The sequence below is a fragment of the Pygocentrus nattereri genome, chromosome 16, assembly GCF_015220715.1.
Source record: "Pygocentrus nattereri isolate fPygNat1 chromosome 16, fPygNat1.pri, whole genome shotgun sequence".
NCBI classification, from domain to species: Eukaryota; Metazoa; Chordata; class Actinopteri; order Characiformes; family Serrasalmidae; genus Pygocentrus; species Pygocentrus nattereri.
This window is the reverse complement of record NC_051226.1, coordinates 13723701-13963700: the sequence shown is the minus strand read 5'-3', so window position 1 is coordinate 13963700 and position 240000 is coordinate 13723701. Positions and strand designations below refer to the sequence as shown.

Genomic DNA, 240000 nt, shown 5'->3' with positions numbered 1-240000 from the left:
CTCCCAAAACCCTCAGAGGTTAGAGTCTATCTGGGACACTGGGCAAGATATCTGGGCAATGCATTGAAGACTTTTTTTATTATGCACTCAAACACACATACAGTATACACCCATGCACAAAACATATACAATCTCAATAAAAATAATCATAATAAACATTGACATATATGAAAATAAGCAAGGTTAAATGGAGTTCAACATTCGGGTAGCGGAAGGTAGATACTGTTACTAAACCAAGATGTTCTACACTCTCAGAAATAAAGGTAAACTATCACTGGGGCAGTACCCCTCTTGTCACTGGGGTGGGACCCTCAAGGATACATCTCAGTACTTTTAGTCAGGGAACATAATTGTACCATAATCCACTGAAATGATATTTTCTGGGTTGTATTGAGTCCACACGCCCCGTCTCGTCTCAAGGATTTTTATTGTATTTTTCTGTTTTAAATTTGAAATTAGGCTATTTAAACGTACACATATGTACTTTTTACCTGGAAAAACTTATTTAAGATTCACAACTGGACCTTAAAACCGCTGTTGTACTTTGAGGGCACATTTACATTGTTTGGACCTTGATGAAAGAAAATGTACCTGCACAGATCCTGTATTTCTAACAGTGCACATATGATGCTTTGAAACATTTTGCCAGAAGGAAACTTTTTAAAAAGATACTGAGCTTCATAGATTTTTAATGCTTTCTATTTTTTTCCAAGAACACCTTATAGGTTGATGTTTTTCTGGACTTGAAAACTCCTCTTTAAAGCCATTATGTTTTATATGTACAAGATCAAATTTGCCAAACAAAGACCTTTGTACACAATGTATGTAATTTCATGTCTACATTAGTGAATTTACATCTGCAAAACAAGGCCTTGTGTAAATCCATTGATGTATTCACAGCTTTTTGGCTTTGTTTGAATCCCTTATAGTGTTCTTTTTTGTTTTTGTTATCTCATTCTTTGTAATTACTTTGCTAAGAAATTCAGTTTGATTTGTGTCTGATCTTACAGCATCTTGTCTGGAAATCTTAACCTACCCGATCGAAGTTGATAATCAACTGTCATGTCTGTTACCTAGCAACCAAAATGTAACCACATAATAAAAATGATGATAAGAATGAAAATTACAGCTACTGTTACTGATGTAAACAAAAAAGATTAAACTAAAACTAAAGTGCAATAAACCCGGAGATTTTAAATACTGTGAGAGTGCCCCCTGCTGTTTATCAGAGCATTGTCCCTCTCCGGTTTCGGGCTCCATTGCCCACATTAGCCGACTGCGCTAACGTGATAAAGTAAACTAGTAAACAGACACACATTCAACTCTGTCTCCTCGTTATGCCGATGAATGTGTATTGGTCCTGTTAAACAGACAAAGTATATGAAGTTTTCTCAAAGCTAGGTCTTTACGTCTGTTCAAGTCCTGAGAATCAAGCTTCAAAGAAATATCAGAAGCTTCCCAGAATTATAAAAATTTAAACCTTTTTGGTTATTTTTGTGGTTTGATTTAAAAAAAGAAAGTAACAGAGATCAAATCAAATCTGACGGGCCTCCACACATTCTGATCTAGACATACTTCCACACCCACCTGTCGTCTACGTGCTCTAATGTCACTGATTCAGCTCCTGGGGGGCTTGATTTATGACTGGAGAAGGGACTTTGGCCTAAAGTCAGTGTAAGCATAATAATCAGCACAGAACTACATTTACGGCATTTTGCTGACGCTCTTATCCAGAATGACTTACAACTTGATCATTTTACACAGGGGGGGGGGCCAAGGTGGTGTTAGGAGTCTTGCCCAAGGACCCTTATTGGTATAGTGTAGGGTGTTTGCCAAGGTGGGGATTGAACCCCAGTCTACAGTATAGAAGGCAAAGGTGTTAACCACTACACTACCCAACCACCAGTACACTACCCAACCACTACCTTACGAACTAACAACCAAACAGCACACAGTTAACAATAAAACCTGCTCACTTCAAAACTTTTACTTCATTAGATAATGATCAAATCCATCAGGAGCTGAATCAGCTGTTTTGGTTTGAGGAATTTAGGGGACCCCATGAAGTTTCAGCATAACCATGGAAATGGGTGCAGTGTTATCATGCGGTGTTTTGTTTGCTCTACAAGGAAATATAAACATGGAAATAAGAAAGGTAACTAAATCATGTAAAACAGCGTTCTCCAGGCTGTCTGGCAATGGTGTAACGTTGTTTTATGATGTAAACACACATCTTCTAAGCCACTTCTCCCTCAGGGTCGCGGGGGGTGCTGGACCCTATCCTGGTATTGGGCAGTAGGCAGGATACACCCTGGAAAGGTCGTCAGTTCATAGTCACACCTAGGGGCAACTTACCATGTCCAACTGGCCTGACTGCAGGCCTTTGGACTGTGGGAGGAAACCGGAGAAAACCCACACAGACACGGGGAGAACATACAAACTCACACAGAAAGGACCCTGGTCACCCGGTCAGGGAACTGAACCCAGGCCTTTCTTGCTGTGAGGCAACACGCCATTGATGTAAACAATTACTGTTAATTAATGATTTATTTGTAGTTACGTGTTGTAATGCAGCCATTTCCCTGAGTGTAATATAAGAAGAAGAAAGAGGACAAAAGTATTATTCAAACTGGATGCAAAGAAAGCTTTTGCATCATTTGTTTGTCGTGTAGTTTAACCATGGCAATTGGTGTTGCATAGCCATAAAAACTGGTGTAGTGTAACCATAAAAAGTGCTGTAGTGTAAGCTTGGAAATTGGTGTATTGTAGCCATAGAAATTGATGTAATCTTGGAAAGAGTGTTAGGACGTAGTGTAAAGATCTCTTTTTTTTAAGAAACTGTGGGTCACCACAAAATCAAACTGCTAAACAAAATAGACACTTTTTTAAATAGACAAAACACACCCTAAGAAAAACAGCAATGCAATACCAAACCTATCGTGGCGAGTCGATTGTGCAGTAACTTATAGCGACCGCTCGAGGGCGCCAAAGTGCTGCAATAAGAATTTCAGTAGTAGAATATTTTATATACACACGCTCTCTTTCTCTCCCGCAGCACACTCGCTCACACGCTCTCTCTCGCGCGCGCCTCTCTCTCGTTCACTCACAGTATCTCTCACTCGCTCACACTCAGCCCCTCTTTCTCTCTCTCACTCGCTCACACTCAGCCTCTCTCTCTCTCTCTCTTACTCACTCGCTCACACTCAGCCCCTCTTTCTCTCTCTCTTTCTCTCTCACTCGCTCACACTCAGATTCTCTCTCTCTCTCTCTCTCTCTCTCTCTCTCTGTCACACTCGCTCACACTCAGCCTCTCTCTCTCACTCGCTCACACTCAGTCTCTCTCTCTCTCTCTCTCTCTCTCACTCGCTCACACTCAGTCTCTCTCTCTCTCTCTCTCTCTCACTCGTTCACACGCATTCCTTCGCGATCGGGAGGGGGATAAAAAGGTATCCCTGCTTGCTCACCCTTTGACGAACACGATTGGTTACTTGGCCCAACCAGCTCACATTCTGATTGGCCAAGCACGCTGTCAATCACTTCAGAAGGGCGTGTCACGGAGAGGAAGTGTCTTCTGCGTGGAACAGAAGGAAAATCATACCACCCAGAAACGCTTTTGCCAGAGAGTTTGGCTCTAAATGACCACCAGAGACAACGAGCTGGTTATTTTTATCAACCTGACGTTTTAAATGAGGAGAGGACAACAAAGACGACCGCAGCAAGCCGAGAAAAGCCGAAGTCAAAGATATCGCTCTGGTTCAAGTGTATAGGAGCTGGAGGGGGGCACTATTGTTCTGGCTGCTTTCTGCCAACACACTAAAACTCCATTCTCGCCTTTATGGCTACGAATTTTGAACCCATTTATGGACTCTCAGAAGACGAAGTAAGTCTCCATAAGCTTACATGTGCGTGTTTGTGTGTGGTGAGGTCAGTCTGCAGCCTCAGTGGGCTTAGTGGTGGACGCTGTGGAGGGAAGTGTGACTGTGTTGTGAACTGATGTAATGTGTTTGTGAAACACTGCTTCTTCTCACCTCAGCAGAAGCTTCAAATATAAAATTACTCCATCTACACTGCAGGCTGAGGTGGGTTTTACACTTTGGTGTGGACGCCCACCAGCATATACATCGTCCTGTATGCCTGTTTTAGTGTTGGGTATAAAAAGGTGTGCAAATGTATTTCTTGCGGTGTTTATCTGTTCAGACCACAAAAGGCCACGAGACTCTGTCTTGTAATGAAGTGCATGAGCTCAAGCTGGAGTGAGTCCATTTCAACATTCAGCCCACGGATGGTTGAGGTTTCCCAATATGCTGTCCAAATATTTATGAAGGAGAGAGCTTCTTAGTCTCCAGAGACCACCGTGGACTTATTTTGAAATTGGTTCCTCTTTTAAGACGTGGTCCTTCTCAGTATGTCTTGCCCATGCGTTTAAAAGTTTTTCATTTTTGAGTATTAGTTAATCGTGAGGCTCTTCCTTATGATCTTGGGCAGTTTTTACTTCTTAGTGGTCCTTCTAGGGTTTTCCCAGACACTTGTCTCCTTTGGTGAGGTTTGTTGGGGGTGCTGCACCCATATTTTCATACTTTGGGATGGCTGCTTTGGGACATTGGAATATCTGTTGTATAAAAGTGAGTTAAATAGAACTTTTCAGCTCCACATAGTGTACCATGCTCTTCTCATGCTCAGAAATGGTCTGTCCAGAGCTTAAAACCTATGCTATGTCCAGTTTGAAAATGAGCTGTGGATGTACTGATGCCATCTACTTATATTGTTTGCCAGTACAACTGTTAAATGTACTTATTTGCAGTTTATACATGGGTTAATTCTAGACTTGGTCTTCGTGTCTAGCCATCTGATGGACTGTCCAGTTGGTGATGTAATTTGAAATGTATATTTGAGCAGTTAAACCACCCACTGCATTCGAAACCCCTTTAAAACTTAAGGCACACATGAGCACCTGCTTTAACTTGTTATATTATACAATGACCAATGCTGGTTTATTTGAAATCTGTGCTGAATGCATCCTTTTGTTCATGCATTGCATTGTTTTCCATTGTCTTGTCATGCTGGAGTGTTCCTAATCTCCATTAACTGCATTAAAGCTGGTTTGATGATCTGGGTAGCTTTTCCTTAATTGCCAGATTGCCAGAGTTCATAACTGAGCTTCTTTTATCATGAGTGCAGATCTCAAATTGTGACTGAAACTTGACCGTATGAATAGTTAATGGTTAACTTCTCACAGTTTGACGCTGATAGTTTGTCACTAGTACTGTAAGTATGGAGTGAAAATCCCAAACATGGATGGGAGTTTCATTGCTGCTGATTTAAGGCTGAATTAGGCTTCTGTAAAGATAGATGTAAATGTATCTGTGTTAAGATGCAGAGAAAGGGTTCATGGGTAAACATAGCTCACAGAGGCTTGCGGAAGTCATGTGTACGCTTCCAAAATCTCAACTACATATTTTGCAAATCTGCAAAGCTGTGCATCAAGCAAATGCCAGTAGTTGCCCAAAAATACTTAACCTGAACCAGAAATAGTGCAAAATCAACGAGAACAGTTTGAGGACCAGCTGGCAGAAGAGGAGTGGGCAACGTGAGCGTTGTCGTTTTTTTTTTTTTTGTTTGTTTTGTTTCGTTTCTTTTACACAACGCCTATTGCACAGGTCTCTTATGTACAATTATGTAGGCCTATAAATTATGTCTAAAAGCATAATTTGGTTTTTAGAGATTAAATTGAAGATCTTTTGGTCACACTTTATTTGGATAGCCAAATATAGATGCTCCACAGAGATTTAAATCATTAACAAACTTTCTGATGATGTTCAGTTGATTACCAACAACATTATGGTTAGGGTTAGGAATACATGTAGGTTGAACCTTGAGGTTAAGGTGAAGTTTAGGGTTAGATTTCATACATTCTTTCACACTAAACTTGAAGTTCATTTGCATTTAATGGATATTTAGTTGAATGTTCCTTAACGGCCAACTGAGCATTTACAAAGCACCTACAGTGAGCCATCTAAGTAACATCTAAGTAAAGTGGCTTGTTTTGACACTTTGACTTGGAGACATTGCATTTCTCTGGTTACTTTCTCCCTCTGTGACTCTCATTAAGGGTCTGCAGTAGGCCTGGGCCATACCTGAAAATAATTGGCATGATTTTTTTTTTCTAGTTAAAAAAATTGTGATTATTGACTCTAACCCTCTCCAAACAAATTCATGCAGTCCACTGCAGCTTTGACCTACATTATATTAAAATTTTTAGTGTATATTAACTGTTTTATTAAAGATAATATTTTATTAACGATATTTATTAAAATATTATATAATATTGAGTCACCAAAAATCTTCTGAAAACTACTTCACCAGTTGATACAGTAGATGTTACTGCAGACACAAGTTTGTGAGATTCTTCTGGTGCAGATTTATGGCGTCTCACGTAGCGCTCCCAGCAGGAGAAACTGCAGACTGCAAGTGATTTCCAAACCCAAAAAAAACCAAGGTGTTTTCATAGTTCAGCTAACCACTGGGACACTTAAGCTTTACCGAAAGTACTGCAAACTTTACTCGGTAAATAGCATGCAGTAGATGCAGTGGGGAATTTACTCTAGCATAGTCTAAAGACCCCATTATAACTGTGTTTTAACAGTAAAAGTAAATAAAACATTAAGTGTACATATTATTGAATATTATTTATTACCTTTTTCTCATCCCATTTCCCATCCATAGATGGGGAACAGAGGACTTTTCTCTCCAGGTTAGAGCTAGCTGCTCTACGGTAACACCCTGTCACTTTAGCTTGGTTGTTTAACTGCAGTGAATCAGTTTAAAGCATGTAGTGCAATGTAAAGTAAATAGAAGGGAAGGAGCTGTGTGGCAAGACTAGCATTGCAGTGCGTAGCAGAAAGACCAAATAAACAGCTCTGTCTGTCTGTCTGTCTGTCTCAAACTATTGGTTTGTGCACCCACATGCTTTTTAAATGCGTACCCCACTTTCTGAACATATTTTCGAGCTGTTTAACGATAAATTAGTCTCCTCTAATCCTCCCTGTTCTTTTCCCAAAATGGCAGTTATCGCCTTCACATCACCATTGGGTTACTTGTATATCCGATTACATCGCCCTGTCGTCCAGGCCTAGTCTGCACTAAACACTAAAATCTGCACTGAAAAGCTGCTTTGGGAGGATGGACAATGTCTCTTGTGTAAAATTGAAGTAGATCTTGTTCAAGTGCAAAAAACCTACTGCACAGCTGTCATATCCAGACAGCATCTGCTATTAGTCAATCCATTACCCGTAAAGGCTAATGCCAGTCATGATGAATGGAATTGTCTCATTATCCCAATGAGATCATGCTAACTGGTTCCTGCTAGCTCCCATATGCTGCCTGCCAGTTCACACGTAACTAACTTTCAGGTGAAGCAGCTCATTCCTGTAACGTTGAGATTTTCTCGCATTTATTTATTTATTTATTTGTCACAAAATCTTCCTCAATGTTTTTGGAGTTGAAGAGTTTGATACACAAGTTACATTTTAAAATGTTAGTTCACTCTCTGATCCAAACATTCCGTATATGGAAACTTAGCTGCAAAAATCACCCTCAATGTTTGTTATAAAAAAAAAAAACTAAATTTTATTTTATAAACTGCAGAGCAGTTTGTAAAAATGACTTGTGGCCCCAACAGCATCTTTTACAAGAAAAATGCCGCATATGAACCCTTTTGATGGACATAATAGACATTCGACCAGTTCAGGGGTGTTTCCAGGCTGGTTGTACTGGGGCCCAGCTCAACCTTGTTATTGCAAGTTGTATGACAGTGAACAGGATGGTCTGCTCACTGGGAAAGCAGAAGTTTTCATCTATTTCTGACTGACTATGCATCCAGCAAAAGTCACCTTTCTGTTCTGTTTCTCTTTTCACTTGCTGCTTATTCTCCATCTTACTCTCTCACTGTGAGATGTTACTTTAAAAAAAATTAATTGCTTATCTATTTCATTCAATCCCCAGATTAAATATGCCACCGTTGGCTCTCTGTGTGAGATGTTGTACCTGTGTTGAGCTGCTAGTGAGCACTGAGGGATGAAGTGAGGGGGTGAGAACTCCCTGCTGTGAAAGAAATTCAAACTTCTCCACAAAGATGACCATGCAGAGATAAAATAGACAATACAACTGCAGCTTTCTTCATCAAACAGTTCTACCACCATAAAAAATAGCATTTAAACATAATATAACATTTTTATCCAGTTCACAAATTTCACCTCTGGGTTTCACTTCCAGGTTTGTAAATCATGTTCCTTCAGCGTCACATGTCTAGTGCAAAAACTGAGGGACCTGTGAAAAAGGTGGAAATAATGTTTTATGGCTGCTGTGAAAAGTAGTTGAATACAGATATTATGTACCTGTGCTGTTGAATGCTTGTGTATGTCTGTGTCCACCTACTGGGAAATGTAGTGTTTGCAGTGAATTTACTCGTTTATAGAGTGCGTTTACGTGCACTTTAGTCAGATAATGTGAAAACTCCAGGTCTACATGAGTCAGACACTAATCAGATTTTGTATGTGCAACCAGCCAATAAATTCAGAAGTTTTATTTTTTTTTCTTATTTTAAGCATCGCACCAGTTTACCTGCAAATATGAAAATACATCATCTAGGCGACGAAGAATACTTAAATACTTCACTATGTCCAGCATGTAGTCGGTTTCGGTATCGCTCAAAGTGTTTTGTTGCATCTCACAACGACGCTGCTTGCTTATTTCTGGTACAGCAGACTGTTCTGCACATGCGCAGACTAAGAAATCTGAAATAAAATCAGAGTAAGAGTTTATATGCACTGAAGTCTGAAAGAAATCAGAGTTATTATTAAATGCATGTAAATGCACTCAGTGTTTGTGTTTGGGATAGGCTCCAGCAACGCTCACCCCCCCCCGCGACCCTGAGGGAGAAGCGGCCTAGAAAATGGATGGATGGATGGATAGTTTTGAAAGCGTAGATTAAAACTGAAAGCTTTGTTGGCTTTTGTGTTGACTTTTTTTCCTGGTGTGATTTATAGTGGATCACTGTTACATTTGGCCCAGTTATTGGGGTCTAGTGACATCTCTGGTCTAGATGTGTTCAGTTTGACTCATGCGTAGGCCTGTCACAGTTATGACATATTCACCTCACTGCAGGTATTTGAGGTGATAGTTATTTAGAACTGCAATCATTTGCCACAGTTGTTGTATTTCTGAAACAAATAAAAAATGTCAATTTGATGCATCTGGAAGAGGCAGTGTAAGAAAAGAAAATTAATTAATAATTAAATCATTGATTGCTATGATATATGATAGTTAATCGTCCAGTGTTTTATAATCAGAAAAATGACCTTTTATTTTTGCACAGCTACTATGTTTATCATTATTATGCTGAGAAAAATTATATTCATACAGCTTACTAAAAATAAGCAAGTAATAGGAGCATCACTGAAGCCATATCAGTGTAGAAGGTGTGCCAGGTCGTGTCTGTTTCTGTATAGTGTACATTAGGCAGGTCAAATTGAGTGATTCAGTTTTCCTGAGTGCTTAGAATTTACTTAATGGCCTGCTTCCTCCACCCAGAGTTGCTCAGCACAAAGCTTGGTGAATACTGTGGGTGATCACTCTTTCAACTCAGACACATTCAGACGTCTTTAAATGTCTAAACACTGACCTGGAAGGCTTAGACTCATGAGTGCAGCTGCATCTTTTATGAAACCATCACTTTGAAAGCACAATTACCTATCACTGACATGAGAACAAGTCAGACAGGTACATCAACAAGTGATGCATCTTCACTCTGCTGCTCACGAATTTCACCTGGGCCTTTCTGTCCAGTAGAAGTGCAGTCTGGGTGATATTTGTCTTTATTGCCTCCGCTTTATTATCTCCGCTTCCGGTCATGCCTAAGAACACCAAGTGAAAAAATCACAGTGGTTTATTGCATTTATAAAACAGCAGCCAACGTAAAATGATACTTTTTTCAGAAAATAATTTATTTTTAATAATATTTGACAAACAAGAAATGTAGTTTGTTACGGTATCATTGCCAAGCAACCATAGACGACTAAATGAACAGAATGTTTGGTTGCCCATTGCTGTATGTTGTGGTCATCTCATGAATTTTTTTTTTACTCTTCGTTGTATAATATTGAACATATGATAACACAGCACTGTTTATTGCAAAGAATTTCCCTTCATAAGTACTTTTTGGTCAGCAAATTACCACCACAAAGCACCCGTCTGCACACGCTGGGACAGAGTCTCAAACGGCTACCTGCTACATTGTGCACTACGTAGGAATTTAAATACTGGATCCTGCAGCACAACAGAGCAAAATATAGCAAAGAAATAGTCATCTGGGACTCAGACACATGCATACTTGACAAATGATGCACTTTTTGGATATAGAGGCTAGGACTTCTGAACTTTCATAGCTAGCACACTGTTTAGGGAATACGGAGTCGTTTAGGATTCAGCCTGGGTTTGATTGTGACTTCTGACTGAAACATGGACATTTGAAGTCTAATCCATTCAAAGACTTTTATACTGCTGTTTTACAATTAATCATGTCATAAGTACTTTAATTCAAGCCTGTGATGTTAATGATGGAGTTGTTTAGGCTGTTGGCTCGTTTAGCCTGTTGTCTAATAGACCAGCCTAGTTCTAGTTAAGAACATAAGTTGTCAGTCACTTAGTTTTAACAAAACACACATTCTTACTTCATCAGTATAGTCTGTAGTCCATGTGAGCAGCATGAGAGTCAAAGATTATTCCAGCCAATCAGATTTTAGGACCAGAACTATCCGTTTTTTCAGAGAAAACAACCAGACATAGTGTTTTTAACAAGGTTTATGAACAAATTAATCATTTAACAAGCTTCATTATCATGTTTTTAAGCCTTCATCATTAACAATTACCCCAAAGGGAAAAAAAATGTGCAAAATAAAACTTCTCCATCTCGTCTATTGGCATGTTGCTTTTATTTAGTGCTATCAATTATCAGTTAAGGCTGCTGTAGCTACAGCTGTGTGCAGAGGTTTGAACACCCCGGTCAGTGTTGTTTTAATTTTCTGAGGGAAAATAAGTTTCAGTAATAACATAAGTGCCATAACTTTTCCACATGCCACATTATGTATTTTCCCCATAATATGTTAAATTATGAGAATAAACAGCATTAAAATGTGCAAAGGTCCAACGTCCAACCATTTGTTTGCATCTGTAAATGAGTCAGTCAGGCTCTACCTTTCAGGCAGAGAGATCAGTAAAAGAAAAAAACTGCATTGTCATCATAAATATGTCATTCCCTATTCATTGAGAAGGTGAATTTTAATTGCTGATTCAGATTTTCTTCTTATCAAGTGATCGTGACGATGAGCAGGCCTCATTATAGTTTGTACACTTAGCCCAAGCCTGCAGGAGTGGCAGGATGCCAGTCTTGTCAGAATGTCGTTTAGCGTTTTGCCCCAAGAAAATGACTTATATGAGGTGCTAAGTGCTTCTGAGTGGGGATTAGCAGGAGGTTATGTTTTGCTGACTAGTGTCTTCCATTGCAGCAAGCAAACAGGGCTGTAATTTAGCGAAAGAGCACATTTGCTTCCAGCAGTTGCATGTTTGTGGGGTTTTGAGCCGCTGCTGAACAGATGCCTCTTGCATCTGTCGTTTGTGTTTATGAAGACTGTATCTCTTTGAATCTGAATAAGATTTTGACTGAGGTTTGGTGTGTGTGGCTGGACAATATGGCCAAAAAAAATCATGATATCCAGAAGCCTAATACATCCTCTGCACTGTTTCAGAATTATACTACTCAAGCTTGAATGTATGTACTACAAATGCAGACAATAATTACTAAAATTATTTAGATCAGATGACAAGTAAAAGTATATTGTGATTATTTTTTGTATGTAAAATAATTTATCAAGAGATTCCACCTATTTTTTGTGCATAGTTAAATTAATTGAAAGTTAAGATCATTCAGAGTGGTTTGGTGTGAAATGCTCCATTCTAAAGAAACTTTCTCAGAATTCTTCACAGTGGTGGCCATAGGAGCCAGACGTCTGAAGAGTGTAATGCCTCCAAAAGCTCCCTCACAGAAGATTATTGTATGATGTGGTTACAAAATCTTGTCTGATACCTGAGACGTTGTTTTGTAATAGACGCTATAGGCTTAAAGCAGGGCATGCAGGCATAACGGTAGCCAAAAATCTTTCCAGATTTAGTGCTATATTACCACTAACATTACACACAGTATAATAATGCACACATGTGTTGGTTCATTGTTTTTGTTTTGGATAGTAATGCCAGAGAACAGCAACGAGACATTCTGCACAGAACCTATTAGGAATGTCCAGAAAAAGAACTGAAAATCTAAATGAACCTGTAAGAACTTAATTCTACCCCCAGCACTTGATGTTTATATGGGTTTTATTTAACAAAAACATAAATTCATTTTCACATGATCATTTTCCAACCTGTCTCTTAGAATCTAGCAGGCTGTTTGTGTTACTGTACCTTTAAGACTGATATCTCCTAATGATCTCCGTTCTGATTGGCTGCCTCGTTCAAAAAGCAGTCTGAGTTAAAACATTGTTTAGAACATAAGTGTGAGTGGGTGGAGCTTAATCTCTGTAGGATAAATAGGCAGATATTTGTAGTTGCTTTTCGTGAGTCACATAGTAATGAATTCAAAACAGGCTGTTCGTGTAAAGTGGAGACTAAACCTGTCACTTTGATACTTTAGTAACAATGTTTACATTCTAGAACAAAGTCTTTCATTTCTGAAGGTTAAAAAAAAAACATGAAAAAACAAAACCTGACCTGATGATTGAAATGATCATGTAAACGCCATACTCTGATCTAGAAATCTGATTAAGAAATCCGATAAAGAGAGCTAGAATTTAGCTCAGTAATCAGATTGTTCAGTGTGTGTAAACTCTTACTCTGATTTCTTTCGCATTTCTCAGTCTGCACATGTGCGAAAACAGACGAAACCAAACCACTCTTAATGATCTTAACTTTCAATTAATTTAACTATGCACAAAAAATAGGTGGAATCTCTTGATAAATTATTTTACATACAAAAAATAAGCAAGCAGCGTTGCGGTGAGACGCAGCAAAAAAACTTTTGGAGTGACGCTGACACCAGCTATGTTCTCAATGAAACAAAGGGTTTATATAGTCTTCATCGTCTAGATGATGTATGTTGTTCATATTTTCAATGGCTGGATATTTTTATTTATTTATTTATTTTTAAATGCCGTGGCATGAAGTTTATGTTTTGTTACATTTATGTCACATCTTCATTTGTGAGTTTATTGGCTGGTTGCAAAGCAGAAATCTAATTACTGCCTGACTCATGTAGACCCGGAGTTTCCTATTATCTGATTACTCAAGTGCATGTAAACGCGTTGATCAGATTACTGACGAAATCTGATATTCTGCAGTTATCGGATTATTAAGTGCATGTAAACACACTCGCTGTGCAAGCCATGTATATGCGGCTGAAAATTCCAGCACTTCAAACTTCCACCTTCCGTGCATCCCTAATGTGGCTCGTTTCCTCAGTTTTGTTGACCTCATGACTGTCTTCCTGCTCCTGTCAGTGATTCAGGTTTTGGTGGCCGCCTTCTGCTGTGTAGGCCCTCAATCTGTCCATACTGCCCTCAGATGTGTCCTCTCTGAGGGTGTGCAGTGAACCCTGACATTGATCTGATGGAAACGGAACATCTTTGGTAACAGGTTTTGGCGCTGCATGGCATCCACACTGATGTTTTTACATAATGATCTGTCAGTGTTTTCTCAGGAAATTTCTAAAAAGTATTATTTTTACTCTTTCTTTCTATCTCCCTGTTCTTTCACCAATCTCCAAAGCTATCTCTCCGTCATTGCATGCCTATGCAAGCGTGAAAATGTTTGGCAGCAAAGCATACCTCAGGTTAAGTGATAGAGTACTGTAAAACTCTGATATATCATTCCGTGAGCAGCCTGGACTTGTTTATTTCTCTAACGAGTGAAGGTGTTAATCCACACATAGTTCATGAATCATCAGTTTGAACTATGCTTTCTGTGATGGCTGCATGACGCTGACTCTTAAGTAACAGATCAAATAGGCCTTACACAAACATTCTGAAGGACTGTCTTTTCTCTATGCTATCGATAACTAGCAAAGATACTTTCTCTAGATAGACAAAGCACTTGTTGCAAGTCGCTCTGGATTAGAGCGTCTGCTAAATGCTGTAAATGTAAATTTAAATGAAGAGCTACACTGACGACCTAACAGCACCACACTTTATCATCATAGTGATCAGGCTAGATCAGGAGTCAGCAACCCAAATGTCAGGAAGAGCCATTTTGTGCTTCCAACAAAAATCAAACCAACTTGGGAGCCACAGTATTTTATGTCTGTTTATTGAAGCAACATTTTACCTTCTTGGCTGTAACTATGTCTTAGCATGTGCTCATGTGCCAGTGTAGACTACAAAATATAAACAAAAATATAGAATTTCATTTGTTCTGCTTTAAGCTTTAGCTCAGCTATAGCTGCTTTTTTCGCTTCTCTGGCAGGAAACTTTTCCTCAAAAGTAGAACAGTTTCTTAAAATGTTTCTCAACTTTTTTTTTATGATGCTAAAGTCGCTGCTCATTTGCCAGCTTTGCGTTTAAATTGTCCCATTCCACCTTAAATGGTGCAGCAGTTACATTCATTTAAGGTGGAAAAGATGAATTAGAGCTAGACAAACGCAAAGCTGGCAAACGTTTTAGTGTTTGACAGTTTCTCACTGCAAACTAAACAGAAACCAGCTGGGGTGATTTATATATGCAAATAAGTCCAAATTATCGATGTTCACTTTAAATCTTTCTCTTTGCCGTTTTGTTAGCTAGGCAAGACTGTTGCTGTTGTGATCAGCAATCTGCACGCCAACCTTCAGGGTTAAGGGCGATTTAGCAGTGAAAGCTGTGTTAGAACGATCAACAGAGCTTTATTTTACTGCAAAGGAGGATTATTTTATTTTTAGCTAAAATTCTAGTTCTGTGGAGCTGCGTGTTGCCGACACCTGAGCTAGATGTTCTGCGCAGAATGCTAGACCGTCTTACTGCTAATACTAGAAAAGTGTTCTATAGAGTTCCTCAATATGTTCTATGACTGACATTACTGGAACAGTTCTAGGTGCTATAAAGAATGATTTTCTTTTTTAAAGAATAATATGCAAGACCATATCCATGAAAATAACGGCTAAAGATGGTCATGGTTCTTGTCAAATTCTGATAAAATATGTCCTTGAATCACAGTTTAATAAAAGTTTTGTAAAAATAATTCACTTAGATATTATTGAAATAAAGTTATAGTTATATAGTTGAGACAGACAGATCTCTTCATTCAGAAAACAGGCCTAGTGTTTGCATGCTTGCGACAGAATGAACTTCTGACCCAGGTACAAGCAGTGCATTATATAAAAGTTTTTTTTTTTTTTTTTTTGTGGTGGCAGAAAGCACCTGGAGTTTAGGAGGCCTGAGAAACGCTGGCTGCACAGCAAAAATATGAAAACGAGCTAGCTGTTTATGAGAAGACTAGATAAAGACTGGCAAAAAGCTGGTCTATGAGCCAAATTAATGAGGAAAGTGCCCAACTAAAGGCCTTGAGGAGGTCAGGATGACTTGATACAGAAAGGATGAGAAAATTATGATTGGATGGATAGATGGATGGATGGATGGATAGATGGATGGATAGATAGATAGATGGATAGATGGACTTGTAAAAAAGATACGTAATGGGAAACAAAAGGTGATTCAGGGTCATATAAAAAGGGCGGGGGTGAAGGGCTCACCCCGAAATGGGATATAAAAAAGGATGCTTTGTGATGATCTTAGCTTTGTGGTTGTCCAGGAACCACCTTGCCACCTGAAGCTTAATAAATGAAGAAAGGACCTGTTCCTTGCCTTCGAAAAAAGAACTTATCGACTGAAGTTTGTTTTTCTTTTTCTTTTTGCAGAATGCTTTTTAGTTTTATGACCCTTTTTGCATAAAAGAGCAAAACAAATTTAGAACAAAAACTTAACTTAGAATAATTAGTGGTATCATAACATACGTCCGGACTTGGGGTGGAGGCCAAAACGCTCTTAGACCCGACAATCTCACCTGCTTGATCCCTGCTCTTCTGTGTGGCCAAGTGACAGATCAGAAACCACTATCCTGAACTAGTAGCCTGTAAAATACTTTAAATGAATGTGTTGAGTTTTTTTTGTGTGTGTGTGTGTGTGTGTGTGTGTGTGTGTGTGTGTGTGTGTGTGTGTGTGTGTGTAAATGAAACTTGTTTGTTTGTTTTTCTGTTCTCTTTGAACAGTGTGAACAGTGTTTGTTATTGAACAGCAATAACATAAACAGACAAGATGATTAATTCTCACTTAATATGCAGTAGCCAACCCAAGCCAACTCTGGCTAACCCACATTATATTTTCTGCACATGTTTGGTTTCAGGGGGCTGGTAATTATTTTAAATGTGATGGGCTGAAGTTCCTTAATTTCATTCATTTATTTAATCACTACATATTCAAGGGCTATTCTTTCATCTAATCTTTGCACCTGCAATAAACTGTCATTAAGCCACCTCAATCCTTGTTCTTAGACCCTTCATGGCCCTGAGCGCTGGCCCCTCTGGACTGGTCAGTGATCCATCCATGATTAGTAGGGGAGAGCGAAGCACAGTCTAACACATTGTGTTTTTGCTGAATAATTTGAACAAATGGAGACACTAGTTTTAACAGTTGCTAAAAAGGTAAATTGGTGCAGAGCAGAGTTTAATAAAGTATAAACTTTTTCATATTCACAGCAATAAAAGTATTTGGTGAAAAGAGGTCACCTTTATTGTTGATCGTAAAGTAGAATCGCAGTCAGCACGGTAAAAACAGCATTTTTATATCCGTGTAATGTTTATAGCTTGTTTTTAATTAATCTGCTCATTAAAACTTTTTGTTGAGTTTAGGGGACAGGAGTTTGGGCTGGAGGTTAGGGAACCAGCCTTGCGACCAAAACGTTGCTGGCTTGATCCGCTGAACCAGCAGTATGTGACTGAGGTGCCCTTGAGCAAGGCATCTAACCCCCAGCTGCCCCCCGGGTGCTGCGGATAGAGCTGCCCAGAGCTCCGGGCAGGTGTGCTCACTGCCCCCTAGTGTGTGTCTTCACTAGTGTTATTGTGGCACTTCACTGCATGGATGGGTTAGATTGCAGAGGTGAAATTTCCCCATGTTGGGACTAATAAGGGTCATTTAATCTTAAATGGAGGGAATAAACATCTCTCATTATTTGTTTCAGGAGTGTTACTGGCACAGTGTTCAGTGATAGTGAGCCTGACTAGCTCTCATTGTGATTTGCTTGTATGTTGTGTAATTGTACTATATTACAGCCCCAAGAAGGAGGTTTAAATAATGTAAAAAGCGACAAACAATTATGATGGATATATTTACTTTTACAGTACAAACAGGTTGAATTCTGGGTATATGAGTTAATTGTATTTGTCACAGTTGTATGACGTTGCTATGAGAATAAGAGAACATGACATCCAGTCAGACGCATGAAATTTTAGTTTCTCATATCATTATTGTGATGTCCAACAGTTTTAACGAGCGCTTCATGTCCATATCATGCAGCCCTCACGTAGGATTGTGCTTGTATTATATATTGTGCCAGATCTAGTCAATCTGTCTCCCTCCTTCTTCTCACGCTCCTTCTGCTTCTCCTCAGTCTCTCTCTCCCTGCTATGACAGTGTGGAATGTGATCTTGCTATATTGCTACATGCTGTCACATGTTCTCCATTAATAATTCATCAGAAGGGCTTGCGTTAAGGCTGTAGTGCAGTCTGGGCTGTGTACGGCAAAAACGATAAATACGAACAGTGGTGTACCTTCATCTCTTGGAAGCTAGCACACACATAATGCTCACTGCCTGTCAAAAGTTTGGGAACTCCTGGCTTTTCTCTGTTGCTTTTCAGTTAAATAGAAAATACCAGCAGACATTAAAGCATAAGGCAGCCCTGTGCTGATCCTTTAAGAGTATTTATCATCAGAACTCGGCTCTGTGTTCATAAGAGGGTATTCCTGCTTGAAGATCAAGTATTGTCTAAATAATAATTTGACAGATTTCTATCCCAAACTACTGCTAAAAGTACAGATTGAACTTATTTTGCCCCAGATGTGGTTTAAACACATGAAAGGTTTGAGCGCTGACATCAGACTTAATGACCTGGGAAAGAAAGTACTTTGATGCTCACTCTTTCAGGTGCTAGCTCTGGTGTTAAGATATTAAAACAATCAGAAGTACAAAAGCAAGCAGAGAAATGCATTATAAAACATATTTATTGTTCAGAAAAGCTGAGGAAATAGTTTTTGTTGTGCTCGATGAGTAATGAATGCTGCTGTGAGCTAAAACTACAACTAACTGCTACAACACTGGGTGCTGATGAGGAGTCATCGTCTTACGCAAGGTCTTCTCTCCTCAGTGGACGGTGTGCGAACATGTTATTTGTGAGAGAAATGTTTCCACTGTTTCTGGACCTTACATCAGCTATGGTTAGCCTACTTAGCGCTAAAGCCATGCTTAGTCACATCCTTAACAATGTGCTTGTGTTTCAGAATAGCAAAGTATAATATACATACTTAAATTAGCAATATTTTAACATTTTACTGTCCTGTTATAACATAAAAGCTGTTTTAGTGACTTGGTGGCTTCTATATTTTCTCTGCTGCATTGTAATGAAATGAAATGCATACCTGAAAACTGATTTCAGTATTCAGATACCAGCATCCCACACTGTTAAGAGTGTATGAATACCCTTGCTCATCTATAATCTAATCAGATTTTTACTTAAACAGCCATTATCATGAAAAACAGAATTTAAAATTTTTCACTTAATTTTATATATAAACCTCAGTTTGGAGGCCCATATGACCTTAAGAATTTGCCGTACCCCTCGTTCTCAGCAAAATTTGGGACACCCTACCCTTAGACATGAATAGATGGCTAGGGCATAAGTGGTAGAGGCAAGGTTTGAAATGGCATTGGGCCTTAGATCCACTGCAATCGTGGGCTGGAGGTTAGGGAACCAGCCCTGTGACCGGAAGGTTGCCGGTTCGATCCCCTTAGCTCACAATCTCTGACTGAAGTGCCCTTGAGCAAGTCATCTAACCCCCAATTGCTCCCCGGGCGCCGTGGATAGGGCTGCCCACTGCTCTGGGCAAGTGTGCTCACTGCCCCCTAGTGTGTTCACTAGTGTGCATGTATGTGGGTGTTTCACTGCACGGAAGGGTTAAATGCAGAGGTCTAATTTCAATGTGTGCAAACACAGTGACAAATGGTTGTTAATTCAAATTCATTTACATTAAAGTTATAAGAAGCATTTCAGCCCAAACTGTTTTTGAATGAGACACAGTACAGGACAGCCAGTAAGAGCAGAGATCATTTACATATTTTAGTCTTAAAGGCACCATTGCCTGTTTTAATTCTGAAAGATGAATAGAACTGTACAAAACAGTTTTTTTTGGTAAATCAACAGACATTTAATGATAAAACTGGCCCTTGGGCCTGAAAAATAAAATCCAAGAGAAATGTTGGCTATTGGCCCTTTTTAATAAGTCAGATTATTGCAAACTGAGTAAAAACACAACTTGTGTCATGACCATTTTTGAAATGCCAGGTTTCCTCAAACTTTTGACAGGCAGGGAGCACTGGCCTTCTGTCACTGGCTTGGAGTTCCTGGCATCCTGTAATACCTGTGATGTCCTCTTATTGTCAGTCAGGCCTCACGGCCTTTAACTTTAGTATGCACGTACATTATTACATTATTTATGAGTCATTCTTGTTAAACCCAGTTAACTCGCGCAGCGTCTGTCAGGCCTTAGAACTGACTGCTTGGGCTTAATGTTCTGTCACAAAGCTAACCTCAGTCATTCCACTTCACAGCGTGTTATATTACATCCTATCAGTGCGGTGTAATCAGCGCCGAATAAAAAGGCAGCAGTTACCTTTTCACACTCGTTGATTCAGGATGTCGATACCAGACTTTGACACTGTTACTTATTGATAAATGTTCATATGCTGCAGGTAGTCTGAAGGGATAAATCCTACCTAAAGGTTTTCTCTGAATGCTTTGCTACATTCAAAATTAGAAGCAGAATCGTATTAGCAGAACAGCATGGCGGCATCCTGGTGATGCAGCAGCTCTGAGGATGTGGCTCTCAGGGAGGAGTCTTGTTTTGGATGTTCTGAGTTGGCATTGCACTTGAGTCAGACAAACGTACAATTTGGAGTCGCCTCTCGGTTCGTGACAGGACAAATACCGGTTTAAAGGTCCCATATCCTGTGTTTTTCTTGTGTTTTCGTATACATTTCTTGTATAAATTTTTCCCACTTACCAACAGTGGTCATCCATTTGTTGATAATTAATTAATTAATAAATAAATAAATAAATAAATAAATAAATAAATAATTATATATATATATATATAAATATATATATATATATATATATATATATATATATATATATATATAATCGCTTTAAGAGTGATATGATGTATGAGCTCTGTTCTAATAGGTAGTTCTGCATTGTTCATCATTCAAACAGCATAACTTCAATATGAATGGCTATGGCTAAAGTTCGATAGGCTATGTAGGTGTATACATCAGCCTTTTTGGTCAGTTTTTATTTTTGAACATCATTTAAACGTACCAGCGGTCCTTTATGCTGTGTGAAAATTTAATGATGAATGGACCAATAAAAACGCTCTAAAATCACTTGGAATAAAACCTCTTTACATTATCTTACATATAAAGGTAAGAATGTTTGTTTTTGCCATTTTGGAGATACTTTGGACAGTGACAATATGTAAAAAAAAAAAAAAAAAATAGTTTGGGCTGTTTTTGCAGCTTATTTTACATATTTGGGCTGGATGGACTGGGTAGGGGATGGCACTTTTGACACACTTAATAAAGTTTACATACAGTGCTTGAAATAAAATACTGGCCCTGTAGTGATATAATCTAGACAATAATAGTAATAAAATCTAGACATGAAATTTGCAGAATCCCTGCAAAGAACAGTATAAGTTTACATAACCTGAAGAATAAACAGTAGTAGTGCTGGTGATGGTTTCATATATTTCTGTAAATTGTAGTTGAAAATGTATACATAAATAATTAGAAGAGGTCCAGTTTTTAGTATAATATCTGTGGCGAATTGATGTGTGTATTACCACTTTTAAAACATTGTAAGTATATTTAAACTATATCAGGGTGTCAAACCTGACCCCTAAAAGGGCAATATTAAAAAGATTCAGTAAAAATTGTGGGGCCACTGTGCTTTTCTTTAATTTCTTACATTTTTGGCCTCAACTGGCTATTGATTAATCAAAATATGCCAAAACTACAACAACGAAGTGGGCAATGTATACTCGATCTATTCAAAAATAATTTAAAATAAAGACTTTTTTTTCATATAAAACAAGTCTACATTAGCTGCAGATAATTGTTAAACCTCTTTAAATTTTCACAGGACGTTGGGTTTTTAAAATTGCCTATTTGCTTGAACTAAACACTAGGCGTCTTTCCTTTTTGTGTAAGCGCTGGCCCATAGGTTAGAATAATGTTCAGTGAAGTACAGGGAGTTGGGGAGTACAGGGCCAATGCCAGTGTCCAATGCCCAGCATTGCATAAACATTCTGCTCTTCCTGAAAATAATAAATATAATTTTCAAAAATAAGTTTAAAATATCGGACAAATCTAGATATCCCTCTGATGTCAATAAATCTTTTATGTGCAGAGATGATTCTGATGTCATTGACTTTTGGTTTAAGCCAAGCTGCTCATTCAGACCTGATTTTGTATTGAAGTTAATAAAAATGACATGATCAAAATTTTTTTAATTTTGAATAAAATGCATTATGGTTTTTAAGAGTCCCGGTTGTGGTTGATGTCCATCAGCTACACTGTGTAAGTGTGGTCAGTGACCAACTGTAGACTGGAGTGGACTCCTGATTGGCTAGAAGTGAGTTTGACTGGATCTTTTGTAGTTCTCTTAGAGCCTGAGCTCTTGACCTTTTGCCTTTTGTTTCCCTTTTGAAATTTCCCATAAAAAATATTCCATTGAAAAAATACAATGTTACCTATTCTGATATACCGATAAAATCTAATCAGCTCCTATAACTGATTGTAAAAAATGTTACAAATGTGAATTTTTACCAGTAATATTTTTACCAATAATAGTGACTTCAAATTGGTCACATCTGTACTAAACAAACCCAAAATTTCTTAAAAATCTAAAGATTCTTATGCCTAATTAAAATATAAAGAGCTACTTTCCTAAAATTTCTTTTGAATTCTGTAATATTGGTTTCATCTGCCAGTAGCTGGTGCCTGTGGAGTGTCCAGTTGTCCAGATTCTGTCCTGTCCCATCCCCCTCCTTGCTCTTTTCCTCCAGTCATCATTCACCCTCGCTCAGTAGCCAAACTAGCACAGCGCTGAGCAGCCAGCAGGAACAGTGTAAAGCATGTTTGGACTTTTTAATGCGTTAAGCACTTTGGATAATTAGTGTGAAATAATGTGCTCACTTCAACAGACACATTTATAACTGAAATTAGAAACAAGACTTTTAGCAGCTTCAGGATTTCAGTCACACCTGGTCTGAGTGAAATGGGCGATGTGGACAGTATGTGGACAATACTGTTATGTTTCTATGGATCATATGAAATAAATATATACTGTTTTGACTTCACAAATTGCTTCACAGTGCGATTGAAATAAAATGAAATGCTTATAAATAAAACAAGAAAATAGCTGAAAATACACGCATACATGATTGTATGTGCATGATTGTGTGTGTTTTTCCATCATGTATGTGCTTATGTGATGGAAGATTGCCACATATTTTACCACCTATTGTGCAACTAGTAAGCGTCACACTTTTTCTTCTTAAACCACCCATGTCTTGGCTGATTGACTAGGGTAAGGGGAATATTTTCTTCTTTTTATATATATATATATATATATATATATATATATATATATATATATATATATATATATATATACACATATATATATATATATATATATATATATATATATATATATATATATATATATATATATATATACACATATATATATATATATATATATATATATATATATATACACACACACACACTGTTTTTGTCACATTTGTTCGAGAACCTGCCTCTGCTTATCAATCATTGGTCAAAGGCTGAGTAATGCTTTACTTCACTCTGACGTGAGTGTGTGAAATGGCCTCATTCATCAAAGTTTCGCAGGGCATGCATGCTTCGCTGTAGCTGTAATGTTTTATAGTTTTTAAAAGGTTATGTGAGTTAAGATTAGATAAGAGTGACTCTATTATTGTGGTTGGGATATTTTAAGTGCTGTATTGTGCTTTTGGTGAGCCTGAGTTTAAGGGGAAATGACTGGTTACATGCACGTGTCATTTCTCTGTTGCACATAAATTATATCATGACCATCATTGTACTCTTTTCAGAGTATATCATGGGTATTACCAGTGCTGTATCATCAGTAACTGCATAATAACAGGTAGCTGATTGGACAAGAGCCCATTAGACAATGTATTGTGTATTGTTAGCTTTTTTTTGTCAGTTGTTTTGAATTTTTTTTCCTTCTTTCCTCCTGGTGTGTGTGAGTGTGTGTGAGTGTGTGTGAGTGTGTGTGAGTGTGTGTGAGTGTGTGTGAGTGTGTGTGTGTGTATATCTCATTCTGCAGAGTCAATCCCTACATACCTCCAAACTTCATGTGGCCTTCAGATTAGCTCAAGAACAGCGTTGAGAGCTTCATGGAATGGGTCTCCAGCTCCATGGCTGAGCAGCTGCACCCAAGCCTTACATCACCTAGCACAATGCAAAGCATCGAATACAGTGGTGTAAAGTGCCTTCACTGGATTCTAGAGCAGTGGAGACATGTTCTCTGGGGTGACTAATCACGCTTCTCCATTTGGCAATCTGATGGATGACTGGTGGTTGCCAGGACAACGGTACTTGGCTGACTGCATTGTGCCAAGTGTAAATTTTGGTGGAGGGGGGATTATGGTGTGGGGTTGTTTCTCAGGAGTTGGGCTCGGCCCCTTTGTTCCAGTGAAAGAACTCTTAATGCTTCAGCAGACCAAGAGATTTTGGACAATTTCATGCTCCTAACTTTGTGGGAACAGTTTGGGGACGGCCCCTTCCTCTTCCAACTGCGCACCAGTGCACAAAGCAAGGTCTATAAAAACATGGATGAGCAAGTTTGGTGTGGATGAACTTGACTGGCCTGCACAGAGTCTTTACCTCAACCCAAGAGAACACATTTGAGATGAATTAGATCGGAGAATTCTTTTAATGTAAGTCAATGGAACCAGACATTTTTCCAAGTAATTTTGTTTCTTTTTGTCAGTTCATAATGAATTTTGAACACAATGTAAAGGACAACAGGACAAAAACTGAAAAATGTCAAAAATGGAGATATGAGGTTTTCTTCCGACAACAGCACGATGTATGTACACTGATCAGGCATAACATCATGACCACCTCCTTGTTTCCACGCTCATTGTCCATTTTATCATCTCCACTTAATGTATAGGTGCACTATATAGTTCTACACTGTGTCTGATCCACTCAAACCAGTGCAGTGCACACTAACACACCACATCAGTGTTACTGCAGTGCTGAGAATGATCCACCACCCAAATAGTACCTGCTCTGTGAGGTTCCATGGGGGTCCTGACCACTGAAGAACAGGGTAAAAGGGGCTAACAAAGGATGCAGAGAAACAGACAAACTACAGTCTGTAATTGTAAAACTACAAAGTGCGCCTATATAGTAAGTGGAGCTGATAAAATGGAGATACATACATACACATACACACACACACACACACACACACTATATATATATATATATATATATATATATATATATATATATATATATATATATACACACACACACATACATACATACACACACACACACACACACATACACATACATGAATATTGACACCCCCTCCCAGTTATGTGGTATATTGGTACCATTCAGGAAAAGAATGTGGACTCAACACTTCGCTCACTGACCCAGTAGAGTCTGTCCAGTCTTTTGTTCAGTTTTCCGGCTCAGGCGTTTTCACTTTCACACTCAGCGTGATTCAGCATGGCAGCCACAGGGTTATCAAAGAGCCCATTTAGAGCCAAGAGTCACACGCAGTCTACATTAAAGAAATTCACAGGAATTATTTGCCAAAAGAAATCTGTTTTCGACACTAAATAAGGTCAGCGAAGACATGTTTGGTGTCTAAAGTTTGCTTCTTTAGTTCTGCACTGGTGCGACAAGGCTAATGTAGCTAACAAGCAATACTCACCTATTAGCATTGTACAAACTGCATACCTAAATCATTAGACACTTGCCTCAAGCCATGTCAAGTAATCTTAAAAAGGCTTGTTTATGTGGTGTCTGACTCTGTATGATGCATTGTTATGTATAGAAATGGACAAACAAATTGCATGGCTAAAAACAGATGTGGCTGTCTTAAAGCTTGATAACTTATTTTACAGGTTGTTGGTTATACATTAGTCTCGAGGCTTGTAAGAAAAAAGGTTTTTGCTTAATTAAACAAAGATTGATGTAGTGTACATCATATGTTTGTCCATACAAGGCCATATATGGAACTTAAGCTGTAAAAACAGCCTGGTTTGGTCATAAAAACCAACACATTTTCATATCCACCTATTCTGCCTACAGAGGTTTAGCCCCAAGTTACACGGTGTACATCAGCCTGGGCAGCTTTTTACATGTGACACAATACACAGCAGCCAATCAAAAAGGAACTAATTTACATATGGCTGCTGTCGAAAAAACCTATCTCCAAAATAGTAACTTTACAGGAGAAGGAAGAAATCTACTTTACTTTTAATGTAAGTCAGCGAAACAGCGATGTGTGTTTAAAGGCACAGTAACAAAAACAGCCTATCAATAAAGATCTGTGTCTCCATCCATCAATCCATCCATCTTTTAAGGGATAAAGGATGGAAAAGGGTCATGTAAAAATGCATTGACTTAAGAAAAATGTAGAATATGAGCCCTTTAAGTAATATGGCTGACACCTCTCACTGTATTTCTCTTAATCTCTGTCTCTCAATTTGGAGCACTCTGGTCAGACTTGCTAACCTAATAAACTCTGTTTAGTTTGAGGGGAGGTGGGGGGCAGTGGTAGAGCTGCGTTTTTCTCATTGGCCTTCTGCCATTGTGCTCCAGTGGAGGTGAAGTGGACGGCAGCCACCACCTCACTTAAGCTTATTAGCGGATGGATGGATTGGAGAGGAGGAGGGAGGAGGCTGTAATTAGCGGAGAGGATGGAGGCCGATACGGCTTAGCTGGGAACTCTTACGGCGTGGGCACTTGGAGCTGTTCAGGGAATTTGTTTTTCTTCTCTTCTTTTTTTTTTTTCTCACTCCAGTTTGCGGATTTAGCAACTTTCTTTAAGTGGGTGGTATTATGTGCTAGATTCATGGTAAGAAGGACAAACTTTTAGTGGGTACATCTGTGTAAAGTGTTCTGCTTTACTGTTTGTGTGTGTGTGTGTGTGTGTGTGTGTGTGTGTGTGTGTGTGTGTGTGTGTTTGTTGCTCAGTATATCGGTAGTTGTTATTGTGATGTTGGCTTTTGCATTACTGGTATCACAGAGGGCTACAATGTCTGAATCAAGACTGAAGCTATCGTAGATTTTCACTTTTTCAATGTTCCATAGAATATAATCTCAAATAAGAGCAAGAAAAGCTCAAGACATTTCTCTTTAATAAAAGTAAAAAAAAAAGTTATTTATTTATTTGCCTGTAAAGAAAATGAAATTGGCATTGAAAAAATCATGATTGATGAATCTCTAGTCAGATCATTAGAGGCTGTTCTTCAGCTGTGTCAAAACAGGATGCCATACAGGGTCCGAAATCACACAATCTTGTGATGTTTGGTGCAGTGGGTTTTTTTGTGTAACTCTTTGTGTAACACTCTTGTAACCCTGTAACTATTTTTCTACTGGACACTTAACTATGTTGTTTTGATAAGTTCCCTGGGCAAAAAATCTGGCACGTTTTATGTGTTTTAAGGTGGTAATAACTTCAGGCTCCTGCAGGTGGTGTTTCACGAGGATGATAGGGCTGTAAATACCTGTGGGTTGTGCAATGGGGTTCAGAGATTGAGAAGAGGTGGTACAATGAATGTTGTTTGTGTGGGAAATGGGCTGCAAAGCAGATGTTATTGATTGACAAGGAGAATGCTGGTCACTATAGCAATGCATATGAGTCTCTCGTAGCTAGTAGCTAACAAAATTGTAAAGAGACATTGAGAATTTGGATGTTAATGGATTTATTTGCACTTATCACTCAGCTGGTTTCCTGATACATTTAATCTGCATCAAAAAAGTCCGTTTTCTCGTTTGCCAGTTTCTTGCTTGAATTCTCCCATTCTACCTTAAGTGGTGCAACAGTTACTTCATGAGGCCTCAGGTACCATGGCTGGCAAATGAGAAGCGACTTCAGCCTTGTAAAAAGTCCAACGTTGAAAGACATTTTACAAGAAATTGTTCTACTTTTGAGGAAAGGTTTCCTGCCGGAAATGCAAGAAAAGCAGCTATAGCTGTGCTAATGCTTAAAGCATAGCAAAGTAAATGTCAATGGTCTGTCAATGTCAATAACAGTTTTCATACATTGTGTGTGTGTGTGTGTGTGTGTGTGTGTGTGTGTGTGATATAAATAGACCTGACATTTTGCTTAGATTTAATATATTTAGTGTCATTTCTTGAATGCTGTTGATTGTGTTTTTTGAACAGGGTGGTTGTGAAGGGGGTCAGCTGGTTATGTGCTGTTTATCTGTAGGTTGATGTGCTTGATGCTAGTACTATGCACCAGGCCTGTAACTCTCACTCATATAGCACTCAAACAGCTGTTGTGTGCATCATTTGTAATGGAGGAACTTGCATAAATAATAGTTGTGGGAAGTCATGGATGACCACAGGTTAAAAAAAGACAGCAGAGGTGCTGTTGACAAATGGAACTTTAGCCTCAGTGAGTGTATGAAAAGGGCAAGGCAGCAGAGTCCACTGTGAGAATGAGCTGCTGTGTTAGTGCTGAATGATGGCCCATGTCCTCCTAGTTTTAAAACCATGCCACGCTGCTAGTTTTGAGGCAAGCATGCAAAGATTGATTTAGATATACAGTTTGTGTAGTTCTGTGCCTGGAGCAACATGCAAACTGCATGCCTACATCACACCACTGCCTCAGACTCTGTAGAGTTTTACATAATCCCTCCTTCAGAAGGTAGCAAATGTTCATGGGAAATATGTAAATAGCTGCTGACCTGTATGAAAATCATGTTAACTTGCTGAAATGATCAGGTCTTACCTGTACTAAAGCAGAGCAGAGCAGCCAGTCTACTCTCTGTATATCTGTTAATATGGATTTGTGTCTTGTCTGTATTTGCTTTGGTTCTGTAGCCATGCGGACATTGTGTGAATCCGCAGGAGCTCCAGTCTGGCCTGAGTAGCTTTGTCCATTTATGACAGGTAGGCTAATCTCCCTCAGGAGGACAGCGTGTTGCAGCCCTGAGGCCAGATACAGACCTGCTTATTCACAACAGCCATATTCATTCACTCCCACACGATATCAGCTGGAGCACTGATAACACATTCACTCTGTGACAAAAATAACCACCTGGCAGCTGGAGGAAGAGAGGGAGAGAGATATAAGAGGAGAGAGTGAGACCGAGAGAGGGGGGTTGAGGGGATGAGGAAGAGAAAGCAGAAGAGAGTGAGTGACACAGATGGAGAGAGGGAGAAGGAGACGAAGATGTGGAGAAGAGAGCTGGAGAGAGAGGGAGAGGGAGAGAGATAAGAGGAGTGAGAGATGGGATGGGAGGGAGGGGGGAGAAGTGAATGACAGAGGTGGAGAGATAGAGAAGGAGACCAAGACATAGGGGAAAGAGCTGGAGAGAGACAGGAGAGGGAGGAGGGGAAAAGAGGGGGAGAATGAGGGAAGGAAGCAGAGACAAGAGTGAGTGACAGAGGTGGAGAGATAGAGAAGGAGGCTGAGACATGGAGGAGAGAGCTAGGGAGGAAGTGAGATGAGAGACAGAGAGGAGAGAGATGAGGAGATGGAGATTAAAGGGGCAGAGAAGGAGCAATCAAGACAGTGAGAGACAGCTAGGAAAGGGAGGGGGAGAGAAAGACAGATGCAGAGACAGAAAAGGTGAGAGAAGAGAGACCGAGAGGAAGACGGAGGGACAGAAATAGAGAGACAAATGAGGGAAAGACTGAGAGACAGCTAGAAATGAGAGAGGGAGAGAAATATGGAAGAGAGCAGAGAGAGAAAGAGGGGAGATAGAGAGATGGAGAGAGAAAGAGAAAGGGGAGAAGTAGAGACGAATGAGAGAGTGACTGAGAGACGGCTATAAAGGAAAGATGGAGAGAGAGACGGAGGCAGGGAAGGGCAAGGGAGAGATGGATAGAGGAATAGAGGGAAAGAGGACGAGAGAAGAGAAGCAGATTGGGGAGAAGTGCTTTTTTTTTCTGTAGTGTGCTCGAATGAGCGGTGCAGGATTGAAATGAAGCTCTCAGTGGTGCAGAGGGGCTCTGAGCAGGGGTGCAATCATAAACTGATTATGGCTTATTGCTTTAATTAGGCAGCGATGTTGTTGCTTCAGTGTGGAGAGTAAAAATGATGTATTAAGTGAATTGGCAGGAAGATTAACAGTTTGTTAAATTGTCAGCTTGACAATAAAAAATGCATCCATTTTGGTGTCTGAAGTCTGAAGTCAGAAATTTTCTGCAGTTTTTCTTCTCTGACAGAAAACCAGTTGTATACGTTCACTGTTATGAGTTAAGTAGCCTTTTCCAGTACTAAATAGAACCCTTTTTGCTAAGAATGTGGAGTATTGGACTGTATAATATGTTAAATCCACGCTACCGTGCTGCCCGTAAATATGTTAAATCGTTTATAATAAAATGAGTATTATTGGAGGGCGGCACGGTGGCGCGGTGGGTAGCGCTATCGCCTCACAGCGAGGAGGGCCTGGGTTTGATTCCCCGGCCGGGTGACCGGGGTCCTCTCTGTGTGGAGTTTGCCTGTTCTCCCTCCGTTTACCTCCGGGTTCTCCGGTTTCCTCCCACAGTCCAAAGACATGCAGTCAGGTCAATTGGACATGCTAAATTGCCCCTAGGTGTGAGTGTGTGAGTAACTGTCTGTGTCAGTCTGCCCTGCAATGGACTGGCGACCTGTCCAGGGTGTATCTTGCCTTCTCTCCGATGACCGCTGGGATAGGCTCCAGCACCCCCCCCCGCGACTCTGACGGAGAAGTGGCTTAGAAAATGGATGGATAGATGGATGGAGTATTATTGGATATTTTATATAATGCAGAATGTATATTCAGTGTTGAATTTACAAATCACATAAAAATATTGCTAAATAATTATGTAATATAGACAAGTGAGAGAATTTTCGTTTCATCTGAAGGTTTCTCTCTCAGGTTCCGCTGAGGGGGTGTGGAGGACTGTTCAGTTTAGTGGAGCGTCCTGTGCGAAATGTCTCTGGTTTCTGTGAGAGGGTTCAGTTGGAGGCTGGTGTGAAAGAGCAGTGAGGAAATGGCTCAGCATCAGCAGAAAGCAGAGAAAGTCAGAAAGCAGCATGGTGCTATAAGGCCTGATGGCTGGTCAGCATGCTGTCGTGCTGCAGGCTGTAAAAACAACCCCTTTCTTTCTTCATCTTTTCTTCCACTGAGGTGGTGTAATATTAAAGCGATAGCTCAGCAAATAAATTGAGATGACATTTTTCTGCAATTATTATAATAACAATAATTAGTTACATTTATATAGTGCCTTTCACAAACCCAAGGTCGCTTCACATAGCATGGGAAATACAAACAAACGCACATGTAAACTTGAATATCCACATATTCTCCCTTGCTTTCTTGTATTTGTGTGTGTGTTTAACATTAAGGAGTTATCAGGTAGTTGTATGTGTTTGGACTCTTTAGCTAGAAAACAACAAGGTTCTGTCTGTTACTGTAACTGTAACTTAGTTCTGTGAGCCAATCAGCACTTTGAGTACACACAAGAGGACCAGTCATGTTCTGTTTCTTTGTGTGTGTGTATGTGTGTTAATTACTTAATTGTGCATAAAATGTATAGAAGTGTTGTTTGTAAAGGAAATCAAAGCGTCATTTGACTCGGGTACTTCTGCTGTTCACTGTGTGTACAGTTTTGATTGCCATTCAGTGAACAGATGCAGAATTCTCCAACAGAGAATTGTGATGCATTGTGATCCACTGTTTTTCCCCTGTGCTTCTAATTGGTGGGGTATAAACTTCCATTATTTATTAGATACATCAGCAACATATTTTGGCTGATCAGCTAAATTTGGAGAAGTTTTGATTGCATTCATGTAACTAACTCTGTTGTGGTTGTGTGTGTGTGTGTGTGTGTGTGTGTTGCCACACTCATACTCACACTCATTGTTGTGTGATTTTATTGATGGTGTTTTGTCTTTGTTGTGTTTTTGCAGAATGAATCCCGTATCCTTCGTGTCAAGGTCATTGCAGGCATTGATCTGGCCAAGAAGGACATCATCGGTGCCAGGTAAGGACGAGCTGAGGAAATACCTACAGTGAGCACCTGCCTGTAATCTAGGAGTTGACTGGGAGAGGGTGGTTTAGTGTATGTGTGTGTTTGTGGCCATTGGTGGGTGAGTGTGTTCATTTATGAAAACATTTGAATACATTGTGAAAACGCATGCGTGTGTGTGTGTATGTACGCTGATGTGTGTTTTTGTGTGTGAGGAAGCCAGCCACCTTCTGTGTGTATATAAATAGACTGTCTGTGCATTTACATTGCTTCCACTTGGCTTAAGCCCTGCCTCTTGAAAGCAAGGTGTTAGTGTATGTACACATCTGCTCTCATATCTGAGGAGGAGAAGGAGGCTCAGGTGGTAACATTAACCACGAGTGTATGATGCAGTATGTAGCGGAGAGCGAGTGAGAGTTTTATGTAACCGTACAGTACTGATCCAGGCAGTGCTCTGCTGAAGAATTAAGTATAGCATACACAATAGTATACTAGTGTAGAATGCATTATAGATTCCAGAATATAATACAGAATACATTACAGAATACAGCACTATAAAATGCACTATGGACTGCAGTATATTATGTACTATAGAATTCATTGTAAACTACACTATATAAAGCGTTTTACAATACAGTGTAGAGTGCACTACAGAATCCAGTATAGAATGCACTTTAAAGTGCACAATAGTTTACAGTATAGAATGGACTATAGAATACACAATAGGATACAGTATAGAATGGACTATAGAATACAATATTGACTAAAGTATAGGAAATGCTGTTAAATACAGTGCAGAATGCATTAAAGAGTACAGATAGCTAAATGAAACAATACTGATTTTTGTACAACCTAACTGGCCAACTTGTCTGTTTACTTAGCTTAGTGGTCCTCCTAATACATGTAAAGTCAGGGGCAGCAGCTAATCTCTTGCTTCATAGTTTGTGTTGTTCATCCTCTAGTCCTTCAGTGGTGGTCACAGGATGTTGTTGGCTGGATATTTTTGGTTGCTAGACTATTCTCAGTCCAGCAGTGACACTGAGATGTTTAAAAGCTCCTGTAGCACATATTGTCTATTGTGAAAAATTCTTGAAACTGTCATGATATATTTTTGACGTATTGCTCACCTCAACTGCACATATTAGATCATGAGTGATAATTGTGATCTCAATTCTAGGCAAAAAAAATAAATAAATAAGAATTTTGTAGCTTTTTATGTGTGTCAGACCAGTACTCTCTATTGACTGACTGTCAAAACATTGTCACCAGACGCTGGACAATAATGTAAACAGGGAGGAGCACAAAATCACATTCTTTTTGTTGTCTCTCTCTCTCTCTCCCCTATTCAGAGGACTGTCTTTTTGCTGGAAAAAGTTAGTGATTAGGGCTGCCACAATAACTCAATTAAGCTCAATTACTTGATTAAAAAAAGATTTTAAAAAAACTTCTTCTTACTGAATCAGTATTGATTAGTTGGCAGTCTGCATGATGATGCTGCACACTCCTACTCATGCAGTAAGAAGCAGAACCTGATGGACCCGTTTTCTAGTAGAAGACACAGTTATTAATGTAATCACTAACAGAAACACTGCAAAATGTGACACTTTCTTCATATTGCACTTCACTGCACATTCACATATCATTGCGGTCATCACCCAGTGTAGGCGGCGGGTCAGCAAACTTGTTTTTGAAATGTGTGCACACATGCGTGAGTGTGAACTGGCAAAGCACAAAGATCAGATCTGAGATACTGTTGCAATAATGCAGATCTGATGTTAATGTTATTTACTGAAAATTGCAGGGTCACTCAGAAGTCAAGGGTTCACTTCCAGAGATGCCTTAGCAGACACACACATGCCTTCGGGCAGGCTGTGGAATGGTCTGCTTCCTGATTTGCAACAGTTGGCCTCCATTGGGTCAGGGAAAGGTCATGTTTAACTGCACAAGCCAGGACAACTATATATAAGACTGCTGAGCTCAGCTAAGGTTGAATTTGGTTTACAGCAGCGATCTAACTAACCTGCAGTAAGGTCAAATGACTGATTATTCAAAAAAAAAATGAAAAGTCAAAAAATCGATCATTCTTTGATTTATTGTTCAATGAATTGGCTAATCTAACTATCATGACTTTCTGGTACTTTGGTTTTCTTTTCTGCTGCTGTTATTCAATGGAGATATTCAGTCTGTACAGCAAATTGTTTACTTTTATGGGGAAACATAGAAGCTATGATGCCCCCTAGGCTTCCTGTATTGTATTGCAGTCTGTCAGAATGACAGTGTATATCAGATGAACATTTAATTGCTGCTTTTTTTGACAGTAAATGTCCTTGCTTTTGCTTTTATGCACAAACATATCTGCCTCAAATTGTAGAGAGGGAGTTCAAGTGTCATATGTGTCAACCAAACACTGATTGGCAGTGCTTGGGGGCAGAATGAGACCCAAACAGTACTCGACTCAAAAGAGAACCAGTGCGAAATTAAATGGAGCAGTTTAGTAAGTGGACTAAGCTGACATTTTAGAGAATGTACCTACTCTGATTTCTCTACAGTGCTTTTGATAGGTGCCAAGCTATCCCATGGTTAAAATAGTGTTTTGTTTGGGTTCTGTTGAGTAGATAAAAAAAACAAAAAAAACCTTCTATCAAAACTATATGTAGATCAGACATCAGGCAGCACATTCATAACCATTTCATGTATTCTCTTTTGTGTTGGGGAGCTTTTAGAATAATAATAATGCTTATAATAAATGGCTGTTGTCCATCTGTTTCTCTGCATACTTTGTTAGCCCCCTTTCACCCTGTTTTTCAGTGGTCAGGACCCCGTGGACCCTTACAGAGCAGGTATCATTTGGGTGGTGGATCATTCTCAGCAACTCTGCTGGAGTTTTTAAACACCTCACTGTTACTGCTGGACTGAGAATAGTCTACCAACCAAAAATATCCAGCCAACAGCATCATGTGGGCAGCGTCCTGTGACCACTGACAAAGGAGGATGACCAACACAAACTGTGCAGATCACAGATCAGCTATCGTCTCTGACTTTACATCTACAAGGTGGACTGACAAGGTAGATGTGTCCAATAAAGTGGACAGTGAATGGACACAGTGTTTAAAAACTTCAGCAGCAGTGCTATGTCTAATCAACTCGTACCAGCGCAACACGCACTAACACACCACCACCATGTCAGTGTTACCGCAGTGCTGAGAATGAGCCACCACCCAAATGGTGCCTGCTCTGTGAGGGTCCATGGTGGTCTTGACCAACAGGCTAAAATGGGGCTAACAAACGATGCAGAGAAACTGGTGGACTACAGTCTGTAATTGTAGAACTACAAAGAGCACCTACACTATATTTCCAAAAGTATTCTCTCGTCTGACTTCACAAACATATGCACTTGAGCGAGATCCCATTCTTAATCCATAGGGTTTAATATGATGCCTCTGTGAAGGCCAGTCAAGTTCTTCCACAACTTGCTCATGCATGTCTTAATGGAACTTGCTTTTGTGCACTGGTGCACAGACATGTTGGAACAGGAAGGGGCCGTTCCCAAAGTTGGGAGCACAAAATTGTCCAAAATCTCTTGGTCTGCTGAAGCATTGAGTTCCTTTCACTGGAATTAAGGGGCTGAGCCCAACTCCTGAAAAACAACCCCACACCATAATCCCCCCTCCACCAAACTTTACACTAGGCACAATGCAGTCAGATAAGTACTGTTCTCCTGGCAACCGCTGAACCCAGACTCGTCTCTCAGATTGCCAGACGGAAAAGCGTGATTCATCACTCCAGAGAACACGTCTCCACTGCTCTAGAGTTCAGTGGTGGTGCTTTACACCACTGCATTCGATGCTTTGCATTGTGCTTGGTGATGATGAGGCTTGGAAGCAACTGCTTGGCCATGGAAACCCATTCCATGAAGCTCTCTATTTACTGTTCTTGAGCTAATCTGAAGGCCACAAGAAGTTTGGTGGTCTGAAGTGATTAACTTTGAAGAAAGTCTCTGACCTCTGCGCAATATGCGCCTCAGCGTCCACTGACTCCCGTCTCTTTTTACGTGGCCTACCACTTCGTACCTGAGAGCGACTCATTCTTTCACAAATGTTTGTATAAGCAGTTTGCAGGCCTAGGTGCTTGGTTTTTATACACCTGTGGCCATAGAAGTGATTGGGACACCTGAATTCAGTGATTTGCAAGAGTGAGTGAATACTTTTATAAATATAGTGTGTGTGTGTGTGTATATAGTAAGTGGAACTGATAAAATGGATGATGAGCGAAGAAACGAGGTGCTCGTGATGTTATGCCTGATCAGTGTGCAATTCAGCCTTTAGTGAGCAAAGTTAATGTTGTTGCCACCTTAATTTAGAAGTGGAGTTGAATCAGTTTGTCATTAGTTTGGCAGGGTAAACCATTGAGCACTCTCCACTCTGTTCTTCAGTCAGTTGTTTTTTGGCCTTGTAGGTTATGTAATTGGTTAAAATGTAATGAAATAACTTGTATCTTAAATAGTTGCCCTCAGGGAGGCTGACTTGGTCATAGTGTCTAATGCCAGACTTCAAAATTGTAGCGCTTGGGCCCTCTGGGGTTTATGATAAAGTGCGCTTAGCAATTAACCCTGATTTGTGCTCACTGTGGTCTTTCAAAACCGGTCTGTTGACTTTGTATACTGTGGTGTTACTTTAGCACTTTGTCCTTTTAACATTGCTGGAACTTTCCATCGCCAAAACATCATGGCAGCCGATAACTGCCACTGTCCTTTTACTTTTTTTTTTTTTTTTTTTTTTTTTCCTTCTTTTTTTTTTTTCTTTCTTTCTTTGCGAGACAGGTTCAGTATCTAAATAACCTCGTCAGTGTGTCCTTCTCAGAAACTGTGAAAACAAAAAGAAGCTTAACAATTAACAAACCTGTCACAGAGGCTGGATTTGATAGTTGAACTTCAACTTGTGTGTGCCCTGCTGGCTAAAAGCAGCATGAAATAATGTTGTGTGTTTTTTTTTTTTTTTTGTTTTGGTTTTTTTTGAACAGCCATTGAAGAATTGTCAACATTACAATTAGGGTTGCACCGATACTGATACCGGTATCTGTGTCAATACTGGCACTTTGGAAACTCTGTTTCGCTGTTGGAGGTAATGATACCACAACTACCACTACTGAGTGATGTGTGCATACAGGCCAGTAGAAGGAACTTAACAACAGTAGAGTGGACAAACCAAACACTGGCTTCAGAGAGCGCCTTTTAAATTTTTACATTGAAGAGGCATCTAGAACTTCGTGGCACTTTAGCACCGGTTGGAAGACATGGAAAGATGAATCTGTGGTTGCTGCTGTTACTAGCTCACCATTTTGTGTTGTGATAAGTTTGAGAATCCAAACTTTGACAAATGGAACATCTTACTTGTTTTTTAACACAAGAAAAAGCAAAGTTGGGAGAATCCTCGTCATCCAAGAAGCGAAGTTGCGATGTGCAATGACAGAAATTAAGAATAACCACTGAGGTTGCCTTTCCTAGATGGAAATTGCTGAGGAGTCACAAGTGTTTTCAGAGTGATGCCACATTGGCTGTTTTCTGCTGGACAGGTAATTTAACGTTTTAACGTGTTCTACTACACTTTTGGAAAGTGAGGGGTGGGGGAGAGGTATGAGACCTTACTACTTGATGCCAGTAAATTTTACACACCTCTGCACCTTTAATGTATTACTTTCATAGATATGCCACAAATACGCCAGATTACACATGTACATACCATACAAACCAAGCTTACAGTAGCTCTTTATCTGGATGTCTGAGTCAGCCTTCTTTAAGTGATGCCTCATCCACTGCTGTGCGGTCAGTAACAGTCTGAGTTAATGTTAGTCTAGGTTAATATTAAGGGAGTGAACGTTAAAGAGATTAATGGAAGGACCTGGCAGTTCTCTTGAGGTAATGATAGCCTTTGGCATAGGAGGCAGCTAGCTGGGCCTTTGTGTCCTCTAGCCCCACCTGCTGTACGCCTCCGTCGGCTTAATCACACAGCAGCAGGGTTTTGTAGTCAGGTCTTCACATCAAGCCAGGAAATCTGCTGAAAGCTGCTGCTTCTGACAGCATGAATGACCGACTGTAATATACACTGAACTCCAGGAGACTCTAATGCTCAGTGATGTAGATGTGAGTGTACGGGACACACGTGAAACAAATGACTTGAGAAGTAATGGTATGAAACGTAGCACCGTTTTTGCTGGTCCAGAGAAGCTGCTTACGTGTACAGACCACAGGTTGATCTATATATTGTTCAGTTCTAAAGCTGTATTCAGGTTCAGGACAAAAACATTTTGCCCAGTTAAAGCTCACCTGAGATATACTGCTTAATTTACCTTTAGACACCTCACTGTTAAAAGTAAAGGTTCTGTGCAGGTACATTTTTCATTCTTCAAGGTACAAATGATTTAAATGTTCCCTCAATGGTACAACAGTGGCTTTAACCTTAAATTCATTTTTTTCCCAGGTGAAAAGTACATAATTGCATTATTATTTCCTCTTGAAGTAATGTGTAGTTTTATATGTCAATAATAGTTGTAATTAATTTTTACATGACTTTTTTTCCAACCTCTATTAGAATTAAACAAGCCGTTTTTGATACTGTGCCTTTAAAGGAACAGTTTATCAAAAAATGCCATTTGCATGATTCAGCTGATCAGCCAAGACGAGTTTGGTGTGCCAATTTTGCATCTTTAGTTTAGAACCAGAGCCACTAGGCTAACGTTGCCAACAGACCTTGGAAATCACTTAATACATTTCCAAAACGAAATCCTAAAATCGTGTTTGGAGTATTTGTTTCAAATAATATTGATAAGCTATGTAAATAAAAAAGCTTCCAGTTCTAAACTTAGGAAGCAAAATTTTGACGTCAGGGTTTTTTTGTTTGAGCTTTTCATTCAAGACTGGTGTAAATAACCTCTGTTCTGATTGGCTGCCAATCATGGACTAAACTGTAGAATAAAAAGACTCACAACTTCAGGGTGAATGGGCAGGGCTAAACTGCTGTTGGCTGACTGTTTGGTTATATGCAAATATTTGTGGCATCACAAGTGTGATCAGTTCAAAATCAGCCGTTTGTGCAACTTAGTTTCCACATATGGGCTGTAGAGACTTGTTTTTACAGTTTTAGTAATGTGTCTGTGCTAAATCAGTCATATTTTTTAAATAAGGAAATTTAAATGTGGGATTTTTATTTTCCTCACTCTCTTAAGCAGTTTTGTCTTACTTTGTAGCCCTCAGCCAGGGGCCTGGACCTACGTTTCTAGCCAAGCTTCTTTGGAGCAATACCTGTTAAGGAAAGTGCTGTATCAATAAAATGGAACAGAACTGTAATAAGAATGCACTAATGGATGAATGTAGTACTTTAACCGAGCTGAAACACTGACTGAATGATTCAATTCACTGTGTGAATGATGCAATAAAATGAGGCAATCAATATGAAATATTACAGCAGATTCTATGTGCTGGTCCCTGCAGATTTCTGCAGTTATTTTGCTGACTTTGATTTTGGGCCCTTCCTTTTTTACTGTTCCTAATTTCCAAACAGGCAGCTAAATTCTGAACACGGTCTGATTTGCAGTGACTTGAAAAATCTTTAGGCCTGTGCTTAAACCACACACAGTGTAACATTTTTCATTTCAGTGAGTTTCAGTCATGGTTCCATGAGTAACCCTGGGTGCCAGCTAGCTAGATCTCAGAGCGGGGGAAAATGGGTGGATCATGTTTAGTGCCCACTCTTCCTCCCAGACCATTTTCCCAGCAGATAGACAAGACTGATAATTGTGAGCTCATGAGTAAACAGACATGGATGTGCTTCAGCCACTGTTTCATATGCTATGACTTTAGGGAAACCAAGCCTTTCAAGGATGAGCATCTTTTCACTGTTGGTTTGCAGTAACAGCATGTTAAAGATTAAGCAGGTTCATTTAAAGGAAAGTAAAGCCACACATTTGCCCGGTATTTATGACATATGCACGTTTTTTCTTATTTAAATGAAAAGTAACAATAAGAAATTTAAAGTTAAATGTAAGACACCGTGTCCATTAGGTTTTGAAAGGCTACTGTTGACCTAGGTTAAAAATAGGCTATAGGAAGCAAGTGCTGATGTTCTTGTTCCTCTTCTAAATCTCTGTACTGTGGTTTGTATGTATTGCAGTGATTTACATTGCAAGATGCTTGTGCAGCACTTGGTCATCGTATGGCCAAAACGGATTCCTATTTGTTCAGCCATATTGTGCTGTATAGTGGACCGTACATTCAGCATCAACGCAGAGCGGCACTCAAACTCTAAGCACTCTGCCATCACTGCTTTAAATTAAAGCCTTATCAGGACCACAGAAACCGCAGTAGTTGACGTGATTGGAAATTTAACCAGAGAAAGGCAGCCTTTTAAACAAAGCAGTAAGAATCTCATACCAAACATGAGAAATGATGCTGAAAGTTTTATTTCGTTAAATTGCTCTGAGTAAAGTGTAAAAAGCTTGAGGTTTACCATCACTCTTATTGTTTTACTACTCTGTGCCTCAGCTGTGCTTTGTACTGTATATAGCTGTTGTCAGAAAAATACCCTTGTATCTCCAATTTTTATGTTTTTCATTTTTTGACATTTCAAAATACCTCTTGCCTTTTACATTGTGTGGAAATTTCATGATGATTGGACTAAAAGAAATGACCCAAAACTACTTGGAAAGAATTCTGGTTCCATTGACCTACATTAAAAGTTAAGAAGGTTTTTTCCATCTCCTGTGAAGTTATCATTTTGGAAATATGAGGTTTTCTTCCAACAACCATAAGGATGCACAGTGAGTTTGTATAGTACAGGGGTCTGCAATATGCAGCTCTTTTGCTGCCCTGTTGCGGTTCCACAGCAGAACTACATTCTTAGGTAAAAGTGAAATTAAGCTCTGCTGATTGTTCTAACACAGCTTTAACAATAACTGGTCTTAAACACTGGAGTTGATGTACAACAGCTAATTCACCCTTCAACCCTGAAGGTTGGCACGCAGACTGCTGATCACTATGGCAACACGGACAACAATTGTGACACAGTTAGTAGATAAAGAAAAGGTGGTATGTTTAATCTGCTAAGAGAAATTGTCAAACACCTAAAAAGTCACAAAGCTGAAGTCTCATCTGCTTCTTGTTCACCAGCTTCTTATTTAAATTTTCCTGTTTCATCTTAAATGGTGCCGTAGCTACTATCTCCTCAGGTACCGTTTGAGGTGGAATGGATAATTCCAACAAGAAGTGGGTGAATGAGATGATCACATGAGCTTCATAAAAATTGAAAGTAAAGATGTTTTACAAGAAACTGTTCTCAATTGGGTTGCAGACCCCTGGGCTAGATACTAAAACTACACCGTGGGGAACTGTAGTGACCTCAAAAGTACAATTTACACGCTGAGAGAAATGGCCAGTATACATAATTGTGCTGTAAAACACAGATAGGGATCTGTTTTGGTCACATGGTCAGTTTATACTGCCCTTTTCTAACAGGAAGTTTGTGCTGGTTGTTTAAGGCAGTGCGTATTACTCAGTCAGAATGATCGCTTTAATGGAATTAATGTGAATGAATGAACTGTGTTCCTCTGAATGTAATACTCCTCTACGAGCTGCCGTCATTTTCACTGCTCAGACTAAATTTTCTTTCTTTCTTTCTTTCTTTCTTTCTTTCTTTCTTTCTTTCTTTCTTTCTTTCTTTCTTTCTTTCTTTCTTTCTTTCTTTCTTTCTTTCTTTCTTTCTTTCTTTCTTTCTTTCTTTCTTTCTTTCTTTCTTTCTTTCTTTCTTTCTTTCTTTCTTTCTTTCTTTCTTTCTTTCTTTCTTTCTTTCATCCCTCAGTTTCTCCCCCTTTCTTTCATCCCTCAGTTTCTCCCCCTTTCTTTCTCTCATCCCTCAGTTTCTCCCCCTTTCTTTCTCTCATCCCTCAGTTTCTCCCCCTTTCTTTCTCTCATCCCTCAGTTTCTCCCCCTCTATTTTTTTTTCTCTGATTGTACCAGTTTTTTCCTCTGTTTCTTTAATTGGATTGTAAATGATTTTTCATCTGCTATTGTCTTATTTCTCTTGTTTCCTCCTTCCATTTGTCTCTTCTGTACTTCCTGTTCCATTCTTTCTCACGCTCTCTCTCAGCCTCTCACTCTCTCTCCTTTCCTGCTGTTCATTTTTTCTGTCTCTGTCTGTGTGTGTGTGTGTGTGTGTCTGTGTGTGTGTGTGTGTGTGTGTGTGTGTGCGCGCGCGCTGATGTATATGAGTGGAGTTCTTGTCTGTCTGTTTTAGTTTCTGATCTCTGTTCTGTTTGAGCTGTGACGTGCGTGCGTGCGTGCGTGTGTGTGTGTGTGTCTTGATGTTGGACTGCCAGCAGATATATACTCAAGTCTGCTGCACATATATGCGTGTCTGAGTCTGTTTACTCACATGAGAGCACATCAGAGCTTATGTTGTCATATATTGTGATTGTGATTATTAAAGCTCATTGCTGAATCAGTTGTCATTTGGTTAAAGACTGATCTGTGTAATTTTGACCAAAACATGTAGGGAGTTGTGATGAAAACAGCTCCCAGATAAAATGTCTTATTTTCAGAATTTCCATAGTTTCACCATTATTAACATTCCATATACTATTCCATATTTGTAGGTACGCTGGCCATTTAAATTATTAGTAAGTAAAATGTCTGTATTGTAGACGTTGTGACCGCTGGTTCCTATCACCACCACTGTAAAGAAATAGTTGATCACTTTCTCTATAAAGAACCATTTCACATCAAAAATCGCAAAGTTAGATGCACTGTCTTGCCTGTCTTAGTTTCTCTCCTGACCAAATGAGAGGTCAAATATAATTTCAGTCCATTTACTGAATGCGTCTGCTATAGTTAATTCTGAAATTACATCTAGGTTAGTCCTGGGATTTATTACCCTGGATACTTTGTGTCTGTTAATGTAATTTTTGGTCAGTGGATGCATCAATGCATTTAGACTAAGTATGTATAGGTGTGTATGTATATATCACTGTTGTCACAACAAAATCTTGTGTTTCCTATTTAGTCATTTTTTAGTTTTTGACATCATTTAAAAATGCCTGTTGCCCTTTACATTGTGTATAAATTTAACGATCCTTGGACCAAAACACATGGCCCTAAATTATGTGGACAAAAATTCTGGTTCCATAGACTTAAATGCATATATACATAATCTGTTCTGTTATGTGCAATAATCATTTACACTCATTTTTACTATAAATTACCTTAATTAATTTGATGTGCATTAATAGTGATTTAATTTTGTGAAACCTAGATGACCGATTCCGTATTCACTAGGAGCTTCATTCTCCAGGTTGGAGGATGCTTTACTCCCAATCCTGGGTCAAGATGGCCCTTTACAAGGCTTTAAGTTTTGTATTGTAAGCAGAATTGGCTGCTTTTACCTGAATCTGTTTTTTTTTTTTTTTTTTTTTTCCCAGTTATCATGTGTTCTGGTTTTACTGGCTGCAGAACTTACTGTATAAGTTAGTGGAGTTGATGTTAGCTCCCACTTTCTTACGCCGGCCTTATTTACAGATGTTCTTTTGGAGAAAATGCACAGGCACCTTTTAGAAATATGTGATGCATTTTAGATTAGAGCACGGTTTGGTGTTTCCTCTCTGCTCTGATTCAGCTCAAACAGAGTTTGATAATTAGCTAATGAGCTGAAGGAGCTGTGCAATGCTGAGTGCAGTAAAGTACAGGACACTGTTATTATGACCCAGAATTCTTTTCTCCTTTTTACTTTGCTCTTCTCCTCCTCCTGTACTCCAAACATGGAGGGGTCATCTCCCTGGTAATGGGCGGCACAGTCTTGCCTCTGTTTTAGGTGCGAAAACGGGCACAGTTTTCTCGTCCTCTGTCTCAGCAACAGGGAACGCCAATAAATGCCAGAGCAAGCAGATCTGTATTTACAGGGTCAGACTGAAATTGTGATTGAGGGATTGTTTTTGTTGTTTTTAAAAACAATAAACACATCATTCATGGCATTGTTTTGGTTTTCTCTCCTCCGCTGCTTATGTAACTGCGCTGGAGCGCTGCTCCCCTGCTGAGTAACCCGAGACAGAGGGAGAGAGAGGGTGAGGAAACAAGGCCTAGAGGAATAACAGCTCTGCAGGCTTGCAGTAGCCCATTAGGTCGCATTGGCTTAATCAAAAAATCTCAGGCCTTCTATAAACAGCCAATTACCAGCAGAGGGGCGGGAGGAGATTGTAATTATTCACTGAAGCTCCTCAGCTGTTGTCCTCCAATACACTCTCCAGCAGAACAAGGGTTCAGTTCATTCAGATCTCCTGTAGATGGTTCAAGCCATGCTATGTTAAATAATGTAGGACCTGCAGCTGCACTATGGGAAATATACTTGAGGTTAAGGCTGGCTCACACAGATATTTGCATATTGTTGTACTATAACAGAATCGCACATCTTACCGTATTCACTTACATTGCATTTACTGTGCTGTGCAAAACTATTTTTCTAAAGATTTCTTCTGTTTTTGCCTGTACCTCACTTGTTTCAAGCATTGTTTCAATCTTCAAGCAGCATGTAATGCAAGACAGACAGCCGGACTAAACACAAAATAGTTTTTAATCTATCTTTTTATTTGTTATGGGGGAAAAAGTTCAACACCAACTAGCCCTTCATGAAAAAGTAATTGCCCTATTAGTTACTCAGTCAACCATTTAACCAAATTTAGTTTAATAATGTAATAGACACACTTTGGTTACTGTCAACCTGTGGATCTAAGCGTTACTTAAACTGGAACATTTCCAGCAATGTGAAATATGCTGAACAAACTGTACCCTATGCTGCAATCCAAAGAAATTCCATAAGAGATGAGTTATTAAAATGCAACCCCATTTCCAAAAGGTTGGGGTGATGTAATAATGTGCAAATAATTTAAACCCTAAATTTAATTGAAAGAAGACAACAAATGAAAAGTGAAAACTGAGAAATTGTAGTGTTTTTTTTTTTTTTTTTTTTTTTTTTTTTTTTTTTTAAATATATGCCCATTTTGAGTTCAAAGCCTGCAGCATGCTTCAAAAATGTTGGCACAGGTTTTCCCTGTGTTGCATTACCTCTTCTTTTAACAACACACTGCAAGTATTTGGGAACTGGGGAAATCAACTGCTGTAGTTTTGAAAGTGAGATGTTTTCCCGTTCTAGCTTGATCTAGAATTTCACCTGCACCACAGTTTGGGCTTTTCTTTTGTGATTTTTGTTTCATAATGTGCCAAATGTTTTCAATGGGTGACCAATCTGGACTGTAGGCAGGTCAGGTAGCACCCGCACTCCTTTACTATGGAGCCATACTGTTGTAACATATGTAGAATGTGGTTTGATACTATCTTGCTGAAATAAGCAAAGTTCCTTCCTTGAAAAAGATGTCATCTGGATGGCAGCATATGTTGCTCCAAAACCTATGTATTTCATTCAGCATTAATGGTGCCTTCACAGGTGTGCACTATTCCCCATACTGTTACGAATGCTGGCTTTTGAACTGTGCGCTGGTAACAAATCACATGGGCTGTAGGCTAAGGGACACAACATCTATGATTTCTGAAAAGAATTCCTGATTTTAATTAGTCAGATCACAGGACATTTTTCCACTTAAATGTGCTCGAGCTCAGAGAGAATGAAGGTGTTTCTGTATGGAGCAACAAGCCGTGTTCACAGACACTGGTTTTGGAAGTGTTCCTGAGCCCAAGTGGTGATTTCTACTACAGAATCATATTTGTTTTTAATGCAGTGCCGCCTGAGGACCTGAAGATCACAGCTAAGCAGTATTGCTTTTTGGCCTTATCCCTTGCATACAGAGATTTCTCTGGATTCTCAGAGTCTTTTAATGATGTGTGCAATAGATTATATGTTCTTAGCTATTTTACATTGAGAAATTGTATTCATTTATTTAATTATTGAACCCCTCCCCATCTTCACTTCTGAAAGGCTCTTTTTATACCCAGTCATGTTACTGACCTGTTACCAGATAAACTGATTATTTCAGGTGTTCGACCAGCTCTTTTTTTTTTTTTTTTTTTTTTTTTAAGCATTACATAACTTTACCAGTCTTTTGTTGCTCCTATCCCAAATTTTTTTAAATGTGTTGCTGGCATCAAATTCAAAATGGCTAAACATTTTTCCAAACAACAAAATTTATATTTTCAATTAAATAAATTAAATATAGAGTTTAAACGATTTGCACATCATTGTATACTGTTTTAATTTACATTTTGCACAGCATCCCACCTTTTTTTGGAAATGGGATTGTGTATCAGTCTGGAAAGGTGCAAAGCCAAAACAACTACTGCTGACCAAAAGCAGCATAAAGGCTCTCAAGCTAACACTGCACCCCACAATAAGAATATTATGCCAACAGTCAAACATAGTGGTGGTAGTGTGATGGTGTGGGAATGCTATGCTGCTTCAGAGTGTGAGTGACTTGCCATATTTGAGCCATGAACAATGAATTCTGCTCTCTACCACATCCTGCATGAAAATATCCATCTCTAAATGGCTCTGAAATTGAGCTTGTGGAGTGGCATGTTCAAAGTCCTGACATGAACCCTATTGAGTTGACCGTAATTGGGCAGCTTGTGATTGAATGCCTTCTAATGTGGATTAATTAAATCAAATTTTCCAAAAATTTCTCTCCAGTAATGTGAAAGACTGATCTCCAGTTATAGGAAGTGTTTGGTTGCAGTTGTTGTTTCTGATAAGCGATCTTCAACAGAAAAGAGATGATTCTTTCTGTTCTTGTTCTCTTTTACATTACATTTTGTATGAGGATATCAAACCATATATATATATATATATATATATATATATGCCAAAAATAGAGGAAATCCGTAGGGGGGTCATTAGGATCATAGCATTGGTGTCAAGATGGGTATGAAAATGTTATATAATTATATGTATTCATGTACATTATATATGTAGTTGTATAATTGTATGTGTGTTTTAGATTGTAATGTGATAGTTTTGTTGTCAGTTGTTTTAACTAAACGGTGGAAACTGTGTTAATACAAATATTAGTACTATATGGTTTACATATCACTGCTGTCAGATTAAAACCTCGTATCTCCACTTTTGTCATTTTTCAGTTTTTGACATAATTTGAAAATACCTGTTGACCTTTACATTGTATGTAAATTTCATGAAGAATGGACCAAAAGAAATGACCTAAAATTACTTGGAGAGACGTCTGGTTCCTTTGACTTGCATTAAAATAAGGTATGTTTTTTTTTCCTTCTCCCATGAAGTTATCATTTTGATACAATGTTTTTTTTTTTTTTGTTGTTTTTTTTTTCCCCCAACAACAGCGATATGTGTGTGTGTGTAATAAGTGTTGCAGAAGAGGAATTTAGACAATAAAAAAATTCAACAAAATGTTTAGCTGAAAATAAGTTAACATTCTCTACAAAATTTCACACATTTATTTATGACTATGTGGGGTTAAAAGTATATTTGTTTCCGTGTAATTCAGTTATACTATTTTATCAGTAACCACATAAAAAATTAATATAGAAACAAAAAAAAGTCTGTATTTTACTTATTTATTTTACAATTAAATGAATATTCTGTTTTAAATGTACTGTTATTGACCCTGAGGACGTCGGTGTCTCACCTCTCAGTTTGAGAGTGCAGCGCTTGTGGGATTTTGTGGGATTTTTGGCTCATATGAAAACACTGGACCCTTATGGAGTCAGTGAGTGTGTATGTGTGCTGGAATTCAGTTCGATCAGCATTTCCTCTGACCTCTGACCCCTGGCTGCTATCTTTAGAACATTTTTTTTGTTTGTTTTTTTTTTTTTTTTTAAACTATCCCTCTTTTGTATTTTTATCTTTTGCTTTGAACATATTCACTGCAGGTTGTGTGAGAGACTGACACATCAGCTTTTCCACACGTGTGAAGTAGCTTTGAAGGGAATCTCTAAAGCTGTTTCTGTATTTAGAATTAAACTGCTAATCTGAGGCTTTTAGCTGGTTGAAATAGGCAGACAAATGGTTATGAGGAAGCTGTGGAGCAGCATTCTTTCTTTGGTTTTGGATCAGACTTTGGGGACAGCAGTTCCACTGTGCAGCTCTAAAACCTCTGCACTCAAAATAAATAGGTCCATTCTTCATGATATTTACACAGAATATAATCAAATATGAATGGAAGACAAGCATAGAGAATGTTCTCTGTCCTGAACAGCAGAGTCTATATATATATATATATATATATATATATATATATATATATATATATATATATATATATATATATATATATATATTAATTATTGTATTGCAGTTTATTGTATTTTTTTATTGTAATTTTATTGCATTGAATGGCACAGTTCTGTGTTCAACTCCTGTTTCTTTTTCTCTCTGTGTCTGCAGTGACATTTTGTTTCTAGCAGGATCTGAGCTCAGGTCTCTTTTCTCTAAGCTATTGGTAGCAAAGATACTTTCTCTAGATTGACAAAGCACTTCTTGTAAGTCACTCTGGATAAGAGCATCTGCTAAATACTGTAAATGTAAATGAATATGGATTACAGTGTATGCTTGTTTTAAAATGCAAGCAATCAGTGCACCCCGACTTCTTAGATAGAGACAGTAATAGACTACAGTGATGGCGTAAACGTTGCCTGGGTGACCAAAAAGTCAATGACAACATTTCACTTACAATGATGTACATCCCACTAAGGTTAAACAATAAATGAGAGGAATAATAAGAATGCAAAGATACGAAGAAGGAATTAAATAATAAATGCTACAAGATGCCCAAACAAACTATAGATAAATGCTCATCAAATACCACTTTTATTTTTAATTTACATGCATTTCCATCACTTTTCTTTTTATTAAAGAATATTTATTTGCCTTACAAAATCCACCTTTTTATTACATGAACACTATTTTAACCAGATATCAGATATCAGTGTGCATTTTTATCCACCCACTTTTATAATATTTGCTTTTTGTTCATTCCACCTCTTATACCATGCTCCCATTATTTGGTTAAACAACAAAATAACAATTGCTACTTGGCTAAATAATGGGGCTTGTTTTAGTTGTGGCCTGACTATTTGAGTGCAGCAAACATGTTCATCAGATGCACTTAATCATAGTTTAATGACAGCTTTACTAAACTTGACATTAAGGTTGGCCTGCCTGAAGATGAAACATTGTTGGTGTTATTTTCTGACTGGCTGTGTTATTATTAAAAGCAGGTAGACCAGAAGGGACGACCACACAGCTGCACTGTGATTAACATGCTTCTGTGTTAATCAGAGTAGCTCTTTATACCGGTCATGCACCGCAAGCACCAGTCACACCCACTGTGGTTCTGGTGTTCTAGTAGATTTAAATTACTTTTCTCTTGATCCCTGAAAGAACCAACGGACGACGCTCAAATTCAAGTGAAGACTTTGAAGATGGATTGTTGAGTAATTGACCATAGCTGTGACACAGAGTCAGATAATTATAAATAATTACTTCATTTATTCATTTATTAAATTTCCGTTCTTTCTTTAAAGCCTCCATTCTTTTCAGGAGACGTGCCTTCAGTTTTTCACAGAGGTCTTCAGGGATATTTCTCTACACCTTTAGTCTTAAAAGATGGTTGTACATTTGAAGATGTTGGGGTCTGGATTCTCAGGAGGGGCAGCTGTTCTAGGAACACCAGCAAGTTATTTGATTTCATGTCTTATTTTCTTCATGGTTTCTTTTTCTCTGTAAGAGCTTCTTGGCAGCCACACATCTTTCCAGACCCATAGTGCTGAGTTGCCTTCTCACAGTGGAAGGATGGACAGAAACACCTGTGGATTGTTTCAGATCTGAAGCAAGAGTGGAGCTTGATTTTTCTCTTTTACAATATCTCTCAAACATGAAAACTTTAGGTACTGTTTATCTGGTGGTGACCATTTTGGGCTCCCAGCTCTTACACAGGAATCTACAGTAACTTTTTGGCTTTAAGAATGGAAGAGTTAGGTTAGCGGTAGGATGCACAAAAGTAAAGAGTGGACGAATTAAACCAGATTTGATGTTGCACTTGCTCAAGGGCCCTTCAGTCTCATGCTGTTGGCTCTTGGGATCAAACCAAAAACCTTATGGTCAAAGGGGTGGTTCCCTAACCTCCAGCATGTTTTTGTACTGCTTCCAATTTAATACAGGTCAATCAGATTTTGGAATTAGATTTGTTTTTGTTTTTTTTGTTTTTTCTGATGCTACAGAATGAATAACTGGACATTTATTGAACAAAAGTATGGACACAGAGTTACACAGTTCAGTAAAATTCAAGTTCAGTAAAATACACAGATACATTCTATGCATGTATATACATACATAAGAATAAGAGTTAAAAATACTTGGTGTATGTCAGTTACATTGTGCATTTCCAGCATAATTATAATATACAGGAATAGTGCTTTGTTCAGGAACCTGAAATGACAATGATAATGACAGTACAGTGTTTAAGAGATGCTGCTGTGAGTCAGCATTTGCAGTGCGCGTAGACAGTTTGATTATTAGTAAGAGAAACTGCTGGAGACTCTCACGATGGTGAGCTGTTCTTGTTATCAATGACAGGAAACGCCTTCACAGTGGTAGCTTTTGGGACAGACTTTTGTAAGGTAGGCCGTGCTTGAAATGATTTGTTCAGAGTAAGGATAGCATGAAAACATTGTACGTTCCGATTAACTTGAAGCATTATGGATTTCAGGATTGGTAAACTATCCTGAAAATCTTTAAAAACAATGGTAGATGCTGAAATCATTTCACCACAGATATTACACTGAGAGACCTTTGAACCACTTATTTCCTTATACCACCAATAAACTATCCCAGCGCTACTGCTGCTTATTCTTCAGATTGTAACTGTGTCCTCCTGGCGTTTTGATTTGTGTCTGGCTGCAAACATTAAACATTATCTTGAATATTGGTATATTTTGTAAGTATCTTCCCGGTGACACACTAGTGAAAAGCTTCATAAACCAAACTTTGTTTCCCATCAGACTGATAAAACCAATGCAGAAAGGCATGTGCTTTTATAAAAACAGGTTAAAGAACCAGTTATTGCAATTGCTTTTCCATGTTCAAATGTTTTAATCAAATTTATTGAATAGTACCGAATGTTCATTGCAGGCCTAGACTGACGGGGCAACTGCAGCAGCAGAGTTATTGCAATAATGAAAATAATTTGGTTTTATACCACACAAATATGATCATTGTATGTGTTTACATGGACTAATAATATGATCATTATCTGGTTTTAGTGGATACCAGCTTATTCAAGTGGTCATGCTACGGTAATTGCCCAAATCTCATATATATTGGATTTCATGAAATCCGGTAATGATATACAGAGATATACTGAGATATACAATGTTAATTTGGTAGGTTTTCTTTTTCTGCGTCTTTACGAAGACATAACTGGTTACAGAAAAGGTGACTTCATTTTACAGCAGTAAAACACACAAATTTGCAGTTCAGGAAAAAAATAGATTTCCAAGTCTTTTTAAAATTTATTTATTTATTTATTTATTTATTTAGGCCAAATTGGTTTTTAAGCTATTATCCTTGGAGCAGTTTCTTTGCAGGCTTCTGTATGTTTGCATCTTCAATGTCTTTGTACCATTCTGAGTTTGATTCCATCACTGAACACAAGCTCACCAACACCATTGTATGAAAAGCATCCCCAGACGTTTCTGCCTTTATGGGGTGCTTTACAGAACCCTTAGTGCAGTCTGGCTAGGATTTCAGGCTTTCTCCACACAGTGTCTACGATCAGTTTGGTGATGTGTTTTTCCTCTTCCTCAGATTTCATTTTGTCAAACAGTTTATGAAGATTGTTTACCAATGGTTAAATGGTTTAGTTATCCAGATACCTTTTGGGCTGCTTTATAGGTCAAGTTCTTCTTTGGTGAGTTTATTGACAACATTGTGCTTCTTACCCATTATTGGATTACTTCATTGCTTAAAGTCATAATAGTGCGTATCAAAATTAAATAACAGATTTATAATAATTCACTTCTCAATGGTTTTCATTTATACTCCAGCTGACCAGAAATGCTTAGTAGGTTAAAGAGTTTTGCTCACATTGTTAATCAAGAGTGCCCTGCATCTGTCTCTGGAAAACAGATTCTACATGCATTTCATTATCCATTAACAAGCGGTCACTTCAATAAAGTTTCATTATCATGGTCATAAAAACAAAACACTTTTTTTTCATCTGGATCCTCATATGGAAACACCGACTCCATACAACACTTAAACTCGCACACCGCTGCGATACGCTTTCCTTACATTCTCACATAAATGCAGCAGAATAAATCTTAAGTGGGAATCAAAGTCAGAGCAGCTTTTTGCACAAGACATGAGCGCATCTTTTCAGATAGTTAATGCTGCCCAGCGTTGCTGATCATTTGCACAAAGCTGAGCTAAACTCAATATTGTCCCTCAGATCACTCGCTTAAAGATCTTTAGCTGCCCACTGCTTTGTGTATCTGCCTCTCATCATAAATGAGCAACAGCTGCCTTGTAGCTTTAGTCAATGGCAGTTTGTACGTAGGGTTATCTTTTTTATATATATATATATATATATATATATATATATATGTGTGTGTGTGTGTGTGTGTGTGTGTGTGTGTGTGTGTGTATATATACATGTGTATGTGTGTATATACGTGTGTGTGTGTGTGTGTGTGTGTGTGTGTGTATATATACGTGTGTGTGTGTGTGTGTGTGTGTGTGTGTATGTATATGTGTGTGTATGTGTGTGTGTGTGTGTGTGTGTGTGTATATATATATATATGTGTGTGACAAAACCAGAAAAGATGAGCCAAAGTACCATCTTCAGCGCTACATTTAGGAGGAGACATAACATTGACATTGAGGAGACATAACCATGTAATCTGTTAGCACTTCCTGATGGTTGGCTGTGTGCAACCAGGCAGTCGCTAGTCTTTTTCAAATTGTTTGTTGTTTTGCGTCTGTAACACAGGGAAACCATCACTGCATTTCATCAGCCTTTCACGCAAAGTTGTGTGAATTGTCCCACTGCTCAATAATTTCTTCCTGCTATTGTCACAGACTCTTCCTGCCTAAGCCTCAGAATTAACCTCAGTAGTGGGAATTTCTCTCAAGCAGGCAGTTCACATGAGTCCAAAAGAACCAAATGCCAGAACTTGGTCCTCGCAACAAGAGGCTCCACCTAGTACTGATGGCATGAATGCGTTGCTGCGGTCAGAACAAAACTTTGTATTTTCATGATGGAGGGACCAAAAGAAAATGACCCCCGCCACCCCCCCCCCCCCCCCCCCCCCCAACCAACAGCAGCAGGTTAAAAACATTCCAGCTGCGTCTGACATCCATAGATCAAGCTTGAATGTAAGAAACACACATTAGACAAGTGTCTTGAGAAATTTGGAGGTAAAAGCAACGCTACGTTGAGCTTGCTTTTCGCTCTGTTATTCATTTTGAGGAGAAGAGGATCTGACGTTTTCATAGGAGTGATTGTGGCTCACTTGTTTAAGGATTATTTTACCTCATGCAATATAAGCGATGTTAAAACAAGCACTTTATCTGTTGAATGTATTGTTTGGTGCCTGTGTGTTTTAAGAGGCTCCTATCGAACAATAAAATGCAGTACATTCAATTATTTTGCTGTTAATATGTGGTGTATGTATGTCTAAGCCTTTAATATACTCAGACTTGACTGACTGTATATTAAACCTGTATAATTGTGTGAAAGCTGTTTTTCTGAGTGAGAACAATACACAGGAATCTTCTTTTATTGTGTTTGGGCAGTGGAGCTGAGTCATTTGCACTGTGAATTTATGTCTCTCTCTCTCTCTCTCTCTCTCTCTCTCTCTCTCTCTCTCTCTCTCTCTCTCTCTCTCTCTCTCTCTCTCTCTCTCTAGTGATCCCTATGTCAAACTGTCCCTGTACGTCGCTGACGAAAACCGTGAACTTGCCTTAGTCCAGACTAAAACCATCAAAAAGGTAAAGTAGGCTTAAACCTTCTTTTCCCACTACTGATTGTATTACTCCAGCTGTATATTCAAAAGCACCCAAAGACTGTTTGTATGAATGTATGACGTTAGTTACTTAACTAATTTGTTTGCAACTGTCAATGACAGCCCGTGTTTACTGAGGAGCAGTTCCTGCATTTAGGGTTTTTATTTAGAAAGAAGACCCCACAGCTCGCCGTTAAGTTGGAGTACCCCTAGATGAACTTGGCGCAAAGCAGAATTAACCACTTCAGGAAGCAAGTGCTTTTTCCCATACCCATGTCCTTTAACATTAAAGGGAACAGGCTTTTTCACTGGCAAATTTTGCTACATTTGGTGAGATCACGGCTTAAGTTGTAACCACGCCCAATGCAAAGTGTCTGCTGGAGGGGTATTAAGCCCCCCACCACGGCTTGGGGCACAGTGGAACTGCGTTTTTTGGAGTGATGGAGCTCCATCCAGCTAACACAGCTATTTTATGGGCATTATATTAAATTTCTAATTATAATGTTTATCTACCACATATATTAGTAAAAATATCTTTTAAACTCAGAAGCAATATCACATGTCAGTATCAAGGCACACCAGTGTATACTATGTATCACCCAGCCCAGTTGGAGAACCAGTCATGGTCCAGAATTCATCATCCAACATCAGTGCCTAACCTCACTAATGCTGTTGTAGCTGAAAGCAATCAGATCCTCACAGCTGTCATCCACCATCTGTCCCAGAAGAGTAGAGGCTGTTACTACACATAGAGGTGTATCAAGTAGCCTAAACTTATCCTCAGGTGAAACTTCTCTTGAATTAAATAATGACTCGAGCAGAAGTAACAGAAGCCTAGAAAAAGAAACAACTTAAATAAAAAATATATAATATAATTATAGTTTCTGAAGTCTGCAGTGAAACTTAAGAGCATTTACCGTCTATCAGAATATAGTGACTGTCCAAACAAAAACATTTCTCCAAAATAGGAAAGGAAATTTCCTATTTAATCCACGCATCATGAAACTTTCACATGATGTAAAGTGCATCTGCTGTGTTTCAATGATATACGCACTTGAGAGTTCTTCAGGGGCTTTTTGGTAAAGAGAATGGTTCTATGTAGAACCATGAACACTCAAAGAACCCTTTGCAATGACAAAATGGTTCTTTGCATCATGAAAGCATTCTTCAAATTGATGGAGAGTGTTTTATATGGTTCTGTATAGAGTCTTTTTAAAAGCACCCAAAAGGGTTTACTTTACTGTTAGGATCAAGCCTGTAACAATAGAAGAACCCAGAAAGGACCCATTCTGGTGCTATAAAGAACCATATAGAACTCATTGTCCATCAGTCTAGAGTCCTTTCATAATGCAAAGAACCTTTTATTCATGCAAAGGGTTCTTTGAGTGTTCATGGTTCTCAGGTTTTCTTTATTAAAGAACATCTAAGGAACCTTAATTTTTAAGAGTGTAGAAAAAATTATGGAGATGGGACTTTTTTGGACAATGGTGATATTTACCAAGATTTTTTAGGCTGTGTTTCTCTCTACTTGTCTATTCTTCTTTTCTGCATAAAATAAAATGCCAAAGCTCCTAAGTTAGAGGCATGAGTGACAGTAAAGCAATCCAGGAGCTGAATCCACAGATCAGAATTAAATTACACTCCAGAAAGGAAATAGGAACTAAATGTTAATGACTATAATGGAACTGAAGAGAAAGTCTAAAATCCAGATACATTAAAATTTGAGTGCATTTAACCTTTGTACTAACTGCTCCACCTGTGTGTGTGTGTGTGTGTGTGTGTGTGTGTGTGTGTGTGTGTGTGTGTGTGTGGGGCTAAGCAAGCTGACCACCAGGGGGCGCAGTGCCCTAGTGCAGTTCAGAGTACAAGTCAAAGGAATGCAGCCACACTGCTGGCTGACTGATTGAACCAGGCCTGTACTAACCCAGCCGTATTACTGGTTCAGCTGTTTATATAGACTTTATGTCCTGCCAGTCCACAGTGAGGAGGTACATATTACATACAGGTAACACATTGTTGATGCAGTTTGCTTTAGCTTAAACTATAAAATAGCAAAGTTGAAAAAAGACCATAATCTTGTTGAGGTCAATGATTGTTTATTTGTACTGCATTTTCTACAGCAAGGCAGGATTACTTCCAGAAAGAAATGAGGGCTTTCTTACAGGCTTTTGCAGTAATGATGCTAATAATGATTCAGTTTGAATCAGGTCTATGTGCAGTACATTAGAATAATATGCAGTACATTAGAAGAACCACTTTTTATTCCCTAAAGAACCTTTCAGTGGATATTTTTTTTTTTTTTTTTTTTGAAGAATCACTTTGGTAAATGAGGGGTGAGTCTGACGAGCTGTCTGAAAGGTTAAAGAACTTTCACATAATGTACGGCCTCTATCACCAATTCCCAGAACTGTGTGTCCAAGCCAAGGAGCTATTAGGAGCCTTTATTTTCAATACTTTAATTGAGCCACGCTTAGACGCTCTCAGATGTGCCAAAGCCATTTCCATATGGTACTTGGCGTAAGATAAGCCAGGAGTCAGAATGGGTGTGTGAAGGTGCGGGTTATTACCCGATTTTCCCTGCAAGAACCCGCAGACCGGTTTTTCTGATTTATATAGCTCAGACTCTGCTGCAGTGAAAGATCTCTGGAGTGGAGAGAAAGGGAGAAATGATGTTTGTTGTTCAGTGTGACATTGAGGGACAGAGGAAAGCAATAAAGGGCCCATCTACAGGCCTGAAGCAGTGCAGTGCAGATGAACGTTGGCTGTTTATCTTCTTGGCCTTGGAGACCACAGGCAGCATCAGTGAGAGTGACACCGTCACATGCTCAATTTCAGGCTTTTTCATTTTTTTAATCTTTCAAACCTGTGAAAAATGTTGTCAGCCTTTTTAAAAGTGAAATTTAAACTTATTCCCCACAAATTATCACTGCATAAATCATCACCATTGTCATGAACCATGTTAAGTAATCTCAGATAAACCTGCTTATATAAGCAGTTATAATTATCTTTTGTACTATTTAAATGTGTTTCCATAATAACAAATGCATTTAACATACTGGAGGAAAAATATGGACTGTGGAAAGCTATGGCACATGTTTTAATTATTATTATTATTATTATTATTATTATTTGTTTGTTTGTTTGTTTTTGTTTTTCCCCCAAAAATGCCTTGTTTAAACCTTTTCACAGTAACTATAAAATACAAAGTTAAGTTAGATCCTCTGAGTTGAATTATGTATTTTTTTTCTTCAATTTAATGGCATGCAGTGCTGCTCAAAACTTTGTGAAACCTTTAGTATTATGTGAGCTTTTGCATAAGTTTGGCCCTTAAATATGATAAGATCTTAATTGAAGGCATAACATTAGATTAGATGAGACAGTCCAGCAAAACAAATGATGTCAGCAGTTATAGTTTTTCATTTATTTGTTGAACAAAGTGATACAACATATATAATTTGGGTGGCAAAAGTACATGAACCTCGAGATTGAGTGTGGCTTACCCTACCCTATTTATATAAAACATCAATGCAAGACTTCACCATCAATGTCTGGAAACACATGTCAAAGGAGATTTCAGAAGACCTCAGAAAATTTGCCTCTGCTCATTAGGCTGGAAGAGGTTCCCAACAATTTCTGATGAAATTACTGGTTGTCTTCACTGATTCATTCTCAAACAGAAAGTTCAGTACCATTTATTGTCTTTCCAGTGAGTGGTAATCCAACATGAGTAAGACGTATAATATTCTGGGAGATCACAAAAAGTCCCAGGGTGCATCTAAGGATCTGCAGGCCTCTCTTACTCTGTCTGATGTCAGTGTTCATGAGTCCACAGTCAGGCAAACATTGAGCGAGGATAGTGCTGGAATGATGGCATGGAGAAAGCTACTACTCTGCAGGAAGAATATTTCTGTTTCCAAAAGACCACCTGGGTGAGCCAAAAGACTACTGAAATAATGTCATGTGGATGATGAGGTAAAATAGATTTTTATGGCTTAAATGAGAAATATTACTTTTGGCTGAAACAGAACCCCCAGTTGTGAAACGGCAGTGGCAGAATCACGGTTTGGGTGTGTTTTGGTGCTATTGGGCCAGGGCAGCTTTTTTTATTGCTAATGACATCCATATTTAAAACTTTCTTTGAATTGTATGAACATTTAGTGATGGATGAATGGTCCAATAGAAAATGAGTTGGAGAAAATATTATATTAATGTACACCGATCAGGCATAACATTGTGACCACCTCCTTGTTTCTGTACTCATTGCCCATTTTATCAGTTCCACTTACTATATTAGGTGCACTTTGTAGTTCTACAATTCCAGACTGTAGTCCATCTGTTTCTTTGCGTGCTTTCTTAGCCCCCTTTTATCCTGTTCCTCAGTGGTCAGGACCCCCATGTACACCCCCCAATGGGTCAGACACAGCAGTGCTGCTGGAGTTTTTAAACACCTCACTGTCACTAGAATAGTCCACCAACCAAAAATATCCAGCTAGCACAGTCCTGTGGGCTGCATCCTGTGACCACTGATGAAGGACTACAGGATGACCGACACAAACTGTGCAGCAGCGGATGAGCAGTCATCCTTGACTTTACATCTACAAGGTAGGATTGTTTAATAGAGTGCACAGTGAGTGGACAGTGTTTAAAAACTCCAGCAGCACTGCTTTGTCTGATCCATTCATACCAGCACAACACACACAAACACACCACCACGTCAGTGTCACTGCAGTGCTGAGAATGATCCACCACAAAAAATGGTACCTGCTCTGTGAGGGTCCATGGGGGTCCTGACCACTAACGAACAGGGAAAAAGGGGGTTAACAAAGTATGCAGAGAAATGGATGGGCTACAGTCTGTAGTCTTTGTAGAACTACAAAGTGCACCTATATAGGAGGTGGTCATATTGTTATGCCTGATCAGTGCATATTAAAGTTTATAGTATAATTTTTTGTTAAAACTAAAAGAAGGAATAATGCCACTATATGGTCTGTGTGTTGCTGTGAGTCGCCCTGTGAAGCCTGAAATAAAAATTTAAAAAGTCAGAGTCGTGGGGGTTTTCAGACCTTTTTTTTTTTTTTTTTTTACCCCGCGTTACAGACGCAGATCCAAAAAGAAGGACCAGCTCGATGTTTACGTCTTAAAGGCTGAAAGCATATACTGAAAACATTTATACTGATGAAGATCTGATGGGAACAGTACATAATTCATTCACATGCTGGAAGATATGTCCCTCAGCGAGTTCTCTTTGTATGCTCTTTGTATGTTCCTTCAATCATTAGATTCATCTGTTCGGGGAAGGGCAACAAATGTTTTCACCAAATCTTAGAGTGTAGCTTTAAGCACAGTTTATTTTCTCCTTCTGTAAAGTTACCATTTCAGAGATATGAAGTTTTGTTATGACTACTGTGTTTTAATTTGAGCTCAGGTGCGGTTGTATCATGTATGTAGAAGTTTTCCTTTAATTGTGTTTGGCTTGTAAAAGCGAGTCTTCATTCACACACAGGTGCATCTGCTGTCTTTTAATTACCGTTGGTATTTTAACAGGTTCTAGCATGTAGCTAACAAACTGATAAAACCTAAGGTATTCATTACTCTGTGTGTGTGTGTACAGTATGTGATTGATGCTGTGTGCTTGTGTGGATCCCTATAGGGTCAGTAAATGTACCACAGTGAGCGTTTAAAACAGCAATCACTATGTCGTCTCTGCTTAATGATTAATTTACCACTTAACTCAGTCAATACTGCTCAAGATCATCTTCGCTCTTCATTGCTTTGTGTGTCTTGTGCTCCTATATACTACCTGTCAAAAGTTTGGGGACATGCGTTTCGAAAGGTTTAATACATGAGTGTTTTCTTTGTCGGTTGGCAATAACCCGATACATTAATACTAAGCAGATTTATTTAAAACAGTATCACATGTATGAACAATGCGGAAGACCACATTTATCTCTTTGTTTTAGGGATGTAAAAACCCACTTTTTTTTCATCAATATTGGATATTTAATGTGTTTTAAAAATAGCTTGATTCTACAGCACTAATTATATTATACTCTGACTGGGCTGACTAAGATAGCAGAACTTCTGTGCTTATTACAGCCTCTTTGCTGCCCACTTAAGTCTCATAGGATGTGCACAGATGCCTAGTTTTGATTGTTGCCAATTGTTGCTGTTGCAGTATGACCGTATTTTATTATTGTGATGCATAATAATAAGCATATTGTAGTTAAGCACACTATGTGGAATATTAATAGTTGTATTAATAGTTTTTGATAGTATTTTTAAATGTGACATTACTAACACATTCAAAATATTATACATATGATATAGAATGTAAAAATAAAAAAACTATGCTGAAACAGCATCTCCTCTTTTCCCCCACAATGCAGAGAAGCCAATCAGAAAAGATGTCATTTAATATAAAAGATGCTGTTTTAAAGTGCTTATTTTCACTAATCAAAACATGCAACAGAGGGTGCTCCAACTTGTTGTTACTGTCCAGAAAAACCTATTTATATCCATTTTTGTTCAATTTTATTTTTCTTTATTGTTTGAACATGGCTGCTCTTTGTTTTTAGTGTGTGAAAATATTGTAATGAATGAAAAAGTGGTCATTTTTTTAATGAAAGGTGTTAAATTAGAGATGCAGAGGGGTGCAGTTCTAAAATTCTATGCATATTTTCAAATATTCATGTCTGAATTTCCCATACTGTACAGAAATTATTACATTACCTCTCTCTCTCGCTCCCTCTTGCTCTCGCTCTCTCTTGGCCAAATCAGCTAAGACCCTTCTCCCTCTCGGCTGAATTAGCTAAGACCCGTCAGCTCTCCACACCGTCTCTGAGTACTGCTGAATGTTAAATGTTTGTGCTAATATGAATGTCTTTTCTTCTTTTTCAGACGCTCAATCCCAAATGGAATGAGGAATTCTATTTCAGAGTGAGTGTCTTTTCCCAACTCCACCACCCCCCTCATTTCACTTCCACTAGATGTCACAGGCCATATTTTCCCATTCCCTTGAGCTGGAGTTCTGCTCACTTTACTTTTCTGCTCGCTCTCTCTCGCTCTCTCTCGCTCGCTCTCTCTCTCAAAGGTGGCAGTATCTATGCTTTTTATTTTAAAGGAGTCATGAAAAACTACAATTGTTCAATCCTAAGTGAATCCCCTGATCTTGACAAACTATGCCACAGTGCTTTTTTGAGCACATTGTCGACATAATCAGTACTTAAAGATTTAGCATGTTTATATTTGCTATATTGCCCAGCTGTACCTGAAAGCTTACCTGCACTCCAGATTTGTGTCACAGGGTTAGTTTGACCAGAGTTAAATGAACTATAAGCCAGTTCACAGCAAACTAACACTAAGTGTTTTTGCTCAGTACTTGGTACACAGCATGTTATTTTGAATAAAACCGATGTTTTGGAAATCGTTCAGACAGAGCTGTGTGTAGGGGCTGTGTTTCACATAACATTCATGTAGCATTTTCATACAGTGTAAATATGTAAATCGTAGGTTTTGACTGTACATGATCTATTCAAATATACAGTGTGACCAAAGAGCAGTCTTGTCTAGCTTTAGAAAACCTTCAACCACAGCTCAGTCAGCCAATCAAAAGACTTCAGTGAGACATAAAACTCCACTAGTGAGCTCTTCTGATGCATTAACTTTGTATATGATTCCTGCTGTCACTGAGCTACTGACACAGTTGTTGTTAGACAATCCTCCAGTGAGGATCAAAACTATGAAATGTACTTACAGCTATACAGACGTACTTTCCTGATGGTGGAGAAGGTGACAAATGCAACATAGCTAGCTAATGCATGTTGTTTAAAATAAGCTAGATTTTAATAATTTAACTGTTACAGTGCATTACACTAGAGTTAGGGTTACACTGACAACCTTTCAGCATATAGAAAAATAGCAGTGCATTGCTACCTGTATTATTTTATTCTCTCTCTTGCTGGCTGTAAAATAGCACCAATTTGAGGCATATAACCAATTTAGAGTGAAAGCTAACCAGGCTATTTTATATCCTCCATACAGCAGGTAGTTTTAATGGTGTTACAACTGAGCCTCCCAAAGTAAACACTGAGAGAAGTTAATATCTGTGCATATACATTCAGATCAGCTCATTATTTGCATCTAGTCACAGATTCAACAAAATATACTGTAAATATGTTGGAACTAAAAATATATTTCAGTTTAATTGTGCTATTTGCTGCTGTATTTGCACTAGTTTTATTCATTTGATGTATGTATTTCTATGTGTTAAGGTTGGAAAGCTCATTTAGCTCCAACTGTACTTTCTTGATTATTGATTTGATTTTTATTTTAATTTTACCATTATTTCTACTGATTAATACAAATAGGCCCTCAGTCTGTTATAGTTAATGAGGGTAAATTCTAGCATTTAGTATGTAATATTGCACAAACAAAACTACAGACAGAATTCGGGCTTTAAGATGTTGTTTATGTACCATTGTAAAATTTTATAGACAGCAAGATGCCATACAATGTCAGAAATCAAATCTATTTGAGATTACTTAAAGAGCCCATATCAAGTGTTTTTTGTGTATGTAAATAAGGTTCACATGTGACATTTGTGTCTTTTTTTAATATACCAAAAAGTTTGATAGTTTTTCAACCTCCTTTATTCCTAGATTATAAGTAAACATGTAAATGTGTTGGTTTTTGTGACATCACAATAAAAGGATGATTTTGCATTTTATTTCCCCTCATATAGACTGTATGGAGTCTGGAATAAAGGGAAAATTCATTTTTTTCATGGTATGGGCCCTTTAAAAACATGACACAATTTAAAGCGTGTGATGCTTTAGGCGTGGTGTTAGCATGATGCTAATTGGTGGAGTATGAACTTGTACTGCTTGTTGTTTCCAGCTCCTCAGGAAAATAGATTTTTGAACTTTTTGCTTTAAAGCTAGAGATGCCCAGTAGAATATATACTCTAACTGGGGTCAGCAGATCATAGCAGCACTGGTTCAGTGTTAGAATTTAAATGTGTGGTAAATTGTTGGATTATTCAGCGTTTATTCCAGATGAGCGAACAGTTATTCCAAATATTCTGAAATGGGAAGACTTTGGATTTATTATTTATTTATTTAGTATTTTAGGTGTTGTGTAGTCAGAACAAGTATTTTTTCATGACACATCTTGCAGTTTGATCTGTTACTGCTCAATTTCTACACTTAACGATAATCAGTCTCGACACTACAGACAGAAACAGACATCAGACTAACGATGGCCAAGAATTTCAGATGTGCGTCCCTGTTTAAAGCAGCTGATGATGCTGGCTGTGTTATTATGTGGTTAGTTATGTAAGCCACAGCTGTGACTGAAAAAAAAATGAATGACCGAGCGAATGTAAGAGAGCGAGCGAGAAAGAGAGGGAATTTTCCAGTCCTCATGAGCGATCAGAGTTGCTGTTATGACGTTCACACGTGTGGTTTATAAGATCTATTTCTGGCCCACGGTGTGTTAACTTACACTCCAATCACAACCTCGTTTGGTACCTGCCGTACAGAAATGTGAAGCCGGCTGAGGCTAATGTAAGGGTTCGCTTTAGAAAAATATCGTTTCATACAGGGCCTGTTTACACCTGCTTTTGTGTTTGGATTGTATTTGGATAAACTTGGGCGCAGTTCCATTCCTTATTTTTACCACTTCACCTTATTTTCAAGTGTCACCTTGCCCCTTGGAACTAAGTGGTTGAAATCTTCCCCTAAGAAATGGGGCAATACTCAAAAAAAGAACTCTGTCTGTCTGGCCATCCATCCATCCATCCACATTACGTAATCACAGAGTCTGTGTTATGTTATGCACCAGCTTCTTCTATGGATAGTTATGCAGTCATATGCTAAGGTTGAATATATCTGGTCAATTTACAATTTACAATTTTCTAAGGGAAAATGTAAGTATATCCTCAACAGAGAAAACACTGGCGTTTTCCTGCAAATTTTAGCATACACATGCAGTTCATTTGCTGACTGCTTGTAGGGACTTTCCTTTCTGTTTCTGTTATTTCACTGTATTGTACGTGTTGACCGGGAAGTTGTAAGGGAGAACAGAGATTACTAATCACTTGCCCCACCCCCCTTAAAAGTGAGCAAGTTCATACATCTGACTTTATTTATTCATTCATTCATTCATTCATTCATTCATTCATTCATTCATTCATTCCCTACTGTTGACCCACTGCCTAAACTGTTTGAATGTGTCTGCACTGACCGGTTGAGATGTATTTTTCTGTTACAACCTCCCTGTTCTCAGTAAAATCTGGAGGATGTGTGTTTGGCTCTGAGTATATAAACACATTTACACAGTTTTTGTATTTGTGCAATTCATTTATTTATTTAAGAAATTTCTTCAGTTAATTTATTACAGTGACACATGCACACATACACTCGTTACTCATACACATACGTCTCGCTCTCTCTCCCCATCTTTTTCTCTCTAAAATTCAAGCCATTTCATTGACATGGGCAAAGGACAAATTAATTTTATATTTATGTGTGTGTGTGTGTGTGTGTGTGTATTTATTTGTTGTTGTTGTTATTGTTATTGTTATTATTATTATTTAAAATATATAATATTTATTAAATCTATTCTCTCTCTGTCTCTCTATCTGTAGGTATGTCCCCAGAACCACAGGCTGCTGTTTGAAGTGTTTGATGAGAACAGACTGGTAAGAAACTTACAATAGATAAATATAGTTTACTGAATACATAGTTTACACACACACACACACACACACACACACACACACACACACACACACACACACACACACACAGTTCCACATTCATTTAGGTTTTGTCTCAAAGAGCTTCCTAGTTCAGCAGTTCTTCTTCTTAATAGTAGTTCTGCTCAGGAAATCACTAATTTTCCAGAGTGTCTCGCTGTGAAAATCGCTCCCGTGCACTGGAATATTAGTTCCCTGAAATTTCCTCCAAAGCACCATAAAAACAAGTGATCTTCAGCCGTTCACTCTGAGCTTCCAGAATGGAAGTCGTAGCATCACATTTCTAGCTTGCCTTGATGTCAGCTCTCATATCTTAAAGTTGGAGAGGCATATGTCTGTTTTTCACACTTGTGAATGAGTAGTTAGTTGAAATGTTACTGAAAGGTCCACTGAATGTCTGTTCACTATTTTTGAGCTACAGCTGCAGTGAACCATGGTTAGCTTTAAGCTAGCAATGTTGACCGAAACTAATGGGGTGGATCAAAAAGACTTAATTGCATTAAAAATTGCCGTGTATGACGGTCATGTGCTTGTATCTGAGTCTCAGTGTAAACAAAATTTAAAATGTTCATGACGTATCTGTAATATTCCATTCCAAAAACGACAGTGTGGATGAACTTCGCAGTCATTGTTACTAACTACATCGTTGCTGCTGTCCTTGCATCCATGTCGCAAGTAATTAAGTTGTTGGTGAGACCCGTTCTGTGCCTGAATTCATGTTTTCTGAGTATCGAGTGATCGCGACAGCCTTAGTTGTAATTGTCTGCTGTCGTAATGTTGTTCATCAATGGAGCTTTATTGACATGGCGGCCTATTTAAGGTAAAATCAGAAGCTACAGTGAGGCCTGAATCATGAGCCATTGGGGGTGAATTGTTGTTTCTCATATGTGTGCATTCTCTCATAATAGATCCACCTTATGTAGTTGAAGAGGCAGCTTTCTGCACAGTTGGTGGGATGGTAGTTATTCTAGAAATGAAGTGTTCGTACAGTAGCTTCTTTGCCAAATGTGTGACAAATAATTTGTTTTTGATTATTGCTGTTTGTTTGGCCAGCATTATGGTTATATGATATTTCATTATTTTAAAAATGGCAACATTGTCAATTTTTTGTTTCACATCTGTTAATTGAAAAAAGTATAGATTCATTGATTATAAAAGTAATTGTTGGTTGAATCCCTAAATCTAGCAACAGTTGCTCAATGTTAAACAGTACTAAGACAATAGCGTTGTGCAGTTTGTGGAGCTGGTATTAGCTTAGCTAGCAGGATAACAGCTTGACACACCACAGAACATGCTCAGTTCCAATGAACTGATGTTCTAGTGAGAAGGTTTTGAAATAAAAGCTCTGTTCAAGGTGTATTTGTTTTACCAAAGGAAGTTCAGTAGTGTTATTAGTACGAGTTGATTGGCCACGTTGTATGGAATAAAGAATTTGTGTAATTTACCCAAATTACCCCAAATGGGGTATTGCTTTGATATTTTAGCCCTCACACTCTCACTGGTCAGCCTGGATAATGAGCAGTTTGTTTCTCCTGACCAGCATTTCTGAGACATTGTTTGGCAGCTCCTGCAGGTTCATGCTGAAATTTTGAAAGAATGTTTTTCTCCCAAAGAGAGTTTTACATGTTCATTTTATTTATTTGTATGTTTGTTTACTTTTATGCAAACAGTACCCATTGTGGCTAGGGTTTTTTTTTTTTTTTTTAAATAGCCATTGCAAGCAATGCTCGCTTACCCTGCTTTTTTATTACAATCTGTCAATGTTCAGCTCAGATTAACTCCCAAAACCCAGACAGGTTCAGTATTTTTTTATCTAAATGTTTAGACGTTTCAAGGTTTTTAAGTACCCAAACTCAATGGCATGATGCTGTTGTAATGGTAAGTTTGTAGTCAGTCAACAACTGCCTTCTGCTTGGGGGGAAAAATTCAGTGATCGTAAAGCAGCATGATTTCACTCTGTGTGTATAAATGCTCCGGGAACACGGGTATAAAACTCCGACAGCTCCCAGAGCAAACACAGGACATTTTAAAGCTGAAAAGGTTGACACTTTGTACTCTGGGCCAAGGTCAGAGAGTGTACACACAGGTCAGCTATGTTAAAAATTATAATTTGCATATTTATTATACTGTGCAGTGCTAAGCAAATTGTATTAATGTTCAGACCATTACAGTCAGTTACAGTCAGTTTGGGACAAAGTTTGGTCAGGCTACAGTTGGATTCTGACAGATTTATGTCAGGGTATGGTCAGATTGTGACGTGATTTTATTGTTCTACATTCAGATACACAATTTGGTCGGCTATAGCCAGATTCAGACTAACTTTTTTTTTTTTCAATCTACAGTCAGGTTCAGACAAAATTTGGTTGAGGTACAGTAGAGTTGGGTCAAAGAAAATTGGTCAAGCTACAGGCAGGTTCCAACAGAATTTTATCAGGCCGCATTGTCGATCAGGCTGTTGTGTTCAAACAGAATTTTATCCGGCTACAGTCGAAATCGGACCAAATTTAATTTGAGCTACTGTCGAATTCAGACAGAACTATATCGAGCTACAGTGAAGTTCAGACAGAATTTTATTTGAACTACAGTCGAGTTGGGACAGAATTTTTTCAAGCTACAGTCGAATTCAGACAATTTTATTTGAGCTGCAGTCGAATTCAGACAGAATTTTATCAAGCTACAGTGAGGTTCAGACAGAATATTATCAGGCTACAGCCAAATTCAGTATGAATTTTATTTGAACTACAGTCGAGTTCGGACAGAATTTTATCGGGCTACTGTTGGATTCAGACAGAATTTAATTGGGCTACAGTCGAAATTCATACAATTTCATCAGGTTATGGTTAGGTTTGGGACTTTTTTTTTTTTTTTTTTTTTCCATGTTTGGGCAGTGAATGTTATTGGGATGTTTTAAGTAGGGACACAGCTTTGTTAAGCTGCAGTTGGGTCGGGACAGAATTCTGCTCGGCAGCTGTGGGTTTAGCAAAAATTTTTGAACAAATTTAACCAGGTTGTTGTAAGGCTAGGACAGAATTTGTTGGCTGGCTTTAGGGTTGCACAGAATTTTGTTGGGCTACTGTTGTCTTTGTCAGAATTTTGTCAGTTCACAGTTGAGTCTTGGCTGAATTTTGTCAGGCCGCTGTCATGTTCGAGCAGAACATTCAGTCTACAGTTGTCTTCACTGAATTTTGTCAGGCCACTGTAAGATTGGAACAAAATTTTGTTGGGCTGCTGTTGCATCGGGACAGAGTTTTGTTGGTCCACTGTCAAGTCTGGACAGAATTGTTTTTTTGTTTTTTTTGCTTTGGCACAGAATTTTTCAAACTTGTGTCGTGGAGTTCTCAGGATATATGCGGTCTCTGTGTGCGAGTTGGGAGGGAGAAGGTGAGCTTTGTCTTCGTGTGACTGCTCTTGGCAGGGTTTCAGTGTTGCTGCTCTTCAGACCCTGAGTGTTGCCCTTATATGTCTGAGAGAAGGCTGCACACTCCGCCATGCTGACTACTCTCTCTGTCATCAATGAGCAATTGTTTTTCTCTCTGTGTTGCCCTTTTCTTACCTCCCCCCTCCTATTTTGCTTTTTTGCTTTTCTTCTAGTTCTTTCTGTTTTCCATGTAATTTCCACTCATCAATTTTTTGCCAGCTGTCTCTCAGTTGTGTATTTTTCCTCACCCTTTTTCCCTTCCACCTCTGGAGCCTTATCATATTTAAAGGTCTCAAGTACCTGCAGTGAATTTTACTATGATTCATTCTCAGCGTGACTTTAATGTCAAGTGATCTGTACGTGACTTTAGCCTCGTCTGGACAATTGAGATTATACTGTTGTTTCATGGTTTAGTAGATGTGGGTCACCCACAAGAATTTATAAGAATTTTTGCAGATTCCATTTTGTGGCCACCACATCTGTCATAGTGTTTAATACACAATGATATGAAATGGGAGAAAAGGATAGAAGTGGGGATAAAAGTGCTTTATGATGGAAAATCTGAGAAATTTGTGTTTTTCATTTATTCATTAATTTATTTAAATCAAGACTCTTCATTGCCACACAGCAATGCTCACAGTAGTTAGATTCAGTGCAACTCTAGGTAGGTAGAAATCTCATTGCAGCCTGGCTAGTGGCCTGTTCTACAGAGGTCATTGGCATCTCGCATGCATGACCTGGATTTACTTTGTCACCTGTTTGCTGACACACTTGTTTATTAATTACTGTCAGCATGGCAACTTTTTTTTTTTTTTTTTTGTAGAGAAAATGAAGAATTCAGTTTTACAGCAGTAAGCACTGTTCTTTCTAAATGAACATAGATTATATCAACCAAATGGTGGGAAAAAAAGTGTAAAAATGAAAGGAAAGAGTGAGGGATGGAAAAAAAATGGGAAAGATGAAGGGAATGAATAAGTGAGCAAACAGGTTGATGGCAAACAGCAGTATGTTCTCTCAATAAATCCTAATTTCAGTTTTCTCAGTCTTCAGGCCCACTGTGGCACAATGAATGTATTGCTTATGCCATACTGTCTGTCTGTTTTCTTCTCTAGCTGCCCTCTTCTGGCCAAATGTGGCCTCCAAAACAATACCCGTCTTATAGAGGAACCCACTCATATTCATTCTTACAGGATGTGTGGACTGACCTTCCTGCCATGAGACATTTCATAGGAGCTCCAGTTGAGCTAGTACAGCAGCAGTACAGTTACTATTTAACTGGGACTTGCTGTTATTGAGTAATGCCAACTTGAACAAAGTAATATGTGTGATCAGTCATTAAAAACACAAAGTGCCGTCTCATGGCCATTGTATAATCACTGTGATGACATGTCTTACTTTACATAGTAAAGGCTAGATTCACAACAGAATTGTCGTCATCATCATTAATTGCTTGTCTAGATAGGGTCACAGTATCAGTTGGGAAGGCAGAGAATCCCAGATGACCCTGTCCTGCCGTAACTTCCTCTATCTCGTTCCATGGACCATGAGCCACTCCCTGCATAACTTGAAGATATAATCCCTTCAGCAGGTTCTAGGACGACCTCGGGGTCTCATCCCAGTAGGCTGTGCCTGGTACACACCCCCACTTGGAGGCATCCAGGGAGCATCCTGATCAGATGCCTGAACCACCTCAACTGGTTTCTTTCAGTGTGGAGGAGTAGCAGCTTTACTCTGAGCTCCTCCCGGATGACCGAGCTCCTCACCCTGTCAAGTAGATTGTAACTCGCCACCCTGCGAAAAAAGCTAATTTCCGCCACATATCCGCCACATCTCATTCTTCCAGTCATTTTCTAAAGCTGGTTAGGGTCCGGATGTGGACTAACTGGTAAACAGAGAGCTCTGCTGGTGCGGTCCCAAATTTTTGCTGATATAGACATGATACCGATGCCCAGTACGACATAAGTACCATCTCTAGGTGCTACTTTTCTTGTTAGCCGTTCTGCATACTTTTGTCCATGTAGACCTGCAGCTTGCATGATGCTTATTGGTAGAGTATTAGCTTCAATTTCATGTTAGCTGCATTGGCATTGTAGCTTTAGTGCAAAATTTAAAGAAGCAAACTGCATATACCAGGGTAAGGGGAAGATTTATACAATTTTATCCTTTTAACCACAGCAGATACATCACCATAAGAGCCATTTGCTGGGAAATGGAAGCCATGCTGAAAGAATGGCTCTTTCTCTGTGACCTCCGTGGCCACTAAGATGAAGCAAACCCTCTGGGATCTGTGGACTCCAGCATGACATTAGTGAGCCTGGTGTAACCTCCATTGGTCTACACATCTGCCTTAGTGGCTTGGACTTCTTCTCTGTATTGCAGGCCCAGTCAGACAATGCTTATGCTTTGGTCTGCTGCTCAGGACTTGGATAGACTCAGAAGAGCTTGGGTGTGTTCAGTTTATACACCCAATCAACACATTTGAGATCTGGTCACTGCACACAATGGAAATTATTGTGGTTTGTTAGTGTTTGTTTAGCAGACTAGTAATGTGCAGTTCTATAGTAAAGGGTTTTTTCCCTAAATGCCTCATGCGACCAGTTTGGCATTGCCAGTAATGACACTGAACAATATTGAAAGTATGACACTAAGCGACATTGACTGGTCTCTGAAAGTGCTCGGAAATGTAAAACCACAAAGCAACACCGCAAGTCTTAAAGTAAAACAGCAGAGCCTGTTTTTAGTGCTTTTATTTTCATAGTGGTCAAGGTTGTGGTTTATTTGTTGACCTTTTGTTAAATGATCTGTGGGTTGTGTCCTGAGTCACTGTTATTACACTCGGAGAGGAACTGTTGGTGATTAACTGTTCTAGAAGTACTCGTGCAAGGGTTCAGTTTAGGCATCATGGTTACTAGGGATTCACAGTCTGAATCAGCTAGGATTGGAATCAGCAGATTCCAGTACAAAATCAGCGATTGGCCAGTTTGTTTTTTTTGGCAGATCTGTGTTTTATATTATTTTTATATATATATTATTATATATTTATATTATAATTATATGAAGTCCACACATGAGGCAGGTATGTGCACTTGCACTTTATTTGAATGTTGCTCCTACACCTGTTCTAAAATGATGTAACATCATTATGAATGACTGTTGCATCTTACTTTGTGTGGCACTTTATTTGATGGATGTTGTTTAACTAGCCAACTAATTTAGAGTTTGTATGATGATGTTCATATGGCAAGTTTTGCTTAACTACCAGAAATGTGACCGTGTGTTTCACATGTTAATTTACCCCACACATGGTGAGATTTGGGTAAAAATAAAATAATAATAAAAACTGGCCAAAAAAATTTTCATCAGCCAATTTGATTGTAAAGAAATCCAAGTTGGCCATAAAAATTCATTCATTGCTAATGGCTACAAATTTTATTTAACGGGATACTGTTTCATTGGCAGTGACTAAATCGGGTCAGTATCAATGCACTTTTGTTGTGATTTTTACTGATCCAGTGAGGTTGGGTTTCAAAAGCCACCTGCTAACCCCTGAAAGACACAGCCGTCTGTACTGTTTTTGTATTGATGGCTCCTTTTTCGGGGGGCAAATCTCTCTAGCCACGCATCAGAGGAGCGGGATTTCCAGGTTCTTTGAGATGTCTTCAGTGAAATGCATCATTGAGGATTAGCTCATGTCCCAGCTTGGCTCGCCCCCATGTCCTCAGTGTGTGGGACGATCGAGCACACGCAGATTTATGGGTTTGTGGAGAGTGTGCTTCCTGGCTCAGCTGTGATCTCTCTCTCTTTGTATCTCTCTTTGTATCTCTCTGACTCTCTCTCTCTTTCTCTCCCTCTCTCTCTGTCCCTGTCCTGGGCCCTACTTTGTCCTGACAGATCAGCAGCAGCTGACAGAGGGCTGTTTGGGTCTAGTTGGGTGGTGAATTTGGTTCGGTGGGTGTGTTTAAAAGGGGGAGTGGCCATTTGAGTTTGAATCCGAGACCACCCTACCCTCACCTCAGCTTGGCCTGAGTGCCAGGCGTTCTTATCCAATCATGCCTGGAATGCTGCTTGTCACTCTGGCTATTTCTGCTGTCTGTCACTATCGAGTGGCAGCACTAACAGTTTGGTAAATGGGGCGGGGGGGGGGGGGGTTATTGTCCCCACCCTTCTCTCCCGCTCTCTCTCTCGCTTGCTCCTTCTGTCTCTCGTTGGGAGTTTGTGGGCTGAAGTTTTCAGCCTGCTGGCAGTACCTCTCTTGTTACTGTGTGTAGCGAGACACTGCTTTTTCTTCTCTCTCTCTCTCTCTCTCTCTCTCTCTCTCTCTCTCTCTCTCTCTCTCTCTCTCTCTCGCGCGCGCATAAGTGAGGGAAAAGCAGAGGAGAGGGGGGAAATTGTGTGGGTGAGTGAGAGCAGAAGCGATCAGACACACTTTTAAAAGGGTTAGGCGAGACAGAGCCAGCAGGAGCAGACTGAGACGGAGCAAGGCGAGACGTGAGAATACAGTTCAGTTCAGATTTATTTACACAGCATTTTTACTACAGACGTTGTTCCAAAGTGGCTTTCCAGAAATCTGGGTCCAGATCCATAACAATCAAGTGACTGCGACAGGAACAACTAGAGCATGAGGAACAGATACTAAGAACCAAGACTCAACAGCGCAACCCAACCTCCTCAGGGCTACGCCGGATAGCAGAATTCCGCTAGATAGAATGTCTCACCGGCTGCGCCTGTACTTCAGCTCCGGCCGCAGCAACACGGCTCCCGAGCTACAGGAGCTGGACGAAGACGACAATGGCAGTGCTGATTCTAATGAAAGACATTGTACCGGTTCTGGTGCAGGCACCATGCTGTTCCACATGGGGCCTAGGAATCTTGCACTAGAAGAAGAGGGTGCTCCTGGCCCGGCTGGGGTTTCTGACACTTTACTGAAACGCAGCTCATCTATGTTCATCCCACAGCTCCAGAGCCAAGCAGAACCGCGTCCCACCAAGAGCTCATCAATGCAGATATCCCTCCAGCGCTCGGCTACATCCCAGGAAGATGGACAGCCCACGGATTCACCTCCCGGTTATCCCCAGGATCCAGCTCCGGCCTACACAGAACCTGGGGAAGGATGGTCTAACCCTCCACCTCCTCCTTACTATAGAAGAGAGAGTCCACCTAACCTGATAGTGGACCAGACAAGATATGGCAGTGAGCCTGGCCATCCTAAGAGAAGAGTCTTCTGTGTTAGGCCTTATGATGTTCAGAAAACACACTCCACTGTTGGAATTCCTAATGGAGGACCTCCAGGAAGCTGCATTGGTGGATTTTGTATCCAGCAAAATGCAGTTACAAATGGCTCAGACGTCCAGCAGTTCACAATAATGCCCTATGCTCTAGACGGCCAAAATGGTGCTTGCCGCTGGTCCGTCCAGCCAACCACAGATGGCACTTCTGGTACCCGAAGATTCGTCTTCCAGCTTCAACAAGACAGAGGAACGTCTATGAATTCAAACGGCCAAAGAGAGGTGACCAGTCCCAGCCTCACTGGCTCTAAAAACTGCTGTGAAGGACATTACCCCCGAATTCGGCTGGAGAGGAGCACATCTCAGCCCATACAGCCTAGAACAATCCCTTCACGTCCTGGATCCATGCCTGACCTTCATGCTCCCATATCAGAAATGGAGACCGAGAACGAGGTGGTTGAGGATGTTTCCCGAAGCTGCACATTTAAGATCAGAAAAGAACAGAACCCAAGGCAGCCTAAGTTTAAGATCTATTTTAGTCAAGGAGGCAACCACAGGTCTAACTCGGTGCAGGATATTAGCCCTGGAAAGGGTCAAAACTGGAACAGCCCACAGGTAATGAAGATGTAGGATCTAAAATTCAGCATGCTGTGGAGCCATTGATCATTCCTTTATTTATTGACCTAGATAATTATACATTTAGTTACTGTTGGCTTTGGCTTGAAGACCTGCCTTCTGAGCTGACACACACGTGTGTGTGTGTGTGTGGGTGTGTGTGTGTGTGTGTGTGTGTATACATATATAAGTTTTTTCGTGAGTCTGACGGGACCTAGAATGGGACACTAGTGTGTAGTGTCGGACCACTGATTGGCATGAGGTTGTAAGCAGTAATTCACCATGTTAATAGTTATTAAGTGAATGGCAGATGGGAAAAGCAGACCAGATGAGGTAGCGAGTTTGAGATGGAGAATGGGAGGGGGGCTGTATAGGAAGGATTTAGCCACATTCTGGGAAGTGAGAATCCTAAGAAAATGGAAGCCAGGAGCAGAGCTTAACCGCATGGTCTTTGGTTTCCCGACCACAGGCATGCAGATGTTACTATAGTTTGGTGACTTTTTCTGAAAAAGTGGAGGGGGGAGTATATGGCTGCACTTGAGAGTTCCTAGATTTATCCGCCTGTCCCAGAGCAAAGCTCTCCTGCTTGACTTTGTGTGTCTTTAAGAGGCGGCGGTGCTATCTTTAGACCTGCGTGAAGTGCTGCTGTTGGTTTTCAGATTTTCTCTTTTGACTAGGGTCACCAAACGCCTCAGCTGCTCTGTGGTCATTAAGGCCTAAGATACAGTTACAACCGAAATGACTGTAAAAATGTTTAACAAGCCATGAGTCAGTCCCTTAGGAGGAAGAAAACAGTTAATGATATTGTGTTTCTACTACTTTGTTTACCTAGCAGTTGCTGTATTTATGTCTTAAAGCTCAAGCTTCAAGTAAGACCAAGCAGTCTTTTTATTAATAAAGAATACCTGTTATTTCACATCCTCACAATCAAAATAACCCTAGTGTGCAACTGGGATTTATTAGCACACACACATATTTCATAACATTCTTTCCAGCATTAGGCGGAAAAGAGAGTATATTTTGTTTTTACAGCATGTCATATTCGTAAGAGATAGGGGTCGAACTCTTAAATGTGGTGATGTCACTCATATGGCGCTCTAAGGAAGTGTTGGTGAGTGTTTCCATTACCTGCTGGAAGGACTTTACTGGAACTGAGGTGTCCAGGAAGCTCAGTGTTGAATTCATCAGCTGAAGCAAATGCCTGATCTGGTTTCCTGTGCTGGATTGCTCATTGGCTACAGCTGTGTCATCACTCATAATATCTTGAAGGATTAATAAGGTCAGAATTAAGTGTGTTTGTGTCAGCAAGACTTTCAGTGAATGAAAGGTAGTGGTTCCTTAAAAAAAAAAAAGTCAAATTTAAAAAATCTATTCTATTCCTATTGTATATAATCTCCTTCTTATGAGACTGCAGGGGATGTAGATGTTAACCCCTGAAAAGTCTCCATGCATTCAGACAGGATGGGACAAGTTGAGCCGTTGGGAAAAGACCCCCCACACCTTGCCAATGTAAACTGCTTTTCTGGGGAAATCTCAGCCTGACAACTGCAGAAGTACGAAAAGTGCATTTTCATATAATTGTTTGACTGCAGTGATTTTCTCAGCAAAGCAGAGAAGGAGAGAAAATGTCTCTGTGAAGTAAATCATGAAATTTCTGGCATTCAGTAGCAGTCTGGACAAAGACTAACACGTCACCTGCTGCTGGTGATTGTGGAGTCGTTTGTAATAAGTCTGCTTACTGTTGATCTGTTTAAATGCTTGTGGCACTAATACAATGAAGCATTGGTAAATATCCCCTATAATAAATATCCCCTTAAATTTATACTTGAAATGTGTGCACATGAGGCCTGTGTCCCCTCATTTCCACCGTTATAAAATGAGTGTCGTATGAAGGGATTCAAGCCATCCTCTCTTGCTCCATCCACAAGCATGTGTTTAAATCTGTTATTCTGTAGAGACTCCTCAAAGACTTGGCTGCCATGCTGCCAAGACTTTCAGGTTTACCCACATGACTGTTTACCATCGCGCTGATACATATCGGAAGATATGTGGAATATGTGTCCTTAACGACAGGCCTCTTCAAGATGTCATTCAAGAATTCTGAAGTTTTGAAAAAGCCTGTGCGTTTGTGTGATAAGTGGAAGGAAGGTAGATAAATGAAAGGGTAGAAAGCCAAGAGAAGTAATGAAAAGCTAAAGCTGTTCTCTTTTTCTCTTTCTCTTTCTCTTTCTCTGTGAACTGCTGCAGTTGCCATTCAGAAAAGAACTGCTGTGTTGTTTGGCTATATGTGTCATTCTTTTTGTTATATTAGTGTGGTCTGTTGCTAATTTTAGGTCACATTCATCTCTGGAAATTTGTAGAGGGAGTTTTATATAGGAACTTGCACCCTGTTGGTACATGCTAACTTTACCCTACATGCTATACTGGGTCCAGTACACTGCTGCAGCTCAACTCTCATCTGATCACACACTACAAGAGGTCTGCAGCAGGGTTCATGGGACTCCACCCAGAGAACACAACACACCTAGGATAGCAAACAAATGGAGTGGTTTTACTGTTTTTTAACAAGACTGGATTTAAAAAAAAAAAAAAAAAAAAAAAACAAGGGGGATGAAACAGCTTTTCAATCCTAGCCTGGTCTCTGCTTCTCTTTTTCATTCTTTTTTTTTTTTTTTTTTTCCTTTTCTTTTTTTTTTTTAATCTCCGGCGCTCGACTTTTACCACAGAGAAGTTTCACTTTTGAATGCTTGAATGTTGCAGTTGTAAGGACGAGTGGTAAGCATGGGCTAGTTGTACATTTTCAAAGATATAGAGTTTTGGACGCATCACTTGCTGGTACGATGGGAGCACAGTAGATCCCTCTACCATTCTGGGGTGTGTGTGGGTGTGTGTGTGGGTGTGTATATATATATCTATATCTCTATATATATATATATATATATATATATATATATATATATATATATATATATATATATATATATATACATATATAATGCGAGAGAGAGAGAGAGAGAGTGTGTTGTGGACATCTGTGAAAAGCATTTTGTTAGTAGTTTGCTGATGGGGGCTGCAGCAGCAGGCACTGTGATTTGAGGTGTGAGATGGAAAAGTTTTAGCCTCAAGCACTCTGCCTACAGAAGCACAGACTGCCTGATGTAAACTGCATGCTAAAATCACTACAGCTCTCTGAAACTTTTAGCAAGTTTTTCTTTTGTATTTGCCTCTTTTTTTGTTATGTGAGATGCTATTAGTCTTAGGCAAATGACAAAAATGGAAATGTATCTGTTGATGTAGCTCTGCTTGATGTTTATGGTTTTGTAGACACCCTCCCTCATGTCAGATTGAGGGTCGGAGAGGTTTCAGGTAGAAACTTCCCTTGACCCTTCAAGGTGGCAGCAGGGATCCTCCCCATAGCAAGTGTAGAAGGGAGACCTGGGAGTGCCTTTATTTCCAAGAACTGAAGCACAGGGCCAACATGGCCTCTCTGCTTTCTGTTTTTCTTTCTACCTTCTTATTTCCTTCCTCAGTTCGAGGCCTCTGAGAGAGCAGATGTTTGTGACAATGGTACAGGAGATATTTCATTTGTCTCTGAACCTTGCAGGGCATCACTGTCGTCAAACATCTGAATGACTATTAACATGGAGACATCTTATTTCTTAATTGTTCTTCAGCAGTGTTGATGGGAATCTTGCAAAGTCTATAAATAAAGGATATGACTGTGTCCCACCATTCACCACACACAGTAGTTCCAGTAAGGAGAAAATTATGTCCTTGATTGATTAACTTGATGACTTGATATTTTTAGTGGTTTGGCTTCTAAACCAAACTTGTGTAAAATCAATCATGATTCCTCTTTCTGAAACTTGGATTTAGACTCCATGTCTATTTTATTGTTTCATGTGTGGATTGAAATTATTGGCTAAATTAATGAGCTGTGCTTTGATTGGCTGTTTCTGAAAATTTATTTCCCCAAAGTTGAGATGGTTACTGCTGTAGGCCAAGTGAAATGTAGTTTATTTACATTTCATCCTATCAAGCCAACCCCATCTTCAGACATCTACAGATTAGCTCAATAGTTCAAGATTCTTTCAAGTGCCTTTTGACTCTGGTATGTTAGTGTGATTTTGTAAATAAGCCTTGTTAAAGAGGTAAAGTCCGGTGGTTTGAAGCTTGTGAATTGTTGACCAGGACTTCATAGCTGAAACAGGAGGAGAATGTGTGGGTGATCTCACTACAGCCACTCAGCTACACTCTGGGTGACTCATTCATACCCTTTCAACAGAGACTGAAGACTGTTATCTGAGGCTGGACAGTGGCTCTGTGTTCTGCGATTTTGCTCACTAACACACCAGACTTTGGTCTAAATGTCAGATAGGTTGAAAAAAATTAAGTTGGCTAAATGTCAGAAGTTTCCTGACCAATCTGATTAGATACCCGAATACTGATGAGATGTTTGTAGTGAAATAGTTCTCCGGCTTTCACTGTGATTTATTGAGTGCTTTTACATGCACTCAATAATCCAATTATAATTAGATTCTGCAGTTATCTGATTATTCAAATGGTCATGTGAGTTTAAAAGTTGAGTTGTATAGTGAACGCACAGCCTTACAAAACCATAAACAGCAACAATATATTAATATTATATATCAGTGTAACAAGAATAGCTGACGCTGTCAAAACCTGAGGCATTAAGCTCAAATCAGCAGATGATCAGCAGTCTTCTGCACAAGGTGAATGATGGGAAAATATGATAGCTTGTCGCGGTAACATTTGAGTACCGAGAAATATCTATATAAAACATAAATAAAAACAGAATACGATGATTTGCAAATCCTTTTCAACCTATATTCAATTGAATACACTACAAAGACAAGATATTTAATGTTCAAACGGATAAACTTTGTTTTTTGCAAATATTCACTCATTTTGAATTTGATGACCAACACGTTCCAAAGAAGTTGGGAGAGGGGCATGTTTACCACTGTGTTACATCACCTTTCCTCTTAACAACACTCAATAAGCGTTTGGCAACTGAGGACGCTAATTGCTGAAGCTTTGTAGGTGGAATTCTTTCCCATTCTTGCTTGATGTACAACTTCAGTTGCTCAACATTCCCGGGTCTCCGTTGTCGTATTTTGCGCTTCATAATGTGCCACACATTTTCAGTGGGACACAGGTCTGGACTGCAGACAGGCCAGTCTAGTACCCGCACTCTTTTACTACGAAGCCACGCTGTTGTAACACGTGCAGAATGTGGCTTGGCATTGTCTTGCTGAAATAAGCAGGACGTCCCTGAAAAAGACATTGCTTGGATGGCAGTATATGCTGCCCCAAAACCTGTATGTACCTTTCAGCATTAATGGTGCCTTCACAGATGTGCAAGTTACCCATTCCATGGGCACTAACACACCCCATACCATCAGAGATGCTGGCTTTTGAACTTTACGCTGATAACAATCCAGACAGTCCTTTTCCTCTTTGGCCCCGAGGACACGACGTCCATGATTTCCAAAAACAATTTGAAATGTGGACCACAGGACACTTTTCCACTTTGTGTCAGTCCATCTCAGATGAGCTCAGGCCCAGAGAAGCCGGCAGCGTTTCTGGGTGTTGTTGATATATGGCTTTCGCTTTGCATGGCAGAGTTTTAACTTGCACTTGTAGATGGAGCGACAAACGGTGTTCACTGACAGTGGTTTTCTGAAGTGTTCCTGAGCCCATGTGGTAATATCCGTTACAGAATGATGTCGGTTTTCAATGCAGTGCCGCCTGAAGGATCGAAGGTCACGGGCATTCAATGTTGGTTTTCTTCCTTGCTGCTTACTTGCAGAGATTTCTCCAGATTATTTGAATCTTTTGATGATATTATGGACTGTAGGCGATGAAATCCCTAAATTCCTTGCAATTGCACGTTGAGAAACGTTGTTCTTAAACTGTTGGACTATTTGCTCACGCAGTTGTTCACAAAGTGGTGACCCTCGCCCCATCCTTGCTTGTGAACGACTGAGGCATTCAGGGACGCTCCCTTTATACCCAATCATGACACTCACCTGTTTCCAATTAACCTGTTCACCTGCGGAATGTTCCGAATAGGTGTTTTTTGAGCATTCCTCAACTTTCCCAGTCTTTTGTTGCCCCTGTCCCAACTTCTTTGGAACATGTTGCAGACATCAAATTCAAAATGAGTGAATATTTGCAAAAAACTAAGTTTTTCCGTTTGAACATTAAATATCTTGTCTTTGTAGTGTATTCAATTGAATATAGGTTAAAAAGGATTTGCACATCAGTATTCTGTTTTTATTTATGTTTTACACAACATCCCAACTTCATTGGAATTGGGGTTGTATATTATGTGGAATAAACGTTTGTACAGTACAACACACTTTTCTAGCATCAACTTTTAACATGTACAGTTGTACATGTGAGAAGTTGACCCTGCAAAAATCTTATGTCAGCTGTTTTTGTTGAACTAGAGTGGTACTCGGATAAGGGTCTCTGCACTTACATATTTGAGATGATGAGACATGTCATGCCTCATTGTGTACAAGCATTTTATTACAGATTTTGCACTGAGATTTTAATTTAATTTAGCCCAAGTTATTTTGCCCCTTAATTTAAACTGCTTTCAAATATGATTTATTTTTTTTAAGACCACATGGAAGGTGATACAGGTTGTGCTCCCAGACGAGGTGACGTGGATGCCTGGCATGAATTTATGATTCATTCAACTAAACCTGCTATAATATATTTATTTTTAACAGTAACTTTTCTATCTAGTGGCTATTGCAGTTTTCTTTATTGCATTGTTTATGCTATGTTTTGCATTGTTTAAGACAAATCTTACTAATAATAATGATAGCAATAATAGCAATAATGGACATCTATGTAACAAATTAATACTTCAGTACTCAAATTATTCGGGCCAGCCCAGCTGTTTCCTTCAAGATGAATTGTATGTTGAATTTTTAGTTTATCCTTTCAATGTTACCCTCAGTATGATCATTCGCCCAATCAAGTCTCACGGCCCTTAATATCTAGAATATATATTATTTCAGTTCAAACCCAGTATGTGCTGGTCCCTGTTGTTAAAACCAGTTTGTTCCACACACAGGGACACTTTGGTCACGATCGACCCAAGAATGGGCTTTTCCACCTTGGACAGGTAAACTAGACAAGCCAGCGTAACTTGGCCACCTGCTAGTGGCACTTGGTGATTTAACTGTATGGCTTATAGGATGCGATTGCAGGCTTCTGACTAGAGTTTCACATTCATTCATGCTGAGCTTCACACACAAACCCTTCTATTCTGACCCTCACCAACTTGGCCCCTCTTCCCTTCCTCACCTGGGTGATCATACAGTGGGTCTCTCCCTGTTTCTCTCTCACTCTGTCAGCTGATCACACTTTTTCCTGTCGGGGTCACACAGGTGTATAATCCTCTATTGTCTGTGGTTTTCCCTCTTGAGTCCCACTGGAATTCAAATGCTGTTCCTACATAATGTGCTCCCAGATACTTACACTCCCCCCCCCCCCCCCCCCCCCCCCCTCTCTCTCTCTCTCTCTCTCTCTCTCTCTCTCTCTCTCTCTCTCTCTCTCCCCCAGACCAGAGATGACTTCCTTGGACAGGTGGATGTTCCTCTTAATCATCTGCCGGTAAGCCTGCTGTGTGTGTGTGTGTGTGAGACCCTTGGAATTCCCCTTCACATGAAGAGGAGGAGGAAGGCTGCTGTTGTAATTAAAACACAAAGCCCCAGTGCCCCTCTCCCTGTAGGGAGTGGAAAGAAGACCGTTTGAAATGTAAACATGTGGGTCGGAGTTAGAGGCTCTCCTGCAGCTCAAAACAGGAAAACTCACTTTGCCATAAAGAGAGGCACGCCTTCAGGGTGGACAAGCTTATCAGTGACCGCACTAATACACACCACAGCTACAAACACACACACCAGAAAGGCTAAATTTAGACCTGGAGATAAGAGGAGCCAGAGTTACTTCCGTTTGTCAAGATGTTTACAAAACAGATTCTTAATTAATGTCATGTCAGCAGAGTCTACAAACAATATGCATGTTGTAAACATTTTACATTGCTGCCCTTTACAATGTAAGTAAGATGGAAGAAAGATGTATGATCATTTCATGATGAATGCATCAGTAGAAGTTATTCAGGATTATAATCTCATTAAATAGTATTCACTGCCCAACTTGACTCAGTACTCCTGCTCAGTGGGAGCAGTTGAAGCTCTGTGCTTTGAGCTGGAGAAGGTTATGCTTTGACTGCTGTCATCAGTGATCAGTCTCAGCCTAGTTGTCTGTACAGTTTGCACAGTCACTCGTGTGAAGGAAAAGTGAAGTCACTGGCTTTTCCTTCTCACCCTGAATATGAGATCCTGCTGTTGTCGGAAACAAAACCTTGTATCTCCATTTTTGTCTTTTTTCCAGGTATTGACATAATCTGAAAATGCCCGTCTGTAAATTTCATGATAAATGGAAAAAAAGAAATGACGTGAAGTTACTTGGAAAAAACTGTTGTCCCACTGACATGCATTAAAAGTAAAGTAGTTTTTCCTTCTCCTGTAAAGTTACCGTTTTTGAATTCTGAGGTTTTGTTTCTTAAAATTAAAACCTCTTTAAATCTACATGAGTAATGTGTCGTATTTACCAGTCCTAATTTCAGTGAAAGATGACTGGTTTACATTTGAGTGAAATCCTGCACGGGATCACCCTGTTTTTATAATGTACATGTAATTCAAACTATAACTGAATTTATTATTATTATTTTTTAATCTTGATTTCTTGATTATGTAATGCTGTTATTTGTATTCTATTACTACCAGTGCTCTGTGAATATACACTATATATTTGTACAGGAGAGATGAAAAAAAAATCATTCTTAAAATGTAATGTAATTTTTTTATGATTATTTTTTAGTAGTTTTTCTAAACTAATTTGTGCCATTTTCATTGGTCCATTCATCATGAATTATTATCCACACAATGTAAAGGGAACCTTGAATTGAAAAGACATGGAGATGGGAGGTTTCGTTTCAACAGTAACAGAAATCAGGTTATCTGCTAACTATTTTGATGATTAATCTTTTTTTGTTAAATTTTGATTTAATTGACATTTGATTGACATAAAAATCTAATTAGTCAGTTCTTCACTTAAATATTAGGTTGACTACTTGATTACTAATATAAGCAAAAAATGTTTTTTTGATTTGATTAGTAACCGGTATTCAAATGATTATTTTGACAATTTATCAAGAAGTCAGTGTTTCATGAAAGTTCAAATAATCAAAATGGACTTAAAAACAATAGAACAATAACAGACCATACATAGCCTTTCAAAAATTCCTAAATGCTCATTTGTCCAGTTGAAGCCTCCCATTAAGGTTGATTGATGCCTCACAGTGTCCTGTAGGTGCTGTTTGTGCACTCCGGGGGTTGTGAAAGCCCCTCTCTGTGCCAGCTGCTTATGGTCTCAAGCACTGGGGAAAGTTGCTGATTCTGTCGATTCCTCCGGAGCCACTAATGACAGCTCCTCTTCACTGAGTGCCGCTCCAACCTGCGGCCTGCATGGAATATGTAACGGGAGATGTTAGTTACGTAAGCCTGCCTTGGATGTTGGCCACTGGGTCTAAAGCCCCCCTCCTTTGGGCTAATAGGTCCACACTGTTCTCAGCTAGAACATTTATAGACTCATGGAGTAATAGAGCTGGTTGTCATTTTGTTTGTTTGTTTATTTTGAGATCTTGTGTATGTTTGTAGACTGAGGATCCAGCGATGGAGCGGCCGTACACGTTTAAAGACTTCCTGCTGCGGCCTAGAAGGTCAGTGATCGTATGACATTATCAGAATGGCAAGAAAAATCAGCAAGAGTGACTAGAGATGTGAAAATGCAGCACTCTGAATGTGGCAATGTAATTGCTGCAGTTTAGGAGTGCTAAAATTATTTATAATATAGTAATATTTAGAAAAGTAGTTTTTTTAATGCTTGTTTTTCTGTTGAAGGAAAACTCTTTTTAAATGTAAAAATATTTGTTTGTTTTTTTATTTATTGTTTGTTTTTATTATTTTTATTATTTATCCACTTTTTTTTTTTTTAATAATGGCAAATCATTAGCACATATTTAAGAGCATGATGCTCCGAAACATTTCCTAGAGAACTGTAATCAGATCTCTGAGGTCAGAAGTTTGTTTTGATGTCTGATATGTACAGTCTTAGGAAGAAGTTTGAAGACTCCAGGTCAGTCATGTTTTGTTGACTTTCCAAGTGAAAATAAACATCTTCTACAGAGAACAAACATGAATATGATATTTCAACATACTGTAATGCAAAATTTTTATTTATTTGCTGATAAAATATGAAATGTGCCATAATTTTTAAACAAGCCACATACTGTGATGTATTTTTTCCAAAAATAATAAGAAATTATTTACTGTAATGTGCTGAAAAATGACAGGGTGGGGGGGTATGGTTGAATATGACTGTATATCCCGGAGCTGTTTCATTTTAATGAGTTTAGATCTGTTTTGCAGTCAGAGGACTGTTAACGACTTTTGCTGTTTGTTGTTAGTTTGTTGCTGATTATTGAGGCCTCTGAGCATTTTGTGTCTGAATGTACACTCATCTTCAGGCTCACACCTTGTGGCAGCAAACAAAGGTGTTTACTGTGATCAGCTGGATGAGCAAAACACTGCTTTGCTGAAAATAATAAAGTAATGATAATCTTTAAAGATGTAGCACTCTTTTACACAAGTGTTTATTTTGAATTAAGGAACAGGACTAAAGCTGGAATAAATACAGATGACATTGATACAATAATTAGTGATTTTATGTATGTTTGTGTTTAATTAACCATTTTCAAACATCCCAGAGGCAGCCTGGTCTTATTTGTGGTTATTCTACTGTCTTAATTGATCAAAACAATACTTCATTAAATCAAATCAATTGTGCTACAATAGCTAGAGTGCAGTGAGAAGTCAGAAACCACGTCTCTGTTGTTCTAACCAGCTCATGAGACGTCTCACTGTTTACGGTGTTTAGTGAAATGTTTACAGTGTTTATTTATGTTTATTAAAATGTTACAGTATTTTACTGGCAAAACACAACTACATTCAGCTAAATGATTGTAAACAATTTGCTTAGGGGTCTATGGCTTTTGCACAGAACTATATGTATTTCTGCAAAAATTAGCATCATTTTTAAATGGAATCAGTGGACTTGGCAATGTTACAGATTAATAGTAATCAGAGTGTAGCAGGTTATAATCATTATCATTTGTATCTTGCCTCCAGAGATCGGAACGTGATTTTGTTTTAATGTGTCGGGTTTGTTTAACATTTTTACTTCCCTTTGTTAACCGTGTGTGTGTGTGTGTGTGTGTGTGTGTGTGTGTGTGTACGTACATTGCAGTCATAAGTCTCGGGTGAAGGGTTACCTGCGGTTGAAGATGGCCTACCTGCCTAAGAATGGAGCTCAGGAGGAGGACAGCACTGAGATGAGGGAGGAGGCAGAGGTCAGGATTTACTGCTACCTTTTACTTGTGCTTCTCTCTCTCTCTCTCTCTCTCTCATTATAGTAATAGTGATGATAATGGTGAAAATGATGATGGTAATGATTATTATTATTTTATTTATGGTTACATATGTGCAAAATATAACTCTTATTTTTGACATGATTTCCACGTGAATGTCTTTGTCGAACAAAATCTCCATTTTTCTCATTTGGCCCTTACTTTGTGTGAAATTTCAGGAAAAATGAACCCACGGAAACTATTCAGAATTACCTGAAATTAAAGCTTGGTACCTCAATATACATTAAACATGAATTTTATGCTTTTTTTGTAACTGTTGAAGATGATACTTTTTTTTCATTTGTTTTAACAGCTGTGTTATATAACTGTGCAGGACCTGTACTGATGCCTTTATCTACTGAGTCAGGGCTGACTCACCTTAGAGAAGTTTTACTGCTCGTGATTAACCATCTTCTAATCTCTCTCTTTCTTCTTTCTCTCTCTCTTTTTCTCTCTCTCTCTCTTTCTCTTTCTCTTTCTCTCTCTCTCTTTCTCTTTCTCTCTCTCTCTCTCTCTCTCTTCTCTCTCTCTCTCTCTCTCTCTCTCTCTCTCTCTCTCTCTCTCTCTCTCTCAGGGTTGGGATGTTGATGCTGTGGATCATGGCTCGCGGAGACCTCAGCAGCTCCTGCCTCCATTACCTCCGGGCTGGGAGGAGAAGGTCGACAATCTCGGCCGGACTTACTACGTCAACCACAACAACCGCACCACGCAGTGGAAAAGACCCAGCGCTGTGTACGCATCCTGTGCTCACTTCCTGATAGTTAATTTAAACTTGTGAAGTTGTTGAGTTGTAACATCATGCTAACATAACTTCATGCAAGTAACTGCAGCAAAAGCAGTTTTATATAATTGAAAACAGTGAATTTCAGTAAATGTTGCTGTAGATGCCCAAGCCTGTTTCTGGAAGTCAGGAGATTTGCAGTCTTTCGTTCCAGCCCAAATCACATACTTGATTCAGGAGCACCTGAATGGCTCAGAGAACTGGTCGTGTTACATTATTGTTGGGGCTGAACTCAGCAGGGCGGTAGAGAAGCAGGTTTGATCACCCTTAGCTTTTGTGATGTAGAAACCAAAGGAGGATGAATGAAAATATGAAAATGTTTAGGAAAATGTTAAGAAAAAAAAAAACACTCCAATGTAATTCACATGGCTGAAGTTTGTTACTTTAGTTTTGCACAGGAGCTACAAGGCTAGTGTAGTTAAGAAGTAATGAAATGTTATAACCACAAATTAGCATTGTATTAACTATAGCATTATGAATATCATAAAAATAGCTATAGAAATCAATATGGCTGGTACTCATTTTAGCTGTGTAGTCCTTTTTTATATTAATCAGTGTGTTAAAGAGTCAGAAACTGCATAAGTGAGTCTGTTTGAGATAACTGGACTTCACTCCTATGTCTGAGGTGAGTGTGTAATGGATTTAGATGTACAGTTTACACAATGATAATTGGTGGGTATAAGCTTCCATTACTTCTTAGCTCCTGTACAAAACTAGAGAAGCAAACTTAGTAAGTAGTTGTTAGATATAAAGAGTGGTATTTGATGGATTTGGTGCAGCTGTAGTGGCTGTATTAACTGTGATGGTTTGCTGTTGTCTCTTGTCATTTCAGTGATGTGGTGTCAGAGACGGAGAATGATAACCAGCAACGGCAGATTAATCAGGAAGCTCACAGAGTGTTTCGCTCCCGCCGCCATATCAGTGAGGACCTGGAGAACGAACACCTTGACCCCAGAGACCTGGACGATGTGTGTCTGACCTCATAAAATCATAATATCAATAGCAGCCTCTTAAACCTCAGGAGATAATTACGGTTGTGGTCATTACTCAGGTTTTATAGTTGTGTATTATACTAAATTTAAAAATTAATTAGGGATTCATCTAAATTGACACCTTCAGTTTTTGTTTGAAACTTTTGACTGTAAAAATAAGGCTTTTTCTGTTTGTTCTAGGTCTACAGTAGACAGTACATTACAGCACTGTACAGATGTTTCAGTGGTACACTTAATTATTCTGTTGCTCTGACGCTGCCAGACATTTACTTTTCACCCAGTTTGGTTTTCGAGTTTTTATTTTAGTACGTGAGAAAGAGGAAGAGATTGTGTTTAGCTTTTATTTAATGTAGTCCCATTATGCCAAAACAAATCGTCTCTCGATGTACTTGCTGTTTTTTTGTGTGTTGTTGAATTAACTCCTCCTCTTTCAGTCGTGGGACCCAATCACTGAAGAGGACCCGACCCTGATGGGCGAGGCTATACCTGGCCCCTCCTCTGCCACACCCATTCACAACCAGTACAGCACTCCGGAGTTTTCCGAGGAAATCAGCTTGAGGCTGTCACTCACCCCAGACACCAACGGAGAAATCCCTGGAACCAGCACGGCTGGGGTGAGGAACGAGAGGGTTGAGGGATTAGAACACAATGGGATGGGAAAAATGGATGAATGGATGGATGAATACAGGCAGTGAATGAATTAATTGAAGATGGATGGATGGTTGAAAGAATGAGTGGAGGAGAAGATGAATTAATGGGTGAATTAAAGAACAGACGAATTGGTAAATAAATAAAGAGAGGATAGATGGATTGATTCATGAATTAATAAATATAGGATAGATGGATGATGTAAAACAATCATCAAATCAACAAATGGATGACTTGTGTAAAACAATCAAATTGTAAGTCGCTCTGGATAAGAGCGTCAGCGAAATGCCATAAATATAAAATGTAAATGATTGAATAAATGGAAGGGAGGGTGACTGAACGAATGAAACCATAAGAGAATGGATGGTTGAATGAGCGAATAAATTAACAGATTAATGAATGAAAGAAAGGGATGGATGATTCAGTGAATGAACAAATGACCGATGAGTTAATGAATAAAGCAGTATATGAGAGGGTGGATGGGATGGATGGTTGAGTGAATGAATAGAAGAAAGGATGGGTGGATGAATGGATAGATGAATGAATGAACAAATAAATTAAAGAATAGATTAATAGAATAGAGGAGGTGAATGGTTGAGTGAAAGAATATAGGAAAGGTTGGGTATTTGGGTGGATAGGTGAACTCATTAATCAATGGAATAGTTTGTGCTTTAGGGTGAATTGATGCTTTGTAATCTGTGAAACTCTTTCATGAGCGATTGTTGGTAATGACTGAACATTTGTGCTGTCAAAGAACTTTTCACATTATACAGTATTTCAGCTGAAGTGTGAATATTAGCCTAGCATGATTGCTCTCTCTCACGCTCTCCAGTGCATTCATGCTGACTTTTAGCACAGGCTGCAGAAGAGACGGAGGGATGCAGGGATGGGGTGGAAAGAGAGAATCTACCAGGAAAAATTTCACTCTCCTTAAGATCGCAACTTGTTTTCTGCAAACTCAATATATCTACGTCTACACTCTCAGAAAAAGAAGGCATGAAACTTTCATTGGGGCAGTACCCCTCTTGTTACTGGGGTGATGCCCCCAGGGTACATCTCAGTACCTTTAGTCAGGGAACATAACTGTACCATAATCCATTGAAGTTATATTTTCTAAATTGTACTGACTCCACGCACCCCGTCTCATCTCCAGGGTTTTTGTTATATTGTTCTGTTTTAAAACATTAGGACATGAAAAGGTACAAATGCATACTTTTCACCTGGAAAAACTTATTTGGGGTTCACAACTGGACCTTAAAACCACACTTGTACCTTTTTATGTTAACATTTATTGTTTGTACCTTGATGATCAAAAAATGTACCTGCACAGAACCTTTATTTCTAACAGTGTAGTGTAAATATCAGGCCTGTTTATGTCAATACTGTTATGGTCTGCAGGACTGAATTCACTGCATTACTACATTTCAGTTATTTAGGTTTTATAGATTTAATTTCTTTTTAATTATTTTGAAAAGTACAGTGAACTCACAGATGTGCCTGGAGGAAATGTTTACACAAGAGTAAGATGTGAATCATACATTAAGTTGTTTGTTTGTTTTTGTTTTTTGACCTTAGAACAGTCTGGTTCAATTTTATTTTGGCAATGAAATGACTACAAACTGTATTGTTTAGTATTATAATTGATTCTGTCCTCCCAGAATTGATGTAATCGAATTGCTGCATTCAGATCAGTGTCTGGATGCATTTTTTATTCCATTAAATTACAGTTAATTCAATTTTTCAATGGTTCTACATAATTAAATGGTTGATATGTAGATGGAGTCGTTCAGAGTGTTTTGGAGTGAAATGCTACATTCTAGACAAACTTACCGAGTCAGAATTGTTCAGTGGTAGTGATGGGAACCAGACGTCCCCCTCTGAAAGCTCCCTCACAGGACGTTACGACCGAAAATGGTTATGAATTTATGCTGCCTAAGGCCCGAGACATTGTTTTACGATGGTTTTGTGATTAAGTCTTGTTAATCCATTTATTTGGTTCTGTTCATGGCAGAGGAGTACATGCAAGGCACTGTAAGGCAAAATAATACAATATACAAAATAATCCCTCAAAAAACTTTTTTTTTTCCACTATTTTACCATCAACATTACATATAAAAATTCGGACAACATCTAGGTTCATTGGTGGTTTTGGACAGTACATAAAATGGCTGTATTTGTGTTGTAGTCATGGCGACCCCTGGTTCTTATCACTACCACTGTATAGAAATCTGAGTCTGTAAGTTTCTCTAAAAATGAACCACCACTGAATTATTTAGAAATGTAGAAAAAACGGTGCAGTTCACCTTTAATGAAACTCAAGAAAGCTTTATTGGCATGACTGTTTCAAGTACAGTACTGCCAAAGCATATATTTTTATAGCAGGTACAGTAACAGTAATGGTACAGCAGGATGACATCAACAATAATAACAACAAATGTATTGTTTATTATTATGATTATTATTATGATTATTATGATCAGTATCCTTATTACTAATAATTTACTGTATCATTCCATTGGTTGCTAATCAACAATAGTCTCTTTTACTCTACATTACTGGTGGAAGAAACTATGAAGAAGAACAGTGCTTAACAGTTTAACTGTTTGTTGAACATGTTCAAATGACAATATAACCGGTGTAAAGGTAATAATGATAGTGATAACAATTACCTTAACCATAATTATAGTGATTATATAATCTCTCTCTCTCTCTCTCTCTCTCTCTCTCTCTCTCTCTCTCTCTCTCTCAGTCACTCCTCTCATCCAGACTGCGTTCCTCCAGTATGACCGATGGCGTCAGTGACCAGGCCCAGCCTCCCCCTCCAATGGTACGCTTTTCTTCCTCTGTTCCTTGCTCCCTTCCTCTCCGCATGATCAACTCACACACTTTCCTTCTCTGTGATTCACTAACAAACACTCCCTCTCCTCTCATTCACACTCCTGAATGAGTCATGACAAGATATTTCATTTGACAGTGATTTTTCAATTGAACACCTAGAATGCTCTGTAATCCACGGCTAAATGGTTTGCTTGTGGACAGGAGCAATTCATCCTGGTATTCGTGTAATTTGCTGCAGCTTTTGTGTGAATGATTTCTGCCTAAGAAAAATGCAGGATGAAAGTGAGCGTGTGAGTCATGAGGCTGTTTTTTTAAACACTTGCAGGGTGGCAACTTTACTTGTATGAACCTGTGATGGTACATTTAAATTTGGTGTTGCTTTTGTTCTGGACACTTTGCACACAGATTAAGTCTGAATCCTTGAACTTTCTGTGGTGAATCCTCAGTGAGAGAGAGTGAGTTAACACCACTGTTGTAGTTTAGTCGTAGGGACACCCATCCTCCTGTTTGTGTTGAGTGGATTTTTAAAGCAGCAGTTTGGCAAGAAAATCACATTTAAACTTTCACGCTCAGCCCAAATGTAGCCAATAAGCCAAGATTTACAGTGACATTTAAATTTCACTGTTTGTTTTATGTTGGAGCTGTGAAGCTAATGTAGCTAATGGCCAACACACACAGGATGCACAGCATCATGTTACAGACAGTATAAAATGCTACAGTAACACAGCTCAAGTCACAACGAAAGAAATGGGAAACGTTGAGCTAAAGTCCATTTTACACTCTACTTGTGTAAATGTAATAGAATAAAACTTCCAGAGTCATTACGTGAATTTGTTAGGGTTGTTAATTACTGCTTTTTTTTTTTCTTTTTCTCCTTCTCCCCATGTTTTTCACAACACCGTTGGAAATATGAATATAATTGGACTGGAGACCTCTGAAGAATTTGTTGCACCCAGTCTTTTGCTATGAGCTTGCTAGTACTGATGGGCTCTTTCCGATCAGTTGGTTTCATGTCACAAATAAAAACTGACTTACAAATAGCTTTTCGTTTAGTAACCCTGCAATTAGCCAAGTTAGTGACTTATCTATTATTTAATTTTCAGTATAACTTTTAATTAACCGACAAAAATTCTATTATAGTTTTACTGGATGAGTTTCCACTGGCAAAGGTCACAAATAGGCAGACAGGCAAGCACCAGTCGTCAACAAGCAAAGGCAAGAATTACATGAAAATCAGCAAGAAATTGCTGAAATCGTTGCCTCAAACAACCTGTCACCACAGGCTAGTAATATTAGCTGGAGTAAGAGTACATTAGCATTTGTCTGTTTATATCTGTAATAATTTTAGACTGTCTCTTTCTTGTTATGAACTTAAAGCTACATTGTTGTTTGTTGTCTAGTTGTAGGTTTAATTTAAAGCAGTAATAAGAAAATACAGAGTGGTCTATTGTGGTGCTCAGAGAAATGGGACAGTGCTGGCAGTGTGTACATCTTCAAAGAAAAACAAAATTAAAAAATGCTTTTCAATTTTTTGACAGTGCAGTGGCCAGTTAAAGGGGTAAACAAGCAAACATCCTCATCCATAACTGTATGAGAACTTGAGGGTTTAAAATGAGATTTGTGTCTGTTTTCATCATTGCTCCTTGGCCATGAACCAGCTTATGCTTATGCCTGAGCCACAGTGTCAGGAGTGTGGCATCCCTGCACATGGCAGTGCTACACTGCGCTCCTGATCTGAGAACCGCCCATCATACCTGTTTTTCTCCACTGTTGTGTGGAAACACATCAGAGTGGCTGTGGGGCTCCGTGTGTCTGAGTTGTTTATAGGTATATATTTAGCTGTGGAGTCGGAGCAGTGAGGTTCGGCCTGTCAGAGGTGGAGCATCAGCGTAATCGCTCGCCGTGTGTGAGTCAGTGTGTTTGAGAAGCCTCGTGGCCGGCTGGTCTGCATTTTTGTACGTTTGACTTTGCCAGCTGTTCTGTTATACTTTTCTAATGAGGAAGAAAAGCTTTATTTATGTATGTATTTGTTTGTTTATTTGTTTTAGATCTCAGGGTCAGGCTATTAGGAGTGTCTGAGGCTTCTTTTTACAACCTTCATTTTTCATTTCATAATGAAACTTTAGATGATCAGGCCATGTCGTTCTCCAGCAGGTAAGACTGACAGTGTGTGGCTCTGTGTGTGGCTCTGTGTGTGGCTCTGTGTGTGGCTCTGTGTGTGGCTCTGTGTGTGGCTCTGTGTGTGGCTGGGAGGCTACAGGGGCTAACGATCATGTTTTTGAGGACTCAGAGGGGATTCTGGGAAATGTAGTTCAGGGTTTGTTTTTTGTCTCAGTCAAGCATATTATTCTTTAAATAAAAATTTTTGTGGTGCTTATAGAAATTGGTCTAAAGTTATAGTAAAAACTGAAATAGCTGTTGCACTGAGCTGGAGGTAGGAGGTGTAACATTTTGCGCTACACTTAAATGGTACACTGCTGGATGCTGATGGCAGCTCGTCATCTTTTACACGTAGCATTTTCTCTTCAGTGAAAGATGTGCCAGCATGATTGTCAGAAAACTATATTTTTCCACTGTATTTCTGAATGTAGCTAGCATGCTACCTCTGCCTTCTCATTTCTCATGAGGAGACACTTGCTAGTGATAGCAATTATGAGGACTGATTCAGGGAAATGTAGTATGTTTGGTTTTTGTCCCAGTCCAGCATATTATTCCTCAAAGTTTTTTTATTTTTATGGTGGTTAAAGGAATTTGTTTAAAGTCAAAACTAAAATTGTTGTATTGAGCTGTGTGTAGGTGTACTAGTTAGCACTACAGCTAACCAGTAGTTTTGGATGCCTTGATTTGACGTCCTCCACGAAAGGTATTGTCTTCTTCATTTTTGTTTTTTATAGAATTTTTTTTCTGTATTTCTGGCCTTAGCTAACTTCAGCTAGAGTAGTTAGCCCGGTTAGCCTAGAGCTAGCTGCACTATCTCTGCCATCTCACTTGTAATTAACATACAGGGGCTAGTGACAGAGTTTCTGAAGACTGAGAGGGGATTCTGGGAAACTTAGTGTTGTTTATTTGTGTCCCAGTCAAGCATGTTATTCTTTGATTTTTTTTATTTTTTTTTTTTTTAACGGTGGTTAGAGGAATTTGTCTGAAGTGAAAACTGAAATAGTTGCTGTTTTGAGCTGTGGGTAACCTTGGGTGCTGATGAGGACTTGAGGTCTTGTAAAAATGTAAACATTTTTTCCTCTTCATGTTTGTTTATCAGAGAAATGTATTTTCGCTGTATTTCTGGACAACAGCTGGGATAGGCTCCAGCATCCCCCACGACCCAGAAGGTTTAGGGAGTGTGTGTGTGTGTGTGTGTGTGTGTGTGTGTGTGTGTGTGTGTGTGTGTGTGTGTATTTCTGGACTTGGCTATTGTCAGTTATCTGTAGTTATCTCTGCCATCTCACTTCTCCTAAGGATACAAGGGCTAGTGACAGAGTTTCTGAAGACCAAGAAGGGATTCTGGGAAATGTAGTTTAGATTGTATTTTTTATTTATTTGTTTATTTATTTTTGTCCCAGTTAGGCATGTTATCCTCAGAAAAGAGTGAAGCACAAACAGCCTGATTATTCTTCAAAAGCTTATTAACCTAACAAAAACTGTTACCCACCATTTAAACAACTATTTACAGTGTTGATGCAGATTATTACTTTGTATTTGGGAATGTTTTCTTTTTCATTGTTCTGTTATACTTAGAGAGTACTGTTATCAGCAGAAAGTGCTGGGTGGGATATTAGAGGGAGGAAAAAACTAATGAATCCTGTAACATATCTAGCCTGAACCAGCAGTCTCACCACTGTGGTATGAATCCTATAATATATCTAGCTTGAACATATCTACCCCAAGAAGGGTTGTAGAGTGATTAAGTAGTTCTAGCATGGTAGATGGTTAGATGCTGACCTTAAGTGAAGTGCTTTAAATAAATAACGCTCATTAGGCTTAATTAACTTTACAGAGGAAATGTCAAAGTGAAAGGAATATTAAACCGAAAAGGTTTCCACATCTGTATCAAGACAAGAAAACTTGCACTTTTTTGGACAATTTGCAAGTAACATTACACAGTAAACTACACTGCTCAAAAAAATAAAGGGAACACTTAAACAACACAATATAACTCCAAGTAAATGAAACTTCTGTGAAATCAAACTGTCCACTTAGGAAGCAACACTGACAATTTCACATGCTGTTGTGCAAATGGAATAGACAACAGGTGGAAATTATTGGCAATTAGCAAGACACTCAATAAAGGAGTGGTTCTGCAGGTGTGGACCACAGACCACTTCTCAGTACCTTTCTGCTTTCTGGCTGATGTTTTGGTCACTTTTGAATGTTGGTGGTGCTTTCACACTCGTGGTAGCATGAGACGGACTCTACAACCCACACAAGTGGCTCAGGTAGTGCAGCTCATCCAGGATGGCACATCAATGCGAGCTGTGGCAAGAAGGTTTGCTGTGTCTGTCAGCGTAGTGTCCAGAGGCTAGAGGCGCTACCAGGAGACAGGCCAGGACACCAGGAGATGTGGAGGAGGCCGTAGGAGGGCAACAACCCAGCAGCAGGACCGCTACCTCCGCCTTTGTGCAAGGAGGAACAGGAGGAGCACTGCCAGAGCCCTGCAAAATGAACGGTTAGAAACCGACTCCATGAGAATAGTATGAGGGCCTGACGTCCACAGATGGGTGTTGTGCTCACAGTGCAACACCGTGCAGGACGCTTGGCATTTGCCAGAGAACACCAGGATTGGCAACTTCGCCACTGGCGCACTGTGCTCTTCACAGATGAAAGCAGGTTCACACTGAGCACATGTGACCGACGTGACAGTCTGGAGACGCCGTGGAGAGAGATCTGCTGCCTGCAACATCCTTCAGCATGACCGGTTTGGCAGTGGGTCAGTAACGGTGTGGGGTGGCATTTCTTTGGAGGGCCGGACAGCCCTCCATGTGCTCGCCAGAGGTAGCCTGACTGCCTTTAGGTACCGAGATGAGATCCTCAGACCATATGCTGGTGCGGTTGGCCCTGGGTTCCTCCTAATGCAGGACAATGCTAGACCTCATGTGGCTGGAGTGTGTCAGCAGTTCCTGCAAGATGAAGTCATTGAAGCTATGGACTGGCCCACCCGATCCCCAGACCTGAATCCGATTGAGCACATCTGGGACATCATGTCTCGCCCCATCCACCAACGCCACAATGCACCACAGACTGTAACGGAGTTGGCGGATGCTTTAGTCCAGGTCTGGGTGGGGATCCCTCAGGAGACCATCCTCAGGAGCATGCCCAGGCGTTGTAGGGAGGTCATACAGACACGTGGAGGCCACACACAATACTGAGCCTCATTTTGACTTGTTTTAAGGACATTACATCAAAGTTGGATCAGCCTGTCGTGTGTTTTTCCACTTTAATTTTGTGTGTGACTCCAAATCCAGGCCTCCATTGGTTAATAAATTTGTTTTCCATTCATGATTTTTGTGTGATTTTGTTGTCAGCACATTCAACTTTGTACAGAACTAAGTATTCAATGAGAATATTTCATTCATTCAGATCTAGGATGTGTTATTTGAGTGTTCCCTTTATTTTTTGAGCAGTGTATTTCAGTGCAGTGTGGTTCACATATGTGAAACTATAGCATTTGTGTGAAATTATTCAGAAAAACAATTATAGTATTGATTGAACTAATCTGTAAAGTCCTACTACTTCATATAGTTTCAGTGTAATGTTGGTTTTTCATTTGAGAACTAAACATCAATCTGGATCTTCTGTTTGAGTCTGTGCGTGCGATGTTAATACGTAAAGACCTATGACGTGGTCCCTATATTTTAGAATGATCCAGTAATGGTACTATATTTTATTTTTAAACAAAAAATCTGATGTAGGAAGCTTTAACTTTAAACATTTTTAGCTACAGTAAAATTCCAGTTACGTCAGGCCCAATTGTGTGATTTGCAGTCTTGCAGCTATTGGTCAGAGCCTCTCTCTGTTCATCTTGTGCCCAGAAGTGTTTTTTTTTTTTCCCTCAGTATTTATTTATAGTTATTTTTGCATTATCTGATATTAGAATGCATATCTGCCTGCAGGCTAAGGCGGCCACAATAGAGCTGTGTTTATGTACTGCTGACATAACATGATGCTCCATTAAGAAAATCTTCTGTTTCTTGTGATGGAAAGATTTTCTGGTGTAATTTTACCAACATCACAGGTGACTATAAACAGCGCTGTGCTTTAAGCTGGTTTCTCAGGGATAAATTTAATTTGTAAAGCTAATGACAGCAACTGTATTAGGTCAGTGTGTCAGTTTTACTTGCCTTTGAATGGCTTGTCTCTTGTAGAACAGGCTCTGACGTTTTTTCTTGCATTGCAGTTATGGGTGTATACAGTGCGTTTGTGTTCACAAAATAAAGGAATGCTGCTGTTTGCGTTTGCCACAACTCTTGTAGAGCAAAACAGTAACAGTTTGAGTCTTAATCATTTAGATAATAAGACCTTATTTTAGACAGAATTTTTTTTTTTTTTTTTTTTTTTTGGGGGGGTGATCAACCATGCAAAGTAACATATATGATGCAAGATCCTCTTATAGAGATGCACTGAAATTTTAGCCACCATTTTTCACCACAAATAGATTATGGACAGACTTTTTAATGGTTAACAAACTATCTGCTGAAACTCACCATCATTAGTAGGGTTAGATTCAGGTTTTAAGTAAACATTAAAGGGTATTGACTTGTTAAGTTGTAAACAAAGTCATTCAGGGCAGTTTAATGTGAAATGGGTCATTGCAGTTTTTATACGTTTTGTAAAATAGTCTCCAAAGAAAGTTTTCACACTTACTGCTATTTTGCCTCAACATCCTGGATGTACCTCTCTGCCATGAACAAATTTTATTTTAAATTCCGTGTAATAACTCTCTGTGCGGAAGCCTTTAGAGGCATTAAACACTTCAGACATCTGGTTCCTTTCACCACCGTTGAGAGCGGTTCTATAAGTTCTTAGAATGAAGCATTTAATATCAATAACTTTTCTGAATGGCTTTGTTTACATCTTAACTTTTGTTGTTTAGTCGTTTGGTAGATTTTATATTAAATTTTTCTATTTTATATTTAATAGTTATATTTAATAGAATATGAACACTAAAGAACACTAAAGTTGCCATTAATAGATATTCAGCTGAATGTTAGTTAAAGGCAAGGTGAACTTATACAAGGCTTCTACACAGTAATCTTAAAATAAGATGTTACCATTTTTGGTCAAAAACCTTATAGAAGTGCTGAAAATCTTTACAGAAATATTACATTATTACAGCAGTACACTAAGATAAATGCTTTTACAGATCATTTAATGCTGATCAGAACTGGAAGTAGTGGTTAAAAAGATGTGATTTTAATTTGGGCCAGTTTCATTTTGGTGGATCACTATGACTAATAAGACCAAGCCTTATATACAGTAATAATCTAATTCATAATAATCTTGTCTCAAATGCATTGTTTGATCCAATCATAAATAATCCTCCTGTTTTTCACCCTCCTCACATTCTCCAGTCATTATGTATGTGTAATCCAGTATAATCGCTCACCTGGTTATTGGTGCCTAAACCTGCAAGAAGCCTCTTTGAGTCTAATCAGCTTGATTTTCTCACCCACCTCCAGAACCTCTTTCACTGCACTGTCCACCAGATCAACCCCACCACCCCAAACCCCCTCCATTCTTTAAATCAAGATGTCCAGCTCCACCCAGACATGCATCCTTTTATAGCTACTGTTGCAAGGTTGGACATATCTAAAGAACATCGGCAAAAACCTCAATGATAAGTTGTTGTGCATCAACTTAAAATACATAATAACATAATTAATAATTAGACATTTCATTTGTTGCAGTTTGTGAGGTAGCGTTGCGCAGCTTTACATATACTTAATAATCCAATAACTACAGAAAATCAGACTTTGTCAGATCAACGTGATTACATGCACTTAAATAATCAGATAATGGGGAACTCTAGGTCTACATGAGTCGCACAGTAATCAGATTTCTGCTTTACAACCAGCCAATAGACTTTTTTTCATGCCATTTTTCCTGAAAAAAATGAACATACATCATCTAGAAGATGAAGAATGTTTAAATCCTTCATTTCATCAAGCATGTGTTTAGTTTCAGCGTTGCTCCAAAGGTGTCTCACGGTACCGCTGCTCACTTATTTCTGGTATCTGTTTCACACGTGCAGACTGACAAATCCGAAAGAAATCAGAGTAAGAGTTTACAGCACTGAGAAATCTGATTAATGAGCGAAAATCTAGCTCTCTTAGACAGATTTATAGACCTTTCTTCAGTCTAAGAAATCAGAGTATACTGTTTACCTGACCATTTGAATAATCAGATAACTGCAGAATCTGATTATGATCAGATTACTGAGAGTGCATGTAAACGTAAATTATTGGATTCTTGTCATGCAAGTTTTTAGCGAAGCAGAAAGTTTTAACATTGCTTGCTAAGTTAATGTTATTCCCAACACCAATAGCTAATGTAGCATGAACTCGCCATACACAGTCATATGCAAAAGTTTAGGTGCCCCTGAATAAATAGTTTTATTGAAAATAAATTAACACATCATCTAACATGTATACACTATTTTTTCCATTGTGTTAAACTGATTTATTATGCTGATAATAAACTTTATTTCAGATTAATTATAAATTGTGCACTGATACTTGCAGGCAAATGTCTCTGTAGAGGATATGTTCACTTCATTTTACTTAGAAAATTAGTAAAACGTGATTTAACCAGGTGTTTGATGTATGACTGTATGTAGAGACAGAGAAAGAAATAGGCTGGCCAGCAACAGTAAAATACATAAACATATAAAATATCATTTAAACTTAATAAAACATTTATGTATTTTTACCAGAAATTGTGTGCTTCAGGTTCTCATTAAGTTGATTTTTGCCAACATTCTTTTAATTTTGTCCAACAATGCAACAGTATCTAGAAAAGAGCACATTTCTGGACAGAGCAGTTGGACACAGCTGACTTCACTAATTCACTCCCAACTCCAAACACACCTGATCACAAAATCACCCCCTCTTGATTCTAAACCTTTCTTAAGAAAAAACCCCTGCTGCCCGCACCCATCTGCAGCCCACCTCTCTGTCCCCAACTCACAATCCTCTGCCCCCCCTCACGGCCCATTCGTAACTCAGCTGTTGTTTGCCAGCAGAGCTCCCAGTCCAGACGATCCCGAGCCCAAACGGTCACAGGCGTAGAGGAGCATATGGTAATGTCCACATGTATATATTCTACCTCCATATGTGCACTTTTCCTCCATATCTCTGCCACACTCTTCTTTTCTCTCCCTCTGGTATTCTTTGGTTCCTTTGTTTCTTTTTATTTGTTGTTCTATTGCTTGGTGCTATCATGCTAAGAGACACAGACATCCTTGATAATGTCCACGTGTTTATTATTCCTCCATACCTGCATCTTTTCTCTCATTATTTTTGTTTTTGTCCTTTATTTAATTATTTATCTTGGCTCCTTGGTGCCATCATGCTAATGGTTAGAGGACTCTTTGGTGATGTTCACACGCATCTTCTATGTCCATCAGTACACTATTCCTCCTTTTTTGTTTTATTTTTTTATGCTTTATTTTAAATTTATGCACTTAGGAATAGGGTGAAAATATAACCAGTGCTCCCTCAAATATCCTGTGTCAATGTTTGCTCTTCATTATTGGACTTCCCTCATTTATTGTGCCTTTTTATTTTTTTTCTGTTTTTTGTTATCGCCATGTTGTGCTGGAGTGGTACGATAGATTTTAGAGCACTCATTTTTCATTCTCTTCCATTTTATACAGTGTTCTCCACTGATCTTCTGGGCCACTGGTCATGTAAAACTTTCCTAATGTGAAGTTTATTAAAGGGCCCATATTCTATATTTTCCCCATTTGGTTTTTATACCAAAAATAGTTATAATTAATTTTATTTGACAATATTTTATCTTCATCCCTCAGAAATAAATGGACTATTTTTGTTGTTGTCTTTAAGACAGGTATATTTAAGTAAGGTCTGTTCTGATTGGCTGTCCTGGAGCGTTAACCTGTTCCTCCATCACATACTCTACGTCAAACGCTCATAAGCAAGTGATCAAGCAGTTCCATTCAACAGCAGAAGCTGGATCCCCATGTCTGTGGCGACCTTTGGCGCATCCTCCTGATCTCCCATCAGTCTGCAGTTCCAGAGCTGACTCAGTGGAAGCTGTGTATTTCTGCCCCCGCACTGCTGTTTATACGTGTATGTGTGTGTTTTTCCTATGTCCTGCCTCAGTCTCCATCAGCAGTGTATGCTGCCACCACTCCAGGCTTACCACCGGGCTGGGAGGAAAGGAAGGACGCTAAGGGCCGAACATATTACGTTAACCACAACAACCGTAGCACCACGTGGACGCGGCCCATTCTACAGGTACAACCCACCAGCCTGTAGAGCCAGGAGTGCTGTCTCTATTGCTCACCAATTTCATATATATATATATATATATATATATATATATATATATATATATATATATATATATATATATATATCTCAAACTATCATTTTGATTATGCCAGTAATCCCTGAATGATTGCAATGTTGAAGGCTTGTGTAAAGAAATGACCAATATCCCACAATAAATTGTTTACATTGGTTCTGAGGCTGCACCATGGAATAATAATAGGGGCCCAAAGTACTTGAAAAATTGAGCATGTGGATGGAGTTGTCTGCTTGGTGAGGCCTGGTGTATGACTAATGCTGTTAGTTTTAATAAGAAAATAAACACACAGTTGATAGCTAAAGTACTTCATTTATTATCTTCTTAACTTTTTAGGTGTGTGTTGAATGCTGCTTCTCGGTAATGTGAATTATGATGTCCTTGACAAACAAGCTGAGATGCAGTTGTTGCTTTTATGGGTAAAACTAAACTGAACTAAACTAAAAGTTTGCCAAAAGTGGTTAATAGTTATAGGAGATGTTGGACAGCATGATTCAGAATCATAACACATTTTCCTTCTGTATTTTTACATATTTCCAAGTGAAACGTGGTATCAGGAAGGGTCTCAGAGCTAGCTGAGAGTTGGCAATTGTAGGTGGGGGTACGTGAAACATGGTGGTGTTATTGTTTGAGTGTTACAATGTGCATGTTATGTTAGATACAGTGCTATAAAACACATCATCCTGAGAATGTTATTTATAGTTCTATTTAACAGAATCCTTGATGGTCCTAACCACAAACAGACAAGGAAACAAACTCTCTATCCTTTTGGTTTGGTTAGCCTACATTGTATGGTTAATTAGCCAGGCTGTTGGACATGGCGAGCGAAGAGCAAGGTTGAACTGATACAAGCAGAATCATCCTCGCATTCATCTCCTGTTTGGAAACCCTTCGGTTTCTCAGTCGAGTACAATAACAATGGGCAAAGGGTGACAAATCAAATGCTGACAGAGTGCAGACATTGCTCAACGTGAGCAATTTCAATGAAAGACAAACTGTCTGCAAACTTCAGATAGGCAGTGTATGAACAAAACTGAACGAAAGCGCTTTGATCCAAATTGACTACACAGTTGACTACAAACTGTTGTCCACTGTGATCCCATTCGAGATTTGAGGTGTGGAAGTTAATTACCCCAATCCCTTCTGTCCACTGGAGCCCTCCCATGTTAATTAACATCTGCTAATCCCTCTCTTTTTTTCCTGCTAATCCCTCTCTTTTTGTGTTAGCACACTGAAGACGGAGCCAGTTCCTCTGCCGGAGCAACAGGTGGCGTTACCCCCTCCACCCCCTCAACCAGCGGCCATCTGAGCGAACCCCAAATGCGTCGCCCCCGTAGCCTCAGTTCCCCCACAGTCACCCTCTCCACCCCCCTAGAGGTGAGAGCATTGACTCCCTGTGTCCAAAAAAACCTTCCTGTCCATCATCTGTCCATCCATTCAACTGTACAATTAAACTGCCCAAAAATGTTTTTTGAAATATTTATAGTAAAAATGGCATTTGTAGTACTACTATTGCATAAAGCTGCAGTATGCAAATGAGCCTCTAACCAACCACAGTGTTTTTACTGGGTGCTGTGACCATCACAGCTCCAGATTAGTCTTGTTGGGGTGTTTTGATGAATCAAGGTATTTGAGTATATTGTTTTGATCAGCTGTACACCATTATTGATTAAACAGTATTTTAATATTTTAAGATATATTGCAATCACAATATATAGCAATGTAATCACAGAACACTAATATTTTGTCCACATCGTGCCATGCAGCCATAATGTCCATCCTTTTTCTTCTCTTCTAATCCTCCCTCCATCTCTTCATTAGGTTTGCCTGTCCTGCTGTCTATCCATATGGTTGTCCACCTAACCGCCTTTATTTTATTAACCACTTTCTATTCCCTGTTTAATTGCTCATGGCAGTTGTCTCACCTTTTCCTTTCTCTTTTCGTTTTATCATGTAGTTCTCATTTTTATATTTTCCTAATTCTTGATTCATACAATGATTCATACAATGTAGTCACACAAGTACAGTATGTATATTATACGTGTGTGTGTGTGTGTGTGTGTGTGTGTGTGTGTGTGTGTGTGTGTGTGTGTGTGTGTGTGTGTGTATATATATATATATATATATATATATATATATATATATATATATATATATATATGAACAGATTGCACATTGCACTGCATACACATACGGTTGTACTTTTGTCTCTGAGAGAAGCTGCTTTGTATGATTTTCTTAGTGGGCTTCCACTCAAACTCAGTAAGAAAATAAAGATGAATCATCCCTTATTTCAAGCTACTGACCCACCAGCTGTGCTTGCTTTTATTTTTCCATTTTTTATGTGGATGGCTTTCATGCAAAAGGCCTGGTGCTCCAAAACCCGATTCAATCTGCAGGCAATTTCCTGACCCGTGTGCTCCAAACCTTTCAGTTACCTTTAACTGAATTGACTTTGACTGCCCAAACATAAATATGGATCATACACAGATCTTGCCCCTGCTCTCTTTCCCCCCAGCTCTATATGTTTATTCATCTCCCAGATGTCGACTAACTGTCAAGTGTTTGTGTATGGTGGTTCACAGCACCTAGATACTTGCTTCTGTTTGTAACTGGCAAAGGATACAAAGTGATGTGGTGGCATTCAGAACTCATTTCCGTTCACACAAGAAGTGCTGGGTAGTATGGCAAAGATGTTATTCACCCATCAGTTCTTTGTTTCATAGCTACTGGTGTGAGTGTGTGAGTGTGTGTATATGTATATGTATATGTATATATATATAAAGTATGCAACATCACACTTATAAATGTTATGATTAATTATTTTTGTCACTGCGGTTTTAACTTTTTTTTTTTTTTAAACATTTAGCAGCCTTAGCTGTTTTAGCTTTGCTAGCTAGCTAAATTAACACAAGTTTGTTGCACTGTATCTCTCTGCTTTCTGCAGGTGGGTGTTTCTGTCAAAATGGAAATGAAGGAACTTAAAATAAAAGATAAAGTTGAAGCTTTGCGCAAAATTTTTGCTACTTTTTTTTTTAATAATTAATTTTCAGTGGAGATTCTCTACTGAAAATATTCTACATTCTTCTTGAATTTTATGTTTTCTCTGAATTCCCCTAATGACAAAAAAACCCAGCTCGCCCCAGATATCTTATTCCAATCCAATTCTCTGTTTTTCGTTGGTCTTTTTTCATTCTTTCCTTCATTTCCCTCTTTTAAAACCACTCAGCTACTCTGGCTACTCTGCTGCTCGTGAAAGATTTAGTGTGCTAGGGAGGCGCAAAGATGACCAACACAAAAGAAGGTGGCTATTTTTTAACTTTTTAGTCCCCCACCCATACCCCCTCCCACCCTCAGTGTTCAGCAGTGGCGAAAGTCATCATCTCTGGCCCAAAAAAAGCTCCATGGTGTGCTCGTTTAGTCATCTGGAGGTTGCGACCTCACATGCAGTGTTGAAATCTTGCATCACTCTGCTGAAGTGGCTTTTGCAGCTGTTGTGCGTATCAGGTTTGATGCCTTCATCTCTGCGTATGTGTTTGCACACTTGTGTGAGCGTGTGTGTGGAGGGTTTTTCCCGTTTTGGCAGCAGGTATGAGCTGACGCTGTGTGAAACCTGCTCCCTGCCATCAGTGCTGCTTGGCCATTTGCTGGTACTGAGAGCCTGCCAGGATTTCTCTTCACTGCACTGAAAGATCATACTTTCCTTCTTATTTGACCCTTTCAGACACATTCTCCTTCAAGCTGCTAAGTCCGGTTTGAGGGAAATTCAGTTTTTTCATCATCCTCTCATTGAGCGTTTCTTTGCTTGCTGTATTAAGAGATAGTTTAGGAAAAAAGACTTTTGTACAGTGTTCTTTCTTATCTTGAATATAGTCACTCAGCCAAGACGTTTGGTGTCTCAAATTTGCTTCTTAAGTTTTGCATTGGAGCTACGAAGCTAATGTAGCCAGCAGTTAATGGCTTTTGGAACCTTCATTTGAATCATGTGAAGGCAGTTTGCAGTGTCTCTCTATGAAAACCTTTAATTGATATAGAACATTTATGTTACGTGGAGGTTCTTTAAACGGTTCTTCACGCTCTGGGGCACACTGGTGCAGTAGTGGTCTGGAGGTTAGGGACCCAGCCTTGTGACAGGAAGGGCGCAGTATGTGACTGAAGTACTAAACCCCAACTGCTCCCCCGGGTGCCGTGGATAGGGCTGTCCCAGCGCTCTGAGAAAGTGTGCTCGCTGCCCCCTAATGTGTGTCTTCACTAGTGTGCATGTGACTGTTTCAGTGCACCGATGGGTTAAATGCAGAGGTCTAATTCCTCTCCGTGCAAAACGCAGTTGGCTGATGGTTCTGAATTCACTCAGACGTATCGTTTACAAAAGTGGTTCTCTAATAAAACCATGCATTGGAAGGTTTAGGAAGCCGGAAGTGGTTCTTGTGTGGCATTGCATCAAAGAACCCTTATGGTTCCATTTGGCACCTTTTAATTTCAAAACATTTGAAGGCAGTTTGCAAGAAAAGTCTTTGTGAAGCACTTAGCCATTTGGTGTGGTATCTGACGAGAAAATGGTGAAAGTGGTGGAGAACAGGCCGAATGAGAGGTGGCTGCTGATGTGTTTTACTTATCTTGGTGGCCCTGAGTGGATTCAATTGAGTAATACCAGAAAACACATGATGAAAAGACAGCAAGAGCATTAGCTGGTGAAGAAGGTGGGGAAGAGAGATGGAGAAAGACAGAAAATGAGAGCGAGAGCATAATTAGAGAGAGGAAAAAGTAGAAGAATGTGTCTGAGAAATGTAGAGAGAGAAAATGTGTGAGAGGAAGGGCAGGTGAGAGCAGGAGGAGAAGACAGTGGGAGCGAATGGAGGTGAAATCCTCTGATTCATGTGGTAATTAAAAACGCTGTCAGGATTTAAAAAGTCGCTAAGAAGTTCCTGCCTCTGTTACATAACCCAAAGTACTTACTGATGTGAGGCGTTCCTTTAAAAAAAAAAAAACCCTCATTAAAGACATAATTGCATAAAATAAGATTAGGTAGATATTAAATCCTACTTAATGAAGGAACCCGCATAACATAATGCAAAAAAAAAAAAACAGCTCTTAATGTTGGTACAGTCTATATGATGTAACCACAGAGGACCGTTTGTGTGCCACAAAAGAGTTCTTTGGAGTGATAGAAAAACCACTTTCGGTTCCTGAAGGAGAAAAAAGAACCATATTTGTAAATGAGATGTGAAAGTGAAAAGAGAATTTTTAAGATTTAAGGCCAAGCCAAGAACCTTTAATTATAAAAAGAATGTTTAATTGAAATTCCAGTTTTATAGCCACAGTCATTTCTAGTCACAGTTCGCCATCCATTGAAAGCTTCTTTAAGGAACCAAAAGGTGTTGTTCTGTGGCATTACGTCAAAGAACTCTTATTGGTTCAATTTGATGCCTTGTTATTTGAATCTTGTAAAGGGATTTTGCAGAAAAGTCTGTATCTTTTGTGTTATGTGTTACGTTTGTTTTATGTGGAGGTGCTTTAAACAATTCTTTGCATTCAGACATCGTTTACGAAAGTTGTTCTTTATAGAACCATCATTTCAGTGCATGGTTCTTTGAAGAACCACATTTGTAAATGAGATGTGAAAGCAAGCATTTTTAAGATTTAAAGAATCTTCGCACAGTGGTTCTCTACCAAATAAAGTCTAAGCCAAGAACCTTTTGAAGAACTTTTAATAATAGTTCTGGTTTTATAGCTACAGTCCTTTATAGTCCCGGTTCACTGATCTGTAGGCTATACATTGTTAAAGTTGGGACAGCTCTGCATTTTACGTGCGTTTTATCACCATTATCACATTATTTGTATCCTGTTTCACTCACTGTGTATGATGTTCAAAATGCTGGTTTCAGCATGTCCTTGCCCACAAATGAGCCACTTCATTTGCTCTTGCCGGAGGTCCAATGCCATCTTAAGGGCCATTCCATTACTTATTAGCTCAAGTGAAGTTGCGCTGGAAGCAGCAAAGGTTCGAGTGAACGCAAGTGCCAACTTCAGCAGCAGAGTTTGCCCAGAAATCAGTGCAACCTGGTGCATTTCCCTTCTCAAACTCAAAACAATGGCGGACAAAGCTGTTCATAAGCCATCACAGTAACATGCTCCAAAATGCTTAGTATTTTAGAACAATAACATTCGATTTGCTGGCCTTTTAGGTTGCAAACTACTCCATCACTAATACCTGACTGCTGATACAGCTGAATCATTCGCCTAGCTTGCTAGTTAGCATGCTAAAGGCTACACTAGCTAGGCTAATATAAACGAAAGCACCACACCTCTACACAGAGCTTATACCCAGACGAATCAGTTATATACATATTTTATGTACATTATATTCAAACTTACTAAAAATAGTCTTGCATTGCAAAGTTTCCATAGCTAGCTGATTAGCTTGCTGATGCCAACCTGCTAACTCCTCATTGTCCCCTCCTCCCCTTCTGCTGTGTGTGGTCACTTATGTAATATGATATACGTCCGAGTGGTGAGTCAGACTGCATGACTGCATGTTATAAAAATGATTAAAATGGGAGCTTTGCCAGTATTAATTTCATTATTTGTGCGAATGTTAATATATTTACATTGTGGAAAAACAAGGCCTGCTTTCTCTACTGGGGAGCTAATAACTGCTGCTTTTTCTTTCAGGGAGCCAATAACATCCAGCTGCAGCGGGCAGTGAAGGACACACTGTCAAACCCTCAGTCACCTCAGCCTTCACCCTACAGCTCCCCCAAATCCCAGCACAAAACCACACAGAGCTTCCTGCCCCCTGGCTGGGAGATGAGGATCGCCCCCAATGGCAGACCCTTCTTCATCGACCACAACAGCAGGACCACCACCTGGGTAAGAAGCACATGTGTTACACAGAGAGAGAAATGCACACAAAAAATTAAACAATTATTTTGGGACTACAAGACAATTGCAGTGAATCTTGATTAACTGCATAAAATAATGTGATTTACTATTTTTAATAATTTGACAGCCCTTGTTTCTACACGCTGTCTTCTCAATATATGGAAAGTGGGCTGAAAAAAAACAGCCGGTTTTGAATTCATTATTTTTGTAATGTCACAAAAACCACTGCATTTATCCACCTCTTGTGCCTACAGCACTTTGACCCCTCACATTCACATTAATTACTTTATCCCCCTCATCCAAGACTTCCAAGACCGCTAATGGGAGACAAAGCTGTTCACAAACCATCAGAGTAAAGTAGTTGAAAATACAAATTTCAAAACCATAACATTACTTCTGCTGTTCTTTAGGTTGCAGCCTACTCCATCACTAATACATGACTGCTGATACAATGTGATCGCTTTACTATCCTGGCTTTCTAGTTAGCATCCTAAAGACTCCACAGCTAATAGAAACAAATGCATTGAACCACACCTCTGTATCAAGCTAATAGCCAGACAAAGCAAACCTCTTGTTTGTTTGTTTACTTGTTTGTGGGTTGTGAAAGCAGGAAATTATGTTGGGTAAGTGGTTGTGAAGAAATCCTGATGAGCTTTATTGGAAAAGGGCTTTGAAGAGGACGGCAGTGTAATGATAATGACTGTCCTCTAAAATCATTGCATTCAGTGTTTTCCATCACCAGACTACATGGAGTGTGTTTACCACACGAAAAGAAAGCCGCTGCTGCCTTTTTTTGTTTTTGTTTTTTTAAGGGTTACGCAGCATATTTGTGCATTCCCACGCTGGTCAGCCAGCATACACCGACATTACCTGCTAGCACCGTTGCTGTTTTCCCCCATGCCTCCGTGTCAATGAAACCACAACATCCACACCAGCATGCTGGCTAAATCAAAGGCACACTGACCCCAACAACACCAGCACAAACTCAAAACACTGAATTTGTATGACATGCCTGTTAGTGGTTGATGGGAGTCTCTAGAATATTTTCCCCCCATTCACACTGGTTCATTTGAATTATTAGTCTCCTTCTGGAAGTGAAATACAAGCATTAAAGCTATGGTGTGAGAGATGCTATTTGTTGCTGAATGCTGCAGTTTGCTTTAGAATGTTGGTGTTTAGAGAATGTTTGTGTTTGGGGAATGTTGGGACTTGTTGTAGAATGTTGTTTTGTTGAAGAACTGGTATTTTTTGCAGAATTGGTGACACTTTTTGGAGAATGATGGTGTTTGTGGGAGACTGTTAGTGTTGAACAACTGGTATTTTTTGGGCAATTCGTGAGTTTTTGGAGAATAATTGTGTTGGAGAATGTTTGGGTTTGTTGGAGACCTTGAGTGTTGAAGAACAATGCTATTTTTTGGAGAATTGGTGTCACTTTTTGGGGCTTGAAGGTGTTGAACAGTAATGGTGTTTGTTGGAAAATGTTTGGGTTTGTTGGAAAAGGTTAGTGTTGAAAAATGCTATTTTAATTGCTGCCACTTTTTGGAGAATGATGGTATTTGTTGGAGAATGTTGGGATTTGTTGGAGACTGTTAGTGTTGAAGAACAGTGGTATTTTTTGGAGAATTTGTGCCAGTTTTTGGAGAATGAAGGTGTCTGTTGGAGAATGTTTGGATTATTTGGAAAACCTTAGTGTTGGAGAACACGGATTGGTGCTAGTTTTTGGAGAATGATGGTGTTATGCACTGGTAAAAAGTGGAAAATGAGGTGTTTCATGAGGTGTTGGCTATCAGTGCTTGTAGGAAAATGTCCATGTTTTGTTGTGCACTTTGTTGAATTCCAGTGTTTTGCTTGAGAAGCTTCCTGTTTTGCTGGACAGTGCTGGTGTTTTTATGAAGAATGTTGTTGTGGGTGAGTTTCGTTGCTGGAGAACATAGGGTCATAGCAACCGGCTACTATAGATTGTGTGCAGATTGATATTAAAGCTGAGTAGGAGGTGAATGACTCAGTGATTCCTCAGTTTAGATATTGTTTCTGCTTCTCCTCACTTACTGGCTGATGCTACATATCAGCAGTAGAGCCCTGTTGAGCCTTTGAAAGAATTCACCCACTGCTGATAGAGCCAGCACAGCCAGACTGAACTACTTCAGTGTGTGTTTGCTGTTCAACACAGTGTAAGGTGGTGATTTAAAGTTAACCCATATACTTTACAGAGTGTTCATTTAGTGCTGCCACTGTATCATTAACACAACATGAAATTAGATATTATGATTAATTTAAATATTATTGTAGTACAGCCTTAAAGCAATGCATCGGTTATACTTTTGTTGGCATCTGTGGCTGTTGAAGCTATGACAGGCTATTTTTTTTTTTTTTGCTTAAGGGTTGCAGCAACATGATGTGAATGTATGTTTTGTATCGCAGTACGATGTGTTTACAGTCAGGATCACACAAGGTCTTAAGCCATTGCCCAGTTTTTATCAGTCAGTTATCGGTGGATTGTTCATTTTTCTTGTTTTGCCAGTTGCAATTCTGTAGGTCACCTGCTCAGAGGGAATCAAGGAATCATGGAAATTCACCCTTTAAATAAAAAAAATAGTATTTAAACATTTGTAAACATTTTTCAATCTTTAAACTTATTGTTTCAAAATGTCACATTCACTGCTAATCTGTGCAGTGCATATTTGCAACAACAGCCTGTTTTAAGTCCTTTGTTTTTTGGGGTGTCACACACACATGCATCTGCTTCTATGCTCCTATTCAGCCTACAGCAGTTTGTGCTGAAGTTAGTAAGGATGTTTTAGCCTAGACTGACATCCACCTGATACCCAGTGACATTGTTCAGCTGTTAAACCAGCATAAAATGCTGGGTCAAATTACAGAGGAATAAAAGAATTAATGCTTTCAGGTTCTGTAACATAGCATTGTTAGTTATATTTGCATATAAAAATATATCATTTTTGTTTGCTTTAGATTATTTTTCCATGTATATGTACTATATTGCAACTACAGTTTCTTTAAGTAGCCTGATTTTGCACATTACCCTCATCCAAAAAATACCCCTTAGATTGTTTTTAATTTTATTTTTAAAAGCGTTTATTAAAAGTGCTGTAATTTTGGAGGTCATGTTGCTGACTGTATGTTTCTCCCTGTAGGACATTAGTGTTTGAGCAGTACTTGTGAAGGACCATGCGATGTGAAGGGCTTTAATTAAAGGGCACATATAATGGGGAAAAAACATATTTTCCTAGCTTTTTCAAAATAAAAGTTCAATGTAGTACAGCAACAAGAGGTTTCAAGTCATGCTGTTCTCTCCGCAGTCTATCAAGAGTCCATATTTGCAAAAACAGCCTGTTTTGAATTCATTTTATCTAACAAAAAAATGCATTTACATACATCCACATATTCAACTCACAGCTTGAAGTTGAAGAAGGACTACTTTAGGACTACATAGACTACTTTTTGAATGAGCCTCAAAATAAGCAAATCGGTGCAGAGATCATTTACACATCTTAGTCTTAAATGCACAGTAACAGAAACAGCCTGTTGAATTCTAAGGTAAAAAGAAAGCTTGGAAAATGTCATTTAAAAATGAGTTACGAATTAGGATTTTGGTACATAAAACCTCACAAATGTTGTACATGGACCTCAGTGGGAGAATAAAATTCATGAAAAACATACGATATGGTCCCTTTAACTGACACCCATCCAATACAGTGTTTCTATCAAGCTGTTTTACCCGCAGAACATGCTGGGTGAGATAGATGAAGAATGAATCCATCAGCTTCTGTATTATATCATTGTTGTAATAGTTATTACAGCATATAAATAATTTTTTTTGTTTTATTTAAAGAGATTTTATTAGTCATGCATATGTATTGTATTGTATTATATTATATTCTATTATATTATATTATATTATATTGTGACAGTTTGGCATTGTTTGATTATATGGTAGAGCATTTGAGCAATACTTTCAGAGAACCATGTTCAGTGAAGTGCTTTATTTAAATAATATATATCATGGAAAATATATTTTTTTTGCTTGATGTAGCATATAAACACTGCTAAAGTTTTTAAATGTACCATATACTACCTGTTACATACAGACTGTGTATGGAAATGTAAGCATTGAAAACAGCCCTTTTTGAATTAAATGTTGTTATTATGTCACAAAATCCAACCTATTTATCTGCTTAGAGTATATAGTACATTATCCACATTCCCAGTGAAGCTCTTAGCAGTGTTTCAGGCTGGACTGCTTTTCGAATGAGGCGCAGCCAATCAGAACAGAGCTCAATTACATATACTAGCCTTAAAGGCACAATAACAAAAACTGCCTGTTTAAGTGTAAGGGTTAAAGTGCTCATGTAAAAATGAATTGTAGCTGCTTTTGGTACATAAGACCACACAAGTCATAAGTGAGCATCAGGGAAAGAAATAAAATGCAATGAAAATGGAATAATGGCCCTTTAGAAATAAGTTTTTAAAGAAAAGAGAAATCATCTGATATTCAAGATTTCTGCGCTTGTATCTGAAAAGAAAATAGGGGATTCTTCTGTCTTTCAAAGGCCTTTTATTCCCTGAGCCATGAATTTCTCTCAGGTGGTGAATGTTTGTTTTTTTTTTTTTTTTTTTCCTGATCTAAAAGTTAGCACAAGCTGGCACACCCTTAACCTTACTTCTACCTACACACCCGGTCAGCAGGAGAACACCCTGTTAGCTGAGGGGTTTAACTGCAGTGTTAGTGTGCCCCCTGCTGTCTGACTGTGGTACTGAAGCTGTTTATTCTCCTCCTCCTGTCCTCCCCCCTCTTTCTCTTTCTCTCTTCTGCTCTCTTTCCCCTCATACAAACCCGTCTTTGTTACACTCTGTTCCACACAGATGCCGTCTTTGTCCTGGAGGTCTGTTGAGTTTGCAGTGCTTTTTATTGACTAGATGAAAAATTTAGTTTTATTTCATGAACTTGATTCTTACCATATGCATTAGTGTAGAAAATGTGTTTCCTCATGACTATTTGCTTTATTTGGTCTTACACTTTGTACGTAATTGGGTTGTGACATAGAAACAGACGGGGGGTGTATGTGTGCGTGTGTGTGTTTTAAATAAAGATTTTCTATCAGAAATCAGGACTTATTAGTTAGTTTAAGCTTAAATTAAGCAGCCTTTTCCCCCAGACAGTGCTTTCTGTATTAGAACACACAATTGCCCCTGTATTCTGGGCCTTTGGGGAGAAGCAGTGCATCATGGGATTGGGCAGTGAATGGTGTTTTCTATTGAAGGAGAGTAAAGGCTGGGGGCATCTTGGGATTGCGTCAGTTAATCTCTCTCTCTCTCTCTCTCTCTCTCTCTCTCTCTCTCTCTCTCTCTCTCTCTCTCTCTCTCTCTCTCTCTCTCTCTCTCTCAGGAGGATCCTCGTTTGAAGTACCCTGTTCACATGAGGACTAAAGGACCACTGGACCCAGGTGACCTCGGCCCACTTCCCGTGAGTATTTAATGAACTACGTTACCCACAGTGCACGAGTGCTCACTCAGGACATTCATATAGATCCACTTATGGGCTTCTCAGTTTTTGAGCATGCCTGCACTGTCCACAATGAACTACAAATGAGTGATTATGAATGGATCCTCAATCCCCTGAACGAATCAACACACGAGAGGTAAACAGGATTAGGTGTTTGACAGTTTAAAGTATTCATTCAAAATCTTTCTTTCATAAAGACTCGTGACTAATGACACCAGAAAGCAGCAGATGAATAAAAGTCCATCTGTGTAAAGTGCTGTACTCTGAAGTGCTGTATTAGGAGTATACATTAGCGCAATAATGCAGGGGAGGAGTCAGCTCTAAACAGTAGACGTGGGAATCTCGACACACATCGTAATTTGGTACAAAAAGGTTCTTGTTGCATCTCGGTTTGTGGTTTCTGTCGCCTACATTGTGTTCAGTCATCTTGTTTTTGTCATTAAAAAGTAATGCTTGCTTTGTTGAACCTGAATGTACAAACACTGTATGCACTCATTTCATCTGTAGGCCTGTTTCATCTAATAGCTTTGAACTTCTTTAAAAAATAGTTTTAGTATTTGTGTGATGCATATTATATAGCTTATAGAATTAATTTTTTGGCAGAAATATTAAGTACTCATGAAATATTTCATTAGAAAAGGAAGAATATGGACAAGAACCCCTACTATAGAGTACAACCAGGTCATAAGTTGTCATTTCATAAGCTTTTTTTTTTTTGTCAACATGCGCATATATTGCTGTGCATAAAGCAGAAACTATTTTATAAGAAGGCTTTGTATCCAAATAACACCACTACACCATCTGCTAACTATCACTCGTGTTTTCTCTTGTTAGCACCAAGCTAATGCTGCTGTACCCAGGCTGGTTTAATACAAGTTATAACAGTTTTAGCCAAAATGGGGACACTTGAAGCTTGTAACAGACATTCAGCTGGCATGTTACAGTTGTATGGTTAATCATTTCTTAAAGCAAAGCTCTGAATATTACTGGATTAGCCTATTAGCATGTTGGCATTTTGATGAGGTGGTTGTTACAAAGCTGCTTTCTTGCATAGGGTGATGTTTCCTGTTGTTTCAGGCCTTTCTTGTTTTTTGTGACCGGGCTGTGCTAAGGCGTTTGATTTATAAAGTCTATCTGCTTTCGGCATTTTACAGTAGCCTAAACAGAGGCCAGAACACGGGGAAACTGATTGTTTCATCAGTCGATATAGAATCTTTCACAACAGACTGGTAATACAAAAAAAAATTGATTATTATTTACCCACCCCAAGAAACATGCGCACACACACACATTTGCTGCTACGGCTTAAAGATGAATCTTTATAGTATTGAAATTGCTGTTTAAAGAAGTGCAGTTTTCAGGTTGCAGGAGCTGCAGTTTTATAGCCTATATTATCATTAAAGTTGTCTTAACAGATGTCATTTAATCTAATAGCACAGACTTTGTAAATTGCTTATACATGAGTTAAACCAATCATAAGCAGTTAAATATCCATAATAATAATATCAACAATAATTCATAGAACACTTTTCATACCAGTTGCTCAAAGTGCTTTACAGAGAGGTGATAAAGAACATAGTACAGTAATTGAAATTAAAGTTGAGTTTCATTTTCTGTTATTATTTGTAGAATTTAGTAACAAATGTGTACAGTTACAGTACAGGTCTAAGCAAAAAAGAGCTTAATTTACAGAAAATTATGGCAATTACAATTGTAGTTGCAGCTGGTCATAAAGATCACTTTTTCCCGAATTCTTTCTGCTCTACTTGCTGCATAAACTAAAATAGTATATTACTGTGTTGAAAGAACTTCATTCTTTTGAATCCATAAAGTGTCGTGGTTACAGTGTAGTAAATAATTGACTTTGGTTGGACTACTTCAAAACCTTGATTCATCAAAACACTTTTGATTGGTCAGGACGCTCACAGCAGACCGTAAGAGCACTGTGATTGGTTTGAGGACTCATCGGCATATTGTGGCCTTCTGTGATAACATAGAGAGAAAAAAAACATTATTGCAACAGTATTGCAAAGACCAGTACCACAACTATAACAATGAACAGTTAGCAAAAGAAAAAAACATCAGGGTTTCTGTAAAATAGTTTTTATCTTCCTGAATGAAAATTCCATTTTTTTTTCTTCAGGAACTAATAAGAATTAATAGAAACGAGCACATGGGCAACAGAACCATTTTAATCCATCATCCAGTACTCACACTGCCCTCTGAATCAATGCAAGAGCACATACAGTTCTTTGGCTATTTTCAGTGAAGGCTGATCTGGGGTCGCTACTTGTCTCTTTTGTGTCAGGCTCACAGAGTCTGACAGGCTGTTTATGTCCTCGGACTTCTTTCACCTTTAAATGCCAGTTTTTCTAATGACGGCTGTTTAAAGCCTTGGTCAGGAAACACCTCCTCAGCAAAGGTCACAGTGTGAAACTGACAGGTCTTTTTTCATGGATCTGAGCACTGAAATCTGCATAAATCATAAATATGCATTTGAATTGTTCGATCTGTGCATCTTTAATAACACTGTCTGATTCTTCCCTCCTTCTCTTCTTACATTCAATAACTTTGCATTTTAATTTGATGGATTTCTATGACCCTTTCAGGTTTTATTTCAGACCACGATTTATTTTTCTTTCCCTTTTTCTTTTCCCCCCCTTATCCCTCTGCCGTGAGCGCTCTGCTTAGTCCTGCTCACCCTGTAACCTTCACTTTAATCTTCCTTCAGCTCTTTTAGCATCACTTTTTTGCTCTCATACACTACTGTTCAAAAGTCTGGAATCACTTGTTCTATTAAGAAATATAAAAGGAAGAAATATATACATAATGCTTTATACAGTTTATAACAACAAGATGTGAAGTTGAAGTAAATAAGTAATATACTGTAAATATCTGTTTATAGTGATGTCAAGTTTTTTACCTCTTGGTTCTACCTTTATTCTAGTTTTTATGTTTATATGTTTATGTTTATATTTTATGTTTAATTTTATTATAACATCTAACAAGATCATTCTGGATATTAACTTCTTTCTGGATTTTTTTTTTTTTTTTTCAGAATTCTGTCCTGCATCTTAATTTTATTATAATGTAATTCTTTTTATACATTTTATTATATTTGTTTCAACACATTAATTTTGTTACAACTTTATTTTGCATATTATATATATATATATATATATATATATATATATATATATATATATATATATATATATATATATATATATATTATAAAAAATCTAATGATCATTCTGGATGTTAATCATTTTAACTTTATCATATATTGTCGTGTACCCGTAGTTCAGGGTGTTACTTGTATTCTGAAGTTTATTATGGTTTAATTCTGGATAATAATGTTAAGAACATCTGAAGCCTGTGCAGTTCTGCAGGACTAACATTAGATAATTTATACAGATTTTTACATTATTGAAGTGTTGATTCCAGGCGTTTGGCCGGTGGTGTTCACTCGGTGCTTTTTTTCAAAAGTCTGCTTGTGTGTGTGTTTCTGTGTGTGCGTGCGTGTGTGCGATCTTCTCTTTGCTCTCTTTGGCATGGCGTTGGGGGAAACGTGTCGTGTTTTGCTGGCAGAATCTTCCAGAGGAGGTCGGTCCTCTCTCTGTCTGCCCGTTTACCTGCCTGCCTGCTGGACTTTCCTCATATTCTTCCTCCCCCCTCTTCTTCCTTCCCTAATGTCATGGACAATTGTCTCTCTACCAGCCCTTTTTATCTACAGTACTGTCCAAAAGTCCGAGGCCATCTGATAAAATTCTTTAAAGCTGTTTATCTGGACAGTATTTGCCTTTTGAAAAACACTAACATAATAAATGCAGACATTCATACAGTGCATATCAACAACATCTGAACTGTCCATGCTTCTACACACTTAACACACTTTTCGTCTTTCTGATTAGTTTAAATGGGATTTTTTTTCCCAGTTTCCCATTTCGGTCCTTCACCATGGAAACTGTTAAATCAGTTTAATCAAAAGTTAAATCATTTCTGCTGATGGAATTGAAGAAAGCCATGCAGTTGCTGTGAGCTGCTTTACCAAAACCTTTTATACTACTTTTTGTATTACTTTTTATTATATTAATGTTTACTTGTATTTATTCTTGTTTGTAGTGTTTAATCAAAGCCCTGATAAACAGTTTAGACGGTTTTCTTGGCTGGTCTAAGACGTCTGCACTAAAGCTAAAGTGCTGTATTGGTGCTTCATCTTTTCTCTCCTCCTTACCACATCTTTCATTCTTTTATGCTGTCTTTCTCTTTCCTTTCAGTCTTCCGACTCTCTCTACATTTTGTCCATATTCCCTACCTTCCCCTTTATTTGTCCTTACACTCTGCTGCTGTTGATTTTTATTTTTTATTTATTTATGTATTTAGCCTTTTTCTTTCTCTCTCTCTCTCTCTCTCTCTCTCTCTCTCTCTCTCTCTCTCTCTCTCTCTCTCTCTCTCTCTCTCTCTCTCTCTTTGTTTTCAAATGACTCAACTGGCATGCAGTGTAATTAACAATTGTTGTCATAGCAATGGGAGGAATGCTCTGTACTAATAGTGTCAGTAATATTGTTGGGGGAAAAATGTGTGTGTGTGTGTGTGTGTATGTATATGCATATATATAAGTACACTCGCACTCCTGTATGTGTGTATCTATACACTCATGTATGCACAGTGTGTATGTTGTTTCTCTGTCCAGCCTGTTTAAGCTAATATACACTTTCTTAGACATTTATTAAAATTTTACATTAGAAATATATATTTTTCACTTCAACACATGAAAACATAAGGTGTACACTTCAGGTAAAAGGACCTACTGGACCTTTATTTATATAAAAAAAAATTTTATATTAGTCGCAAAAAAAATACAGTTACATATTTTCTCCAAATGAACTGTGTAAAAAAAAAAAATACTATTTTAATGTCGTGCAAAAGGAAAAAAATAAGTAATATTCCTATGAATAAACAGACACGCAAAAGCTGTAAATTTGCTGATACATGCTTGATGAAATTAAGGATTTAAATGTTCATAATCTTCTAGATGATGTATGTTCATATTTTCAGGTAAAAAGGCGCAATGTTTATAAATAAAATAAAAAAAAGGTCATGGGGTGAATTTTGAGTTTTACGTTATGTTTGTCACGTCATCTTCTGTGAGTTTTCCTGTAGACCTGGAGTTTCCCCATTAACTGATTATTCAAGTGCATGTAAACGCGATGATCACATTACTGACCAAATCTGTTTTTCTGCAGTTATTGGATTATTAAGTACATGTAAACACACTCATGGACTTTTTTTACTTTGTCATATAATTATGAATATAAACCATCTTTATAACACATCCCAGCCAGCACTGCTAACAGTGGTTTACTTTCACTGTCATGTACTAAGTTTAGCTGAAACATGTAACGTTTCTAAGACTGCATGCTGGGAACTGTGCTAAGCGACCACTGATGGACAGAAACACAAAAGTGAATGCAAAATTTTGGATTCTGTCAAACCGAGGAGGCTGAGGGATGCAGTGCTGCACTAAAGACTATTACGTGACGTGACGAATAACATCTCACATCACAGCTAGGTCAAGGCTGGAATGCCCCTTCATGTAGTCATGCATTAATGTTTTTCCATAATCATCATTGGTGACAATGAATGCTCATTGCAGTTGCATGCGTGCGTGCGTGCGTGTGTGTGTGTTTGTGTCATGCATGTTTGTGAAATCCAATCAGTCATCATTGGGAGTAATCACCACTGTCGTCATCATCATCACTGTTAAAATGTATTTCTTTTTCTTATTTTATTCTCGTCATTTTCTTTCTCATCATATTCTCATCAGTCTCTCTCTCTCTCTCTCTCTCTCTCTCTCTCTCTCTCTCTCTCTCTCTCTCTCTCTCTCTCTCTCTCTCTGTCTCTTTCTTTCTCTATCTTTCTCTATCTTTCTCTTGTTCACCCCCCCCCCCACCAGAAGCAGCCTCAGTCTGGATCTCCGTGTGTGTGGTGTGCTGTGGGTGGTTGCTGTGACTGTGTGGGTGTGTTACGTACCACTGCTGGTGTGTTGGCTTAGTCATTTCTCTAACCGTTCATCTCCCTCTGTATTTTCTCTCTCTCTCTCTTTATATCCAGCCTGGGTGGGAGGAGCGAGTGCACGCAGATGGAAGAACCTTTTACATCGACCACAGTAAGACCAAACTTTTCACTTTGCCATTTAAGTGTCACAAACAGATAAAGGTTAAAGCACAGCTAAAACCAGTAGAGAGGACTGAATTCTTTTCACTGTCATACAGTGTCAGAACATACAGTCTCTGTTTGGGATTACTGAGCAACTCAACACAGTTTGACGCAAGTGTGTTTAAGCTATATTCGCCTCATAGCTGCAGTGCAAACTTTGGACACCAAGCATGTATTGGCTGCTCCAGTATATCAAATATATAGATGAAAGGAGAAAATTGTCTGTAATTGATGATGCATATCGATTCAGAATATTTGGAGCAATACTGACGCTTCCCACAGTATAGATTCTGTTGATATTAGATGCACTTTCTGCTCAGTTTCTTTTAAGCGAGGTGGTCTAAACTCTGCAGCCCCACTGCCTTATGCACCCTGCTGCTATTCAGAATGTGATGGTGCAAGACCCCAGAGTGGTGCAGTCGTCTAAGCTTTGGCCCTACTGTGATGAGTTTGCTCCCTGGTGATGGCACAGCCATCCATGTCTGGAAGTCCAAGAGATCATAATTGCCCTTGCTCTTTCTGGGCTGGTCCCATCAATCAGCTAGCCCAAAGCAGTTGAGTTATTAGGTGATGTAACAGAAGTGATAGAATTGAATTCTTGTCGAATTGTGTTGAGCTAACCACTGATGTTGCGTTAGCATCAGCTTAATGAATATTATTAGCTGGCTTCATCTGTCTCATTTAGACCTTTACTGAAACTCACATTTTGTTAAACCCATGCTAACACAATTATTTACACTGGGACTGGGAGTCATTATTTATCTGATAAGAGAAGCCAAATATGTCAAAATTATCCAAGTATTCCTTATAATTATTACAATAAAGCATGCCCATTGGTGACACATTCAGATGCATACACAACTTGTATAATCTGTTAAAGAAAAGTGTTAACAAATAGAAGGGAGCAGCTGCACATAAGCCTAAGGTCATGTCCAAATGTGGCATGTCTTTGCTCCCCTCTTTCTCCCTTCTGTCTTTGCTAATCAGTAAGTATATACTTACTGCAGACACCTAAAAGGATTTGCTACTCTTGTCTTACATGTAGACAGCCAGGCTTACTAGTTAAAAAGCATGTGCTTGGATGCAAGTTCTCTGTAAATTGTGCCACTAAAATTGCTAACTTTATAAACCTGACAGACACACACACACACACACACACACACACACACACGCGTGCACACACACAGAGATTTGAGAATGTTCTATAACTGCAGCATTAAACACTGTAGTAGTCCATTCTGTCCAATCAATAATTGTGTTTTAGCATACCTGAGCTTACAGATCAAACTACAAATGTTAAACTCTGCCATGTCAGCTGTGTTCTGCACAGGTTGAGCACACAAGTGATACCTTCTGCTTTAGCGGTATTCTCAGTACAGTATTCTCAGTACAGTGCAGTATTTGTGTCTAATTGAATGAATGAAGTTATAGGCGTTACGTCCCACATGTCTTATGCCTGAAGCCGTTTCTTACATCATGTTCAGGTATTTCTCACTCTTTTCCACATTTGTGTGTTTAAGCAAAATATGTGAAGAGTTTCATTCCAAAATGCTGACCATTCATAATAATTTTGTATGTGGTATAATGAAAATTTTGTATAATGAAAATCATCCTTTTATTTTCCCAGTGAAAGTGATATTGATCATAATGTAGCATTGATATTTCTTTTATGTGTAAACCCACCCACAAACAAAACATTTTGTCCCACTTCTGTCTGCAGTCCCATATGGTTTAGTGCGTTTAGTGCATCACAACAGAACTTTCTGCATAACTTTCTGCATTAGTCACAACAGAAAATGACTGTCATTTGTCTTTATTTAGCTTTCTTGAGCTTTACTGACTGTCTGGAGGCTTCACTGTTTCTGTTGCCTGCAAGAAAGCAATTCACATGCTTATGTGATTGCTTTACTTCTATTTACAAAATTCCAAAGTTTAAAACTTCTGTTTGCAACAAGTCCAGTCATTTTTGGTATTTGTTAGATTTTAGTTTCAGATTATTATTATTTAGGGATTTTCATTTTATTTTGACTGTTAATTATTTTGCAGGATTTCTCTACATGTATGTGTTGTCCCACTGGGCTGGCTAACAGCCCACTCCCACACATGACACTGAAAATTAGCCCTGTGCCTCAAGATATTGTGGTGGGTCCCAAAGGAATGCAGACCCCTATTTGAGAGCATGAGTGCTGGTGTAACACCAGCTGCAAAAGTTCTCCCTGTAAAACACAAAAGTCAGATAAACTTAAAATAATAAAAAAAACAGTAAAAATTTCCTTTTTCCTTTTAAGACACCAAGAACACCCAGTGGGAAGACCCTCGTCTACAGAGTCCTGCCATCACTGGACCTGTAAGTTCATCGTCAGCATCATCTCTCTCTCGCTCTCGCTCTCGCTCTCGCTCGCTCTCTCGCTCGCTCTCTCGCTCTCTCTCGCGCTCTCTCTCGCTCTCTCTCTCGCTCTCTCTCTCGCTCTCTCTCGCTCTCTCTCTCCCTCACTACCGTCTGTCCCTCCCTCAATCTTCTGGGATCCTTGTGTTTTGACCTAAATATCACCAGATTCCATTGCGTTTACAGTTTAGTTTTGATTTTTAGCCATGAAATATTTGGAGGGCATATAGACAGAAACTAATTTAATATGATTGTACAATTTTTATATGTTTTTCAGTTGTGTTTGTCATAAATTAAAGCTTTCAATAAAAACAGATTGGCCTGCATTATTCCGACCAAATAAATGTACTTTTCTTGTGTTGTATGAACACCTTATCAAAACGCGCACAGAACAACCTATCAGGACCTTTGATTGGTCAGAATGAACAGAGCACACAGTTAAAAGACAGTAGCTGTGTCCTAAAGCCAGGCTGCAGCTGAGGTGGTGCGGGTCCTCGGTAGGACTGTTCTAGTAAAACTCCTCCTTGGAAGCCTATTGGTCAAACAAATTTTTCGAGGCTGCCTGGTGACATCACCAGAGCAGCACGAAACTTGTGAGGGAACTGGTGAAAGATGATGCATTGAGTTTGTGGCTTTTTCATTTCTTCGCGGAAATGCAGATGTTCTCATGTGGTACAATAAACTACAAATATACAAATAGTTCTAAATAAAATGCAATTTATGGACATCTGCTATGACATAGCAGCCGAGAAATGCTACCTAGGATTTGGAATGCATTTTATGATTGGTTTGGCTCATTGGCATATTGCAGGCTTCTGTTATCCATGTCGCAAAGACCTCTATCATGATCAACAAACTGTACGTGCAGTCCTGTGCTGCTTCCTGTCTTTGATTTAAGGAAGGTGAGTTCAGAGTTTGCAGTTGAGTCAGTGTTGTTTTTCCTCTGCTTCTCTCCACAGGCTGTTCCCTACTCCAGAGAGTTCAAGCAGAAGTATGACTACTTCAGAAAGAAGTTAAAGAAGCCGGTACGATTTTAAGCCCTAACAGTCGATTCTGCTGCAATTAGCACGGTTTATTCCAGGATGCCGTAATTTATTCTGTGTTAAAATGACAGAGAAACGTGTAAGTGTTTTGTATTCAGCGTTAATATCTTTCTCACACAGCATAAACACACACTCGGTTAGGATTTGTGTGAGTTTTTGAATGTGTCGCTTAGGAGAGGCTGGATCATGGAGACTTTAACCTTCTCCATGTTGTTTTTTGCTGGTTGTCGGTAATAAAATTATAATCCTGTTTACAACATGATTATATTCAAAAACGCAAATATGCCATATCAGGCCAGAGTTTATGGTGGTGTCTAAAGCTGAAAAGATATTAAGTCTCATTAAAATTGAGAACCAGATTAATATCAGATTAGTCTGATATTTGCCTGTTCAGAGATTTTTTTCAGAGATAATTTTGGGTCATTTCTGTTGGTACTTTTATCATGAAGTTTATACATTGTGTAAAGGGCAACAGATATTTTCAAATTATGTCAAAAAATGAAAAAATGGCAAAAATTGAGATGCAAAGTTTTGTTCCAACAGCAGCGATATGTTTATTCGATATTGTTAATGAATGTTTTATTTATATATTTATACAGTCAACCTAGAATTCAAGGATATATATATATGGGATAATGGGTTAAGAAAAGGAGACTAACTTGACCACAATTGAGACACTGTGTCAGATCAGATATTTCAAGTGGGCTGTTACCACTTTAAAGTGGTTCCATTACCACTACATTTAAAATATGCTTTTAATGGCTTTCAGATCGGATCAGGACTTTCCTGGTAATTGAAGGATACTATTACATCTGAAGGATACTATTGCATAAAATTCTCTCTGTCTCTCTTTTTCTCTCTCTCTCTCTTTTTCTCTCTCTTTCTCTCTCTCTCTCTCTCTCTCTCTCTCTTTCTCTCTCTCTCTTTCTCTTTCTCTCTCTCTCTCTCTCTCTCTTTCTCTCTCTCTTTCTCTCTCTCTTTCTCTCTCTCTCTCTCTCTCTCTCTCTCTCTCTCTCTCTCTCTCTCTCTCTCTCTCTCTCTTTCTCTCTCTCTCTCTTTCTCTCTCTCTTTTTCTCTCTCTCTTTCTCTCTCTCTTTCTCTCTTTCTCTCTCTCTCTTTCTCTCTTTCTCTCTCTCTTTCTCTCTCTCTTTCTCTCTCTCTCTCTTTCTCTCTTTCTCTCTTTCTCTCTCAGGCTGATATTCCTAACCGGTTTGAGATGAAGCTCCACCGGGGGAATATTTTCGAAGAATCGTACAGGCGGATAATGTCTCTGAAGAGGCCGGATGTGCTGAAGGCTCGTCTATGGATCGAGTTTGAGTCAGAGAAGGGGTTAGATTATGGAGGTGTGGCCAGAGAGTGGTTCTTTCTCCTCTCCAAGGAGATGTTTAACCCTTATTATGGACTGTTTGAATACTCAGCCACGTAAGTGTCAGATCCCTACACTATTCTTAAATCCAAAGAACACAGTACACGTTCAGGTTTTAATGTGCCTTCTGTTACTGTTTTTAGCTATGCACCATTTTTTTGTCCATTGTCATAAATAAAGTGTCAGGCAGTGTCAACCCTCGTAGGCAAATCTGTTCGAGATATCAACTCAATGCTGTGATGATTCAGGATTGCAGTTTGCACAATGCTAGTTAGAGGGCATTAGCTGCATTAGCCTCATAGCTCCAGTCAGAAACTAAAGTAGCAAACTTCAGATACCAAACATGCCTTAGCTGACAATTTTGGGTAGGGAGAAAATTGAGTTTATTGCCAGACTGTTGCTTTAAAAGTACGATTTAATAGGGAATTTCACAGATTTTTTTAAAATTGCATAATTATATGAATAAGATAAACAATAATCAAAACAAATCAGTCAGAGTGGTTTGATGTGACATTCGTCAATCCAGAGAAACGTAGCCTGTCAGAATTGTTCACAGTGGTGCTGAGCTTAGTGCCTTTACAAGCTCCTTCACAGAAAGCTAAGGCATGAATGTGGTTATGAATATGCTGTCCAATACAGATACATTTTATACAGGTTTTGAGATGATTTTTGCCTAAAACATATTTATTTTAAAATCCATTCATGGCGGAGAGATGCATGCAGGGCATTGTAAGGCAATACAGTCCCTGAAATGATTATTTCAGATTTACCGCTATTTTACGATCATTAGCATTACATATAATGACTCAGAAGACAGCTGAGGATTCACTGGTGGTTTTGGTTAATAAATAAACTTGCTACACGGCATACGTGTAGACACATCACCACCACTCTGAAGAAATCAGTCAGTAATTTTCCATTTCACATCAAACCACTCTGAATAACTTTATATAAATCTCATTGATTGCATTATGAAGAAGTTCAGAAAAACTGGTGTAATTCAGCTTTAACAATACATTTTAGTATAGTTTTAAGGTAGAGATACAGCAGGAAGGTGTGTTTACATATTTTGAAGTGGTATTGGGGTAATGTAGCATCTCCAGTCATTCACAGCAGTGGTTCTGGCTTGTTTATCAGTAGTCATGTGCTGTTAGCTGTTGGTTTTAGTGAGCAGAGACAGAAGCTATGAATCAACATGACGTGGGCTGGCTGAAGTGATGGCTGAGCACTTATATTCCATTCCTGCTTCTGAAATATGATTGACTGAGCTTACATGCACATATTCACATAACTGAATTCTGAATTAAAGGGCTATTTTTAAATTTATGCTTAATTAAACTGTTAAGATGTAAACAGTCATTCAGAGTGGTTGGATGTAAATTGCACCGTTCTAGAGAAGAGTCAAAATTGTTTGCAGTGGTGTTGATGAGAACCAGAAGTCTTGAGTTGAAAGCCTCTAAAATCTACATCAAAATTTTATATGAGAAGTTCCAAATACACACACAGTATGTTTTCCTTTTTTCAGATTTTCCATTATTTCACTATTATCAACATTACATATAAAAACTCGTGCAGGTTCCCTGGTCATTTTGAACTGTAAATTTAATTGCTATTATGTTGTAGACCTGGGGCCGTATTACAGAAACCTTGTATCTTTTTAGCTCAAGTTAAGATCTGACAGGTCAAGATTTTCCACAAATTTGTGTTAAAGAAGCAAATCTTATCTGGCCTGGTAGCGGCTTGGGGTCTCTGGGAATGAGCTGGAGGTAGTTGCGGGGGACAGGGTCATCTGGGATTCTCTGCTCTCCCAACTGCTACCGTGACCCTATCTGGATTAAGCGGTTAAGGACGACGATGATGATGATGATGATCTTAATTTAGGAATCAGCATCTGAGCTTATTTATTATTAGTTATGTAGCAACCGACCATACACGCAGAGATGAAACATAAACATGTAATCAAAATAATCAAGTTAGATAGTTAGCCAGACAGCTAGAAAGCCACTGTTACTGATGTTAAAAAAAAATAAATAAATAAAAAGGTCGAACAAAACTAAAGTGCCTTTAATGATTTGAAATGTTGGCAGCGCTTCGCACTGTTTAGCAGAGCGTCATTGCTCTCCAGTTTGTTTCCCAAACGCTATCCTTATTCCTCCTAATAAACAGACACACATTGAGCTCTGTCTCTTCATTATTATACACAATCACTGTAAAATTATATCTGATGAGTTTTCATCAATATAAACACATGAAGGTGATATGAGGAGACAGTGGAAATTAAAGACTGTTAGAAAGAAACCTCACAAGTCAAACTACGTTTTTCAAACTAGGTAAATGTAACGTCATTATGCTAGTCATACTGAACTGTGCTGCTGGTCATCGCACAAAACAATAGAAACAGACGGTTAAAACAGAAGTTAAGACACCTCAGGGTTGTCTTAATGTTTGGATAGAATATCGGAAATTATGCCTAGATAGGATGTTTCTGTAATACTGTTTTCTTACTGAAGTTAGGATAAGAGTATGAAATTGTGCTTCTGTCCTAAATTCAGTCCTAAGTGAGGTTGGAATGGTGACTAAAGAGATAAGATTTCAGAATTAAGAAGTTACACAGAAGAAGTAATACAGACCCTGGTTCTTATCACCAGCACTGTAATGAATCCAAAAGAATCTCTAGAATGGACCTTTCACATCAAACTACTCTGAATGTCATTGTTTGCATCTCAACGATTGAATTAAAGTCAACACTGTGAAAAATATTTTTTAAAAACCGCCTCAAGTGGTCCATTACTATATTTTCTTTTCGACTAATGTAACCAGAGGGTCTAATGTTGATGTTACTTGTTCAGTGGCTGCTCTTCTTGTGCCATTTATTTTCTTCCTGAAGTTTGGCCAAAGCAGCTGCTGCTAACCCAGTTTTCTACGTCTGGGCTATATTTAGGCCAGTGTTTTTGAAGTTGTAGCAGTATTTCATCTGTTAGCCGAGGGGGAAACGTCTGAGGAATGAATAATGTACGCTTTACTCTCAGTGATGTTCTTCTAGTACTTTTCATTCTTGCTATTCAGATGCTCTGCTTTATGTAAGAGCACTGGAGACAGACGCCACATGCTGCTGTCGGGTTCTCTCACTTTCCCTCCCTCCCTTCATCCATCCTTCTCTTTCCATCCGTCACTTTCCTCCCTCATCCATCTCACTCATTTTTTTTTTCTCTACTCTGCTTCATTTCTCTCATTTGTCCTCATTTTCTGAGCCTGGCTGGTTGGCTGGCTGGGTTAATGCAGGTCTGCTGAGAGTAAATTGTGGCTTCCACTTTGAAACTTTTCCACATTGCGATTCAGGTATTTCCTAATTTATGTAGGGTGATATTTCCTTCTCAGCCTTTAGATGCAATCAGAAATGCCCCTGTGTTTACTGCTTTTCATGGATGTGCTTCTGTTGGCTAACAGTGAGGGCCTGCAGTCCAAACCATGCCCCACCAACAAATCCGATATTTTAGATTTACTGTTATGAGTTTGATACTGTTATGAGTCCCCAGCGATGGTCTCAGTCTTGATAAGTGGATAAGATGGTCCTCCCCCTCATTATTTAGTGTGATGCTAGCTAATGCAAGTGTGCTTTAGCTTACATAATATTGCTGTCAGTTAATATATACGTTTCTAAAGATTTTTTTTATCTTCTTTTGAAATGTGACACCGTTTAGATAGAGCAGATGTTATGTTTTAATCAGTGTAATTGAGGCTTTTAGAGACAAACATCTGATTGGCTAAGCAGAAAGTCCACCTCCTTCAGCTGTGTTAAAGGGGGACTCCACTGAGTTTTCAAAAATTTTGCATAATTAAACAGTTACGATGTAAACAGAATCATTTGGGTTTGTTTGTTTGTTTTGGTTTAATATGAGAGGCTCCGCACTAAATAAACTTGCCGAGTCAGAAGTGTTCGGTGGTGGTGATAGGAACCAGACATCCACCTATAAAAACTCCTTCACAGAAAGTTATTACATGAAACAGTTGTATGCCGAATAATGTGCAAGTTTTGACTTAAAATATATTTTAATCCATTTAATTTAATCATGATGAAGTGGTCCGTGCCAGCTGTTGTCAGAAAAACCTTTTACATCAAACCACTCTGAATAACTTTGTTTACAATGGTGGAATCCCTCTTTAATGTTGCTAGCTAAGTTAAAGCTGTAACCTGCACAACTAGCTAGCAGATTGCATGGCTGATGTTACTGTAAGAAATTTGTTGACACTCTTCTGTCAATACAAATGAATTGATAGGTTGAATGAGATTTTTGCCACTATTCAGTTGCTACGATGAAAGCATGAATGGTGTATGTGAAGCTTAAGTGTCATAAATTGTTTGCTGATAAATTGCTTTGGTAGAAGACAGGGTTCCGGTCAGAAATATCTCACTTCTGTAAGCTTGTGATCTTTTGTGTGTGTTCCCTGAATCTGCAGGGGGCTCTTTGACTCTTAGTGCTTTGTAACGGGTAACTCTGGACAATAATTCTGTGATGTCAGAATCAGGTCAGTTCATGCTGTGTGGCTTGACCCATAGCTCTGGTAGGTGAACATATGTGCATTTTGTCTACAGTTCAGGTGCAAGATTCAAGCTTCAGGTTACCCTTTAGTATCCACTTTTAATAATATACCTCTGTTGTTCTCATTTTATTACAATTCAATGTTAGTATTTTAGCTGTGCGTGATTGTCGAGTGTCTCCATAATCTTCTCTTTGGCTTTGTTACTGGAACATTATAAAGACAACTGGAAACATTGTAAATGGGTTTTGGTGGAGAAGAACAGTGTTTTTTTCTTTAAAGAAGGATGGTGTTGAAGAATGATTGATAGAGAATGATGGTGATTAGTGGATGGTGACTTTTTTTTGATGGAAGTCTTAGTGTTTGGTGGAGAACTCTGGTGTTTGGTGGAGAACGCTGTTGGAGAACTTTTTTCTTTTTTGATTTAGTTGGTAAAAGTTGGTTTTTCATTTGAGAACGATGATCTGTTGGAAATGTCACTGTAGCATAATTTAAATGTTTTAATTAATTTTTTTTTTTCTTCCACAGAGATAACTACACTCTTCAGATCAACCCCAACTCAGGCCTCTGCAATGAAGACCATCTCTCATACTTCAAGTTCATTGGCCGCGTAGCAGGCATGGCTGTTTATCATGGCAAACTATTGGACGGTATGGTTGCACTTTATTTCCAAGTGGCCAATCCAGTGATCTAAAGTTTAACCATTTGCTTCCTTGATCAGTGGTGCTGACAGCCATTCAGGATATAATCTTAAACGTCTGTGATCAGGATCTGTCTTTAGGAGGCTTATTTACTGTTTTGTTTTCCAGGTTTCTTCATCCGACCCTTCTACAAGATGATGCTGGGAAAGCAGATCACATTGAATGACATGGAGTCAGTGGTATGTTTCTACTCATAAACGTGATCAAACAGGAACTGAAATATTCTAGTGGGTGCTAATTGGAGACAAATAAATTGGGGAGAAAATCAGGGAAGAAAAAGAAAGGAGAAATATTATAAATGATAAAAAAAAACCTAACCGCAAGTCACGATGGTAAATGCAGTATTATTTGGTTTATGGCCACTGTTGAAACAATTTGGAGTCTGTGCTTTAAATAAAATAAGACCCATTTAGATAAATGTACAGATAAATGTATATACAGATTCTGATATGCTAGTCCTGCGCAACTAGGAGACTATGAATCTGGAAGACAAGGAAAGAAATGTTCAGAATGATGAAAGGAGTTGTAGAAGACTCATTGTCTGAGAAAGCTGTAGAACATCAAGAATGAAGTTCTAGTAAAGTCTAGAATGCCAAGGCTTTTGGTGATCAAATCTCAGTAAATTGATGATAATAAAGCAGATAATTACATTATTTTGTGCATCAATTTATAACATCTTGCTCCCAGAATACTCCAAATATCTGTTTAAATTTTCATTGTGTTATTGAGTTTTTATGTATTTTTTGAGGTTTTATGGATTTTTTTAACTGCAGTGTATGTATGTTGGTGTTTTTGTAGGACAGCGAATACTACAACTCATTGAAGTGGATTCTGGAGAATGACCCAATGGAACTGGATTTGCGGTTCTGCATCGATGAGGATAATTTCGGACAGGTAACCACAGCCTACCTGAATCCATTCAGCTGAAACTTTTATTGATGAGTTCGTATCATAGACCAAGCAAACCTGTTCACTGTCTGCTGACCATATCTTTTCTGGACATACTGTATCAGAACTGATTTCTTTTCTCCCCTGGTTTCATTCAGACGTACCAGGTGGATCTGAAACCAAGTGGTTCGGATATGGTCGTCACCAATGACAACAAAAAGGAGTACATCGAGTAAGTCTTTCAGTCTCATAAGCTGCTATTAATGGCTTTGCAAATTTTTTTTCTGCATTGCTGTAAAATTCCTTTGTTTTCTGTCTTTGGGCAGCTTGGTCATACAGTGGAGGTTTGTCAACAGGGTCCAGAAACAGATGAATGCCTTCATGGAGGTAAAAAAAAACAAAAAAAAAACACATTCTTAGAAATTGCTCAGTTTGGGCACATTTACACATCCTGCCAGTAGGTGGCAGTGTCTCCTAAAGGTTGTGCTGTGGTGATGGGTGGTCAGAACACGAATGTGCTGCTCGCATCCATTATTTATCTGATCTTGATTGGATTTTTTTTGTCTTGCAGGGATTTACAGAGCTCATCCTCATCGACTTAATCAAAATCTTTGATGAGAATGAGTTGGAGGTAACATTTCTTATCGCATGACATCACATGCGCACATTACAGTGCACAGAACGAATGTATTATAATGTGTTTTACACGGACATTGACTTAAATGCTCTATTAAAGAAACATCTTAACTCTGAAATCCTACCTTATCTGTTTAGACACCATGACAGCTTCAGTTAGGATCGAATACTGGGCAACAGCTTTTACAAGGAATATTACAGAATTGTCCAAACTTGCCAAAGTCCTCTAAGTAGGGTCCTAACTTCATAACAGTTCAGTGGTCTATACAGTTCAACTTGTATTTTAATTTTTACTCGTGTATATATAATAGTAATAAATATATAGCGAACTTTCCTACATAGACAATTACCATTTAATTTAAGTGACCTTTATTAGTCCCACAATGGGGAAATTTCAGCTCCACATTTTGACCCATCTGTGCAGTGAAACACCATTTAGTCCACATACAGTTCACTGTATAACAGTATTTTTAAAAATGTATTTATATCTCAGGAGGCTGAATCAAAGAGCAGTCCACTGCTGATAGCTTCAGTGTGAATGGACAGGGCTAAACTGCTATAGGCTAAAAGGCTGATCTGTGTAAATCTGTCAGTTTTTGTGACATCACAAAAACAGTAAGTAAAATGGGCTATTTTTAGCTTATTTTCCATATATGGACTATTTGGCCTGGGAAGTGAATGGTATGTTTTGAAACCTTATCGAAGTTTACATGCTGCATCAAACTTACATTTCAAAAAATTAAAAAAAGGTCAGTTTTCCGTGAGATGAGCACTTCAAGACTGAGTACTGAATAATAAGCTTAGAGTTCAGTTATGCTGAACGTTATGCTGTTGTGTTTGTCTGCAGCTGCTGATGTGTGGTCTGGGGGATGTGGATGTTAACGACTGGAGGCAGCACAGTGTCTATAAGAATGGCTACTGCCCAAATCACCCGGTCATTCAGTGGTTCTGGAAGGTAAGCAGAGATTGTTTGTGTGTTATTCTTTTGGAGCAGTGATTGTTCTTGCTTGATTTTTAAAAAAAAAAAAATTATTAAGGGTTAAAGTGCAGGAGTGTGCATGTGCATGTGAGCGAGTACCTATGTGTGTGTGCTGTACGAGAAAGGCACAATCTGTAGATCAAAGTCTTTTTGATGTGATGCTCGTGCTGTGTTTGCTCTGATGAAAGAGTCACTGAGCACATCAGAACTGCCTTATCAGCAGACTGGAGACATGGTGTACACACACACACACACACACACACACACACACACACACACACACACACTGTTTTTAGACGGTGTTAAGATGTGAAGTATGTATCTGTGTATGTCTAGTTATTACAAGTTATTCATTTTTTAGGAGATATTTCTGAGGAGATTAGATACAAGATAATCCACTTGCACTTGCTTAAGGAAGGAGAAGATACATAAAATGAAAATAAATGAAAAAACAAGAGTTTCCAAAACTGGAGTTAGAAAAAAATCATTAAAAGCTACAATTGGATTCCTAATAGCCATCAGATAAACAGCACTTAAAGCTTTCATCTTTGATAAGTTAAAATCAAGCTGCTTCAGATCTGAAAACATGCACATGTGTTTCTGTCCATCCTTTCACTGTGAGAAGATGACTCAGTGCTATGGGTCTGAAAGGACGTGTAGCTGTTAAGAAAAGGTGTTCTCAGAACAATGGACTGACCACCCAGTCAGCCCAGACCTTAATGTCACAATGTTTTTGAGGTTACATGGATTGGAGCAGAAAATGCAACCAACCTCTAAGACTCAACTTTGGAGGTGGGAAAAATATTCCTGCACAATTCTTTGAAAAACTGAAAGCGAGTCTCCTGAAAAGAGCTGCAACAAAGGCAAAGAGTGGACACACTAAATACTGATAAATGTTGTTGAGTCTGTTGGTTCATTATACGCTTGACATTGGGCATGGTGACCTCGTACATGAGGCTCATGTATGGCTGCTATTGGCAATACTTCTCCATGGAAATTATACAAACTGTGTGTGCGGTTACACACAGTAGGTGCACCTTAAATTGGCTGAATTTACAAATTAGATGAGATATTTGGACACTTTAGGCCACATAGTGTATCTAAGAATGTATATGTAACAATAGTGTGTTCCATATGTATTATATACTAAATGTAATAAGGATTTAAACCCTCTAAACCCTACTGTTTGTCAGTAATCAAATAGTAATGGTTAAACCCTTTTAGTTGTAAAAAAAAAAGTTTCACTCTATAACATATATCGCTGCTATCAGAAGAAAAGGAAAAAACATACCTTACTTTTAATGTCAGTCAAAGGAACCAGACTTTTTTCCAATTCATTTTGGGCCGATTCTTAATGAAATTTACACACAACATAAAGGGAAACGAGTATTTTCAAATTATGTCCAAAACTAAAAAAAAAAAGAAAAATTGAGGTACGAGGTTTACTTCCAAACAGCAATGGTATATAAAATTGCTGCATAACTGTCTAGTTATAATTTAATGTCACCACTTTGCTGTCAATACTTCCTATGACAGGCACTAATTTTATCATCTATAATTATCTTTGCAGGCTGTGTTATTGATGGATGCTGAGAAGAGGATTCGTTTGCTACAGTTCGTCACAGGAACGTCCAGAGTGCCCATGAACGGCTTCGCTGAGCTCTACGGTGAGACAATGCACTCACATGCACCTCTGAACTCACAACGACTGCATGTGATTGTGAAACTTTAGGAAACCTTTCAGTACATCATAAAAACAACACTAAATACTTAAAAATGTGAATTCTGGATCATTCACCGTACCTAAAAACAGCATAGATGTTAGCTAATCTGATTATAAAACAGCGCTTAGTCTTTATTCTTATAATATTACAATTTTATATATATATATATATATATATATATATATATATATATATACATAATCCTATCATATATATCCTATAATATATATATATATATATATATATATATATATATATATATATATATATATATATATATATCCTACTTAGTACATAGTTCACCATATGACGAATGAATGGTTTCTTTTTATGTGCCTGTTATAGAGCGGCTCTGTCTGTCCTCCTTTCTGTATGTCATTTGTTACATTTACATCAAATCCCCATATTTATATATAATAAGATGATTATAGAGTTATGGATGTTCTTAATCTAGAAAATAAATATGCTTTTGCAAGCCCCGTTTGCTTTTCTGTGTCTTTTGTAAAAGATTCTTTTTGTCATGCCGTTTGTTGTAGGTTCAAATGGGCCGCAGCTGTTTACCATCGAGCAGTGGGGGACGCCAGACAAACTACCCCGTGCTCACACATGGTGAGTTTCTCTTAGGTTGGACTCTAACCCACGGCAGCTTCATTCCTGAATTCTGTGTTGAGGACAAACAATACAGACCTAACTGAGGCCTCAGGATTGCAGCAGTTCATTTTCATAGATACAGTATAGGCATTTTTCAACTGGAGCCTTTCGCACTAGAAAACTGGAGCTGTGGTTTTACCAGTGGCCATCAGTCCAGTGCCTAAGGCTCCAGTCTTATGGTTTTATGCTCAAGATTGGCACTAAAAGGACTTATCAGGTATTCCAGGGTCTTCTCCCTTGTCTCTCTATCTCTTGCTGCTGAAGTGAATAAAAATTCAGGAAATTTAGATGAAATAAACACTCAACAGCCCCTCAGTAACATGTCAAAAACATATGAGGGTTAGGATTAGGGTTAGGTTTTGGATTGAGGTTAAGGTTAGGATTAGGATTAGGGCCAGGGTTAGGTGTTGCGTAAGGTTAGGTTTTGCATAATGGAAGTAATTTTAACAGTACATCTACGTAATGTAATGTATCAACAGAACATCTGCAAGATATTTACTTCACTGTATTCAGATGCTTCACTATAGCAAGTGGGGTAGCTGCCAAAAAGGCAATTAAAACAGCACTCGAAACCCCAGATTTCAGCATTCTAGCTCTCTCATTGGCTCTCTCCAGATCTTAATTAGAGGACTAAACATCATCTGTACCTTCAGATGCACTTGATTGAGCTCCTAGCCTGGAAAATTACTACTCATTGTGAAAATTTGTCAGAACGGCAATCAGGGTTACAAATAATGTAGTTTAGGCTTGGGTAAGGTGGGGGTTGGACTTGTGTAAATCAGATTTTTGCCAACCTATCTCTTGAAGCCCTTTGTTCAGTTTTTTTTTTCTTGTTTATTCTCCACAGCTTTAACCGGCTGGACTTGCCGGCCTATGAGTCGTTTGATGACCTGAGGGAGAAGCTGCTGTTGGCAGTGGAGAACGCCCAGGGCTTTGAGGGAGTGGACTAGAGGGATGGCCACAAAAACATCCAATTTGCCAACACAGACTGTACACAACACACACACGCTGCCGTCATATGGCCGAAGCCAAGCGCCTGAAGCAGCATCATCACAACAGTAATGCATGTGTCCGTGTGCCGAGGAGCCAGTGTGGACTCGCATAGAGACGCACAGAGACTTTTAGTAGACAATAGAGCACTCAGCAGAGTCCTTTAATACTTGTCTCTCTCTCTCTCTCTCCTCATTTTTGCTGTCTATTTCTGGTGCTTTCTTCTCCTACTGTCTCTCTCTTCATCTTTCTGTCTACCTGAATCACTCTCTCATTCTTTCTTTTTTGTGCATTTTTTGTCAGTTCATCTTTTTTCTTGTTTTCTCTATTTCTATTTCCTTTCTCGGTCTCTTTCTTCTCCTTTTCTTTTCCTTCTCTTATTCATGCTGTTTCTTTCTTCACTCCCCAATTTTCTCTTTTCCTTTTGCTTTTCTTTTTCTTTCTGCATTTCTTTATCTCTTGTCGTTTCTCTCACTTTTCTTTTTGACACTTTTCTCATGTGTTTTTGTATCTCTCTTTCTCTAGCACTCTCTCTTTCTGTCTTTCTATTTCTTCCTATCAGAGGCAGAGACTTTCTCAGATATATTTCTCTGTTTCTCTCTCTACTTGCCTCAGAGGAGCATGGCCTTGAGAAGAAGAAAAAAAAGACTTTTTCATTTTGTCTTTTAATAAAAGCTATTGGTAGTTTAAATGCAGCCAACGGGGAGCTTCAGTCACCCCTATCAGGTCTAACCACCAGATTACCTTAGGAAAAACAAGAGCCAATCACAGGACAAAGAGCAACTCCTCATCCTCGCTCCTCCTCTTCACTCCTTCTGCAAGGATTATTTTCTTTAATTTTTTGTTCTTTATTTTTCAAAGCCAAGAACGAAAAGGATGTTCATAATCATTTTAAAATTTTTATTCTGATCATTGTTTATTATTATGATTATATTATCATGCTGATATTTGTACCGATGATGTGGTTTACAGTTTTAGAAAAAAAAAGAGAAATATCATTTTTGATATGGCCAGGCCGTAACAAAATAAATATCATTTAATATAATTGGGGAAAAAAACATGATCAACGTGGCTGTTGTAGTGCTAAGAAAAACTGGCATGAACATGTATCTGTGTTTTTGATATGATTACGTAGTAATTATGGAGCTACTCACTCTTCCTGCTCAAACCCTGGAGAAAAGGGGGAAGACCAATAAGACATGTAAATGAGTTCGGTTTTCACAATTGTATTATTAATATTGTTATTCTCGTTATTATGCTTATATAATGCTGTAAATTAGTTTGTTGTTTTTTTTTTTTGGGGGGGGGGGGCAAACTTTTAATTCTGTCACTGTATGTATTAAAGCTTCTGTAAGTATTAACATGAATGAAAGGTTGAATATGTGAACGTTCTGACTGAGAAATGAAAGTGCTGCAGACTCTTAGTACACAACACTCCTATCACTTCCATTCATTTCTGTACATCCTTGCTTTCTTTCCCTCATTTTTCCCCCCTTTTACCCATTTATAAACACCACGGAACCTATAAGAGCACTTTAACAGTCACTCACGAGGGTCGTGGGGTTGACGTTTGTCTTTTATTATTAACTTGAATGTGACTTTGCTATAATGTTTTCTGTTCAGAGCTCTCGAATACTCCTGTGCAATATCTACAGTCTGTTCTCTGCCTGCTGCTAACATACAGAGCACTCGTTCATGGAGCGAGGCTTTCAGGCGATGCTGAAACTGGCCGTCACGATGGCTGTTCCGGGGTCAGTTTTGGACACTCTGGATCTGTGCATGTAGGCCAGTTTTTTCTGAGAGTGACACTTCAGACAGCTTCTTTTCTTACTGGTTGTCTCTCCTCTCTCTTTTTCTCTTACATGCCATGCTGTTCCCAAACGTGGCTCAGTAGATTTTGTGAAGTTCTTCTTACTGTTCTCGTCGTTATTTTCCTCTCTCTTTTTGTAGGGGGCTGTTGTTTTTTTGTTTTTTTTTCTTTTGTTTTTTTAATTGATGGAGGATTGTTGGCCTTGTTTTGATTCCTCATCCCACAAGCCCTTGCGATTCGTATAACTTGGTTCAAATTAAACTGACGAATGCAAACTCGTGCTGTGTTTATTTCGAGTCCACGTGTGTTCCAGTACGTGCTCAGAATGAGAAGAATTTTTAATATGCTATATAACAATGGAGGCTGTTAGTAAAATTTTAGCTTATTTTAAATAATTCCACCCTTTTTTCTAAATTAATAAATGGTGGTGATGGGAGCGAGACATCTAAAGGTATCTAAAATGTTCTAAAGCTAAAAGCTCTGTCACAGAAAGTTGAATGAAATATATGTAAATAAACCAAGACAGTGTTTTATGATAGTTTTGAGAAGGGTTGGACCTAAAACCAGCTCTGCAGGTGACATCCCATATAAATAAAATTAATGTGTGACCACGCCTTATTAACGAGTAGGAACAAGATCCTAATGCGTGACCATGACTTAGTAAGGCATGAGAATGAGACAATTAAGTTGTGGCCATGACTTCATGTATTAATAAGCAATTAAACTAGTTTTGTTCAATGTAAATAATTACTTTGAGTGACAGATTTTTTCCATCAATGTAATGTTGTGAGTAAAAACTAGTTCAGTTGCTTTGTCACAACATGAAGCATTTATGTAGCTTGATCTGACGAGTCATTTTTACAGTGTATGCATAAAGAGCAAATAATCTGAAGCCTCAACAACTGAATATGTCAACCTTTTCAGTATTTAGTGTCCACTCATCTTTATTACAGCTTCCATTCTTTTCTGGATATTTTCAGCTGTTCAAAGAAATCTTCAGGGATATTTCGCCACACCCCAAACACTGAGTCTTAGAAGTTGGTTAGACTTTCTGCTTCTCACCATCCAAGTAATTCTCCAAACATTCAGTGAGGTTGAGGTCTGGACTCTGGGGTGGTCTCCTTAAACCGCTACACATTCTTTCAGACCCATAGCACTCAGTCGTCTTCTCACAGTGGAAGGACGGACAGAAAAACCTGTGGATGTTTTCAGACTTAAAGCAGCTTGATTTCCTTCTCTCTCTCAACGATGAAAGCTAGTACTATTTATCTGATGGGGGTGTCGTCGCTTGACACTTGTTTTGACTACCCAGCCCAAGTATTTTTTGTGGTCAGTAAAATAAGATGAATTCAATAGTTTGTTAAAAGAAAATAAAAGAATCAAACGAACTAAGAAATACAAGAAGACTCTTCAGAATTAAGAAGTGCATTTCATTTTTATTCCTTCTTGAGCATTGAGAATGCTTCCCAAAAGGCCTTCGGGCAACACTCACACATATACAGGGTTTGTACACATATTTTATACCCTCAGTAAGGGTGGGGTGATATCGCCCCACCTCTTTTTGTTATCTCCTGATCTCATGACACCACCATTATGTCCAAATTGACATCCATACGTCTATCATATGGGATCATGTGGAAACCATTATCTCCAAAGCCCGGTCTGAATAATTTTTTTAAAAAAGACATTGTACCAGGCACATCCTAACACATTCTAACATGATCGCTGGTGTTTTTCCATCTTGGCCGTTTGGCCTTGAGAAGTTCATAAGTTCACTCGCCTCCTAGAAAGTGTTTTCTTCTCTCTTACGCCCTACTAAGGAAGCTTGTTTTAGGGCACTTGCTCCAATGTGCTAGGCCATATTGTACTTTATTTATGTTTTATCCTGCATAATACAAGACATTTTAATTTTGGGAATCTTTAATTTACATCAGGGGCAGTTTTGGGGGTCTACCCACCTTGCATGGTTGTTAGCAGTCCCATTTTATTTGTAACAATAAATCATTTTGAACTTATGTACGCTCCTTAAAAGTATCTCCTGAAAGAGAATAACTTGTAAATAATTTTGACTGGAAATTGAGTCAATGAAAAGCAGTCATTGAAAAGATTGTGATTTTGACATTTTTTTCTTATTATAGTTATGTAAAAGTGTATTGTGTGGTTACACAATACACTTTTAGCCAGCAATTTAAATGAGCAGTTTAAAAGGTGTTTACCATTTTAAATATATATCATTGATGTTATTGAAGAAGGAAAAAAGAAAAGTTAATGGACATGGAATTCAAAAGTATCACATCGTTGGGCCACATGCTCACTTTCTAAGGTCAGCCCGTCCACAAATGTTTGGAAACTCTTATTGACTCTGGACTGAAGCTTAAGGCAGGTCATTGCTCCACAACGTCAAATTGAGATGTACTGCACTCCACGTTCGACCGGCCGGCTGGCCCCAAGTAGGCCAGAGGCCAGGCAAACAAGGGCAAATTCAGGGTATCAGCGCAGGTTTGGGAGTGGGGGGAGATTTCTCCTAGCAGACGGTCCTATTTCATGTAAAACGCTTGTTGATATGACCTTTCTGCAGATTGCAGCCTGGTAAGTCTGGCCCTAATTCAGCTTTTGATCTAGTTCAAGGCCTCAGAGTGTTTTCACTGCACACAGTGGGGCAGAGCAGAGTTGCACAATGTTAAACCCTAATGATACCAGTAAAAACTATAACGTATCGTTAATGTATCATTAACAATGTATGTAACGTGATCAGATCCTAAAAGCAGGAAATGGAATGTATTCAGTTTTTCTGTTTTTTTTTTTCTCTTTTTTTCCTTTTTTGTAGTTGTTCCACTTCTAAGACTGTTTTCCTGGTAATTAAACATGAGTTTCTATGCTGTTTCCAGCATTCCGACCTGGCTGCATTGTGAAGGGAACATGGTTCATCAGGAGCTTATCAGCCTCAAGGACGAGCAAACATGCAGCTCCAAAATGTGTGGATTCTAAGAAAAATCCCACTTGTATTCAGACAAGCCCTGCCCTTCTTGAGCTTGGTCTGGACATAAGTGCCACACCCCCTTTGTTAGGGTTGGCCTCAAATCTCTGCCTCTTGTGCTGGAATTAGCCAGCATAGGTGATTTTCACTGGATTTGGTTAGCGCCTCCAGTACTGGGTTTGACTTACAGTACCCTGTCTCCTCTGCTGGGTTTGATGAACGCTATCCCATCTTGTTTGCTGGATTCGACTAACAATGTCTCGTCTCCTCTGCTGAATTTGGCTAACAATCTCTGGCCTTCTTTGCTGAGATTGGATAGCAATGACCTGCCTTGTGTACTGGGTTTGATTGATGATATCCCACCTTCTGTAATGGGTTTGACTCACAATGTCCCGCCTGCTCTGCTGGGATTGGCTAGTAATTTCCTGCCTCATATAGTGGGTTTGGCTAACAATGTTGCTCCTCCTGTGCTGGGTTTGGCTAACAATGTTCCTCCTTCTCTGCTGGGTTTGGCTAACAATGTTCCTCCTCCAGTGCTGGGTTTGACTCACAATGTCCTGCCTGTTCTGCTGGGTTTGGCTAGTAATTTCCTGTCTCATATAGTGGGTTTGGCTAACAACGTTCCTCCTCCTGTGCTGGGTTTGACTAACAATGTTCCTCCTCTGCTGGGTTTGGTTAACAACATTCCTCCTCCTCTGCCGGGTTTGGTTAGTAATGTGCCGCCTCATTTACTAGTTCAGGCTAGCAACATTCCTCCTCCTCTGCTGGGTTTGGCTATCAACGTTCCTCCTCCTCTGTTGGGTTTGGCTATTAATGTTCCTCCTCCTCTGTTGGGTTTGGCTATCAATGTTCCTCCTCCTCTGCTGGGTTTGGCTATCAACGTTCCTCCTCCTTTGCTGGGTTTGGCTATCAACGTTCCTCCTCCTCTGCTGGGTTTGGTTATCAACGTTCCTCTTCCTCTGCTGAGTTTGGCTAACAACGTTCCTTCTCTGCAAGCTTTGGCTAGTAATGTGCCACCTCATTTACTAGTTCAGGCTAGCAACATTCCTCGTCCGCTGCTGAGTTTGGCTAGTAGTGTCCTCATGTACTAGCCCTGGCCAGCAATGTTCATCCTCATTGTCTCTGCTGGGTTTGGCTAGTCATTTCCTGCCTCATAATCTAGCTCTGGCTAGCAACATTCCTCCTCATTTCCTCCTCTGTTGTGGCTAGCACTGTTCCTCCTCTTGTGCTGGGTTTGGCTAACACTGTTTCTCTGCCTGTGCTAGTTTGGCTATTAATGTTCCACCTCTTATCCTGGCTTTGGCTAATAATGTCCCGCCTCCTGTGATGAAATTGGCTTGTAGTTTGCTTCGATTTCCTAATGATACAGTGTCTTCAGGATCCACAGGCTTGCCACTATACAACTAGCCTTCTCCTGGAGGGATATCAGTCATTTCTTTTACAATTACAGAATCACAGCCTGCAGTTAAGAAATGCACTAGAATCTTATTGTGTTAACTGCTTAGCAAGCTAATTAACATCAGCATTAACTCTTGCTACAAGGCTTTATAAGAGGGACTGACTGTAAGGGCAGAGATTTCTGTCGACAGACAACAGCCACTGTCCATCAGATCCCACTATTTTCAGTTCCACAGTCATTTTTTCTGGTAAGAGAACATTTTTGTCTGGTACTGGAATAGCAGTAGCAAGTAATACACACTCACAGACTGACAACCACATCCCAGTGAACAGAAAACCATGATAGGAATCTGTTAGTGACCCTGAATAGACTTTAGTCTAGACTTCACTGGACTAAAACAAGTGCACAGTTTGTTTGTTTGCCCTTTTTTGACTTGTTTTACTATTGTTAGTTTTCTTATTAACTCAGTACTACAGTACTTAAGATGACATGGGCCATAAGGTTTCAGTTCATGGAAAATTATAGGTTTTGAAGAAGAAGATTTGAAGAAGTCTACCTATATATTTATTTTGCATATATGTATGTTTTTATAGCATATATATTGTGTATTTTTTAGCATTTGTAACTCTAAGTCGCCGCACATGGTGTCATACTGTCCCAACCTTTTTCATGTTCTCAGCTGATTTATTTTGTTACTTAGCATGCTAATAGTGCTTGCTAACTGACCCAACTCTCTGTTTTTCTTACTGAACTGCACAGTTTTCTTAATGAGTGAAAAAAAAAAGAAAAAAGGAAGGTCTTTCATTTATTTATTCTTTTTTTAATATTTATTTTCCAGAAGGCCCTGGTTTTGGGTGAGTGACCTCCCCTCCACGTCTCAACTGATCAATAGCGTGGCGAGCTTATCTCACACTTCCATTTACTGTTTGACTAAACCCCCTCAGGCCACATAAAGAGGAGCCTGACCAGAAGGACACAGTCAGCAAACAGTCATGAAGCTCAGAGCCTGGAGAGTGGGATTGTACCTCACGTCTGTCGCTACAGTAGAGTTCGGGTCAGAGTAACGGTGTGACAGTGCGCTAGAGCATTCTGTGTGACACCGGACGTCCACATGGTTTATTGAGTGTGGATGTGATGAGTGAATTAGAATTATTATTACCATTTAGGGAGCTCGCAGGCGTACATGGAGACCAGCACGCTCGATGGCAGCCATCTTTGAGTTGGTGAGTTTAAATCTAGATTTAAAATGTCCAGTTTAATTGAGTCTTCAGCAGAGAGTCATTACAGTTCAGTAAAAAAAAGTGTCTACTCATAGATATTTAGCAGACATGATAAGGAACATTCAAAGTGTTCAAAAATCATACTCAAACCTTGTAATTATTTATTTCAGTTTTTGATTTTACTTTTTAAAAAATGGTCCAATAGAAATGGTCCAATAATTACTTATAAAATCTTCTAATGTGAACTTATATTAAAGTTAGATTTTTTTTTCCATTCTCTGGAGGGTGAAGTTTTGCTATGACGTATATATATATATAGAAAGAGAGAGAGAGAGAGAGACACAAACACACACACACACACACACACACACACACGCACACACACATATATATATATATATATATATATGTGTTGGAAGAAAACCTTGTACCTCCAAAATGGTAACTTTACAGGAGAAGGATAAAACCTACTTTACTTTTAATGTAAGTCAATGGAACCAGATTTTTTTCCAAGTTATTTTGGGCCGTTTCTTTTGGTCCATACATCATGAAATTTACACACAATGTGAAGGACAACAGATATTTTCAAACTATGTCAAAAACTGGCCCTGAGTCAGCAACACACAGAAAAGAGCCACGTTTAAGTACTGATAAAGAACACTGAGAGCTGAAAGGGAGGGAGAGGGAGAGAGAGTGAGAAAGAGAGAGAGAGAGAGAGAGAGAGAGAGAGAGAGAGAGTGCACTGTATCATTCATTCTCATTTAAGCACAATTGGTTCTTAAGCGATTAGTCACTTGATGTTTGTGTGGACACAATGTCTACCTGCAAGAATAATAGGCCTGGTTTATTGGACTTTGAATAAGCCCAGTCTTGGACTACTAAGCTGCAATGTCAGTGGTGCTTTATTAACAAAAAACACTATTTGGCATTTGTTTAGGCTTAATATTGATGTGGGTAGGCAGCCAGTTCTGTTTTACTACAAATAAATGTGCAGAATTTATCTTTTTTAAACATTTTGGGTTCCTAAAGAACCTTCAAATGAGTGCTTATTTAAAGACTCCTTTTTGTAAAGGAGATGATAAAACCTCTTCCAGCTCCCACACAGTGTAGAGGTCCTATTGCTATTAAAAGTTTCTAAATGCCAAGCACTTTTTCCTCAAATATTACATTTATTATATCTATTTTTTATCTCATGACCATTGTCTACTTATTTTAACCCACTCCACCTCTTCTTTGTGTAGGCCACGTTTACTTCTTTGCCCTCTGGAGTTGTGGAGTGTGACAATGGTGTTTGTGTTGTGTTTAATCAAACGCCATTATCACACTAAATAACTACAGAGTGACCGTCCAGCACCAGCTCATCATCAGCTTGACAGGAGGACAAGGACTGGACATAGGAACTGCAGCACCTTCTACGTTCAACTACAAAACATTCAAATGAATAAATAAAATAACTAAAATAAAGTCTTGTCACTTCTGTATGTGCAATATGTGCATGTTACTGAGGGGTAGCCTGCAGTGCTAAACTGCACTGATCATTTGGTGTTTTTTAAGGGGACGTTTGGCTCTACATGCAAAACCATGGTGTGTGGTTAAGGTTGAGTATGGCGCTTATTTTTCTTTCAGAATTTGTAATGATTCGTCCACATAAGCAGCCTTTCAGTGATCCATAGTGATAGCAGAGGCATGATTGGCAGGTCAACAGGACCGCCATATTTCTTACAAGATTAAAATAGCTCAGTAATTATGGCTGGAGGCACACGCTGCACTTATGCAGACATGAATACCAACCCATATTTCCTAATCTGAATCTATACTGCTCATTAAAAGTTTGGGGACACCTAGCTTTTCCAAACGGATTGAATGCAAAGAAGCATCTTTATTGGCTTGTAATTGCTTCACATTTTAAAGAATAAGCAGGTTTATTGATGTCAACACACATTCAACACTTAGCTGTTTAAGCTGTTATAAAGGAATATGTTGGCAAAAACTCTAATTTATACTTCTTTTCTTACTCCAGATGTAGCAAATTAGTCACGACACATTTGAATTCAGTTTACAAATGGAGCTACGTAGCTACCAAACACTCAAAGTAGGTTCAGTAATAATACATGATCAAAACTTCTCTCAACCTGCTCAACCCACATCCAGGTCTTCATTAAGGTTGTGCAGATTAGTTAATGTGCATGACTTGCTGTGAGCTGTAAAAAAATGGCAAAACGTCACTATGGGCAGCCATTTTAACCCTCAGGGCCTTCTAAGAAATCCTAATGATTACTGGGAATAAAATGGGGAAAAAAATTCTGAGGGGGAAAAAACAAAATGCATGTAATATTTAAGTCATGTTTCTTCCATCAACTCATTCTTATATTTAAACACTGCAAATATTACTGTACAACTCTTTTTTTTCATTGGTAAGTTTTGGACGGAAACAAAAAAAATCTTGAAATATCCAGAAAATTGGCCAATCAGAGTTGTTTTTTTCCATGATGTATAGATAGATAAAGCTAAGTGAGTTCTCTTATTGTTCAGCATATCAGGAGCTGAAGAGAATAGTTATTGATCAGCATAATTGTGACATGACAGAGTAATCAACCAATCATTTTGATGGCCAATCAATTTAGTGAGATAAAAACAAAACACCAAACAACGGCAGCTCTAAGCCACCCTGTGTTTAACGTAGAGCTGTTGAAAAATGTTCATGTGAATTGCTGTTAGCTTAGTGCTAACAAACCACAGGTATTCTATAGGGTCCTATAGGGACATTAGCAGAAGTTAGCATTACCATCAAGGTGGAGTTTTCCCTCATATTTTGAGCAGGTTTTGACATTTATGTCCTGAAATGATGGCCTAGCTTTAAAAGTCATGATTTGGCACTGACTTTTGGGGGTCTATTTTCATGAAAAAATTTTTTGGGTGACTGCTGACTTCTAATGTTTTGTTAGCTCTCAGCTTCAGGTCTAAATCAAAGAAGCAACAATTGTACTTCAGGTTTTGACTGATCAAGTACATCTGGAGGAAATGGAACTTTTACTTTCACAGCAGTTTGGAAAAGTAAACGGTCAAATCATTAATTGGGCAAAAGTTGCTCTTCACACCAAGACACTCTAGTGGACAGCAGCTGAGGGTTGAGGTTAAATACAGCCAAATAAGTAGCACCAAGCTCTTTTTTACTAACAGAACCCTTGCAGGTATTTTTTACACTTTGTCAGTGAAAATCTAACTTGTCATATTGTGTTAGAGTTCTGTTCTCAGTCTAGGCAACTTTGTTGGTAACAGCAGGACAGGTGCATGTGTCCTGAGATCAAATGAGTGATGTCACATGTAACCTTTAGGCTGTGTTCAAATAAAGCTTGGACTCATATACAAGGAAGGGATCCTAATACAGTTTTAATGTACTTGAAATTCTCTGAAGGAAACAAAGTTTTTATGTACTTGGAACTCTCAAAAGAACAGAATATACACCATACAGAATCAGCACAGTGCGTTCAGTGAAGCATTTCTTCCATTACATTTCTTGACCTGTTCCCCAAATTCATTCCAGCTGAAATTTTCCCTGCAACCCGACTCTCATTCCATTTAGCTTGGCATGACTGTAGGCCTGCAACTTGATATACAGAAAGGAGATCAGGATTGGTTGGAAGTGGCTGGCACTCAGTCGAGTCGACTCTTTCCAGTCTCTGTCATGTTGCAAAACAAAAAATAATAAAGTACTCTCAAGAAACATAAAAGCAATGAGCTGCAAGTATTATAGTGATTTTACCATCTTTAAAGGGTGGAGTAAAATCACTGTAATGAGGGCCGTGTGTGGTTTATTGATTAATAAATGGGAGCAAAATACAAATATGATAAAATTTACCAATATTCAGTAAATACTTTAACCCCTTAAATGGCCAAATTCAGGCCTTTCCTTACTCATATCGCTTAAGATTTATCAGCCGTTTAACATTGTTTTCCATGTAGCTGCTGAAATTATATGTACATGTGTATGCATAAGTTTAACAACCCTGGTCACATTACATGTTTTGTCCATTTTGTACGTGAAATAAGTTAACACACCTTCTACACAGAACTTAAATATGGCATTTTTATTTACAAAATTTCTATTTATTTGCATAGTGGGAAATAAATTTACATAAAATATAAAATGTGCTTTTGTATTTTTCCAATACATAAAATTCAGCAAATAATGCAATTTGACCAGGGGTGCCAATACTTATGCTTAAGACTGTAGGTCTTAGTATATTTTAAACCTGGGGTTCATTTATTACTAATTATAATTAAAGTAAATAATCCTTCCTCTAAACAATGTTGTTTATTAACAGTATGCTTTGGTTGTCACACAACACAGTGTTCAACAGTTACTCCATGAACAGCGCAATGGTTATTAATAACATCTGATATAACGTTCAGTCATATGTGTGGTTCAAACAATGAGATTCAAAACTATCAATGTTATGACCAGGCTTTTTGTGCAGGTCAGAATATGCATGAGATCAGTGGCTCTGACCTTTGTGACTATCTGTACAGATTAGAGGTAGACCAGTGCAAGAGAATCCATTCCAGAGCATCTATGAAAAAAAATTGTGTATAAACAGTAAATACTTACATTCCTCTTCTCATCACGGCCCATGACTGCTCATCGGATCTCACGTGGAAGGTACATATCACATTGTAATAGGTCAGGCATCTCGTGATGGATTACAGAAACATGGCAGAGGCTGCAGCCTTCACATTCTCTCTGAGGCAGGAGGACAGCTGGCTTAACAGGTCAACAGGAGACCATTTCCACACTCACAGCCTTTCTCCGTCTTCCACTCTCAGCCTGCAGCCTGGAACTGATGTCAAATTATCCTCTTAAATTGCAGGGGCTCTGCAGGGGGTCCAACTCTTCTCTCTCACAACTGGCTTATTCCTCGGAAGTTCATCAAGGGCCTGGCAGCTCTCATCATAAAAAATCAATAAACAGTTCTGTTTAATTCAAGCAACTATGCAACTAATAATAATAATAATAAGTTACATTTATATAGCACCTTTCACAAACCCAAGGTCGCTTCACCTAGCATAGAAGAAAAAAAAACGCAGTGGAGGAGGAAGAAAAATGTGTATTAAAGGGAAAAGTCTTTAGTCAGATTTAAAAGAGGAAAAAGAAGAGCAGTCCCTGAGGGATTAAGGAAGAGATTTCCAGAGTTTGGGGGCCATGGCACTGAAGGACCTCCCTCCCAAAGTGGAAAGTCTGGTGCGTGGAACAACAAGTAAGTTATTGCAAGAAGACCTGAGAGAGCGAGAGGGAGTGTAAGAGGCCAGCAGTTCTCTGAGGTAGGGGGGAGCAAGGTTATGCAAAGCTTTGAAAGTGAGTAGTAAAACTTTATACGGGACAGGACCGGTAGCCAGTGTAGCTGAGAGAGAACGGGGGTGATGTGAGCTGAACGCTGAGTACGGGTGAGAACTCTAGCCGCAGAGCTCTAAATGTACTGTAGCTTTTGGATAGATTTTACAGGGAGACCAGCAAAGAGGAAGTTACAGTAGTCAATACAGGACATAATGAAGGCATGAACCAGAGTTTTGGCATCTTTATCGGTCAGGAACGGTCGAAGTCAAGTGATGAGTTGAGTAAAGCACCAAGATTTCTAACAACAGGTGCAGGCTTAATGAGCAGGCCATCAATACTAACTGAAAAATTGGATGACTTTGATAGTAAATGTCTAGGGCCAACCAGTAAGACCTCAGTTTTATCAGTGTTTAGCATGAGAAAGTTATTATGCATCCAGAGCTTTAAATCAGAAATACAATCAATTAGAGTACTGGGAGGGGAATCTGAGGGTGTGTGTGTGTGTGCACTGAGATATAACTGAATATCATCAGCATAACAATGGAAGTTTAGGCCATGGCTACGATTGATCTGCCCAAGGGGTGAAATGTAAATTAAGAAAAGTAGGGGTACAAGAACTGAGCCCTGCGGGACACCACATCTGACAGGAGAGGAGGAGGACTTCTGTGGGCCTAGTGTAATAAACTGTTGTCTGTCTGTATGATATTACCTGAGCCACAGCAAGGTGTGTGTCACTGATGCCAATAGAAATATATATATATATTTTTTTTTAGATTATGTCTCTCACAGTGGACATACACCTAAGATGAAAATTTCAGACCCCAACATGATTTCTAAGTGGGAGAACTTGCAAAGTCGCAGGGTGTTCAAATACTTATTTTCCTCACTGTATGTGAACAGGATGGCAACAAATATCTAGTTGTTGTGGATTACTATTCACATGACATTGAGATAGCTCACCTGTCGACACTAACTAGTCAGCTGGTGATAGCCCGTCTCAAAAGCATGTTCATCAGATGGGGAATCCCATATGAAGTAGTGACTGATAACGCAACTCGGTTCACTTCTGTAGAGTTTGGGAGCTTTGCAAAGATGTATGATTTCACCCACACAACCTCTAGCCCATATTACCCAGAGAGTAACAGAGCAGCTGAGAGGAGTGTTGCTATTGCAAAGCGCATTTTGTGACAGCCAGACCCACAGCTGTCACTAATGAGTTACCGGGCCACTCCTACTAATGCCACTGGAATAAGTCCGGCACAGCTGATGACAGGTCGGCAGATCAGGACGACTGTCCCTTTGCTTCCACAAAAGCTGCAGCCAAGGGTCATCGATTATGAGCAAGTGCGCAAGAAAGATCAGCGAACCAAGTGAGCCTACCCGCTTTGCAGCCAGGCCAGAGCATCAAAGTTAAGCAGGATGGGGAGAAGGGTTGGCACATGCCAGCAACCATCCTCGCCAAAGCACCTGAACCCAGGTCTTATTTTGTGCAAACAGAGCAAGGCAACATAACACGCAGGAATCGGAGGCATCTGTAAGTGCCCCTAGTCCAATGGAACATGAGACTGTGCCAAATATTGCAGGAGACAGCACAGAGACTTTGCTGGCTGCAAGTCCACTGGTGACCCCTGGCACTCCAGTATGGAAAAGCTCTCCTTCAATACCATTATCCCCTGTGCAACCTGTGACACAGCCTTCTGTCCCAAATACGACTTTGGCCGGCAGACAGGTCACACCACCCAGTTGGCTGAAGGACTATGTGCGTCCATAATTACCTGCAACAGCATATTGTGCTGGTAATTCAAAATAGTTTCAGAGACTGACAGTTAAGGAAACAGTTTTAAGGTTAATTAAAGTGTTTCTTTTGGGATGGACTCTATGCAGCATTAGGAAGTGTTTTTGCTTGTTCAGTGTTATTAGCGGCTGCATGTTTTGTTTTGTTTTTTTTTTCCAGGGGGAAAAGGGAACAAATTAAGGGTGGAGATGTCATGTGAAAACTAGCTTTCTCTTAGGCATACGCATTATGTGCATTCTTATTGGGTAGGCCAGGTGACGTCAGGAGGGAAACAAACGGAGAGTGAAGTTAGGATGATGAGCTAAGTTTGTGCTTTGTTAACAGTGTCTGTTCGCGACATGAATAAAAGGTGAAAACCAAGACGACGTTGACTCACCGCGCATCGAGAACATCATGATCAACAGTATCATTTCCAAACTTTTTAGTTTAGGGGCTTACAGAGTCACAGAAATATTAACTGCATAAAAATTCAGTACAAGGAATAATATCACTTTGTTCATGTTAATTTAGATTATGAATAATGTTCATTTTTGAATGAATAAAACTCTTCAGCTATTTTTTTTTTTCAAATTATTTTTGCAAAATTAAAATTGTATGTAGTACTCCAGACTTTGATGGCTAACAAGATAAGATCCGAATATTAAATCTCTAAGCATAATATATCCCTCCAAAAATGAGACACAATACATTATTTTTCAATAAAAAGCATACTCTTAAAAAAGATGGTTCTTTAAAAAGGGTTCTTTAATAAAGACAAATAACAATTCTCAAACACTCAAAGAACAATTTGTATGCTTAAATGGTTCTTTGCATGGTGAAATTGTTCCTTAGATTGCTGAATATGTTCTATATGGTTCTAAACAGAATGCTTTGAGAACTGTTCTGTATAGCACTACTGTATACTGTAAGTTCAGCTTTAGTCACAATAACAAGCTTGTAACAATACAAGAACAATTGTTGGTGCTATATAGGTTCATGTGCTTCTCAAAAAGAGTCTATATAGAACCATATACAACACATTCTCCATCAATGTGAAGAAATATTTCACTATGCAAAAACAATTAAGCATGCAAAATAGACTATATAGAACAATTGCCTTTACTAAAGATCCCTCAAAGCAACTCTTTAAAGCTGAAATGTTGCAAAGAGAATTTTGTGCTGCAACCTATAAAGTACACTCCTGATAAATTAACTGTGTGAAGTTATTCAGCTGATTCAAAGTGAAGTATTGTTATTAGTAGAAGTGTTGTATTTATACTCAGCTAAAATTCAGGTCAGTACATTTTCTTTTGCCCAATTAAGAACCTGCTATGGCAAAATTTTAAAAATTAATAACTACAGAATGATCTGTTGCACAGTTTGGAAACTTTGCACAGTTACATAAATCAAATAGAATTTTTTTTCATGGAAATTTGTAACATGACTTGCCAATTCAGGTGTGTCATAATGGAATAACCCAAATACACAACTTGCATATTAATTTTAGAGTAGGGTACCAAATACTTTATAGTAGCTACTGAATACATACAGAATAACTCAAGATCAGTAAGTGAATAATAGATTTAATAGGTTAATGCCACTTTTTAACTGCTGGGGAGGGGCGGTACTTTCAGATGAAAATGCTGCATCACAGTACATTTGCAACTGCTCTCAAATGAACTAAAAAGAAAAGATAAAACAAAAATTCAAGTATTGTAAAAAAGAAAAAGTTTGGGAAATTACTAGGTAGGCATTACAAAATATGTACACCTTCTAATAAAAGATGAATATATATGAATGATAAAATATATAAACAATAAGGAGAACCTTCCTTTTACAGTACAAATGTTAAATTCTTCTTCTGCATAATGTACAATAAGTAAGGATATTTTTAAATCATGTCACATGTTCCAGTCATCAAAATAATATATGATCATACACTATATTGCCAAAAGTATTCACTCACCCATCCAAATCATTGAATTCAGATGTTCCAATCACTTCCATGGCCACAGGTGTATAAAACTAAGCACCCAGGCCTGCAGACTGCTTCTACAGACATTAGTGAAAGAATGGGTCGCTCTCAGGAGCTCAGTGAATTCCAGCGTGGTACCGTGATCGGACGCCGCCTGTGCAAGAAGTCCAGTTGTGAAATTTCCTCACTACTAAATATTCCAGTCAACTGTCAGTGGTATTATAACAAAGTAGAAGTGATTGGGAACGACAGCAACTCGGCCACGAAGTGGTCAGCCACGTAAAATGACAGAGCGGGGTCAGCAGATGCTGAGGCACATAGTGCACAGAGGTCACCAACTTTCTGCAGAGTCCATTGCTACTGACCTTTAAGGCGGTTTGGGGATGGCCCCGTCCTGTTCCAGAATGTCTGCGCACCAGTGCACAAATTAAGGTCCATAAAGACATGGATGAGTGAGTTTGGTGTCGAAGAACATGACTGGCCTGCACAGAGTCCTGACCTCAACCCAACAGAACACCTTTGGGATGAATTAGAGCAGAGACTGTGAGCCAGGCCTTCTCGTCCAACATCAGTGTCTGACCTCACAAATGCGCTTCTGGAAGAATGGTCAAAAATTCCCATAAACACACTCCTAAATCCTGTGGAAAGCATTCCAAGAAGAGTTGAAGCTGCAAAGGGTGGGCCAACATCATATTAAACCCTCTGGATTAAGAATGGCATCTCATTCAAGTTCATATGTGTGTGAAGGCAAATACTTTTGGCAATACAGTGTACTGCATGATCGGTCTGAAGTTACATTTAAGTTCTGATCAGGTTTTTCCAGGATAACTAATATTTACTGTCATATTGTCAGTACAAAACACTTTATGCGCATATCACAAGAGTACACATATAAACAATGAGAAGCTTCTTTAGTTTTTTTTTTTTTTTAAATAACAGCTTACTACATGTCAGAAGCCAAAATAAACATGAACATAACATGCAGGATGTCTAACTGATGCAATAAATTACACCACATTACAAAAATCATTGTTCAGACTGTGTCTGATGACACCCTACTAGACAGGTACACCACCAAAACATATATTCACACCTCAGAGACCCAAAAATTGGGCATACACAGCTAACAATGACCTACTAAATCCTTTGCAAGTGAAACATGGTGATCACAGTGGTTACACCTCAGAATTGTGTCCTGAAGCTTTCTGCATCACAACACCTCCATCACTTCCTCAAGGTAATGCCCCACTTACCCATAATGCCCTGCCTTCAGGGCTTCAGTCTAATCATGATTTGCCCTTTAGAACTGGGCCAAAGGTCTTTTTCTTGGGCACAGGTTGTGCTTTGGGCTTTGGCGGGGCCACCGTTCGTTTGGGTTTGGGCTGTAAGGACGGAAGACCCAGCAGCTCACAAAACCTGTTACACTGGTGCAGAGCCTTGAACTGGTCGATGAAAGATGTGGCACAGTTCCCTTTAAATCCTTTATAGCTGGACACATAAAAGAGGAGATTTTATTAATAACGGTTTTCCCTCCACATCTTCAGTGCCAGATGTTGCTAATATTTTACACTACTGTGCAAAAGACACAGACCACCATACATTTAGTTAATTTTCAGAGCAGAAAACTATGAAATATATTCAACAGAAAATTACACAGAAGACTCAACAACTTTTTTTCAGTATTTAGTGTGTCCACTCTTGGCCTTTGTCAGAGCTTACATTCGTTTCTGGACACTTAATTCCAGTTTTTCGAAGGAATCTGCAGGAATATTATTCCACATCTCCAAAGTTCAGACTTATAAGTTGGTTGCATTTTCTGCTTCTCATAAAAAAAAAGAAGATTTCAAACGCATTCAGTGATTTTGAGGTCTGGACTCAGTATGTGGTCAGTCTACTGCAACTTCTTTGTCAGCTTCTTTGACAGCTATACATCCTTTCAGACCCATAAGGATGGACAGAAACACCTGTGGATGTTTTCAGATCTAAGCTTGATTTTCTCCTCTCTCTCAAAGATGAAAGTTTTAAGTGCTGTTTATCGGACAGTTCTGGTGGTCTAGCAGGTCTTGCACAGGAGTACCACTTTTGGAAACTCATTTTTTTCACTTATTTTGCTTTGATTTTTTCTTTGCTTGTGCAAGTGGATTATCTTATATCTAATTTCTTCAAAAATAATGAAATAACCTGAAAAATCAATTGAAAAAAAAACTGAAAAATAAATAAATGAAGGGTGATCTTGACTTTTGTGCAGTATTGAATGTAGTAATAACAGCTTTATTATTACTATTATTATGATTTAATGTACTCACCCTTTCCTGCAGGTAGCGATACCAACATCTGTCAGTTTCATACCAACACCTACAAAGAAATAAAGACAATAATGTGTTTAAACAGTTTAAACATGAGCCTTGCATTGCTCTTGGAGATTTGCCCCACAGAGTTCACCTCCACGCCTAAAACACCTGATCTCACAAATTATGGCCTTTAGTAGCATCTCAATATCAGAGCCAAGTGTTTTGAAACTAAACTGTGCAGGGTGGTGCAGTGCACAGCCATTATGCAGTCATTCCATGAGTTATATGTCCAAAAGTTTGTGGACACCTGCTCATCCAGTGTTTCTTGTAAAATCAAGGGTCTTAACAGAGAGCATGTCCACCCCTTTGCGGCATTAACAACACCCACTCTTTTGGGAAGCATTACAACAGATGTTGGAACATTACTGTGAGGATTTGATAGAGAATTACTGAGGTCAGGTGCTGATGTTGGATGATCAGTTCTGAATCACTTCAGCTCTTCCCAAAGGTATTGGATGGAGCTCCATCACTCCAGAAAATACAGTTTGTTGTTACACAGGACAATTGTGTGGGGGTATACCCCTCTAGCTGACACTTGGCAATAGGCATGATGACCTTATTGGTCTTTGCAATACTGATATCACAGAAGGCCATAAAAATCCTCTAATACAAACTTTTTATCTTGTGGAATGTTAGTGTGGGACAGAACAAAATACACATAAATATAATGACTAGGTTAAAATAGACTGTTGTTCAACCTGAAAAAGTATGTTGTAATATCTGTTTAGCTATTTTTATTTAAATCAAGTTTGCAAAGCACAACTGTTCAGACGAACAAGCTTCTTACAGTGTAATGGACCTGATTCAACTCATCAGCCTAATTCCCTCACCCTCAGTACTGAATGTAGGAGGCAGGGCTGTAACTGATCTTACCCTGCATATCAGTGACCAGAAGGTTCCCATCTGTCTGAGCATACACCCAATGCTGGAATGCACAGCACTTTTGACCTGCCTCAGAGTCTCTCCGCATCAGATTAATCTCCTTCCCATCCTTCACTGAATACTTCACAAAGTCTCCAATAAGCTCCTCCTCCAGAGTGGCGTATGGGATATCATTGGATGGCCGGTGGACCAAGTAGATCGGGATGATCCTGGAAAGTACACACAGTGACTTTTCTGTTAGAAAGTAAAGGGTTCTAAATGGTTCCTGGTCTTGATGTACTTCAAGTAAAGACTTAGTATTGAACATTTACACCTAACACTTAAGGCTGCGATCTTTAATAAGCTTATATAAGCACAGAAAATAGTCACAGTTAATACAGTAAAAGCACAAATTCTAATTATTTTGTGCGGCTCCAAAAGTTAGAAAAGCATCATTGCACTCACTCTGGGACTTCTCCAAATGACTCTGCAGATTTGGTTGCATTTGTGTAGGCCTTGATGTATTCTCTGGCCATGTTCTGCACATGACACTCCTAAAGAAAAACACAATAAAAAAAAGATTCTTCAGCAACTATATACACACACACACACACACATCTTCTAAGCCGCTTCTCCCTCTGTGTCGCGGGGGGAGCTGGAGCCTATCCCAGCTGACATCGGGCGGAAAGCAGTAACTACATAATGTAGCGGAATTATATAACAGCTATAACGTATCAATTATATAAGGTAGTCAGTAATATAATTTAACTGGATAGATAAATATTTAACCAAGATTGCCTAAATTTAACTAAACTATATTCTATTAGTATTGCCAAGGGACAACTGCTACAACAGGAGATGACCAGGAAAAGGAGAAAATCACTGAAAGACAGCAGTTTTCAACATCACACATAGTTTTGCAGATGTGCAAAGACATAACAGTTGGCTTGTATTCATATAAAATACACTATATGGGGAAAAGTCTTGGGACACCTACACATCGCACCTAAAGGAACTTTTATGAAACTCCATTTTAAATCCATAGGCATTAATATGGAGGTACAATGACCTCATCTGGATTAAGCGGTTAAAGATAATAATGATGATGACAATATGGAGTTGGTTCCCCCTTTACAGCTATAGCAGCTTCTTCTTTTAAGCTTTCTTCTATGAAGCTTTCTACAACATGTTGGAATGTGTCTGTACGAAATTTTGTCCATTCATCCAGAGGAGTATTTGTGAGGTCAGACACTGATGTTTGACAAGAGGGCTGAAAAGGTTTGATGGAGTTGAGGTAAGGGCTCTGTGTGGGCCAGTCAAGATTTTCCACATGTCTCGGTCTGCTGAAGCATTAATATTTCCCTTCACTGGAACTAATGGTTCTAGGCCAACCCCTGAAAAACAACCCCATATCATTATCCCTCCTCCACCAAACCTTACAGTTGCCACAATGCAGTCAGGCAGGTAATGTTCTGGCATTTACCAAACCCAGACTCGTCCATCTGACTGACAGATACATGTCAAAGCGTGATTCATTGCTTGACAGCATGCGTTTACACTGTTCCAGAGTTCAGTGGCAGTATGTTTACACCCCTCCACTAAGATTAAGATATCCTTATTAGTCCCGCAACAGGAACTTTCACCTCCGCATTTAACCCATCCGTGAAGTGAAAAACCACATGCACACTAGTGATCACACTTGCCTGGAGCAGTGGTCAGCCCTAGCAGCGCCTGGGAAGCAATTGGGGTCAGGAGCCTTGCTCAAGGATAGCTCAGTCATGTACTGTCAGCTCAGGGGATTGAACCGATGACCTTCCAGTCACAAATTTGCTAACCTCCAGTCCATGACTGCCAATCAGTATTGTGCTTGGTGATGTAGTGCTTGCGTGCAGCTGCTTGGCCATGGATACCCATACTATGAAGCTCCCAGCACACAGTTTTTGTGCTGATGTTAATGCCAGATGAGGTTTGAACTTTGTCAGATGAAGTTTGAACTTTTTAAAATTTTGTCCATATAGTGTATATGTGATTGCCACCATTTGATCCATTCAACATACAGTGTTCTGAATACAATGCTTTAATTTTGCAGTGGTATAATCAGGAGTCAGAGACAGTGAGATGGGTGCACACCACTTAGAAATACACATAGTAAGGACAGCTCAGAGACAGTCTTATCCTAATTTTGGCAATAATAAACAATAATGAACAAATTGTGCTGCTATAATTACAGTCTGGAAAGAAAATCTGGGTGTCACTGAATTACATCTGCATTATTTTATGTATGGAGAATTCCCATACAATCCCCATGTTGATGTGAAAGTAAGTAAATTAAAACCAAATTTCTCCAGATCTGATAGGATAGATTTGAGTCTCACCTCCACAGCCAGGTTATAGTTTTTCTCAATGAGTTCTTCATTATTGTTGGTCCCATAGCTGATGGCATTGTGGACTTTAAGCACACAGGGGTGTCCAGGGTTGAAGACAGGCAGCATGCCGGCCCGCAGAGTGGTCCTGAAGGCCTTACGGTGCATTCCCTCCCCAAAGTGGGCCTTTTCTGTCACAATGCTGGCAGACTGGTTCTCCCCAAAGTACTGATCTGTCAGGATGTCACCCCTAAAGAGCAGCGGAGCACACTGCACATCCTCCACTTCCCCATCCACCTCCCTGCGCTCAGCTGAGACACAGAGAAAGAAAACAGTTCGTTTTAATTCAAATCCACACCAGCGGTCCCAAGGATTCTCAGCAAGATTATGATCAGAGTCATTATTCAAAAAGTATAAATAGTTCCTACACCAATGTAGTCAATCAGCCAAAAAATGGTTGGTGTCGAAACCTTTTAGTTCATGATATACTGTTATCTATAAAAATATAAAAATGTATGTCAGACAGCTATAACATTACTAGCAGCTATGCTAATGGCACTGTATAATAAAGACCCAAACTTCCTTGCTTTGTTCAAGTTTGATAGAGGCTAAGCTGAAAACAGGCTGTTTTGAATTAAATGTTTTTGTGATGTCATGAAAAACCATTTAAATATGTCCACCTATTTATCTTACAGCAGTTTAGCTCCACCCAGTCACATAGAAGTTATAAAGAGTGTTTTAGCCCAGAGCGGGTAGCCAGTCAGAACAGATGTCATTTTCATGTATTAGTCTTAAAAGGCAGATCAACAAAAACAGCCTGTTTATAAAAGAGATGTTGAAAAATGGTAATGTAAAAGTAAATCATGACTGTTTTGGTACATAACACAAACGTTATGAGTGGACCACATGGGACAAATATATAAGAGTTGGATAGACTTAAAATCTGAATTTTGCCTGTTCTTTTCTAGATACCAGCATCTCATACAGTGTCAGAAACCACATAAGCAAGTCTATTTGAGATTACTCAACAACTCAACATAATTTGAGGCAAGGCCTGGTAAACGTCTTAAACTACATAGAACATACCAAAATGTAAATGTAAAACTGAAATAATTCATATAGTTTTCATTTAGGTTTACTCTATGACTCTAAAATGAAATGATGGCCCACCTGGTGTGTCATGGCTGGGGATGACAAGTTCCATGAGCACTGAGACAAGGACAAACAAGGAGAGACAGATGACACATTCAATTAATTTATAAAGTCCCCTCTACAGTCTGATGGCTCCTCATATCTGATCTTGGATTAGTTGGTTCTGTCTAATTTACAGAATGCAGGCTCTGGTGAATAATCCCACATCAGAAGTGATATGTATCAGATTGCATCTGAGAGCAAAAGTGCCAATTTGAGGATAGTTTTTGCCCCTTATGAATGGATTGTATGATCTATATTTGAATTCATCAGAAAATTGAAAACATAATTCATCCCAGATCACTACCCACTGCACCACCATGCAGCCCATTAATAGTACAATACTGATAAATCAGAAAAAATGTTTTTTCTGGGTACTATTTGCCTTGCAACACTGCATGTACCTTGTCACAATGAATATATTTACAAATACATTTTAGCCCAAAACCTTTTTTGTAAAACTTTAAACAATGTCTCAGGCATCAGGCATTTTCATGTGTATTTAATGTAATTACTTTGTGTGAGGCAGCTCTGAGGGGTATTCGAACATCTGGTTCTTGTCACCACCGAGATTAACAATTTTGACTCTCCTGAATAGAACTTTTTATGTTATTCCTGCATCAAACCACTCTAAATGACTTGGCTTCAATTTTTGAATTTTGCATAAATGTTCAAAATTCACTGGAAGTCTATATCTAACAGGAGAAAAAACACATCACATCCACCACTTGAGAACCACAACTGTAGACTGACCCCAGATCTTACCTTCAGATGTGAGATGGAAGTCTGAAGTGGACACTGAGCCAAGCCTGCTGGTCAGATTACAGCAGTACATGCCCAAGTCCTTACTGCAGGCCTTCACAATGGACAGAGTGACACGGCTCTCATCGCCCGCTCTACGGAGAGAGATGAGGAGAACTCTGTTATAAATGCTTATGACATGCAAATAAAGTGCACACTTAAAAATTATGGTTCTTTATGGGTTCTTCAATAAAGAAGATGGTTCTATATAGAACCATGAATATTCAAAGCATGGGTTCTTTGCATCATGAAAGAGTTCTTCAGATTGACATAAAAATTGCTGTATATGATCCTGTATAGAAGCTTTTTGAAAAGGGTTCTATAGCACCAAAAAGGGTTCTTCTGTTGTACCAAGCCTGACATCATAACGATAGAAGAACCCTTTTTTAATCTATAAAAGCCTTTTCAAAAAGGTGCTATGCATAACCATCTACAGCATTTTATACATCAATCTGAAGAACCCTTTCTTGATGCAAAGAACCATTTAATGGAAAGGGTTTCTTGAGTGTTCATGGTTCCATGAATAACCCTTAAGGGACCATCTTTTTTAAGTGTGTACATATAAGATCACCCCTGGTAGATAAAATAATCCTTTATTAGAAGCTCAATCTACCTTGTTGACATTCATCTTTGGTCAATTTCTGACCACAGAACTGCTAGTGACCAGAAGCACCACTGAGCGTGATATACCAGTGAAACATCATGTCACTACCATCTCAGTGTCTCTGCTGTGCTGAGTATGGTCTATTAGATCAGCTCTCTACACCAGGCTCTGTGGTCAGAAACAGGTCAATGACGAAGTGCTAGAGCATGTCTAACACTGAACATCAACCACTGTAGAACTGTAAGATGGAGCTATAAGGGAAAAGTTTCTAATAAAAGTGAACAGTCAGTACACTAAGAAATGTCCTTGGATGAATCCCTTTATAGCTTAAGCCTATATGAGAATGAAGTCCAAAGTCCAAAATCCAGATGAATGCTACCATAACTTTAGATCCTAAGTAGGTTACCACCAACACATTTCACCCAAAGTCAGTATTACATATGAGTGCAGAATTGATCCAGTTTTTTTTTTTTTTTTTTAACAGAAGTCCATAGAGCTCACGTCTGAGCTGTACTGAGAAGCTGGACGATCTGAATCACGCAGTTATGTAAAACATGAACACAGCTCCCACTCTAAGTCATGGCTGAATCACCACTGAACTGATGTTCAGTCAGACTCCTGCCGACAGTGAGAGCAATACTGAAAAATCAGAGCACAGCTCCATCAAGTGGTTAAAAACATATGTTTCTGGCAAGGCAGTAAAAGGCAATCCACAGAAAAGGTGGGCTCATCAACATGGTGTGGATACATATTAGGGCTTATACAATATAATTTGTGTTTATCAGTATTGGAATATTGGCCATTGCAAATACCAGTACTGCAAGTTCGATATGAGTGTTTCTCTTGACGTTTCAGTATCAAACTGTTGATGTAATCCAAAAAAAAAGGTAGGCCAATTTTTAACCATGTCACATTATTGATTCATGAATGTATTAATCTAATACATTCTAATGTATACATCTAATACAAAGAGTATCACAATTGCAATATACAACATTAAAATTGCTGTTTACATATTGACTGATTTAATGGTGGATATTTGCTGCTGCACTGTTAAAAACTGCTGCAGTGATTGCTGGTTAGGACTTTAGTATTTCAGAGTTGTAGTATCAGATTACACTTTATTTCATTACATTGTGCTTGCTCATGGTGTTTATGGCATACAGCCATTCAGCAGGTCATAAAAGCCTGGGTGGTAAAGAGCTGGCTATTGTGGCAGTTTATCTGTTATCAGTGACAAGGCCACACTTTACAGGCAAACTGCCCGGTGACACTTTATTTTGAGTGGTCCTTTTTATATGAAAAGAACACTCACCAGACTTTTAGTAAAATGTCAAACACATATGAGGGTTAGGATTTTGGGTTTTGGGTTGAGGTTAAGGTCAGGGTTAGAATTAGGGCCAAGGTGAGGGCTAGATGTTGGGTAAGGTCGGGTACGTTAGGTTTTGCATAATGGAAGTAACATTAACAATACATCCACTTAATGTGCATCCTGTATCAACAGCACATCTACAAGATATTTAATTCAATGCATTTACATGCTTCACTGCTGCCACTGATGCTGCTGATGTGTTACTGACAATCTATTAAGATTTTATTAATCATTTACAAAGGACCACTCTAGATACAGTGTTACCAAATGCCCAACTGAAATAACTAAGTGTGGGGTCTAATCGGTAAAGTGCTGTATAATTATTTTGGCTTTAGCTAATTTAAACTGAATTTACAAACAGGTTCTAGATATTAAACTGATAAAGAACATGATAAAGTGTTATAATTAAGCAGTACAGTAAACCAAAAACAACTCCAAGTATCTGGTAAATGATACGACATGAAATGATGACACAAATTACAACGCTAGTTTTTTAAGTACATGATTAAGAGACAGAAAACTATAATAAGATACTTTCTTCTACAGCCCAGATTCAGTTTCATTTAGGTAATATTCAGGTAATAGGCAGGTAATAGACAGGTAATAGACACGTATCTACTATGTAAGATTTCCATTTTATTCATTTACAGTCTTTTATATCATATAAATACTCAGTACTTTTTTACCCAAAATAGTTGCATGGTACTGTGGAGTTAATGCTTAGTACCTGTTGGGCAGTGTAATTTAGGTAGCCTGCCTTGGAACTTAATATCATAACACCTAAAATAATAGTAATAGTAGAGTTTATACCACAAATACAAATAAAAATGTGGTGTTTATTTTCACAAAGTTAGTGTTGCTTTTAAATGTTTGACCAGTAGTGTAGCTCTTTTGATAATCATGATCAGAACTTGATAACAGGTTAACATTCTTACCCCCTCTTCTTCTCAGACAGGACCTTTCCCTCTTTGGTCCAGGTAATGGAGGTTTCTGCTGCTAATGGGCTGAACTGGCACCACAGAGAAATGCTCTGAGGGTCATCAGGCACTGGATCTGCCTGGATCTCAGCTACCACATGGACTACTGCAACAACTGCACAACACAGTGTTTATTTTGTTAATATAAACAACCATTTGCTGATCCTATTTTGCTTCAGTGCACAGCTATATGTTTATAAATTATTGTTAAAAGCACATTTTAAAACTCTTTATTCCCAAGTTAAGGCTCTCATTGTGCACATTTGCAAAGAACACTGGTAAGATCTAAATAGTTTTCTATTTAATATGTTTGAATTATTGTAAACCTACATCTAAAACATGATCAATTATAAAACAACCCCAAACTTTTGACAGGCAATTTTGTACCTTCTTTAGGTGTCTGAATCTTCTGTTTGACAACGTCACTGTACGCTCTCTTAAAGCCCACCTCCTCCTCTTTCTTTTGCCGGAATATTGTGGGTAACTGCGGTCTCGCTCTTATCGGGACAGCTTCGCTTTTCTCCCCAGAGATGCGTCTACGTTTGATGAGGTCATCATCCAGCACACTGGGGAGGCCTGTGCTTTGGGATGCTTGGCCGCATGAGGTTATTCCTGCATTGGCTTTGATTGCTTCTGTTCCTTTGCACTTCATTGCGCTGTCATTGACGGGGCTGCCTGTGCTGAGAGTGTTTAATGTAGATATTAGAGGCAGTGCTGGTTTCTCCTTCACTTTCCCTGGTTTCGGTGCTGGCTTTGCCGCCGCACCTTCACATGTGGCCTTTGTGGCCTTGGGCCTCGCTCCATTCTCTACTTCAGCCAGGGGTTCACTCTCTGGCTTGGCCATTCCATGCTTCTTCTTCTTCTTCCCCTGAGGTTTAGGCATGATCTTCTCTGTTATAACAATGGTCTCAATTACAGTGACTGTCCCGGGCTCAGAGGAGAGAGCCTCAGAGGAGAGAGACTCATTTGCAACATGGCCTTCTGGCTGAACTTTCTCTTGCTTCTTGGTTGCAGTCCCAAGCTGTTGGCCGGTTATTTTTTCCTTGTGTTTGGAGCGTGTTTTCCCCTCAGAGGATGTCTTTGGGGTTTTGTGCGGCATCTCAGTGTCTTTTATATGTGGGTGCTCTTCACAGTTATGTTGTTTCGGAAAGGAAGGCGCTCTCTGATCACAGCTCACATCACTCACCTCCTTAATAAAGTTCACATCATCCAAGTCTAGAGTTACATACGCGACACGCTTTTCCTCAGAGACTATAAATCGCTGGCCAGTGAGTAAGATTAGCTTGGAAAGTTCATGGCTGATGTCACCAGCATTTTGTATTTCAGTTTGGGTTTCTTGAGAGGAAGACTCCTCTGAGTCTCCAAAACCTGAAGAACTCTGCTTACTGCTTTTCTCGGAGCATGTACAAAACTGGTCATCTGAGAGTTCCTGACCACTTGTAACTTTTCCAATGATCTTCGTTGGTAAACAACCTTTAATCTCATCGATATTCCCTGTGAGAGATGGTTTTATGGATGTCTTTGGACTGGGTTGACCCGCTTTTAAATCAAATGGATGATGGAATGATGTTCCAATGCTGACTGGTGCAAATGGCATAATAAACTCAGGATCTTCAAATCTACTCTGTCCCTGGGATGTTTCTGGATCCTGTGTGTAGAAGCATGCATGTGACCAACTCTCTTCAGTGTGGGGGGTCTCCACACCTTTTGCTCGTGTCAGGCATTCTCGTTCGGAAGGCACATGTCTGTCCAGATGAGGAGCATGTGTGTCAAGACAAGGGCCACATGCACATCCAACCACAGGATCCTTGTTGCTGAGGTAACTCGAGAACTTCAAGGGACTGGAATTCCTCACACTTTCCTCCTCGAAGTCTGCTGAAAGCTGGAACGTTCTGTCTTCTGCCACTTCCTGGATTCCGTCACTGTCCAGCTAGAGGAAAAAAACATTCCTAAAGGTCAGAAGGTATTCAAAGGTCATTCATAAATGGTACAAACATCGTATACTATTTAGGTTGCAACTTGTTTAGGAAAACTGGAGGCAGGCCAACAGGTATCAATCAAACATTCATATGATCTCTTTTAACCCTTTAAAAGGCAATTCCACTGAATTTCTACATAAAGAAACTGTTCAGATGTAAACATTGTAATTCATTCACAGTGGTTTAATCTGAAATGAAATCAGAGTCAGAATTGTTCACAGTGGTGGTGATAATAGCATCTGAAGAAAGCTCTCTATACTGCCTGATGCCTGAGACACTTGATTATCTGTATATCACTCCTGTTGGAAGATTTCCTCCATTTCCATCTCCATTTTTGTCATTTTTCAGTTTTTTATTTGAAAATACCTGTTGGCCTTAACATTGTCTGCAAATTTGAAATAAATTTGAAACTTGAAAAAAATGATGTGGAAAAAATTGTGGTTCCATTGACTTAAAATAAAATTTAAGTTTACATTAGTAAAGTAAAGCATGTTTTTTCTTTTTCTGAAAAGTTACTATTTCAGACATTTGAGGTTTTGATTTGACAACAGCGATATGTGGATCTTAGTAATGCAAAATAGTCCCCAAAGAAAATGTGACATTTCAGAAAACTCAGAAAACACGTGTAGGTTCACTGGTCATTTTGGACAGTGAATAAAATGACCATATTTGTGTTGTAGACATTGTGTGTTCCTCTCACCACTACTGAAAACAGTTTGAGTCCGTATGCTTTTTTTTACAGTTAACCATTCCATATCTCAACGATTGTATCTCAAGGTTGATGAAATGAAAAGAGGAGCTCTTCCGTTAATCTACTTTCTCCATTAATAATATGACGTCTCAGTGCTCATTGCACTTATTTTGATATGTAAAGAACATGTAACAGCATTTATCTTGTGTTACAAACCACCTTTTGAGCAAATAAACAAATTAATAGATTAATTAAATTTCACACTTCTGTTGCCTTTTGTTCTTACTCCTTCCAGAGTAAGGTTCAGAGGATCCAGCAATAAAGGTAGCACAGATCTTCTTTTCTCCAGTGATAGAAAACATGTTAGAACACCAAAAACTCTGTCACATGCTGATCCATTTTACTATGACCACTGTGGACATGCATGCATCATAATTAGCAGATTTTAAGGAGACGCTGTCAACATCTCTGAATATATCTCCAGCAAGACGTGAGGTTAAACCCATTTGGATACATACCTTTCTCTAATCATTCCATTCTCCTGATCCTAAAAGCACCATGCTTTCATGCTGGGGTCAGCGAGGCACATACAGCTGGCAAAGGAGCAGTTTGTTACTATTATAAGGATCACAGGAGCTACAGAACGCATTATAGCCAATGACAGAGCTCTAACTGGCTCTAGGCTCGGAGGGATTGGTGTGAGGAGACAGAGAGGTGTGAGAGGGCATGGAGTCGTGTTTCATTTCTCAGCTGTGCTGTATCGCTCACTCTGACACCCCGAGGTGTGTAGAGTAGCCTGAGCCTGCACTCGAGCATAAGAACTGTAACCTAAATGAAATAATAACTCAAACTGACATAAAAGTATCCTAGCAAGAAAAAACACAACCTGAGCATCAGATCAGAACACCTGCAGTTACAGAACTAAAGCGAAACTGTAGACCAAGTGTCTATCAGCTTAGCACTTGTAGTTTGTTTTTAAGGATACTTTTGGTCTAAAACTAAATATGTAACATTTTGGACCTGAAAATCAGTCAAAAATAAATTTCTTTCCTTATAAATAGGCACAAGTTTGAAACAAATTGTCATATAAATAATTCTGATTCAATAATAATTTATTGTTCATTCATTTAATTGTAGTGAAGATTGAAATATTAAAAACTAGACCAAAATATAAACTGATACTTCTCAAACAAGAAGCCATGATATTGTGAAGAAATGAAATGTTATTATAAATATAATACATTTTGACTGTATCTATTTACAGTCTATTTACGATTGTGTCTCAAGGTTGATGAAGTAAAAAAAGCAGCTTTTTCAGTTAATCTACTTTCTCCATTAATTATAATTGTATCTTTTTACAGTCATTTCTGCAATAAATTATTATGAATGTCTATTTGATCAGTGAGATTTGGTCACTGTTTTTGAAATATGAGGCATTCTGAATATTAATTTTATTAGAATTTCATTCTCAGTGCTATACAGCTTTCTCAATTATTTTAGAATCATCTACAGAGCCGCTCACTATCAATGTACTCAATTCTTACAGAGTATTTGAATCTTATAATATCAGCATCATATAGAATCATTCTGTACATTTAAATGCAACAACTTTGGTTTTCTATTATTGAAAACAGTGATTTTTGAAGAGGAGGTAGCTCAAGTAGAAGTAAAAGTAGTTTCATACTCAAGAACAAATCTTAATGTACTTTAAGTACAAAGTTAATGTACTTGACTAATGTATTATCTAGCACTGCTCACATTCTCTTCACTTTCACACGCTCATCACTTCTTCTTCCTCCTGCTGCTCTCTGGTTTGTACTGTTATCGTCTGGTGGCCTCTATAATTAGCCTCTATTTCTGTTTATCTGTTTTTTCCCGCCCCCTCTCTCGCTCTCTCTGTCTGTCTATCTCTCTCTGTCTCTCTAGCTCTCTCTTTCTCTCTCCCTCTCTCTGTCTGTCTCTCTCTCTCTCTCTCACTCTCTCTCTCAACCTCACGTTTCTTCAGCAGTCGCTGTCACGCTCCTGTATGTGTGTCTGTGTGTGTGCCGACTTCTGCATGAAAGTGAAAGACAGACTGAAGCCAGGAGGGTGTGTGTGTGTGTGTGTTTCTTATCAGAAAGAAAGAAAAAGAAAGTAAAGAAAGAAAGAAAGAAGCAAAATAGAGAAAAATATAATGAAGGAAAGTGAAAGAAAAAAGCAAAAAAAGAAGGAGAAAGAAAGAAAGAATATATGAAAAAAGTGGAAAAAGAAAGAAAGAACATAAGAAAAATGAAAAAGTAAAAAAAAAAGAAAGAATGTGAGAAAGAATGAAAGAAAGCAAAACCAAGAAAAAAAGTAGTGAAAGAAAGTAAATTCAAGTAAAAAAACAAAAACAAAGAAAAATATATAAATAAATGTGTGCCTGTATGTGTTTGGATGACATCTGTATTTGTTTATTGTAAATAAGTAATACACAGCAGAGAGAGGCTGAAGGTGAGAAAGGAGAAAGCAGAGTGATAAGGGAGAGAAGAAGACAGGCAGAGAGAAACACAGAGAGAGAGATACAGATACAGCAGCTGACACGTAGCGAGAGAGAATCCTCTGCGTGGTATGACTGTATCGCCGACCCATAGCTCAGGTATCATGGTAAGTTATGAGGGCAGAGATTAAAGTGTGCAGAGTGGCACAGCTAGGAAATGTTAAAGGTGATGAACAACTCAGAGTCACCTTCTGTCCTCACAACAGATGCGAGTGCAGCATGGCAGCATGGATAATCAAAGCAAAATGAGTCAGTATCTCATTGTCTCAGTGTCTGAGTCATAAAATGGAATTACAGGGTGATTTTGCGGGGATTACAGTCTGTTACAAGGCCCTCAATCACTTAATGACTAGTGAACACCATAGATCACAGCTGAACATATACATAAAATGAAGCTTAAGACTCTCTTGCAGTGCTCCTTTTGTCATTGGGGTGGGACCCTCAAGGGTACATCTCAGTACCTTTAGTCAGGGAACATAATTGTACCATGATCCATTGAAATGATATTTTCTTAGTTGTACTGACTCCACACACCCCGTCGCGTCTCCAGGCTTTTTATTTTACTATGAACAGGTACAATTATATACTTTTTACCTGGGAATAATACATATTTGTATCTAAGTTTTCACCTTATTTAACGTACACAATTGAACCTTAACACCACTGTTATACCTTCGAGGGAACATGTACATTGCTTATACCTTGCTGATTGAAAGCTGCACCTGCACAGAACCTTTATTTTTAACAGTGTTAAAAATAACAGAGATAAAACAAGGACCCTAACATGCTTTCTGCCTGCTGCTTGTCATACAGAAAAATTACCATAGATTACTGAAATCATGGACCAAGAACTACATATGTGGCTGCATATTTCATGTCTACAGCTACCGATAAAAAGAAAACTTGCTCAAGCATGCACTGCTGGTTTGTTTATGCAATGAGTGAATATTGCCACGGGTTGATAATGAAAAAGTGTCTAAATTACATTTATGTATTAATTCTTGCATTTTTATAGAATTTAAACAAAACAGTTCAACCCTGTTGAGAAATTAGAGATTCGTTTTGGTCACAGCAATCATGTACACAGGTCAAAAATTCAAAAGCAACATTATTTTGCAAATACAATAGCTTGAAATTTTTAAGGACAGAATTATGTTTTTAATATAAAAATGTGTCACTGAATATCTGAATATTTGTTTTACTCCAGGCAATTATCAACTTAATTACAAAATATTTTTGAAACTTCAAAAAAATCATTGCTTGCTTCCACACTTTTGGCCTGATTGTACCTCTATTCATTAGAAATGCATTAGAAATTAATGAAGATTTGAAACCTTGGACAATGTTCATATTTGGCTTAACAAATCTATTTACAGACACAATATGAGTTAGACATCTGTTCATGTTTTGCAAGAATGAAAACGGCATTGTTATTAATATCAGTTACCAAACTATTGCCTTGCTGCAAATGTTAACTTACTGTTATTGTATGAGGACAATAGAGTGAACACAGCTAAAGAATCTTCGCTTACCTTAGTTCCAGAGATACGCTGGTTTGTGAGCTTTCCAGCTGTAAAATCTTTCATAGGCATCACAGGTGCCATTGTAACATCTTGCACATGTGATCCCAGATTTTGCATACAGTCTCCAGATGGGTTCACAGTCTCTACCTCCATTTTCCTCTCTACCTGAGTGTCCACAGACTCTCCTGGTAAATCCTGAGTCCTGACATGGAGATGCATGTCTTTTTCTGCCAGCTGTAGGAGTGTTTCCTCATCCCTTGGCACTCTTCGGCGCTGGGCATCTACTTCTGCTTCTGTGGAGCTTGTAGGTAGACACATTTGCCCAGTGGTGGAGCAGCTTTCTGGGCTATCCTTCTGCTGCTCTGTGGTGTCCTGGACAGCCATGCAAGGTTGGGGCTGGGAGTCAAGAGGGTTGCTACTACTTGTCGCAGTGGCAGCGAGTGGACGATCTTCCGCAAAGACACTTACAGTCTGGAACCAGTCTGAGAAAGCACTAGCCCAGCTGTCTGAAGATGACCACCTCTCAACAGGTGGGAGTTCCCAATCACCAAGTTGACCAATCACAGCTCCCCTACCCTGAGAGGAAGCCAAGGACTTTGTGATGTTTGGAGACACTCTGCAGGGACTAGGGATTGGAGAATGCCCCCACTCATCATAGATAGACTCCTTGTCCTCTTCAATTGTAAGAAACTGGCAAGCATCCATCCATAACTCGTTAGAAAGATCATCCTCCATTCCTCTGCAGCTTGATTCCTGAACAGCGGCAGGTGTGGAACAAATATCCAAAAGTCGAAGGTCTGTCCCAGCTTCCTCGCTAATCTGAGGGATTTCTATCGATGTGTTCAGGAAGCCGGGAAACAGGAGATGTGTGTCAGAGTTATTTTCAGCCGTGTTATCCACCACTTGGTCATTCCTGCTAAAAGCCTTTGGTTCCAGCTGGTGGAGCAACAGTGCTGGACTTCTGTCTAGCACAGGATCTCCTAGCAGACAAGATTCTGACACCACCATGTCCAGACTGGACTCTGTAACAAGATTCTGTGTTGTTTGAGTCAAGACATTCTCCAACAAATTAGCAGCTGAGTCAGCCAAGCTGTCTCCTTGCATGGCATTTGGATTAGCAATGGCTTGATCAAAGATCAACGCTCTGCGTTGTCCATCCAGATTATTGTCATTGAGTTCAATTGAACTAGGTTGGGTAACTGGCGGTCTTAGGACTGGAGAGGCACATACAGTGTCGGGTTTGTTCAGTTCCACTACAAGTTTGTACAGAGGCTCCTGTATCACTGGAACCTCAGGCACAGGGTTTGTATCGTTTGTCTCTGCTAAAATGTCTTTCATTCCATAATCACAGTTATGATCAGTCTTAGTTGCAATGTCACTTACAGTCTCTCCAAAAATATAACTTTTTTCAGAGCCAATATTGCATACAGTTTCAGTATGGGCCTCCTCTATGATGTTAGAGTTATGGAGAGTCTCATCTGTTGTACCACTCGCTTTATAGTTAGTCTGACTAATAATCTCTCCTAAAATGTCATCTGTTTCAGAATCAGTGTTAGGAATATGTTCCCCTGCAGTTTTACTTGTTATTGATGCTGCGTGAGACTCATGTGTGATAGAAGTGATGCAAGAAAACATTTCCTCACCTACTTCAGGGTCAGAGTTAAAAGTAGACCCCTTTGTAGAGTCATTTATTTCAGATTCAGTATGACAGGCAGTCTCCTGTGTAATACCACTTATTTCATGGTTGGCATTACATACAGTCTCCCCAACTATTCCACTTACTTCTTTGTCAGCGTGTATGACATCAGTACTCTCTGTATCAGTGTTACACACAGTCTCCCCCTGGTCTACACTGTCAACCCCTGTCATTACATCCTGAACATCCTCAGTCTCAAAGTAAGAGTCTGGCATGTCGCCTACTGTGCTATACTCTCTGTTTAGATGTCCTGATGATGACTGGTCTACAGTTAGCATGTACTCTTTTTTGTTTGAGATTGCATTTTCACCAGATTGGCTGTTTTCAAGAACTTTATTCTCTTGATAATTCAGATCAAGGCAATTCTGTTCAGAGTTCTGTGTCATAGTCTCAGCAGCAGCATCATGATGCTCAGGTATCATTGGCAAACCAGTCAATATTGTTTTTGACAAACTTTGACTCTCTGATATACCAGTAGACCCACAATCACATATCACATCATCTTGAGACACAGCGTTCTCAGGTATTGCAGTTTCCATAATTCCTTTGGGACCAGTTATGCTTTCTGATACATCACAAGGATCACTGTACAGGTTAGTTGGAGGCTGCGATGTCACTGTGATAACTTCATCCTTTGAACCTTCCTGACTTGCTTGGGTAAAAAATCTTGAATTACTGGCACAATCTTTCCCAACCTGTGCCACATCAGCTAGGTCAAGATTCCCAACGTTTACCTCATCTCCTTCTGCTATATTCAATCTATTTGTCATCATAGAAAAAGTCTGAACAGGGGGTTGAACTAAGACTAAATCTAAGACATTTCCTCTTTCCGTCTCCTCTTGTATGTCAGTGGTCTGAATCTCTGCAATATTGTCCAAGTTTGGAATCAGCATTGTGGCTGAAATATTGTGGAGAGTTTGAGTTTGTTGGTCCAGGGCATGGCTGGTCTCCTCATGCACAGATGTTTCTGCAACTAGGGGAGGCTGGATGGTACACGTGTCTGAGGATAATAGGTCATCTGGCATGCCCTTGTTGACCTGATCTGCTGTCATCTCCTCTCTACTGCTTGCAGGGCAGCCGTCGCTGGAAAGAAAAAGAGTGGGAGGTGATGGAAGGCAGGCTAATTAGATACATGTAAAACTGAAATGTAAAACTAGCAGAGAAGAGTTTTAAGATATTTCTATTCTGTTTTTATTAACATGTAGTTTACGCAATAATTTAAATCATTGATCAAAAATTATCTCTTTAATTAGTTAGCAGTTTGATGCTTATACATGTTTTAAATGTGTCTACTTCTATAATACAGTAAAAAAACATTTTATTGTGTTACCCAATTTTTTCTCCAATTTACTCATTCCCAGCTCCACCCACTTGCTAGGTCTTCTATCACAAAATACTACCACGCTGGGATCCTGCGAACACACCCATGTGGGTCCAGTGTGGGGTCACTGTGGGCTAAAAGTTGGGCCCACTGCAGGCTGCCTGTAGTGGGGCCCCAGTCAGTCAAGAAATCAGGGCCACATATGGGCCCCAGTGATAGGACCCCAAGGTGTGGGCCACCAGCATATAGCCATAACACAGGTGGCTCTGGTTTCACAACAGATTGGAGTTCCACTACAAGCAGCCCACTTTAAGCCTTCATATTATGGTTTAGCATTGATGATATAGCCAACTTGATGGTTGCCCCACTCAAGAGTCCACTTGACATCTTTCCCTTGTTTATCTTTTTCACAGCTAAATATTTTGTAATGAGCATCATGCATTGTTTAAAACGTTTTAAGTTTTAACTTTGTTTATTCCTCAAATTAATGGGCAGATAATGGATAGATTAAATTACTAAAACATTCAGTAATGACAGTCTTAGTGTTTTTACAGTGCACTGTAATTGGTAAGTGAGGACCTGGCTTTGTCTTATTTTGGCTTTACAATACAAACCTCAAGGTTAGAATTGAAGCCATTAGTTATAGCTGGATTTGGTAATACAGTTGGTACTGCCTAAGTACACAAGTACTACCCGTTTTCAGGAAATGTTAGCATAAGCAAACACATTGGACATGATGCACACCAATGTTTTTGTCAGTTGAGTCAGTTCATCTGTTTATGAATGGTTAGTAATCACTTTAAGGCCTAGGAAAGACTACTGACCACTGCACAGCAACAGAGACATATAGTGTCAGTTTGTTTTCTAGTAGCAGTTTAACTTTATTAGCACTGCTACAGCAACACCATACAGCAGACTAGTCTTTACCCAGCTACTCTGACAGGCTTTAGTATTATTGTCCATTTTCCATTTGTGAAGATGTATTCCTCCTCTAGGCTTGTCTCTGAGGTACCATGCATTTTTACACTTTGCACAGACTTCGGTTTGACCTGTAACAAGAATGCAGCGTAAATACAGCACCGCCACAGAGAAGTGGTGGTATTTTGTAAAATTTTGACCACATTGCACCTCTAATCAAAATGGACCTTATTTACCTTGTTACCTGGTTAGGAACATACCTGGTTCAGTTTAAATATGATTTACTAGGTCATATCACAAAAAAAAAATTCTCATTTTTACAAAAGCTTTGAATGAAGTGTTACAACTTTTTCTACCACCCCCACCTATGATCGAGCTCAGCTAGTTCAGGGACCCTCCCTGATACCGTGTTTGAGTCAGAAATATGTCATGGTATGGAAAGAAAAAGATGATTTCTGTTTCATTTCTGACTTTAACTGAGAATTTATAACCAAATTAGCAAACACACAGCGGCAGTTATAACAATACAAAACCCCAATATGTTGAATTCATTTGTAAACAATATACAACAAGATATTTCAGAATCAAAACACCAGCAATAATATGATGTGCCATTTGGGCATAAATGAACACATACATTCACTAGATTTCCTTCGGGATCAATAAAGTATCTATCTATCTATCTATCTATCTATCTATCTATCTATCTATCTATCTATCTATCTATCTATCTATCTATCTATCTATCTATCTATCTATCTATCTATCTAGATGTGAAAGTAGTGGGAGGAATTTTATATGTATGGCCAAAATTGAACCTTATAATGCAATACATACATAATTTCTATGGATATGACCTGCAGACTCTCTCTCTCTCTCTCTCTCTCTCTCTCTCTCTCTCTCTCTCTCACACACTCTCTCACACACACACACACACACACACAAATGGACTCAATCCCACTATCTCCCTCTAGCTGTCATGATGCTGATAGATCTGTCTGTTTCTCCTCAGGAAAGCTATCACAAGCCTTTCCAACTGACCCCTCTCCATCTCATCTCATCCTTCATTCCTAATCCAAATGACCTGGGGTCAGATTTCCCTCACAACAATTTTACACTGACCACAATGAGAGTTATAAATTGATACTTCACAGCTATAACATCAGAGACATGAAGTAGATCATCATTACAACACAGAACCATGGATGTAATATCAGCTGGATGTATCATAACATTGCTCTTTTTATTTGTATTTTTAGGAGGCTGTGCTTTCTCCTATCTAATTATTGATACATAAACAACAGCAAAAAGGAAGGCAGCTTCCATGGAGTCAGTGCCAGAGTAAACATACAGCACTAGGATTCAAACAGATAGATAAAAAAGTTCCACATGTATAACCCAAATGTATATGGTGTATATGTGTGTTTATATGTGTGCTTAATATAATAAGTGTGACTATATGTATGTAAATTACAATATGCTATATGATCACATCTACATTAAAATAACTGAATATGCAATCTTTCTTTTTTCTTTTTTTCATGTATTCTTTACTGGCATGATTTAATTTGGTTTAAGCTAAACTTAAATTATCAAATAGACATAAAATTTACACACATATTTCCACATAATATGAAGGACTAATTCTTATGACTCATCTTTAGAGTGACTCAGTAAAAAATTCTTAATATGACTCTATTGTTTGATGGGCCATTTTCATCACTTTACAGTGAGATAATATATTATTATTATTACCATTGAAAGGTTTAATAATGAAGGAGAGAGTTTAAATAAACCAGTAAAACACTTTCATTCCATCATTTGGTGGCCATTATTAAGCTTTTTTTCTGGCATGACACAATGTGTAGATGACGCATGTGTCTATACAGGTCCACTTCCTTCAGAAAAGCATTTTTCATTCATCAAAAATGGGATTTGCTGGAGGGTGAATTTTTGTGACATTCAGTATTATTTAAATAAATTGTGTATTATGAGAAATTGCTTAAATATGATTGTTAACCACAAGCAACATTGTGCAACAGTGGAATGGATATTACCAGTAGCAGGTGGAATGTCATTTAAGCAGCCAGCTGAGTAAACACTGTGATTATTGTTTGTTTTTTTATTATTTTGAAGTTTTCTAGAAAATCTTAAATATTGTATGTGTATAAGTAAATAACTTATTTATTTATTTTGTTTATTTTAGAGTGTTTGTAATCTGTTTGTTGTGTACAGATTTTTTTAGCATCTAAAGATCAACAAATTGTGTATTTACTCTGTTTTGTTCCAAATATTTAGATTAACATATTCTGCACAGCATATGGACTCGTTCCATAATGTTGCCTCAAGGCAACGTATACCCAAAGGACCCCCACACAAAATAATAATAAAAAAAAACAACAGTTTCTCATCCTAATAATCAGGTCCCTTTTATGCCAAATGTAAAGCAAACTTTAAAAAATTAGCTCTCATAATGAATAAAGCCAATGGGCTTAAATACATTTTCACACAAATATGCCTTTTAACACTTATCATATTCAACATTTCACATCAACACACACTGTACAGAAAAGACATGATCACATACTCTATATAAATTGCCCTGTTTGAGTTAAAAGCCCACTCTGTGGTAAAGAAAATGACTTTCAGGCCTTAAGTGACCCTTCAATACACCCTATTTTCAGTAACAATAGCCTTTTGCCTTTAATGACATCCAGTTACATGTCAAAGGCATAAAATCTTATGAGCTTGAAAAAATGGTCACTCCTGCCAGAACAAACACATCTCTAGAGACGCTTCATCCAAACCGCTGAGTCAGATGCTTGCTAGGCCTTCCTGCCAAACAACAGGCAGTCTGTTTTAGCTCTGCAGCTCCTCAAGCGAACAAGCACAAAAGCAGCTTACGTACCTTCCTTACATGCGAGTAGGTGATTAAACTGTTGAGGTGCAATGGAGGAACATGTTAACCTAAAGCTGGGGGACCTCACGGTCAGGGAGCTATTTTTAATCCCTGTCCCCCTAACTACAAAATCAGTTACCTGATAGCGGGGACATGTGCTGTGCCTGGGCACTTTACACCCCTCAGCTATATTTGCCTTTCGCTCATCACGATTGACAAACATCTATGAGGAAGATCATGGGAGCTTGTTTTCGTGGAAACATTTTAATCTGATGGCCCACTGTGGATAATAAATGCTCATCTTGTCTTTTACCTATGTTTAATGAAATATTTGACCATAACTTTGCTGACCTCTAACTTTAGCCACAACCAAAGGCCTAAATCTAAACTTAAACATCACTCTAACTCTAAACCCTAACTTAAAATTCATCCTAAGCCTCATATATAAGCCTAATGCTACCTTAGCCTCAAGCTGAAATCTAAACCTAATCCTAAACCCTAAATCTAACGCTCACCCTATATGTAACACTCACTCTAACTATAACCCTAAAATCTAAAACTAACATTCACTCTAGTCCTGAAACCTAAAACAAATAATCTACCCCCAACATTAAAACCTAAGATCTAACAATGTCCATAAAACTAAAACCTAAAAATAAAACTAAGTTTAGTTTTATAAGTTTTATAAGTTTATAAGTTAACACTCACTCTAATCCTAAAACCTAAACACTCAATCTAGCCCTAAAACCTAAAACTAACACTCACTTTAACCCTAAAACCAAAAACCAGCACTCTGTCTAACCCTAAAACTACCACTCACTCTAACCCCAAAACCTAAAACTAAGTCTAGCCAAAAAAAACTAAAACTAATACTCACTCTAACCCTAAAACCTAAAATTTACACTCAACCTAGTCCTGACCTTAAAACCTACATCCAGCAAAACTAAATCCTAAACCTAACACTCACTCTAAACTAAAACCTTAACCTCCAGCTAAGTGTTGTAACAGTCTATGCTTGATTATTATGCCTGTAGCCCTCTTTCCTGTTAAAGTTTGAAGTTCTTTAAGTTGTGTAAGTTATGAAAGTAAGTTATGAAATGTACTAGACTCTGATAATAGATTATTCTAACCTTAACCTCAACCATAAACATACACCTACACCTAACAACAACTCTAAACCTCACACTCACTGTAACATACGTCATTAAAGTGTTTCTCTCTGTTGTTCACGTTGTTCACTGTGCTGAGGGGAAATGAAGTCAACGAGGGCTTGTTATAAACAGCAATGAATAGCTGAGGTGCATGGTGCATGCTGTGCTTATGTCATGGCAATAGACTAACAGCCTCTATCAGTTATATCAGCTCTAGTAAAGAGGCTATTATAATTCACAGGGCTGACTGAAGTGTTTAGACACCATGTTCTGAGAGTGGAGTGATGTCTGACATTTAGAGCCATTTTAATGCATCTCCGGAACAGTTTTACTGGCATGGCTGCAGTATAATATTACCCATGCAGAGAAAGGGAAATGTTTACTATTTAACTGTTTAAAGCTGATTACACTAGATGACAGTAATAACAAGAGATAGAATTAATAACAAGACACTCTGATGACAACAACAGAAATAAAAATAATAATAATAACAATCTTTCCCTTGTAGTGTGACTAGTTGTGTAGGATGTCCTTGCATATCTGTGGAGCCCACCTGACTACCCAGTGTGTGTTTGTGAGGGGGGGTGGGGGGGGTTGACAAATATATTTCAGCAGGCCTGGACTATCATCACAAAAACTTTCCCTCTGCCTCTGTGTTTCTGTCTCTTTCTCTGTGTCTCTCTCTCTCTGTCTCTGTCTCTCTCTCTCTCTCATCTAGCAGGGCAACACAGGCTCCCTTTAAAACTCATGGTAATTATATATTACTGACTGCCATGCATACCCACATTACTGACCCATATACACAGTGCATGCATACAGTGCATACAGCACGTACACACATGTATCTGCAATAGACAGTTGCACACATACACACACGCACACATTTACACACACATTCACATTCACACACACATACACACTTACATTCACATATGTTTAGGTCAATTGTGCTGTAAATAAATCTCCCACCTCCATTCCACACACAACTGTGTGTTCTTATGTCCCTCCACCTGCAAACATGCCCAAACACACACCTCACGATAGCTTTGACTTTTTAAACACACATGATTGTTGTGCTGCACCTCACACAGAACCATGTGACCCTGAGAAAAAGCACCAAATGTATCTAAAGTACTTTCATTTTCCCCCATTTAGTTTAATGTGTCACGATTATGACTGTAGTGTTTTATAGTCCTAAATGAAACACATTTCAGTAAATATTCTTATACATTTACTGAAATGGTAAAAAGGCCAAAACTGAACAACTGAATGACTCTGAACAAACTGAATGCTCTCAGAACAAAACCTTGTATCTCCAAAATAATAACTTTACAGGAGAAGGAATAAATACTCTAATTCGATTGTAAGTTAATGGAACCAGACATTCCAATTCATTTTGAGCTGTTTCTTTTGGTCCATTCATTATAACATTGGCACATAATCTAAAGGCCAACAGGCATTTTCAAATGATCTCAAAATCTGAAAAACACAAAAAATGGAGATACAGGGTTTTGTTCTGAGAGCAGCATTATGAATATATTAAATTCTAAAGTTTTGATCTCGTCTGATATCATTTTGATAATGTAAATTGCTGGATGGTTGCTGATGTCAGAGTAGCTTCACATGAGCTACATGCAGGCTGTGCTAGTCTACCAGTATCATATACATGAGAGGTATGTACAGCATACGTCTAATAAAAGTACAACCCTAATTCCAATGAAGTTGGGACATTGTGTAAAACATAAATAAAAACAGAATACGATGATTTGCAAATCCTTTTCAACATATATTCAATTGAATACACTACAAAAACAAGATATTTAATGTTCAAACGGATAAACTTTATTGTTTTTTGGAAATATTCACTTATTTTGAATTTGATGCCTGCAACACTTTTCAAAGAAGTTGGGACAGGGGCAACAAAAGACTGGGAAAGTTGAGGCATGCTCAAAAAACATTCCACAGGTGAACAGGTTAATTGGAAACATTTGAGTGTCATGATTGGGTATAAAGGGAGCATCCCTGAAAGGCTCAGTCGTTCACAAGCAAGGATGGGGCGAGGTTCACCACTTTGTGGACAACATTGTTTAGAACAATGTTTCTCAACATGCAATTGCAAGGAATTCAGGGATTTCATCATCTACAGTCCATAATATCATCAAAAGATTCAGTGAATCTGGAGAAATCTCTGCAAGTAAGCGGCAAGGCAGAAAACCAACATTGAATGCCCGTGACCTTCGATCCTTCAGGCGGCACTGCATTAAGAAGCGACATCATTCTGTAACGGATATTAACCACATGGGCTCAGGAACACTTCAGAAAACCACTGTCAGTGAACACAGTTCGTCGCTCCATCTACAAGTGCAAGTTAAAACTCTGCCATGCAAAGCGAAAGCCATATATCAACAACACCCAGAAACACCGCCAGCTTCTCTGGGCCCAAGTTCATCTGAGATGGACTGACGCAAAATGGAAAAGTGTCCTGTGGTCTGACGAGTCCACATTTCAAATTGTTTTTGGAAATCATGGACGTCTTGTCCTCCGGGCCAAAGAGGAAAAGGACTGTCCGGATTGTTATCAGCACAAAGTTCAAAAGCCAGCATCTCTGATGGTATGGGGTGTGTTAGTGCCCATGGCATGGGTAACTTGCACATCTGTGAAGGCACCATTAATGCTGAAAGGTACATACAGGTTTTGGAGCAACATATTCTGCCATCCAAGCAACGTCCCTGCTTATTTCAGCAAGACAATGCCAAGCCACATTCTGTATGTGTTACAACAGCATGGCTTCGTAGTAAAAGAGGGCGGGTACTAGATTGACCTGCCTGCAGTCCAGACCTGTCTCCCATTGAATATGTTTGCCACAATATGAAGCGCAAAATACGACAACGGAATCCCCGGAATGTTGAGCAACTGAAATTGTACATCAAGCAAGAATGGGAAAGAATTCCACCGACAAAGTTTCAACAGTTAGTGTCCTCAGTTCCCAAACGCTTATTGAGTGTTGTTAAAAGGAAAGGTGATGTAACACAGTGGTAAACATGCCCCTGTCCCAACTTCTTTGGAACGTGTTGCAGGCATCAATTTCAAAATGAGTGAATATTTGCAAAAAACAATAAAGTTTATCCGTTTGAACATTAAATATATTGTCTTTGTAGTGTATTCAATTGAATATAGGTTGAAAAGGATTTGCAAATCATCGTATTCTGTTTTTATTTATGTTTTACACAACGTCCCAACTTCATTGGATTTGGGGTTGTATAAAAACAAATGTGTGTATGGAGGTGGTGGTCATGTTTTGTCTTGTAATGAGGGGTAATTTATATAGCTGGTATTGTGACACTGATGTGACAGGGTAGCAGGTGTAGAGAGGTCATTGTGCTGGTCAGCTTGACACAGTCAGTGATTTTTTCCTAATGAGGACTCTGTGTTTATGTCTGCACAACCTGTAAGGGCCTGAACAGAATAGTTGCTGGGTAAAGTTGCAAAGACGTCCTTGTCTATTGCCAAAGAACACACACACACACACACACACACACACACACACACACACACACACACTCTGTTAAACGTAAACAGGTGTGGAGATCACCAGTCCTTTTACACTCTTCAAATGCCAAGCGTTGCTATAATTCCAAACCACACACACGTTCTCACGCACTTGCTGAGTGGGAGAATTAATTAAATATTAATTTACATCTACATGCAATGTTCATCAGCTGATTTTTTTTCTTGAGAGTGAAATTTTTTAATGAACTGCTCAATAATAAAGCATATTAATGATAGAGTGAATGTGGTGGGGCTCATTTGTCCATTGTTTAATGAAATACTGTGAAATACAGCTTTAGTTAAATAAGTTTATTTGCTTAAGTGCTTTTAAAAGAGAGACTCTTTTACTGTTACCACTATAGAAGCTGGTATTTCGTGCTCCTGGCTGTTAGGTGCAAGATCAGCTTGTGTTCTAAAAGGTGTAGCACTTTTAAGTTGAAATACAAAGCATTTCAAACTTTTTGCCTAAAGATTAGGTTTGATTTAGGATTAGGATCAAATGTAGGGTCAGAATTATTGTCTGCTGTAATTTGTAATTATGGTTTATCTTGGTCATTACAGTTATATTTAGATGAGGGTTAAGTTTAGAAGAAAAAAGACTCCCAGTAGCCAAGAAATACTCCTAATGATGCGGTTTTCATGATGAATTTGTGAATATTGCTTGTGTGTTTGCTCCCTTTTCATGACCTCTTAATGGAATGCAGACACCTGCTCATGCAGCTTTTCTTCTGAAGCTCTCTAATTAGAAGGGGTGTTTAGATACCCCTGTTTAGTGCAGCATCACCTGGGTTTCTGTTCTGTGTGATTATATATTGTGATTATAGTGAAAAAAAGCAAAACATTGAGCCTTAAACATTAGGCCTTTTAGCTTCACATTCCATATGTAGCACTTTAGTTTACTGGTGTGTGTGCAAGCATGAAATATCAGAGTCGGAGACATAAACAGGCAAGAATAATCAGAGAGATAGAAAGTATAAATATAATTGTAGGGCAGTGAGCCTGTAATGAAGTTTAGTTAAACATACACAGTAAAGTGTTTACATGAAAAGAGTAGATTTGGTTGGATTTGAGAAGCCCACACAGACACAGCCTTATTTTGCAAACAAATTCAATTAAGGTCTTCTGTGTGTGTGTGTGTGTGTGTGTGTGTGTGTGTGTGTGTGTGTGTGTGTGTGTGTGTGTGTGTGTGTGTGTGTGTGTGTGTGTGTGTGTGTGTGTGTGTGCAGCATATCAGCTTACTGCAGTTAGTTAAATTTATCCCCACCAGTGCATGTTTGCACATTTGTATGTGTGTGAGAATTTGCTTCACCCTCCATTACAAAGTCAAATAAGTAATTTAATTATAATACAATTGAAAATATATCACCATATGTTACATATGTTGTATACCAGAACTCTGAAAACATATATCAATATAGATTTTTTATAATCTAGATTTATGATCAAAACTGCAGAATTTAAAGCAAGGTGTATTAAATGTATAAAATGGGAAGGGGCTGCATGTTGATTAAAACATTATTTTTAAAAAATGTCATCAATAAACATACAGTACTATGAAATAGGAATAAAGGAAAGGCCATCCACAGAAGACAGAAATGGTTTCCAGTGGAAATAAAACTTATCGCTTGGCCCTTGCATTGTGATCTTGATTTTCTCTAAGATGGGTATTCTGTAGTGACACCAAACAAACCAGTAAGTGTAGTGGGTTCCATATGGACACTGGTGAAATCAGTAAAAGCCCTGGAGATGGAGGTCTAATATAAAGAAATAGAGGGGCATAGCCAAAACGTATGAAACAGTGTAGCGGGTGTTTGTTTACAGCGATCACAGATGGGGATAAGACTGCAGAATTTGCAGAATTTGATATTCACACAGTTACAGTTAGAGCCTAATGTAAAAAAATCAGGGGTGTAGCCAGCTGCTAGAAGGGGTGTGTCTTTTTCCTCAAAAAGTGGACTTTTAATGGCAAATACAGGATATCTCACCTGTAGATCAGCAATATACTTGGTTCTGTTCTTTAAAATGAATTGAGAACAGGATTGCATCTAGAGCCATGCAAGGACATAGTTGCAGTATATACAACCTTAGCTCTGAGGTTAGATTAGTGCTAGCCAGATCTGCATGTCATTGGCCCATTTTGGGTGTTAAAATGTTATTCTTGTATTGTAAATGATGGAGCCATGAAGAAAAATAGAACTGATACAGACCCACTTGCTCTGCTTCAATTTTAGGAAGACTGGTAATGAGTGTTCAGGCTTCTTTTTTGCCTTTCAGAATGACCCATGCTGCCAGTGTTTACATAACTGAATTCAACAGTTCATAACAGCATAGGTCCTTGGACAATATTATCTTAATTAATGAAATGTAATCAAGTTATAATGGGATATATCAGACCATTAGATGATGTGGCAGTGACTGCACTTCGGAAAGGCACAGCATGATTTCATTTTAATGGGTTTTCAGAAATTTCGACCTTTTGTTTTTGGGGTAGGGTGAACCTACACACTCCCTACATCCCCTGATACACTGACATACATAACAGATTATCAATGTCCATCTTAAATCTTTCTCTTTATCTTTTTGTTAGCTACTAGCTATGTGAGACTGTTGTCTGTGTCACTATGGTGACCAGCAGTCTGTGCACCAACCTTCAGGGTCAAAAGTTGGTAAATTAGCAGTTATGGGCTACATGAACTCCAGTGTTTAGACCATTTATTCCCAAACTTGTGTTAGAATGAGACTATTTCTAGACATTATTTATTTATAGATTTATTTTGGATGTTTTTTTTATTATTAATTCATTCGGGATACTTCTTTTAGTATAATTTCACTCTGAATATTTTATTATCGCTTGAGTAATTTTAGACTAAAATCTCTAGCTCGGTTTATTATTAATCATTTGAAACCAGTGAAGCTGTGCAGGACTAACATATTAGAAACATTTTACGCGGGGGGCGCTATCGAGCATCTATGGAGTAAGACGCAGTTTTGGTCGCTCCTGCCGATTTCGTAGATAATTATGATTTAACTGCACATTCGACTTCGTTTTTCTGCTTTATTTTACCCTCGTAAGTTTATTGTGTTTCTTTTGTTGGAAAGCCTAACTTTCAGTGTCTGACATGGCTGCAAAAGATATTAAAACTCGCAGTACTGTTCAGACTCGATTGCGGCCTACTGCACAATCTCCGACCGCGACCTCAAGCGAGCCAGCGGTATCTGCTGTAGTCTCCTCAGCACACACCAGCCCTGACATCGCTACTCTCAGATTAGAGCTGCTGGCTTCACTGAGGAAAGACATCGCGGAGATTTTTAAAAAGGAGCTCCAGGAAACACTCGGAGATGTCCTGTCCTCTATAAAGTCGGACCTGAACACGGTAAAGACACAGTTAACTACTGATAAAGCTGCTATCGACGCCACTGTGTCCGACATTAAAAACACAGTCGGAGATATGGAGCGCGCGCTCACCGTGTGCTCCGATGACATCTCAGAGATGAAGGCGTCTATAAAGTCCCTCACCGCACAGGTAAATTAACTAGAGGATAAATGTGAGGATTTGGAGTCCAGATCACGCCGCAATAACGTCCGGATAGTGGGGGTGCCAGAGGGCCCTGACACCTGTACCACTTCTGCTGTAGCCGTCATGCTAAAAGATGCGTTCGGTTTGGAAAAGGAGCCGCTATTGGACCGATCTCATCGAACCCTCCAACCCAAACCCAAGCCAGGTGATCGTCCACGAGCCATCGTGTGTAGGTTTCACTATCACAGTGATTGTGTGGACATTTTGCGCCGCGCCAGAGAGCTCCGACAAATTAAAGCTGGAGATTTAACTATCTCGGTCTTTCCTGACTACACTGCTAAGGTGGCTCGGGCTCGGGCTGCTTTTAATGATGTCAGACATAAACTTCGGGACATTGACGGTGTTCGGTTTGGTCTAATTTATCCAGCGCGGCTCCGAATCTCACATAACGGTACTGAAAAGGATTTTGTTTCAGCGGAAGAAGCCAACAAGTATATTGAAACTTTGACCACTAGGTGAACTCCAACCTTTTCTGAGGTTAAAGTTATACTGTCCTTTTGATACACTGATGTTAACTGTGTTACTGTGGTTATACAGGTATTAGTTTCTTTTATTGATTTGATTTTTGCACTGTTGTTTCTTTTTGTATAACATATTTTCTCTTGTTAAAGTGTTCATCTCTTGGTTTGAAAATAGGGGTTTTATTTTAATGTAATACATTATTGACTCGTTTTTAGTGCATAATGTTGTATTGTGGTTAAATCCCTTTCTCTCTCTCTCTTCTTTTATCTCTCTTTTTCACTTCTTTTTCTGCGTAGTCCCCGTGTTGCTTCACACTAGTGTGAGCAGCGTTTCGTTACTGTGGGAAACACTGCTGTCTCCTTTGTTTTTTTTTTTTGTTTTTGTTCTATATATTTTTTTCTCTTTTTTGGGTTTATGGAGACTTTGGGTGTGTTTGTGTTTGGGGGTATTTTGGGGGGAGGGTGTCCCGTCTCTGCTCACCGCGACCATTTGAGTTTTTGTTGTCTTATTTATTTAAATGGTTGATGGTAATAGTGGTCCCAGCGTAGCTGGGTCAGGCACACATCTCAGATTTATTAGTTGGAATGTTAGAGGTATGGGTAATCCTGCTAAACGATCCAGGGTCTTTGCACATTTAAAAAGACAAACTTCTGATGTAGTTTTTTTACAGGAGACTCACCTTCGCACTAAAGATCAACACAGGTTATATTGTCCTTGGGTAAGTCAGGTCTTCCATTCAAATTTTAATTCGAAGTCTAGGGGCGTTGCCATATTAATTAGTAAAAAATGTCAGTTTTCTGCCACCAATATTATTGCAGATAGAGATGGCCGATACCTCATAGTTGCTGGTACTGTCATGCAGACGAAGGTTTTGTTGGTAAATGTCTATGCTCCAAATTTTGATGATGTTGAATTTGTTAATAAGTTATTAAGTAATATCCCCTGTTTAAGTACACATCTGTTAATTCTCGGAGGGGATCTAAATTGTGTTTTCAATCCTACCTTAGATCGTTCTAATCCTCTTAATCTAACTCAATCTGCTATGTCTAGATCATTCATAGATTTTATGGAACAAAATGGACTTGTGGATCCATGGAGATCTCGTAACCCCTCTACTAAAAAGTTCTCTTTTTTTCTCCGGTGCACCATTCATTTTCTAGAATTGACTATTTTTTAATTGACAGTGCTCTTAATTCTTGTGTGAACTCTATTGACTATTTAGGTATTGTAATTTCAGATCATTCACCATTATTATTGGATATTCAAATTTCTACTGCCAAACGTAACCCATCACTTTGGAGATTTAACTCTCTTCTGTTAGCAGAAAGGGAATTTTGCAATTTTATTTCAAATACTGTTAATGACTTCTTGGCTTTTAATCAAACTGAATCTGTTTCATACTCACTGCTTTGGGAGACACTTAAATGCTACCTAAGAGGTCAAATCATTTCTTACTCTGCTTTTACTAACAAAAACAATAATGCTAGAATTAACAAACTTACATCTGTTATCAGGAATCTTGATCACTTGTATGCGTTGAATCCTTCTCCAGAATTACTTAAACAGCGTATTGACTCTCAGGCGGAGTTTGACCGTATTACCACTAAAGAGGCAGAACGTTTATTATTGTGCAGTCGTAGCACATATTATGAACATGGTGACAAGGCAAGTCGTTTACTGGCGCATCAGCTGAAGCGCCAGGCCGCTTCACGTTTGATACCCAGTATCAGAAACGCTCATAATGTCATTACTACAGACCCCTCGGGGATTAATGCTACCTTTAAATCTTATTACTCCTCATTATATAAATCAGAATTTCCTATAGATAGCACTAGAATGGACAACTTTCTTGATGGTCTTTCAATCCCAGTGGTTGATGCTGATATCGCTAAGCAATTGGATTCTCCACTTTCTCTTGAGGAAGTACTGAATGCAATTAAAATGATGCAATCTAACAAAGCCCCTGGCCCCGACGGCTTTCCAATTGAGTTTTTTAAGACATTCGCTGGTGCTTTGGCTCTTCATATAGACCACTATCTCTGCTTAATGCTGATGTAAAGGTGTTGGCTAAAATACTTGCATCCCGTTTGGAGAATGTGCTCCCTTGTATTATATCTGAGGATCAAAATGGTTTCATAAAGGGGCGTCAATTGTTTTTTAATATTCGTACACTTTTTAATATAATTTACTCAAGGCAATCAGATGTACTTCCTGAAATTGTAATTTCTTTGGATGCGGAAAAGGCATTTGACAGGGTCGAGTGGGAGTACTTGTTTGCTGTTTTGAGGAAATTTGGCTTTGGTGATAAGTTTATTTCATGGATCCGCCTTCTTTATTCTTCCCCTAAAGCCAGTGTCCACACTAATGATGTTTATTCTGATTATTTTAATCTTGGTTGTGGAACTCGCCAAGGTTGCCCACTGTCACCTCTTCTTTTTGCCATCACAATTGAGCCTCTATCTATCGCACTGAAATCTTCCTCCTTATTCAAAGGAATCGTCCGTAATGATACTGAACATAAATTATCGTTATATGCGGATGATTTGTTACTGTATCTAACTAATCCTACATTGTCTGTCCCTGCTGTTTTAAGTATTCTGGAGAATTTTGGCACTTTCTCAGGTTATAAATTAAATTTGGCAAAAAGTGAGTGTTTTCCTATTAATGTTGCAGCCTGTCATCTTCAACAATTGGATTTGCCTTTTAAATTAAGTCATTCTGGGTTTAAATATCTAGGTATCAATGTGACTCGTTCATTATCTGGTCTTGCAGCTGCTAATTTTACTCCTCTTATTGCGAGGGTTACGTCTGATATTCAAAGATGGGGTAACCTTCCCCTGTCACTAATTGGTAGGATTAATGTTATTAAAATGAACATTTTGCCAAAATTTCTGTTCTTATTCCAGTCAATTCCTCTCTTTTTACCAAAACATTTCTTTGATTCATTAGATCAGATTATTTGTTCCTTTATTTGGGGAGGGAAACCACCTAGGCTCCGTAAAATTATGCTGCAGAGAAGTAGACTTAGCGGAGGACTTGCATTACCTAATTTTCAAGTTTATTATTGGTCTGCTCATATTCATAAGATTTGTTACTGGCTAGTGTCTCCTGGATCCTCTTGGTGTAAAATAGAAAGTTCATCGTGTAAAGGTTCTTCTCTATCTGCTCTACTTTATTCCTCTTTGCCCACAAAGCCTTCTCTGTACACAGATAATCAGGTGGTTCTTAACACACTAAAAATTTGGTATCAATTTAGGCAACATTTTAAATTTAATTCGGCTTCCTCTCTGAGTCCTTTACATAATAATCATTTGTTTCCTCCATCAATTTTGGATTCTGCTTTTTCACTATGGGCTGACTATGTTCTATTATAAAACCTGGTTGATGTGTGGTGGAAAAATGGGGAAAGTTGTGAAGGTATTCTGTATATAAAAGTGATGTTGTATTGGGCTCACTTTCACTTTCTCCTAATAAAAAGTTTTTGCAAAAAAAAAAAAGAAACATTTTACGCATCTATCTGCAACATGACTGAAAAAAAAATTCAATTCAAAATGACGCTGGTGTCTGGAACCCTCACACCAGTTGTCACAGAGTGTTTAGTCATAGTGCTTAAGCCCTGTATGTGTGTGTGAAACACACTCTGGTGCTTATGTCACAGCATGCTGTGGAGCAGACAGGGTAAAGCTCCTTTATGATTCACCCCCTCAACCATTCATACCATGTATAAGACACAAGCGACTCATCAGCCTGCTATGGACACATGCACTGACCTCTTAATGCACTGAATGATCTCATGAACAAAATATAGTACATCAACACATTTACTGTCAAAAGTATTGTCCTGCAAATGTCAGACAGCAGCCCTCGTCTGTTTCATTAAAGACATTAAAGACAGTTTTCAGACAGTCCACTTGCAAACCAGCCATTAGGGGTGTATTTTGTGTACTTCTGGTTCCGGTCCCAAGCCCGGATAAATGGTGAGGGTTGCGTCAGGAAGGGCATCCGGGGTAAAACCTGTGCCAAAACTATCATGCAGATCACAAATATGATTGCCATACCGGATCGGTCGAGGCCTGGGTTAACAACGGCAGGGCAGGGTGCCGGTGGAAATTGTACTACTGTAGGTCGAAGACCATCAGAGAGGAGAGGAGGAAGGCGGGTTAGAAGGCAGCGAGAGAGAAGGAAAGGCAGGAGTGTGGAGGTTAGAGTAGGGACTCTGAACATAGGGAGAATGACTGGTAAAGGCAGAGAGCTTGCAGACATGATGGAGAGAAGGAAGGTAGATATTCTGTGTGTCCAGGAGACCAGATGGAAAGGAAGCAAGGCCAGGAACATTGGAGGTGGATTCAAACTGTTCTATCATGGTGTAGAGAGGAAGAGAAATGGAGTAGGGATAATCCTAAAGGAACAGCTTGTGAAAAGTGTTCTGAATGTAAAGAAAGTGTCAGACAGGATCATGAGCCTGAAGTTGGAGGTTGATGGCGTAATTTTGAATGTGGTCAGTTCATATGTACCACAGGTTGGTTGTCAGTTAGAGGAGAAAGAGGAATTTTGGAGTAAGATGGATGAAGTGGTAGATGGTGTCCCTAGAGAGGAGAAATTAGTGATTGGTGCAGACTTCAATGGACATGTTGAAAGGTGAAGGGAACAGAGGGGATGAAGAAGTGCTGGGTATGTATGGTGTGAAAGACAAATGCAGAAGGTCAGATGGTTGTAGATTTTGCAAAGAGAATGGAAATGGCTGTGGTGAACACGTATTTTCAGAAGAGGGAAGAACACAGGGTGACATACAAGAGTGGAGGGAGGTGCACACAGGTGGATTATATCCTTAGCAGGAGATGCCACCTAAAGGAGATAGGAGATTGTAAAGTGGTGCCAGGGGAAAGTGTAGCAAGGCAGCAAAGGGAGGTTGTCTGTAGAATGAGATTAGAAACAAAGAAGAGGAAGAGAGTGAAGACAGAGCCAAAGATTAGATGGTGGAAGCTGAAGGAGGAGGATGGTTGCAGGCAGTTCAGGGAAAAATTGGGGGCAGTGAGGAGCTACCTGAGGACTGGGAAACTACAGCTAAGGTGGTGAGAGAAACTGGCAAGAATGTGTTGGGTGTTTCGTCTGGTCAGAGGAAAGAAGACAAGGAAAGTTGGTGGTGGAATGCGGAAGTCCAGGAGAGTATTCAGAATAAGAAGGCAGCTAAGAAAAAGTGGGATAACCAGAGAGATGAAGGAAGTAGGCAGGAGTACTGTGAGGCTAGTCGCATAGCGAAAAGAATGGTGGCAAAGGCAAAGGCTCAGGCCTATGATGAGCTGTATGAGAGGCTGGACAATAAAGAAGGAGTAAAGGACTTGTATCGTTTGGCTAAACAGAGAGATAGAGCTGGAAAGGATGTACAGCAGGTTATGCTGATAAAGGATAGAGAGGGAAATGTACTAGTGAGTGAACAGAGAATGTTGAGTAGATGGAAGGAGTACTTTGAAGAACTAATGAATGAGGAAAACGAGAGAGAGAGGAGGACAACGGGGGGAGAGATAGTGGATCAGGAAGTGCAGAGAATTAGTAAGGTGGAAGTGAAGGCAGCTTTTAAAAGGATGAAGAATGGAAAGGCAGTTGGTCCAGATGACATACCTGTGGAGGTATGGAGATGTTTAGGAGAGAAGGCAGTGGAAGCAAGGCTAAGACGAGAGGTCCAGATCAGTGAGCAGCAGTTTGGTTTCATGCCCAGAAAGAGTACCACAGATGCAATTTGTGCGTTGAGAGTGTTGGTAGAGAAGTACAGAGAAGGTCAGAAGGAGCTACATTGTGTCTTTGTGGATCTAGAGAAGGCATATGATAGGGTGCCAAGAGAGGAACTGTGGTACTGTATGAGGAAGTCAGGTGTAGCTGAAAAGTATGTTAGGGTGGTGCAGGACATGTATGAGGATAGTGAGACAGTGGTGAGGTGTGCAGTTGGAGTGACAAATGGTTTCAAGGTGAATGTAGGGTTACATCAGGGATCAGCTTTGAGCCCCTTCTTGTTTGCAATGGTGATGGAAAGGTTGACAGATGAGGTCAGGCAGGAGGCTCCATGGACCATGATGTTTGCAGATGACATTGTAATCTGTGGTGAGAGTAGAGAGCAGGTGGAAGAGAATCTGGAGAGGTGGAGGTTTGCACTGGAGAGGAGAGGAATGAAGGTCAGTAGAGACAAGACGGAATTCATGTGTGTGAATGAGAGGGAGGCAGCTGGAAAGGTGAAGATGCAAGGAGTAGAGGTCGTAAAGGTGGATGACTTTAAAAATCTTGGGTCAACCATCCAGAGCAATGGACAGGGTAGAAAAGAGGTGAAGAAGAGGGTGCAGGCAGGATGGAGTGGGTGGAGACGGGTGTCAGGGCTGATGTGTGACAGAAGGATAGCAGCAAGAGTGAAAGGGAAGGTTTACAAGACAGTAGTGCGTCCTGCTATGATGTATGGTTTGGAGACTGTGGCTCTGTCTAAAAGACAGGAGGCTGAGCTGGAGGTGGTGGAGATGAAGATGCTAAGATTTTCGTTGGGAGTGACAAGGATGGACAAGATTAGAAATGAGCAGATCAGAGGGACAGTGAAGGTGGAGCAGTTTGGAGATAAAGCCAGAGAGGCCAGGTTGAGATGGTTTGGACATGTGTTGAGGAGGAATAGTGGATATATTGGGCAAAGAATGTTGGAGATGGAGCTGCTGGGTAGAAGGAGAAGAGGTAGACCTCAGAGAAGGTTTATGGATGTAGTGAAGGTGGACATGGAGATGGATGGTGTGAAAGTAGAGGAGGCAATGGATAGGGCAAGATGGAGGCAGATGATCCGCTGTAGCGACCCCTAATGGGAGCAGCCGAAAGAAGAAGACAGTCCACTTGCAAAAGACAGGGGAAAAACTGGAGTTCAAAAAGTGGTTCAAAGATACAGAGAAAATAGTAGACCACCAAAACTGTTCCCATTAGATAAACATTTATTTTTGCTATCTCAAAAAAATCCACAGGTGCTTCTGTCCATCCTTCCACTTTTACAAGACGACTCATCGCTATAGGTCTGAAAGGATGTGTAGCTGGAAACCTCTGGCGCTCTCCTGTAAACTTACTATTTTGTATATAATTGTTTTTCTTTGGACATCAATGATATTCAATGCATAGCTTTTTTCAGTGTGTCATTCTCCACTGTAGCCACCAGAGGGCACTGACACATTACGCACACCAGCTTATAGCAGCAATCAGACAACAATACCTGGTGTTTCTTTGGGTAAAATCATCAGCATTCAAATTTGTGACATTCAATTATCCACACCCCTGTAATCAAACAAAGTTTTAGAATTGTAATAACTATTTATAATAAACTGTCCTTACATTTATTTGCAATATCCTACAGTTGCACATTTTATAACATCATCTACATTCTTACAAAAAATTAAAGTTAATTCATGTTGAAGTTAAAATTAAAATGAAAAAGTCTGTAAATAACAAACAACAGTAAAATTATCTTTTTTCCTTGGTTAAAAACTGAATCCACATAAATCATGATTATTTAGGAAAAATAATGCTTCAGCTTGATTTTAACTTTACGCTTTAATAGTCAGTAATCATAAAATAGAGAGACTAAAGATGTCAGATGTTTAGCTTTAATAATTTAAAGATATGCAGTCTTTCTAGTTTGAGACAAAGATTTAGGGAAATTTACCTACTGTTAGAGTTTATTTGTGAGAAATTTGTGTTTTAAAATATTGGGAACCACCTGCAACACACCACTTGTTGGTATAATCATTTTGGGGGTTTAATTTTTGGACTCAATCAAAAAATGAGCAAAGCACCTTTAGTCAGACACTTGGAATAAAAACAGACTATAGCCAACTGGTAAGTGGAGTCACCAAAACACTGAACGCTCAGACGAAGATTCTATGTCACATTTAATATCATTATATTTGCTCTTGATTTGCCCCTCGAATTTCGGAAGCCGAAGTGGATCACAGGTCAGTCAAGAAAAAACATTTTACTTTAGTTGCATTAAATGACATATATTTGAAATCACTTGATCTTAAATAGTTAAATGGCCTCTTGAGGTTGATTATGCCTGCTGTGTGTGAGTAATGCCCCATCAAGAGGCAGACATGAATCAAAGCACTTCTGTGTTCCTAATCAGAAACACAGCATGAGTCAAAGCTCAGCAGAGCTGCACAAACCTGAACCTCAACTACAACAGAGTTTCAGACTTGAAGATCTGCAGGATCGCTCCACCAGATGGATTAAACACCATCTCTAACATTCTCTAACAAACACCATAACTCTTGAACAAACACCATCATTCACCAACTAGAAACAATAATCAACAACCAACACTATCATTCTACATCAAACACCAACATTCTCCAACAAACACTATCACTGTCCATGAAACACCAACCAATCCACTTACGAGCACCATCATTCTCCAACAAACATGATCATTTTCCACCAATACCATCATTCTCCAACAAACATGATCATATTCCACCAATACCAACATTCTCCAACAAGCAACGCTACGCAACAACAAACACCAATGTTCTCCAACAAAGACCACCACCCACCAGTGATGTTTTCCAACAAACATATCATACTTTGCCGAGTTGCCGATATGATGGACAGTTATCAATCATACATTATTTAATATGAAGAGGTCATTTAGCTCTTGATGATCAAGTGATGTCTGATGTAACACACCCTTCCTGCTATTGAGATAAGGTTACTTGACCCATGATGGGCTTCTGTTCATATAATCTCACCACACTAGGCAATGTCTGGTCAAGTCTGTGGAATAGTCACTTAGACTCCCTTACTCTTAGTGTCTACGCATTCATTTCACTTTGTGAAAGTTAAAATATCAAATATACGTCTTTCTGTGTTTCACACATTCACATACATTATTATTATGTATGTTGTTACAGCATGTATTTACACAGTTACACATCACAAATGACCAAACACTACAGTGCTGTCTACACTGGCACATCAGGAAGAGAAAAAACAATGCAAAGATTAATGAAACAAGACGGAGAATCAGAGAAGTGCGGATTCTAGTAAAGAGAGCAGTTTATTTTAATGTAGTTTAATTTTTGCTACTTGCCTTTGCAACATGCATTTTACTATTTTGATGGTAGTTTGTGGATATTTTCATTTTATTTTCATTTCCAAATCGACCCCTATGTGCTGCTAGGAACCCAAGCGTATGCCTTAGCTCTTTTCAGGAATAGATAAGGCTTCTCAATTAGCACAGTCAGAGCAAAGCCCAGCACTATGGTCAGCACCACGTGGCCCAGGAACAGGTACAGCTAGAGAGAGGGGGAGAGAGAGAGAAAGAGATGGTGTAGAAAAAGTGATTCTTAAACAAAGAGTTTGAAAATGATTCTACAGTGTTCAAGCATATAGCAAAAAGTGCTTAAAATACACTTATTAGACTATTCAGCCCAAGTCCCATTGAAGTGCAGTGTGATGATGGTAATCATGTAGGCCAATTATATATATACATATATATATATATATATATATATATTTCTTTACTGTTATTACAGACACCCTATGCTCAGTGACTCCCTGTTTGCTCACTATGTGGTCCCAGTAACGGGGTTGCACAATATAATATTGGCCTTTGCACTACTGATATCACCAGTGGTGCAAATTTGGTCTGACAAATGGAGGGGGAGGACCAACATCAAGAGGCTAAAGCTTTTATTACAATCATTATTTTGATAATTCAATTAATTTATTAGTAAATATCAAAAAGAGAAACAATATTATATATGTTTAGTATAGAGACTATATCGTATAGAGGCTTTGTTTTCTTTTTTCTTTCCACTGTATCACTAAAATTCTTAGTCTGCTCATGTTGCTATACATATTTTAACAAAAAAACACATTTTAAATATAATGATTATTGCAAAGAAAAGGAATGAATGAACCACAAATCTACCAATTACACATGGTGAGAGGCAAATGACACGTATCTCAGCCCCTCTTCACAACTTTATTACACTGGATGTGAGTAAAGTTCAATCTCGTGATAAGATGGAATGGAAAGGGCGACTCTACAGATTCAGGAAATATTTTATCTGTATTTCAGAGCTGTATCATCACAAAGATAGAGAAACTTAGACAGAAACATTGAATTTGATGTGCAGATGCCCACAGGGTTAAATCTACTCAAAATATCTCCCATCTCATTATGTGAAGAAAATTATAATTAATATTATAATATTATACTTGACTGTTTTACTTGACTTCTACAAAACTATTTGTTGACATTTTTACTCATTTAAAAGGAATTTTATCTTGTTCTATTGACAGATAATTTGAATTGTTTTGTTTGAATTTCATTTGTTTGCTTACTCACAAAGTTAAGATCAGTGTAGTGTATTGGAGTCTCCTGTTTGCCGTTGTAGAGTAAAATGAGAATAGGGTGGATCAGGTAACAGGCAAAGCTGATGTTCGACAGAGGAATCCACACTTTCAGAGACAAAAGCTTATTCACAAACCCTGCAGACACAAAGAGAAAGAGAAAGAGAGATAGATGAGTGAATAAAGAGGGTAAAAGCTGGTATCCCAGTTCCAGTAAATCACACCGTGTATTTGAATTCAATGTCATTTACTTAGAATATGAAATGTAGTTGTGTTATGACTGAAGTTTGGGGAGAGGAGCATGCCTGAAACTTCTCTTTTCTCCAGTGAAATGCCCTATAAATTCACAAGTCCCCACCACCACCCTATATCCTCCCAGTACCATCAGTCCTACGTCAGTCCTACTACAGCTATGAGGGAGTGTGGCCATCTAGCTACATGCAGAAGCTTCCAAGAACTCCAGCCCAAATTCTGAGAGTTCTTCCCCTCTCTCAATCATTCTTCCCTCATACTACCACCACCATGTTGAAGACATGGTCTGAACTAACAAACTGGACATTTGAACTTTACCAGATTTAAAATTTTAGATTCAGCTCCCAGATAAATAAAGTACTTTGAACCCCCAATGTGTGTTTACTGGCTCAGACCATGCCTTCACCATCTAACTGTAGGAAAGACAAGAATTCTGAGAACTTGGGCTAATGTTGTGAGGAGACAGTGAGGAGAAGGGGAGGTGGTGGGCAGTGAAAATTTTGTCACAAGAAACAGTAACAGTAAGAATAGGCATTGTCCTCCTCCTGAGCTTTAGTTATTTCATTTTACAAATGAGGACTGTGAAAAAAAACTAAACATCAAGACATTTGGGCTTTAAAAGCTCCTTGCTTTTTGAGATTTTATAACCCAACACCTGATTGTCATTGTTGTTTATGGGTCTTCTTTTACTTTTTGGGACTTCTTTTCCTTCAGTCCTTCAGTTCTCCTCACCTCTGTTCTTCTCTTTATTTCTTCTCTCCTCTTTCACCTTCAACTACTCTCATACACATATCATTCCCTCACTCTTTTCTCATACCTCCATAGCCCTCCTCACAGGCCAGGATTATCCAGACCACAGCCAGAGCCCACAGAGAGCGATGGAGCCCCTGATAGACTGCATGGGCGAGTGAGGGCTGGGCTGGGACGTCCCGCAGCACATAGGCTAGGCCCACCAACAGTGCCATGATGGACTGAGAGAAAAACCATCCAGCAACAGCCTGCCACTGAAAATTAAAAACAGCAGTGTTAGTAGATATGTGTGTGAAAAACATATGTAAAATGTATGTATCTGTGAAGTGGCTATTTAAAGCTCTGATGTATAAGAGACAGAATATTAAAGCATGCCAGGATTCATTACATTGCATATAGAGATATTTAATATCTTATGAAAGTTGAGAATAATCAAGTTTTCATCTGTAGTTGATGTTCAATAATTCATTACATTCAGGTCATAGAATTATGTCTTCTGTGATTTCCTCTCACTTGCCCCATCACAGCACAACTGTCTGTGCAACAGACCATTTCTACCTTTAAAGCGCAATAAAACATAAGAAGCTCTATCGCCCCCTACACTTCCTGTGGTGAACTGCGATGTGTCAGAATGACTTTTCACAATGTCTGCATAGTTCAATCATTAAGGTGTAAAGTCTTTTAGAGTGGTTTAATGTGAAATGGGTCATTGTAGAGAAAAGCACACACATGGACTTCTTTACAGTGTTGGTGACAGAAATCAGGGGGGGGTTGTAAAGCCATTTATCTCCTGTCTAAAATGACCAGTGATGAGTACTGACGACAGCCAGAAGCTAAAAATTTGCTCAGTTTGTGTCTGTTTTTTGTTTTTTAATACTCTATTTAATGGAATAAATGTATACTTTTGCTAGACCTGTCTGATTTTTCAAAAGTGTGCAGGCAATAAATACCCTTGCACTTTAATTTTATCCAGATGTTTTGCTTTACACATCTGTAGTAATCAACTTTTCATGGAGGGCAATAATAATCTTTGTTTAAAATTACCAGCAAACAAATGACTTTTCTGTTTCTGTATGTAATGTTGACAGTGGTAAAATATTCAGTGGTTAATCTGAAAAAAAAAAAAGTACTTGGTATTATTTTGCCTTACAATATCTTCCATGTATCTCTCCATTATGAATGCATCTATAAAAAAATATGTTTTAGGCCAAAACCTCTTAGTAAGACTATCATAAAAAAAAAGTCTCAGCCATCACGCAACATATTCGTAACCATTTCTTGGCACAGCTTTCTGTGAGGTAGGTTTCAGAGGCATTTTACGCTTCAAACATCTGGTTCCTATCGCCACCACTGTGTACGCATATCTGATTCATATGTTTCTCTAGAATGGAGCAACGGCTTTTTTTCATCTTAACAATTTAATTACGAAGAAATCTTGTTTTAAGTAAACAGTGTGATGACACCGACGGCTTAGCAATGGCATGAATGACTAATGTTGCAGCCTTAGAAGCACAATTACGGACATGGACTTTGGATTATCTGTAAAGATATCAACACAAAATAAATAAAAGCAGACATGTTTTCAGGCATTTACAGTCATGATCCATAACTTTTTCTGCCATCTGCCACTCTTTCTGAAATGACTTCATTTTGGCTCCTAAAAGGCAGACGATAGCTTTAAAATGGAAGTTTTTGTTTGTTTCTTTGTTTAATAATGTTTCTTTGTTTAATAATGTCTCTTTCAGAACAAAGACACTGAAGGTAACACTGACCAGCTGTTCATTTTGCACTTGGCCCCAAGTCTTTACCTGCTGCTTTAACAGTGCTTCTTTCTTGGTCGCCATGTAAAGTCCTGCAAGGACACCAAGCAGATACGGCCCATATCTGGTGTAGGGTTTGTTATAGTAATATTGAAAATAGCTCTCATATGCTCTGAGAAAGACAAATAACAGTTACATAGACACATGCAGACCTTATGAGACATACAGTCATTCAGTTATATGATAATTGATGTTGACTAGATTGAATAGGACACAGTACCCAGTGTTGTTTTTTTTCTGTGAAAACACTTCTGTGATCTGTTGTGCTTGACTTGATAGCAAAGCATTTCTCAGAAATGTATGTTGAGGCGATCGCACTCAGTGGGCACAAGGTAAACCCAGGTTAGGCTAAATCACATTGCTTGTAAATAGCATTGCACCCACTTCTAGGGAGTCCAGACAGATAATTTTATCTATTTTTATACTATTATAGTATTTTTAACATGCATCTTCATGGCTAAAAGTATGTGGACACCCCTTCTAATTACTGGATTCAAACACCCACTGCTAACAGGTATAAAATCAATAATTCAGCTATGCAATCTCTACAGTTAGCTCATCAAATCTGTGTGCTTGTAAAGTGCACAGCTGTTGGAAGAGATTGAACTTGATAAAGTTGTAACATGTGGGGGCTCCACCATCTGGCAGTGTGATAGACAAATCTGGGTTTGGTTGATGCAGGAGAATCCTAGTGCATTGTGCCACCTGTAAAGTTTGGTGGAGGTGGAATAATGCTCTGGGGCTATTTTTCAAAGTTTGAATTGTTAGCTTTCAACTTTGTGATAACAATTTAGGTAATGTTCCTTCCTGTTACAGCCAGGTAATGCCTCCACACACAAAGTAAAGTCTATAAAGAAAATTGCTGAACTGAGTTGATGTGCCTGCACAGAGCCCTGACATCAACCCCATCAACACCCTTGGGATGAACTGAAGTAAGCCAGGCCCGACTGAACAAAAGTGTATCTAAGCAGCCATGTTCCAACATCTTGTGGAAAGCCTTCCCAGATATATATTTTATATATATGTAATAACAACAAAAAGTGCAGTAACTTCATATCAATGCCCAACATGTCGGATTAAGATGTTTGAGAAGCACTTTTTTTTTTATTTGTATCCACAAACTTTTGGCCATGTAGTAGATCTTTTTAATAGCATCCTAGTTTATTCTTGAATCTTTGCAAGGCTCTCCTCGGTTCTACACTTTTCTGATACATACATTTTTTAGTGTTTATCATGTTTTAAACTGTGTTTATTTGATTAACTACAAAATAATTTGTGAGGTGTTTTTTCATACAGTGTAGTAGGTTGGTGTACAGGCAGGTGCAGAAATGCAGTGATCAGAGCACCAGCCAAGCTTGACATGACCAACAGAATGATCGCCACGGCAACCAGCACATATTTATTACTGAAATATAAAATGGAATAACATGTCACATTATTTATGATGAATGTAGGATACAGAGTTTTTTGTCCTAACACATATACATACATGTGATCATTCTTGCCTAAAAGATGTTGTATAGTCTATTTAACTGACCAATTTAGCTTTAAAAAACAAAGGAACTGTACTCACAGTCTATAGAGAAAAATTAACAGAGGTGTTGTCGCATAGAACTGGAAGTCAATGGAGAGGTACCAGGTCCATGGAGCACACTTTAATAAAACAGAGAAAGATTTATGTTTAATGTTTACACAATATCAGCTGATACATTTTCTGCACCCTTGAACTTTTTGTAAATCATTTGAAAACACCAGCTGCCTCCTTACATTGCACTGAGAGGATGGAGAGAACTTTTGAAAAGCAAATCTTTTATTTTATTAGGATACTTGATATTCATTAACTTTTTATAACCAAATCAATCAATTATTTGTGTACTGATAGATTAATCGATTGATTACAACTAAATGCTTACTGTCCAGAAAAATTGTGACATTTCCTAAAACTTTTGCACAGTACTGTATATATACAGTGGTGATTTTTATACTATCAGTAATTATAATGTATCATGTCTGGATTCATACTATATCGGTGATGGTGAAGAGGTTGTTGACGAGCAGCAGGTTGGACCACCAGTACTTCTTGCAGTTCAGGATTTCATCCTCAGCCATGAACCAGAAAACTCCTCTGTGGAGCAGCGAGAAGAGTGCGACAATCAGACACACGATGAAGAGGTGCAGCGGCTGGATCCTGAAAACACATGCACACATTTTGTAAGTTCCTATCCAGAAACTGATGCAGGATACAGGAAGTAATTGTGCATTAAAATAAATGTGTAGAAGTGTGTTCTCTGTAATAGATTTTCCCTTAGAAAATCAATAAGTAATTTGACCAATTCATGGCCGATGTTTGTATATATATATATATATATATATATATATATATATATATATAGTACACACTGGAGCTAATTGCTAAGTGGATAACAATTAGCAACCTACAACAGCTTTGACCACAAGCTTGGACCTAGTAACAGAGTTGGTTTAAGTGGAGCCCGGCCACTTCCTATTTCCAGTGTTATATCAAAAACATGACTGCTAAACACCAAAGGGCACCCCCTAGCGAGTCCTCAAAGAATGGGGTGAATAGAGCTAAACGGCTAAAAACTACGCTTTTGCTTAATTGCTCAATCTAAACCCTTTAAGTTTGGATTTGCTCAGGAGTGCCCTCTAGTGTTTGACAAACCTGGAAGACATTACAGAGTAGCAAGTTTTCTGCTGGTACCGCTCCACTGTTCTATGCAACAGTTCTATGCGACAATACTGCTGCTGGATTTCCTCTATTAACTGTAAGTACAGTTCATTTGTTCTCTAGCCATGTTTTTAAAACTAAACTGATCAGTTAAATAAACTACAAAACATATTTTGCAGCTTGACAAAAAATATTTGGGACTGGTACTGTAGTGTGAGAGAGAAACATTTTTTAAGATTTTTTTTTGGCTGTAAAGTATTTATAAATAAATAAATATGGAACTTTTTTTTTCATCTAACCCTTAAGGGCTGCTAATGCTGCTCATGAAATTTCCCTGCAATGACTGGGGGGCATATACTGTATATGTACATGGAGTATGACAGGAAGTGATTTATGGACCTTTTGAACCTCTTAAAGAGGTAGTGGGCGACCAGACGGAGGCTGAGTATGTCTTCTGACCTCTGGATGGAGGTAAGAAGAGACTTAGCACTCAGAAGACCACTGACAAAAACAAACAAACAAACAAACATATTAGGAAAATCAGTTCACACTTTACTGCTATAAGAGCAGCACACAATATGAATTCTGGGATTTTCTGTGCTCTTGTACGTCTTACCCAAGCAACAGGAAAGTGTCCACAGCCAGGTAGACTGGCCCGCTGAAGGCGAACACATAGAGAGGACTGTTCTGGACAGCGTGTCTCCAGCGCTTATCGTTATCTGTACGCGTAAACAGTTCTTTTATACACAGATGGCCGTGAGTGCACACTGCTCTAATAGTCAATTTAGACTGTAAACCTGCAGCTGAGCTTACACAAATATTAACGCAAAGCAACTGTGTACTGAGTCACACTTTCTCTCTCTCTCTTTTTTTTAAACACAATTAGTGCATCATACAATAAATAACTTAAACAAATTGTTAAACAGAGTAATCAGTGTGGCTGTTTTCCAAAACTCTATTTGACAAATGGATTTTACTATAGGGAGGGAGCCGCATGGTACTGTATGTGTGTTTTTTTTTCAGTGTGTTTTTTCATTTCAAATCATTTTTTCTCTATTTTTCACATTCCATTTTTTCCATTTTTATTCCTTTGCCTTTTTATCACTTAATTCTCATTTATATTTCTCCCTTTCTTCTCTAAAAAAGTTTGGATACAAAAAAAAATCTAATTTACACAATTTTCCCCTTACCTTAGATCAAATGGCTCATAATCAATGAGCCAAGACAATGACATACTGTTATTATATGTGCTATGAAACACTGTTCATTATTGTACATGTTCGTAGATGACAGTGCTTCAGAAACCATATAAGTAAGTATTAGAGATTACTGAACAACTCAGCATAGCATGTGTGTGATGATTTAGGCCTGCAGTTTGCATAATGCTAATTGGTGGGGCGTAATCTTAATGTATCTGTTAGCTACATTAGGCTATTTTAGCCACATTTAGACACCAAACATGACCTGACTGATCAACTATATTTAGGATAAGGGGGAAGGCTGTGTCAGTTTGACTTTTTGTTGAAGTATTCCTTTAACTTCTTTACTTCTCCAGTTCATTTATCACTTTTATTGTGCTTAGCTGACCAAGGCTGCTCCAGGCGCTGAGCTGGACGGTGTGTCCACAGATGATCCACAGTAAGCTGAGGATGCGGACCCCATTCAGAGAGGAGTAACTGTGTCCAACACTCGAAGTGTTAAAAACATCAACACTGCTGACCTGCACTGAAAAACACTGCAGGTACTGCAGCACACAATCTGTGTGTTCGTGTCAGAGAGAGAGAGAGAGAGAGAGAGAGAGAGAGAGAGAGAGAGAGAGATAATATTATACTGTATATATTATTATACAGTGACCACAAGAAGCATATATATATCCATCCATCCATATATTTGAACTGCAGTGTCTGATCCACTCAGACCAGCACAACACACACTAACACACCACCACCATGTCAGTGTTACTGCAGTGCTGAGAATGACCCACCACCCAACTAATACCTGCTCTGTGAGGGTCCATGGGGCTTCTGACCACTGAAGAACAGAGTAAAAGGGGGCTAACAATGTATGCAGAGCAGCAGATGGACTACAGTCTGTAATTGTACAACTACAAAGTGCACCTATACAGTAAGTGGATCTGATAAAATTGACAATGAGTGTAGAAACAAGGAGGTGGTCATAATGTTAGGCCTGATCGGTGTATATCTGCGCTGTATTGCCAAAAGTATTCACTCGTCTGCCTTCACACGCATATGTACTTGAGTGAAATCCCAGTCTTAATCCATAGGGTTTAATATGATGTCAGCCCACCCTTTGCAGCTATAACAGCTTCAACTCTTCTGGGAAGGCTTTCCACAGGGTTTAGGAGTGTGTTTATGGGAATGTTTGACCGTTCTTCCAGAAGCACATTTGTGAGGTCAGACACTGATGTTGGACGAGAAGGCCTGGCTCACAATCTCCGCTCTAATTCATCCAAAACACAAAGGTGTTCTATCAGGTTGTGGTCAGGACTCTGTGCAGGCCAGTCAAGCTCTTCCACACCAAACTCACTCATCCATGTCTTTATGGACCTTGCTTAGTGCACGTGCGCGCAGTCATGTTGGAACAGGAAGGAGCCATTCCCAAACTGTTCCCACAAAGTTAGAGCATGAAACTGTCCAAAATCTTTTGATCTGCTGAAGCATTAAAAGTTCCTTTCACAGGAACTAAGGGGCTGAGCCCAACTCCTGAAAAACAACCTCACACCATAACCCCTACTCCACCCTTTACCGTTCTCTCCAATCCCAGACTCGTCCATCGTATTGCCAGATGGAGAACTGTGATTCATCACTCCAGAGAACTGGATGTTTCCACTGCTCTGGAGTCCAGTGGCAGTGCTTTACACCACTGGATTCAATGCTTTGCATTGTGCTTGGTGATGTAAAGCTTGGACGCAGCTGCTCGGCCATGGGAACTCATTCCATGAAGCTCTTTACGCACTGTTCTTGAGCTATTCTGAAGGTCACATGAAGTTTGGAGATCTGTAGCAATTGATTGTAGAAAGCTGGCGACTTCTGTGCACTATGTGCCTCAGCATCCACTGACCCTGCTCATTTTACGTGGCTGACCACTTCGTGGCTGAGTTGCTGTCGTTCCCAATCACTTCCACTTTGTTATAATACCACTGACAGTTGACTGTGGAATATTTAGTAGCAAGGAAATTTCACAACTGGACACAGGTGGCGTCCTATCATGGTACCACGGAATTCACTGAGCTCCTGAGAGCGAGCTATTCTTTCACTAATGTTTGTAGAAGCAGTCTGCAGGCCTAGGTGCTTAGTTTTATACACCTGTGGCCTTGGACGCGATTGGAATACCTGAGTTTAATGATTTGGATGGGTGAGTGAATACTTTTGGAAATATAGTAAATATGTGTTTACATATATATATATATATATATATATACATACATACATACATACATACATACATACATAATGCCATGCTTAAGCAATAGAGCACAAGAGAAAGTGTGTTATAGCGAAATAGCATCACCCCTGTGATTTGGTAGCAGACACGACCTGAAGGCGATTGACAGACGACAATGTTCTATTGCTTTTACACAACAGGCAAATAAATAAAGTAATGCATAAATAAATTGGGCCATGACATAGCATTTAATATGTTTTAATGTCAGCAGTTCCTTCTGCGAAATTATAGTTCCTTAACAAGCTGCTTGTTGCTACGTCAGAGAAACAAACTCTACACACTCACTGTACAGACGGCAGTTCACTCCTCACAGACCAACTGACAGGGAATTTAGTGTAGTCTCATCTTCATAGTCTGACCAAATTGTCTGTCGGTCAAATATGATCTTAAAACTATCCATTTTTTGTTTGTGGCAAAGTAAGAAGTAAAAGCATTCAAATAGCTTGAGCATCTGCTACAGCTGTCAAAGTCGTTGCTTAGTAACGCCGTCTCAGCGGAGTGACACAGTGTTTGTGAAAAACCTGTGATGCTATGGCAAAATAACAGCACGGTTAGAACCAATCAGCTTGCATGGCTGGAACTAACTGTTGTGTGTGTATATATATATATGTATAATATGTATAATATGTATATATTATGTGTGTATAATATACATATATTTATATATTATATATTTATATACATATATTTGTATATATAACTGTATTCTTTTTTAAATTGTTTTATTTAATTGAATTATTTGTTGAATTACATGTTTTTCGTTATTTTTAAAGACTTGACTGACTATTTAAATTTGTTTTTATTTATTTATTTAGCTTTTTTTTGCTTTTATCAACACATCAACACAATTGATAAAAATGTCAGTGAATGTACTATTAGATTAGATTAGTGTGTGTGTGTGTGTGTGTGTGTGTGTGTACTTGCTCGTGGTGTTGTCCTGCTGCTCTCTCTCATCGTTGCTTTCCCGCGCTGCTGTAGTGTCCCGGAGTGAAATGCATTCTTTGCTGTGATTGGGTGAGCCATTGGCCAGCAGAGCTCCGTATTGGCTGTTTTTTGAGAGGATGCCGGAGTCGACCCCTGACCTGACCTCTCTCCACTTCCTCCACCTGAACACCATCACGTAGATGGACGCAATGAGAGGCACAGCTATCATCAGGACACACACACATCTGAGAGAAAAACACATAGAGGCTGTGTTAACAGGGATTATTTGGCATGAAATCAGATTTACAGTGTCACCCCCATACATTGAATGTAGTTGAGTCATGACTTGTTTGGTGTCTGAAGTGTGATTCTTTAATTTTGCTATGAGGCTAATGTAACTAACAAGTAATGGAAGGTTATATATCATGCAGTCTGTGTTCCAAAAGCATCACACACTCAAACTGTGTTCAGCCGTTGCAGTTCCTAAAACTGTATAATGCTGTTATCTGTAGAAATAGGCAAATTTAAATATATATACATAATTCAGGCTTTGGGGTATGTGATGTACTATTCTCCATTTTACAGATATTGGTGTGTTATACAGTGTCATTTTCCACACAAGCACACACACTTGAAATTCCTTAAAGCAGAACCCATTACTCATTTTGGCTCGAGCATTTCTCCTCTCACACTGCACAGCAAACAGCGGCCGAAGAAGTACAGAAATCATGAACCACAGCCCCTATAGTCAGCTCTGTCTACAGACAATATCCAATAGAGCTGTTTCATTCAAAATAACACGCTGTGCCTCTGAGTCCTGAGCAACAACATTGGCTGCATCTCAAATGACTCCTTGCTGCCTACATAGTGCACACATATAAAAATAGTTGCCACTGCACTCATACAGTGTATCATATGTCTAATAAATAGCCTTCTGAGATTCAGCCATGTGTGAAAAATTCCACACTGGACACAAAATGCATTATATTATGCCAGAACTACGTGCACTGCATAGGAAGTAGGGGGGCCGTTGACAAACCGCTACAACAGCTTTGCTAACTTGTGACACACTGTGCACTGAAGCTAAAGAACAGGTGGTCTACAGACAGCTCTCCAAAGATAAAAAATCACCATATTTATTTATACCTCGTAATTCAGTCTGCACACATGGATGTTGGTGCCACAAATGTAGCACAAATCATGAAATTTAGTCGGCTCTGACCAAATCGGGCTTAAAAACAGGTTAATTCACACAGCGTATGCCTGGCTTTAGTTCTCGTCAGTGAGTAAGAGCCTGTCTGAGATTTGTTCTTGCTAGGTCTCTCCTCCTTTTTCTCTTCCTCCTTTCCTCTGACAGCGTCCCTTCGTCACCTCTGCCGTGCTGGGAATACCAAGCTAGTTTCCCTACTACAAGAAGGTGAACCATCAAAAATAATTTTGAAACTGTTATTTTAGGATAACATTGTTACACAATGTTGCTTTCTTCTTCTTCTTCTTCTTCTTCTTCTTCTTCTTCTTCTTCTTCTTCTTTAGGCTGCTCCCTTTAGGGGTCGCCACAGCGGATCATCTGCCTCCATCTTGCCCTATCCACTGCCTCCTCTACTTTTACACCAACCATCTCCATGTCCACCTTCACTACATCCATAAACCTTCTCTGAGGTCTACCTCTTCTCCTTCTGTCCGGCAGCTCCACAGTGCACAATGTTACACAATGTTGCTTTAACAAATCAAATTGGTTTGAGGCATGTGTAAGTTAAGTATGCATTGTGCCTCATTGCTCCAGTGCAAAACTTTAAATAAAAAAAAAAATTGAGTATTATTTGAAAGATGAGGGGAAAATTATGCACATTTGATTTTTCAACAAACTATCACTTTAAAAATGTCTCACAGCATTTGAATGTAATGTGTTTCTTGTACATAAATCTTGTGTAAAAATCCTCTTGATCTGCAATGAACTAAGACACCATGGTCAAATTGATCAATTAGTCTAAAGACACAGATTACTGTGTGTGTGCAGGTGTACTTACAGGCAGATTACAGCGGACAGGTCGGGTGTGATGTTGCTGATACACTGAGTCATAAAGATGCCCAGTGTGGGGTCAGATATTAACAGAGTTGGCACAGGAGGAATGAGAGAGGAGTGACCCTGTTCAAACGCCTCTGTGCATACACACACACACACACGCACACACATGCACACACACACACACATGCACACAGACACAGGCATAGTAACATAATTCACTTAATTTCCAGTGAAAGCAGCCATTAAATAAGCCTCATAAACTGAATATGAGTTATTTCAGTATTCAGTGTGTCCACTCTCTGCCTTTATTACAGCTCTCACTGTTATCAGAAGACCTGCTTTCAGTTTTTCAAAGAAATCTGCAGGGATATCTTTCCACACCTCCAAAGTTCAGTCTTAGAAATTGTTTTTTTTCTGCTTCTCATGATCCAAGTAATCCCAAACTCATTCAGTGATGTCGAGATCTGGAATCTGTTGTGGTCAGTCCATTGTTCTCATGAACACCAGCAGGTTCTTGGTTTGATTTGCAAAACATTTTTTTGTCTGTCTTCTTTTCTCAGTAATGGCTTCTTAAACAGCTACACATCCTTTCAGACCCATAGCGCTGAGTCATCTTCTCACAGTGGAAGGATGGACAGAAACACCTGTGGATGTTTTCAGATCTGAAGCAGGTTGATTTTCTCCTGTTTCTTATAGATGAAAGCTTTAAGTGCTGTTTATCTGATGGGGACAGTTTTGATGTCTACCAGCTCTTCCAGGTGGTTGTTAGGAAACCCATTTTCTCTGTAGCTTTTAATCATTTTTAACTTACTTTGCTTGGACTTTCTTCTCCCTAATGCAGAAATATACTTAATTTTCCATTTTGAATGGAAATTAAATAAATAAAGTGTGTCGTCTGAATTTTGTGCAGCTCTGTAGATATATACACGTAAAAATTTACACACAACCAGTCAAACGTTTGAACACACCTGATATTCAAATTGATAACTATGTATGAATATATATCCAAAACAAAAATGCAATTTTAAACAATATTTTTGAAGTTTTAATTTACAATCTTGTTGAAATTTAGAGTTAGAAAAATATGTAACGACGGGATTATGATCATTCTGATCACGATGGACTTTGATCTGTCTTTGTTAAAGTATTTCATCCAGTCAGTCGTGCTGTGATGAGGGAGGGTGGCATCGAAACTGTTCTTTCTGGCAGAAGAGCTGTACATGATTCTAAACTGACTGGGCAGGTTGTACAGAAAATGAAAAAAAAAAAAAGAATGTAAAAATAATTTCTCACCAGAGACAACAAGTGTCCTCACTTCCTCTTCATCACATGAGTCCGGCACACAAATACCAACAAAATACTCCACTGCTTCCTGCATGACAACAATAACAACACAGAGAATCACTCAGCTTCACAATACAGGACACAGGACAAAATATGTCTGTAAGCATCATCTTTAACTCTTCAAATAATCATATTTTAACCTCTTATACCAAATGTAGTGGATCAGTCAAGACATGTTTGGTGTCTGTAGTTTGCTTCTTTAGTTATGCACTGGTTATAATCTTAGATGTTGGTGTATAAACTAAGGTATTAACCAGTGCATAACTAAAGCAAACTTAACACACAAATTTTTATAAAATTTTCATATTTAATCCTCTCAAATAATTACATTTAACCTTATGCACTACATCCACTACATAATGTGTGTATATATATATATATATATATATATATATATATATATATATATATATATATATATATATATATATATACATAAAATCTTATTCCAAATGTAGGGAATCAGTCAAGTGTTTGGTGTCTATAGTTTGCTTCTTTAGTTATGGACTGGTTATGATCTTAGCTTATACCTCATGAATTATCATTGTGAAAACTGCAGGCCTGACTTGCCTCCAACTGAGTCAAGTTCTTCAGTAATCTCTAATAGACTTGGGTGTGTGATTCCTGTGTGTTTGTACCTGTTTGAGAAAGACTTGGCAGTACTGCCCTTTGAAACTAGGGCCTTTGACAGACACGCACTCCTGCAAAGATCCAGCTCTGTTTACGTTGCCCCCTGCTACATCACTGCCCAGCTTTCCAAAGGCATCATACACTGCTCACACACAGGCCAGCACAGAGATTGTATTCATTTTTTTATTAATATTCGCTGTAAAAAGTTTCTTCTTTCTTCACAGAGTTTCTTTGTTCCTTTCTTCATCAAACATCAACAAAGCAGCCTAAATACAGTTACAGGAAAAATGGATCTCAGTCAAACCTGTGAATGTATACTGCATATTCTGTAAGCTGACCTGTCAGAAATAGAGAGCATCATCTTACCACTGACAACAATACAGTTACTGTGGCTACATGATATGCCTTTCAACACAACTGACATAGACCTACATAATCACTTAAAAATGCTTAAGTGTCAGCTGTGACAAAGGCTGCTTTTGTTTACTTTGGTGTCAAATTGATGAAATGCCTGCAACTCATCATACATTTTTATGAAAAAACAAGCGCAAATTCATACAACCATGAACCATTGCTCCAAACAATATTTAAGTTATTTATATTTTTTTAATTTGCCTCAGCAAAACATGGGTGATTCTGAATAAAAGTCCTCTAATCACAAGAAAAAATTGTGTTTCAAAAATTATATATATATTTTGGAAACACAGTGTTTTGTTAGTCACTGTTTAAATCATTTTTATTCATCAAGTAATCTTTCAAAAAAACGATTAACCCATGCAGTAGTTATCTGTCGCATCTGTCATTTTTCATATGTTAATACGACATAAATGTCTTTTTTCAAGAAATAGTTTGACTGAAACTGTATTAGGCACTTTTGAGAAAGCATATTATATGAGAATATGATATTACATTAAACCTAAATTTTGTATAAAATCTTTTTGAGAACTGACATTTTAGTGACTGATATAAAAAGAACAACCAATGCGATAACATAATAATGTAAAGTAAAATATTACTTTGCTTATATCAGTGAAAATCTCATTCTGCAAGCAGTTAAACTCAATGTTGAAGATGTGATTTAGAACCTGATGGGGGAAAAAAGGTAAGAAATTCACCACTAAATCAAATATTTAGAGACTGTTTACAAGGCTGCATGAATTTTTCCATGGAAATCCATTGAGTTGGTGAGCTGGCAAGAAATATCCCTCAAATCATGTGCTTTTGTCAACATTAGGCTGACACTTTCCATAGAGAACTAGCTTTATGAACACTACTCTTAATCTTAAGTATTAACATCGTGCCACTGTCAGACCAAAACATTGTGTCTCCAAAATGGTAACTTTACAGTAGAGGAAAAAATATACTTTAGGTTTAGTGTAGGTCAATAGAGCCAGACGTTTTCCAAGTCATTTTATGTCATTTCTTTTGGTTTATTCATCATGAAATTTACCCATGATGTAAAGGGCAAAAGGCAGTTTCAAATTATGTGAAAAACTGAAAAATACAAAGAGATACAAAGTTTTGTATATAGTCATAGTAGCTATAATTGTGCCCAAAAACATTACATTAGTCGTTTCATTTCAACAAAATCAAAATAAATTATGCTCTCCTGCTTTTCTAGACATATTGCCAAACAAAATTCAGTCTATCACCACCTCATTCAACTCTACATCCTACAATCATATAATATTCAATACTGTAGCAATACTAATAGAGTATTAATGCCATAATATCATCCAAAATCTGTAATTAAGATTGCAATACAGTCTAAAATTAGGAACAATGAACACTTTTAACCTGATCTTGAAAGTGTTGCACTGACTTACTCTGCACTGCGTATTCCTCCGGTTTGTCTTTCTCCAACTCCATGAGGAAGGCTGCTGTGTCCTGCATGCATTTCAGCGTAACGTTGAAGGTTTGACCTGTGGAGCAGAAGAGGAGGCCAAAAAGGACGATTAGTCCAGCCGTCCGTTTCACTAGTGGCATTGTGACTGTTCTGGGTTTTTTCTGAATGGGATGCCACATTTAAATAATTGGGAGAAGGGACACATGACCAGGGACATGCTGATATGTTGTGGTCATGCTTTTTCAGCCTCTAAATCCAGCATGCAAAATGGGGGCTTTCATACACAAGATTGCTGCAACGTACAAATGTGGCTACAACATTAGGGGGCGCATATTGTACAGTGCATTAAACATGAAGGTACAACAACTGCTTCTCTTTAGGTGGGATGATTGATGGGCTCAACTTCATATATTGTGGGTCACAGCTCAAAACCTACTATGAAAAAACACAGGAGGACATAAACTCAGTTACCGTTTTATTAGGTACACATACCTTGTATACCATCTACAATCATTGGCCATTTTATAGGAAACGTCTACCACGTACAGTATATGTGCTTTGTAAGCTAACAGTTACAGACTATAGCCCATCTGCTATCTGTTGCTGCAAAATTTATTAGCCTGACCATTAGTTGAAAGGGACCACCACAGAACTGCTGTTGATCAGATATTATTTGGGTAGTAGATCATTCTCAGCACAGCAGTGACAGTGACATAACAAGATAGTTGTGTGTGGTGCTGGGATGAATGTATCAGGTCCAGTGGCATGGCCACTTTATTGGAAACCCCTCCCTTGTAACTCCACTTTGCTAGTGTACAGGTACAGACTGCAGCCCATTCATGCACACCGTGTGTTAACCATGCTCTAGACTTTAGTTAATGGTCAGTTTCTGGCCACAGAGCTACTGTAGGCTGGATACCTCTAGGTTATATGTGGTAGTTGTTTCTGATAAAATGGTCAATGAATGTAGGTACAAGGATATTCACTGGACAGTGATGATAAAGCTGATCTGTAAACATGTCTACAGTCTTTTAATTACTAAAATTCAGCAACTTCTAGCACATGAGGCTGTTTTAAATTGCCCTTTCTGAGATTAGCCCGCAGCTATGGTGGTGCTTATGTTTGCTTTCAATGTACAGCAAAGGTCATTCAGATGAATTGCATGGAAAAATACTAGCAAAGAGAACATGGACGGAACTGCCACTACAGACAACTGTCAAGTGATAATACGTCAATGTTTGCGTACCCACAACACAGGTAATACTTTTTAAAGGAGAACCTGGGGGGGAAGAGAGAGAGAGAGAGAGAGAGAGAGAGAGAGAGGGGTGGCCTATGACTCACCAATACTCAGTTCACCCAGTTACATCATCGCCGTCACGAAGCACAAACCAATCATGATCCAGAATCAGCACAACTGAGCCTTTGGACAGGATGTTGCCATAGTAACTACAGTCAGTGGCCAACAGGCGTTTATAATATATTAAGGTTGCACAATATGGTTGAAATTCTATTGCAACTGCTATAGAACAATACATTAAAAATGAACCGGTCAATCCATAACGTCAACATCAGCTCAGTAAAGCACCCATACTGCCAGAACAATTTATTGTGTACAAGAACAGAAAAATAACTGGGTGCTGGCAGCATAAACCTCTCAGGTGGGCGATATAGCAAAAATGCAACATCACGATTTATGATTCATGATACATATTAGCCTTATTATAATCTATCATCAACATAGTTGACACATCAGAGGTTTTAAGCAGGAAAATTTAAGCTAACAAGAAGCTTGAGAACTGCTTTTAGATGCATGGCCAATATCTCATATTATAGAAAACAGTTGCAATTTAAATTACTATCAAAATATTGGTCAGAAAAATCATGATTAGATATTTTGGCAAAATCGTTCAGCCCTACTTGAAATAAACAACAAAAAAAGCAGTATTGCCAGCAGTATTTAAAACATACTATGAAAAACTAGAAACACAGTGACTTTTATTCAACATTTGATAAACTATTCTGCACTAAATCCAATAAAACAATTATAACAATTGTGCTCTCTGTAATGAAACATGCAGCAACTTTTCTTTAAGTACTGACGATATCCACAGTACGCTCAGAAAAAAGGTATTGTAATGTAACTTATCACTGCCCACGCCACTGGACATTTGAGTTTAGACCGTTTTTTTTTTCCCATATTTTTTATTGGCTGTTTTTTTTTTCCTTTTCTTTTTTTTTTTTTTACACAAACATTGGACAACAGCAGCAAGACATTCTAAGAAACAATCACCATAAAGGGCTTCTCCCATGCACAAATGCATCCTCACAAACGTTCATTTATCCAAAAATGAAAAACATAAAAAAGATAAAAAAATAAAAAATACACACAAACAAAAAAAACATACATCTATGTGTGTCTTCTGTGGAAATACAGAACAAATGAACATGAAGCGATGTAATAAAGTTTTTTAATCCTTAGTATTTCCTTAATACAATATTTCACGCCTCTGAAATGGTGAACAGTTTAACATTGAAAAACGTCTATGAGCTGTGACTTTTTTTTTAAAGATTCCATCCAGTTTCACATTTAAAGACACATTCATTTTTTTCAAAAAGGCAAGTTTAACTGAACATGGCCAAAATTTTGGCTGCACCTTCTCTGAATCGAACTGTGAGTGATTCAGTTGAACAAGCTGACTTGTACGTCGACGATGTACTTGAACTTTACCGATGACTGGCAAATGGATTGAGACACTGAGAGAGGGTGATGATGTTTAATGTGCTTCTGGCAATTAAGTGCTAGAAGTACTTGACTATGCTAAAGACTATAAATACTTTAGTCCAATTTAGACCAATTTATCACAAGGATCTGGAATGGAGAAAACCTATATTCTTACAAATAATGGTTCCTAAATGGTTCTTGGCTTTGCACAGTTCTAGAGAAAGTCATTACATTATGCGGAGATTCTTTAAACTCTTTAAAAGTGGTCTTAACAATGACACATCTCACTCACGTATGTACTGAAAGGCTGAGGGAACCAAAAAACGATTCTTCTATAGCATCGCTCTTTTTGGCACCATTATTTTTAAGTGTATATATTCTGGAGGGTATATGTGTATTGGGGAGAAAGCACACCTACTACAACATACAATACGTATGGTATTTCATTATGCTCCCAGTTAGTAAAGGCAGAGCTGTTACCATGGCAACCTCATTTTTGACAGTTTCTGATGAGCCAATAAAAAGGAGCCAGACATTAATCTGGTATGGCAAAAAGTCAAACAATCAGCATAGTGTTCAATGAAGGCAAAAGACACCGAACCATGAGCCGTAACGCAGCTATGAGAGAATGTTTAGCTTTGAAAGAACATTAAAATGAATGCTAAGACAACCTACAGAACACCCCGACGACACAAAACATGTTTCATATGGTCCATTGGCAGTGGCTGAAGCACTGAAACTGATAAAATAACAGCTTTATCATCTGTAGTGTTATGTTCTAGGTATAAATATTCATTTAAAAGTGACATTTAGTTAATGGAACAAAAGGACACAAGAAAATAAAGTGAACAACTCGAGCAGCGACTGTTTCTCAAGACACTGGTCCCGTCCATTTTCAAAGAAATGGACTGATTGTCCTTCAAGAGCAAAACAAAAATAAAAAAATAATGATTGAAAACAATAATCTGGTTGAAAGGGAGTGAACATTTGAGCATTCTGAACAATCAAGCAGCAGTTAAGGGACTTGATCTTTGCCAATTACTCTGCACTGGAATTCAACCCCAAGATAAGTGGGGTCTGAACTGTGTTTAACACATTCTGCTCGATTCAGAACACAACAGACTGGTCTAGAAGAAAAAAGAAAACAAAACAACAAAAATTTGCTATAAAAAGATCTATTCAACACCCATACAAACATCTATCATAAAGTGTACAAAATGTGTTCTCATAGATATTTAAATACACATAAATCCACTTTCAATATATTACATATCTTTAAACACACATACTTCTTTGTGTGTGTGTATGATATTTATACATTTCTCATATATTTGTGTATTTATATATGCATATGTTTGTTTTATATGTAAGCATACAAAGAGGCCAGAGAGAGAAGGAATGGACATTCTCATCACAACGTCTCCATGATGACTTATGATGTCTCCATGATGATACTTACGTTTTTTTTTCACATTTTCCCCCAAAAAATAAACAAAACAGAAAATAACAAAAAATCCAAACACCTTTCTCACAGTTTTACTTTTCGACTGTGCTCAATCTCTTGGACTTGATGAAGGCCATCCCATGCGTCCGCATGTGCGTGTTCAAGGCTGCCTCAGTCTCGAAGGTTTTGGCGCACACTTTGCACTGCGTGTCTGGGATGCCGTGCGTGTCCTCCGGGGCCGGGTTGTTTTCCTGCTGGTCGCTATGGCGACTGAGCCCTGGTGGCTCCTTCAGCTTGTGCACGATGAAGAGGTGCCGGGCGAGGGAGTGGTGTGAGGTGTAACAGAGGCCGCACTCGCGGCACTGGAAGGACGAGCCGTCGGTCTTGTGCTGTGGAATGTGCTCATGAAAACGCACCAAGTCCTCCGTGGTGAAGCTGCACACGGCGCATTTATGCGTTTTGAACACATTCACCTTCAGTTTCTTCAGAGGCTGCGTGGAAGAGTCCCTGCAACGCTTGCTGGGAACCCCAGCACCTCCGTCTTTCTCAGTACGCTCTTCTGCTTCTTCAGTGGCTTCACCGTCAGAGATGAGCTTGCGTTTCGGACTGCGTACCTACAAAAACACACACATATGCAGGGCTTGTTGACATATAAACCAGTAAACTGGGACTACACATTACAATCATTATTATATTGTTCAAAAAATTTGAATCGGAATCTTTCTGCCTTGTTATTATGTCCTTGCTTGTACAGCCGTGTTTCCACCACAAGAAACTTTTGATGCACTCAGGAACTTTTTTTTTCCTCTTAATTTTCTCCTTTAGAAAACAAATCAATCTCCAAACACTGTCTATCACTACATCAGCTGAATGTAAACCGAAGTGTATTGTGAGACTCCTGTTATTAAGCAACGGACAGACAATTTTATCACCCATAGTGTTATGTTCTAGGTATAAATATTCATTTAAAAGTCACATTTAGTTAATGGAACAGAGACACACACAACAAAATGAGGTGAACAATTTGAGTAGCCACTGTTTCTCAAGACACTAGTCCACAATAGTCATTCAAGAGCAAACAAAAAATTATATTATTTTTTTTTCTTGAACTCTGGAATGCATCTCAAGCTATTCGACAAGAATGCAAGAACATGCAAGAATTGTTATTGAGGAACACCTCAGAAGCGAGGTTGGACATCATTGCTTTGTGTGTTGGTGTGGTTACCTGGTCTTTATTGTTGGACTCCTCCGTGCTGATGGGCTCTACTGCTGGTTTTCCCTCTGATTCCTTGATGCCATGCATCAACTGAATGTGTTTCTCTAACATCAGCCTCTTGGTGAAGGTGCGGTTGGAGTCTAGACAGTGTCTGAGAAACAGAAGGGCACTAAATTATACTGTACACATGAACATTCAGATTTTGTTAATAACAAAAAATGAGAGTCAGGCAAATAGAATCCGGTCAAAACTGAGTCTATTAATTGTAAAATATTTAGCTCAGTTTAAAATAAAGAAGGCTCTGGTTCTAGTCATTATCTCGAGAAGACAAAGAGCCAGTGGTCATATGTCACAGGTCATACATCACACTTGACCATTCCAAAGCGCAGTCAATGAGACAGCGGGAAACTAAGACGAAGTTGAGTTTGATCCAACTTTGAGCGCTGTGGCAAGGGTGCAAAATGAAGTGGCAAATCCAAGTGGTGTATGTTGCTCACATCAAAATGAAGCAGCACTGCTCTCTACATAGGCAACAATGGTGTCGCCAATGCAAAGCGGATTTGCTGCTTATCATCTTTAAGAGCCCTTAGCCTACACTACTCAGATTTACCCCAAAGAACAGAGAGACGAATAAAGAGGGAGACTCAGCATGTACACCCACACAGGAGTTATTTATATGAAGACAGGTTACTGATAATTAATGATAAATCACAATATGCTTTTCTAAATGTGTCATGTTGTCTAACTGATGTATTTAAACAAATTATAGGGAGCAACATTTTCTGTAAATAGTGAATTTAAAAAAAAAGTCATGCTCACTTTTTCCCTTTTATTTTTTTTTTATCGTGGTGCATTTGATTGTTTTAGCTTATGTGCAAACAAAAACAAAGTGTTTTGCTACATGTGAAAACTGTCTACTGTGAGAAGTATTGTAATGTTATATTGCTGCATATCACACACCCATATGTACTCATACACCTTCACACAAGCAACAAGAGGACTCCTTGATACTCACGGACAGGAATAGACCTTCCGAACTCCTTTATGTTTGATTCGATTATGTCTACACAAACTGTGGGAGGAGCTGAACGACTTGTCACACTGACGACATGGATGCTTTTTCAGTTGCTGAAGAAAGAAAGAATAAAAAGAAAGTTACAAATGCTGCAAATTTAAAATGTGCATGCAAAAAATGCTCAAATCATCAATCCCGTACACCAGATGCATCTCTATTCTTTCTAATTATTTGATTTTAAAAAACATCAATCGTGATATATATTTATTACATCATGGAACTGATTGAGTGAACATCATTTTGTTTTATTAAGCCCCCCTCAAAAACAAAATCAAGAGAGAAAAAAATTGCATGTCTATTTTTTGTGTTTACAGAAAGCTTATCACTCCTGCCTGTCTGGCTCAGACACTACTGACAGCATAATTGGCTCATTCTCTAGTTACTTTTGTCAGTTGCTGCATCACATTTAAATTAACCCAAAGGCAAAGAGCATATTTTACCCAGAAAGGCTAATACGAAGCTCGCTGCAGTGGTGTTGTGTAAACTGTTGAAGGCATTATTTCTGCATAAAACATAGCGTCACACCTTCAGAACGTAGCTAAATGGCTGGGTGACGCCCCACCCATTAATTAGCCTTGATTTCCCGGTGATTGCTGCAAGTAATTCTACTCTATAATTAAGACACACCCTATGATTAGGGCAAACAAACATGCATGGTGGTGTTCTCTAAATGCTCTCTGAAAGTGAGCTGTGAGTGAATTAATTTGTTCAACTGGCTGCCAAATTTTAAGTCATTGTACACGTTTGTGCAATAGAACATGATTGCACAATTGTTTTCTTAAGATGTTTACGCCAGCCCTGATTTACGTGCGACAACCAGCTGTGTGAAGGTCATTGTATTTTGTTCTCAGTGAGGTTGTTCGTTTTGGTCTCAGAAGTGGTAACATGGCAGGAGGACACAGTGAAAGTTAACATTCTCTGCATAGAGCTGTTTTTAGTCACAAGTTACTGCTGACATGATTTCACATAGCAGAGCAATAAGACTTACTAGGCATCCTAGAAAGCTAACTTTAGCTATTTGAGCTAACTCAATATTGGAGGAACAAAATCAAGTTCAGCAATGTTACAGGGGAATTCCACTGATTATGTTTTTTTTTATTTACTGTATAATGAGATGCAATCGAAGTCTTTTAGTCTTTTGTTGTGAAATGTTTTATGTAAAGAAACTTACCAGCTTTTTATGCTGGAAAAGTGCAATCAGATCTCATTTGGTCAAACCGTGGACGCATTTTAGTGAAAAATGTAAATGGAATCTGGACAAAGTTGACTCAGATATGCAAGAGGCATTAAACCCCTCAGACATCTGGTTTCTATTGCCACCATTGTGAACAATTCTGACTCCATAGGTTTTTCTAGAATTAAGCATTTCACATCAAACAACTCTTGAACTCAACCAGCAGATGGCACTGGTGTGCATTTTTCCTCCCCCATTGTTAATCATGTTAGCGTTGTGGTCAAGCTAAAGGCCTGTTAGCTGACGTTCATTGTTAGCCAGACTAGTAACATTTTTGGCAAATCTACGTACCTTGCCATGCTCTCTCTTCATATGTGCAATGAAAACTTCTCTCTGGGTGAAGAGACGGTCACATTCCTTGCAGGTCCAGCCAGGGCATGAGGAGGCCGCTGATGATGGGGGTTTTTTGAGGAGGTCGGTGCCATTACTGGCTTTCTTGATGGGGGAGGGGGGCTTCTTGTCCCCCTTTTCTAGGCCATTGAGGACACCACCATCTTTGCTGTTGGAGCTGGGGGTCATGGAATTAATAGGCTTGCTGCTGAGAGGCAGATTGATGCCCAGGTTGGGAGGACCCTCAATGGTCTTTAGGGTGCCATGTGTAGACTAGAGAATAAGAATGGAGTTACACAAGAGGAACACTGTTATGATTACTCAATGAATGATTGGGTATGCTTAGGCTAGCAAATCTGAATACAACATTCTATTACTACATTTTGCATACAAGTCAATACAATAATTTCTTATAATTTGTGCTGCAATGCTAGGATAGGCACAGTGGTATACTTTCTTTGGTCTATCAATATTATCATTATCATCAGAACTCAATCCTGTACCTTAATATGATCCAACATCAGCTGCTTTTGTGCATAGTGCATGGAGCAGTCTGGACATTTGAAGACAGACACTTTTTGACTGGAAATGTGCTGATCAAAGTGGGTGTAAAGCAAAGTTTGCAGGGTAAACACGGTGTCACACATGGAGCATTTGTAGATCAGCCTACAAAAACAGCATGAAAAGTAACATTAGTTAGATAACAAAATGTAGTGCTTTACAGTTAACAGCTAAATAAATAAACAAACATCTGTTTACTTAACCTGATTTTTTTGTTGAGGGCCTAAGCAATGTATAAACTATTATCAATACAAATTTTAAGGAGCTAAAATATTCTGAAACCTACACTACTGGCCAATATAATTTACAGGGTCAACAATTAAATAAACTCCAGCAGTTTTGGTTAAACACTATTTTGCTGACTGATATGACGGACAGTTGTCAAATTTGTTGAAACCAAATTAATGATTTTAATGGCTGCTACTAAGTAACGCAAAGGGGAATTCCACTTATTTTTTTTTTAATTTCTATATATTTAAATAGTTAAGGTGCAAGTCATTCAGAGTGGTCTGATGTTAGAATTGTTCACAGTGGTGTGATGGACCCAGGGGTCTGAAAAAGAGTTTAATACATCAAAAAGCTACTATACAGAAACTTATTACATAGAAATTAAATATCCTGCCTAACGCTTGAGACACTGTTTAAGAATCATTTGTGATAAGGGTTTAAATTTTTTATTTTATAAAAGCTATACATGGCAGAGAGTTTTGGGCAGGCAACTGTAAGTTTACTGATGAACAATAATTTAGATGTGGGGCTGTGTGTGTGTGTGTGTGTATATATATATATATATTCTAGAGTAAGGCAACTTATTTTTGTTTCTGCTATTCAACACCTATGAATATGACTATATCACACAGTGGAAGTTATATCTAGGTCAGAACACACACTAGACTCTGATGATTCAAAGGTCAGATGTGATCATACTAACATGGCTGAATATAATCAATAAAATAATGAAATGAAAATAATGCAATAAAATGTCAATAACAAGACAGGAGAGACTCAAAATGAAAAAGGTTAAACACTCATTAATAACTACATTATCAATGCATTCCACATCCCTTTTGTGTGAATACAGTACAGCGCAGAAAACGCAATCTATTGAACAAATAAAGTTGATCTAGATTGGATATGTTTCTTCATCATAGTGGAGCAATCACTGTGCATCCATCAATATGCCCTGATTTTAAGGTGAAAGATGTTCACACACGTCAGTGCTCAGCATTGACAAATGTCCTTAACACTATTCACGTTGTTAGGTATAATTATTTTTCCCGTCATGGTAACAGGTATGACAGGAAGCACAAAGCAGCCACCTGCTCTTTTCATTAGTAAGTGCTGATGAACATGACAAGGTTCAAAGTGTCGAGGTGGGAAAATAACCTGCAGCAAAGCCACTGTGGATAACACTTTTATACGCCTTTACCGTTTGGAAAATGTCAGGGTGAGCTGGTTGTAAAGGAAGTGATCTGACTCGCTTAGCAATTTGCCACACTGATAAAATCCGTAAATAGTGTGTGTTTTCCGTTTGTGGAAAAGCACAAAAACAGTACTAATTGGGAGCATTTCAAATATATTTTAAGGTTTCTTTTAAGGTTTTTAAGGTTTAAAGTTCTAGTATAAGTATAGTATACTGTTATGTAATAAGTCGTTCGCTGCATCATTCTCAATGGTTTTGTAAAATGACAGAAGGAATTAAAAACCTGTATGTAAGCTGCTGTCAGAAATAAAACTAAATGGAAAAGAAGGAAAGAAACATTCTGATATTTTAATATAGTTCATGTAATCAATTTTATTTTATTTAGTAATTTTGGACCATTCATCACAACTTGTTTACACATTGTAAATAATTACTGATGTTTGCATATTATGAAAAAAACTGCTTTTTAAAAAGTTATACTGTCAGTATTTTTTACATTGGCACAATACTATTTGTTATAGGAAAGTATACAAATGTTAGGTGGTGCAGCTTAACATCAGGAGTCCACTTGATAGAGTCTGCTGTTTTTAAGGCAGCGTATATAAATGAATTGGACGGTCAGTCTTAGCTTAACAAGGACACCAGATCGACTGTTGTGCATCCACTTGTAACGCATGAGAAACCACTGGTCTTGGTCAGCTGCCTCAGACACCACTGCAACACTGGGGCCTCGCAACAAAACCTGAATGAACTGGTACTGACAGCGTGAATGTAATTATTTTCCAAATTCCAGCAGCATTCTGATGATCGGAGGTCTGAGAAATTTCACAAAGCTTAAGTCTTATTCAAAAATCCATTCTATTGCCAATTTCAGCCTTGTAGAAATTAAGGTGAAAGATTTAACATTTATTTTTGCCAAGTGTTGAAAAGCAATACTAACATAGGCTCCTCTGTATATTGTTCAGCTTTGTTTTTAGTATTATGCTAAATAAAAATGCCAAATTTTATTTGTTTTTTAAAAACAACATCCCACAATAATAAAACACTGTTAATTAACAAAACCAGGTTTACTTGTGTGTCTAAAATGGTTCTATTTGGGGGCGGGGGGGGGGGGGTCGTAATATTTACCAAAAACAGAAATTCAGATTTTATGGTGATATTAATTTTTCCCGATGCCATCGACTACTAGGTTGACAATAGCTAAAAATGAGCAACAATGATGATGAACAAAAACAAAACATCAAGATAATTTGGAGCCATGTTTGAAGTCACTAGAACAATGTTTGTAGAACAATGACAGTAATTCACAAAAAGGCCTGAATGTCATATTACCAGTGGAGCGAAACACAAAGTCTATTTTTTCAATTTACGAAGCAGCTGAATAGTACGTTTAAGGGAAGGGTGACCAGGAAAATCCAGGCAGAATCCAGCAAACATGTTCACAGCACTCACACTGCCAAAGGTGCAGGCCGACTGCCTGTTATGCACCCAACTCATGCCACTTTCACTCTTTCACTAATTTACTGTATTATGATCATTTGCTATCTGTATTAATGTTACAACAGTAATGAAATGTGATTCCTTTTTCCTCTTAGTATTTGTCATTTGTCACATTTGTTGTTAAAGAGTAAATATTTATCAGTTATTTTCCATGTCAAGCTTGATGTATATGTAATAAAGTAGAGACTTACTTGGGCTCTCCAATCTTCACTCCTGGGTGCTGTGTGTAGGCATGGGAGTGAGTGCCTGGGGCAGACTTGAAGGCCATGGGGCAGATGGGGCATTTGTAGAAGATCTCACAGTGGGCGCTCTGGATGTGTGACTTCAGGGCAGCAACGTCAGCAAAGATCACACTACAGTGGACACACCTGAGGACAAACAAAACAAGAGAAAAAAATTTACCCATAACAAGAAAAGCTGTTTTTAGTTTATCTGAACAGTGAATGTGACCATTGTGGAGCTGTTGATTGGCTGAGCAACTCCTCACTGCTTAATGTGATCCATCTGCAGAATGTAAATGCAACAGTGTAAAATGCATCAATCTGAAGGTGGTGATTAAACTGTACCACTTTTGGAATGCTTTAATGGACCATAAGGATATTTAATAGTTGTTACTGTCTACCTACTTTTAAAATGTTATTCAGTCACATTTATGTATTCACTTTATACAGAGTAACTTACAAAACTGCAAAGTTGCTTACTTGGAAATATACTCTGAAAGGGAACTTCCACTGATTTTTCAAAATTGCAGCATAATTCAGTCTCTAAGATGTAAACTAAGACATTCAGACTGGTCTGATGTGAAACAGCTCATTGGGGAGAAACTTCCTGACTCAAACGTCTTTACAGTCGGGGTGATAAGAACCAGCAATGTCTGCAATGCAAATATAGTCATTTTATTTACATGTAATGTTAATGAAAGTAAAATAGTGGTAAATCTGAAGGAGAAACAATGTTTGTTTGTACCTTACAATGTTTTTAATCTCAATATATCTCTGTACTGAATAAAACGTTGTATGTCAAAATCTCCTTGCAAAACTATCATGAAACAATGTCCTAGATGTCAGACACATTGTACATAATCATTTCAAATTAAAGCTTTCTACGAGTTTAGCTCTTAGAGGCAACAAACACTTCAGACGTCTGGCTCCCATCACCATCACTGTGAACAATTCAGACAGTAGGATCTCTAGAAAGAAGCATTTCAGATCAAATCACTTGGAACAACTTTGAATTTTTGAAGAACTGGTGGAATTCCCAGAGACGATCCATAATAGTTCCAAAGTTCCAAAACATTTAACTGAGGACTGAGTCTTGTAATGTGAAAACAGCCCCTAGTCAACTCAAACCAGCAGGAGAGGCAGCTGGAACAAAATCCTGGGGAGGATTTTTACTTGCTAGACCTGAATTAGTCAATTCAGGTGTGCATGTAAACGTAGTTACTGCTCATAAATAGATACTACTTACAAATGACAAAAATAATTTCATTTAATAATATTAATAATAAATAATAACAACAAGAACTTTATTTATAGAGAACATATTTTGGTGGCGACTCCAAGTGCTTTATACACAGGTGAGAAATAGAGTTTAATAGTAATGAAAGAAATTCAATTTGAGTTTGATTGTCTTCAATTATAGGTACTGCTGAGTAATTGCAATTTAATGGAAAATGAAAAGAGTACATTAATTTAAAATGATGTCAAGCAAGGAGAGATCACATTAAAGAGATAAAGAAAGGTAGAAATGTAATTAAAAACTAAATTAATTACATTTTTAAATATTTTAAAAGCACGTACCAAATTCAACTGCCTAAAACCTGCAGTTTAAAAGCAGTTAGAGAAAAGAGTGTTTTACAGTAGTTTTTCTGTATTTTACAGTAAGTATTTGGGAAGGTCAGTATCAGAGGATCTAAGATTATGTGCTGGAACATAGAGACAGACATTCTGTGAGATACACAGGTGCTTTAAGGCCATTTAAAGCTTTAAAAATAGTAACAGAACTTTAAAATCTATCCTAAGAGATACAGGCTAAACAGAGATGAGATATGAGTTTTGTTTTATTAAGAGTAAAATGTATAACTATGTGTCATCAGCACAGCTATGAAAAATGGTGTGTTTCCTGATGACATTACTAAGTGATAACATGTAGAGAAATGCAAAGGCCCTAAAATTGTACCTTGCGGGACTACACAAGACATGTTACAAAAAAGGTACACACAACACAGACCTTTTATTTTTACTGTCCTCTGCGATTATGGCAGCCACAGCAAACAATAGCACCTCCTTGAAACTATATTCTTGAAACTCAACTATGTGGAGCCATGATCAGTCAGTTATGGACAATGACCATGCTTGGTTGGCCTGATGAGCCCTCTGACAAAAATATTCTCTGCACTTATTGCTTTGTCATTTACTCATACATAAATGACATGGTAATAACTGTGATCATTGCAGTAAATGGAATTCTGAGAGCTCGTCAATGAGCAGTAATTTCACAGGCTGTTGATAGGGCACTCATAACCAATTAAACACTCACTCAGTACATTTAAAGAATTTTTACCCATAAATGTGAACTGTTAAGCAAACTGCATTCCATCACCAGACACCGAGAGGAAATGACGCAATGATGACAACACGAAGTGATGCAAGGACTGACCGGTAGCCCACTCGTCGCGTGTAGTGCAGACAGTTTTTGGTGACGTGGGACTGGAAATGGACGGAACGACAGATGGCTCCACACTCGGGGCAGATGTATGGAGACTTGTGCTGATGGATTCGCTGGTGGGAGGCAAAGCTGCACTGGTTTGGAAGCAGCATTTGGCAGATGGTGCAGGTTTTCTGTTACAGTAAGAGGAGAATAACAAAAGTTTACAAAACTCGACACTAAAGCTGTGTTAAAGAACTAACATGTTGAGTCTAAGGTAGGTTAGAACTGTCAAATGAAACCATTACTAAGTCTGACAGAAAAGATGCTAAACAAAGTTCTTTGGAGAGACATCACAGAAAACAACTTAGATTCCCTAAATAAAATTTCAATATAACAAATGAAACCAATCTAGTGATGGGTTCATGTAGTTCTTCTATGGCATTGCTCCAAAGAACCCTTTAAGGGTGTACAGTCTTGTTCCAAAGTTTAGACACCTCTAGACAAATTATATTTTATCGATTTTCTGAGTGAAAACAAGTTAACAAATCCTCCACAGAAATGAAAAAAAGAATAAAACAAAATGTGGCATGTGCCCCAAAATGATGTTTTTTTTTATATGTTAAATTCAGCAAATAGTAATAGTTACTGTGCATTAAAATTGATAGAACTGTATTTCCTATAGAAGACTTGGGAAAATCAACAAAACATGTAATTTGACCTGGGGTGCCTAAACATTTACCCAAAACTGTACATAGTTATTGTGCTATAATCATACTGCACTCTGTGTGCATTTGTTTCAGGTAGCATTAAAAAGGCGACAGCTTTAGTAGCTAATATGACAGTCATTTATGAAGATATAAGCACTGTAAATGTATACACAGCTTAAATAAAGCTGCTACAGGCATGGAGCTGTGCTACAGAACCACCACTTTCAGATCCCTAAAAATCTTTCAATCAATGATTCTTTAAAAACTCATACTAATCAATCAAAACCTATAGGTAGCCAAAAGTACTTCTTCTATGACATCACTCCAATAACTTTTTGGAACCTTTTTGTTACACTACAATCTAAAATCTCATGCAAAATAAGTTCACACATCCTCTACATGGAACAACATCTGCAACTTTTAGAGTACAGTTACTGTTTATTCACTGAATTTAACATTTTGGAAAATATTGTGGTTTTTCTGAACATGTAACATTTAGCAAATAAAGAAAACTGTGCACAAAACCCATAAAAAATGTCCTATTTAAATGTATTCCTTGTAATGGACGTGTTACCTTCTGGTGAGCAATATGGCAAAAATGTAATATCACAATACTCCAAGACATTTTAAAAATTCATATTATGCATCAAAATATTTTGTTTTTTGTCATTTGAAACAGACAAAAACAACCAGTGGTGCCACATTAAAAATACTATCAAAATATACAAATACAATTTTTATTCAACACTTTACATACTGCTTGTTAAATCGACTTAAACAGGGCTGCCTTTGTAAAAAAAATGCAGTTGGTCAGTGTTCTTTCAGTACCAAATTTACCCACAGTATATATCGTCATACTGCCCACCCTATGAACTTATCAGCAACAATTAAAAAATCAACACAACATCATTTGCCCTGTGGTGCCTAAACTTTTGCATGAGACTGTACATATCTATTGGGTTATAAATGTTATAAACTGCACTTCTGATAGTTTTAAATAATAATTCATACCCAACATACCAAACATTTCCAAAGATACAAGCATTACAAAAAGTATATAACAGCTAGTGTGCTATAACTATGAGTGCTGTTTTCAGCTAGTTTTGCAACGAGACATTTTGTCCAATTTAGCGACAATTGAAACGCAGGTGTTCTTGACAACCAACAGAAGGGAAAAAAATTACCTGTCCACTTGACTCAGCAGCCTGCTGATAGTGCATGGCTAGAGAAGACTCCTCCTGAAACACTTCACTACACTCCAAGCACTTGAGATTTGAACGGCAGAGTCTGGAGGCATCTTCGTCCAGGGGCATGGCAGCCACTACAGGGGCTGAAGTGGGTGCAGAAATCACTGTTGTGTCACTCTTTCCCTGACTGCCTCCTGGAGAAGAACCATGGCTTGGTGTGGAAATGGGGGCGCTAGAGGTCACAGATGGGGCCAGTATCATCTGATCAGCAGGGATGGGCTTCAAAATGAGGTGGGAACACTGCATGACAACTCCTTTGTCCTTGTGGCTTCTGGCATGGGAGAGGAGGCTGCACTTGTTGTAGAAGACCAGGTTCTTGGCGCAGTGGTTGCAAGTGACTTCAATGCGGACGCTTCGTCGGTCATAATGCTGAGTTAGGCTTTTCTCTAGAGCAAAGGAGTCACCGCATTCTAAACACTTGTACCCACGAGATGGTAGAGAGATACATGCTGAGGAAGGGGGGCAGAGGTTGGGCACATACACTGGTACAGGGTTGATGCTGCTCAGGACCTTGTTGAAGGCCTCAACGACTGAACTCTGGGAGCTGGCCAAGACTTGCACCCGGGATACTTTCTTAGGAGGGTGGTTGGCCATCATGGCTTGTTTAATGGATTGCTGAGGCTTGGACAGAACCTGATGGAGCTCAGAGGCCGATGCGTTCTGGGGAAGGAGGTTCAAGTTGGTGAGGTGGACAGTCTTTGGCACAAGTTTAGTGTTGGTCAGGCTAGAAGCAGGCACCATGACAGTTTGTTGCTGAATAGCATTGGCAGCTTTGAGGATGGCACTGCTGGCACTCTGAACGGATGCGGCAGGAATGACCGTAGCCTTTACTGTTGTATTATTGGCTAGTTTCAAGTTAATAACCTGTGAACCAGCTGTCTTGACTGCAGAGACTGGTAAGAAGGCAGTGGCAACAGGTTTGATGGTCATTTGCTTTGTAACTTCAATGGCTGAGCCTGCAGAAGTCGCTACCACTGTGGTGGGTAGTGTTGTTCGACCAGAAGAAAAAACAGAGGATGAGGTTGGGGAAGACAAGAGGGAAGATACCACAATGGATCCAGAGTCAATACCCTTCTTCAAACCCTCAGGGTCAAACTCTGGCAGCACTCTAGTGACAGTCCTTTTGATCTGGCCAGAAGATGTCTTAATGGTTTTAATGCGGACCTTGGGAATGACAGGGGTGGATCCAGCAGGGGATGAGGGAGACCCTTTACTGCTGTTCTCACTGGTAACACTACAAGGGCTCTCAGGTTGTTTGGAGAGCATCTTCTTGGCAAGCTCCAAGGCTGACTCTTGCTCTGGAGGCTTCTCCGTCACTTTCGGGCTCTCCTTGGCCTCTCTGGGTGACTCTTGTTTAGTGGCAAGAGGCTCAGGGGCTGTTGAGTCTGTGCCGGCCTTCTTTGCACTAAGAGCAGCAATTGCAGCAATGCAAGATGAGAGCTTGGCAGATGACTTGGCCTTGGCTTGAGAGAGGTTTGTCACACTCAGCCCAGCAACTGGTTCCCTTGCTTCTTTTCCGTCTTGGGCCTTGAGCACCTCCTTAGGCTGCTCCTCTGTTTTTCTTGATTTCACAGGAGTGTTCGAGTTACCCAAAGTACCATTGGTGTTGCCATTTTCATTTTTTGAATGGCTGTGGTTGCCATTAGTTCCTATCTTAGATGGGCCATCACTTGAAACAGGCTTGGAGGTTTGTGTAGAGAGCTCTTCTCGTTTAGAGCAAAGTCCAGTCAGAGGATTTGGTCTGAAACAAGGTAAATTATTTTGTCTGTCTACAGGGTCATCAACTTCAATTTTGTCATCTTCATCAAACTCATCAGCACTGGAAATGGGACTAAACTGGTTAAATGTAGAGCCAGCCAGTTCTGTTCCACGGTTTCCACTTTTTTGAAGCTTGTTACTCTCTTTGCTTAGCCTGTTAGGCGACCCAATGAACCCATTGTGCATCCCATTTCCAACTGAGGGATGGACCTCCTTGTCTGAAAGGGACTGGTCATTAGCGTCAATGTTGCGAACATTCTTGACAATGACACTGACACCAACATCTGGGGCCGAGGGAACATGGGAGTCTTCGTCATGGTGAACATTATGTTTGAGCTGCCCCTCATGGTCCTCATGGCCAGATTCAATGGCAGCCTTAGGATCGACCATGTCAGGAATGTCAAAGGCTGCAAGTAGATCATCAAAGTCTGGAGTTTTCATGTCGCCCATGGTCTTGAGCTAAATGAGCTAAAACCCTTTGAAAGAAACAAAAAACAAGTTTAACACAATATTATTTTTTGGCCATTATGATTCAAAGTAACATTTTAACTTGATTCATATTAGTAAATGGCACTCAGATATCAGTGTATCCACAGGTTTAAGGCAGCATTGCTTTCAGCTGTAAGCATACATTGTTCCTAAAGATCCAGTTGGCTAGTTAAATTCTCGTTCTGTCAACTTGCTTCCATTACAGAGGAAGCCCAAATTCTCCTGTTTGATTTAACCTTCAACCATCGCAGAGAAAAAAAAAGATTAAGGTGCCAAAGAACAATTATGCTACTGTGCTACTTTAAGCCAATGTTGCATGTTCTGTGAATGGCAGCTTCTTCTCTATTTGTTCAAAGGAAACTGCATGGATTCAAATCAAACAAAACTGAAATAGTATACAACTAATTATCCATATAATAATAATAATAATAATAATAATAATAATAGATAATAATAAGATATAATAATAATAAAAAAGTTACATGGTCCATTTTTAGATTAAAATACAAATCCATATAATTTGTATTTTAATGTAAAAATGGATCAAGTAACATTTTTATTTTAGTTTAAACTGAATTATGCGCAAATAAAGATATTCTGGAAACAAAAGCAAGTTTTTCAATAATCCTATTGAATGATTTGAATAAGGTTGACAGTCTTGAAGTCACTCAGTGCTAAAGGCCTCTGTAAATCCTGAAATAGCTTATGTTTTTATCTCTGATCTTCCAGGAAGGTCTGGTTCTGACTGAATGGTCAAACCAGGTATGATTACAGTAATCATATTTCCTGCCACAAGATAAATAAGCTTATTTGCCACTTGTTACTAACAGGGGAGTGAACATTCACTGTTTAATGTTTTCATTCCAATATGGAGTATAGACCACTTCCAAGAATATTCTCTTTTTTCATGTTGTTGGGAGCAGGCTTTACCCAATGATACAAAAATATCAATGCTATATTATAATCAATACCTCTTTTTTCCCTTAAGCATCAGCTGTAACTTGCTACGTATACAATTGTGACGAATGGATATACACATTTTGATCTGAACTCTTTATATAATATTTATACATCATATTTAGCCTAATAACTCAATAAATAACAAAATAACAAAAAAGTCTAGACCTGGGATAACTTCAACAGAAAATTCTATTCAAATGTAAATTTGTAGGTATATATTGTCATTTTCCTTGGTCAAAACCAGTCAAATGTAACTGCTCCATCTGTTTGTGTTTTGGAGTGCAGCTTGCACAACCACAAGCACTCTTAATCGACCCTAACCTAACAGGACTACAAGAAAGGCCTCTTAAAATGCAGGGCTTCCATCTGATGCATTTAGCCAAATTACTGTGCTGACTTTTGTATCACTCAAAAACAAGCCAGCACTGTAAATAAGAGTTTTTATTGCATGTGCAACTGCATGTTCTTACTACAATGCTACACAATTAATTTCACAACACTATAACTAATATGAACAAACATAAATCAGGAGATCACTACAATATGAAGTACAGCTTTATTTGACACATGGCTGCCATTATCCACATTAGGTGAAAATAATAAAAAGGAAACTTCTACATAAGTAAGTGTGCCATCATCATGAAATTTTAGCTGATGATTAACTGCCCTATGAATAACAGTGAATTTGATATGAATTATATGATTTTTTTCTTGCTCATTGCATGTAGCTACTAAAATGCGCACATAAGCAGCAAAACTAGTTGATGAAAATTTGCAAATGACAACAGACACAGCTCAAATGAGAAAATACATATGGATGTATGATAATATTGAAATCAAACTGCTATTGGCAGATATTTTCTTAAAAGAAAAACAAAATATGTTTACATTTGACCCATATTTCAAACTAGTATCTTACAACATACTCGCTGTACTCTGTAAGAACAGACTGTTTAGGCAATGCTGGGCTACTGTGCTAAAATGTCTGCATTTTATTAATTTTTCTGCATCTACAATCCTATATCAGCATCAGTAATAGCAGACATGTATATGAAAGATATGCTGGCATTGGCCCAAATTTCACCTTACAACCTTTACTCTATGCTTTTCCTCTAGAGTTGGCTTATATGCAACTCGTTGTATGTCATGAGTTTCATGCAACATAATTTCAGTGCAACTTCAAATTAATGTTTGAGTAGCCGTTACGGTCATAGCCTAATTGATGTCACACTCCTCTTCAGCTACCCAATAAATCATCAAACATTATCTTTTCGCCCAATGATCAGGTAAACTCACTTGTGATCAGGTCACCATATGTTGTGTCTGTTTTTGACTGGCTGTTTCATGAAACTTGTTCCATGAAGTTGAGATGTTTGCAGCTGAGTTTCAAGTTAAATGTAGGATGCTTTACATTATGCAACAATTTACACATTTGTTTCAAACAACTGCTGTAAAGTCAGGCTAAAGATGGTACAGCACAAGTGAGAAGTTAAGAGCTTTTATTGTTTTAATAAGATGAATTTCAAATAAATGCATTCTCAGCCTTTTTCATTTCCAAGTATTTCCGAAACCCAAGTGATGAAAATGAACCAAGTTCACATTGTGAGAGCTCACAACCTAGAAAAATAATTGCAGTCAGCTTGGATAATTGCCAGCAGCTCAAATAATTGCGTTCAGGCAATTACATAATAATTGTGGCCTGGACATGTGAATAAAGAGTGTGTGCAATACTGAACTGGTAGGCCCTGAAACTACTTAACCACCCAACAAGTGCCAAACGTACTTTTAAATAAACTGCTTAAATCAGGTTTACATTTAAGTAATCTCTAAGAAGGGGAGCAACATCAAACTACTCCAAAACTAAAGCAGATGCCCTGCAAAAAAAGGATGACAAGTCTGAATGGAATGTATTGAGCTTAACGTTTACAGTGTTTCTCAGGCCGGTGTTATATGTTGTTATATGGTGTCACAGTGGAGAGAAAAGTCAGAAAGATGAAGGGCAGCTAGGTCAGGCTAAGCTAGGTTAGCCACCTAGCACTAGTCCCGCTGCTGCCTTTATTCTGGGAGCGCTCACTGCAGCCCTTCCTCCATTACTGTTATTAACATCTGCACGCTCTGCCCAGGCTGGGCCAAAATGGCCTTCTCCCCCTCCTCCTCCTCCATACACTATACAGACTAACAATGAAGCTAATGTGGGGAGAAATCCAGAAGAAGAAAAGGAAGAAATGAGGCCTAGAAAGAAAACAACAACAACAACAACAACAACAAGAAAAGACTGTGTTTAAAAGTCTATATGTTACAATGAAGAAGAAGGCCTGCAGATCAAGCCAACAAGCTGTAGTAAAAGACAATGAGTAATGGCACAGAAACCTTGTGTGTTCAGCCTCAAATCGTTTAAATCAACATAACCAGTAGTATTCCTCAAGGGAATCACCACAAACCACGAACACACATATACACAGTAGTGGAAACATGCAAATCAGGTCACGCCTCACCCTCATTTCCGACCATTTTTACAGCAAAACAACCTTCTTCCTTCCTTCCTTCCTTCCCTTGTCTCTCTGTGTCTCCTTCTGCCACTTCCACAGTCTCAACCAAACACCTCCTCCCTCCTTCCTCACTCTCTCTCCTTGTCATTCTCCTGTTGTAGAAAAAAAAATCCACTTTGAGCATGCAGGGCCTGCCATGAGGGAAATAACCAGGGTCACCTTATGTCCAGCAAATAGTGGCAGCATCCCTGAGCCATCCCAAGCAGCAATAGTGCTATGGTGGCCCAGGCAGGCTGTGTAGTTAAGGTTGGCCAGTGGATCATAGCTGTTTCCTTCTTGGCCTTGCCAAATGCACATACAGTAAGACAGTGAACTGGTTGAGAGACATATAAACCCTTCTATAGTCATGTTAAGTCAAGTCTGAGTCTCCTTCTGTCATGAAGCAGCCAGCTATCTGCCCACAGCATAGTAACTGCATTGTTCCTGAGCCTCTTCGTCTGCCTCAAACTGGTTTCAACCGGTTCCGGTCACCCCACATAATGTCTGTGCTGCAGTGCAGCCTCGCAGGAGAGAGAGGAAGAGGAAGAAGAAGCTGCTCGTTTTGCTGTCTGCTGCACGTCGAACCTGAAACATTTCAGTCAAAATACAGCCGAAGAGAGCTCTCAGTCACGATGGACCATGTTTGCAAGAGGTTAGTGGTGAAAACAGCTCAGAAATCCACGTCATTCCACTGAAGGATATACTAGGCCTGAAAAACAGACACAAACCCACCATGGAGGAAACACACAACAAACATGCACGCAGGAGGCTCAAAAGCGGGCTTTATATGGATGAATGAATGATGATAGGATGGAAATGAAAGACAAAACAAACAAAATATGAGAAATGTGCCTTCCCCCCACCCCCAGGGAGGAAAGCAAAAGCCCCACGGTGAAAGCAAAAGCATAACTGCCTGCCTCTCTCATGAGCACTCTCTCTTTAACTGAGGAAAAAGAAAAAACGTATGTAGACACATGAAGTAGTATTAGTAAACAGGCTCGGTACCTGGCCTCTTTTTGATTCTGCCTCTCCGTTCTACCCCATTCTGCAGCACTGGTCTGCTCTTTCCTTTCCCGCTCTACCTCCCCCTCTCCTCCTCTCTCTCTCCCTCTCTCTCTCTCACACTCTCTCTCTGCCTGGTCCCTGCTCCTCTCCCGCTATCCAGTGTCCCTGCTTATGCTTCCTCTCGTCTTCTCTTCTCCCAGAGAGAGAGAGAGAGAGACAGACGGAAAGAGAGAGAGACTGATCTTTGTCAATTAAAATCAGCTGCATGTCCCTAATCCTTCAGCCATGGGCAACCTACAAGCATCCAGTCCAGGCCAAATGAAAGAGAAAACAAAAGGTCGTGACGTGATCACATTCACATACAAACTGTGGTGGGCAGTATTGAAAAAGTAAATGCATCATGGTATCACAGCACTAAGAAAACTAATGAAGCCCAGGGGAGAGAAAAGGACATTTTCTGTAGCATTATTATAACAAGCGGTCATAGTATCGTTATCTGAGCATATTGTGACTATAAATACTCAGCAAACACTAAATAATTGTATGTTTCATGAGACAGTGCATAGTTAGGTCTGTTGAATTGGTGTAGTATGTCAGAGTTCACATTTAAATTGGCGTATGCTAAATGTTGAATAAAAAGCTTATTTTTTTAAGTTAAGTTTATTTTATAAATGATAAATTATTTATAAAATAAAATATGTTCATACGCTGAAAAGGGACACATTGGCATTTTTAACATGAGGTGAATTTTTAGCCCTTCATTTTTGCTGCACTGGAAAATAAATCAAGAAAATTTTATGGAATTGAATTGTGTTAATTACATACATAGACACTTGTGTAATTTGTATTTAAAAACAGGGAAAAAGCAAGCTGGTGCCTACCCTGCTTCTCTGATCTCCCTCTACTATCTAGAATGTTCCATGCGAGAAGGAGGTCCATAATGCAAACAGCCAGTCCAGCCAGGCCTCATTCTGGAGGTTCTCTCCCTCTACCTCTAAGCCATTGCTCCTGTCCTGCAGGTCACTCTCTCTCTTTTTGCAGATGCAAGGCGTCTCATGGGATATGGAAAAAGGGGGCAGTATTTCGACCAGCAGCCTCGGCCTTTTGTCTACGTGTGCTGTGTGAGCATGTCTGAGGGGGGACAGAACTGGCTCGGAACTGCGACCAGCTGCGGTAGCCCAGTGGAGCGAGAGAGAGTAGGAGAGGAATAGAGAGAGGTGGATGAAAAAGAAAATAAGAGAAGGGAAATATTTGATGGTCAGGCTCAGTGCAAGTATGTATGTTTCAGTTTGTGTGTGTGTGTGTGTGTGTGTGTGTGTGTGTGTGTGTGTGTGTGTGTGTGTGTGTGTGTGTGGGAAGCCAATTCCCAATTACCACCAGACCAACTGGAAGAACAAAGGCCAATCATGGCGCCGAGGAGGGTGGAGTGTGTGTGGTTAGAGCTGCATGATACAGACAACATCCTAATAATGTGAATATATTTCTTCATGTGGCTATTATGATTTTAAAATGTCAGTGAAATCGATAACAAGACATAAAAAACGGCCTGGATCACTTTCACCAAACTAATTCCTTTTTTGGATTACATGAATATGTCATGTTCTCCATACGTCTTTGCAGTCAGGTGCACAGACTCATGCATAGTGTGTAATATTATCATTAATGTTGCAGGAGTGCCAGCCATAAACAACATGATACCACGGAACAATTTCTGATGCGCATGTGCGATACTTAGTCACGCTTATTGTGCGCCCAGTAGCTTAACTGAGGCAAGCAACACTGCAGAGGTATACGATTATTTCCATGCTTGAGATAAGCAGTAGTAAAGGTCACTGTAAAATCTGTTACAGGGCTGGCACAAAAAGCGAAGACTTCATTATATCAAATTTCATGAAGCATTTAAAGATAACCAAAACCATTCAACTATGAAATTATCTAACCAGTAAAGGCTTCTTTTAAGCTTAGTATGTTTTATTTTTTTGTACACAGAATGCTGCTTTAACCAAAATCAAGTATTTAGTAGAACTCTATAAATATCAGGATGCTTAAGGTGCCTATTGAGAAGTTAGGTTAGACTGAGTTAAGATAGATATCAGCAGGTACTTGAGGATTAGATATCAGTATCAGCAGGGGAGAAAAAGGTTATTGGTGCATTCCTAATTATCACATATACATCAGTCTTTAGGGTGATTGATTTTGTATGGTTTGTGCGGAACCAATGCCAAAGCCATTGGCAGATTGCTACCACATGTACCACATTGTGGAGTTAGCCTTAACCTAACTTGGACACCATTCTGATGAGGTCTGACTGAGGAGCTGCCTTTCCCATCTAACTGCATCAGACTAGCTAACGATTCATAGTGTATTCTAAATAATTCAAAACAGCTACTGAATAATTTTGAGTAGTTACTGTATAATACATCTTAAGAATAATATCTGACTAATAAGCCTGTAGTCCATGGGGTTAACGTAGACCTACTGGATTAATCCTTATACCTAATCTTTAACCAAACATAAAAACACAAAGTCAGCATCAGCCAGGCTGAGCTGACCTTAAGAACTTTGACCTGACCTTTGAGGTGATAACCTCTAATAGGCAGGGAGCACAGAGCACCTGCTCATCAGCAACTGCCAACACAGAGAGCAGGTCAGAACACAAAAGCAGAATCCTCAAATCATCGGTTTGGCTGAACCTTGTTCGAACTAAAATCATTAGGCAAGGTAAAGTCAGATGGACCTAGAATCTTAAAAAATCTAAACGCTAAGTGTCTATTAAGCTGTCAGGCCTATTAATTTGCTCAGATGTACGAGCTACACAGTATATCATTTGACAAATGTTACCAGGACAGTAGTAGTATTAGTGTTTGCAATACTCATGTTATCAAGGTCTGAAATATGCAAATAAACCCTCCTACCAACCACAGTGTGCTATGAGAATCCTGACCAATCAGAGTTCAGGATGAGTTTCTGTGGGTGTTTATTTTGGTCAAAATAACCAACAAAAAATGTTGAAAAAATTATTGATTCGCCAATTTTAATATATTGTAATGTGTATAGTAATCGCAATATGTAAGAATATAATGACAATACATGCATTTTGTCCATATCATACAGCCTCAACCTACACAACCAGTGATCACTGACTTTGGCCTAAAGAAGTCTTCCAGATTGTGGCCAATAAAATAAAAACGATCTCATTAAAATGACAGTATGCAGCCAAGGACTGTAAAAACTGCAGTGGCTATGTGCCTTAAATTTTTCAACTTACATATCAATAAGTAGTTTCTATTCTGCATTATGTAGCCTTGCAGCCCTTTGCTTCACCTGAATATAGATAGCGGTCTGAAAAAGAACCAGCTAATTCCTTTTTTGGTTTCCTAGCAAATACAAAAGGCCTACGAATGATGAGAATGAAATCCATGAAATGTCAAAAATCTGCTGGGAACGTGAAAAGGCTATATATGAAGCGCAGGTACGTGGATGCCCTCTGCCCACTGTAAACCATGTCACCTATGCCTTTCGATGAATAAATCAACAGGCTCATTACAGAGTCTTTCATAATGGAAATCCCGTTCAAAACCAGGAACTTGTGATGATACATGTGGCAACAATTAGAGCCACACATGGCATGAATGTGTATGTGTGCATGTTACCCTATGATGTGCTCCCAGGCCTTGTGCAACCAATCAAAGCCAGAATGCCCCCCAGGAACAGGAAAAAGCACCAATGACTCAAAGAGCAAACAGCAGACAGTGACCTACCTGAGTGCTACTGTGTCTCAGCGAAACGCCGGGACGTAAGAAGGCTTTTCCATGGCAAGGAAGCAGATGTGGTCATTAATGCCTGTGGCACGAAGGCCGGCCATGATCCTCACAGCACCAGGCTCAGGCATCAGAAGAGCAGGGACCTGCAGGGATACACATCATTTGTGTAAAAGAGGGGGCTTTTTTTGGACATGAGTGCAAGAAAAAACAAAAGGCTTTTGGAAGCTCATGTGTGCATAGACCCCCATTGCTAGTATATATTGCTCCCAGAGAGAGAGAGAGAGAGAGAAAAAGAAAGAGAGAGAGAGAGAGAGAGAGAGAGAGAGAGAGAGAGAGAGAGAGAAGCCTCCCACCCCAACATGGTCCAGCAGTCACGTGACCAGGTTTCGTCTAAAGTAAGCTTCCTATTCGCCAGCTTCTTGTTCGAATGTCCCGTTCCACCTTAAATGGTACAGCTGCTACACGGCTTAAGGTGGAACGGGAAACTTCGAATAACCGGGCTGCTCTTCGCTCCCTCAAAATCTGCATCAAACGCTTCCACCGCGATGACTTACTATTCCAAAGACCAATTCTTCACATCCCGTCGACATTTTTGTGAATTTGTCCACGACATGAAGAAAGATCTCGCCCATTTTCACAGGCGGCTCTCTCCCATGATGCCTTTCGCACCGCATTTCCATCACAAACAGCAAAATAGTCGATTATAAATACACATGTGCTACGGATTTTCCACGGTTTCACATATTTGTGCTTAGGTGCGAAGAGTGATGTTGAATATGCGACAATTTTAGCTTTTAGAGACGAACACTAACAACAAAAATCGTCTTGTCAATCCCATGAGCCATTGCGAGACGACAAGCTGGTGCATCACACTGAAATAGCTAGAAAAGCTGGAACCGAAGAACCATTTTAATGTCTTTTACCCCCAAACACAACCGACAATGTGACATAACGTCGCTAAATAAGCAATTAGACTTGTGAAAATACCACTTTTGTCACACTTACCCATGAATCCCCGCGGCGACCAGACCGAAACACCCAGCCCTGGGGAAAAAAACGCGTTTAACAGCGAAACGAGCTGTTAATATACTTTAATCAGTTGATTTAATTGCATTAACATCAAATCTTCGGGAAACGGGTCATATGAGTATTAAGTTTGTGTTTTTGCATCGACCCAGCCCCCTGTTTTCTTCTCTTGCCTGCTGTGGCCAAACCTAGCTGCTTCCCACAAGTCTTTGCTGCAGACCGACCTGTCTGAAAAACACCAAGGGCCCTCAGGAATAAGCCAAGCTGCCCTCCAAAACCTCCTCAGGGGCCAGAGGTCTCTCTGTGGGCCACATACAGACTTTACTTGGTTGCATTTGAGCACTGAAATGCATTCTGCAGGTTATAAGCCTGATGTTCACACATATAAGCTCAGCTACAGAACCTGGGGGGTTATTTCACAATTTCAGGTAGCCAACTGAACCAAAGAAGAGGACTGTCCTGGAGAAATGTCCCTTAGCTCTTTTTCTACTGAGCAGGTTTTACTTTGGGTTTAAACTATGTTTAAAAAGTGAAATATTGCTGTGTGAAATAACCCCCTGATCTTCTCAGCTATTGTGTTGAAGCATTGCCTACTGCTTTTTCGAAATAACTGTCCATACGCTGAGGGTAATATGAACCGTTCGCACCCATTCTTTGTGTACACATACATGGACAATCCAGGGAAATCTTGGACAGGTGGACAACCACAATACCGGAACTTCATCTGCGGTAAAATGCCTGCCAGTCTTACACAAAATAAAATGTTTGACCTATAGTTTAGGCCTAATAGCCTGGAGCTTGTAATTTTCTAATCATGGAATGCTTTAACCACATAAGCTCAGTAGATGACAGGATTTTTAGTGACACTTGGGCATGTCCTGTGCAGCGCTGTCAAATTTGCATGTCTGACCTTTTCATCTTTAATATAAGTATGCGTCTCTAAAGCCTCCGAGGCCTTGACTGAATGAAACCAGTGCTCGAAGCTCAGGTTTAGTTTTGTTTCTTCTGTTATGCTCCTGTGAAGAGAAGAAGAGTTTGTTTAGGAGAGATAGAGGTAATGAAGAACGTAGCTGTCTGCCCTTTTTCAGCAAAATCAGTTTAACAGAATTAAGGACCGCATCACATTTGGTTTTTGTGTGGTTTTGCAAGGCTCTTTGGATGAAAAATCGGTTTTATTGTAAGCTGTAATCTAAACTTGTGACAGCCAATGATGGGCTCTTGAATAGAAACACTGCTGGTTTACTGATTGCCTGAATGGGAGGCTCTTTGATTCAGAGGGTTTCTTTGTTATTGTCTACTCAGGTTGGAGTTAAGAGAGGGACAGTGAGGTGATATAGGGATATGTTTTTTTCTGATGTATTAT

At 38.8% G+C, this 240000-nt stretch overlaps 4 protein-coding genes and 1 long non-coding RNA gene across 18 annotated transcripts; 1 reads left to right on the top strand and 4 right to left on the bottom strand.

The window, feature by feature from the left end:
* The first annotated feature begins 3474 nt into the window (after positions 1–3474).
* nedd4l (NEDD4 like E3 ubiquitin protein ligase) lies at positions 3475–135939 on the top strand. 10 transcript variants are annotated; one of them, XM_037545988.1, is made up of 33 exons: positions 3475–3880; positions 31602–31675; positions 53586–53667; positions 60579–60617; positions 64327–64380; positions 80810–80860; positions 81301–81351; positions 83460–83521; positions 85108–85210; positions 85842–85999; positions 86881–87016; positions 87475–87654; positions 90438–90515; positions 99759–99818; positions 100864–100998; positions 102296–102445; positions 107741–107938; positions 113355–113432; positions 117063–117077; positions 119589–119643; positions 121982–122040; positions 123039–123104; positions 124315–124544; positions 129556–129677; positions 129837–129907; positions 130527–130622; positions 130775–130848; positions 130943–131003; positions 131188–131247; positions 132100–132207; positions 133802–133898; positions 134492–134564; positions 135454–135556. In XM_037545988.1, exons 1-33 carry the CDS (start codon positions 3836–3838, stop codon positions 135554–135556), a joined length of 3024 nt encoding a protein of 1007 aa, XP_037401885.1. In that variant the 5' UTR covers positions 3475–3835. The 10 variants fall into 10 exon arrangements, with proteins under 10 accessions (XP_037401885.1, XP_037401886.1, XP_037401887.1 ...); XM_037545989.1 differs by lacking the exon at positions 80810–80860; XM_037545990.1 differs by lacking the exons at positions 80810–80860; positions 117063–117077 and having other exon boundaries at positions 3480–3880; positions 99762–99818.
* A 10427-nt stretch (positions 135940–146366) lies between these two features.
* On the bottom strand, positions 146367–147991 carry LOC108436906. Its single transcript, XR_001858563.1, has 2 exons — positions 147612–147991; positions 146367–146682 (listed from the first exon to the last, which is right to left on the bottom strand). It is a non-coding gene; the product is annotated as an uncharacterized LOC108436906 (long non-coding RNA).
* Positions 147992–152998: 5007 nt separating this feature from the next.
* On the bottom strand, positions 152999–176203 carry alpk2 (alpha-kinase 2). Its single transcript, XM_017715844.1, has 12 exons — positions 176158–176203; positions 173259–173380; positions 169324–172093; positions 162991–164533; positions 162562–162718; positions 159615–159745; positions 158829–158867; positions 157671–157969; positions 155761–155849; positions 155308–155525; positions 154390–154438; positions 152999–153571 (listed from the first exon to the last, which is right to left on the bottom strand). Exons 2-12 carry the CDS (start codon positions 173348–173350, stop codon positions 153370–153372), a joined length of 5589 nt encoding a protein of 1862 aa, XP_017571333.1. The 5' UTR covers positions 173351–173380; positions 176158–176203; the 3' UTR covers positions 152999–153369.
* Positions 176204–192488: 16285 nt separating this feature from the next.
* oacyl (O-acyltransferase like) lies at positions 192489–211139 on the bottom strand. The gene is made up of 15 exons (XM_017715828.1): positions 210980–211139; positions 209162–209295; positions 208473–208551; positions 207181–207313; positions 205154–205398; positions 202352–202522; positions 201381–201483; positions 201164–201265; positions 200098–200263; positions 199649–199728; positions 199370–199480; positions 198064–198187; positions 196323–196509; positions 195249–195391; positions 192489–194190 (listed from the first exon to the last, which is right to left on the bottom strand). Exons 1-15 carry the CDS (start codon positions 211137–211139, stop codon positions 194062–194064), a joined length of 2067 nt encoding a protein of 688 aa, XP_017571317.1. The 3' UTR covers positions 192489–194061.
* A 2042-nt stretch (positions 211140–213181) lies between these two features.
* Positions 213182–238774, bottom strand: znf532 (zinc finger protein 532). Of its 5 annotated transcripts, none has more exons than XM_017715767.2 (10): positions 238617–238774; positions 237609–237754; positions 227045–229341; positions 225163–225344; positions 222696–222872; positions 219524–219686; positions 218982–219293; positions 217397–217509; positions 216391–216532; positions 213182–215779 (listed from the first exon to the last, which is right to left on the bottom strand). In XM_017715767.2, the coding sequence occupies exons 3-10, from the start codon at positions 229313–229315 to the stop codon at positions 215258–215260; spliced, it is 3882 nt and encodes a 1293-aa protein (XP_017571256.1). In that variant the 5' UTR covers positions 229316–229341; positions 237609–237754; positions 238617–238774; the 3' UTR covers positions 213182–215257. The 5 variants fall into 5 exon arrangements, with proteins under 5 accessions (XP_017571256.1, XP_037401958.1, XP_037401957.1 ...); XM_037546061.1 differs by lacking the exon at positions 238617–238774 and adding an exon at positions 238166–238252; XM_037546060.1 differs by lacking the exon at positions 238617–238774 and adding an exon at positions 232810–232955 and having other exon boundaries at positions 237609–237866.
* Between the last annotated feature and the right edge of the window lie 1226 nt (positions 238775–240000).

Bases quoted from the DNA above. Each gene is read 5' to 3' on its own strand.
- nedd4l (XM_037545982.1), top strand. From the start codon at position 72,562: ATGTCTCACCGGCTGCGCCTGTACTTCAGCTCCGGCCGCAGCAACACG. The intron at 102,446-107,740 runs GTGAGAGCATTG...TTTTTCTTTCAG, and splicing joins CCCTCTCCACCCCCCTAGAG to GGAGCCAATAACATCCAGCT. The intron at 131,248-132,099 runs GTAACATTTCTT...GTTTGTCTGCAG, and splicing joins TTGATGAGAATGAGTTGGAG to CTGCTGATGTGTGGTCTGGG.
- alpk2 (XM_017715844.1), bottom strand. From the start codon at position 173,350: ATGCATGGTACCTCAGAGACAAGCCTAGAGGAGGAATACATCTTCACA. The intron at 172,094-173,258 runs GTAAAGACTAGT...TTTTCTTTCCAG, and splicing joins AAGCCTGTCAGAGTAGCTGG to CGACGGCTGCCCTGCAAGCA. The intron at 159,746-162,561 runs GTAAGAATGTTA...CTCTCTCCGTAG, and splicing joins CTGTCTGAGAAGAAGAGGGG to AGCGGGCGATGAGAGCCGTG.
- oacyl (XM_017715828.1), bottom strand. From the start codon at position 211,139: ATGCCACTAGTGAAACGGACGGCTGGACTAATCGTCCTTTTTGGCCTC. The intron at 199,729-200,097 runs GTATGAATCCAG...GTTTTATTAAAG, and splicing joins TCTTCACCATCACCGATATA to TGTGCTCCATGGACCTGGTA. The intron at 198,188-199,369 runs GTATGAAAAAAC...TGTCTTTCTCAG, and splicing joins GTACACCAACCTACTACACT to AGCATATGAGAGCTATTTTC.
- znf532 (XM_017715767.2), bottom strand. From the start codon at position 229,315: ATGGGCGACATGAAAACTCCAGACTTTGATGATCTACTTGCAGCCTTT. The intron at 222,873-225,162 runs GTCAGTCCTTGC...GTTTGTCCTCAG, and splicing joins ACGCGACGAGTGGGCTACCG to GTGTGTCCACTGTAGTGTGA. The intron at 219,294-219,523 runs GTACAGGATTGA...CTTATTCTCTAG, and splicing joins TGATGTTGGATCATATTAAG to TCTACACATGGCACCCTAAA.